At 39.2% G+C, this 288,358-nt stretch overlaps 1 protein-coding gene and 1 long non-coding RNA gene across 3 annotated transcripts; one reads left to right on the top strand and one right to left on the bottom strand.

The window, feature by feature from the left end:
• The first annotated feature begins 9,010 nt into the window (after positions 1 to 9,010).
• Positions 9,011 to 12,406, top strand: LOC127426770 (uncharacterized). Its single transcript, XR_007894860.1, has 3 exons — positions 9,011 to 9,345; positions 10,508 to 10,971; positions 11,084 to 12,406. It is a non-coding gene; the product is annotated as an uncharacterized LOC127426770 (long non-coding RNA).
• Positions 12,407 to 61,756: 49,350 nt separating this feature from the next.
• arid5b (AT-rich interaction domain 5B) lies at positions 61,757 to 261,707 on the bottom strand. Of its 2 annotated transcripts, none has more exons than XM_051673717.1 (10): positions 261,581 to 261,707; positions 261,058 to 261,312; positions 237,969 to 238,203; positions 197,591 to 197,821; positions 136,349 to 136,470; positions 124,255 to 124,465; positions 116,776 to 116,828; positions 113,460 to 113,557; positions 70,984 to 71,179; positions 61,757 to 65,351 (listed from the first exon to the last, which is right to left on the bottom strand). In XM_051673717.1, exons 1-10 carry the CDS (start codon positions 261,599 to 261,601, stop codon positions 63,255 to 63,257), a joined length of 3,519 nt encoding a protein of 1,172 aa, XP_051529677.1. In that variant the 5' UTR covers positions 261,602 to 261,707; the 3' UTR covers positions 61,757 to 63,254. The 2 variants fall into 2 exon arrangements, with proteins under 2 accessions (XP_051529677.1, XP_051529678.1); XM_051673718.1 differs by lacking the exon at positions 261,581 to 261,707 and adding an exon at positions 240,793 to 240,886 and having other exon boundaries at positions 261,058 to 261,073.
• Positions 261,708 to 288,358: the final 26,651 nt, after the last annotated feature.

Raw genomic sequence — 288,358 nt, 5'->3', positions numbered from 1 at the left:
ATATTATTTTCATGTTTAATAAAGTATATTTCATCCCCATCATTATTGAATCCTTGTTTTATATTTTCAGTTTACAGTGTTATTGTGTGAACTGCATAGACATACTATTGTAGTATTGTGGTTTACTTCCATTATCAACTGGCTGTACAATATAATATAAAAATAATAAAGTCGTCCATTGAAATCGTATCAGCCATATCACGTGTTTCACCTCTTAAATTGATAAGTGTGGTACAAGACAAAGATTAATAGTAGATAAAACACTTGAATAATCATATTAAAATATACTTGTAACTGGTGGTGGTTGAGGACAGTCCCTTGTTTTCTATGTAAAAGCACTTTGAGTGTAGTGTCAGAAAAATGCTAAAAGTGTGAAATTCATTCAAAAAATTTAAATATGAGTGTTTCATAATTCTGATACCCATTCACTGGCATTGTGAGGACTTAGAGAGTGGAGATATTCTTCTAAAAATCTTTGTGTTCAGCAGAAGAAAAAAAAATGCATACACATGCATACACATCTGGAATGGTATGAGGGTGAGTAAACAATGAGAGAATTTTCATTTTTGGGTGAACTATTCCTTTAAGCTTAACTGTAGCCTGTTATCAGCAGGCAGCAGGTTTATTCAAAATTACTTTTACCTTACCTTTTAAAACAGTTTTCACTGAACAGTTTTTGTTTTTCCACTCAATTAAATCAAAATAATGCCTATATTTCCACCTTATTCATTTTCACAGAAATGCAAACAATGAACGCAAACAGACATACATATGAGCATAATTAATGTTTTACATAAATAATATTTTACATAAATAATAAAAAATATATATATATATATATAATTGCAAGTGCGATTATCGGGGTCCAAGCACATTTGGAGAGATTACCAAAATAAACAGATTTGACAGGAAAGATCCTGTGGATGCCATCGACATAGCTGTTTTGGAATTGGTTAGGGTTAGGTAGCCCTTAGGTTACCCTAATGCTAACGCTAACTCTAACCATAAACCTAACTCAAACACTAACCCTAACCCTAACTGCCTTAACAGTAACACAAATAGAACTTTCTTAAGTTATAGCGCCCCCTAGCATCACAAATTGATGAAATTTGGCATGTGACCTCAGAATGTTCTGTTGTCTATGTGTTTTAAGTTCGAATATTGTGCTGGCAATGGCAATGATGAAGACGATGACGTGAAGATGAAGAACCCAAGTGCAGTTTTATTTACAGAACGTGAAATCCAAAAACCCTAACTAAATATAAACATGAACATGACTTGACTAAAAACTTGACTTGACAAAATCATGGCTTAACATAAACATGGCCTGACATAAACATCTACACTCACATTCAATACTTGACAAAAGACACAATGGAAAACATGAGGCTTAAATACATGGACATGGGGTAACATAAACCAATGAACAAACAGAACTGATAACAAGCTAATTAAACAATAAACCAATGAAAACATGACACACGAACATGGAGGGAAAACATGGAATCACATGACAAGAGAACAGGAACTACATTTTTCAATGTGGGGGGGGTGTCTTGAGGTGTGGGGCGTGGCATGGCGAGAAAGGGTGAGGGGCATGGGACCAAGGCAAAGTCCGTGGGGGGTGGAGCCATGAGAGGCTCGAGGGGCGGAGCCATGGAAGGTGAAGCCATGAGAGGCTTGAGGGGCGGAGCCATGGAACTTGGTGCCCGGAGAGTAGCCGAAGACTCGAAGGGCCAGGGTGGAGCCGATGGCAGGGAGGACCATGGTGGTGCTGGAGGCTCGGAGGAGCAAGGCGGAGCTGAGGGATCGGAAGACTGAGGTGGAGCCGGTGGGACTGAGGACCAAGGTGGAGCCATAGGGAAGGAGGTCCCCGGTGAAGCTGACAGATTGGAGGGACGAGGCGCAGCCAGAGGATCGGAGAGCCAAAGCGGAGCCAGGTGACCGACAGACCAAGGAGGAGCCGGAGGGACGAGGGACCCCGGCACAGTTGACAGGCTGAAGGACCGTAGTGGAGCCGAGGGAACGCCGAGCTGAGGCAATGTCGAGGGACCAACAGGCCAAGGCGAAGTCCAGGGCTCAGAGGGTCCAGGCAGGATCGGAGGGCCGAAAGTTCCCTTTGCCTGCTCAGGAGAACTAAGGGTGGGTATAAGGGTGGGAACCATCTCCAGGTCCCACTGCTCAGGTGTGGCTGTGACATGGCATGGAGCAGGCTGAGGCATTGCTGTGACGTGGCATGGAGCAGGCTGAGGCGTTGCTGTGACGAGGCATGGAGCAGGCTGAGGCGTTGCTGTGACGAGGCATGGAGCAGGCTGAGGCGTTGCTGTGACGTGGCATGGAGCAGGCTGAGGCGTTGCTGTGACGTGGCATGGAGCAGGCTGAGGCGTTGCTGTGACGTGGCATGGAGCAGGCTGAGGCGTTGCTGTGACGTGGCATGGAGCAGGCTGAGGCGTTGCTGTGACGTGGCATGGAGCAGGCTGAGGCATTGCTGTGACGTGGAACTCTGGCTCGGCGGCGGTCATGACGTGGAACTCTGGCTCGGCGGTGGCCATGACGTGGAACTCTGGCTCGGCGGCGGCCATGACGTGGAACTCTGGCTCGGCGGCGGCCATAACGTGGAACTCTGGCTCGGCGGCGGCCATGACGTGGAACTCTGGCTCGGCGGCGGCCATGACGTGGAACTCTGGCTCGGCGGCGGCCATGACGTGGAACTCTGGCTCGGCGGCGGCCATGACGTGGAACTCTGGCTCGGCATCCGCCTCCCCCACAGTGAATGGGGAACCGATGAACCGTAGGGCAAGGTCGATATATTGAGCCAGGCTGAGGGAACTGCGACCACCAGGCATCAAAAAAGAAATGGACTCATTCAGACCAAATCTAAAACAGTCTTTGAGGGCAACCTCATTAAAGTCCACCTGGCTGGCTAGACCGCAGAAGTCCTCAACATAGTCCTCCAGGGGACGATTCCCCTGACGTAGGCGCAGAAGTAAAACTGCTGGATTCATGGTTGGTCAAGTATTCTGTAACGTATGCTGGAACTGCTGACAATGATGGCAATGACGAAGACGATGATGAGATGAAGAACCCAAGTGCAGTTTATTTACAAACGTGAACCAGTAACCCTAACTACAAAACAAAACATGAACATGGACTAAACTAGACTAGACTTGACTTGACTTGACTTGACTATGGCTTGACTTGACTACAGCGTAACAAACACATACAATCACATTCAATACTAGACAACTACACAATGGAAAACATGAGGCTTAAATACATGGACATGGGGGAACATAAACCAATAAACAAACAGAACTGATAACAAGATAATTAAACAATAAACCAATGAAAACATGACACATGAACATGGAGGGAAAACAAGACATCACATGACTAGGGAACAGGAACTAAACTTTTCAAAATAAAAGACATGAATCAACCAAATACACCTGACATCGAGCCTATACAGTTCCGAAGTAATTCGCAAAAACATGAATTAACATATCATAGCGCCATCATGTGGCCGATTCTCACAAAATTTTATATATAGCTTCATGTAGAGACCCTTCTGGTGAATAATAAGTTTCATGAGCATCGGCCATTCACAACTCAAGTTATTTTGTGCTGAAATTTGATTGGCTGCTGGCGGCCATATTTGTTGATTTGTCAAATGTTAAGGCTATTTTAGCACATTTTACATAAGATTATTTTAGAAATGTACTTAATAATAATTAACTGAATGTCAGTAACTGTAATTTGATTACAAGATTGTAAAATGTAATGTGTTCCGCTACTTTTTGTACTAAAAGTAATAAGATTACAGTAGTTAATTTCTTTGTAAATAGATTACACCCAACACTATTTAACTGTTGTCAAGCAACATTGTAACTTGGTTCATTAACATAGAATGTGACAGTCACAGGTTTGTATTTATCAGACAGCTACACAGTAGTTTACAACAATGTCAAATGTGAATCATCCAGTCAGAATGTAGAGTCTGAACTAACCATTTTTTATATATCTGAAGTGTGTCAGAAAACAGCACAAATCAAAATGTAAAATTTTGAAGGATGTTTTAATATATATTTTAATGTAGCACTCAGTATTGAGTAAGAATTATGAATATACATAAGGTCAATCTTTAACACATTAAAGTAATAGCACATGAGCAAGAGTGCTGTATGGCCCTACATCAGCATGGCTGTGATTCTAACACAGGAAATCAGAGCCGTGCTGATTAAGGGCCATACAGCACGATTGCGAGTGTAATAATGTTTTTGTACAACAGTTAAAAGAACAAGTTAATACAAAATATGGAAAAACTAAGGACTGTCACAAACAAACAAACAAACAAACAAACAAAAAAACACACTTGTGCATGGAGCTACTTTTTTACACCACAGACCAGGATCTGCCATTGCTAGTTCAAAAGATGTGCCCAAGCCTCTGTTACCAAGTCAAAAACGTCACTTTAGAACTAGTAACAACCGCTTGGGCTGTTTCTTAGGTCCATATAGTGTATGTAGTAAAAAGTTAAAATGAATAAAACAGTTTACACATTAAACACAAACATCAATTTGAACAAGTACTAGGGCAAGGAAAAAATGATAATAAGGGAAGGGAAATGGTCCTTGTGGCTGACCCTTAATCTCCAGTTCGAACATCACTTCGCACCACCTGTGTGGTCAAATTTTCAGACAAACAAAGGGATTCAAACACATGCAAACAAAATTCAGAGGCAAATTCCCTTCTATTACTTGTCAATTCTACAGCACAATAGCTTGTTACAGTGGAAACTGGAATTATTCATATAATGCAGCAACCCACATTAAAATATAAAAAGCGGACCAATTGGCAACTAGAAAAAAAAAAAGGAAAAGAAAAAAAAAAACACAAAAATAATAAAACTAAGCCAGTAATTCCAAACACAAAAGTAAATAATAATAATAAAAAAAAATAAATAAATAAAAAAAAAAAAAACAGAACACCAAAAACAATATGCAAAGAAACAGTATACAACCACTAGGGCAGAGAAGAGTAGCCATACAAACTGCAGCACAGCAAGCTCAGAATAATCTGTAAAAACAGCAATACAGACAGCAATCCAACAAAACAGTATATAAAACACTTAAAATCAACAGCACCGAGTGGTCACAGTCAGGATCAAGGCAAATACAGTTGTGCTCAAAAGTTTGCATACCCTTGGAGAATTGGTCATATATGTACCATTTTTAAAGAAAACATGAGTGAGCAGGCAAAACACATTTCTTTTATTTCTTATGGGATTCAAATTCAACTGTAGGTTATAACAGAATGGCACAATCATAAAACAATACATGGCAACAAAGAAAAAAATGAAATGACCCCTGTTCAAAAGTCTGCATACCCTTAGTTCTTAATACTGTGTATTGCCCCCTTTAGCATCAATGACAGTGTGCAGTCTTTTGTAATAGTTGTCTATGAGGCCCCAAATTCTTGCAGGTGGTATAGCTGCCCAAACATCTTGGCAAAATGCCTCCAGGTCATGCAAAGTCTTTGGTCCTCTTGCATGAACCGCATGTTTGAGATCTCCCCAGATGATATTAAGGTCAGGAGACTGTGATGGCCACTCCATAACCTTCACCTTTTTCTGCTGTAACCACTGGAGGGTCAACTTGGCCTTGTGCTTAGGGTCATTGTCCTGCTGGAAAGTCCAAGAGCGTCCCATGTGCAGCTTTCGTGCAGAAGAATGCAAATTGTCCCCCCAAAACATCAGTGAGCCACCACCATGCTTCACATGTGGGATGGTATTCTTTTCACTATAGGCCTTGTTGACCCCTCTCCAAACATAGCGCTTATGGTTGTGACCATAAAGCTCTATTTTGGTCTCGTCACTCCAAATTACAGTGTGCCAGAAGCTGTGAGGCATGTCAAGGTGTTGTCGGGCATATTGTAACCGGGCTTTTTTGTGGCATTTGCGTAGTAAAGGCTTCTTTCTGGCAACTCGACCATGCAGCTCATTTTTGTTAAAGTATCGTCATATTGTGCTCCTTGAAACAACCACACCATCTTTTTCCAGAGCAGCCTGTATTTCTCCTGAGGTTACCTGTGTTTTTTTTTTTTTTTTCTTTTTTGTATCCCGAACAATTCTTCTGGCAGTTGTGGCTGAAATCTTTCTTGGTCTACCTGACCTTGGCTTGTTATCAAGAGATCCCCAAATTTTCCACTTCTTAATAAGTGATTGAACAGTACTGACTGGCATTTTCTAGGCTTTAGATATCTTTTTATATCCTTTTCCATCTTTTTAAAGTTCCATTACCTCGTTACGCAGGTCTTTTGACAGTTCTTTTCTGCTCCCCATGGCTCAGTATCTAGCCTGCTCAATGCTATTTATACACTAATGAAGAGCACTAATTGCAATTTAAAAAGCCACAGGTGTGGGAAATTAACCTTTAATTGCCATTTAAACCTGTGTGTGTCACCTTGTTTGTCTGTAACAAGGCCAAACATTCAAGGGTATGTAAACTTTTGATCAGGGCCATTTGGGTGATTTCTGTTATCATTATGATTTAAAAAGGAGCCAAACAACTATGTAATAATAAATGGCTTCATATGATCACTATCCTTAAATAAAAGACAATAAAAGTTTTTTTGCATGATCAGTCATATTTTCAAAATCAATGCCAAAATTTCACAATTTCTGCCAGGGTATGCAAACTTTTGAGCACAACTGTACGATGCAACCAATGTAGCGGAATCCCCTAAGGGCTGGGGAAGCCCTTGCACTGCCTCCCCAGTTAGCGAATCACACACCACACACTGATACGCTTTATTGCAGGGCCCATCCTTACATATTCCCCTCAATAATGATTGAAATGCTGGCCAATTTGTACCCAAAATCAGCAGATGGATGAGACGAGGACTAACCGCTGCCTCAATTCTATGTTTTTGCCCCTGAAATTGAATAGTAATGGCCATTAAAGGGTATTCGTGAATGTCCCCATGCACACACCTCACCTTCACCATACGTGCTGTACCCAAAGCCTCACCTTGAACCAAGCATTGGTGAATCGAGGTCTGATTACTACCCAAATCCACCTGGTAGGTACCCCTTGAATACTCACAGGTATCTGGTATGTCCCTGCTTGGTCGGAGGCAGTATGCGGCACATCGGGAGTCTGGACTGACATCCCCACCTCCATCACTAGACAATGATCTTGGAAGTGGCCCGGCTCCCCGCAGCTCCAGCACTCGGCTCAGACTTTTCTCCCGCACCAGCGGCCACATAATCTCTCACCTGGCGGGAAAGGGGAACAGACACAGAGGGGGTGTTAGAAAGGTCCGAAACCCCCCGGGTCTGCAGAACGAGTTTCGGGGGAATTAACCCCCATCTCTGGGGGGCAAGGACCTTACAGGAGGAGGCGGGGGGGGGGGGGGAGCGATAGAGGGAGAGAGAGAAAAAGCTTGGCTGTCTCTCGGATATGCCGTCAAGTGGTCCTCAGCCAGCCGGACTGCATCCTCCAGTGACGTCATGTGGTGACACTGGACACATTCCGTGGTCCTCTTGGGTAGCCAGTCGATGAACTGTTCCAGCACCACCAAGTTGACAATCCCCCCGGCATCACGGTCCTCTATTAGAAACCACCTCCGGCAGGCATCCCAGAGATGCTGGGCGAAGGCAAATGGGGGCCTTTATACATATAATATATATATATATATATATATATATATATATGTATGTATATATAAGGGAATGGCAACGGCCAACACATGAGCAGCTTGTCAGCTGGGCTCTCTCCTTCTACTGCCACCGTCTCCTCTCCTTAAAAAGCCCCCGTCACTCCTCACTGAAACACAAGACAGGTGATAAGCACAGGTGGAAGTCATTCATCACTCATCTCCCCCCCTTCCCTCTCCACAACACGGCACTTGGCCACGCCCCCGCCTCCACATACTATAACTAAACTAACTAAAACTAAAATAAAATGAACTAAACTGAAACTAAGAAAATGAAACCTAAACTAAAACTAACAGCAAACTGTGAAAACTAATGAAAACTAAAACTAACTTGGAATGACAGATTGATATAAAATAGAAATAAAAACTAAATTAAAAATCCAAAACTATAATAACACTGGGACATTCTTGCCCCTTCACTTATCAGAGACTTCCATAGTGATCACCAAGTTTGGCCAGCTCCTCGACCAACTCGCAGTACCACTCCAAGTCAAAAGACACCCCCCGCCCCTCCTATGAACTCTTTGCCCTTCTGCCATCTCATAGGAGGTTCCGTAGCATATGGGCCAACACAAAAAGACTGTAACAGTTTCTTTCCTCGAGCTGTCAGGCTCCTCAATGCCCTGACACCTGTTCCACCACAAGAAGAAAGACTTGACAGTTGCACTGAGATAACTATCCATAACAACAACTTAAGCCACTTGCACTACTGTCAGTCTTTGGTACCACAACTTTATCTTCTTACCACTGTATCAGTAATTTACAACTTTTTAGTAATCTTCATAGCAATACTGTTTCAGTAAATTACTATAACATCAATTTCTATAAGTAAAATACAACTTTTTCTTAATAATCTTCTTACCAAAACTGTCAGTAAATTATTCCTATAACAATAATTATTACCAACACTTTATTACCTCAGCTATTTCTTACTGCACTGCTGCTACCATCGCAACAATCACCTGTCACTTTTGACTCGTCACTTTGTATTATTATGGTACACTATGTGTACACAATATGTTTCTCCGACCCCCATTGTTTGGTACTTATTATTAATGTTATTGTTTAAGTGTATAGTTTACAGTTAAGTAATTGCTCACAGTGTGTCATAACAATTTGTTTATTGTCATTTTTTACTGCAGACCTGGTGAAATGACATTTCATTCCACTGTATACTTGTATATGGCTGGAATGATAATAAACCTGAACTTGACTTGACTTGAAGTCACCAGAGGGTGCCATCACCAGAATATTGAACTGTTCCACTTCCTGTTTAGCATACATAAATAGACAGTCATGTAGTTCACTCAGTTGTTGTGAAGTATAGCTAGTTCACTTATTAAGCATTTTATGCTACAGTTTGTTTTCCTGGTTATTTGCCTGCTCTTTCTGGATCATATTAGCTGTTTACCGTTTTGGATTAGTTTGCCTGTTTGGATAGCTTTGTTACTTACCTGACCTTTGCTTGGAGTCTGGCTACGATTCTGGGAGTACATTTATTTGGATTAGTTTGCTCTTCATATTTTAATAAAACTCTGCAAAAATTATTGTTCATTATGTCTCTAGTCACTGGTCATGCATTGAACTGAGCCACGGCTGTTCGGGAAAAGGACACAGATCTACGACAAGGTAAACAAAAAGCAGCAGAGTATGTGCTGCTTTTCTGCACTCTGGCTGCCCAAAGTGGATGTAATTCTACTGCCTCAAAGGCCATGGAAGAATACATTTAAGAATCATTATCTATTGGATTTATTAGACCTCCTACATCACCAGCTGCAGCAGGTTTCTTTTTCTAAGAGAAGACGGAGGTTTATGACTGTGTATTGACTAATGGAGGTTAAATTGAGTCACTATAAAGTATTACCCTCTACCCTTGGTATAAAGTGCTCTTGAGCTAAAGCTAAAATCTTCACCAAGTTAGACCTACACAGTGCATACAATTTAATCAGAATCAAAGAGGGAGACAAATGGAAAACAGACTTTCTTACCACTAGAGGGCAATATGTATACCTTGTTATGCAGTATGGTCTTGCTAATGCCCCTTCTGTACTCCAGTGTTTCATTAATGAAGTGCTCAAGGACATGATAAGTCACCACATCATAGTCTACAACATTTTGGTTTATTCCCAATCAGAGGAATAACATGTTGAGCATGTGAGAAAAGTGTTAAAACGTCTGCTAGTGTAGCAGACAGTTGTACGTCAAGTCTGAGAAATTAGTATCATGTTAAAACAGTCTTTCCTGGGGTATATCATTAGTGAAAAAGGTGTTTCATTCAAGAATTTAGTACCATTGCAGAGCCACTAACTTTCCATCCACTTTGGTGGTCTACATTGTATAAAAATGTAACCAATGATGACAACAGTTGTCATGTTGGCGCATAGTCTAGATCTCCTTTGAAACTACCTGCTGGACATTTAGAACCATTACCAATTCCCAGTGGTTGATTAAACAAAATGGTTTTCAAGTATTTATATGAATATATTATATATTTATATTCATATATATTAAATTCAAGTATGTATATGCTTATTATAGAGAAAAGACAAAGACGTCACTGCATGACTGTCATATGGTCCAAGCTGAATATAAAGAATATGCTTTCTGCCTCATTATTAATAGTATATGAATCCACATGAATAAATGAGATCAGTAAAAGTTACTTTTGTAACCACTTGATGATGATTGAAGGTTATTATACTGTATCCAGTAGATTTGATGTAATTCTTAATGTTTACATTCTGAATAAATGGCGAAAAATCATCCGCATTCATCCTTCATTCCCATGAAGGGCTTTACTACTGCCATGGAATCAGCAGAGATGCTCTTCTACCAAGCCTTTCGTATATATGGGCTGCCTGAGACGTTGTGTCAGATAGGGGGACTCAATTAACATCACAGGTATGACAAGCCTTTTGTACTCAGCTAAACATCAACCTAAGTCATACCTCATGATTTCACCCTCAGACCAACGGTCAAGAAGAAAAACTAAATTAGGAGATCGTCATTTCCTTCGATCATATTGTAGTAGAAAACATCAATGAGTTGATTCTTAATGTGGCCAGAGGCTCCCCATGGTCAGGAGAGCCTTCAAAAGTTCCAGCAGTGGACGACTGGGTTAAGAGGAGCGAGAGAGTTTGGAACGGTGCTCACATCAAGCTGCAAAATGCCATCAGGAGAAAGATTACATGCCAACCTTAGGCTGTCAAACAAAGATCTACATCTAAGACTTCCAAGCAAGATATTAAGTCTGAGGTATGTAGGTCCTTTTAAAATCCTCACACAGATCAATATAGTTATGTATAGGCTTGAACTCCCTGCTAACTACAAAATCTCTCCATCCTTTCATGTATTCCTCCTAAAACAGGTTCAAGAGTCATCCCTACCTGAAACTGCTGAGCCCACAACACCACCTCTATTGGAGAATGATAGGTCACCTGCTAATCTAGTCAAGGAAATTCTAAAATTAGACATCAAGGTTGCAGGATGTTTTACCTTGTAGTTTGGAAGGGACCCAGAGGAAAGGTCCTGGGTTCCAGCAAAGGACATTCTTGCCCCTTCACTTATCAGAGACTTCCATCTTGATCACCAAGATCGGTTAGCTCCTTGACCAACTCCAACTCCTTGTACCACTCCAAGTCACTAGAGGGCACCATCACCAGAATATTGAACTGTTCCAGTATCTGTTTAGAGTGTATAAATAGTCATTTATTTCACTCAGTAGTTGGGAAGTATTGCCAGTTCACTTGCTGCCTCACTGAGTGTTTTATGCTGCAGTTTTTCCCCCTAGTTATTGTCTGTTTGCCTGCTCTTTATGGATTATGTTTGCTGTTTACTGTTTTGATTTAGTTTGCCTGTTCGGATACCTTTGTTACTTATCTAACCTTTGCCTGGACTGCAAATGGATTCTGAATTGACTCAAAAGTTACAATTAACTCTGTACCACAAGCAAATAATACTTTTTGACCGAGACTGGGTTACAAAAGAGGTAATTACATTGTCTACATTGTGTGCATCCACTGACGTGACGTGACGTGCCGCGACGTGCCGCAATGGCTTGACACTGTCTTCAATGGACACTTTGACACAAATGTTCTAAACCTTTAATTTGTGTCGTAGCGCCAGCACGTGCAGTGTAAAATGGAACACAACACCCGTTTATTGTTGGCACGTCTGCATCGGACACTTCCAGTGTAGACAGCATCATTGATTATAATGGGGTTCTACTGCTTTTGACGCAATGCGCCGCTCGCGACCGGTGTAGATAAGGTATTAGTGTTCTGATATTCTGAATTTTTTAATGATATACTCCCTCTGTTCAAGGAATGCAAAACATACTATAATTTGTTCTTTATTTGTTCTTTATTTATTTTTATTTTTTTCATTTGTAAATGGTAATTAATTGATTAACACTTGGATGGTCTTAACGATCATGTCTCTACTTTGAACCTGCCGGGTCAAATTGACCCGTTTTTTATCCGTGTTCCCTCTATCTCTCTACTTTTGGTCTTAAATTGTTAAATTGCAGCAAACACTAGAATTTTATTTTTCTCTGTCATCTTCTATCACAATATACACATTTAAAAGTCAGGGGACATCCAAATGTGGTTTGTGACTCTGTCTATAGACATCCAGTAAATTTTGAGAAGCCCTGCCCTTCCCCCATGTTGTAGAATATCTCGGCCTCTGAACGGACAACAAATGTGATCTTGGTGTTATTTTAACATTTATTTTTGTATATAATTGCTTAAGAGATTTAAACCAAATCATCCTTTCATTGTCTTAATGGTCAATTTTGACCCGTATGAGAAGAACCAGTTGTGACCTTTCATCTTTTTACTTGTTATATAGCTTTAAATAGTTTTGTTTTTTTTTTGTACATCTATGAGTCAAATTTTACTTAAAAAATATTTTTAATTTCCTCAAATTTAGCCCCTAACCCCATACTGTTATCTAGCTTCCCACACTTTGTGCACATGTCCACACACACAAGCACACACAGGGTATTTTATTATTATTATTTATTTATTTATTTATTTTTTGAACAGGCAATATGTTAGTAAATATATTTTACTCACATGATTTTATATGAAAGAGTACAATGGGGCTAAAAGTCCCCAGTGTTAAAAGTCCTGTTGCAGGGGGTTCACGTGACGCCATGCGAGAGACAGACGTGTGAGACACGAGCTCTGCGAACTTTGCTAGTTTTTTAATTATTTTCATGTTGTGATCCGGTGAGATTCGAAACACCCAATTACATACTTGCTCTTTGAGGTAAATATGGCAAAGAAGTCAAAATTCTCAGACTCTGGAGACATTTAAAGACACTTACGTGTTCAAGCTGAGGCCTCTGACAGGACTGCAGACCGGAGACACGATTTGGACGGCACGTCGGGAGAAGATATTCAGTGTCAGTTGTCCAACATGTCAGTGATGCTGACGAAGGTTCTTGCTGACTTGGAGGATCTTGCTGTAATACGTCGATCGATTATGGCGATGGAAACAAAATTCTCTGAGTTGTTTACAAGAGTGACAGAAGTTGAAAAACGAATCGATTATCTTGAGTCATCGGAAAGGGAATTAACCGCTAATCCGCCCGCGTCCAAAACAGATTTGGAATTAATTTCAGAAAAACTAGAATATTTCGAAAATATGAGCCGAAGGAATAACATACGAATTGTTGGAATTCCTGAGCATGAAGAGGGCAGAGATATGGTGAAATTCCTGGACGAGTTTTTCACGAGTCTGCTCGACATAACAGGCCACAAGCTGGAAATCGAGCGAGCTCACAGAGTCCCAGCTCGCAGAACTGCTGAGAGAGATAGGCCTCGATGCATTCTGGCCAAATTTCTGAAATCATCCGATAAAGATCTCGTGTTGAGGTGCAAAGGGAAGCTTTCTTGGAAGAACCATAATATTTTCTTGTTCCCGGACTTTGCGAATTCCACAAGAGAGAAATGCGATTGGTTCAAGGAACGCAAGAAACTCTTACATCAGAAAAAGATTTTTGCTCTGATGTTCCCAGCCAAACTGAGAATAGAAACGAAGAATGGTCGCAAGGTATTTACTTGTCCAAAACAGGCACTCTCCTTTATAAATACATTGGAGTAAGCCATTTGATGTTTCTTATATTAGTGGACTGATGCACAATTTTGGTTGTTCAGGGCAAGACAGTCATACTTTGAGTCAGGGGACAAAGCAGGGAAGCTTTTGGCTAGATATATAAAGAAGAGAGAGTCTTTTTCTACTATTCCCTCAGTAAAATCTGCTGGTGGTGAAATTTTTACCTCAGCCATTGATATTAATAATGCTTTTAAAGAATTCTATCTTGATCTTTATAGTTCCACGTCTTCGTTTTCTGATGAAGACTTTAGGAACTTTGTGGAACCATTAGAACTCCCTAAACTGACGAATGAGCAAAAAAACTCTCTTGATTCTGAGATAACCCTGGAGGAACTTGACGAGGTAATCAAGTCCCTACCTACTGGTAAGGCTCTGGGGCCAGATGGTTTTGCAGCTGACTTTTTTAGATCTTATGCTACAGAACTGGCTCCACTTTTGTTAGAAGTTTATACTGAATCATTAAAGAATGGAAAGGTTCCACCAACCATGACACAAGCCCGGATCAGTCTGATTCTTAAAAAGGACAAAGATCCAAGCGAGTGTAAAAGTTACCGTCCAATTTCCCTGATCCAGCTAGATGTAAAAATTCTGGCTAAAATTTTGGCTAACCGATTAAGTAAAGTTATGACATCTCTTATACATATAGATCAGGTGGGATTTATTCGGGGTCGCAGCTCTTCTGATAACATTAGGCGTCTCATCAATATCATGTGGTCAGTGGCGAATGATCAGACTCCGGTCGCTGCCATCTCACTTGATGCCGAAAAGGCATTTGATATGGTAGAATGGGATTATCTTTTTAAGATTTTGGAAATGTATGGGTTCGGGAGTACATTTATTGGTTGGATCAAGTTACTTTATAGACACCCTGTAGCAGTGGTACAAACAAATGAATTAATTTCAGATTATTTTACTCTGGATAGGGGCACCCATCAGGGTTGCCCTCTTTCCCCATTATTGTTCTGTCTTGCCCTGGAACCATTAGCAGCTGCGATAAGAAAAGATGATGATTTTCCAGGGGTGATGGCGGGAGGTGTGGCGCATAAGCTTCTGCTTTATGCAGACGATATTTTATTATTCATCTCCGACCCCACTAGATTTATGCCTTGCCTCCACAGAATTATTAATTCCTTTTCCAAGTTCTCAGGATACAAAGTCAATTGGTCTAAATCCAAAGCTTTGGCTTTGACAGCATACTGTCCAGTAACGGCCTTCCAGCCAGGCGCCTTCCAGTGGCCCAAACAGGGCATTAAGTATTTTATTCCCAACATATTTGTCTGATTTAGTCAGAGTTAATTTTGACCCTTTAATAAAACGGTTTTCGAGCGATGTAGACAGGTGGGCTTCATTACATTTATCGATGATTGGGAAGGTTAATGTTATTAAAATGAACTGTATTCCAAAATTTAACTACTTGCTACAGTCTCTCCCTGTAGATGTCCCCCTTCTCTTATTTCAAGCAATTTGATAGCATAGCGAAGTCTTTCATTTGGAGTGGTAAGCGCCCCAGACTACATTTCAATAAATTACACTGGCCGATTGACAAAGGTGGGCTAGGCCTACCCAAGATTTTTTTTATTATTATGCATTCGGTCTCAGACATTTGGCTCATTGGTCGCTTCCACCTGAAAGAGCCCCTCCCTGGTTCTGCATTGAACAAGAACTCCTTGCCCCTATTTTGCCATTGCACAGCCTTTCCATCAAACTAAACAGAGAAGTTAAATCACACCCCATTATTTCACATTTACACTCAGTATGGACAAAAGTGTCCAGAGTGTTTAATTCAGATATTTATCTAAATGTTGCCTCGAGCCTATGGCTAAACTATGCATTAATAAGTCCCCTTTTTGTTGGTCAGAGTGGATTGCGAAGGGGGTTCATTCACTCGGTGATCTTTACGAGAGTGGTGAGATGAGATCCTTTGAAAATCTGGTTCAATATTTTGGGATCCCCAGATCTCAGTTTTTTAGGTATCTTCAGTTACGCCATTTGCTCTGTACTATTTTTGGGAGTAGCGTACACCCCCCTAAAGCAGCAGATACTCTAGGAGTGGTGATTTCTGCTTTTGGAAAAGGCCATGAGGCATCAGTGTATTACTCCTTATTAAATCAGAGTCTGGGGGACGGAGTCTCAACCACTCTCAAGAGATTATGGGAGAAAGATTTAAACCTGGAATTGGAGTAGAGAGAATGGGCTAGGATTTTAAAAAAACATAAAATGTTTGCCAAGTTTTTTTTAATTATTTAAAAATTATGTTCCTTCATTAATATTCAGTATATAACATCCCTTTCAACATTCTTAAAGCAATAGGAAGGTTAAAATAAAACTCTTTATGAGTAAAATGAATTAAGGTGTGCATCTTCACCTGTTTACAGTAGAACTGTAAGATTAAGTACTGCATGTTAAAGACAGTGGGAAATAATGGGGCTATTTAGGAAAGAGTTAAACAGGATATGCGGGAGCAGGGTTAATGGATGTGGAGAATCATGATCAAAACCAAAGTTCATGTCTTATATTCTGTCTGAGCAGACAGAACAGCACTGTTTAAAATCAATGGCAGGGTCAGGAGAGGAAGTCAGACAATATTCAATAGTCTTTTGACTTGTCCTGAGCCTTCACAAATAAAGAACAGCATTACTACTTGCACTAAGGGCTGTTTTAATGATTGGAATAATGTTTTATTTGATTAAAAATGCCATGTGAGGTTCTTTAAACAAGCTGACCTGAATATAGTATGAACTGAATAAGATTCTGATAATGTTTTTCTCTGACATGTACTTTTCTTTGACAGGAATTTTATTATTAGGCCGTAATAGAAAAGGCAATTCTGGACTGGTCTATTATAGTCACAGTAGTGGGAATAATTCTTGCATACCGGCAGCTCTCATAAACTGCCGGTACTCGCTTGTACCTACCATATCCTTATTTCAAACCCTACTCATGAGGACTATGTCCTGGAGGTAAGTCCAGTAGTATAAAGTGAGAGCTAACTTTATATATCACACACACACACACACACACACACACACACACACACACGTTTTTATGCATTGTGGTGGTCACCTGTCACAAATGCTATGGGGGCCGCCCTTTCTAAAGGTCCTACATACCTAAAAAAAAAAATCTGGATCACTAATATCACTTCAGATCACAAAGATTTTACTACAAAAGTTTCAGACCTGACATGGTGGCTACTTGTGGGGACATTTCAGGTATTGTGTAAATCTGAGGTCCGCTAACACACACAACAAGTTTTTAGTCATTGTAGGGATCAATTATACACACTTAATACCAGTTTTTAGTCATTGTAGGGATCAATTATACACACTTAATACCAGTTTTTAGTCATTGTGGGGATCAAATATACACACACTGCATATCAGTTTTTAGTCATTGTGGGGATCAAATATACACACACTTAATATCAGTTTTTAGTCATTGTGGGGATCAATTATACACAATACCAATTTTTAGTCATTGTGGGGATCAAATATACACACACTTAATACCAGTTTTTAGTCATTGTGGGGATCAATTATACACACTTAATACCAGTTTTTAGTCATTGTGGGGATCAAATATACACACACTTAATACCAGTTTTTAGTCATTGTGGGGATCAATTATACACATTTAATACCAGTTTTTAGTCATTGTGGGGATCAAATATACACACACTTAATACCAGTTTTTAGTCATTGTGGGGATCAATTATACACACTTAATACAAGTTTTTAGTCATTATGGGGATCAAATATACACACACTTAATACCAGTTTTTAGTCATTGTGGGAATCAATTATTCACTCTTAATACCAGTTCCCTATCTGTCACTCACTCGACGTTGTGTCGATGTAGTGACACTAGGGGTCACTCTTGGGAGCCCGAGACACCTCTGGTTTTTGAAAAAAGGCCAAGGAAAATTGCATGCCACTCCCCCGGACATACGGGTATAAAAGGAGCTGGTATGCAACCACTCATTCAGATTTTCTCTTCAGAGCTGAACGGTCATGCTCATTGAGCTGAATTCTTACTGTTCATTCACCTCTGCTGGATCTGATGGCGCATTTCAGCGGCTTCTCCCTCCTCTGCACTGGTGCACTGCAGAGAACGCCCCTGGGCGCTTCGGCAGAAAAAAGAGGGTATATTTTCTGAAAGAATATATTTCTCTAAAAGAGTATATTTCTCAAAAAAAGAGGCACACACGGAACGTCTTTTTAAAGACGCATCTTTTTAAAGATGCCTTTCCGATTGTGTGTCATTCCTGGTTGCGGTCGTTATCTCTCAACTTCAGACAGTCATGATCATTGTCCCACACGGAGGCAGCGTTTGTGGATGGTTCATGTTCTCACTGCGAGAACATGACCATGGCAACGTTGCTTACGAAAGCAAGCCATCCCAGTGGCTCCCTGCCTCGTTCCTTCTACCTACGGGTTTGAGGCCAGCGCGGCTAGCACTGGGGGCGATTTGGGGACCCCAATGGGAGCGAGTCTGGCCTCTTGTTCGGAGCCCACAAAGCTGATGAGCTCTCGAGCGCAGCATCGGAGAGCGGGCTTGTCCAGTCGGACGCAGAAGCCTCAGCTGGGCTCCCCCCTTCGGGGACGATTGCCCAGTCACAGGCTGATGCAGAGATGACGGACATGCTTTCCCGGGCGAAGATTGGCTCCTGGGCTCGCGGCGCCACTCAAAGCAGCCACGCCCTGTTCCAGTGCCTTTCTTCCCGGAAGTGCATGAGGAGCTGACGAAATCATGGGGGGCAGCTTTTACTGCCCGGTCCCGATTCCTCAGTTCCCCCTCCCTCACTACCCTCAACGGTGGGCCGGCCAGGGGCTATACGGCGATTCCCCCGGTGGATAAGGCATTCGCGGTGCACCTATGCCCGCAGAGCGCCGCCACCTGGCGTGGACTCCTAAAGCTCCCGTCCAAGCCCTGTAGGTTCACGTCATCCCTGACGGCTAAAGCCTACAGCGCTGCTGGACAAGCCACCTCTGCCCTGCATGCCATGGCTCTCCTGCAGGTCCACCAAGCCAAGGCGTTAAAAGAACTGCACGAGGGTAGTTCCGACCCAGATCTGATGCCGGAACTGCGCTCAGCGACCGACCTCGCTCTCCGAGCGACGAAGGTCACGGCGCGTTCTCTCGGGCGGATGATGTCCACATTAGTGGTCCAGGAGCGCCACCTTTGGCTCAACCTGGTCGAGATGGGTGAGGCCGACAGGACACAATTCCTTGCTGCCCCCATTTCCTAGGCTGACCTATTTGGCGGCACCGTCAAGGACTTTGCCCAGCAGTTCTCGACGGTGGAGCAGCAGACGGAAGCTATCTGGCATATCCTGCCCCGGCGCAGCTCAAGATCCCGCACCCCGTCTGCTCCTCGCCAAGGGTGTCCCCCTGCGGTGACTGAACAGGCTCCACCGCAGCCCACCCCTTCGGCCCGGCCCTGGCGTGGAGCCCACCGCAGGAAGCAGACGCCACCCATCTCACAGGCGGCCGCTAAGAACCCACGAAGGTCGTCAAAGAGCCCCTGAGATGGGCGACCCAGGGTCAAAGAAACCCACTCAACTGGAGCTGGTAGGAAGACCACTCCATCCCCCGGTGGAGGGCCGGGTGGAGAATCTTTTGTTGCCTTTTTGTTTGATTTTGCCGCATGCCCAAGTGGCTGCGGTATCCAAATGTTAAGCAAAAGAGCGGTTTCCTCCTTCCCTTGGTCACATACCCAGTGTGCACGGTCATCATCACGACCACTGTCCATGGGTTTTTCCTTGCAGGATTGGCGTGGTCTCCCTGCCCCTGCGCACCCAGCTGTGGCACACATCCACCCCCGATGTGACAGTCTCCACGGGTCACGAGGACAGGCCTCTTCCTCCCCAATCCCAGGCTGTTCCGGGGGTGGTCACAAGGAGCCAGGTAAGTGCTTCGATGTCCCTAGACTCAGCACGGCCACGACATAGTGAGGCCCCACCTGTCGGTACGTCCGACTACATTGTACCTTTGGTCCCCCTTGCGCGGAACTTGGATGTGTGGCTTGCACTTTCCAATCTCTGATTTGCTGACGCAAAAATGCATTCTGGCGAGCATCCGGCATCAAGATTGGTTCGCGGCGGTAGACCTGAAGGACGCATACTTCCACGTCTCGATTCTACCTCGACACAGACCCTTCCTGCAGTTTGCATTCGAGGGTCAGGCGTATCAGTACAAGGTCCTCCTTTTCGGCCTGTCCTTGTCTCCTCGCGTCTTCACAAAAGTCGCAGAGGCAGCCCTTGCCCCGTTAAGGGAAGTGGGCATTCGCATTCTCAACTATCTCGATGATTGGCTAATCCTAGCTCACTCTCGGGACATGTTGTGTGCACACAGGGACTTGGTGCTCTCACACCTCAACCGACTAGGGCTTCAGGTCAACTGGGAAAAGAGCAAGCTCCTCCCGGTTCAGAGCATCTCTTTCCTCGGTTTGGAGTTGGACTCAGTCTCTTTGACAGCGCGCCTCACGAACGAGTTCGCACGGTTGGTGCTGGCTTGTTTGAAGGCGTTCAAACAGAAAACAGCGGTTCCACTGAAACTCTTTCAGAGGCTCCTGGGGCATATGGCATCCTCAGCGGTGGCCACCCCGCTCAGGTTGATGCATATGAGACCACTTCAGCAATGGCTTCAGGCTCGAGTCCCGAGTTGGGCATGGCACCACAGGACACATCGCGTGGTCATCACGCCGGTCTGTCACCGTCTTTTCAGCCCTCGGACCAACCTCTCGTTTCTATGGGCAGGTGTTCCCCCAGAGCAGGTCTCCAGGCACGTCGTGGTCATGACAGATGCCTCCAAAATGGGCTGGGGCGCTGTTTGCAACGGGCACACAGCCGCCTGCTTGTGGAAGGGCCCGCAACTGCATTGGCACATCAACTGCCTCGAGCTGTTGGCAATTCTGCTCGCCCTGTGGAGGTTTCAGCCATTAATCCAGGCAAGCACATGTTAGTTCGGACAGACAACACGGCAATGGTAGCATATGTCAACCACCAAGGCGGTCTGCGCTCTTGTTGTATGTCACAACTTGCCCGCCGTCTCCTCCTCTGGAGTCAGCAGCACTTCAAGTCACTGCGAGCCACTCACATCCCGGGTGACCTCAACACTACAGCGGACCTGCTGTCACGGCAGTTTACCCTCAGGGAACAGTGGAGGCTCCACCCTCAGGTGGTCCAGCTGATTTGGAGTCGATTTGGACAGGCATAGGTGGACCTGTTCGCCTCCCAAGAATCCTCCCACTGCCTGCTCTGGTATGCCCTGACCGAGGCACCCCTCGGCATAGACGCGCAGGCACACAGCTGGCCCCCTGGCCTGCGCAAATAGGCATTTTCCCCAGTGAGCCTACTTGCACAGACTCTGTGCAAGGTCAGGGAGGACGAGGAGCAGGTCATCCTGGTAGCACCCTACTGGCCCACCCAGACGTGGTTCTCAGACCTCATGCTCCTTGCGACAGCCCCCCCCCCCCCGGTGAATCCCCCTGAGGAAGGACCTTCTTTCTCAGGGACGGGGCACCATCTGGTACCCGTGACCAAACCTCTGGAATCTCCATGTCTGGCCCCTAGACGGGATGTGGAAGACCTAAGCGGTCTACCACCTGCGGTGGTAGACACGATCACTCAGGCTAGGGCCCCCTCTATGAGGCGCCTGTATGCCTTTAAGTGGCATCTGTTCGCTAAGTGGTGTTCTTCCCGATGGGAAGACCTCCAGAGATGCGCAGTCGGATCAGTGCTTTCCTTCCTGCAGGAGAGGTTGGAAAGGCGGCTGTCCCCTTCCACCTTGAAGGTGTACATTGCTGCTATAGCAACACACCACGACACAGTCAACGGTAAGTCCTTTGAGCCTTTGCAGTCAGCTGAGCTTAAGGCACTCTCTTTAAGGACTGCCCTCCTGACTGCTCTCACTTCCACCAAGAGGGTATGAGACCTGCAAGCGTTCTCTGTCAGTGAAACGTGCCTGGAGTTTGGTCCGGGCTACTCTCACGTGATCCTGAGACCCTGACCGGGCTATGTGCCCAAGGTTCCCATGACCCCTTTTAGGGACTAGGTGGTGAACCTGCGAGTGCTGCCCCAGGAGGATGCAGAACCAGCCCTGTCGTTGCTGTGTCCGGTGTGCGCTTTACGCATCTATTTGGATCACATGCAGAGCTTTAGGATCTCTGAGCAGCTCTTTGTCTGCTTTGGTGCACAGCAGAAAGGAAGCGCTGTCTCCAAGCAGAGGATCGCCCACTGGCTCATTGACGCCATAGCTATGGCATATCACGCCTAGGACGTGCCATCCCTGGTAGGGCTATGAGCCCATTCTACCAGGGGTGTAGCGGCCTCCTGGGCCCTGGCCAGGGGTGCCTCTCTAACAGACATTTGCAGAGCAGCAGGCTAGGCAATACCCAACACCTTTGCAAGGTTCTACAACCTCCAGGTGGAACCGGTTTCATCCCAGGTAGTGGCACGCAATACAAGCGGATAAGCCCGGGATAGCCAGTCGGGTGTATCACTTGCACATAGCGCCTTTCAACTCCTCTGAGCTGAAGACATGCGCCATTAATTCCCAGTAGTGTTCACAAACTATGTTCTCTTGTTGACTTCCTCCTGAAGAGACTCGCTGCCGGCCCAGTACACGTGCTAACTAAGAGCCCTGTTCTGGGGTAGGTGCTCCGCATGTGGCGGTTCCCTGTAAGGTAATCCCATGCGATAGATATCTTCTGCTAATTCGTTTCCCTGTTGGCAAACTGCGTCTTCCTTGGGCAGAGCCCCTCTTTCCCAGTCTCCATGTTTGTAGTAACTCCTCCCCCGTTGGGTAGAATCTACCATGAGACTCTCCACATGGTCGACAAGACCATGTGACGTATTTTTTCCACTTAAATATCCCCCCTCTGTTTGGGCGAGGTGTGGTCTCCGCGGTGTCCTCCCCTTGGGAGGGACACCCCCGACTAGACCTGGCGGCCCAGTCGGATAATCCCCCTTCTTTTTTAGGGAGTGGAAAAAAAGAAGGGGAAAAGAGGCCATGACTGGGTTAGCCTGTCTCTATCTTTTGGGTAGTCAACTTGTCCCCAAAGGGCCGTTCGACACTCATAACTATGTTGGGGGAGGTTACGTGTCGGCCTGGTGCGCTGACTACAAGGCACACAGTGGTCTGCCCATCACACACCGCCAGTTCATGTAACACAGTTCAGCCAGTTGTGGCGTTTTGTATAGGGACCCCTAGTGTCACTACATCGACACAACGTTGAGTGAGTGACAGATAGGGAATGTCCTGGTTACTTGCGTAACCTCCGTTCCCTGATGGAGGGAACGAGACGTTGTGTCCCTCCTGCCACAACGCTGAACTACCCGCTGAAATGGCCGGACCTTGTCTCGACTCCTCAGCATAAAACCTGAATGAGTGGTTGCATACCAGCTCCTTTTATACCCGTATGTCCGGGGGGAGTGGCATGCAAATACCACTCGCCAATTTTCATTGGCCTTTAATCAAAGCCAAGAGGTGTCTCGGGCTCCCAAGAGTGACCCCTAGTGTCACTACATCGACACAATGTCTCATTCCCTCCATCAGGGAACGGAAGTTACGCAAGTAACCAGGACGTTTTTAGTCATTGTGGGGATCAATCATACACACTTAATACCAGTTTTTAGTCATTCTGGGAATCAATTATACACACTTAATACCAGTTTTTAGTCATTGTGGGGATCAAATATACACACACTGAATATCAGTTTTTAGTCATTGTGGGGATCAATTATACACACTTAATACCAGTTTTTAGTTACTGTGGGGATCAAATCCACACACAGATCACACGGCTTATTAGAATGTGTTTGCCAGTTAAAGTTACTTAGGTGTTGGCTAGAGGGAGTTATACCATCAGACTTCTGCAGAACACACTAGGGCATTGGCCACTGTTGGATTGTTTATATTAGATGGTTAGATCTGCAGTGGGCCACATAACCTATAAAGTCACACAAACAGATTAAAACGGAAGTCATTTTTATTTGTACAGTGCTTTTCCCAATACACCTCGTTTCAAAGCAGCTTTACACAAAGTCATGCTGTAATGTCTTTAAGCCTCCACTGAACAAGTCAAAGATGACTGTGGCAAGGGGAAAAAACTCTGTAAGATGTTAGTGTAGGGAAAAAAAATAATAAAAATAAAAACCTTGAGAGGAACAAGATTCAGCTGGGGGAGCCCATCCAAATCTGGCTTTACAATAAATGTGCAATAATATTTATCTTTATAGTATGTACACGTAATTTGTTCATTGAATAGTAAATTATAAATTTTTTCAATATGTTATTAAAGCAATGAAAAGAAGGATAATAATAAATTGTAAGAATCTTTGTAGTCCACCCAAAATTGACAGCAGAGATGCAGGCAGGGGTCAGAGGAGCGTCTCTTGCTGTCTGGCCAGACAACTTCAGTAATGATCAAATTTTTATAAGTATGTATTCTTACATAACATTTAAACATGCATCTTTGTATGTTTGGATAGACGCTTAAATGGACATGTATTGATAGCATCTGAAACGTACACGTTTAAATGTATTTACAGCTTTAGAAACAAACATAACCACTTTTCAACAATATAAAAAACAGGCAGATAATATGCAATAAGAATAATTTTAGGTACAATACACATATACAGCATAGATACTTTTACATTTGAGCTGCTAATCCCACCAGTACTCTTAAACCTAACCATATATATTTACAATATAATATATATATATATATATATATATATATATATATATATATATATATATATTTTCTCCCCAATTTGGAATGCCCAATTCCCAATGTGCTCCAAGTCCTCGTGGTGGCGTAGTGACTCGCCTCAATCTGGGTGGTGGAGGACAAATCTCAGTTGCCTCCGCATCTGAGACCATCAATCCACGCATCTTATCACGTGGCTTGTTGAGCGCGTTACCGTGGAGACATAGCGCATGTGGAGGCCCACGCTACTCTCTGCAGCATCCACGCACAACTCACCATGCGTCCCACCGAGAGCGAGAACCACACATTATAGCGATCACAAGGAGGTTACCCCATGTCACTCTACCCTCCCTTGGAACCGGGCCAATTTGGTTGCTTAGGAGACCTGGCTGGAGTCACTCAGCATGCCCTGGATTCGAACTCTCGACTAAGGGGTGGTAGTCAGTGTCAATATTCGCTGAGCTACCCAGGAAATCAGGGAAAGTTTGCAGGAATAGTAGTGAATAAACAATAAATTCATAATCCAAGATGGCAGCCACTGTAATGGGCGGAGTTTTAATTTAAGCACTCCATTTGTATCATACGGAGGAGCATAATTCCATACAAAAATAATTTTTAGGACAAATGGTTCAAAAGATACATGCAAAAAGTGCATTTCTGAACAGGAGGTAGTACTATAGAGTTTGTCCTAGAGATCGCAAATTTGTTATGGGGCTGTTTGTGCTCAGAAATGACTCTTCACTTTAAAACGACTTAAACGCAACGATCAGACCAATCCCTCATGCAACATTTAATACCATGACCTTTTTAAGACTTTTTGTCCTCCGCCACCCGGATTGAGGCGAGTAACCACAACACCACGAGGACTTACTAAGTAGTGGGAATTGGGCATTCCAAATTGGGAGAAAAGGGATAAAAAAAATAAAAAAGAAAGAATGCCAAGTGCAGTATCTAAAACCTTCTAACCCATGGTTCAATCACTGTAACAGAAAGGCTTTATTATTTAATACTGTATGACTATTTGTTTGTACAAGACAGACTATGATGAACATTTCTACATGTAAAACAAAAATTATTTAAAGCTGTAAAACAGAACTTACCACCACTTTCTGTTTAAGCAAATGTAGTTAAATATAAAGACTTTGTTTCTTTTTTCTTTCTTTCTTTTTTTGAGAGAGAGAGATTTTGAGACCTTTCTCCTGTATTCTGCTTCAAGAAAGTCAAAAAATAAAATAAAAATAAAAGCAAGGGTAAACATTTATATAATTGTTATTCTACAATCTCTTGTAGAGCTGTAATTCATACAATGATGGTTTGCCTATTATATTAAGTAAATACATTTTTTAGTTGTATAGCACTTTTCTGAATGTAAAAGTTTCTAAGCAGCTTTACAGAAAATCATTCTGTAATGTCTGTAATGTATTAAATGTCTAATACATTAAATGTACCCAGTGAACAGCTTCATTGAAAAACTTAATTCTAAAGAAATTGTATAACTGTGCTTTGTAATAGTTTAACCAGGACTTTAGACCAATAAATCTCAATAACTTTGAGAATGCCTTTTCCAATACTAAATTATGATATATATCATTTTATAGAGACTGCACTCACAAAGAGTAACATCAAGCTGATTAAATGCTTTGCAGTTGTGCATTACTAGAAAGATAATTATATATATTATATCTTTCTAGTAATAATTAATAATAATAATTAAATTCACTAAATACATTTTCCATGACGTTTTCGGTTTTAATGAATTTCAAGACATTCCCTGCATGGAAATGTTAAAATTTGCTGATATTTCCAGGTTTTCACAGGCCTTGGGTACACTGTTTATCCCTTATAAACATATTCCCAACATCTAATTTTTTTAAAACTATAATCTTAAAGTGTTCCCTCAGCCTACCATAGAATTTATGTGTTCAGTGTCAAATACATCGATCTTGTTAGTGTGTTCCTCTATTCATCCGTCTCGTGTTGCTCTTCAGGGGCCGGTTGCACCAGCTGTGCATAAGTTAAAACTTAGCCTAGTTTTGGAGTAAATGGGCACTAATGGGGCTTTTCCACTACACGGTATGGCTTGAGTCGACTCGACTCTGCTCGCTTTTTGGGGGTTTTCCACTGTGGATAGTACCTGGTACCTGGTACTTTTTTTAGTACCACCTCAGTCGAGGTTCCAAGCGAGCCGAGCCGATACTAAATGTGACGTCAAAACCCTGCAGATCACTGATTGGTCAGAGAGAATCGTCACTACCAGCGTCACTGGATTTGCAACACGGGACATCAACCTGCTAGTTTTAAAGTTAGCAACAGCGATAGCAGTATAATTTGTTCACGCGACTTTCAAATTGTAAAAAGAAATGGCTGTGCGCAAAACCAAGCCGTGGTCAATAAACGAGGTGCAGACATTCCTCTCGTTAGTAGCCGAGGAGAGGATCCAATGAGAGCTGGATGGGGCGACGCAACTATGACGATCAGCCTATAATCCCACCCATGTTGAGGATGCACTAAACTGTAGTGGAAAAGCAAGCTCAGAAAAGTAAAGCGAGCAGAGTCGAGTCGAGTTGAACCGTAACGTGCAGTGGAAAAGTGCCATAAGTCACAATTTACACGCTACTAAATATTTGAGCGTTGCACCATTAAATTTAGGTAGGACGTAACCCTACGTATAAACTAAATATTTACGGAAGCCTCCGACCAGGAATAACGGATAGAATAATAAAGCAGACTGATATTTTATGACATCAATGAGCTGTTTTGTGTGACAGGCATCAATCATTCCGACATAAAGATATGATGCTGACATTTACACTTGTGTACATTTATGAGAGAGAAAAAAAAACTTACTTTTAAGCTGCTCTTCAGCATGAAACCGATCTAATGGTGCAGTTTTCAGGATGCGTTGCCCGGTGTCAAGTTTCAACACATTCAATATACACTATATTGTCAAAAGTATTCGCTCATCTGCCTTTAGACGCATATGAATTTAAGTGACATCCCATTCTTAATCCATAGGGTTTAATATGACGTCGGCCCACCCTTTGCAGCTATAACAGCTTCAACTCTTCTGGGAAGGATTTCCACAAGGTTTAGGAGCATGTTTATGGGAATTTTTCACCATTCTTCCAGAAGCGCATTTGTGAGGTCAGACACTGATGTTGGACGAGAAGGCCTGGCTCGCAGTCTTCGCTCTAATTCATCCCAAAGGTGCTCTATCGGGTTGAGGTCAGGACTCCGTGCAGGCCAGTCAAGTTCTTCCACACCAAACTCGCTCATCCATGTCTTAATGGACCTTGCTTTGTGCACTGGTGCGCAGTCATGTTGGAACAGGAAGGGGCCATCCCCAAACTGTTCCCACAAAGTTGGGAGCATGGAATTGTCTAAAATCTCTTGGTATGCTGAAGCATTCAGAGTTCCTTTCACTGGAACTAAGGGGCCAAGCCCAGCTCCTGAAAAACAACCCCACACCATAATCCCCCCTCCACCAAACTTCACAGTTGGCACAATGCAGTCAGACAAGTACCGTTCTCCTGGCAACCGCCAAACCCAGACTCGTCCATCAGATTGCCAGATGGAGAAGCGTGATTCGTCACTCCAGAGAACGCGTCTCCACTGCTCTAGAGTCCAGTGGCGGCGTGCTTTACACCACTGCATCCGACGCTTTGCCTTGCACTTGGTGATGTATGGCTTGGATGCAGCTGCTCGGCCATGGAAACCCATTCCATGAAGCTCTCTACGCACTGTTCTTGAGCTAATCTGAAGGCCACATGAACTTTGGAGGTCTGTAGCGATTGACTCTGCAGAAAGTTGGCGACCTCTGCACACTATGCGCCTCAGCATCCGCTGACCCCACTCTGTCATTTTACGTGGCCTACCACTTCGTGGCTGAGTTGCTGTCATTCCCAATTGCTTCCACTTTGTTATAATACCACTGACAGTTGACTGTGGAATATTTAGTAGCGAGGAAATTTCACGACTGGACTTGTTGCACAGGTGGCATCCTATCACAGTACCACGCTGGAATTCACTGAGCTCCTGAGAGCGGCCCATTTTTCACAAATGTTTGTAGAAGCAGTCTGCATGCCTAGGTGCTTCATTTTATACACCTGTGGCCATGGAAGTGATTGGAACACCTGAATTCAATTATTTGGATGGGTGAGCGAATACTTTTGGCAATATAGTGTATATATAGGATATTAAAATGCATAAATGTCTATTTTTCCAGCCTGTTGTATTAGTATTTATTTATCACCCCTCATTTATTTTAGATACAGTTCCTATATATTGTTATTTACACAGGGCAAATATACTATTTACCAAATCTACTTTTATTACGTATCGTGTTTTAATGGGGATATAATTTATTACAGCTGACAATTACGTGAGCAACCAAGGTCTGAACATCAACCGTAACAAGATAAAACTAAAATGCATGGCTTTTTACCACTTCTGTTTACAAAATTGATGGCTGCTTATTGGATCAATACATGTAATCATCATATTATGTGACTACACATTACGTTATGGAGAGCTTACGAACTACTAGTTAAGTCTTGCCTTAAGAACAGGTGGTGCAACCAAATTAAGCACTGACTTAGTTACAAATTAACTAGTAGTTACTAAGCCCTTAGTGTAAACTTTACGTCCCAACTTACGTGAGACCTTACGCACAGCTGGTGCAACCCTACCCTGGACACAGCCACTGATATCAGTGTCACCCGAGTCTCCTCATCATCGCTCCAGCCTCGTCATCACCATCCGCAAGGTGCTGAAAAATTAGCAATTTAGCATCATCTTTTACTCACGCTTTACAAGATAACACTGTAAATTATATGTCGATGCGAAACATAAGTTTCAGAATCAGCTTTAGAATCAGAATCAGCTTTATTGCCAAGTATGCTTACGCATACAAGGAATTTGTCTTGGTGACAGGAGCTTCCAGTGTACAACAATACAAAAACAATACAAAAACTGCAGCAAGACAAAGGTAATAATAAAATAAAATAAAATAGTTATACACATACGTACATACACACACACACAGACACAAACATACATACACACATACACATACGTAGTGCAATCTAATACAAATCTGTTATCTGTTACATACAGTGCAAATACAAATCTGTTATGTACAGTGCAAATGTTTTTTTGTTTTTTTTTTCAGAGGAATGAAATGGTGGAAGAGGTTGGATGTGTTGGATAAATATAAAAAAGACTAAGCTGTGTATTGCACATAGTTATTGCTCAATGGGGCAATTTAACTGTTCATGAGATGGATAGCCTGAGGGAAAAAACTGTCCTGTGCTTGACGGTTCTGGTGCTCAGAGCTCTGAAGCGTCGGCCAGAAGGCAACAGTTCAAAAAGGTAATGGGCAGGGTGAGTGGGGTCCAGAGTGATTTTTCCAGCCCTTTACCTCTGGAAGTGTACAGTTCTTGAAGGGGGGGCAGGGGGTCAATCAATAATCCTCTCAGCAGTCCGAACTCTCCTTTGTAGTCTTCTGATGTCTGATTCCGTAGCTGAACCAAACCAGACAGTTATTGAAGTGCAGAGGACAGACTCAATGACTGCTGAGTAGAACTGTATCAGCAGCACCTGTGGCAGGTTGAACTTCCTCAACTGTCAAAGGAAGTACAACCTCCGCTGGGCCTTTTTCACAGTGGAGTCAATGTGTGTCTCCCACTTCAGGTTCTGTGAGATGGTAGTGCCCAGGAACCTGAATGACTCCACTGCTGCCACAGTGCTTTTTAGAATGGTGAGGGGGGTCAGTGTTGGGGTGTTCCTCCTAAAGTCAACAATCATCTCCACCGTTTTGTGCGTGTTCAGCTCAAGGTTGTTTTGACTGCACCAGACAGCCAGCTGTTCAACCTCCCTTCTGTATGCAGACTCATCATCATCTCGGATGAGGCTGATGACAATGGTGTCGTCTGCAAACTTCAGGAGCTTGACAGAGGGGTCCTTGGCGATGCAGTCATTGGTGTAGAGGGAGAAGAGTAGTGGGGAGAGCACACATCCCAGGGGGGCACCAGTGCTGCCTGCACTGTAGAGAGCATCCTGACTGGCTGCATCTCCGCCTGGTACGGCAATAGCACCGCCCACAACCGCAAAGCACTGCAAAGGGTGGTGCGAACTGCCAGACACATCATCGGAGGTGAGCTTCCCTCCCTCCAGGAAATATACACAAGGTGGTGTGTGAAAAAAGCTCGGAGGATCATCAGAGACTCCAGCCAACCGAGCCATGGGCTGTTCTCACTGCTACCATCAGGTAGGCGGTATCGCAGCATCAGGACCCGCACCAGCCGACTCCATGATAGCTTCTTCCCCCAAGCAATCAGACTTTTGAACTCTTGATCTCCCACGATCAAAATACATCAGCACTGCACTTTATTACCCTTACTCTTATATCTCACACCGGACTGTCATAAATTATATTATTATTATTATTATATTATGTTCTCTCTTAACAACTGACTATCAACCGACAGCCTGAATGTCAATACAGTACAATACTGTACATTCTATATATATATACTTTTTTATATATTTTTATTTTTTATTTTTATTGAATAATGTGTATCTATATAGTGTGTATTGTATACTGTACAGTGTATATTATTATTTGTATACTGTTGAGTGTAATTATGTGTATAACAGATGTTTAAATTGTGTTGTGTTAATCTGATGTTATTGTAAATTGGTATATGTCTCATCACTGTCACGACTGCTATGTTGATCGGAACTGCACCCAAGAATTTCACACACCATTGCACTTGTGTATATGGCTGTGTGACAATAAAGTGATTTGATTTGATTTGATTGATTGATTGATTACAGGTGCTGGAAGTGAGTTTCCCCTGTCTCACAAGCTGCTGCCTGTCCGTCAGAAAGCTGGTAATCCACTGACAGATAGACATGGGAACAGAGAGTTGGTGTAATTTATTCAGGAGTATAGCTGGGATGATGGTGTTGAAAGCCAAAATGAAGTCCACAAAAAGGATCCTTGCATATGTCTCTGGTCTGTCCAGATGTTGCAGGATATGATGAAATCCCATGTTGACTGCATCATCCACAGACCTGTCTGCTCGATAAACAAATTGAAGGGTATCCAGAAAGGGTCCAGTGATGTTCTTCAGGTGGGCCAACACCAGTCTCTCAAATGATTTCATGACCACAGACGTCAGGGCGACAGGTCTGTAGTCATTAAGTCCTGTGATTTTTGGTTTCTTTGGGACAGGAATAATGATTGAGTGTTTGAAGCAGCATGGGACTTCTCACAGCTCCAGTGATCTATTGAAGATCTGTGTGAAGATGGGGGCCAGCTGGTTAGCACAGGATCGAAGACACGCTGGTGAGACGCCATCTGGGCCTGAAGCTTTCCTCATCTTTTATTTCCGAAAGACGCGGCTCACATCATCTTCACGGATCTTAAGTGCAGGTTGAGTAGCAGGAGGGGGGAGGAGGGGGGTTGCAGGAGGTGTTGGTGTTTGTGTGAAGTGAAGGTCAGAGTGGGTGTGTGGTGTGAGATTGGGCCTTTCAAATCTGCAGTAGAACACATTCAGGTCATCAGCCAGTTGTTGCTCCACCACAGGGTTGGGGATAGGAGTCCTGTAATTTGTGAGTTGTTTCATGCCACTCCACACTGATGCAGGGTCGTTAGCTGAAAACTTGTTTTTCAGCTTCTCAGAGTATCTTCTTTTAGCCACTCTGATTTCCTTGTTCAGTGTGTTCCTGGCCTGATTGTACAAGACTTTATCCCCACCCCTGTAAGCATCCTCTTTGGCCTGACGAAGCTGCCTGAGCTCTGCTGTAAACCACGGTTTGTCGTTGTTGAACTTTAAATAAGTCCTAGTAGGAATGCACATATCCTTTATGTGCATAAAGTTTATCAGTAATATATCCGTCACATAAAAAACAAACAAACAAACAAACAAACAAACAAAACAAAAAAATCATTTAAAACAGCTAATTAAACCTTGTTACATACATAATGTTATCGACAACAAATGAAGCACTTTTTTAACTGAATTTTACTCACGTTTTGAAAATGTGTTGTCTTATTTCAAATATAATATTAAAGACATATGTAATTACCTTTAAGTATTGATAAAGTATTGATTTTCAGTTGTTCTTCAGATTTGCGCATGAGCAGTTGGTAAAGTGTGTGTCTGCTTATGTTACAACACAAATGTGTTTATGGGTTCAGTTCCGAGACCATCCCACAGGGGCGCTCAAGAGCACAGCTGCGATACACACACACTCAAATCTGGTTTATGCTCATGGTGGGGTTTCACAAAAAAACTGCACTAGGCATATCAGCAACGCCTCCTGAGAATATTAAAAGCAAAACATTGAACCCACCATGTCTTTGTTCCCCACTTGGTGAGTGTGCTTATATACTGAGCTCCCCACCATGTAATAAACACACACACACACACACACACACACGCACGCACACACACACACGTTGGTGTGGCTATCCTTATGAGGACTCTCCATAGACATAATGATTTTTAGACTGTACGAACTATAGATTCTATCCCCTAGCCCTAACCCTAACCCTACCCCCTAAACCTAACCCTCACAAAAACCTTTCTGCATTTTTACATTTTCAAAAAAACATTGTTTAGTATGTTTTTTTAAGAGATTTGAATTATGGGGACACTAGAAATATCCTCATAAACCAGATTTATAGCATAATGCCCTTGTAATTACCAGTTTGTAACCTAAATTTTTTTCCTTGTAAACCACCCAAACCCGCCCACACACACACACACACACACACACGCACACACTACAACAAAGCCACATTTCAGCAGCTGGGTTGAGCAGTGAAAGTTTTGACTTAGACATATACCAATGTTGAAACTGCTGGCTCACTACCATGCACAACTAAGCATACAGAATTCTTTCTTTATTGGGATAAATATTTTACCAACATCACTCATGCAGCCTTGTTTAGATTCAAGTGCATGTTAAAATTAAATACACTGCTTTATTTTGTCTTCTTGCTCTTTTTTTTTCTTTTCTGAATGATGTCTTGGAATATGAATTTTAGTGATTTTGCCAGAGGGCTAATCCATTTCCTGCAGTCAGTCTCCACTGAATGGCATCAAAAATGCTGCGATGAAGAGATGTAATTAACTACTGTTGCCTTAATATTACACATCCTTAAGAAATAAGGGAAATTGAGAGCAATCATGTATAACTAATCTAATCATCTAATCAAATTCTAATCAAAACATATCAAAACAATCCTTTTAAGTACAAAAGATCAAGGATGGTGGGAAATAACTGTAGGGTTTTTGTATGAGTTAATATTAAAATAGGCCTCAAAGGGCTTGATTATTCAGATGAATTCAACATTATGATTCATGTTTTCAAAAATAAATTACAAAAGGGAGAGAGGATATGGAAATGGGAAGATTACGAAAAGTAAAGTCCAAAATTGCATCGGTGTTTTCCATTCTCCTCCAGTCCATTATGGAATTAATCTGCTTTCCAGCATTTTGTGCAAAGCACATCTACAGTAGCATTTACTGAGTAGTTATTTTTTCCTTGGTGACTTTTTCACTGGTGGGTTTCCTGTGGTTGATTTGAGTCAATATTTGGAGAACTCAACAGATTTACAAGAAAGTTTTAAGTTAGTTACAAGCCAAACCCATGCAGTGAGATATACAATTTTACATTAGCCCCCAATCTGGTTGGTAACATGATTTAATAATGGTCTAAGTGTATGCCCAGCATAGACCAAATGGAACTTAATGATTTGCAGCCCATGGACAAAGTTGTGTTTCTCTCAACTCTCTTCCCCTTAAAAGTCAACTTGAAATGCTGTTCTTTAGTGTTTTAATTGGATTGGTAGCTGTGCCATTGTAATTTTGCTGGCTCTCAGTGCTGGTTATGACAAGTTTAATCATTCTCCTTTATTTCTATTCTCCTGGACCATTTCATGAGAGGGCTTGCCATTGTTTACTTCTTACATTAAAACTAGAAATTTGTCTACCATTGGTAACTTCTCTCTAGGTGCCTATCACCTATGGGGTACTCCAAGGTTCTGTATTGGGCCCTTTTTCACTTCCTTTATATACACCCCTCTGGGGATTTTTCAACAAGATAGTAAGTAATATTTGTTACACTTCTTACACACAGTAGTCTCTTCAATTCAAATCTGTTGCTACTAAGTCTTTGGTTGCTTAGAGCATATTAAATTGGCAGAGGCTATTTGCACTAAATGCAAATAGCAACCCAAAGCATCTTCTTTGCACTAAGTGCAAATAGTGTTAGATGCTATTTGCATCATGGTGCAAATAGTGGCAGATACTATTTGCACCCCTAATTAAATACTTACATACAGTATAGGGGCATCACTGCAGTGTGTTTATTGTGTTTATATTCCCACAGACACCCTACACCAACACCTACCCCTAAACCTATCCCTAACCTTCTCTTACAATAAATAACCATGTTTTTACTAGTAACAATTGTATCACCATGGTATTTTGTTGTATAATCATAGTAACCACAAAATTAAAATATTGTTACTATAGTAACACCATATTACTGTAGTAACACCATGGTTAATTGCATCAAAACTATGGATTCCTTCAAAAGCATGGTTACTACAATATTACTGTAGTAAAACCATGATTAATTTTATTATAAATTAATTCAATCAAACCTTTCTCTTAACTCCCAGACCTTCACAGTGACTAAATCACTGTGAGGAAATCAACCTTTACATTAATTTTTATTTATTATTATAAGTACTGTATTAGTAAAGGAAATATTAAGAATAGAGACTGAAAACAGGATGAGAAAATTGGGGCAGAAGGGGGAGTCGAACCTGGGTCATTTGTATGAGAAAAACACATCTGTAGCATCTTTACACACCACACCATTGAAGCAACACTTAGGGGCACAGTTTGTCTTTAATTTAAATGTTTTCACCAGACTATTTGAGTGGAAATAGCTGCGCTGTGTGGCAGGTATTTACGCTTAGAGAAAATAGTCTCTCCGTATTAAATTTTGGGTTGAAACTCTCTCTAGGTAAATAAGAGGAAAACTAAGGTAATATATATATATATATATATATATATATATATATATATATATATATATATATATATATTATTTTATTTTTTTAAACTTCTATAGTGATGTCAGAGGTTGCTAGCACAAAGGACACCCAGGACACCTTATGAATTGATGCGAAAATGTCTCACTGGGGATGGTGCTTTGACAGTAATTCAGCAGAATGGGGTTGATTTCAGGGTACTTGAACATTCAGAAGCAACATGTCGATTTCCTAAGTCAGTATATCAGTGGCCGTTCCCAGGGCTGTTTGCGTATAACGACTTCTAAGGATCAATATTTGCGTATACCCTTGGTAAACCCACTTGTTTTGCTGCTTCGGAAGTCCATAATCTACTGTCATGTTAGTTTCCCTTTAACTGTATTAGATGCTGTTTTGTGAAACTGGAGATTATTTGTTGTAACTGGTGCATTATCAGTTGAATTCTGCCATTCCCCGCCCCTGACATCCATTGTCACCGCCATCATCGACTAAGGGAATTTATGACAGTGAGTGGAGAGAGAAAGAGTCACCCTCACGCTGAAGCAGAATCAGGTAAAATTAATTAACAAAATATGCCAAACGTCCTGTAAAATATGGAATCGTCCCGTAATTAAGGGAAAAAAACTGCGTTTCGTATGAAATCCATATGCAATGCTGTTTGTCCCATATTTTAGCGTCACACACCCAAACTGCTGAGAATGTTTCACAAATCGAGAGAATTGGACCTGAAACACACACACACCTTTCACGTAAATTGTGTGAGATATCTGATGTTGTTTTACACAGACGCTACACTTGACAGAAACGGCTGGGGGAAAGATCAGTGACAATCAGTGGATGTCTTCTGTCATGTTTTCTGTCAGAAGCAAGATAATTTTGTCAAAATCATATAGCATTCAAGTGCATGTTAATTGTTTCCCACCACTGGGATTTTAAAACACCAGAAAGCGCACCTATTCATGACATGCCATTACATTTTATTGCATATGTCAGAGCTCGTTCTGGGAGAGAGAGAGAGAGGTAAGAAAAACTGCATTACTGCATTAATTCAAAATAAAAGTACAGTAGTACAGGTTTAGTTAAAACATTTAACGTGATTTTCTTACATTTCCCTTATGATAAACACTATTTACTGCCAAAACAAAGACACTAATCCAATGAGAAATACACTATTTTCATGTTAAGCTTTTTCTCTCCCTTTATCTCTTCTTCCTGGTCGTTGTATTAAAGCATTTTTCATTTTAAGATTAGTAGGGGGCGTTCGCACTGAATGTGTTTTTGCGTCCGTCTGCACTGTTTTTTAATGTGAAGGAGTGTCTCGCGCAGGAACGCCTGTAAATATGGGTCATTCCTACAATTCTGTGTCATTTATGTCCCCATAACAAGTGTGTGTGGTATTTATATTGTTTAGTTTCACCCGTTTACAATTTTGATAGGCTTGTTAAAAAGAATAAAGACTTTTTATAATGTTACACACTTCTTTGGGCTTAAAATTTAAATGTTAAATAATTGAAATCCTTTTCTATTGCACTGTGTCACTTCCTCATGTCCCAAAAACTGCACGTCAAACATCTTTGACAAAAATAATTGCTAAATGGATTTCTACTTTTTCCCCCACATACATTTAAGAGCTTAGTGTTACATTCTCTCACTAACATGTATTCATTTGTGGTAAATGTGTAATTTTAACACTGATTGTGGGTTTTTTTTTTTGTGTGTCCCTTGATTTATTGCACACCCTGTTATGTCATGATACTATGACATTTCACTGAAGATATATGTTAGGAAATGACATCACACACACTGGAGGTGGACATCAGCCATTCTGCAAAATTACTTTGAGTTATTTGAAGTTTATAACTCTATTGTTTTATTTATGTTTTCCTTTATTTTGTGGTGTTAGTCATATGTGGTCAAGCATAACATGTCCATCTTATATTGTGAGATGCACAATAGGGGGACCTACACAATATTAGGCAGGTGGTTTGAATGTTGTGGCTGATCGTTGTATATTGTGCCTTCTTCCCTCTTGTGTTTGTCAGATCGTTTTGTGAATTTGTTCGTCAGTACCTGTTGTGTTCCTGTCCCCAGTCGCTTCTTGTTAGTTTTATTTATTCTAGTTTATGCTTTATCTGTTTTTTTTTGTTTGTTTTTTGTTTTTTTACGAGTTATATGTTACTTGTTTGTTTTCTTTTGTTTAATAAAACTGTTATATAACTCATTTCCTGCATTTGGGTCCTCATTTCCTGTAAACCCTTTTAGATGTTGAAAGGACTTAACAGTTATTAAAACAACACAATGGAATTATTTTACACAATGGAAGTAAGTCTATAGCTGCTCCCGAATCACGCACTGTGAGACTATGAACTGCATTTTATGAAGAACGCACTTCTTGGCTGTTAATAAAGTTTCTATTTCATAATCCTTCACTTTCTCTGTTCCTCTGTGGTAGAATGAGCTTCAAACTTCCACACAATCTGCTGAAACCATCTCAACATTCAAGAACCAGCTGAAAAAACATCTGCGAGCACTTAACCAATCCAGACTAATTGCACTTACAATTTAACAATTAATTATATATATATATATATATATATGTCTTTTTGTCTGACTTTGAGAACTTGGCAGTGCGATACTGCAGATATTGTTGACTTTTGTATGACAAATTGCTTGCTATGTTCCTCATTTGTAAATTGCTTTGGATAAAAGTGTCTGCTAAATGTAAATGTAAAATATGTTCTTAAGGTATGCAGGTGAGCAGTGTGAATATATTCTGGATATTCTTCATCTGGGAACGTGAGCATATGAAGTTGTACAACAACCACGAAAATAATATACTCTAATTTTGTTAAACCAGCATAATTTTAGCACAGGAACAACTTTCTTGGTATACAGTATACTGTATATAGCACTTACAGTTAAAAGAGCTGCCAGACTTGCGGTTCTCCACCAATTATTATAATTTTTTAATTCAGTGTTTTGAATGCAACGTCTCCTCAGCTCCTGTGGGATTATGGAATAGTAAGGTGTCTAGTTGATGCACACTTCAGAATCTCACCAGAAATAGTAGGTCATCTGGGTGCTTATCGCTTACTGTTTTATGAATACTGAGGATTCTGACATTCTACTCCTTTGGCATAATGTTTTTGGCATACTATAGGGAAGTATGGATATTTGGATGCATGCTATGAATTTATTTTGTTATCTTGGACAGACTGAGATGTATCATGTTTTTATTGTCAAATTAACTGAAAATCTGTCATGGTATCTCTAACAATCTAGAGTCCCCATCTCCAAATATACAAACTGATGCTAAAACTTTGGTGTTGTCTTTGTCTCAGCCCTAGATTTTGATAGACAAATAAAGACTTTATGCATTTCAAGCAGTGTTTTGGCAAACAAGTTCTTTTAAAATGCACTCTAAAAATATTTGCTTCGGTTTGACATGCTCATATTAAATTCGGTTACGCAAGAAAGATGATCAGCATTTCAATGATTAGCAAATGCACTACATATTTTTGCTTATGAGCTGTATGCAAAGCATTTAACAAGAGCACACATTATGCACGTATGATTTACTTGACTGAAAAAAAACAAAAGAACTGTACAAAGACAACAGTGAGGTGAAGTAGTGTATTTAAGTGAGCAGAACCGATGAATAGTTGGCTCTGTATTGCACACGCCAGCAGATTATCAGAGCACAACTGCTAAAACAAACAGCTGTACCATCAGCGCAGGCAAACCATCTCCATACTGCACTGCACTCTGGTTATTATTGTCCACTGGGCTGGATGAATAAACTGAAAAGGTCAAATATGTCTTGTGTCACTGCAATCATTCTGAATTGTATAGAAATAGCACACAATTTAAGGGTTACAAAGCCTGTGATTGGATCAAGTCCTTTCACACTGACCCAATGTAGCAGACTTTGTAGCAGTGTTCACAAACAGCAGTATACCTGTAACCTCTATAATGTGCCTTTGTTTTTCAATTTAAATAATGTTGTCATTCAGCAGGACCACTGTGCTTGTTTTTCCGCATTAAACTTAATTAATAGATTAATTATTTATTTAGTCTTAATACATTTTTAAAATTATATTTAGTCAGACAGCTTTTGTTGGACTAATGAAATTCTGCTTCCTGTAATTCAAACGTCATGTGTGGTGAGGCCAGTTTTGCCCAACCCTGGTCCCCAGTTTTTGCACCTAAGTGTTTAGCAGGCTTATTCACATGCTTGTGCTATTAATGACAATGTTCTCGTTTGAAAGGCAGGGGGCGATCTGCTCAACATCATCCTTGTTCCTGCCAGCACCTGGGGTGGTGTAGAAAATATGCAGCAGGCTGATTGTTATTCTTTGTTTATTGGATTCTCATATGACATTCTGCAGTACAAATGCTATGCCTTTTAGGTGCATAGGTGTGTGCATCTTTGCACCAGTTTAAGAAATAATTTATTTCTGTTTTAATGATCTGACAAAATAGTGTAATGGCAATGAGAAGAACTCAGGCCTCCAGGGCAATGGTTCCCAACCTTTTTCCTTGAAGGCCCTTGAAGAGAAAATCTGTCCCTTTCACCCTTAGATTGTGAATCCAAAAGGACATGTATTTGGGCATTTTGATGATAATCCACACAAAAGTAACTAATCTGATAACAAGTATTTTAAAATGTAATGTGATCTGATTGCAAAATTTTTGTAATTTGATTACATAATGCAGATTACATTTAACCCATTAATACCCAGCACTGCATATTGGTATGCCCCAACTGCAATAGACCGCCAGTGACTGACAGCCAATACCGCCATACCGTCTCTGACCTCCGGATATGGCAGTCACATTTCACCCCCTAGTGTAGGGTGACCATATGCCCTCTTTTTGCCGGACTTCTTTTTCAGACATGAAAAAAGCATCCAGCCGGTATTTAAAATGTATTAAAAATGTCTGGGATTTAGCTTTGTCTTCATATGTGCTCTCTACAGTTAAGACTAGAATAAATTTATACTGCACATCAGTTTTCACATGTTTAAAGGGTTAGTTCACCCCAAAATTAAAATTATCTCATAATTTACTCACCCTCATGCCATCCCAGATGTGTACGTCTTTCTTTCATCTGCTGAACACAAATTAAGATTTTTAGAAAAATATCTCAGATCTGTAGGTCCATAAAAGTACTCCAGATGACTCTGGTTGTTAAATCCATATCTTCTGAAGCGATTTGATAGGTGTGGGTGAGAAACAGATTAATATTCAAGTCCTTTTTCCTTCACTTTCCTGTTCTCCTTCTTCTGTTTTTGGTGATTCACATTCTTCGTGCATATCAACCCCTGCTGGGCAGGGACAAGAATTTATGATAGAAAATGACTTAAATATTGATATGTTTCTCACCCACACCTATCATATCATGTCTAAACATTTGGAGTTTCCTTGGATTGGAGTATGAATTACTTTTATGCTCCCTTTATTTGGATTTTTGAGCTTCACAATTTTGGCACCCATTCACTTGCATTGTACGGACCTACAGAGTTGAGATATTCTTCTAAAAATCTTCATTTGTGTTATACAGATGAAAGAAAGTCATACACATCTGGGATGCCAGGAGGGTGAGTAAATCATGAGAGAATTTATTAGATCTTCAGGGAATTATACCAGGGAACAGCAGGAGGACTGAAAAGTGTGAAGAACATTTGTATAAAATGATACTAAATGTATTTCAGTCATGATAACTCGGAAAGATTAGCATGTTAATGTAGGTATAACATATTGATAGGCTATCGGTCTTGGTAGACTACATTTTCTATGCTGCTGCAGCTGCTGCAGAGCAAGTACGGAAACTTGCTCCGGCTAGAACATACACAGACATACTGAGTTAAGCAAGTGGACATGCTGCTGACACTTAGAAAAACACAAAATATGCTGCATCAAGCATGTATGACATATTGCTGCACAATTAGACATAAAATCCCCCAACAAAGCAGGGAAGCTGCACAAACGCATAACATGAAACACAAAACGCAACCCCCAAAACAAGCAGATTTACCGGCAAGACATGTACTGCTGCTGCTCTGAATATCTATGTGCACCGAGTGTATGCTAGCTAGGTGTGCATTGGCAAAGTCTTTTTAGCAAGTCAGTTCACTCATCTTTGGAACTCTCTTTTGATGATTGTATGCCTGTAGCACAAATACCAGCATTGCAGCATTGTTTATCAACTGAGTTGCTAGGAGATGTCTCTGGAGATGATTGAAGCCCCTGCTAGGCTAACAGGAGCATTGCAGTTTTGTTTGAATAAATGTCATCTTCCGATAATCTGGCAATGAAATGCATTTATTATTAGAGATCAGAGACATCAAGTAGGAATATCCCACATCTGACTTGAATGGAACGCAGCATGAGTATCTCACTAAACTCCGCCTTTGACATTGACCATGCCTCAATCCTCAGCTGGCCTTCTTTGGCCCAAGGGTAATTGGCAGGCCAAAGGCGCTTGGCTGTTGGCCCTGAGGAAGCCCTGACGAGGCATGATGAAGCCCTGGAAGTGACAGTGGGAATACAACTGGCCCTGGCACGCACTAGCACGCCCTCATTTGGACCAACAATGGAAATGCGGCCACTGTGTACCTGGACCTGGAAAGCCCAGAGCTTATTTAACTAGTGACTTAGCCCAGTTATGTGTAGATTTATTTAAAGTAATGACCTAAGATAACTATGTGTGCCAGTTCCATTTTTTTCTTTTTCTTTTTTTTTTTTGGCTTACCTTGATAGAGGTTCTCTTCTATGTGTAATGGCCAAAGGCAGCTGCACGCTGATAGAAGAAAAAGCCCTAGCAACCACATGAGCAAATATAATTTTTGGAGAGAAAACTCTCTCAGCATGCTGCAGTGAAACCGGCTTGCAAACAGGGCAAATATAAATGTTAGGCAAAAAGAGAGTATGAAATTTGATCTGATTGCATGTCAAAAGGACCTATCAGCTTACACCATGTGAGCCGTTCAGCTTGACATATCACATGTGAACGAGCTGATTGGCCAACAGATAACATATCAGCTTATGACATTTAGAGTTACATGCCTAAATTTAGTCATTAATGTTTATATTAGCACCTGCTGGGAGTGTGTGATAGAAAGAGAAAGAGAGAGAGAGAGAGAGAAAGAGAGAGAGAGAGAGAGAGAGAGCAAGCGGGAACGTGCACTCTCAAATGAGTCTCCATGAGAAAAAGGCACTTTTTGATTAAACAATTTACACAAAAGTACAAAGAACAAACACTTCTATGTTTGCAATACATATGTCTGAAAAGTTACGTATCTTACCTCAGTTTCAGTGAACTTGTTTACATTCAGCTTGATCTGTTCACCACTGTAGTTAGTTAGAGCTACTTTCTGATATAGATATACATAACTCACTTGGCTTTCAAGCAGGAAAAATGTCAAACTTTAAATAAATTAACTATTACATGTGTAGAAAGTTTGCATTGTAAGGCAGACATGTTTACAGGCATACAGTATTTCAGATATGCTAGTGATAATTGAATGAATAATGTTTATTCATTGCATTGAAAGGATTTCCTATTACATGTAAGTCAATAGGCAAACTGGAATTTTTGGGCATATCAGTATGGTGGCACAGTGGCTCCGATTTTATAATGTTATCAGCAATCCAGTTCTATATTATAGATCAGTGGTATTATGCGATCGCGAACTCAGCCTTTCTCTCTCTCTCTCTACCTCTGCCAGGGGCATAGATTCCAAGGGGGATGGGCTGGGGTAATAATCAAAACAAGTAAGTACAACCCCCCCCCCAATATTTATACTATAATGGAAACAATTGGGGTGGGGTGGAATAATAGGGTTCAAAACAGTGTTACTATGAATGCAAACTTTAATACAGTGAAAAAGACACTCTATTAGCATAACATAAATAATTTAAATAAATACAAATTTCCAACATTCCATGTGTCATGTGTATTTTGTTGATTCCTGTTTTTCGTGTCTTTTATTTTGAAAAGTTTACTTCCTGTTTCATGTCATGTGTTCCTGGTCATGTGATGTACTGTTTTCCCTCCATGTTCATGTGTCTTGTTTTCGTTGGTTCATTGTTTTATTATCTTGTTTAAATTTCTGTTTGTTCATTGGTTTATGTTCTCCCATGTCCAAGTATTTAAGCCCTCATGTTTTCCATTGTTGTTTGTCAGGGATTGTTGATGTAATGTTGATTCATAGTCTAGTCATGCCATGCCATGCCATGCCAAGTCAAGTTAAGTTCATGTTTATGTTTCATTCATGTTTATATTTAGGGTTTATTGGATTTCACTTTTGTAAATAAATTGCACTTGGGTTCTTCATTTCATCGTCTTTTCGTTTACCTCATTGCTCAGCAACTTTACACCATGTCCATGTACTAAAATAAAATATTTTATGCCGTGAGTGTACCTTCATTTACTATTACTATTATTTTGAATGGCCATGGAAAATGAAGCAATGCGATAACAATTTTACCTGGTCGCAAAAAGTAGTCCGTTAATTTACCTGATGAACTTTCACCTTTTGCTGACTGTGGCAGCGGGGACGTGGTCGAGCATCCGTCCGGAGAGAGAGAAAGCGGTAAGGGTGCTTGCACCTGAGCTAGATTATGTGTAACACCTGTCTCTAATTCCAGTGAGCATGGGGAGAGTGGCATATGAGCAGCCACACCACCAGCAGAGAGGGTGAGAGAGTCTGGCACAAAAAAGGCCACGGTGCTCCTGAAGCTGAAGCTGTTACGTTTAACCTGTTATGTTTATGAAGCTGATGTGTTTAAGTGACTATGTGTTTATGAAGCTGATGTGTTAAATGCCTATGTGCCTGTGAAGCTGATGAGTTTGTGTAGTTGTAAAGCACTGAAGTGGCCTATTAAAAGTCCTACCTGAGCCAGGAAAAACCTGCTTCCCTGTGTTCTCCTTCCCACCTGTTGTGAAGCTGTTCTACACTGACCCTTTATGCTTCACAGAGCTGATGTGTGCTTCTAAATCACTTGCACCTTTATTAGCAACTGACACATAAGTGCCAACTGTACATGTCATACATTCTGCTTCCCACGGATCTTGACCTGGATGAAAACATGGGAATTTTTTGTGCAAATCTTCTGTAAATTTGCACTTTCGTTTGGGCATTGTTTCCACTCAGCTGTCATTTGCTGCTACTTTCAAGCAACTGTTTGTTTGATGCCGAACACAACAGTGCTTTGCGCCTTTGCGGAGAGATTGACAGGCAGGAATTTGGCCAATAGTTGCTGCAAGCCTCTTATAATCGACCAATTGGTGTGTGAGAAGACAGACTTACAAAGAGGGGTTAAAGCAATGCAAATATGCAAGCACACACAATGAAGTATTAGACCAGATGCACATCATAATGCAACTAAAGCCGAATCTTGGACATTTTCTCAAATTTAGAAATCCTGGCCGGACCCTTTTTTTAAGGTCTGAAAAAGAGGACATGTCCGGGAAAAAGAGGACGTATAGTCACCCTAGTTTTATTCCTAAAGAAATAAATTGCAATTTTGAAACATATGGATAAAATCATGAGCACTCACATGAGATGAGGACTCTAGTCATATCAGTAAACTTATAAAAGCTTTTTTATTCTCCATGGGTCACAGGTGCCTTCATGGGGGCTGCCATTTTAGAATCACATGACCAGCTGAATACTACTCCCTTAATCTTAATAACCGTCTTGTTATTGGACACTTTCACTCTTGAATTAAATGAATCATGGCTGATTGTGAATAGTGAATTTCTACAATGGCATCTGTAACTGAAAACTATTAGTTTTGAATGGCCCTGCATCCACACTGCTAGGTGTCACTGTAAGTCCAAGATGACACAAGCATAAACATGCACCTTTAACTTACCTGCAGTTGTTTACTCCATTATGGTCTGACCGTAAACAGTGATAGATTTAAAATAAAAAATACCCCAGTTTAAATGTATCAAAATAAAATACCAAATACTGTGTGGAAAAAAAGGTATCAAAATAAAATACAGTATTTTTTTTTATCTTGAAAATACACAAAATACATGTAAAATTGGCCATTCAGTGAAGTATCACTATTAGCCTGAAATCTATCTGGAACTATTCTGAATGCCAAGAACATTTTGGTGTACAACTGCTTAGAAACTTTTGTTTTCATTTCACCTACCTCTTCAATCAATCAAAGACAATTATATATAAACAGGTTCATTATTACAAACTTATGTATTGCAAAATGCCAAATAGCATCCATTTCTATACTTATTTCTGTCCAGGTTACACTGCAGCCTGCTATTACTTGTGGCGAACCCTATTAAATAAATCACGTGTAAAACAGTTGGTACTTTTTTTTGTTTGTTTTTTTTTTTTTTGCTATCTAGCAAGGAGTAATGCTTTACACACTTGACTAGCTAGTACATACACAAGCAGTTTCTAACACCAACAACCAATTAGCTAGCATGACTGATGAGCTAGCACTAATGTCAGTGCTAGTGCTAATGCTATTTTCCCCTTGCCAGTGCTCTTTTATTCCTTCATGTTAGCTGAAGGCAAATCTGAATGATGTTCCATTTTAGCTTGCTAGCTATAAGCGATCTCGCTAATAATAGCTATTGAACTCGCTAACGATTAGAGTTAGACTAGCTGACTAGCTGGCTGCTGACTAGTTTTGATTTTATCACTGTTGACACGCATTGCATTGGCTTGCGAGAAGTATCATAGCTACTTTAATATTTTAATGGAAATTAAATAACAGTTGCCAGCAATTATTATGTCTTTTGCAACAAGTAGAATTGACCACCACATCCTCACCTTATCTTGCTGCATTCCATTCAACTTGGAAAGTCGGACTTTCCAACTTCCTACTAGGGAAAGTGCAATGGAACGCCATTTCAAGTAGGAATTCCAACTGAGAAACTCGTGTGGAATGTTACAACAGATGTGCCCTTCAATTGCAGGGGCGGGCCATGCATTTTAAGTCTAAGCCTTCAGTGTGATTCATGCCATTAAGAAAACACAGTTTCACAATGAATAAGATACCCTATGCCTTTGGGCATCATACATTATATCGCAGCTAACTAATAATACCAATTGACATTTTAAAAACACATCCATGCACAAAATCCAGAACTTGAAATGACACTTAATGCTCAAGCAAGCCTAATTTTAACTGCAGCATGACTGTTTTGTGAAATGAACGTCTCCTGAACAGACATTCAAAAATCAAAATTTTTATATGAATTTACCAAGGAGGTCTATAATACCTGGAAAAATCTATCTAATAATATTTGCAATTTAAATGTTGCTTGCAATACATTTCTTTTCATTAGGATACACGGTCATGCTGTGTTCCATTCAAGTTGGATGTGGGATATTCCTACTTGATATCTCCGACCATAAATGCATTCCATTCCCCGATATTCGGAAGATGACATTTAAGGAAACAAAACTGCAACGCTCCCGTTAGCTTAGCAGGGGTTTGACTCTCATTAGAGATGTCTCCTAGAAACCCAACTGATAAACAATGCTGCAGTGCTAGCATTTGTGATTCAGGTGTATGATTATCAAAAGAGATTATAATGTTTTATACACCTGTTTCTGCAGGCGTTTATTAAACAAGCTTTAATATCATGAAACAAACTCATTTATCGATATTACTTAATAAAGTGAATGTTTATCACTTACTTTGTATATCTCGACATGTTTGTGTGACATCAGGCACCTGCATCTCGGCGAAATCAGAGTTGAGAATTTCTGCACGAGCCTACAAGTTGTAATTCTGACTTCAAGATGCATTCCATTGCACTTTTCCTAGTAGGAAGTTGGAAAATCCAACTTTTCGAGTTGAATGGAACGCAGCACTACTTTTCAAAACTTGATATGACACTGAATGCTCCACGCAGCCTAATTTACACTTAGAAAACTCCTGATGTTGCTATAACAATGTAAAAAGCACATACCAATTTGCTTGAAGTGAAAATCAGTCCTCCTTTCCTGTTTAATAAATTAAACAATCGCACGATCATGCAGAACATCTCGTTTGTAAATCCATAAGGATCTCTTTCTCATTGGCAATAACAGCAATGACAGCCGACTCGTCAGCAAGATCTCGCACTCTTTGCTTTCAAATTACATCACTTAAAGCGTGATTGCATCACTCAAGGCCAGCTAGAAGGCCTCGACCAGGACATATCCTAAAGATCACACCCACCAAGAACAAATAAATCAATCTGATTGGCTGATGAATCTGACAATCTGACTTTAGTTGCCCATTCATTTGCACTGTTGAGGGATTCTGTAGAAATTCTGAAGGCCTGAGGGGGTGGAGCTCAGACTCACGAGCCGCTTCGGGCATGCGATTTGTGAAACAGTTGTCACACTTTGCTTGTAAGCATCAAGGAATAAATTCTGACTGGATAAACTTTTCGTTTTTCTCTATTTGTTTGTAGATTAATTAAGAGTGGAAAGCGAATAAAAATATATAGGCAAAAAGGTGTTTGAGAATGAAAGAATGAAAAATATTTATTTATTTGGCATGTTAGGCCAGCACTGTTCAACTGGAGTCAGAAATATCATAATTTCAAGTTCTGAGCACATGAATGACCCCGCAAAGTCGAATTAACGAGTGGAAAACTCTGAATTCTAGATGATACATGAGTTTCCGTGTTGGGACGTTGGAAGGGGCATGTCAACATGAAAGATAATGAAAAGCAATGATTTTGCTAAATTAATTCATCTTCTGTCATTTATTTCAGTAATATTAATTTGTTATATATGACTGTCAACTAATGACTCACCCTTCACTGTTTGTTTTAAGCAAATTAATTAATATGTTAGATACCATGCATTAATAAATCATATACTGTATGTCGGTTATAAGTGATGCAGGTTTATTCACTAATGTTTATTCACCGGTACAACAGAAAAAGGGCTTTTGCCGTCGTTTATTGCATAATTGTTTACGTTTGGCTTCTTCTGTATTTTGTTTTCCACATGAATGCGTGACATGTCATTGTAACGAATGCTCAACTTGGAGGTACGAGCTTCCTAGTTTCACTTGAAGGCAGCATCTGATTTCGCCGAGATGCAGGTGTGTAACGTCACACAAATGTTGGCACCAGGGAAGATATACAAAGTAAGTGAAAAACATTCACTTAAGTAATATTGATAAATGAGTCAAAGTTCCTACAAAGTTCCTACATTACATGTTATTAAAGCTTGTTCAACAAACACCTGCAGAAACAGGTGTATAAAACAGATAATCGTACACCTGCATCACAAATGCTAGCGTTGCAGAACTGTTTATCATTTGGGTTGCTAGGAGACATCTCTGGTGACGGTCAAACACCTGGTAAGGTAACGAGAGTGTTGCTGTTTTGTTTCCTTAGACGTCATCTTTTGAGCATCTGGCAATGGAATGCTTTTATGGTCGGAGACCGGAGATATCAAGTAGGAATATCCCACATCCGAGTTGAATGGAACACAGCATGACTCCACATTTCCTTGCACGAACGCAGAAAATTTGTTCACCCAATGCTAAATGGAGCCATTTTCTCTGACATCTGCAGCTCATGTACATGAAAGTTGGGGTTGGGGGGCATGCCTGAACTAGTTGATACAGGAAATCAGCAGCCTAATAAAGAGGTTGACTGGCACATATTTTTTTATGTGTTTTGAAAATACACAAATACCAAATTTACAGTAAATGTATTTCAATACAAATTATATTAGATTTATTTTTTAAACTTTCAAATATAAAGTACAAAATAGTATTTTGTATTTCAAATACATGTATTTGAAATACTGCCCATCCCTGAGTGTTACACCAAGTACTGCCGACAAAGGTGCTGACGCATACAGGCAGATTTTTCAGACAGACATTTTTTCCCTAGGCATGCTCCGAGATCATATGGAGTCTGCTAAAACTGGCGTCACACTAGCTGACTCCAAAGAGCTCGATTCTGGCCGAGGGTGTCACACTTACCAAATGTTTTGCTGAGATCTCGCTCTCTCCAGTCAGAGGTCTGTCACATTCTTGGTAAAAGAATCACTATGGATTACAATCTCTGTTTATGATGAACTGTGGCTGTGAGTGCGATTGCTGATGAAAAGGGTCAGATTAGAGCATGACGCCTTGTCTGTTCTTCAGTAAAAGAAGCTCATTGGTCATTTGACAAGAACACCAGGATCCACCCCATCGACAGAAAGGTTTTTCTGTCGATTATGTTTGATCTGCTTTCCTAGTTGTCAGAGCCATTAACTCATTAGCAGGGAGTCCTGTCAGTCAAGGGATTAATGACCTCCTGCTGGCAGATGCAAATCGGAGCTCCATCTCCCTCTTACAAGCCAGGTAAACCGAGATTATGTAAATAAAGGTTATACTTAAAAATTGTTGGAAAAATCATCTAGTGTGATGCCGGCTTTGTGTGTAATAACACAAATGATTACCAGGGATTCAAAAAACATTATGAACACAGAAAGATGTACACTCCTCAGAAAAATACATTGTGGGTTTTGCAATTTACAGTTTGTTACTGTTCATTAGATAATAAGTTAATTAATTATTGAGTGACGTCACATACATTTTCCATGATGCAATGCATATTACAGTTCAGTACTGTATGATTATTGTTGGGCCTCATGTATTCAGATAGAAGACAATGGCAGGCCTAACACAGTCGTAAAAACCTAACTCAAGCCCCCACATTCCAAGTCTTAATTATACTGATAAAAATCGCGCCAAAATCAAACAAAGGGAGTCCAAAACAGACTACAAATCCCATGAAGCCTTGCTCACTAAAGGATCGAACTCTCAACTCCTATTGGATGAGGCACACAACAGAATGCACCTCAAACCATGACATCATCAGGAGTAGAAATACCTCTGAAATGCTTCCGGGATTTGCTTCCAGCAACTTTGTTTGCAGTGTGTAGACGCAGCTCATCGCTGCTCTCATGTGCAACCTCGTGGCACAAGGAAGTAACGTCCGACTTGAAACTGTGGCCATACAATCTCCATCTCGCTGGACGAGTTGAGATTACTCTGTGTTCCACCGAACACTAACGGATCTGAAGGAGACCGCAGAGCAATCTGCATCTTCACCCGTTTGCCTGCAGAAGTGAAGAGATTAAAGATTTCTCTTCCATCTTCAATCAAGTCGACATTTCTGAATTCTCCGCCAGCCCGCCAAGAATCAACAGCCGTACCGCCCGCAGACAGAGCGAGGAAACGGCCTCCTGTCATCACCCGAGCTTCAAGGAACCGGGTCGGAGTTAAAGGACGGAGGAAAACATATTCTACCTGTGTCCTCATGCAATTCAAGTAAGAGGTTTATGTCTGGGCAGAGATAGAATATTATAGTGTGTTATTCTTGTGTTTCAAGGTTTTTGCTTGTACAGTTTACGGACCACCATGTCCGCTCATTATTAATACTCACGGTATTAATTATCACAAATTTGTTTTGCTGTATTGTGGTCCAACCAAATTGGACTGTTATGCAATTTCGCCATCGCGGGTGAGACAGGTAAACTGAGTTCATCCATTAAAGAGTTAAAGAACGCAGGACTTTGAACTAACAGCTGCTTTCTCTCCCACGATCGCGAAATCGGCTTTAGGGCCGTCACTTTTCTCTCTCTTGTACTAACCACACACACACACACACACACACACACACACACACACACACACACACACATGCACACGACCCCTCACAAACATTCTGGCACACATTTTTGGCTCCTAGATAGCTTAATGCTAAAGCCCAGCTTTGTCCCTAAGCTATCGTACAAGCGGATACACGCGGTAACTGGTAGACGCCATTGACTGGTTTCTCGCTGCCCCCATTCGCGGTCATATTCCCTGGCCGGAAGTCTCGCGTGACATACTCTCCACGAGAGTCACGTCCGCCATTTTGTGCGCATCCCTCCTTACGCACACAGACACCCTGTCACATACACACCTCATGTGTTATAGGATTATTTTTATTTCCATATCTAATCATATCACTGTTTAGTTTGTAGTTGTAAGTCGGAAGTTTATTTACTGCATTGTGTTAATTATTAATTGATATTACTGCATAAATAAACTTTGTTTATATTACAAAGAGAAGTGTTTTGGTTTGTTTTACATACGCCTGTGTCATGCTGACGGGATGTCAGTGCTCAGATTCAAACCTTCATTCATTGTTTTTTTTTCCCGAAAATCGATATTCTTCGGATGTCGATTTTCTTAAGAAAACAATCTAATATTGAGACTGTTTTACTATCTGGTTATTAGTCCCTGATTCCAGGGTGGTGCCCCGTCAATGTTAATCCTTATTACTATTCTATTGATTTTTGATAATTGATAATTATCTTTGATGATTGTTGAATTTGAATGATCAATAAGCTAGTGTTAATTTTAATTAATGTTTCATCGATGTTAACATTTAACGATTATCTTTGATAATTGTTGATTTAGAGGATTAAAAAAGCTAACATTGATTCTCATCAATGTTCTATTGATTTTAATAATTAATAATTATCTTTGAACCCGCTCCTAAACGTAGCGCACTACATTTACTGGAGCACCATATGAGGTTTTAATGAGTTAGATTCAATTAATTAATTTAAATATTAATTCATAACTAAAGAAATAATTATTAATTATTTCTGATAGTAACACTGATCTAAACAACCAGTAAAGCCCTACATAATATTATATCGTAATTTACTGGCTATTTTACAGTTTACTGTATAAACTACAGTTAGGGATATCTTACTGGTATCGTAAAATTAACCCCCCCCCCATCCCCCCCGCAGACCCCAGGTTGGGAACCAGTGCTCTAAGGAACTCTTCAGGTTGTTTTAATCCCACACTCTGATTGGATTCAATGAAGCAGTTCAAATTGATTTTCAGGTCAATAGATTTTTACAGACTTTATAAGGTCTCTCATGTATATTGTAAACACATTTATTTTGTTGTAACATTAACTGTAAACTCTAAATCAATATAATTTATTGGGTGTCAGCATTATGATGTTCATGTAGATTTTTTTAAGATAAGTTAGAGGACAGAGGGAATTTATTTTCTAAAGTAATTTTGTGTTCCTGCACAACAAATTAACCATTGGTTTTACTAGAGTCAAAGTAACCATGATTGTAGTAACAATTTTTTCTATTTATTTATTTATTTTACAGAAACCATGGTTTTACTTTAATAATGTAGTAACCGTGATTGTAGTAATAACGATGTTGTTTTTTTTTTTGTTTTTTTTTTTGTGGAAACCACTTTACTATTAATTTGAAACCAGATTTAATATAGCAATATTGTAGTAACCATAACTTTAGTTGCCATGGGTTTTGAGTGGAAATGTTTTGGTTATGACCATAACCTTGGTTCCCTGAAAGAAGGGAACCAGACGCTGCATCAGTAGCTGACACTATGGGAACTAGAGTGACTATCTCTGAAACCCTATAAAATCACACCAATTTCTTGCTACTTGGCACTCCACCCCTGTGCGCATGTCTTTGCATGCAAATAAACCAGAGCACAGCAGCATTTTGCCAGGATTTTTCAACTGAAGGGAGGTGAAGGCATCTCTTGATCCCTTAACAGTGAGAAATCAGTATTGCAGTAAGCTTATGCAGCGTCTTGTTCCCTCCTTTCAGGGAACCAAGGTTACAGTCGTAACCGAGACGTTCTCTTTTAAGTCAGTCTCTTTGATGCTGCGTCAGTAGCTATGGGAATTGTATATCATAATGCCATGCTACTAATTAGGGCTGGGTGATTAATCAAATTTTATTTTCAATTACAATTTTGACTTCCAACGATTATGAAAAACTATTATTGTGCTGCATTCCGTTTCGCAATGAAACAACCCAGCGTTAAAGCTTTAAAGCATCCTCTATTAAAGTTCAGATAATAAGAAAGGTGGCTGCTGGCTGAAAATAAACTCTGAAACCGGCATTTCTTTGTGTAGTCAGCGCAACGTCTATGAGATGCGTGAAGTGACTGGGGAAGAGATTGAATCTTCTCCCAGCTGATGCACAATCTGGCGCGGGGATGCTCGTCACTCGCACGTGTTTGCTGCAGCTAGATTACTACGATGGCTCGCGACATAGTGAATCATAATATATGTGTCATGTTCACTGTGTGTATCTTATGAAGAAAATCGGCGATACGCAGCTCTATTAAGAAGAGAAAGTTTGTTTTTTGTGAGTGAAAGATGGATCAAAGTGAACATATAGGTGAGAGAGTTTAGCCCATTGTACACTGGAACAAAATACATTTTTGATTAGCATTTTTTGGCTTGTTTTCCAAAATAATACCTAAAACTCCTTTAAAACAACATACATTTACTTTAAGAGCTATACTGCAGAATAAAAAATTGTTATCGGAGAATGTTGAATACAATATTTAATCAGAGCTCGATATTAACGCTTGTCCGGGACAAGTGGATTTTTGAAGGGGCGAGTGAAAGAGAATTTTATTTCACCGACCGTACAAACAGACTGATTAAAACGTCAATAACTGAAAAAAATTTAAAAAATAACCAGCTATATTTGTGATAGCCTAGGCCTGTGTCACTTATTAGAAAGTTCATATTCTTATTCTGCTGCTGAAAGTAATCCAGAGCATGTAATGTTATAATTCGCTAGTGATCTAGTAGAGGTGGTGTATGTTTGTGTGCTGAACATGCACGTGTTCCGAAAATGCTCGTGTTAATGCGCACCTGAATGGCCAAATACATTTCAAAATTTCGCCAAAATGCCTGTCTTGGTAAGGTATTCATGTAAACTCAGAAAGTGATGTCTAAAGTGAACGTAGATAGTGGAGAAAAAAGCTGATTTTAAAAGAGGATTTTAAAATGTCAGAATAGTAAGTATATAAATGTAAGCTAATAGACCTGCTTCCTGAAATCCACTGTTAAAAAGACAAGTTTTTTTTACAAAGTTCAATAAAGCATGATGTTTCCAAAGTCAATGAGTAATCGTGTAAAATAATCGTGATCTCAATATTGACCAAAATAACCGTGATTATGATTTTTGCCATAATCGAGCAGCCCTAATTCACACGCACTTGAAGCATTGAAAAAACTCCTCTACGCAAGCATAATGTGATAATGTTTGTACAAGAAATCATACAAGCCGACAGTGTACTAGCACTAAGTCCCAGACGGGGATTGTAAGGGGGCGAGAGGACCTCAGCTGTCTAGCACCATGCAGAAATCTACTGACCAGAGGGTGTTTGCACACAGACAAACCATCCAAGGGGTTGTGACTGTTCACTTTGGCAGCAATATACACTTTAAGCATGGATGGAGAAAGACTTCATCCAAATGGGAGGTCCACACCCTGGGAGGAACACCATTCAGTTAAAAGTTGCCACATTAAGGCATAAAGCCGCCTTGTTGAAGACGCCCTGCCGTGTAGTATAGTGATGAGCACTGGATACAAAACCTCATGTGTGTCAGACGCAATAAACACAATCAGTCGTGCCTTGTGCCTGACAGGGATAATTGCCAGTGATGTAGCATTACCTCATCGGGGCAGTGGTAGCTCAGCGGTTAAGGCTCTGGGTTACTGATCAGAAGGTCGGGGGTTCAAGCCCCATCACCGCCAAGATGCCACTGTTGGGCCCTTGAGCAAGGCCCTTGAACCTATCTGCTCCAGGGGCGCCGTATCATGGCTGACCCTGCACTCTGACCCCAGCCTAGCTGGGATGTGTGAAAAAGAAGAATTTCACTGTATATGTGCAAATGTATAATGTGTGATAAATAAAGAAAATTAATTAAATTAAATTAATTATATAATTATAATTAATTATTATTATTATAATTATCATAATCTCCGACTGTATCAAGCACAGCAATAGTGGGCCGCAGATCGTCATTGCCGTACTGAAGAAATGCAAGGCTCAAGGAAGTGACAATCATCCTCAAACTCTGTGCTTTATATCCTGTCCTCAAATGCCTCCCTCGTACGGTTCCTTGGGAGCTGCAGAAGGAGAATGGCAGGAGGAGGGAGGGATTTGCTCACAGTGAACGCTTTCAACAGCATTCATACTGATCGCGCAAAGCCACTGTGGAGATGGGAGCGTGGCCGAGCAACATCTGTGGAGAGCGAGGCCAGGAGAGGAAGAGCGGTAAGGATTGACATCTGTGGGAAACTGTGGGAACAGCTGTTTTGTGTTGCAGTAAGAGCTGGAGAGGGATATAAGGGCAATCCAGACAGCTGGAGGAGAGAGAGATGCATGCAGCCGTGTTCGTGTGTGGTTGCATTTATGTTATGCTGAAAAGCAAACCTTTGTGTTACGCTAAAAAGTGGTGTAAAAATAAAGACTTACTTGGATTGTTTCTCCAGCTCTGGCTTCCTCCTCCACAACCAAGCCAGACATCTGTTACAGTGGTGTCGAAACCTGGGAATTAGGAGGAAGAAAATGCCATCATGGATTCATCGCCGCTGGCCGAAATAATCAAGACCCTCACCGGCATCCACCAAGCCCAACATCCGTCTCTTCTTGAGCTGTGTGCGGAACAGGAGAAGCGGTTCCAGGCACTCTTCCAGGCTCAAGCGGAGGACCAGAAGGTGCTACGGAGCTTGGTACACCAGGAGGGATCTTCAGCCGTGACCCCGGACCCACCTATGGCTGTGCCACACATCATGCTGGTGAAGATGGGACCCCAGGACCACCCGGAGGCATTCCTCGAGCTCTTTGAGCAGTCAGCTGGAGCATGGAACTGGCCCAGTATTCAGTGGGTGGCTCGCCTCCTCCGGCTGTTGTCCGGGGATGCCCAACAACTTCCTGTGACCTGAAGAAAGCCATCATGCAACGGGTCAGCCAAAGCCCAAAGCAACATCACTAACACCGCCCGTTTTCATTCGCTCAACAGCTCTGTGACACCTGCCGAAGGTGGCTGCTGGCTGAAGATCGCGATGCAGAGGAGCTACTGGATATGGTGGTACTGGAACAGTACTAATGGCCCATTTCTATTGGCTGAGCATTCATGGGAATGCTCGCAGGTAGTGTGCGGCATGCCAGGAATGTCAGCTGGTGAATCAACCGGCCACCCCAAGAGCATCATTGTGCCCCCTTCCATTGATTGAGGTCCCCTTTGAAAGAATTGGTATGGACCTCATTAGAATGGACGGCATGCGGGCATCGCATTGTGTTGGTTCTGGTGGACTATACAATGTGATATCCGGAAGCAGTGCGTCTGCGCAATATCTCAGCGCGAAGGGTTGCGGAGGCACTCTTCAGAATTATCTCCCAAGTGGAGATTCCGAAAGAAATCCTCACTGATCAGGGCACTACGTTTATGTCACGCACACTATGCTAACTGTATGAATTATTGGGGATTAAATCAATTCATACCAGCATTTACCACCCCAAATAGATGGCTTGGTCGAACGATTTAATCAGCCCCTAAAGAATATGATTCGTAAGTTTGTGCATGATGACGCTCGGAATTGGGACAGGTGGCTCGAGCCCCTATTATTTGCAGTTTGAGAGGTCCTGCAAGCCTCCACGGGGTTCTCCCCATTTGAATTATTATTTTGGCAAGGACTGCGCAGCATGCTCAACGTCCAACGGGAAAATTGGGAGGAGGGACCTTCAAACAGCAAAAACTAAATTCAATGTGTTCTTGACCTGAGAGCAAAACTCTACACACTGGGGCAATTAACAAAGGAGAATTTGCCCCAGGCTCAAGAACATCAAAGCCGGCTCTATAATAGAGGTACTCGACTATGGGAATTTACACCGGGAGATAAAGTCCTTGTATTTCTCCCCACATTGATCTCTAAATGACTCGACAAGTGGCAAAGGCCCTTTGAGGTCACACGGCGAGTTGGGGAAATCGATTATGAGGTGAAATGAATGGATAGAGGTGGAGCACATCAGATTTACCACCTCAACCTCCTAAAAGAGAGAGGCAGTTCCTGTGACTTTGGCGTTAGTGGTTCTGGAGAGGGAGGAACTTGGGCTGGAGGTGAACTTAAAAGCCACCGATTGAGTCACTCTGGTCACGTGTGATGACACCTCTCATCATCCCAAGTCACGGAGGTTGCCAGGTTGCAAGGAGAGTTCTCTGACGTGTTCTCGCCTCTCCCAGGTCGTACAAATCTCATAGAGCACCATATTGAAACAACCCCAGGGGTAGTGGTACCCAGTCATCCCTACCGATTACCCGAGCACAATAAAGAAGTGGTATGGCAAGAATTAAAGGCCAGGCTAGATATGGGGGTAATAGAAGAATCCAACAGTGACTGGGCCAGCCCGGTGGTTCTGGTTCCTAAGAGCGACGGCTCGGTCCGGTTTCGTGTGGATTATAGAAAAGTCAATGTGGTGTCTAAGTTTGATGCAAACCCAATGCCTCGGATTGATGAACTGCTCGATCAGTCAGGAGCGGCTCGCTTTTATTCGACACTGGATTTGACGAAGGGATATTGGCTGATCCCCTTAACTACCATGTCCCATGAAAAGACATTATTTTCCACACAGTTCTGATTACACCAATTCGTGGCCCTTCCGTTCAGTTTGTTCAGGGCCCTGGCTATGTTTCAGCGGCTCATCGACAGAATCCTCAGACCGCACGCTGCTTACACCGCTGCCTACATAGATTACATAATTATTTTCAGTAATGATTGTCAGCAGCACCTGCGGCATCTGAGGGCTGTCCTGAGATCGTTGAGATGGGCGGGACTCACGGCAAACCCAAAGAAGTGCACAACTGGGTGGGTGGAAGTACGGTATCCACTTGGGTCATTGGCAGGTGCAGCCCCAAATTGATAAGACCACAGCAATTGCAGCCTGCCTGAGACCTAAGACCAAAAAGGAGACAGTTCCTGGGGCTGGCTGGCTATTACCGGAGGTTTGTACCTAACTATTCGACCATAACCAGCCCGCTGACTGATCTGACTAAAAAGATGGCGCCAGATCCGGTCCAGTGGACACGTGGTTCACGTGGGTGAAAGCTGAACTTTGTGGCGGGCCGTTATTGCACTCACCTGACTTCTTTCTCCCTTTTATCATGCAGAAGGATGCATCAGACAGGGGGTTGGGAGCAGTACTGTCCCAGATGTTGGAGGGGGAGGAGCGCCACGTGCTGTACATTAGTCAAATCAAGTGGGTGGTCCTCACCCTCCGGTACTATCTGTTGGGGCGTGCTTTCACCCTCTGTTTGGACCACACCCTGCTTCAGTGGCTCCATCGCATGAAGGATGCCAACACGTGGATCACCCGTTGGTGTCTGGCTCTCCAGCCTTTTAAGTTCGAGGTGGTCCACAGGCCAGTGCTGTAGATGGCTGTTGCAGATTTCCTCTCCAGAAAAGGTGTGGGGGGTGGGGGGGATTAGGTGACAGGCCGGATGGCTCCTCGGCCTGAGTCGTGTGATGGGTGTAAGTGGAGATTGGGGTGTGGTCGAGCGACATCTGTGGAGAGCGAGGCCGGGAGAGGAAGAGCAGTAAGTATTGACACCTGTGGGAAATTATCTCTAATAGCTGTTTTGTGTTGCAGTGAAAGCTGGAGAGGGATATAAGGGCAGTCCAGACTGCCGGAGGAGAGAGAGAGAGATGCACGCAGCCGTGTTCGTGTGTGGTTGCATTTATGTTATGCTGAAAAGCAAACCTTTGTGTTATGCTAAAAAGTGGTGTAAAAATAAAGACTTAAAGGCTTCCTCCTTCACAACCCAGCCAGAGATCTGTTACAGCCAATTAATGAGGAGAGGAGGAACGCAAGACTTGGCCCGCTGAAAAATTCTCCTCAAAATATCTGTGTCCTTGCACACCTCACTCGTGCGATTCCTTAAGAAACTGCAGAAGAAGTATAGCATGAGGACAGCGGCTTCAGCTTTTGGAACGAAAGCAAACCGAGAGTGAAGCCCCTTGAGTTTCATGCACTCACAACACAATTAGTCTGAGCAAGCACCACATCCATGTGGGCTTGTCCAGGCAGATAAAACATCACTTCTGCATGTCAGAGGGATATATCACTCATTTTCATGTGATTGTGTATACATCTGCAAAACGTTATCTTTATAAAGACATTGTTAAGAATAATGCTCTTTTAGTTTCTTTTCAGTCCAAAGAAACACACAATATGACAGTAGTAACAATATTATTGGTTTGTATAAACTTAACCATGGATTTACTACAGTAAAACTGTAGGATCCATTTACTAACCATTGTTTTACAATAGTAATATTGTAGTAACTATGTAATCTTGAGGGAACACAAAACTATTGGGAGGGAACTAATGTGAAGGAACTCATTTCAGAAAATAAATTCCCTCTCTGTCCTCTGAGAGGCTCAGTAGAAGCTGAATAGGACATGTGTGTACAGTATATGTAAATTTATGTTCCAGTGTGGAAACAATTTGTGGTACAACCCTTCCCACTTTTTGCACCAAAAGTGTATTTTAATCACAAAAATGTTCAAGGCAGGAAACTGCAATGGTGTCAGATGTCCATTCCTTCTGAGTCAACAGCCTATAGTGTCTGAGTGAATTTAAGAAACATTTAATGGCACTATTTGCCTCACTTGGTGGTTTGGGGATCAGCGCTGGTTTCATATTCATACATTTTTTCCCCCAGACCAAATTCTAAATTACATTTCCAAAAGGAATTTGGTCACAGTGTCATCATCTAAATAACTTTACTGTCTCTGCCGTAAGCTAGCTATGGAACAAATAAACTAGTGTGATCAATTTAAATTATTTGTGAAATATATAGTGAAGTTAACTACCCAGTGAATCATTTGGTCTACTGATGCTATTTTAACCATAGCATGCTATATATACAAATCAAAACAGAAAAAGGCTTTAAATGGTCCAGTGTCACACTTTACAACAAGGCAAAAAATACATTCCTTTAGCACAGGGATTTTCAAACCTTTTTTCCAGTGGAATCCCTATGACTTAAATTGTTTACTTATGGTTGCTTCTGTCATTTTAAGAAACTTTAATCTTTTAAAACACATTTGCATTATTTTTGCTGCCTTTTAATAACCCTTTATACATTTATTTTCAAAAACCTACTAAATTTATGAATTTGATTCAGCATTGGCATTTATATAATAATGTCACAAACCCCAGTTTGAGAAACCCTGCTTTAGCATCTATCATATTCAGTCCAAATTTTCAGAAAGTCTTAATAGTGACATCTGAACTCTAACCTCTGACAAGCAGCTGGCTGTGGAAATCTTACAGTGAAAGATACAGTTTAAGTGCTCCTGACAAACAGTCTATGAGGCCTCCAAATTCCCACTGCTCATTACAATTATAATGAACAGGGTAGGTAAACTAGAGCAGATGTGTCCTAGTACAGTGCCTTTTCAATGTAAGCTTGAGCACTGTACCAAGGAAGGGGTCAGTTTCTCTGTGTGGCCCCTCTATAAATATAAACATTAACTAAGTCAAATAGGTCACACTCTTTTTTTTTTTTTTTTTTTCCATATACAGTATAGCAAGATATTTCTAACACTGTAGTATTGTAAAATAAATTTGTCTACATGTGTTCTCTATCTCTAGCCAACAGCTTTGGCATAAATAATGCTAAGTAGGGCAGAGGAGTAGACTTAGAGATTGCATTTATTTCAAGGAATAGTTCACTCATACATGAACATTCTGTCATCATTTACTCACCTTCGTGTTGTTTCAAACCGTATGACAATGACATTTTGATGCTTTGCAATCGGTGAGACATGTGATAACGTACTGTTTGGAGTCAAACCAGGCAAGATACATTTTCATGTGAAAATATCCAAGTTTATCCATATCCAAGTTTGAAAATGCACAAGCACAAATTAAATAAAACATTTCAACAGATAACTTTTGGTCTATTCCTTACACAAAGCGATTGTATGGCTTTAGAAGACCTGGAATTTAGTGAATAAGTTGTTTTTGTCATTACTGGTGCTTGACAGCTCCTGGTCCAGTCATTGTACAGAAAAGAGCAGTGTTCAAATTCTGGTGAACATCTCTTTTTGTGTTCCATGACAGAAAGAAAATCATACTGATTTGGAACAACACAAGGGTGTGTGAATTATGACTTGGGTGAACTATTCCTTTAGGTTGGCTTGTATTTGTGTTTGGAAAAAGAAATACATAAATAAATTGTTAATGGAAATATTGCAAATGTGTATACAATTATTTTTCTTTTAAGTTATAAAACTGTTTATTACTCATTACAAAATGCTACATAGCAACCTTGAGGGTTACTCCAGACAGTGTTGGAGTAATACATTTCTTGAAGTTTAGTTTCTACAACTAATACATCAAAAGGAAAAAAAGAGAAAAAATATATAATTGATTACCCCTAGGAGTATTGTGTTGCTTTCAAATTGGTACGTTCCCAAAATCTTTTGTGCAAAGAAATCATGCCTTTTTTAACTAAAAGCTTTTTCGGCAAGTGTTACACTTCATTTAATACATATGCAAATTTGACTGCTGCCAGCACTTACAATACAGACCTAATATTTAAACAATATATAAAACTTTTTTGTTGTTGTTGTTGCTTTCCTTAAACAGAAACAGATGGAAAATTTGTGTGTGTGTGCTTAACTAAGTGCTTCTAAAATGTATTTTCCCCAAATGTAATTTTAATATTCAGTTGTATCTCCTGATAAAATGTCCTCTGAGTAAGCGATCATAAGTGCACACTAGCAAATACAAAACACATTTTCTGACATGTAAGTAGTCCTGTTACTGCAGTTTATCCTCTCACAATCAAAAGTCATCCAAAATTGCCTCTCTAGCCCCACAGTTCAGAGCAGTCCAAAATTACAGTAGCAAGTGAGCATGATACAAAGTATGTTCAGTTTGTGAAGGTTATGTACAAGCACCTCAGTCCAACATTTAACAAACACATTCCACATTGCTCTGATGAACATGAGGGAGTTTGGCTGGATGTGACAGGAGCCAATAGTGAGGCCATCAGACAGTGGTCCATGAAGCTTGTGAAGCCAATCTTACATTTAATCACTAACATTTAAGATTCCTTCAAGGAAAGCTTAGTTAGTTTTATTTACATGTAACCGTGTAACACACCAAACTGAAATACTTAGGTCTCTTTTTTGCATTTTTATAAAATGTGAAATCTCATTGCTTAACCCTTATAGGATTGAAAAATAGACATCCAGAACTATCACACTGTTTCATTAAACATAACAACAACAAAACGTACAGTCAGGAGTAATTAGGAAAGTTTTAACCAGCTAGCCAGGCAGCTCTTGCATTTTCATATCATAGTGTTTAGACGAAAGAGTTCTGAGAGTTGACTGAAACAGCACTGCTGCATTGCACTTATTTGTCACTCAACTTTCCTTTGGACACCTCTGTGGACATTATGCTCATCTCCACTTGAGCACCTGTGCCAAGGCAACATGTTTTCGATCAAGACAACTGATACTTTCAGACAGTGTGGTGAGAACAAGCCACAAATTAGCCCAGTTGGCCCCTGTTCAAAGAAATGTGCAAATCATAAACTTGAGTGGCAAGAAGGTAAATATCAGAAACAACTGATCCCGTGATGAAGCATTTATAAAATACTGCAATCCGTTTGATACATAGTGTGACAATGCTTGATGGGATTTCTGGGGAGCATCAAGTTATTAAGTGTGGGTTGGGGGTCTCCAGCTACAGTCACCTAGGAGAGTTTAGTGCTGGGGTGCACTGAAGAGAGTTGCGGGGGACTGAAAGCTGGCTGGGGGTGGAGGGCCGACATCGGATAGAGGCCAGGGTGTAGAAGGTCCCCGTATGAGGTCCCCAATTGGTGCCTGTACATGTGGGTGGGGTTGGCGGCCAGGAATTGTCTCTGCATCATTAAGGAATGAATGGCAAAGGGGGGCATGAGGGGTGATATCACAGCCTGGTTCTTCAAGTACTGCAGTGGATGGGAGTAACTTGGGGTGATGTGGGAGCCCAAGCTTTCACACATGTCCTGTACCTGAGATACAAATGTCCCTGGATACAGCCCTTGGAACAGGTGGGAGTGCAAAGGAAACTTGTGACCCTCTGGAGTGTAGTTGTTGATGTGCACTGCATGTGCAGGTTCTGCTGGCTTCATGGACTCACCGTCAGCATCTGGTGTCCGTGATTTCCCTGGGCCATCTCTTTGTGTAGAGCAGTGCAAGGGTGTAACAGCCCGGATCTTCTTCTCCGGAGGTCCATTCTCTAACTCCTCGAGGTTCCTTTTCAGTGGCCGTGCAGTACAGATATTCTGTGGGCTACTTTTGGTGCTTAGAATGGGGCGAGCCATTTCCTCAATCTTGTAGCCTAAAGACTCATCTCCTCTGCCATTGTGTGCTTTCTCCAGAAGACTTGGGTGAGATTCTGGTACCTTTTTAGGTGTGGACACAGTCATGGGAGGAACCCGGCAGGCCCTGGGATGATAATCTAGACTTGAGTTCTGACCATTGCCTGTTTGATAGAGAGGAGAGTTTTTAATTTCCTGTTGCATTGTAGGATGTGGGATGCCACAGAGCGAGGATATGGAAAGAGGTTTGTGAGAAGAGGGTTTTGGGAGGCTCAAATCAGTTGGTTGCTCCTCTGCTACCCTTTCTGGAGGAGGCCCCTTTTCTTTCTGATTAAGCCGGGCACAGTAACTCAACCCAAAGTTGTCAGGATGCTGGGTTGAGGGGAAGCCCTGTGCAATCTCACAGTCCCGAGGATAAGTGTCCCTGCTAAGATACTTGCTTATCAGCTTCTTGCTCAGGTGGTGCTCAGTTTGTCTGCAGAGGTTGTGCAGGTGTGGTGAGGAATAAAAGTCACCTAAGAAGCTGGGAGCCTGGCCAGGACGAGGCATCTCTGCAGATTTCTCCATGCTGGAATGAGGATCAGCCCTCATAAGGTATGGCTCTCTTATCTGGCTAGGCTGTGACTGGGGTAGAGGTTCTCCCTCACTGCATCCCTCTTTCTGTGAGGCCTCTGTAGAGGACCTCCTGTCCTCACAACTCTTGGATTTAAAGCTCTGAGCATGCTGGATAACTGATGGCCGTTTGATCACTATGTTTGTCTCTGTAGTAGAGGAAGCCTGGGTGCTTTGCTGTCCAGCAGATGACCCTTCTGTACCACCTAATGATAACCTCCTACTCACTAATGGAGGTGGTGGCCCATATGGGTAATTATTAAGCAGTCCTGTGCCACTGACTTGAGAAAGCATCTTCTTCTTGGCTAAGGGAGACATAATGCCAGGATTGCCCCTGGGGTAGAGAAGTGGATTATAATTGAAGCATCCCTCTTCCTTTCTAGGGGGTTCAGCCCTTTCAGGTAAGAGTTCTGGAGTTGTGAGGGGTTTCTGCTTCAGAGTGGGCAGCACCATTCCCACCTGGTTCTGGTTCTCATTTGGCCCAGATGGTTCTATGTTTCCAAGTGCACCTGACAGTACCTTGTATTCTAGCATCCCATGCTCCCATTGGTCTGGAGTCTGAGACCTGGGAAGAGGGTGAGTGTGACGCAGAGGCATGGCAGCAACAGCAACAGGTAACACATCACAATCCTCTGACTTCAGTGGTGCACCATCTTGCGGAAGTGAGGGCAGCACATTCCCATTTGCCCGCTCATACGTGTTATGGAGCACAGCTTTCTCCTCTTCCTCCTTGACATCCAGCTGCACACCCTCATCCTCAGTAAGAGGACTCTTTGCATCTTTGTTCTTATGGGCTAGAGCCTGGAACTGCTGGCTCTCCTGCTTTTCCAACAGCTTCTCTTGGAACTGTTCCTTGTCCTCTTTGTCCTCCACTCCCTACAGACACAGACACAGACACACATGAAGAAACAATACTTACTAACAGAGTCACATACAGAGACAGGATAAGCATAGAGTGCTTCTTATGCTAATGTAAGTAAGTCCACCTTTTAGCTACAGGTGGATTATGTTTTTTTTTTCTGCTGGTTAGGATGCTCAAAAAAAAAAGAACACTGTTTTTACAGAGCCACAGTGTTAACTCTTTTGGGGAATAACCTACATATGGCCTGCTTGTAGTTGTCTCTGCATCTTTTGCTGGAAAGGAAAAATTAATTTTTGTATTTTTTTCAGTGAACTATTTCCTCACGGCAGATTTCACAATACCTTCCCTATACAAATACCTCTTTCCTCTTTTTACACAAATGAGATAAAAGATGAGACTGTGTAAGTGTTTCCTCATTTCTGGGCTGAATGTATCACTCCCAAGATCCTCTAAATGCACTCTGCTTAAATGAGAGCAGATAACAGAGTCAGAACGATTGCATAGAAGCGACAGCTGACAGCTGCTGCCAACCCTGCGATCCAGGGCATGATGCAAGTTTTGCACTTTAGACAAACTTTAGATATCTCTAATAAGCAGATGCTTGCCGGAACTTCAGAGTGGTGACAGCGGTGAGCCCCGCCCATCCATTTATTACCAGTGTTGGAGAAGGAGATGCACAGATGTTTGACATAAGCTGGTGTCAAAGAAAAGGCTGGCTCATCCCTTTCACTCCATTTCCCCACTTAACCCATAAGAAACATGCAACTGCATGTGAATAATCGCAGGTTCATACATCACATTACACAGCGCAGAGACAAACAGCTTGTTGCAGCTTCTTTTTGTAGGCTTGAAAACAGCATGATTAGCTTGATCCATTATCTGATGACTTTCATGAGTGCAATTATGCTACTTTGTATTACTGTCCACACATCCAGTGTGTTGCTCAAAAGAGAATTAATCGCTTTTCTATTCACTCTTTGAGGGGACACATATTTAATGCTGAAGTGTCATTTTTTCAATTTTGAAATAATGTCTCCTGTCCAAGCTTAACATGCAGAGACAACTATCAAAATCAAATCAAATCAAATCAAATCAAATCACTTTTATTGTCACACAGCCATATACACAAGTGCAATGGTGTGTGAAATTCTTGGGTGCAGTTCCGATCAACATAGCAGTCGTGACAGTGATGAGACATATACCAATTTACAATAACATCAGATTAACACAACACAATTTAAAGTCTAATATACACATAATTACACAGAACACAATATACAAATAATAACATACAATGTACAGTATACAATACACACAATATAGATACACATTATTCAATAAAAAAAGTATATATAGTATATATAGAATTTACAGTAGGTTGTATTGTACTGTATTGACATTCAGGCTGTCGGTTAATAGTAAGTTGTTTAGAGAGAATATAATATAATAATAATATCATTTATGACAGTCCGGTGTGAGATATAAGAGTAAGAGTGCTGTGCAGTGCTGATGTATTTTGATCGTGGGAGATCAAGAGTTCAAAAGTCTGATTGCTTGGGGGAAGAAGCTATCATGAAGTCAGCTGGTGCGGGTCCTGATGCTGCGATACCGCCTGCCTGATGTAGCAGTGAGAACAGCCCATGGCTCGGGTGGCTGGAGTCTCTGATGATCCTCCGAGCTTTTTTCACACACCGCCTGGTATATATGTCCTGGAGGGAGGGAAGCTCACCTCCGATGATGTGTCTGGCAGTTCGCACCACACTTTGCAGTGCTTTGCGGTTGTGGGCTATGTTATTGCCATACCAGGCGGAGATGCAGCCAGTCAGGATGCTCTCTACAGTGCAGGTGTAGAACCGTGTGAGGATGTGGCAGTTCATTCCAAACTTCCTCAGCCGTCTCAGGAAGAAGAGGCACTGATGAGCCTTCTTCACAATGACTTCAGTGTGGATGGACCATGTGAGTTCCTCAGTGATGTGGACACCCAGGAACTTGAAGCTGCTGACTCTCTCCACTGGTGCTCCATTGATGGTGATGGGACTGTGTTCTCTGTCTTTTCTTCTGAAGTCCACCACAAGCTCCTTTGTCTTACTGATGTTGAGGGAGAGGTTGTGCTCCTGACACCAGTGTGTCAGAGTGTGCACCTCCTCTCTGTAGGCTGTTTCATCATAGTCAGTGATCAGACCTACCACCATCGTGTCATCAGCAAACTTAATGATGGCATTGGAGCTATGTGTTGCCACACAGTCATGTGTGTACAAGGAATACAAGAGTGGGCTGAGAACACAGCCCTGTGGGGCTCCAATGTTGAGGGTCAGTGATGAGGAGATGTTGCTGCCTATTCTAACCACCTGGCGTCTGCTTGACAGGAAGTCCAGGATCCAGCTGCACAGCGAGCTGTTTAAGCCCAGAGCCCGGAGTTTCTCATCAAGCTTGGAGGGCACTATGGTGTTGAATGCTGAGCTGTAGTCTACAAACAACATTCTCACATAAGTGTACTTTTTTTCCAGGTGGGAGAGAGCAGTGTGTATTGTAGATGCAATGGAATCATCAGTGGAGCAGTTGTTGCGGTAAGCAAACTGCAATGGGTCTAAAGAGAGAGGCAGCACAGAGCAGATGTGATCTCTGATTAGTCTCTCAAAGCATTTGCTGATAATGGGGGTCAGAGCAACAGGATGCCAGTCATTTAAGCAAGTGATTTTTGATTGCTTTGGAACAGGCACAATGGTGGACGTTTTAAAGCATGTGGGGACTACAGACAAAGAGAGGGAAAGGTTGAAAATGTCCGTAAAAACATCAGCCAGCTGGTTTGCGCACGCTCTGATGAAGTGGCCCGGAATGCTGTCTGGACCCGCGGCTTTGCGGATATTCACCCGTCGGAAGGATCGGATTACATCCGCTACAGAGACGGAGAGTGAACTAACCTCTGTAGGTTCGGCCGCGAGAGCTCTCTCCGCGAGGGCGGTGTTATTTCCCTCAAAACGAGCATAAAATGTATTTAGCTCATCTGGGAGAGAGGCAGCGGTGTTCATAGCAGAGTTTTTATTCCCTTTAAAGTCCGTGATGATGTTAATTCCCTGCCATATGCTTCTAGAGTTGGTGGTGTTAAACTGTCCTTCAATCTTGTTCCTGTACTGCCGTTTTGCTGTTCTGCTGTTCTGGGCTGGCTTGTTTATGCTCCTCCGCGTTCCCGGAATTCCACACATTAAGTGCCGCGCGAACATCGCTATTAATCCACGGCTTCTGGTTCGGATAGATCCGTATTGTTCTGGTCAGAACGACGTCCTCTACGCACTTTCTGATGAAACACATTACACTATCAGCGTAAAGCTCGATGTCATCATCAGAGGCGGACCGGAAACATCTCCCAGTCCGTGTGATCAAAACAGTCTTGTAGCGTAGAAGTAATAGGGGTGTAAAAATGAAGTTTCAATGCATCAACTATGGAATTGAACATTTAATTACAACTACTATTATAAAACACAATGTTTTACATGTTCAGATCTTATCCAAAATACATTTCTTGACCTATGTTTAGTTCAGTTAACTTTTCCAATCTATCAAATCAAGATCCTAATTATATCTCCAGCATGTATGTAGTCAGTCAGTATTTGTGCATGATTGTCCTTCTATTTACATCTGTATCAGCAAATATTTTAGAATCTTATAATTATGAATTAATTATAGCACATAATATAATATAATTATATTGTTATATAAATTATTGCATATTGTTGTGAATCTTACCACAAGAATCAAATCGTGACCATATTTCAGATTTTATGATCATTACATCATTCTGCTAAAATTCGTAATTGAATCAAATCATTGTCAAAGCTAATATTTGCACCCCTAATAAGAAGCCATTTGTAGGTTCAAATTCTCCAAAAAGTGTAAACACTGTGGCTCTGAGACACTATCAAAACGGTTGTGTTTGTTTGAGCATCCGACCAAGCCGACCGCAAAGATTGGCTCAACCAATGGTGAGAGTTTGGGGAGGGACTATCGCTTTGCCCAACTAAAAGATGAGGGAGTGTTTATGGAAACCTGTTTGAAAACGATAATGACTTTTTTAAATGATCATAATGCGAGTCGTGCAGAAGGTACATACTGTGCTTTAGGCATGGTAAAGTTGGGGACCTTTCACTTGAGGGGTCGCTTTGTGTCATGCCTTTTGGGTACTTGTACAAGCTAGTAGAAATGTCTTTGGAGCCACAAGCAGCTAATCACTAGGAGGCTAAATTACCCTAGTGTAATAGGGTGTGACCACCAGTTGGCACAGTGTGTATCATTCAATAGCCTTGGTTGTATTTGGTGCCTAAGGAAGGACTAATTTTACAGTGCTTACAATGCTCTGATTCTTAGCAGAGCAGCGTGCCTATATTTGTCCATGCCCTGATTATACTCCCCTGACATGCAGGCCCCCAAGATAACTCCCAGCATCTATCTCTCCAAATTTTCTCTTTGAGATCTATAACTCTGCTTTAAGTGTTTTTTCCCCTCCATTCAACACTCCAGTGTTGTCATCGACTCTGCCTTCAACAGAGAATTCCATTTTCATTTTCTGCCTTGTACAATGTACAATCAATTATCTGGAGAGGTCTTTCAAATTACACAACATACCAGACAGATGAGCTAGGCATGCCTCTGGAAAAAAACGTACAACAGGTCTTTTTGTTTCCACACCACAACTTATTACTCATTTCATGAGCGGTAGAAATGAATGCGTGCCATGTAATGGCTTTAAAATGAGTCTAAATATGACAATTCGTGAGAAATTTTCAAACAGCTCTCTGTAATCATTTACTTATTCATGTGAAAATAATAACTCGATTCTCATTCCCTTCCACAGCCATGCTCATCTTTTTTCACATTTATGCTTAACTGGAGAGACATTTGCAAATCACCATGGATTTATTGGCTTTTAGGGATAAAAATAAGCCCACAATTTATATAAGAACAAAACTATGGCATGCATTGGCTCACTGCATATTGGTTTCTCAGATGTGATAGAAAAACATTTCCACCACAGCTGCTCTGTGCAAAAAAGGTCTCGTCGATAAAAGTAACTTTGTTATGATTTGCCCCACAATTCACCTTCTTTAAATTGATTTGTGAATAAAACTCAGAGGGAGTTTATGGAAAAAGGAACAGGGGAGAAAAACCTTGTGCGCTTCAGTCAAGGGATTCACTGAAAATAAAAGAATCAGGCATTAGGTATAAATCGTTTGCAGAGAAATGCCATTTGATTTCCATGCTGCAGTGCAGTGGTCAGAGCTTCCAATTCAGCCCAGATAATTATGTTAAAACCAGCTGCTCCTGACAGCACTATTCTTTCACCCTTCTGACAGCTTATTTGTTAAGGAAAGTTTTTCTTTTCAGCCTTTTTTTTTTGTGTTGCCACTTTTTCACTGACATGGTGTAGGTACTGGTACAGGAATCGGTGCCGAATCTTGAATAATTCCATAGCAGAAAAGGTTGTTCTAGGCTGGTAAAATGGGCTACATAAAACCTGCTGGTCTTGAACCAGGAAACGCTACTGGGAAAGGCCAGGGAGCGAGATAACGTTTCAGTTAGAAAACAGGTAAATAGTGTGTTTTTGATAGATGCTGCTCTGAAACAGGCTGAATGAAATAATGAAACACTGACCGGATCCAGGAATTTATCTGCAGCATCCTTTTCATTCCGAGATCTTGGATTTTGTTCATCCTTAGGGCGCTTCATGGCTGTCAACTTTGCTTTGACAGCCCCATCCTGGGTGCAACCGTCCTGTTTGCGGGGTTTGGCGGGAGGAAGCGGTTTGTCCTCCTCTCCTTTAGTAAATCTCTCATAGGGCAGGATGAGCCTGAGGAAAAGCAGGAAGTGATACAGGTTAGCAGAATGAGACTGATTCATTATTTGTTTGAACTTCTACTGGCTTACACAGTCCTGTCTTCCTTCCTGAACTGATAATAAAAATAACTGATAGCATTGTTTTGTGTAAACTGTTTTCTTAGACAAACTGTGGAGCTGACTGATGCATGACATCATGAAAGTCAAAAAAAGTAATTTGTATTATTGTTGTGAACAATATATAACAATATATAACAATATATATATACCGATACTAATATATATATATATATATATATATATATATATATATACCGATCAGACACAATGTTAAAACCACCTGCCTAATATTGTGTAGGTCCCCCTCGTGCCACCAAAACAGTGCCAGCCCGCATCTCAGAATAGCATTCTGAGATGTTATTCTTCTCACCACAATTGTACAGAGCGGTTATCTGAGTTACCATAGACTCTGTCAGTTCGAACCAGTCTGGCCATTCTCTGTTGACCTCTCTCATCAACAAGGCATTTCCATCCACAGAACTGCTGCTCACTGGATGTTTTTTGTTTTTGGCATCATTCTGAGTAAATTCTAGAGACTGTTGTGTGTGAAAATCCCAGGAGATCAGCAGTTACAGAAATACTCAAACCAGTCCATCTGTCACCAACAATCATCCATGTGATTATCTAATGTGCCAATCATGTGGCAGCAGTGCAGTGCATAAAATCAAGCAGATACGGGTCAGGAGCTTCAGTAAGTATTCAGAATGGGGAAAAAATTTGATATCAGTGATTTGGACCGTGGCGTGATTGTTGGTGCCAGATGGACTGGTTTGAGTATTTCTGTAACTGCTGATCTCCTGGGATTTTCACACACAACAGTCTCTAGAATTTACTCAGAATGATGCCAAAAACAAAAAACATCCAGTGAGCGGCAGTTCTGTGGACAGAATTGCCTTGTTGATGAGAGTGGTCAACAGAGAATGGCCAGACTAGTTCGAACTGACAGAGTCTATTGTAACTCAGATAACCCCTCTGTACAACAGTGGTGAGAAGAATAGCATCTCAGAATGCTATTCTGAGATGTGGGTTGGCACTGTTTTGGTGGCATGAGGGGAACCTACACAAGGCAAAAAAGGATTTGCACACTTTCTGGTTGTCAAACATCAGTGGAACATGTCCATAGTTAATGTGATTATGAACTACACTGTTGGATATTCTCCTAAGATACCTGTGTGAACATGACTGACTTCATATTGCCACAATTGCCCTGGGACCAGTTGGCTGAAATTTACTACAAAAATATTTTAGAAAAGTGAAAATTAGTCCTAAGAAAAGGTCTCACATTATTTGTTTGCAGATGCCTGGAGGCCACTGTATGCACACTTCAACAATGAGGCAAGTTGGGTAAAATTTTGTGAATAAAGCACTTGATTATGGCTTCAACTAATGATTAGTCTTTGTTTTTTCTTCAATTAATTGATTAATCTTATAAAAAAGTGACATTTTATTTCCCGTATTTTAATAAAATATATTATTTAAAAAACAAATGATTAAGGATATAACGCTTCACAAATGTATACGCTCACTTGAGGTGAATACATTTTTTATTCAATAAGAGGAAATGTGCATAAACTATAATGGAAACACATTTACCGAATAAACTCCTATCGAATTTGTAAGGAATAAAAGTTGCACATCAAAAAGTTCATGTGACTGAAAAACTCGTTCATTACTGAACTAACCAGCGGAGCAATCATCGCATCTGAAATAATGCTCTGGTCATCCTGAAATAATGATGTCTAGAAAATCCAAAGCCTACAAAGAGTTTGCAGAGCAAGTAAGTCGAAAACAAACTTGAACTGTAGGGAATAGAAGATTTATTGACACTTTTGAAAAATACCTTATAAGTCCGCATGGTATGGTCATAAGGTTGGATGAATGCACATATATAGCACTCCGAGAAGAGTGTGACACGCCGTTGCTCCCAGCGCTGTTGCTCCCAAACATGAGACAAAGTTCTTGTCTGCATGCTCTAAACCGGCAGTATTAAAAATTTAAAAAAAATCACAGTAGCTAAAATTTCTCTGGAAGTGACGATTTCATCCTTTTGAACTCCCTTGGATGTTCGCACATTGATTTTGCAATAATATGTTTTTTCGCATAAATTAAATTCGCAACTTGGATGGAAACACATCTATCGTGAGGTGTGTTGAATTTGGTCAGGAAAAAATGGGATGTGTTTGGAAAAGTTATATTTATTTCTCCTTTTTTTATGTAGTTTTTTCAACCCAGTCTCATGACAAGTCGTAATTATTGAAAGAGATGGCAAAACTCTAAGAACTCGTTGACTTGTAAAAAAAGTACAACATGAACTCCAATTGAGAAAAATATGGAATGAGTAACCAAATTTGTTCACATACAATTCCGGTCTTTAAATAAAGTGTTGGATAGAGGGCTTGTGTTGTATTTACATCATGTTGTAATTACCGTAATTACGAGTTCTTTGAAGACGTGAACGCTTTTTACAAGTTGTAAACTCGAAATTCTATGAAAGCTCCGACTTGACAGCTGTGTCGTCATTCAAATATGGTTAAAGTTAAAAGTTAAAGTAAATAACAGTTAAAGTATCATTACCTGGAATGTCTTCTTTCTTTTTAAACATGTTGTAACAACATACAGAGGTGAATTAATGAATTAATGTAATGATTACATTAATTACAAAGCTGTTTTGGCTTTATGAGTGTTGTCATAGAATAACTTTGGAGGTAGAGTAGAACCTTTGAGTTGCCATCTTGTAATTACAGTAATTCCAACACGACATGAATGCAGCATAGGTAAAGTTTGATACCTGTTTTGTATTGATTTGAAATTCTGTTTGTTGATTGGCTGGTCTAAGTCGTACCTTTTCGATATCTTACAGTTTTCTCATGTTGTGTTTTTTAGTACTGGTACAACAAAATGAAAAACAAAAAAAAATATGCACTATTGGTGCATAATTGATGTTTTATTTATTTTACTGTTCTTCTTCTTTGAAGGCAGCATAAGGCTAATGCAATCAAAGATAAGAAGACAGTGTAAAACTATGATTCATTTTAATATATCGCAGTTTAACACTCTTCAACTGATAGAGAGGCTTATTAATTGGCTAAAGGGCACACAACAATATGATGCCTTTTTAGTCTTGTAGTTTGAAGTTTTCATAATACCTTCAATGTGATTAATGAGTGCGAGTGGGAACTGTTGGAGACATGCGGAATTATAAATATCTACTGTGACACACCAGCTGTAATAAAAATACATTTCACATCTCTTGCATCACGATCAACAAATGTGGAAAAAAGGGGTAGCAGAAAGAACCAGCGATTAATATGACAGAGAGCACAAAATACGGCTGACTACTCTATCACAATTATTATTTTTTCCCTTTTTCATATCGCTACAATCACTCCCAGCATCCTCCAGTTCTCTCTATCTTTTCCTTCCATTCTGGTTTAAAAAGATCTAGCAGCATCTCAAGAGGAATTCATCTCCACTAGTTTGTAGCCATGTGTTTACTCAATGGGAGGTGTTCGGGGCTCTCAGAGTCGGGACACTCTGAGCACACTCAGACAGGGGCTGTACGGGAAAACTATGCCGGCTGAGGTTTGGCGACTGGCCAATGGTAAAGCTAAGCAAGAGCCCACAGGGAACATTTATCTTCAGATCCCATTACCAAAAGAGTTTAAACATGTTACAGCTGCTAAAAGTGGAAAACGGCTTGGGTCCGCACAGTCAAATCAAAATAGCAGGCAGCTGCCAAATAACTGATTCCCACTGTAATGTTTCAGGCCATGTTTACATAACGGAGGCATAATAATGCACACAATGACTTATCTTGTTCACAGCTAATCCGCAGAAAACTCTCTCGTCTGGAACTAAGGGGCTGTTTTTCAAATCCCCACAGAGTCCTTATTGAGCTTTAACTGTGTCTTGTAACACCCCAATTCTAAATTGCATGCAAAAAGCAAAAGTACATTTACACATTATTCTATTTTGATATTCCAGAGGGATAATTGATATCAGATGATTCTGTTTTAATTAGCATATTTTGATGTTTCTTTAAAAGAATAGTTCACCCAAAAATGAAAATTCTCACATTATTCACTTTCCCTGATGCCATCCCAGATGTGTTTCTTCAGCAGAACACAAATGAAGATTTTTAGAAGATCTGAGCTCTGTCATGTCCTTATAATGCAAGTAAACAGGTGCCAGCAATTTAACAGTCCAAAAGTCATATTTAGGCAGCATAAAAGTAATCCACACGACTCCAGTCAATCAGTGAATGTCTTCAGAAGTGAATCGATAGGTTTATGTAAGAAACAAGTCCATAATTAAAACATATTTAACTTTAAATCACAGCTTCCGTCCAGGGCTCTAATGCTGTTTGAAATGGCCAAACTATCGTGTGACATTCGTTCTTCTGTTGTAAATAAGCGGCGCTTCTGAATTTTCGCATGAACTTGCCGACGTGCTTACATCACGCGACAGCTACGTGATGCGTCAACTGCTGGCAGGAAGTGCTTTTTTTAAGTTAATAACATTTTAATTATCAATTTATTTTTTACACAAGCGTATCAATTTGCTTCAGAAGACATTCATTGATCGACTGGAGTCGTGTGGATTACTTTTAATGCTGCCTAAATGTGACTTATGGACCGTCAAAGTGCTGGCACCCATTTACTTGCATTATAAGGACCTGACAGAGCTCAGATCTTCTTCTAAAAATATTCATTTGTGTTCTGCTGAAAACACACATCTGGGATGGTATCAGGGAAAGTGAATAATGAGAGAATTTGAATTTTTGGGTGAACTACAGGCACTTTTATGTCCTAGAGATTGATTTTTATTAAAACTGATTTCTAAATAAACTTTTTTTTCTTTTTGTTATATGAAGCTCACATTAAAAAGTATTGAAATGTTTTTACTAATGATTTGACCCCGAATTTAAATCTTAAAGTATAAAAACCTTTTAAATACATTTTTAATGTCAAAACTATGATAATCTAAACAAAAAAGTGAAATAAACAAACCATTATTGTGCAAAAAAAAAAAGTTGGTCCATGACCTTAATGAAGTTTTACCAAAAGTGAATGTACTTGTTTGGAGACAGCAGTGTCTGTTAATATCACTTGAAATCAGTATATTTTTGTGAATCATTTACAATCAAGATGCAAATTTGTATATATGTAATATGTATATTGTGTGTGTGTGTGTGTGTGTGTGTGTGTGTGTGTGTGTATATATATATATATATATATATATATATATAGACACACACACACACACACACACACACACACAATATATAAACAGTATATACTTGCACGAATATAAACAGTTGACAAATTAAACTAGTAAGAGTGTTACTCTTAAGTGTGTTTTAAGAGAGTTTATTATTTTATTATTATTTCTAAAAATCAACAGGGCCAAAACTGCCAAAAGCTGAAGAAACACCCATTGTCTGGGTACTTTTTATGTGTGAAAGCATGTGAGAGCGTTGAGATAAGAATGGAAATAGCCCTCCGCCACAAGGTGAGAATTCAAGGAATAAATAAATGATGACTAAAATCCCAACTCATTCTCTCCACATGACCATTTATGGGAATAACAAGTCACTGTTCCCTTCCCATTGCAGTTCACTGAAAAAAAAATGAGAAAACTGAATAACTCAGAAAGTCTTTCCTTACAAATTTGGCTGTGGAGTGTTTGCTCTGAGGAAATTTTTTTTGAAGAGGTTGAGATTTAAATTTTTGTTATTTTCATTGAGCTGAGCAGCTGTCAGATAGACAGTAGTATTACTCTATTTCATATAGGCACAATGCCAAATGCAGGAAATGTGCAGTTAAAATGTTCCAATTTAAAATCGATTCAACAATACAGGTACACATACACAGTTCACAGCAAATCCAAATTCTAAATTATGATGTATTTTCCTTGTCAGTCTGTATATACAGTATGTGGGTTGTAACTGCATCTAATAGGGGTGAGGTAAAAAAAATAATTTTCAAATTTATCTAAAGTGACTTACAAATGAAGAACATAAGCAATTTGTCATACAAAAGCCAACAATATCTGAAGTATCACACTGCCAATTTCCAAAACGTATCTGGAATAGTACAGAAGCTAGAGCAAAAGAAAGAAACAGACAGAGACAAAGATTTTATTTTTATTAAATTAAATAAGAAGCGCAAAATATAGCGCACAAGTACTATGGACCACTTTTATGATACTTTAATGATGCTTTTGCATCCTTTTGAAGCTTGACAGCTCTAGTATAAAAGAGCGACTAGTAGCCTACATTTCTCAAGATTTCTCCTGTTTTGTTCCCAGACGAAAAGCATGTCAAAGGGTTTGGAACAACATAAGGGTGAGTAAGTAATGACAGTAATTTTCTACATAGGTGCAAATATTCCTTTACTTTTGTTAGGGACACGTCCCCATGCAAAGAGATATAAGTGTAAGCAAGTGTGCACTAAAAACACATGTAGTACAAGAAAGGGAGAAGGTGCTGCGTGAAAAGAGCAAGACCACTGACAGCGTCTGCCTTCGAAATCAAAATAAGCTTGATTGTAAGGAAAATGTACCATTTTGTCACAAATGATGTGGTGGAATACATTTCCCTGGGAAATGAACCTTAAAACCTCCATGATGGTCTGTATGTGTACTCACTCTGGGGGTGCAAAGAATAACTTGAAGAGCCACACAGAGCGATCCATTTACAGGACTATTTCCCCTTCTGCTGGAAACGACTCATGTCCCACTCAAGAGTGAGGGCTCCACCCCCTTCCTCTTCACATTCCAAACATCTCTACAAAGACTGATTACATCTTTGAACCAGAGTTTAACCTAACAGAACGGCTGCCAGTAATGTCGGAGTGTCATGCTGAGTTTTCGTGCAGACTTCATTTGTCAGTCCATTACAGCTGTCCAAATCTTCATTGAAGATGGACCACTTCTGAGGCCATGGGACCCCTCTTTATATCATACTCCTTTCTCTTTTGCTCCCCAAAGTTTGACTATGCAATTATATTTCCACTCAATAAGAACTGATTAACAGGTTCAACAAAGCAGCTAAAGAATACTGGAAAAAAAGTTTGGGAGTTAGATATAGCTTTGAGTATGTAACAGATCGAAATATAAGTCTTTATTCATTGATAATCTTCTCCACCGAAGCTTCTATGCCATTGACACCAAACACCATTGGTTCTTGCGTGTCTCGTGACCAAACATCCTTGAGGTCAAAGATGCCATATTAGATTTTTTATAGCTATGGCGGAGGGGAAGATTTTAAGAGAATAACATGATAAATTTCAATCTGTTCCTGCCACAAAGCAATCGTATGCCTTCAGATGACTTGGAAGCTGCCGTTGTAATGACTATTTTACTTGTGATTTTTCAGTGTTGTCTTGACAGCCTATGGTCGATATGGAAAAGAGCTGCTACTAAGAAGATTATTCAGAATTCTCTAAAATCACTCAATGTAGGTGAACAAATCAAGGCAGAATTTTCATTTTTGCATGAACTATTCCTTTAAGAGCATTGACAAAGTAAACTACTTATTATTTAGCTTTGCTGAAGTTATTTTAAGTCCTCTAGTTCAGTGCATTAACTGCACCGGTTCATTTTTAGGCCAGCTCAACATGTTGTGCAGCTTCAAGCTGGGCTCAGGTGTTTCTCAAAGCCTCGGTCACAGATTCTGGAGCAGAAAAAGGGTGCTTATTAATAAGGGCTGGGCATCTAACAATCACCACCTCTGTGAGTAGAGCCAAGCTGCACCTGCAGAGTAAGTTGTGCATATACGCACACACATACTGTATGCCAACCAAAACCCCTAGTACTCAAGACACTGAGGCCCACTTTTCAGGTTCCCAGCTATGCTCATATCAGAGAAAGCAGATTGGGTAGGAAAAATAATGCAGTCCATATCACCTGCAGGTTTTAGAATCCAAAGATGGAGTAATATTAATGCCTGAAGATGTAAATTCTGTCTTACAATCCATTAAGTAACAATAAAATGACATGCTAATATTATTCAGCATCATTTTTTAAGAAATTAAAATCAGTTGTTATCTTAGTAGTTAAAGGCTGAGGTTTAAACTCAGGTAGAATTAACCTGTGAACTAGTGTTAGAGACCCCGTTTCCACCTGGTATTAAGATGCATCTCGGGTGATCAGATCACATGTGGTCAGACAAGATGCATCACTGTTTACACCTGGTCACTTAAATGCATCTCCTGTGACCACTTGTGATTGGATTTGGAGGGGAGAGAGACACTGTTTCATGACGACATAGATCAATCACTATGTCAGAGTGTTACTTCATGATATTTAAGCACAACAAAGTCATAAAAGACAAAGAAAGTGAGATAAAAAGTGCTATTTCTCCCAGATGCAGCTGAATTTTAATCTAAGCACAAAAGCAACATTTCGACAAGTATTGTCTGTTATTTTAGTGGATTAGCTGTATTAACCTGAGCTGCAGATGTTTGTGCTTCTCATAAGTGTCCGTGCATGTTGATATCAGACACATTGAGAAGATCTGTTAAGTTCCCTATCTGTCACTCACTCGACGTTGTGTTGATGTAGAGACACTAGGGGTCACTCTTGGGAGCCCGAGACACCTCTGGTCTTTGATAAAAGGCCAATGAAAATTGGCGAGTGGTATTTGCATGCCACTCACCCAGACATACGGGTATAAAAGGAGCTGGTATGCAACCACTCATTCAGATTTTCTCTTCGGAGCCGAACGATCATGCTCACTGAGCTGAATTCCCACGACTGTTCATTCACCTCTGCTGGATCTGACGGCGCATTTCAGCGGCTTCTCCCCCTCTGCACTGGTGTAATGCAAAGAATGCACCTGGGAACTTCGGCAGAAATAAAAGAGTATATTTCTCTAAAAGAGTATATTTCTCAAAGAGTATATTTCTCTAAAAGAGCGGCACACACGGAACGTCTTTTTAAAGACGCGTCTTTCTAAAGGTGCTTTTCCGATTGTGTGTTATTCCTGGTTGCGCTCGTTATCTCTCGCCTTCTGATGGTCACGATCACTGTCTTTCGTGTCTGGGCACTGCTCACATGGAGACAGCATTCGTGGATGGTCATGTTCTCATTGCGAGGACATGTCCATGGCAACGATGCGGTCGCGGCTCGCCTTCGTAAGAAAGCAAGCCACCCCAGAGGCTCCCCGCCTCGGTCCTTTTACCCACGGGTATGAGGCCAGTGCGGCTAGCACTGGGGGCGATTTGGGGATCCCAATGGGACCGCCTCTGCCGGGTATCCCCCCGCGGACCTCCCATTCCCCAGCATGCTCGTCTGCCCCGATCGGGCTTCTGGATGAGTCCGCCGGCTCGTCTCACAGCTTGTCTCTGACAGCCAAGGCCTACGGTGCCGCTGGACAAGCCACCTCCGCCCTGCACGCCATGGCTCTCCTGCAAGTCCGCCAAGGCACTAAAGGAACTGCACGAGGGTAGTTCTGCCCTGGGATTGATGCAGGAAATGCGCACGGCGACCGACCTCGCTCTTTGAGCGACGGAGGTCACGGTGCGGTCTCTTGGGTGGACGATGAGCACCACCTTTGGCTCAACCTGGTAGAGATGAGTGAGGTCGACAGGACACGATTCCTTGCTGCCCCCATCTCCCAGGCTAGCCTATTCGGCGACACCATCAAGGGCTTTGCCCAGCAGTTCTCGACGGTGGAGCAGTAGGCAGATGCTAGCCGGCATATCCTGCCCCTGCATGGCTCAAGATCCCACACCCTGTCTACTCATCACCAAGGGCGTCCCCCTGCGGTGACTGCACTGGCTCCGCCGCAGCCTGCCCCTTCAGCCCAGCCCCGGCGTGGAGCCCACCGCAGGAAGCAGATGCCACCCGTCTCGCGGCTGCCCATAACCCGTGAATGGCTTCAAAGCGCCCTTGAGACGGGTGACCCAGGGATGATGAAACCCGCTGCTCTGGAGCTGGTAAGCAGATCTCTCCATCTTTTTGTTACCTTTTGCATTCAATTGCGCTGCATGCCCAAGTGGCTACAGTACTCAAGAGTTCAGCAAGAGCGGTTTCCTTGTTCCCTGGGTCACGTATCCAGTGTGCACGGCCGTCATCACGACCACCGTCTACCACTCTATTTGGCAGGTTTGGCACTCCAGCGGTCTCCCGCCCCTGAGCGCCCAGCTGTAGCACAAATCCGCCCCCGATGTGACAGTCTCCATGGGTCACGAGGACAGGCCTCTTCCTCCCCCGTCCCAGGCTGTTCCGGGGGTGGTCACAAGGAGCCAGTAAGTGCTTCGATGTCCTTAGACAGAGGCTTGCACTTTCCAATCCGTCGCGATGGCTGGTCCGGACAGTCCGACTCGGCTACGCGATTCACTTTGCCGGGCATCCGCCCAGGTTCAGCGGTGTCCACTTCACCTTGGTGAAGGACAAAAACGCTGCTACCTTGCGTGGATATCGCTACCCTTCTATGGAAGGGCGCGATAGAACCTGTCCCTCCAGCCGAGATGAAGAAGGGTTTTACAGCCCCTACTTCATCGTACCGAAAAAAGGCGGTGGGTTGCGGCCAATCTTGGACCTGTGAGTACCGAACTAGGCTTTACACAGACTCCTGTTCAAGATGCTGATGCAAAAACACATTCTGGCGAGCGTCCGGCATCAAGATTGGTTCGCGGCGGTAGACCTGAAGGATGCATACTTCCACGTCTCGATCCTTCCTTGACACAGACCCTTCCTGCGGTTTGTGTTCGAGAGTCAGGCGTATCAGTACAAAGTTGCAGAGGCTGCCCTTGCCCCGTTAAGGGAGGTGGGCATTCGCGTTCTCAACTATCTCGATGACTGGCTAATCCTAGCTCATTCTCGAGACATGTTGTGCGCACCCAGGGACCTGGTGCTCTCACACCTCAGCCGACTAGGGCTTCGGGTCAACTGGGAAAAGAGCAAGCTCCTCCCGGTTCAGAGCATCTCTTTTCTCGGTTTGGAGTTGGACTCAGTCTCCTTGACGGCGCACCTTACGAACGAGCGTGCCCAGTCAGTGCTGGCATGTTTGAAGGCGTCCAAACAGAAAACAGTGGTTCCACTGAAACTTTTTCAGAGGCTCCTGGGGCATATGGCATCCTCGGCGGTGGCCACCCCGCTCAGGTTGATGCATATGAGGCCGCTTCAGCACTGGCTCCATACTTGAGTCCCGAGATGGGCATGGCGCCACGGGACACATCGCGTTGTCATCACGCAGGACTGTCACCATCTTTTCAGCCCTTGGACCGTCCTCTCGTTTCCATGGGCAGGTGTTCCTCTAGAACAGGTCTCTAGGCGCGTCGTGGTCACGACAGATGCCTCCAAAACGGGCTGGGGCGCTGTTTGCAACAGGCACGCACCCGCTGGCCTCTGGACGGGTCCGCGACTGCATTGGCACATCAACTGCCTCAAGTTGTTGGCAATTCTGCTCGCCCTGCGGAGGTTTCGGCCATTGATCCAGGGCAAGCACGTGTTAGTTCAGACAGACAACACGACAATGGTAGCATATGTAAACCGCCAAGGCGGTCTGCGCTCTCATTGTATGTCACAACTCGCCCGCCATCTCCTCCTCTGGAGTCAGCAGCACTTCAAATCACTGCAAGCCACTCACATCCTGGGCAACCTCAACACTACAGCAGACGCGCTGTCACGACAGGTTACCCTCAGGGGAGAGTGGAGACTCCACCCTCAGGTGGTCCAGCTGATTTGGAGTCGATTCGCCTCCCAAGAATCCTCCCCACTGCCTGCTCTGGTATGCCCTGACCGAGGCCCCCCTCGGCATATACTCGCTGGCACACAGCTGGCCCCCTGGCATGCGCAAATATGCATTTTCCCCCAGTGAGCCTACTTGCACAGACCCTGTCGTCGCTGTGTCCGGTGTGCGCTTTACACATCTATTTGGATCGCACGCAGAGCTTTAGAATCTCTGAGCAGCTCTTTGTCTGCTTTGTTGCACAGCGGAAAGGAAGCTGTCTCCAAGCAGAGGATCGTCCACTGGCTCATTGACGCCATAACTATGGCATATGTCGCCCAGGACATGCCGTCCCCGGTAGGGCTACGAGCCCATTCTACCAGGGGTGTAGCGGCTCCCTGGGCCCTGGCCAGGGGTGCCTCTCTAACAGACATTTGCAGAGCAGTGGGCTGGGCAACACCCAACACCTGTGCAAGGTTCTACAACCTCCAGGTGGAACCGGTTTTGTCCCAGGTAGTGGCACGCAACACAAGCGGATAAGCCCGGGATAGCTGGCCGGGTGTATCACTTGCACATAGCGCCTTCCACCTCCTTTTGAGCTGAAGACGTGCGCAATTAATTCCCAGTAGTGTTCACAAGTTTGTTCCCTGGTTGACTTCCTCCGAGCCCTGTGGCAGTTGAGTTTTCGGAGAGATTCGCTGCCGGCCCAGTACACACGCTAACTAAGAGCCCTGTTCTGGGGTAGGTGCTCCTCATGTGGCGGTTCCCTGTAAGGCTAACCCCATGAGATACATATCTTCCGTTAATTCGTTTCCCTGTTGGCAAACTGCGTCTTCTTTGGGCAGAGCCCCTCTGCCCCAGTCTCCATGTTTGTAGTAACTCCTCCCCCATTGGGCAGGATCTACCTTGAAGACTCTCCACATGGTTGGAAAAACCATGTGACGTATTTTTCCACTTAAATATCCCCCCTTTCTTTGGGCGAGGTGTGGTCTCCGCTGTGTCTTCCACTTGGGAGGGACACCCCCCAACTAGACCTGGTGGCCCAGTCGGATAATCCCCCTTCTTTTTTAGGGATTGGAAAAAAAGAAGGGGAAAAGAGGCCACGACTGGGTTAAGCCTGTCTCTATCTTTTGGGTAGTCGACTTGTCCCCAAAGGGCCATTCGACACTCATAACTATGTTGGGGGAGGTTACGTGTCGACCTGGTGTGCTGGCTATGAGGCACACAGTAGTCTGCCCACCACACCCCGCCAGTTCACGTAATACAGTTCAGCCATTTGTGGCGTTTCGTATAGGGACCCCTAGTGTCACTACATCGAAACAACGTCGAGTGAGTGACAGATAGGGAATGTCATGGTTACTTGTGTAACCTCCTTTCCCTGATGGAGGGAACGAGACATTGTGTCCCTCCTGCCACAACGCTGAACTACCCGCTGAAATAGCCGGACCTTATATCGGCTCCTCAGCATAAAACCTGAATGAATGGTCGCATACCAGCTCCTTTTATACCCGTATGTCCGGGGGAGTGGCATGCAAATACCACTCGCCAATTTTCATTGGCCTTTTATCAAAGACCAGAGGTGTCTCGGGCTCCCAAGAGTGACCCCTAGTGTCACTACATCGACACAACGTCTTGTTCCCTCCACCAGGGAACGGAGGTTACACAAGTAACCATGACGTTCTCATGCTTGTGTGTATATCCACTTCTTTAAATTAAATGATTTCCTTTAAAACTGCTCCTAACCAACAAAGTTTAAACTCTTGTTTTAGCACAGCGGTTGACTGACCGGTGAGGACTGGCGCTTTGCTGCTGTTGGGACTCATTCAGGACGAATTAGCGTTTACACCTCAAATGTGATGCGGTTAAATGCGTTTTTGACGACAATTGTATGTGGTCTTTGTGATCTGATCACAAAATGTTTTAGACTCCGTTTAGACCTGTATTTAATGCTGACCACATGTGATCGGATCACCAAACATTGGTATCATGATTTGTGCTTCTTTAGCTCAGATCACGATAAAAAAACGCCATTTTTAGGGCTGGTCCAGCTTATGTGCATGCACATCTTAAGTAAACTATCTGTACCTGAAACGTGATTGGCTCTTTCACCTGTAAGATGGGACTTCCATTTCTACACCTGCCATATTGGTTACATTAACATTTACATTTAGTTATTTAGTGGATGATTTTCTCCAAAGCAACTTACAAAGTAAGGAACATAATCATTTCATCATACAACAACCAACAATATCTGCAGTATCGCACTGCTATATTCTATTCGTAGCTAGAGTAGTACTGAAGTTAGAGCAGATGAAAGACACAGAAAATGTTTATATATATATATATATATATATATATATATATATATATATATATATATATATATATATATATATATATAATTTTTTATTGGTTGTTTCAGTTTCTCTTATTCATTTTAATAGTCTCCATCTCAATAGTCTGGTTATGTTAAAGTATCAACATCTAAATTTCATGTTTGAAACAGGATCAACAAACATTTTGTGTTACAATATTGCCTGTTTATCTCACTTGTAATGACTATTGTTGACAGTACATTATGTACTGTAATTCTTAGGGCCAATAACCCAACATATGAGCATTGGTTATAGTGATGCTTGTCTTATCAAACACCACTGATTATTACTAAATGAAATGAGCAATTAAAAATTGCATGAACAAATAATTTATTCTAGATTACGTGTTGCTTGTAATCATATACATTTTTATAGCCTTTCAAGATACTGCAATTAAAATGAGTATCTACATTTTTCCAAGAAAATTTCAGTGACAAAGTGACTTTGCTGTGCACACTGCTTCCCTGTCATTAATTAAAATGTGTAAGTGCTTGAAGAACCGTGAGGAGAATAGAACTTCCTGTATAATGTGGACAGATAAGAGCAGCATCGCAAAGATAGCAGCCTGCTGAAAACCACAAAGGTGTGCCTGTTCGCTTTTGTCTGCATACGCTCTTCTCTCCTCTGGGAGACTGCTGAGTGGGTAATAAGATTCGGTTGCAGCATCTCTTCCCCCCTCCATTCTTATATAACACTAATTTCCATAATTAGCAACTCAGAGAACGCCAGAACGATAAAATGAATCATACTTAAAGAATGCAATAATTATACAAATATCAGTGTTTATGCTCTGCTATAAGGTGCTGTTTTTCTGCCACCCTTGCCCAGGAATGTACTGTATTCCAGATAGGGACGTGGGTTACTGGAACGTGGTGCTTATAAAAATCAAGTAGGGCAAAGAGTAAATGCAGATGTGACCATGGAGGCCAAACGTAAGTAACTATTACTGGAAGTCAGTGTACAATAAGCAGCGAACTGGCACTTAGTATGGTACGAAATAGTGTAAAAGGGATAGTTCTCCCAAAAAAGATTCATTATTGTTATTATTTAATCACTCTCAAATCACTCCAAACACAATTTTTTCTTCTGTGGAACACAAATGATTTTTTTTTTCATGTTCACACGTGTTGCCACATAATGAAAGTGAATAATGGCTCAGGGCTGTCAAGTTCCCTAAATAAAAATACAAAAAAAATAATAATAATTTAATAAAACTACAGTAAAAGTGACTTGTGGGCTGTTTTACAAGTATTCTGAAGACAAACGATCACATAGTGTACACTTTGGTTCCCTTTTGATTCAGCTCACTTCGAAATTGCTATGGGAGATTCCTTCCCGATGACTTAGTTGAAGCCCTTGTACAATAACGGCAATCCTGAGATTGGCAATGGTGTTTGAAGTCCACCCCTTTTAGGCGTGTAGTTGGCCTGTATAAGCAGGTGCGTGAACACCATTTCTTCAGAATTTTCTTCCTTCAAAACAGCGACATCACCTCTCGTCTTGAAAGCCCTCTCTGCTTCAACGTCAAGATACACTTCTTCAGTGGACGGGATCTTTTCTGCAGACAAGGACAGGACGACTCATCACCTGTCCCACTCAGTGCCTGCAGTGAGAAGACTCACCCCTCCACTGCAGTGTTCCGGTGAAGATTCTCACTGTCGAAGATGCTTCTTGGTGAACATGCGAGTGGCTCATCCCACCGTCAGATGAACATGAGAGCTGTGTTCACTGCCTGGGCCACGCCCACACTGAAGCGCCTCTCATATAGACAGACTGCCCTCACTGCAAGGGCATGAGTCTCCGGACGCTCTGCTCATTGTTTGCCCTTGTACCCACCTCCTCTGTGTTAGATCCCGAGGGTTCACACAGGGAAGCAAGGCAAGGCCGCGAGGTCAAGTTGGATGAAATTGAGGAGGATCCTGTGCCGGCACAAGCCAGCGAGCCCCTCAATCTTCCGATGTAGCGTCCGTGCCTGTACAGTATACGTGTGATGAGCTCCAGCCCTCTACTGGAGCATATGGCTTTATTACATTGCCGGTTCTGATGATGGGGATGACGTCATGTCCCTCGCAGCATCAAATATGAATGAGTGGTCCATGGAGGATGTCGTCGTTCCTTCCCCCAGTGAAGGTGAGGAGCGTGCGCATGCCACTGATAAAGAGCTGATTCTCGTCCCATTGCACGTGGCTGCGGAGCTCGGTTTACAATGGTCCACTCCAGTCGAGCCAGAAAGATCTCGTCTGGATGAGTGGTCCTGCAGTCCAGCCGCCATCAATAGACTGCATCTCAAAGGGCAGCGCCATTCTTGAGTTCCGGCTTGTATGTTAACTTGCCTCATTAAATGTTGGCCTTAGAGTCAGAGGACCGTGTTTCAAAACCAGCCGTCGACTCAATCTGATACATGCGATGACAGAGTCATGGATGTGACACAAAATTTCATGGTTGCCTCAAGATGGCGCTGTGGGTAACAAAAAGTCACCAGAGACTCAGTCTGATGACTCACCACTCTATTTTGGGTCAGCGCCTGGCAGAGAACCCCTCCCCCGCTGCTCTGGCTCTGCCAAAGACAGCCGAGTCACTGAATAGTTTCTATGTTGTGTTCAAATATACAATGTTCTCACAAGAAACAGAAATGAAACATTCACACGTTACTCATCTCCACCGGGTAAGCCGGAATAGTAGACAAATGTGTTACTTTGTGATGTGTTCACAAAAACAAGGTTATCACACAATAGAGAAAGCGCTGGTTGCGTGTGCTCACACTGCATGTGCTCGACACGCACATTTATACATTGTTCACTTCCCCTCCTCGCCCGAGTTCACTGGGAGATTGCATGTGTATTGTTTCTTTGTGATGATTTTCTAACACAATAGAGAAAACACTGGTTGCATCTGCTCGTGCTGCAAATGCTCGACACATGCATTTACACGCTGTTCACTTCCTCTCTTTGTCGGAGTTTGCTGGGTGATTGCATGTGTGTTGTTTCTGTGCGATCATTTTCTCACACAATAGAGAAAGCGCTTGTTGCATCTGCATGCGCTGTACATGCTCGACGCACGCACATTTACATGCTGTTCACTTCCCCTCCTCACTGGAGTTTGCTGGGAGATTGCATGTGTGTTGTTTCTGTGTGATGATTTTCACATAAACAATCTTCTCACACAGTAGAGAAAGTGCTTAACGCAGACTGTTTCTGTGCATTGTGTTCACTTAAACTATGTTTTCATAAAAATCAGAAATGTGCTAGTCGCAAATATTTAAGACGCACACATTCATACACCGCTCATACACCCGTAGGTTGCCAGGATGATGCACAAATGTGTTTCTGTGTGTTGTGTTCACATAACCAATGTTCTCACATAAAAGTGAAAGCGTTCGCTGTACGAGACGCACACACATTCACACGCTGCTCATTCCCTGCTGGAGTTCATCGGGATGATACACAAATATGTTTCTGTTTGTTGTGTTCACATAAGAATGTTCTCACCTAAAAGAGAAAGTGTTTGCTGTACGAGACGCACACACATTCACACGCTGTTCACTCCCTGCCAGAGTTTGCCGAGATGTTACGTGAAATGTTGTTTCCATGTGATGTGTTAAATAAAGAATGATTCTTACAAAAAAGACAAAGTGCTCAAGATGCCTTAACGAGACACACAAACGTTCTCATTTGTCTCCCCCTCAACGTATTACACAGAATGTTGCTTAAATAAAGGATGTTCTCATAAAGAGAAAAACGCTCGCTGCTCTTCACGCTTCTTTTACCCACACACTCTCTGCACAACCGCTTCCCGGTGGCGAGCGGTGATCTATCTTCTCTAGTGAGCGAGCCGAGATCTTGCTTATGCCGTTTGGTCATCTATGGTCCTGGCTTGGGATGCACCTATGTTGCGTGCAGGGACTCACAATTTCCTTGCAGAGAACGCAATAGACATTGTTCTGAACTGCGGCACCCACAAGGGTTCTACAGCCGATGTCTTCCGTTCGGAAGTAAGACGGCAGGCTTCAGCCCATTTTAGACCCAAGATGCTTAAATCGCACACTTGCAAAGTGCAGATTCAAAATGGTATCTCAGAAACAGATCTTAAATAAACAGATCTTAAATCTTAAATTGATTTGCATCAATAGATCTAAAGGATGCATGGTACTTTCATGTATGAGTTGCACCTCGTCTCTGGCTGTTTTGAGATTCACGTTCGAGGGAACAGTTTACTAATTCAAAGTCCTTTCTTTGGCTCTCCACAATCTCAAGGTTTATCGATGCGGTGCTCGTTCGTTAAAGCTGAGTGGCATGCGCATTTTGAATTACCTCTATGATGGACTATTATTAGCCAGATCAGAGGCTCTGTTGTGCGAGCACGGGGATTTACTACTCTGAGGCCCAGGCTGTACAAATGGCGATGTCAAACTGGGTGAAAAGCATCCACCATCGCACTGTTAGGTCTTTTACATGAGACCTCTCTAAAGCTGGCGGCACACCTGGCGCCAAGGGTGCATGCGCATTGGCATTACTGGCTGCTGTCTAGCTGCTCTAGCACCTTGGAGATCTCCAAGTTGTAACAGCATCATGCTGGGTCAGGTCTTCTGGAAAAAGGCGGTAATCATGGATGCGTTCAGCGCAGGCTGAGGCACACTGTATGGTGGGTGCCCAGCCTTCGGCAGCTAGCACTTCAGTCATCTGGAAATACTAGCTGTCTCTTAGCCTTGAAGGCTATGCATTCCAAGGTAGTGAATCACCATGTTCTGATTCGATCGGACAACATGACAGTGGTAGCTTACATAAATTGCATGCCCCTCTGGGGTGAATGCCATTCTGAATGCTACAGCGCTGTCTGCGAGAGGCCTCTATGTGCTAAGTCGCGTATGTTTACAAATTGGTGCTCTTCACTTGGTGAAGACTCAGTGAATTGCTCCATAGCTGAGATCCTCGCATTCGTCCAAGAGTGGTTGGAACGTGGATATCTCCCCATCGATGCTCAAGGTTTATGTAGCAACTATGTTGGCATACCATGCCATGGAGGCTGGCTCTTTTATGGGGAGACATGTTCTATTTTTCAGTCTCTCAAGGGAACGAGGCGCCTAAACCCCCTCGCCCTGCTACAGTCTCAGCTTGGGATTTAAACCTGTAGCTGAAGGCTCTCAGTAGCCCCCCGTTTGAACCACTGGAATTTGTTGAGTTGTGTGTGCTTTCTCTAAGACTGCACTCCTAATGGCACTGGCCTCAATTAAATGGGTGGGTGATATGCAGGCGCTGCCTGGTATTCGGGCTGGGACTTCCAAAAGCCACCATCAACCCAGAAAGCCTATGTGCCTAAGGTTCTATCCATGCCATTCGGGGCTCAGGTGGTCCACCTACAAGCCTTCTTTCCCCCACCATTTAATTCGGATGAGGAGCAGTCGATGCATTTGTTTGTTATGCCCTGTGCAGGCATTACACATGTATGTGGAGCGCGCCCACCAGTTTAGGCTGTTGGATCAGCTCTTTGTAATGGAGGACGCACATAGGCATGTCCGTCTCCAAGCAAAGGTTCTCTCACTGGATCGTTGATGTGATCACCCTCGCTTATGAATCACAGAGTGTGAGATGCCCTATTGGTGTGAAAGTGCATTCAACCAGAGGCATGGCCTCTTCATGGGCATGGACAAATGATGTGTCCTTGCAGGACATATGCTTTGCAGCAGGTTGGTCATCACAAACACTACATGGTGTCCATCTCTTCAAAAGTCCTCTCTGTCTAGAGCGCATATTGTTCCAACACTCAGCAGGTGAGCCCAGGCCCTTTTATCATGGGCGGGCTACCTGATATATATATATCTTGATACAGCTACCTGTATGTAGGCTGTTGTTGAAATTACCCCCCTTCGAAGTAACAAGCACTTCTAATGAGGAATAATTTCCTTTCCCAACCTCTGGATGTGAAGGGGTTAAATTTATTCTGTGTGTATTTACATGGTTCATATAGATTCCCAGGCTGAGATTAACTTCCATCTAGTTTTCACCATGTGGGTTTATTCATTAATTTCTACACTTGAAGACATGTCTTTAATAAGTCACTGTCCTTTAGGCCTGTGACTTCCTATTGTTTTTCAAGTATTTACACCTCTGGGGGTATGACATCACGTAGAGCGGCTTGATGGAACTCGGTTCCCCATAGCAATGTTGATGTGAGCTCAAAAGGGAACGCCTCCAGAAACACATGAAACCTTGGTTCCCTGAGATGAAGGGAACAAGACATTGCGAAAGCTAGCTGCACTACTACTTCAGAGTTTCGAGGTTCGAGCGATGCGCTCTTGTCCATCAGTCAGAAAATTCTGAAGAAATGGTGTTCGTGCACCCACTTATATAGGCCAACTGCACGCCTAAAGGGGCTCAAACACCATTGCCAATCTCAGGATTGGTGTTATTGTACAAGGGCTTCAACTAAGTCGTCGGGAAGGAATCCCCCATAGCAATGTCTCATTCAATTCATCTCAGGGAACCGAGGTTACATGTGTAACCATTTTATGGTGTTTATTTGTCCTTTATTGAGCTTGACAGCCTGGAGACACTATTCACTTTCATTTGATGACAAAAAAGATGTGAAGATTAAAAAAAAAAAAAAATCCTTTTGTGTTCCATGGAAGAAAGAAAGTCCTACAAGGTTGGTTCTGCTATCTGATGTGTTTAAAACTAGCTATGCTAATTTAATATTTTATTATAATTTATGTAACATGTTCAATAAAAACATGGGATTTGTGCCTCTAATACTTTAAAAATGTCATGGGACACAAAGGTTAACTCTATTCATGTCCAATGGCAATTATTCCCTATCTGGACCCTGTAGGAGATAAATTGGAAGAAGATAATCTATATTGTGTTTTGCAATTTCCTGTGCAGCGGTGGCTGTTGGTATTATGGAGGAAGAAGCTGTGCTGAGGGCAGTGGGGCTTTCCTGCATGGAGAAGTGGCATTTCTGCATGTAATAGTGGAACTGTATGGGCTCCGCTCCTGCCAGCCATACAACTTCATTTGCTGCAGCCCTTAACCACAACCACATGGCCAGGGCAGAACTGAAAACCCTGCCAGGCTTCTCCCGAGAACAGAGATAGTAAACTTGAGGTCAAATTTTTGACACAAACTAGTATTGAGGCTAGTATGCAGCTGCATGCAGTTGTAGGCATGGTATTGAAAAACACCTTTCTAAATCTATTCCACAGTCCTCATTACAACAACTGAATTTCTCTAAATAAAATGGTTGTAGCTGTGGAGTGAATTGAAACTGCACAGAACCAAACAGAATTGCTCAGAGGTTGCTCTTCCACAAACTGAAATATACAAGTCTAGAGATTTAGGGGAATATTCTGGGTTCAAAACAAGTAAAGCTCAATCGACAGCATTTGTGGTATAATGTTTATAACCACAAAAAAATAAAAAATAAATAACAATTCAAATAATCTCTCATTTTCTTTAAAAAACCAAAAATCGAAGTTACAATGAAGCACTTACAATGTAAGTAAATGGGCTGATTTTTGGAGGGCTTAAAGGAAGCTTATAATTTTATTAAAGCACTTACAGTAATTCTTCTGTTAACACTTGTGTATTATTTGAGCTGTCAAGTGGTTTAAAATGTCATTTGTACTGTCATTTTAGGGTTTACTATGTTAGTTCGTCATGGCAACAAAGTTGTAAAATTGGATTTAACTTTACACAGAAAAGGTTAGTAAGCGATTGTATCACATTAAATCATGTTAACGTGCATATTGTTTACGTCTTGTGGCTATACTGTACATATTTTTAAAACAGTGAGTATTTTAATGTTTAGCTCCCATTCACTTCCATTGTAAGTGCCGTACTGTAACCCAGATTTTTGCTCTTTTTTTTAAAGAAAAGTAGGAACAAGTGAAAATTAATTTTTGTGGTAATCAACACTATGGCACAAATGCTGTCAATTGAGCTGAACTTTTATTAAACCTGGAATATTCCTTTAATTGAGTTTTCAGTTATGTTTCATTAAAGTATCAGATGTTTCTCCAAAAATTCCCAAGGAGTAATAAAAATATACACAGAATGACATACAAAGCTATAAAATAAATGTGGATAGCATTTCTAAAATTATTTGGTTTTGGAAGAATTTGATGTGACATGTTTGTGTTCATATAAAAATCTCAGAATTTCACTTGCAGACTTTGGTATATTGGCAAATCTGAGCACAATTCGAGACATTGTTGAGATCTAAAACTCTAGAGGAGTGTGATATGTTTCTTTTTCTCATGAGAAACATTTGAGAATTAGGAGAAACAACTAATATAGAAAATGTATCTTATTTATGCTTTTTCTTTCCAATGGGTTACTATGAGGGAACTGAAAGTCTAATTTCATTTGTAACACAATTATTGCTGGTATATATTAAAAACGTTCTGTAAAAAAGTGAGTCATTCAGTCCGGGAGATATTTTTCCCTTTTCTCTCCAACTCTTTGCCACCAAATGAGTAATATTTAACACACACTCCTGTGAGTGCGGGCGTTGCTATTAGAACAACATCCCGCAATCAATACTTAGGTTTCCTCTGTCTACTAAAATAGCTCATGCACAAATAGCCCTGTTAATTTACATATGCATTACATAATCCGATATTCTTGAAATTGAAGAAAAATATTTGGACGATCTGATGTTGCCACAGTAACAGAAAAATATACAAGTACAAATAGATCACTAATACAGTGCGAGGACAAATACTGTATACCAATAGATAATACTGTACAAACTGACACTTGATAGACGTGGGTGGCATCAAGTTTTTGCAATATTAATGTCATTTGATTATTAGAAAAGTATGACTAGGTATATATTTGACTAGGTATATATTTTATCAGTATACACGTTCACTGGCAATTAAAACGATGAACTTGGAGTTACTAGCGCCACACAACGACACACACGCACTAGGCCATCCACATGATCTAAAAGAAAACGTGATTCATCAGACCAGGCCAGCTTCTTCCATTGCTCCATGGTCCAGTTCTAACACTCACATGCCCATTGTAGGCGCTTTCGGTGGTGGACAGGCGTCAGCATGGGCACTCTGACCGGTCTGTGGCTACGCAGCCCCATACGCAGCAAGCTGCGATGCACTGTGTGTTCTGACACCTCTCTATCATGGCCAGCATTAAGTTTTTCAACAATTTGTGCTACAGTAGCTCTTCTGTGGGATCGGACCAAACGGGTTAGCTTTCGCTCCCCATGCGTATCAATGAGCCTTGGGCGCCCATGTCCCTGTCACCGGTTCACAGGTTGTCCTTCCTTGGACCACTTTTGGTAGGTACTAACCACTGCATACCGGGAACACCCCACAACACCTGCCATTTTGGAGATGCTTTCACCCAGTTGTCTAGCCATCACAATTTGGCCCTTGTCAAAGTCGCTCAGATCCTTACGCTTGCCCTTTTTTCCTGCTTCCAACTCATGAAATTCAAGAACTGACTGTTCACTTGCTGCCTAATATATCCCACCCCTTGACAGATGCCATTGTAACAAGATAATAAATGTTATTCACTTCACCTGTCAGTGGTTTTAATGTTGTGGGTGATCAGTGTATATTTGAACTGATATATAAAAGCAGTTTTTCCTACAACCTCAGCACTGTTCACAATGCACTTTCACTGCTTGGTCACAAGATGGAGCAATACCCAGCTGTGAGATTCAATAAAACAGGAAGTAAAACATTACACCAAGAATTACAACCACAACTGTTTCAAGCCTATTTTTAGCATATTTATCTTTGAGTGCTCTCAGGCATAGAGAAATGCTCTGATCTCCCCCTGCACCCCTCAGGCCACATACCGTAATAACTAAGACAAATGGTTGTTGACATCAACAATTTCATTCTCTCATTGATCTCATAACACAGCTTTGGTGTTGGGGAGACGTGCCCGGGATCCAACATTACTGCATATTAAACAAGCGCTCTGATGGAGCCTCAGTTTACGTCCACAGAAGTGCTCCTAATGAGTGCTTGCTGTAAATGCTGACCACAGCCGTAGTAAATGTGAAACACAGCTAGATGGCAGATCAGCAGGTATGAAGGTAAAATAGTGCCTAACTGATTTGCATGCACAGAGTAAGATTTGTGAAAGTGTAAATCAAATTGCAAGCGTAAAAATTAAAAGCATGTGCACATGATGTTTTGTAAAGGTGTAAATCAAGTTGCAAGCATAAGAAAAAAATATTAGCCATACTTTAATGCTTTGCATAAGTGTAATCCATGTGTTGTGAAACTGTAATTTCATATTAACAGAGTAAATTTGGTGTGTATTCTTCTGACTTCCTTTTTTTCACACTTACACTTTTGGCACTGTTTTTGCGCCTAAACATGGGCAAAAACATTGCAAACCAGCGATATGCAAGCAAAGTAAGGGTTTAAAGAACAGCAAAACAGATTGACCGTGTAGAATCAGTCTGTATGTGTAAAATAAACTATTGCAAATGTGTAAATAATTTGTGATTATGGCATAAATATTTTCCAGAAATAATCCAATATATACTGTTTCGTCTTTCCTTTGTTGCACTCACACTTTTGACACAAATTTCTCACTGAAAAGAGTTTTGCAAGTGTGAGGGGGAAGGCAGATCCACCTGCTTCTAGTAACCAATCAAATTAGATTTTCAATGACCAGTTCACTCTGACATGATTGGTTTAATAACGTGACAGACAGCTTCTTCTTCATATGACTCAGTGTCGTTCCACTGGGTATCTCTCCTTTCTTAAATATTAAACTGAAATATTTATACATATATAATTCATCTAGGAGGACGAATCTCAGTTGCCTCCATGTCTGAGACCATCAATCCGTGCATCTCATCACGTGGCTTGTTGAACGTGTTACCGCGGAGACCTAGCACGTGTGGAGGCTTCACGCTATTCTCCGTGGCATCCACGCACAACTCACCACGCGCCCCACCAAGAGAGAGAACCACATTATAGCGACCACAAGGAGGTTATCCCAATTATTCCTCATTATCCCGGGCCAATTTGGTTGCTTAGGAGACCTCGCTGGAGTCACTCAGCAAGCACTGGATTCGAACTCGTGACTCCACAGGTGGTAGTCAGCATCTTTACTCGCTGAGCTACCCAGGCCCCCTTTATTGTTTTTTTGTTTTTTAGATAAACAGTGAAATAACTGTGTTTTAAAATATGATTAACATTTAAAAACACTTTTGTCCACCAAATCAAAGTCATGTGGTATAACCAACTGTCGGGATCTCTGGCTGATCTGGCAGTAAGAATGTTCTGTTGTGTCATGTTTCATGTTTCTCCTCGCGTGTGCTTTGTTTGTTTACAGGCACCCGGTTTCGTGGGGTTTTTCCCACAGAGTTTGGTGGGCTTGTTACCCTGATTATCGGCACCTGTCTCTTATCACCCTTCCCCTTTATTACTCCATCATGTTTGCTGTTCTGTGCCAGATCGTCTTGTATTCCCAAGTGTCAGCCATGCTGAGCGACTCTCAGCTCTATCTGCCTAGTTGTTGTTATTTCCCTTTCTGTCAGTTTTTGTTTTGGTGCTGTTTTCAGTCAATTGCCTCCCTGTTGTTCCAGTGCTCACCTGGTTACCATCATCACCTGTCTACTCACCTTCCAGCAGCTCACCCCTGTTATTGGATAATCTTTCTCTGGTTTACCTGCTCCTTATCTGCTCTCCCTTAGGTTTCGCCGCCTTGATGGACACGGACATCACCCCTCAGCCCCCCAGCTTTGCTGCCACCTACTCTGTTTGCTCTGGACTATTCTTATTTCATATTGTTGCTGCTGAAGTGTTTCATTAAACTTTACTACTGAACTTTTGTTCTTGGGTCCTTTTTGATTGGCTTTGAAATTATGATCTGGCCATTATGGATCCCTCAGAAGTTCCGGATATCATGACTGCTGTTTCGCAGCAGGGTGCCCTCCTCGGCTGCCACGAGCAGCAGTTATCCTCAACCAACCAAATCCTCGAAGCTATGGCGGCGCAACTCTCGGAAATAACAGAGCAGATGTGGCAGTTATGGAGCGCAGCCTAATCCTGTCCTCCAGTGGAGCCCCTGCCCCTATCCCTGTCAGTCCTCCTGCCCAGCGGAATTAGGAGCCTCGTCTCAATCCTCCAGCTCCATATGATTTATTTTATCGGGTAGTCGTAGAGAGCTTAATTAGATATGGCATCACAGTATGGTTTGGTAACCTTATGGTTCAAGCAAAATCTAAGCTTGGGCGCCTGGTTAAAATTGCAATGAAGATTGCAGGAAAAGGGAATATCAGGCCCTTGAGTCACTGTATGAACAGTCGGTTCTCAGGGAAGCACATAAAATTTTAGCTGAACCACTGCATATATTGCACTCAGAGGATGAATTGTTACCCTCTGGAAGAAGGTACAGATTGCCAATGTGTAGGTATAATTGTTTTAAAAAATATTCTATACTTATCTTTCTTAAAATGTTAAACAATGAGTAAAAGTGTTTTATTTTTATTTTTTTAAGGTTAGGGATTTATGTTTTTATTGTATTTGTTCTTATTTGTATTTCATGTGGATCTGTTTCCAGGTACTTCTCCGCCACGAGGCAGACTGTTTTCGCTGTCAGGCCCCGAGAGGGAGGCCATGGAGAAACAGGTTATCTTTAATCGGTTTGTCTTTGTATACCTGGATGATATACTGATCCCAGTCTGTCCAGGAGCAGACCCAGCACATCCTCCAGGTCCTCCAGAGACTTCTCGAGAACCAGAACTTTGTTAAGGCGTAAAATTGTCAGTTTCATGCACAGTCAGTTCCGTAGTTCTGTAGTCTCTTCAGAGGGAATTCATGTGGATTCTGGCAAGGTAAGGGCTGTAGCCAATCCCTGCTTATCGCAAGGCCCTGCAGAGATTTTTGGGATTCGCCAACATTTATAATTTTTTTTTTTAAAGAATTACAGGCAAGTTGCTGCCCCTCTGACACATCTTACTTCCATTAAGAAGTCGTTTGTGTAGTCAGCCAAATCTCAAGCTGCCTTTGACAAACTTATATCTCTATTCACCTCAGCACCCATTTTGGGATTTCCTGACCCCAATCGTCCTTTTGTGGTGTAAGTAGATCCATCAGAAGTGGGTGTTTGTGCAGTCCTGTCACAACAGTCCCCTTTCGATGGTTTGACTCATCCTTGTGCCTATTTTTCTCACCGTCTTTCTCAGGCCGAATGGACCTATGACATTGGTAACCGGGAATTGTTGGTGGTCAAGCTGGCCGGAAGAGTGGCATCACTGGTTGGAGGGAGCCAAGAAACCATTTGTTTACAACAAAAACCTTGAATACATCCAATCGGCTAAAAGGCTCAATTCCCTGCAGGCTCGCTGGGCACTCTTCTTTGCTGGTTTGATTTTAAGATTTCATACCATCCTGGCCATAAAAATGGCAAACCTGACACACTCTCTAGGATCTTCCCCGGACCAGAGCGGCCGGTCTGTCCCAAGCCTATCATCCCACATGAGCGGGTGGTGGCGGCGGTCTTGTGGAGTATTGAGGCTTGGGTCAAGTGAACGCTTAGGATGGTACCCACCCATGGGGGATGTCTGGTGGGTCTGCTCTTCGTGCTTGAGTTGGTCAGATCATCTGTCTTCCAGTGGGGTCACCAAGGGGTCAGACGTACATTGGCATTGGTGCGTCAGAGATTCTGGTGGCCAACAATGGCGAGAGATGTTCGCCGGTTTGTGGCAGCTTTTTCAGTCTGTGCTCAAAACAAGACCTCCAATCGCCCACCTGCCGGCCTCCTCCAACCCGTCCCCGTCCACTCCCGCTCCTAGTCACACATTGCCCTAGACTTCGTCACCGGCCTCCCCCCTTCCCTGGGCAATACCGTGGTGTTAATGGTGGTGGATTGTTTCTCTAAGGCTACCCATTTCATTCCCCTCCCCAAACTCCCCTGTCCCGGGAGAGAGCTGCCACTGTCTTGGACCACGTTTTCCGCATCCATGGCCTTGGATGTGGTCTCCGACAGAGGCCCCCAGTTCGTCTCCCATTTCTGGAGAGAGTTTGTTGGCAGTTAGGAGCCTCCGTTAGTCTTTACTCCAGATTTCATCCCCAGACTAACGGAAAGATTGAGCGGGCTAACCAGGACCTCGAGCGGATGCTCCGTTGTCTCGCCTCTCAGAATCTTGCCTCTTGGAGTCATCTGTTGTCCTGGGTTGAGTATGCTCATTACTCATTACCGGTGTCATCTACGGGCATGTCGCCTTTCCAGTCATGTCTTGGTTATCAACCTCCTCTGTTCTCTCCCCAGGAACCGGAGGCTGCTGTTCCCTCTGCTTTGGCATTTTTCAGACGCTGTCGTCGGACCTGGGCCCGTAGGACTCTACGGCAGTTTAGTGACCACATCAAGGCCCATGCCGATTTACAACGCATGGCCCCACCTGTTTATGTTACTGGCCAGAAGGTCTGGCTATCCACTAAGGACCTCCCACTCAAGACCTCTACCTGCAAACTCTCCCCTCGGTTTGTGGGCCCCCTTTTCATTGCCAAGGTCTTAAGTCCGGTGGTGGTGTGGCTCAAACTTCCTCCCTCCTTGGGTAGAGTCCACCCCATCTTTCACATTTCTTGTATTAAACCTGTTATCCGTCTGTCTTAATACTTTCATACTTGCAAGTCACGACACAAGGAAGGATCATGAAATTAGACCCTGGACAAATAAAAAGTGCATGAAAAATAGTAGCGAAATTCACAATATTGCTGAAATCTACATGAGTAGCTGAAATCATTGCAAATATATAGTAAATACTTAGGATAAATAGCACAGCCCTACTCCAAAGAGCTTTTAATTATCACATCTGTACGGTCTGGGATCAAACTCAGCCCTTTAAAAGGGGGGATAATTTGAAGTAGTTTGAGAGCAGTATTCTTTCTGAATTCCTCTGCAGGGGGAAACGTTGAATTAATCATAGAGACAGACGTGGAGAGAATGTGAGGCTGTTTGTGTGTGTGTGTGGGTGAGAGAAAGAGAAAAACAGACATTGTTCCCTAAGCTTCGCAGGATGCCTGAAAGGTTTTGTTGAGAAGTCGACCCTTGAACTAATCCAGATTCATACAGCTAAACAGAAAGGGGAGGGAATGCCAAAGCAGGCCTTTTGTCATTCCTGGTCTGTAGACCTAAAATGACCTCACTCACTCCCTTCAGGCTAAAAGCCATTAAATTTCAAAAGCCAGCTTTAATTATTAAACACTCTAAATAATGCGCAGTGAGCGCTGTGTTTTTGTAGTGTACGTCGTTTGTACTGAGACATCCTCCCTGTGAAATATTTTATTGTTGGAATGCGCTCTGTGATACAGACCGAAATGAAAGCCACATTCCTGGGTAGTGATTTAAAGACATGAAATTAGAGGCCTGAGCTCTTTTGAATGCTGTTCAATCTTTAGCCCAACATAAACACAGTGCTTTTTCCCTCAGCAGAATGAGAAGTGATAAAGCATAAATAAGCCATATGTGGAAAACGAAATGTCAATACTGTGATGTTCCAAAACAAAGCCTTAAAAAAGCTTTTAATCTTCAGATTATAAATTGACGAGGGAACTTGACATGAAGCAGCACTCGTTGAGCAAAGACTATCCTTAATAAATGTCTAATAGGGGTCAGTTAGATATTTGAGTGCCTTTTAACTGAGGAATTTCTTGCAGATTTTTCCAAACTTTGTAAAAACTGTGTCATCCCTCTAAAGCCAAAAACATGCTCTACGCAAGTACGTAGTGAAGACATTAAGTGCAAAATGTTATGTGCAATGGGAATGCACATTTGCACTGCACTTACCTGGCATTTGCATTTGTGTATGCATACTTCAGTAGAGTGTTTCTGGCCTAAGATAAACTTCAACAGAATAAGCTTTTTAATAATGAATGGAACAGTAAATATACCAGAAAGCAGATTTCACGATTTAAAATTTCTAGCCTAATCTCATAAAAATTATTTGACGGTGGCAAAGGATTCGCAAAATTATATTAGACGTGTCGCGGCAGTTCCAAGGTGAAATTTCCACTGTGTGGCGCTAAAAGTGAGTTACATTTTCTCTTAAACAGATGAGGTTTTAAAGCTTTATGCTCTATCGAGTTTTAAATTAACAAAACCGCCCTCCCTACCCTAAACCTTAATCTAAATAAACGGTTTAAACGGTCGACTTGCACGCTCTTGAAGACTCGTACCCCGGTCCTGTGCATCGCATGTGCAATGCTCTATCAGTGTAATTTGAAAGCATTTGAACATGCTTGTAAATGTAGTTGGTTATGTAATGCATATGTTAAAATGTATCTCTGTACAAGTCATGCACTATAGTGAAAGTGTTTCGATGTCATAAGATAGCAGTGCGTGAGCAACAGGGCAAAAAGTGTTTTTGACTTGATAATCTGCCCTATTACTAGTGATTTATGAGAAAGGTCGAGAAATAAAAGTCGTCGTTGTTGTAGCACCTCTAGTGTTCATTTTACCAGGAAACTACTGTAATACATACAATGAGCCACGTAAAAATAATTTTGCAAAAACTGGTATATTAATGTGATACTATAAGACCCGGTTGAAAATTTGTCAATGAGTTTAATGATTTTTAATACCACTTTTGGTACTACAGCAAAACTAACATGTTATCAAACTAAAATGCTTTTTTTTTTTATTTATAAAGTTAAATATTTTTGTAAATATTTAAGTAAATTGCAACAGCATACAAGAGTAAACATTGCCATTTTAGTACATTTCTCACTTAAAGGAGCAATATGTACAGTAACATTGACATCAAGTGTTTAAAATGGGTACTGTAGTCCAAATTCAAAATATTGGAGAGAGTTGTCTTCCACGCTCCCTCCTCCCCTGACTAGAAGCTCACGCGGGTTGCCAGGTTGAGTACACGCAACAGGAATGAGCAAACTGACAATTGCAAGCGACGAGCCTTACTCTGTAAGTTGATCAGCTAATGTATATGTTTGCAATGTTTTATTGTTTGCAAATTATAAACCAGCTCATGTGGATTTTTTATAACTCTGTCAATGTTAGCTAGATGTATTTCTGGCTTCCATGGCTGCAGCGTGCTGTGTTTGCCTGCTAACTTGTTTCAAATCTGGCAATCCAGGGTGTCGAAATACTATTGGGAAATGGGCAGTGGGCGGGATCACACAGGCCAAAACACAAACAGAAATTCTGGCACAGAATGGACATTTCAAAGTAGAATATACTGGCTGTAGCATTGTTTTTGGAGAAGTCAGTATTTCAACTTAGCATGTTTCCTAAATCTCTGATAACACATTATGATAATTTTATGCTTTAGTACAGTAAATATATTACATATTGCACCTTTAAGTAAACAATGGAAGTGAATGTGGCCAATTTCTGGAGGATTTAAAGGCAGAAATCTGAAGCTTATAATTTTATAAAAGCACTTACATTAATTCTTCTGTTAAAACTCATCAATTATTTGAGCTATAAAGTTATTTATATCATAATTTGTACAGTCATTTTAGGGTTTTAGGGTTTGTTGACATTACATCATCCTGGCAATGAAGTTGTAAAATTGGCTATAACTTTACACAGAAAAGGTTAATAAGTGATTTTATCACACTAACACCATGTTTACATGCATATTGTTCATATCTTGTGGCTATACTTTTGAAAAAGTGAATATTTTAATGTTCAAAATTGGCCACATTCACTTCCATTGTAAGTGACTCACTGTAACCCAGATTTTAGCTTTTTTTTAAAGATAAGGAGGGGCAAGTCAAAAATAATATTTGTGGTAATCAATATTATGCTACAGATGCTGTTGACTGAGCTTAACTTAAATCCGTAATATTCCTTTAAGAGCAACAAGAGCGTGTATCCACATTACCAAACGTGTGCATGTAAGCATTCAAAACCAGCCAGTGTCAGACAGTCCTTGAGTACCAAACTCATCGGTACATGGTACTACCGATTACATTTGTACAAATTATTTTAGTATCCACTTGGTACTGAAGTATCTAATAGCATTGTCTTTATTGAGAATCAACTCTGCTGACATGCAATTAATCATCTTTGTGCTGTTGCTGGTTGAAACCTCCACTTTTGTCTTGTTAAAGAATGAATGTGATGACATCTTAGGATGGCAAATGAGCCTGCAAATCGACATGCAAATTGAGATGATAAACTAATTAGACCAATCAGGGATTTAATTAGGTTTCGTCAGCTTTCACAAGCACAATGTCACACCATTCCATCCTTCCATTAGCTATATTTCATCAGTGGTGTAAATACAGATGAACAGATAATAATAAATAGATGTAGATCAATGATTGGCATTTTTAAGAGCATGAATCTTTATCGTCTGACATTCAAGGGGTTACACACTAATGATATTGTAGGAAAATGCAGCCCGCTTGTTAATGATTTTCAGGGATAATGCATGTTGCTTTTATTTACTGCAACTGCAGTCTAGAATGAACCTCCTATGTCTCTGGGGACGAAAACAGCTGATGCAATTCTCACTGGGAATAAGGCCTCCTTCAAAACCAGATCATTAAACTTCACTTAAAGGCAGCGGCGTGCTCAGACCTTAGCAGGGACAGGGGCAGAAGGATAAAGGATTTTTTTTTATGAGTAGTAATTATAAATACTTAACTAATTTCTTTGCTTTTTGAGTATCTAACTATTTTCTTGTATATAGAATGCTTGCAAGAATGCGTTTTTGCATCAGCATCTTGAACGGGAGTCTGTGTAAAGCCCAGTTCAGTACTCACAGGTCCAAGATTGGCCGCAACCCACCGCCTTTTTTTGGTACAATGAAGTAGGGGCTGTAAAACCCCTTCTTCATCTTGGCCGGAGGGACAGGCTCTATCGCATCCTTCCATTGGAGGGTAGCAATCTCTGCACGCAAGGTAGCGGCGTTCTCGCCCTTCACCGAGGGGAATCGGACGCCGCTGAACCTGGGCAGACGCCTGGCGAACTGAATCGCGTAGCCGAGTCGGACGGTCCGGACCAACCATTGCGACGGGTTGGAAAGCGCAAGCCACGCATCCAAGCTCCAGGCGAGGGGGACCAAGGGGACAATCTCGTCGGACGTACCGGCGGGTGGGGCCTCGCGGCGGGGCGGAGCCTGAGGTGCCACACCGTGTTGAGTTCAGGGACATCGAAGCACTTACCTGGATTTGTGCCACAGCTGGGCGTGCAGGGGCGGGGAGACCGCTGCTGGAGCACCAAACCAAAATGGAATGGTGGATGGTGGTCGTGATGACGGCCGTGCACACCGGGTATGTGACCCAGGGAGCAAGGAAACCGCTCTTTTGCTGAACTGTTGGGTACCGCAGCCACTTGGGCATGCGGCGAAATTCAATGAAAAGGCAACAAAAGATTCTCCTCCCGGCCCTCCACCAGGGGATGGAGTGGTCTGCTTACCAGCTCCAAAGCAGTGGGTTTCAATGTCCCTGGGTCTCCCGTCTCAGGGGCGCTTCGAAGCCTTTCGTGGGTTCTTGGCAGCCGGCCGTGAGAGGGGTGGCGTCTGCTTCCTGTGGTGGGCTCCATGCCGGGGCCGGGCCGCAGGGGCGGGCTGCGGCGGAGCTGGTGTGGTCACCGCAGGGGGACGCCCTTGGCAACGAGCAGGCGGGGTGCAGGATCATGAGCCGCACCGGGGCAGGATGTGCCAGATAGCCTCCGTCTGCTGCTTCACCGCCGAGAACTGCTGGGCAAAGTCCTTGACAGTGTCACTGAACAGGCCAACCTGGGAAATGGGGGCAGCAAGGAACCGTGCCTTATCGGCCTCTCCCATCTCGACCAGGTTGAGCCAAAGGTGGCGCTCCCGGGGCGAAACTACCCTCGTGCAGTTCCTTTAGCGCCTTGGCTTGGTGGACTTGCAGGAGAGCCATGGCGTGCAGGGCGGAGGCAGCTTGTCCAGCGGCACTGTAGGTTTTGGCCATCGATGACGACGTAAACCTACAGGCCTTGGACGGGAGCTTTGGGCGCCCGTGCCAGGTGGCGGCGCTCTGCGGGCATAGGTGCACAGCGTGCACCTTATCCACCGGGGGAATCGCAGTGAGGGTAGTGAGGGCGGGGGAGCTGAAAGATCGGGACCGGGCAGTAAAAGGTGCCTTCCACGACCTTGTCAGCTCCTTGTGCACTTCCGGGAAGAAAGGAACTGGGGCGGGGCGTGGCTGTGAGCGGCGCCGTGAGCCCAGGAACCAATCATCGAGCCGCGAGGGTTCAGGGGAGTGTGGAGGGTTCCACTCTAGCCCGACGCTCGCGGCTGCCCGGGAAAGCATGTCCGTCATTTCCACGTCAGCCTGTGACTGGGTGACCGTACCCGAGGGGGGGAGCACAGCAGAGGCTTCCGCGTCTGACTGGACGAACCCGCTCTCCGATGTTGTGCTCGAGAGCTCATCACCTTTGCGGGCTCCGAATAAGAGGTTGAACTCGCCGTGAGACGAGCCGGCAGACTCATCCGGAAGCCCGATCGGGGCAGACGAGCGTGCTGGGCAATGGGAGGTCTGCTGGGGGATACCCGGCGAAGGTGGTCCCATTGGGGTCCCCAAATCGCCCCCAGTGCTAGCCGTGCTGGCCTCATACCCGTAGATAGAAGGACCGAGGCGGAGAGCCGCTGGGGTGGCTTGCTTTCTTACGAAGGCAAGCCGCGACCGCAACGTTGCCATGGTCATGTTCTCGCAATGAGTACATGATCCATCCACGAATGCTGTGGGTCACGCCCAGACATGAAAGACAGAGATCGTGACCATCAGAAGGTGAGAGATAACGATAACACACAAATGGAAAGGCATCTTTAAAAAGACGTTCCACGTGTGCCGCTCTTTTCGAGAAATATACTCTTTTATTTCTGCCGAATCGCCCAGGGGCATTCTCTGCAGTGCACCAGTGCAGAGGAGGGAGAAGCCGCTGAAATGCGCCGTCAGATCCAGCAGAGGTGAATGAACAGTCGTGGAATTCAGCTCAGTGAACATCGACCGTTCGGCTCCGAAAGAAAATCTGAATGAGTGGTTGCATACCAGCTCCTTTTATACCCGTATGTCCGGGGGAGTGGTAAATATATATAGTGCAATATTAAATATAATATATATTGCATAAATAATATACTGTATATATACACTGGTGGCCAGCATTTTGGAATAATGTACAGAACCTTTGTATGAATCTTCAGTTTTTTGACAATTTCTAGCATTGTATAGCCTTCATTCCTCAAAACAGTGATTGACTGATGAGTTTCTAGAGAAAGTTGTTTCTTTTTTGCCATTTTTGTCCTAATATTGACCTTAAGACATGCCAGTCTATTGCATACTGTGGCAACTCAAAAACAAACACAATGTTAAGCTTCATTAAATGAACCAAATGGCTTTAAACTGTGTTTGATATAATGGCAAGTGATTTTCTGGTACCAAATTATCAATTTATCATGATTACTCAAGAATAAGGTGTTGGAGTGATGGCTGCTGGAAATGGGGCCTGTCTAGATTTGATCCAAAATGACTTTTTTCAAATAATGATGGTGCTTTTTTTTTACACCAGTAATGTCCTGACTATACATTGTGATCAGCTGAATGCCACTTTGGTGAATTAAAGTACCAATTTCCTTCCAAAACAGCAAAATCTGTACATTATTCCAAACTTCCATATATATATATATATATATATATATATATATATAATTCTATAAATAATCCAAAATAACCCTTTTTATTTTTAGGAAAATAACATGACATTACTAACATACTACTGTTGTTTATCAGTGATAGCATAATGGCTACTGATTTACATACTAGTTTAAAATAGGAGGCAGTCTACAGTTTATACTGCAATATATTCAGTTAATAAGCTAGTATTCCATTCTGAACATCGTCAATGAATGCACATATCATTTTATTTTATTTTATTGTTTCTACTGAAAGCCCAATAAGGTAATATTTGCAAGTAGTCATGCAAATATTATTCAAGCATTATGCAAAGCAGCATGCTTCCTGTATTGTTTGGTTCTGCAGCATTGAGTGCATTGAGAAATCTCCCGTAGAGCTTTTTTTTAAAAAGGGACTGCCTCGATGAGGTTTATGGAATGCTGTTATCTACAGAGGCATTCATAGGCACAACGTTTCTAGAACAAAGATCTCTCTCTGGGAAGAGGAGGATTAAAAAAATAAGCAGGGCCAGATTGATCAGTGCCACTGACCTATATAATTAAAAAGCAGAAGGGAGAGGGGCTGGAATGTCGCAGTCTCTCTCAAGGTTATTGATGTCGTATTTTACGACCCAATTTGTAATGTACATTTGTTTCTCTTCTCCTGCAGCATACATAGAAGCCAAAAGTTAATCAGATAATAAAGTTAATTTCAATAGCATCAGTTAATGATAATTTGAGGACAAACACCAACCTCTAATGGATGTTAAAGGAATAGTTCACCCAAAAAAGGAAAATTCTGTCATCATTGGCTCACCCTGTTTCAAACCTGTCTGACTTCCTCTCTTCCGTGAAACACAAAGGTGAATTTATGAAGAATACCTTGGCCGTTTATTGATTTATTTTCATATAATGAAAGTAAGTAGAGACTGGGTGTGTCAAGCTCCAAAATAAAAAAAGAAAAAAGAAAAAAATCATCATAAAAGTAGTCAATTTTAAATCATGCACTATATTCCAAGTCTTCTAAAGGCATATGGTAGCTTTGTGGGAGGAACAGAACGAAATTGTTTATCCACTGATAAGTCATTATATATGATAATCTATTCTTCCGCAGATTTTCCCTAAATAACACATTTCAGGTCTGTTTATCACACAAAGCTCTACAAGGCATCTGAAGACTTGAAATATAATACATTTGTAATATGTTTATGGAATTTGGGGGTCCCATATATTTGTATTTTAGTAAAGATAATAATGACAAATACTATTTAATTTACACAGTTAGGATACTGTACATTTCGTGAATTATTTACAATAATCAGGGCTCTACAGTGTGAGAATTTTACTGCTTGTGAATGCAGAAAATTATTTGGGCGCACGTAACAGCTGATCTAACGTCCAAAGTTATGAACTTATTATTGAAGCCTACAATCAGAATTAAAACTCACTAATATATCTTCCCTCATATACCAAATGCTTTTAAAAGAGGCGCGTTAGTTATTTTTGCATTAATAGCACAGTTTTTTTCATTCTCACATGGCTGCGAGCACTGTCCTCTCCCCTCCCACTCTTTCTTTCATGCGCACGCAGAGACCGAGGGAGAGATATACCATGTGAAAATGGTTTAATCGGAGTTTCTTGCTTGTTTTTTATGTGTCAAAATTACAGACAGTGTTCTGAATAATGACGGATTAATCTCACGCTCACACGCAAGATTCTGAGAAAAATAGCGAGTTAAATTAAAATGTGCGAATCCATAATATGCGCGATAACAGTAAACAGCATGTCAGCGTCCTCATCTAACTCAATGTGATAAGCAAAATCTCAAACATAAAAAAAAATAAAAAAATCATGAAATGTAATTCTACCAATAACAGCCTCTTTGCACAACTGCGTGAGGATGATGCGTACCAAATTGACAGTATTCTGCTTCTAACACGGGTGCGCTGGCTGTCGCGTGGGCAAGTGCTTGTGGGTTTCTTTTTCTTGGCTCTTCAATGGTCATGAAAATTCTATAACATCATAACCACACACTGCAAGACTGTAAAAACCCCTTAAAACGGCATACTTTGTTGATGCTTTATAATGAGACCATCAAGCAGCTGCATAGCTCTGCATCAGTGTGTAATAGACCAGTAGAAATGTCAACCTCTAGAAATGTATCAAGTATCATGTCTATCGCGGTTATACAAAATCTGTGGCAATTCATGTTCCCAAAAATCATTGTATTATAATCATAATTTTGCATTTCTCACGGCCATCGATGATGCTCTCTCGCACACACACACGAGCAAACACATAGAGCGCGAGGAGAGAGAGCGCTCATCCATGGTGGTGATATACTGTATGTGTAGACTTATTTATAAGTAAAAGGGGCTTCAAGGTAAAAAGGCTAGGAACCACTGGTCAGGCGCATATTTTCATAGAAAAACAGCATATACAGACACAGAATTGCTTCTTTGTGGTAGTTTATGTCATATAAAATATATTAAAATTGTATAACTTTCATGAATAACCAATTAAGCATTATTGCATTATACAACGCTTAATAGAAAGTTAAAACTGAAAATACGATGAATGACCTGAAAGTTTGATTTGAAAGATTTATATGTTGATAAACTAGCTACTAATCTGTTAATAATTAGTCATACCTACAGTATATGTTTGTTAATGCAAATAGAAGTATAAAGTGTCATCAACATATTATTAGTTTATTAGTGGCTCAAGGAGATCAGTCAGGACTGATGTAGTTTGGTGCTGCCTGTAAGGTTAATTTAAGAAATAATAATTTAAAAAAGGTTTATCGGAGAAGATGTCCTTTGTCATGTATGATGAATCTTTTGGTAATGAATTCTGTAGTAATTTTTAAAGCGCAACACCCCCAGTCAAACCCCAAGTGTTTTGATTGTGCGCATTTTAATAACAGTGCAGAGAATCAATAATTACGAGAGTATCAAAGATTGCGATTAATCAGATTTTGCTATTTGCTATCAAGCCCTATTTTTATAGTGCTTTTTTCTCAGTTTAGACCTTGACAAACCCAGTACCCATTCACTTCATTTTAAGGAAAATAGTGGGCAGTATATTCTTCATCATTTCTCCTTATGTGTACAACAGAAAAAAAGTCATACAGGTTTGAAACAATATGATAAAATGATGACAGAACTGTAAGTGTTTGGGTGATCTATTCCTTTAAATATAGATTTTCGCCTGTTTTCTGTCCAGTAGCTTTACTGCAAATAATTGAGAACACATGGTTACTGTTAATTCCATGTGTCACATGATCAAATATTTAAGCCTTGTTAAAACAGTTCCTTTTTTCAGTTCAGTCGGTTGCCCTTCAAAGGGAGTGGAAGTACTTTACAAAAAATATTTTTAGAACTTGGTTTACCTCAAGTAGGGAGGGAGCAAAAGGCAAAACAAAACAAGATCAAGGCACATTCAGCTTGTTTCGGTCTCCTCGTGAAAAAAAAACAAAAAAACCCGGAGCTGCATTTGGCAATGGCCCTGCAAAAAGTCTTCCATGAAAAGCCACTCGACTTGGGCCCCCAAGAGCAGAGCTTGTAGTGGAACAATGTGGCCCGTCCTACACAAAACCAAAGATGAGCCGGGAGAACGGCCCACAGATAATACTAGACTCAAGAGTGACGGAAAGAACAGCTTCATTTACTTGGCAAATTCATTCAATTAATTACTTTCGGTAGCAGCTGCACAAGTGGACACATCGGCACATCCCCGCCTGTTTGATCAAGGATATAACATCAGCTTTTGGCAGCCTATTATTCACTGAACAGATACATTATTGGAGGCTATTGACTCAGCACTAAGCCTGATGGTGGAGCTAGGGATGGAGCGCTGCCAACAACAAAAGTCCTGCCAACTCCACCTGCCTGAGCCCCACTAAACCCCTCATTGAGCCAGCTTGAAAGAAAGAGGCATGTCACACAAACCATAAAGGTCAAACCAAATAGTTAGAACAGCAAAGACCATAACTGTCTCCCCTGCCCTTCCAAACCTTTAGGAACAAGAACTTGCCCTATATACAGCCTTTCATACACTAGTGCAAAAACACACTTCAGTACATAAATGAACACAATTATAGAGGCACTGTGCAGTACAAAAATAAAAATGCGCTCATTTGGTGTACTGTAGTGTAATTACTGAATGTGATGCTGAACTTAATAATATACAGTACTGTGCAAAAGTCTTAGGCACATAAGATGCTTCACAAAAACATTTGTCTTAAGATGGTTATTTATACCTTCAGATTTAGTGTGTCAATAGGATATATACATTTTAGACTCCCAAACATTTCTTTTGCAAATAGAATAGAATAGAATAGAAGAACAGGGAGACCTGCAATAGTTGGCATGGTCCCCACAAAGCCCCCCACAACATTGTGTTAGTCTGGGATTACAAGAAGAGACCGAAGCAATTGAGACAGCCGAAATAGATAGAAAAACTGTGGTGAATTCTCCAAGAAGCCTGGAACATCCTATCTGCCAACAACCAAGAAAAACTGTGTCCAGGTGTACCTAGGAGAATCGGTGCTGTTTTAAAGGCAAAGGTGGTCACACCAAATATTGATTTAGCTCTTTTTCTGTTTACTGGACTTTGTATGACATTAAGTGATAAATGAAAACTGTTTATGGCATTATTTTTGAAGACATCCTCACTATACAACATTTTTTCCCAAGTACCTAAAACTTTTGCACAGTACTAAATATTCGAAATTGATGCCTTAAAGTAACTTTTCAACAAAAGACATGAATAGTACTTTTAAAGAAATTGAAACTGAAATACACTCACATAAAATGAAGACTCCAGTCATATCAATGGCCTAGAGCTGTTTTATTCTACACTAAAATGTGGTAACCTTCAATTGTTACCTTAAGGAGCTATTTCTACCTGATCTAACCCTTAAAATTGGTTTTGTTGGTGTATCCTAATGTATTTAGGCTGATTCAAAGATGTTAAATAATATTTCTGACTTGAATAAAACCAGTTCATTTAGATGTTACTACATGAAGAAAATGTTTTAGGTGTACATAATGGTGGTTGCCCTTCATAGTGGCTGCCATGTTGAGATCACACGATCAGCCGAAGGCTACTTAATTTATCTGGGTAACTCCCCAATTTTTAGCCACATTTAGTTTAATACATCAGTGGATACACTTTTTTATACACTTTTTTTACACAGTGGTCTCTTTTAATTTTAGAAACGGCTCCTTAACACTCTGTCTACACCGGGCGCGTCCGCTGACGTGACGCAACGGCTTGAAGTCTGTGTAAATGTGCCTAGACACAAAATGTAAGTAGACCAGAGACCAGAAACATCACAAGCTGGCTTTAATGTAGCAGTCAGAAGTTATTTAAATATGTAACAAAGTAAATTCATGGCAAAAAGATTCAAACATATGATATTTGGTAAGTAAAATCCTTTTATTTCAGACGGATAAAGTGGCTGCAGCATGTCAGCAATAGAATGGCGCTTCCGTTTACTGTAGGCACTATGCTCCGCGACGGCAGGCCACTTTCTTACACTTCACGTGTAGATAGCTTCATGGATTATAATGGGATCTATTTGCCTTTCGTGCCTGGTGTAGACAGGGTGTAAGGTAACAATTGCAGGTTACCACTTTTTATAGTGTAGTGGGGTTTTTCTACAATGGAATCTGTATCTGAATTTGCTTTTGTGCAATGCTTCATCCACACCAGTAGGTGTCAGTATAAAGTCCAAGATCACTGTTGTATCAACCAGAGAAACATAAAAATCTGCTTATTTAGCACATTTAATTTTCATCAAATTATTACAGTACACTTATTGTGTATTACTTTCTTCTGCTGAACATAAACGAAGATTTTTAGAAGATGTAGGTCAATACAATGCAAATGAATGGGTACCAAAATGTTGAAGCTCCAAAAGCACATAAAGGCAGCATAAAAGTCATCCATATGACACCAGTGTTTTATTCCATACCTTCAGAAGCAATATGATAGATGTAGGTGTGAAACAGATAAATATTTCAGTACTTTTTTACTATCAATCTCCACTTTCACTTTCACATTCTTCATGCATATCGCCACCTATTGGGCAGGGAGGAGAATTTATAGTAAAAAAGGGCTTTAATATTGATCTGTTTCTCACACCTATCATATCACTTCAGAAGACAGATTTAACCACTAGAATCTTATGAATTACTTTTATACTGCTTATATGTGTTTTTGGAGCATCAAAATGTTGGTACCCATTCACTTGCATTGTAACAGAGCAACAGAGCTGAAATATTATTTTAAAAATCTTCACTTGTGTTCTGCAGAAGAAAGTCATACACATCTGGGATGGCATGAGGGTGAGTAAATGTTTAAATTATATTTTTTGTATGTTAACTATCCCTTTAGGCAGGACAAAATGATTAAACTTATCAAGAAAAATAATTTATACCACTTGTACCTTTAGTCCATTTCCCTACAAACACCTATTTCATAAGTGTCTTCTGTTATTTAACTACTTTGTGGAGTATTAACTTTCTCTGCAGCACCAACGGTATAAGACCATACTAATGAAGAAATGAAAGACAAACCTCTCGTAGTGTCTTCTTGTGCATGTGGCGGCGCTGGTGCTTCCTGGATTGCCACCCAGCTCATCATATACATTTTTCCACTGTCGGCGAGCTGTGATCTGAAATGGCAAGAAAGTCCATTAAGAGTGACAAGGACGGTCATGTAGCAGATGTGTGCATACAGCAGAAATGACTGTACACAGATACTTAGACATAAGTATTCCATTATTCATGTATTCATATACATTAGGCTTTCCTTTTTTCAAGTGATGTAAATATGAGGGTCACCTGATGCATATTAAACACCCCGCGAGCTTATGATGTATCATTATAAATGATACATAGCGCACTATGTCCCATGCAAGGTAATTAGATTGAGTTTTTTAAATGAAATTGATGTCTCCATACTATTAACTGAATAAAAAAGAAAAGAAAGAAAGAAAGAAAAACACATACTTGATTAACATAATTCATATATCCAGTGTTTAATATTCATGAGAGACCTTTAGTGCATTCAGTGTACGAGGGTTAAAGGATTTTTAATGGCTGTTTCCCGCAGCTAATGGCTGTCTTTCTCAATATAATGCACTGCATGGAAAAGCACATGCATCAAGTGCTGGGAAATGAATGCATGTGCAATTTAGTCAGCAGGGCCAATGTATTCACTTCAGACACAAATATGCACAATATTCTCAGTGTTCCGTTATATGACCCAGTGTCCATAGAGATGTAATAACTACAATCTATTCAAATGTAGGACCAGCAGAATTAAAGCATTGCTGACCATAAACTGTACTTTCCTTTAGTAACTTGACTCATTGTGAGCAGGGTTTCTGCTGTCTCCTACAGCGTTTAATGAAGCGCCTGTAATTTTGACAGCATGAGAACAGAATAGCCCCTGTGGCCTCCACTGCCTTCTATAAACTCCCTCGCCCATAATACAGCTTGACTGCTGTTTGTTTTAACACGGCTATTGTGTACGAGGCAGGTTTCAGTTGTGAAGTACAGTTGCAGTATTAAAACACAGTCAAGTAGAGTTCAAGCCCAGGAGAGGAGTTTAATCTGATCTTTTTGTGCAATGCAAATGTTTCCAATGACTTCACCACTCCTCCCGCACAATGATTTTTATTACAGATGTCAGCAGCTTTTAAAGCCAAGCTTTCTGTGGCAGCGAGAATGTGCGATTCATATTTAGCTGTTTGAATGACATGGGAGGGGACATATGCTTGCAGCTTTGATTTTAACACAGTTCTAATGAAAAATCTCATTTAAATTTATGCAGATTGTTGCCGATGTTTTTTTAATTATTACTCCTCATCAGTAAACCTCATCTGGTGAAATATGTCTAGAAAACTCTTCATCTGGTGATTATATAGGCTATAAAAGCTTAATTTGGTAAATACTTATAGAGCATATAGAGCATTGTAATGGGGCAAGTGTTCCCTGGTGTATTTAGGCCTTGTTTATAGTTAAAAGTCCGTGCTATGCATCAAATCTTAATTTTTCTTGTTATTATTGGGAATTTGGAAGCACAATAAACTGCTTTTGAAATTTTATTCTTTAAATACTCTTGTAGCCTAAATGTCTGTGCACATAATAGTAAGGAAAGACTGAGATAATTTTTGTATTATTTGTACATACATACCTCGTACACCAGGGACTCTTATTTTGAAATGTTTGCGCTTCACTGCTTCTAGCTGCTCATTCAAACAGATAAGGGAAATAAAATGTACACTCTTACAATAATCTACAATGTTTTACAATATAAACAATTAAAAGTAAACACTGTCAAATTTCATCAACACTATATCATCATCATCAACAGGTGATCATTAGTAATTGCTTGTCAAAAATTTCCGATATGGCTTAATGATTGTGAACTGCTCTGCAACAGCTGAAAACACTCACAAGCCCCCCGTGTGCTTGGAGAAATTACAACAGTGCTGAATTTTCAGGACACAGCGCATGCATTTATTTAAATAAATCTTATTCTTTTGAAGTTTGATTATCATATTAGGTCATATCACGATTCTCATCTTTCCGCCCCAAAATTTAAGACCTATTTAAATAAAAATTAAGACTTTTGTTGTATCATTTAAGATATGTAAGACTTTTTATGACCTTAAATTTTGGAAAACTGAATTTAAGACATTTTAAGACTTTTTAAGGATCCGCGGGAACCCTGAACCAACGTGATTTGAGAGCAACATGATCACACAGAAAATCGACTTACTGTTTTCTCATGTTCCCTGAAATCAACCCCATTCTGCCAAAATACTGACAAGCGGCATCACCCATAAGACAGTTTTGCATCAATTCAAACATGTTCACCTTTTCCCAAGCAATCTCCAATACATGGGTTCTGGTCCCATGGAAACAAGAAAGTAACCGTGCTAACTCCAAGAAAAGGTTCTGGTCCAATGGAAACCAGGAATTTAATCATGTTCACATAAACAATGGTAAGTGCAATTTGAAGGTTGCGTTTTTGCTTTAATATTTCATTTTGACTCCATTGACGGTTAGGTTTAGAGTTTGGGTTAGGGAGTAGAGTTAAAACAATATTTATTCCTGTTGACTATATTACACCATTTACAACTAAAAACAAACTCGCTTTTGGTGCCACCCTGTGGACATTTCACCTCAACAACACTTCCAGCTTCAGCCACTGGGGGCAGTGGTTTTGATTTCGGTAAGCACAAACCAATTTAAATTTTGGTCTGTTCATAGGGCTTCAGAAGACTTGGAATATAATGCATGAGTCATAAGAACTACTTTTGTTGTTCTTTTTTGTCTTTTTGGAGCTTAACAGATATGGCTACTATGAACTGCTCTTGTATGAAATTTTGATTTTTCAAATTCTCCTCTTGTGTTCCCTGGAAAAATAACATGACAGTGAATAAATAATGACAGGATTTTCATTTTTGAATGAACTATTCCTTCAGCTGGTTGCATAGAGGGGACATTAATGTTTTTACCATATTTTAGCAGAGCAGATGTCAGATAAGCTGCCAAGTGAATTCCCTTTATTGCACAGTTCCTTGTTGCACAATAATGGTCCCTTAAGAGCCTCAACATGAGTACTGAATAAGCCCCAACCAATTTCCTCCACCGCAAAAGGGTTACACGTGTTTTCCACTTCGATTTTACAACAACTGCAAGTGCTCGAGCCAAATTTGGATCTGAGAGAGTTCCGCGTCCAGGCCCGAGTCTAGTATACACACATTACGCAGCAAGCCAAAAAATCAGAAAATCTTGTTTTTCAGGAATGTTTCAGAGCCAAAGGAAAAAGCACATTGCCAAGGGCACTGGATTTTAAACAAAGTGTGTAAACACTCACCACTTCGTATCCTCCCAGTTTCTGAGCCGCTTGAAACATAGTCCAGAGGTTTACTGTAAGAAGAACAACGAGGATGAAGATCAGTTCCACCGGAGAGGACACATAAGCAATATTCGGAATAACATACAACCATACTATTCTTTACTGTTCCTGCAGTAGAAAGTATGTCTACTGTGTACAAGAGCAAAAAAGTACCAGAAGTAATTGGGTAGTTGATAAAGTCAATTAGTTTTTTTTTTTTTTTTTTTTAATAGCTGATGCAGACTTTTACTATATATTTATATAAACATTTTATAGCCAGTAAACTGTTGTTTAATCTAATCCAACTTTTATTTTTTCCCAAATATTTAACACCTTTTTGCCTTCATTGATTCATTTTAAATGGTCCTACAATGTGACAAATTATAATTTTTTAAGTATATTCCATATATTCCAGTCTAATGCCCAGTCTAAATGAATCAGCTCATACAAACTGCACACATAATGATTATGAAAGAATAAGCAAACTCCTGTTTAAAATAGTTTTAAATGTAGTACAGCATGTCAGGACAATAAATATTTCACAACGATCCATTTGCATCCATGACTCTATTTTGACTCATTGTTTGATCTGACAGCCAAGAGTTCAGATTTTATTTAATTTTTTAACATAAACTGAAGTAGAACATGGCAAAATAACTGTTTTATTTCTGAGATGACAACTAGATGTCACTCACATGCAATGTGATACTACTGTTTGAAATGTTTATTGTGGAATAATGCCTTATTTATTCACCATTAAAAAATAAATAAAAAATAGTACATGGTATACAGTGTACACTGCATAGTATTCAATATATAGCAAGCTAGTTTTTCATTTTGAACATCGCCATAGTAACACACTCGTCCAATCAATTGAACATCAAATAAGAAGTGAAACATGACTTGAAATGCTTGTCGGTGATTTATTCCCCACCGTTTAATTTTGCCACATGAATGCTAATGCTAAGCAGGGGCCTCTAAGAGAGTGAGAGAATGAAAAAAAGATGAAACTAAATAAATTAATGTCAGATTAATGAAGCAGAGCTCTGGCATGTTTATGAATAAGGCACAGCAGTAATTAATGAGGGACTTTGCTGCTGGGAGACTAATCAATCAAGATTCAATCGCCACGCACATAAAGCCACTGCATTTGTCAGAGCGCTGGTTGTCTATACCCATATCTGTCCTTATTGATTTTTGCCTTCTCCCAGTACCTAGTTCTGATGGACAGTCGAGTTACGGGGTGAGTTGTTTTTGAGTCAGCTGAATGGCATTAGACTCAGCTGAGAGCTGCTCTCTCACATCAGCAATTATACACAGTACACTATGCTAGCACTGTACTGAGATCATAAAATGCACACAGACACACACTTTACAGGGCTGTGTGATTACAAAATGTCATATAATCAGGCCAGTATGGGTCATTCTACAAAACAGGAACCATTTGTGTCCCACATATACAGTGGGGTATGATAAAACAACTGATCATACAGTATTTAAAGAGAATATTTGTAGAAATATCAGCATTAAAGGTTCTTTCTAAAATGCACCATATAGTTTCATGGCCTTGAGCACAATATATGTCAAATGTACTTGTAAAATTGTCAACCCTGTTACATTTTTAAGGGCATACTGTACATGTATCTCAACATAAAATTTAAGCTGTCGATAAGATGTGTTAAATGAGTGCAATTAAATGAAACATAACATGTTGAAAATGAATGCAATTAATCTTGCCCCCCGTCAGAAAATTCCCTTACAAGGAATTTTCCTACGAAGTTTGAAGTACCACCTTCATGTTTACGCAGTTAGCAGGGGGCAGTAAGCGCAAATCCAACTGTACAGGCAGCAAACCAACAGAAGGATAAAGCAGAATTTAAAAAAAATAAAGCAGACATGCTTTTAACAGTTTTGAACTACGTTTAACTTGCCACAGCATCCTAAAAACGCGGCTTTATGGTTAGAGATGCTGAAAACTAGTGAAACACAACATAATCACAGTAAGACGCTCCACAAACCTCCATCTGACGCATGTGTGCATAAGATCATTAGTTATCAACATTGTTGTTATGGTTATCAACACTGCATCAACATTGTTATAACAGTTATTAACATGAACTAACAATTAAAACTACTTCTACAGCTTTTATTAATCTTGGTTAATGTTAATTTCAACATATATATTATTTTTTTAAATCAAATGTTGTATATGTTAACATTTGTTAATACATAAGGAACTAACGTGAACTAACAAAGAAAATGTATAAATGTATTAACCAACATTAACAAAGATAATTAAATGCTGCAAAAAATATATTGTTAATTGTTATTTACTGATACCTAATGCATTACCTAATGTTAACAAATAGAACCTTATTGTAAAGTGTTACCAATCGTTTTAACACACACATAGCTATTGTTGATCAGCACAAAATCACCCAAAAAGAGCTCAGAAGTTATGAAATCTATTGCCAACATTTGGGAAGAGATCACTTTGACAAGCTTCGTGATTTGGATTGAAATATAATAAGCATTGGATGATCTCAAATGATGCGCTGCTCAGTGATTTCCTGTACACAGCCGCTAGATGGCGCCACTAGTTCGTGCATTGCTGACTGCACGCGGTTTAGTAATCTTTTATTATTAATCATGCAAGGCCATATCGCGATTTCAGTCTTATTTCAATCCATAATGCTGCATTAACGGATATCATACCAATGTCTCAGGGGTCAGCGTTTGGAGATTTTAAAGAGCGTTCCCTCAATATGTACTTACTGTAAGTGCTGCTTTTACAATTGTCACGATTTTTCCACATTAACGTGAAAATGACAGTGTATAAAGATTTTTACAGAGAGTGGTCTCCCCTTTTACTACATCCAACCAAGTTAATTTCCCGATCTAAACGGGGGAAACATTTGTCTAGACTGAAATGTTCCTAATGTCTGGACTGCATCTGCAGGGTTTTATGATTATACATACAAATGGTTCTATATACTGGCAATGGACACTTTATATGTTAAGATACATTTCACGATTTCACCGCAAATATCACGTCTGTGACACATGAATTGCAGCTAGCAATATTTCACCTGTCAGCAACAGTGGCAACGGTTCAAACCCGTTTCATGTCCAACCACTTTCTTTTGGCTTACTTGAATAAAGTCCTGGCAGTGAGAATCAGGTGCCTCCTTCTCTCGTGTTCTCAACAAGTGTGTGCGTGATGCAGAAGCAGCAATGACCTTTAAGTGAATGAATCAGTTCCGAGGGAAGTTTGAATGACACTTGTTTGGGTGAAAAATGCTTAGAGAATGCACTAAACAGGATATTGTTGATAACATATTAACCCCCGATTACATATGAACCCCCCCCCCCCTTTTAATTTTTTTAACGGATTTACACAATTCACGCGGGTCAGATTTTTAGGTTGGAAAAAATACAGAATTCCGGATTAATCCAGAAGAATCTCATCCCTGCAATTTAACTCTTTTCAGCACGCAATTAAACACATTATTTGTCTCACAAATGTAAAAAAATCTAAAAAAAATAAAAAATAAAACAAATTATATATATATATATATATATATATATATATATATTAGTCTATTTTTAAAATGTATGCTTTTCAATTTTATAACGAATTTTCATCAAACTGAATTGAGTAATCTTTAACCAAATTAAATTAATAAAACTTACATTTATTCAAGTTTTATACATTTAATTTGTTAAAGATTTCTCAATTCAATTTGTTGAAAATGTGTAATGCATAAATCTTAAAAAATAGACTAAGACAATTTTTTTTTGAGTGTATAAAAATGTATTGGAAAAGGCACCTGTGTCATGGAACAACCCATATAATTATGAAATGGTTCAAACTGGTGCTATAGAATTGTTTTTGTCAAACATTTTACACCAGCAGATGCATTAATACTGCCTGATTCACTTCTGCTTCCTTACTGCTTTCAGAGAACTATGAATCACCCTCTACAAGAAGCGTGTGTCACAATGGACGAGGTTAAAAATGGTTTATAATGACGGGTGTCTTTAGTGTGGATAAGAACATGGCGAATACATTGCATCTGCCCTCTGCACTCATGCAGAGACTCCTACACTTGATGTAGACTAATATGTTATTATGATCTGAACAAAATAATGGTTAATGATGCTTCTATATAAAACTCAAACAATAGGCTTCACAGTCAGAAAGTAGCTTTCTTCAAAAACTTGCTGTCTACTAAGCTAAGAACATACTATTTTAAAAACAATACAACAATTCAATTAGATTTTAATTCAAATGTATTTTTTTATTAAAAACTTACCTACTCTGAATTGATATTTTGTAGTAATGAACAAAATAGTAGTATATATGATTATATTTATAATCAACATATCTCTTAACTCATTTTACACAATGCATTCTAAAATATCCTTCTCCTTGGACAAACCACGCGATGCTGCCTTACAACTTGGCCGAAACAAGGTATTTTGTGGCCTATTGTTTGGAACAGCCTTCGTGCCATAAGACCCTGATGTCTTAAAATGCTAGGTAGTCAGTTTACTAAATTTTAGGTTGTTAGCCCAGCAAAATTAATGTTGAGCTCTGAGCATAGTACATACATTTATAGACAATGAGCGCATGTGCATATCCATATCCAGGAGTTTTGATTGTTTTTCATTGTTACAAAATGATGAGAAAAAAATCAGTGGATACAGTATTAAAACCTCTGCTTTCTGTATTCAGATATTAATGGACTTGCACATTTGGCATATGAGCTTGGCCCTTAGCTACTTGTTTATTCACTGAGTATACCGCAGTTCAGAGCAGAATATCTTACATTAAAGGGGCTCACTGAGCTGACTAGGAATTATTGTAGGAACAACTTTTCAAGTTGCTTTGACCAACTAAAAACCCTGCAATATAAATGACAGTTTTAAGTTGTGGCCAGGTGTTTAGTGCAACACATACTGTTCCCCTTTTGTAATGCTTAAAATGTTGTGGTTCTTAAAGCTTTTGCACACCAAACGCGAATTTTCGCAGCAATTTCTCACCGCAATAAACTTTTTAAATCGAAACAATGGATTCCTGTGAAGCCATTCACACCTAGAGTGAACTTTCGTGCGCCGAAAAAGCAAAGATTTTTTTACCTACCGTACAGAGTAAAATTTTGTAAGGTGTAAATGTGCTAACTGCGGTCTTAATCCTCGCTTTCTATGTAAATAGGCCATGCATCGACGATTCGCATCTCATAATCATGTTACCTTTGATTTGCAAAAGCCTTTAGTCCATGTCTGTTAGCATTGAGGCTAACCAGGGTTCCCACTCTTTTCAAGGCATACATTTTCAGGACATTTCCAGGATATTTTATGTGCCCAACAAGAGTAATATTTAGGCAAAAACACATGCGTCCATTTAAATCGAGCTTTGTTTTTTGGCATTTCTGTGTGTTTTTGATGGTAGTTTCTCACCTCCAGATAAGCAGTTTGCTCCATGGCCCAGTGTGCGTATTAATCCCATAAAGCTGTGATTTAATTAAATAAATGCTGTGCACTTCAGAGCACTCTCTGTCTTTGTCATCTCACACACAAGAGCACGCGTGATGATCATGATGAGGTGTTTTCAGTGTATGAGCGGTTGGATCTACACATTCATTTTGAAGCGTGCATCCCTTGCAGATTATTTATTTATTATTAATTAAATCAGAGGCTTTTTTAGTTTAATTATCACACTAGGACATTATTTACATTACACTAGGATTAATTGTACATTCAGACATGTACATGTGGTAACTGTGGTAAAAGCTGACTCCGATCATTTAATTATTGAAACTTAATTCACATCCCGAAGTATTAAGGTTGAATCACCATGCTACCAACCCAGTGTGAATTAATAATACATTTTAAATAAAATCAGCGGTCCGACTGTCATCATTGTCTAAAGTTTACAACTCACAAGTATTCGGCAGCGCTGACATGAGCACCTCATCATATATAAACATCAGTCACTTTTACACATTAATAGCTCTTCCGCCCTTTTCTCTCCGTGATGAACAAGGTAGACTAGCAGATGCTGAAGTAAACAAACAACATGCCCCTCTCATTCAGTCGGTCGGTACATGCACCAGGTCATTCAGTTTGTTTATGAATGAGAAGTTTCACAAGTGCCGCTTCAAACTGTGCACGTGCTGCTGTAGCCAAGCACGCGATTGGCCGTAGCTGTAACAGATCAAGCGATCTGCCTCGGTTGGACTGCAATTACCAAGCACTCAACTGGCTGCTGCTGTAATCAATCATGAGGCTGTAAGTGCCTTAATCATTAATGTTGTTTCACAATGCGCAGCCGCCGGTGTCGTGAGAAATAGAGTCCCCCCAGAAAATCGGGTTTCCCTCTGACGTCACAGCAATTCCATTGGCTGAGGGACCTATTAATGGGTACTATATTCACTATATTCAATCCTTTAAAATCGCTTTATGATGTATGTCGATATAACTTTATAAATATGACACTGAATGACTTTTAAACCATAAGTTACACATAAAAGTTATAAATTGTGAAATTAAAGATGTGTCGTTGTTTGTGTTTTTCAGTTAGCCTAGACTTCAATGACATGCTATCACGATAACATGATAGGTTTTTGTTCAGGAATTACAAACGGTTACCCCCATGGGGACTCGATTTACCAGGCAGACACAATTTATCATGACACCGGCAGTGACAAAACAATACAAATTTGTGTATTTGACTCCTATTCCGAGTCCCAATCGGTTCCGATCATTACCATGTTTTTGCACATGTAACAGAAACCTTGCTAGCAACACAGTCAAAACGTTTTATTATACTGAAATATTTTCCAGGACAAATAATTATTTTCCAGGACATTTAGGTATTTTTCTTATTTTCCATGACTTTTCCATGACTGGAAAACTGCATTGCAAATCCCTGGCTATCACATATCTGCTAGCGAACATCCTAGAATTCATGGGTGTATCCAAATGATTGTCCAATTAAATGCTCTCTTTAATGAGAATGCCCCTCCCTCTATATTTTAATTATAATCAACAATTTTAAAACAATAGTTCTAAATTTTCCATCATTTTTTATTTGATTACGTCCATTGCAGTACTTCATAGGATTTTAATTCATTCCCTCATTAAAGTGGCTAAGTACACAGGCTTGTACCTTTGTCTTTTTGTCTTATTTTCAAATACATTTTTGCTGTAAATCAAATTATGTAATGAAACAATTCACATTGGAGCTGTGAATAGTTCCGAATAACAGAAAACTGCACTCAAATGATACTTCTAATTGACTTTTTCAACTGATTTTGTCAATGTCCCCCACACTATTGACAGGCTACCAAAAGTGCCAACACACACAGAAGCACAAAAGCAGTGTTTGACCCTGACTTGTCAAAGAGAGTGAGAAATCTTTAGAGCTGTTAGAGAGGTAGTGAAGAGGCTTACTCTGTTTGAAGCCCAGGTACGGTATCCTCTCAATGGGGGTTTTCCTTTCTTTCATGTACTTATAGAGTGCCACCAGGAAGGCCTGCTCATCTGTACGGCACTCCTCACCCGTCTCCATCTTGGGCTTGTCCTCGGCCAGTACCCTTTTACAGCTTCTGCTACTGCTGTTGTTCCTGGGCTTCGACACCCCTGATTTTAATTCTACCTTTACCTGAAAATCACACAGCAAGAGGAAGATAATGTTGAAAAGCACGCCAGGCCTGACAAAGCAGGTGGATTACATCAGCTATATTTTAGTTCTGCATCAAATAAATATCATAGCACATGCCGTCTTCTACATATTGAGTAACTTATTCACTAACCAACTGAAGTTAACCAGTTGTTCCCTATGTGTCACTCACTCGAGGTTGTGTCGATGTAGTGACACTAGGGATCACTCTTGGGAGCCCTAAACACCTCTGCTTTTTGAAAAAAGGCCAATGGGAATTGGCGAGTGGAATTTGCATGCCACTCCCCCAGACATACGGGTATAAAAGGAGCTGGCATGCAACCACTCATTCAGATTTTCTCTTCGGAGCCGAGCGATTGCAATCAGTGCACTGAATTCAGTTCACCTCAAACTGCTGGATTTTACGATGCATTTCAGCGGCTTCTCCCCCTCTGCACCCGTGGAGTGCAGAGAATGCCCCTGGGTGCTTCGGCAGAGCAAACTAAAGAGTATATTCTAAAAAGAGTATATTTTCTATCTAAAAGAGCGGCACACACAGAAAGTTTTTTTTTCAAGATGCCTTTCCGTTTGTGTGTTATTCCTGGTTGCGGTCGTTATCTCTCCGGTTCTGATGGCCACGATCGCTGCCTTACGTGTCTGGGCGCTGCCCACGTGAAGACATCGTTCATGGATGGGTCTTGTTCTCATTGCGAGAACATGACCATGGCAACGTTGCGGTCGCAGCTTGCCTTCGTAAGAAAGCAAGCCACCCCAGCGGCTCCCCGCCTCAATCCTTCTACCTACGGGTATGAGGCCATGTCAGCTAGCACTGGGGGTGATTTGGGGACCTCAATGGGAGCACCTCCACCGGGTAACCCCCCACGGACCTCCCATTCCTCGGCACGCTCCCTTGCCCCGGTCGGGCTCTCGGATGAGACCACCAGCTCGTCTCAGGACGAGTTCGACCTCTTATTCAGGGCCCGGGAAGACGATGAGTTATCGAGTGCAGCATCGGAGATCGGGCTCGTCCATTCTGACGCGGAGGCTTCGGCTGGGCTTCCTCCTTCGGGTATGGTCGCCCAGTCTCAGGCTGATGCGGAGATGACGAACATGCTTTCCTGGGCAGCCGCGAGCGTCGGGCTAGAGTGGAACCCTCCACTCTCCCCTGAACCCTCGCGGCTCGATGATTGGTTCCTGGGCCCAGAGCACCGCTCACGGCCGTGCCCCGCCCCGGTCCCTTTCTTCCCGGAGGTGCATGAGGAGCTGACAAGTTCGTGGGGGGCACCTTTTACTACCCGATCCCGATCTTTCAGCTCACCTGCTCTCACTACCCTCGATGGTGGGACGACCAAGGGGTATTCGGTGATTCCCCAGGTGGATAAGGCGCTTGCGGTGCACTTGTGCCCGCAGAGCACCACCACCTGGCACAGGCACCCGAAGCTCCCATCCAGGGCCTGTAGGTTTACGTCGTCTCTGACGGCTAAGGCCTACGGTGCTGCTGGACAAGCCACCTCCGCCCTGCATGCCATGGCTCTCCTGCAGGTACACCAAACCAGGGCTCTAAAAGAGCTGCACGAGGGTAGTTCTGACCCGGGATTAATGCAGGAACTGTGATCGGAGACCAACCTCGCTCTCCGGGTGATGAAGGTCATGGCGCGGTCTCTCGGGCAGGCGATGTCCACCCTGGCGGTCCAGGAGCGCCACCTTTGGCTCAACCTGGTCGAGATGAGAGAGGCTGACAAGGCACGGTTCCTTAATGCCCCCATTTCTTAGGTTGGCCTGTTCGGCGACACCATCGAGGACTTTGCCCAGCAGTTCTTGGCGGTGAAGCAGCAGATGGAGGCTATTAAACACATCCTGCCCCAGTGTGGCTCAAGACCCCGCACCCCGTCTGCTCGCCGCCAAGGGCGTCCTCCTGCAACAACAGCACCGGCTCCACCGCAGCCCGCCCCCGCGGCCCGGCCACCGGTGTGGAGCCCACAGCAGGAATCAGATGCCACCCGTCTCACGGCCGGCCGCCAAGAACCCAAGGAAGGCTTTGAAGTGCCCCTGAGATGGGCGACCCAGGGACGGGGAGACCCGCTTCTATGGAATATTTTGTTTCATTTTTCACCGCACGCCAAAGAGGCTGCGGCACACAAAACTTGGTTTTCTTGTTCCCTGGGTCACATGTCAGGTGCGCACGGCCATCATCAAGACCGCCATCCACCGCCCCATTTTGGCAGGATCAGCGCTCCAGTGCCGGACACCCCGCCCCTGCAGCAGCCCTTGCCCCGTCCGCATCCTCAATTATCTCGACCACTGGCTAATCCTAGCTCACTCTCGGGATTCGCCTCACGAATGAGCACGCACAGTCGGTGCTGATCTGTCTGAAGGCGTTCAGACAGAAGACAGCGGTTCCACTGAAACTTTTTCAGAGGCTGCTGGGGCATATGGCATCATCAGCGGTGGCCACACTGCTCGGGTTGATGCATATGAGACCGCTTCAGCACTGGCTTCAGACTCGAGTCCCGAGATAGGCATGGCACCATGGGACACATCGCGTGGTCATTACGCCGATCTGTCACTGCCTCTTCAGCCCTTGGACTGACCTTGCATTTCTACGGGCAGGGGTTCCCCTAGAGCAGGTCTCCAGGCGCGTCGTGGTTACGACGGATGCCTCCAAGACGGGCTGGGGCACCGTATGCAACATGCACACAGCCGCTGGCTCCTGGACTGGCCTGCGGTTGCGTTGGCATATCAACTACCTCGAGTTGTTGGCAGTACTGCTCGTCCTGCGGAGGTTCCGGCCATTGATCCAGGGCAAGCACATGTTGGTCCGGATGGACAACACGGCGACGGTAGCGTACATCAACCGTCAAGGCAGTCTACGCTCCCAATGCATGTCACAACTCGCCTGCCGTCTCCTCCTCTCAAGTCAGCAGCACCTCAAGTCGCTACGAGCCACTCACTTCCTGGGCGACCTCAACACCGCAGCGGATGCGCTGTCATGACAGGTTACACTCAGGGGAGAGTGGAGACTCCACCCCCAGGTAGACCTGTTTGCTTCCCAGGAATCCTCCCACTGCCCGCTTTGGTACGCCCTGACCGAGGCACCCTGGGACTATGCAAATACGCGTATCCCCCAGTGAGCCTACTTGCAAGGTCAAGGAGAACGAGGAGCAGGTCGTCCTAGTAGCTCCCTACTGGCCCACCCAGACATGGTGCTCGGACCTCACGCTTCTCGAAACAGCCCCCCCCCACCCCGGCGAATTCCCCTGAGGAAGAACCTTCTTTCTCAGGAACGGGGCACCATTTGGCACCCGTGACCAGACCTCTGGAATATACACATCTGGCCCTTGGATGGGACATGGAAGACCTAAGTGGCCTACCACCCCCGTTGGTAGACCCGATCATTCAGGCTAGGGCTCCCTCTACGAGGCGCCTGTATGCCTTGATGTGGCGTCTGTTCGCTAAGTGGTGTTCTTCCCGACACGAAGACCCCAGAGATGCACAGTCGGATCGGTGCTTTCCTTCCTGCTGGAGAGGCTGGAGGGGCGGCTGTCCCCCCTCCACCTTGAAGGTGTATGTAGCTGCCATTTCGGCACATCACGATGCAGTGGATGGTAAGTATTTGGGGAAGCATGACTTGATTATCAGGTTCCTGAGAGGCGCTAGGAGGTTGAATCCCTCCAGACCGCGCCTCATCCCCTCGTGAGACCTCTCTGTAGTCCTTCGGGGTCTACGGGGAGCTCCCTTTGAGCCCCTGGAGTCAGTTGAGCTTAAGGCACTCTCTTTGAAGACTGCCCTCCTGACTGCGCTCACTTCCATCAAGAGGGTAGGGGACCTGCAGGCGTTCTCTGTCAGCGAATCGTGCCTGGAGTTCAGTCTGGATTACTCTCACGTGATCCTGAGACCCCGACCAGGCTATGTGCCCAAGGTTCCCACGACCCCTTTTAGGGATCAGGTGGTGAACCAGCAAGCGCTGCCCCAGGAGGAGGCAGACCCAGCTTTGGCATTGCTGTGTCCGGTCCGTGCTTTACGCATCTATTTGGATCGCACGCAGAGCTTTACAAGCTCCGAGCAGCTCTTTGTCTGCTTTAGTGGACAGCGGAAAGGAAGCACTGTTTCCAAACAGAGGATCGCCCACTGAGTCGTTGACGCCAACGTGATGGCATATCAAGCTCAGGACGTGCCGCCCCCGTGCGGTTACGAGCCCACTCTACTAGGAGTGTAGCGGCCTCCTGGGCCCTGACCAGTGGCACCTCTTTGGCAGACATCTGCAGAGCAGCGGGCTGGGCAACACCCGACACCTTTGCGAGGATCTATAATCACCGGATTGAGCCGGTTTCATCCCGTGTGTTGTCAGGTACGAGCAGGTAAGTTCCGGGACAGCTGGCTGGGTGTACCATTTGTGCATAGCACCTTTCCCTCCCATGAGGTGAAGACATGCGCTTTTGACTCCCAGTCCTTTTCACAAGTTGTGATCCCTGGATGAATTTCCTCCTTAGCCCTGTGGCAGACGAGTTTGCGGAGACACTCGCTGCTGACCCAGTACATGTGCTAACTAAGCCCTGTACTGGGGTAGGTGCTCCACATGCGCTGGTTCCTCATAGGTGACCCCACGTGATATATCTTCTGCTAAATTGTTTCCCTGTCGGTAAACTGCGTCTTCCTTGGGCAGAGGTTCCTCTGCCCCGGTCACCGTGTTTGTAGATCTGGACCTACCATGGGACTTCTCCACATGACATACTTCCGACTAGACTCGGTAAGACCATGTGACGTATTTCCACTCGAAATCCCCCCCCCGGGCGGGGTGTGGTCTCCGCGGTGTCTTCCTCTTGGGAGTGACACCCCCCGACGTAGACACTTGTGGTCCCCAGCCGGTAAACAAAATTCCACTCTTTTTGGGGAGAAAAAAGAGGAAAAGAGGCCACGGCTGGGTTAGCCTGTCCCTATTTGTTGGGCAGTCGACTTGTTCCCAAAGGACCGTTCGACGCTCATAAGAGCATTGGGGGAGGTTACGTGACGGCCTGGTGTGCTGGCAACGAGGCACATGGTGGTCTGCCTGTCTCGCACTGCCAGTCCACGTAACACAGTTCAGCTAGTTGTGGCGTTATGTATAGGGACCCCTAGTGTCACTACATCAACACAACGTCGAGTGAGCGACAGATAGGGAACATCCTGGTTACTTTCGTAACCTCCGTTCCCTGATGGAAGGAACGAGACGTTGTGTCCCTCTTGCCACAACACTGAACTACATGCTGAAATGGCCGGGACCTTGTCTCGACTCCTCAGCACAAAACCTGAATGAGTGGTTGCATGCCAGATCCTTTTATACCCGTATGTCTGGGGGAGTGGCATGCAAATTCCACTCACCAATTTCCATTGATCAAATCAAATCAAATCACTTTTACTGTCACACAACCATATACACAAGTGCAATAATGTGTGAAATTCTTGGGTGCAGTTCCGAGCAACATAGCAGTCGTGACAGTGATGAGACATTTACCAGTCTACAATAAACCTCAAATTTACACAACACAATTTAAAATCTAATATACACATAATTACACACAACGCAATATACAAATAATAACATACAAGGTACATTAAACAATACAGACAATACAGAATACACATTATACAATAAAAATAGTATATATAGTATATATAAAATGTACAGTAGGTTGTATTGTACTGTATTGACATTCAGGCTGTCGGTCGATAGTCAGTTGTCAGTGTGTTGTTAAGAGAATATAATTTATGACAGTCCTGTGTGAGATAAGATTAATAAAGTGCAGTGCTGATGTATATTGATCATGAGAGATCAAGAGTTCAAAAGTCTGATTGCTTGGGGGAAGAAGCTGTCATGAAGTCGGCTGGTGCGGGTCCTGATGCTGCGATACTGCCTGCCTGATGGTAGCAGTGAGAGCAGCCTATGGCTTGGGTGGCTGGAGTCTCTGATGATCCTCCAAGCTTTTTTCACACACCACCTGGTGTATATGTCCTGGAGGGAGGGAAGCTCACCTCTGATGATGTTTCTGGCAGTTCGCACCACCCTTTGCAGGGCTTTGCTGTTGTGGGCGGTGCTATTGCCATACCAGGCGGAGATGCAGCCAGTCAGGATGCTCTCTACAGTGCTGGTGTAGAACCGTGTGAGGATGTGGCGGTTCATTCCAAACTTCCTCAGCCATCTCAGGAAGAAGAGGCACTGATGAGCCTTCTTCACAACAGCCTCAGTGTGGACAGACCATGTGAGTTCCTCATTGATGTGGACACCCAGGAACTTGAAGCTGCTGACTCTCTCCACTGGTGCTCCATTGATGGTGATGGGGCTGTGTTCTCTTTCTCTTCTCCTGAAGTCCACCACAAGCTCCTTTATTTTACTGATGTTGAGGGAGAGGTTGTGCGCCTGACACCAGCGCGTCAGAGTGTGCACCTCCTCTCTGTAGGCTGTTTTCATCATTGTCAGTGATCAGACCTACCACCGTCGTATCATCAGCAAACTTAATGATGGCATTGGAGCTATGTGTTACCACACAGTCATGTGTGTACAGGGAAAACAGGAGTGGGCTGAGAACACAGCCCTGTGGGGCTCCAGTGTTGAGTGTCAGTGATGAGCAGATGTTCCTGCCCATTCTAACCACCTGGCGTCTGCTTGACAGGAAGTCCAGGATCCAGCTGCACAGCGAGCTGTTTAAGCCCAGAGCCCAGAGTTTCTCATCAAGCTTGGAGGGCACTATGGTGTTGAATGCTGAGCTGTAGTCTACAAACAGCATTCTCACATAAGTGTTCCTTTTTTCCAGGTGGGAGAGAGCAGTGTGTATTGTAGATGCAATAGCATCATCAGTGGAGCGGTTGTTGCGGTAAGCAAACTGTAATGGGTCCAGTGATGGAGGCAACACAGAGCAGATGTAATCTCTGATTAGTCTCTCAAAGCGTTTGCTGATGATGGGGGTCAGAGCAACAGGATGCCAGTCATTTAAGCAAGTGATTTTGGATTGCTTTGGTACAGGCACAATGATGGACGTTTTAAAGCATGTGGGAACTACAGACAAAGAGAGGGAAAGGTTGAAAATGTCCGTAAAAACAACAGCCAGTTGGTTCGCACACGCTCTGATGACGCGGCCCGGAATGCCGTCTGGACCCGCAGCTTCACCCGTCGGAAGGATCGGGTTACATCCGCTACAGAGACGGAGAGTGAACTAACCTCTGTAGGTTCGGCTGCGAGAGCTCTCTCTGCGAGGGCTGTGTTATTTCCCTCGAACCGTGCATAAAAAGTATTTAGCTCATCCAGGAGAGAGGCAGCGGTGTTCATGGCGGAGTTTTTATTCCCTTTAGAGTCTGTGATGATATTAATTCCCTGCCACATGCTTCTAGAGTTGGTGGTGTTAAACTGTCCTTCAATCTTGTTCCTGTACTGGCGTTTTGCTGCTCTGATAGTTTTTCGGAGGGCATAACTGGCTTGTTTATGCTCCTCCGCGTTCCCAGTATTAATAGCGGAGGTCCGTGCATTAAGTTCCATGTGAACATCGCTATTAATCCAAGGTTTCTGGTTTGGGTAGATCCGTATTTTTTTGGATGGAACAACATCCTCTACGCACTTTCTGATGAAACACGTTGGTGGTATTTTGGTGCAATTGATTTAAAATTGGCTTTGTTAAAGTCCCCGGTCACAATGAACGCGGCCTCAGGGTGCACGGTTTCCTGCTTGCTTATAATCCCGTACAGTTCCTTGAGTGCCCGGTCTGTGTCGGCTTGTGGGGGGATGTACACAGCTGTGATAATGACTGCTGTGAATTCCCTTGGTAGCCAGAATGGTCGACACAGAAGCATGAGAAATTCCAGATCAGGAGAGCAGAAAGACTTGATAGAATGTACGTTCCTCTGATCACACCAGAATTTGTTGATCATAAAACATACACCACCACCTCTGCTTTTACCTCCTCATTGGCCTTTTTTCAAAAAGCAGAGGTGTTTAGGGCTCCCAAGATTGACCCCTAGTGTCACTACATCGACACAACGTCTCGTTCCCTCCATCAGGGAACGGAGGTTACGAAAGTAACCAGGACGTTATATGCACTGGTATAGCGCTGCACCATGCATATTTATATAAAGCCATTATCATGACTTCTTACCTTGTTTTTATGTGAATTAGGCTTGCACCATAGTTCACAAAATTCATTGCTATCTGCCTGCCACAACTGATGTTGTGCTATTTCCATCAGCAAAAATTTTTTTTTTTTTTCATTAACGTGAGAAATGCTGTGACAAAATAATAGATGTTCTATATTTTCCCAATACCACTGCAAGCGCTCAAACACTTAAAATAGCTGCTTGACCCAGGTGTGTGTTTCAGAAGTGTTCTGCAATCAGTTTTACAGTCTCAGGCCCCACCATGCTGTCACATACTGCAGTCATCGCTGGCCCACACACGGCTGTTTAGCCATCTGTTCCCGATAATCAAGCGCATTCATTTTCCAAAAGGCGCTATCAAGGCCAATAGAATATGTGAACGAATTCATAAAAAAATAAATACAAAAAAACTCAGACAAAGAAAGATGAAATATTATATTACGTTGACTTGAATTAAACACAACCCCTGGAAGTAGTTTAACATGCATATTGAAGTATGCATGTGCATGTTTTCTATCATAAGAGAGTAATTTGAGAATGAACAATGAAACCCTTCACTTTTAATTACTGTTGTTTATTACTGAGGCTAAATAATTCTGCTGAAATACAAGCACTCTTGCTGGCCGATATAGCTATAGCTTTAAAATCAGAGTAACCATCAATTCAAAATGTTAAAAGCAAGAGGTAAACAGAAAAATCTATAAAAATAAAAGTAATCAAGGCATATTTTCCGCCATTTTGATCCTCAGAAAGAATTACATTTCAAAATTTTTATATATATGCACCACTATAACAATGCACATTTGTAAACAGCAATACTTAAGTATACATATATAAAAAAATACATTAAATAAACATAAAAAAGGCCACACAAGAGCCTTCCGTGAACATTTGTGAGTGATAATGCAAACAAATCATTGAAACAAACAGTTTGAACTGATTCCCGCAACTGAATCAAACTTTAAACTCTAACACTTTTCACTGCCAACGTTTTTAAACAGAGACACTATAAAAACATATCATATTTCCTAATGCGCTAATACTCATGAGACGAGGAAGGGTCACAAAACTAATCTAACAACACGGTCTTCAGAACACTTCATAGCCAAATAAAAAGTGCATTAAAATCATAGCAATATTTATGAAGCTGCTTAATTTTATATAGGCAGCAAATTATCGCAAATATATTGTGAATAATCAATCGCCCAGCTTTGGTGAGTATTATTGTGTAAAGCAGCTGATGGGTTCTTGAAAAACCTTAAACCACTTTAGATCAGCACATCTCCAAAACCAGAGCCACAGCTGGTTTACATCACTGCATGTTTTCAAGGTTCTCAACAAAGCTGGAGTGAATTAGCCTCTGTTTTGCGTCGGGATATTTAAACACTCTCTGACTCTGAATGAGGAAGATCAGGAGAATGGACATGACATGTAAGGGCAAAGGTTGATAAAATAACAAGACAAACTTGTGGCCTGTTATTATAAAATGGGAAAATGAAGAAACAGTAAAATTAATGCCAAACAAGGGGATGCAACAGAGGGAACATTTCAGATGGATGGATAGAGACTGTGGCTCAGCTACATAAAACTAAATGTAAATCATAAATATATGATTTCCTAAATAGCTGTTCAAATTTCTCCCTCATGTCTTTTATCACTGTGGTCTCTTTCCTCTCACATAATAAAGAAATTTCAGATCAATATTTCATATCCATGTATTTATTTATTTGGTACTGTAAGTAGCCACACCCTTTTATGGAGAAATAAGACCTTAACACCCTGTCTGGTTCATTTTGCGATAATGATCGTCTGGCGATACATTATGCCTAAACACATAAATTATGCTTCTTTTATATTTATAATTGATCATACATTTGAATTTATTATAATCAAACACTAACCATATTATCATAATTTTATTATTCATTAAAACTCTAATCTTTGTTGTGTTTTAGCTCTTTTAAAGGGATAGTTCACCCAAAAATGAAAATTCTCTTACCCTCATGCCATTCCAGATGTAAATGAGGAGAACACAACAGAACACAAACAAAGATTTTTAGAAGAACATCTCAGCTCTGTAGGTCCAAATAATGCAAGTGAATAGTGATCAGAAAAGGAATATTCCGGGTTCAATACAAGTTAAACTCAATCGACAGCATTTTTGGCATAATATTGATTACCACAAAAAATTTATTTGGACTTGCCCCTCCTTTTCTTAAAAAAAAAAAAAGCTAAAATCTGGTTTAAAGTGAGGCACTTACAATGGAAGTCAATGGGGCCAATCTGTAAACATTAAAATACACACTGTTACAAAAGTATAATTTTACAACTTTATTGCCATGACGATGTAATGTCAACAAAACCTAAACCCCTAAAATTACTGTAAAAATATCAAATTTAAACAACTTTACATCTCAAATAATATATGAGTTAACAGAATAATTAATGTGCTTTTATAAATTTATAAACTTCACAATTCTGCCATTAAACCCTCCAGAAATTGGCCCCATTCACTTTCATTGCAAGTGCCTCATTGTAACCTCGAGTTTTGCTTTTTTTTTTAAGAAGAGGGAAGAGTCCAAATTAATTTTTGTGGTAATCAGTATTATGCCACAAATGCTATCGATTGAGATTAACTTGTACTGAACCCGGAATATTCCTTTAAAGCTCTAAAAAGCACAGACAATTGTAGTAAAAGTAATCCATACAACTAAAATGTATGTCTTCTAAAGCGATACGATCGCTTTGTGTGAGAAACAGATACATTTTTAAGTCCTTTTCATTATAATTGTTTAATTCCGATTACATTCCAATGCCGGAATTAAACGATGAGGGGAATCAGTTCACTCTCCCTCTTGCATAATGTAAACGCAGCTCGAGACCCCTGAATTCTGTTGTGCTCCATCAAGCTATCTTTGAGTGCAAGAGCATGTGATCTGTGAAAGGTCTGTCATCTGTGCTGCCAGCTCTCATTGGTTTTCAAGGTGCGTTGCCTGTACAGCTGAAGTCGCACTGACTGCCCCCTACTGCCACAGCTTTGCAAAAAACATCAGGGTGGTAAATCAAGCTTGAATAACTCCAATGATAGGAACATTCCAGTCACGGAATTTACATACAGATGGGGGGCATGATTAATTGCGTTAATTTTTTTAGGTGTTATTTTTCATACAATTAATCGCACTAAATTAATGTGTTAAATCGGCAGCACTTGCATAAGAAAATGGTAAGAGCTTGCTGAAATCGACAGTTCCGCAAATTTCTTCTGTTTCCTGCTGTACAAATGTTTGGACAGACAGTCGCGCCATTATTTGAGTGAATTTTCTTCATGCCAAAACTTCTATTATTGTGGTATCATTGATTTCAGAATTGCCCAGCCTGTGTCATGTAAAAATATGACTGGTTGCTTTAAAGCCCTGACACAAAAATCCCAGGACACTTCTCGAAAAGAGTAGGAGTGTAACCCCGGTGTCCTGGCCAAATTCCCCCCATTGGCCCTTATCAATCCTAATAATTCCTAATAATCCCCATCCATTAATTGGCTCTATCTCTCCACTTTCTCCTCTCCACCAATAGCTGGTGTGTGGTGAGCATACTGGTGCACTATGGCTGCCGTCGCAACATCCATGTGGATGCTGCACACTAGTGGTTGTTGAGGAGAGTCCCCTGTTCACTGTGTAAAGCGCTTTGAGTGTAGTGTCAGAAAAGCGCTATATAAATGTAACATTCATTCATTCATTCATATAGTGTAATGCCTAATAAAAGCCCTACCTTGACAAGAGACTTGCCCTCCACACTGCTGGGCTCCTTGCCAGTGCCGCCAGGCCCCTGCGAGTTCCGTCGCTGGGAAATTGAGAGCTTCTTCTTCCGGGGCCGGCCCTTCAGGTTGGGTGCTGTGGACAGCAGGAGACCAGTTAGAGTGACCACTAACAAACAATACACACCCACAGCCCATTTAGACCACTGACATCTGCTCACCATCATATAGCACAAATAGAGAAACATGACAATAGATAAACCATGTCTGCCATGGACATATATACCAGGTGAGGGTTGGTCTACCAATTGGCCAGTTGAGATGTGATCCTGAAGCCATTGCTCTGACTTACACTGTACCTTGCTGTAAATTATATATTATCCTCCTTCTCTCTTTTTGATATTTTTACATTGAATGGCACTCAGGACTTAATTATCCTGGAACAAGGTCACAATTCTGCCCGTCACTGTTACAGATGAAAAATCATCACTTCCTAATCATTTTCATCATTAAATCTGTCCCCAAGCAAGAATGTTAGTTAATACTTGTGGTAATGGTTAGGCAATTGGAATCATGGAATGACAGGATATGTCAACAACCGGAGAATTCAAACACAACCTGAAGGGCAAGTGAACACAATCTCAAATACATCAAATCATGGCTCAAAATAACAGCGAAAGGTGAGGTAAGTGCAGTGGGTTCATTAAAAGGCTATAAGCGAGCCCCATTAGCTGTGTTTGTAATGAAATACTAGCTTACTAATTACTTACTTACATTCATACAGACAGTGTTTGGCATTAAAAAATGCATGTTTCCGTTCATACAGCACATATAAACCAACTCGCTCTCAAGATGTGGCCGTGAGCACTGACAATTTAAGGTGCTCACTTTGGTAATTGAATGTGGTTGTCACTTATAACAGAAAAAAAAAAAGAAAATTCAGTCATTAAACTCTACATGGCGCATGCTGACAGGTCCGTTGAATATGTATTCTGTTCAGCCAGGCGGCTCACATGGTGCAAGCTGATAAGTCCTTTGACAGTTGCTGATGCCGAAAAACGAATTCATGCATTCATGACCTCAAGACTAAATTATTGTAATGCGCTATTGGGAGGATCTCCTGCAAGTTTAATAAATAAACTTCAATTGGTTCAAAATGCAGCAGCCAAAGTGCTGACTAAAACCAAGAAATATGATCATATTAGCCCCATTTTATCATCATTACATTGGCTACCTGTTAAATTTCGTATTCATTTTCAAATTTTGTTAACCACGTACAAAGCTTTGAATGGTCTAGCTCCAAAGTACTTAAGTGACCTTCTACCATGCTATATTCCATCACGTTCATTACGATCACAAAATTCTTGCCTGTTAATAATATAAAAATCCACAAAAGGAGGTAGATCCTTTTCCTATTTGGCTCCTTAACTATAGAATAGTCTCCCTAACACTGTTCGGGACATAGACACACTCACTCAGTTTAAGTCTAAACTAAAGACTCATCTATTTAGCCAGGCATACGTCTAATTTATTCATCAACTCACAATTAGGCTGCTTTAGTTAGGTCTGCCAGAACCAGAAACATTTATCATGATTTATAACTCTGCAAAAAAACTGAATGGGATCTACGCTAATATTATTCTATTTGTTTCCATGTCTCAGCCTCGGGATTTACACAATTTACAATCATATTTAATCAAACTACACAATGACGACTCTAAGACTTTATAGATATTACAGTTTCATTCTCTGTCAATGCATGATTTTCTGTAAATCTGCTTTGAAACTATGTGTTGTGAAAAGTGTTGTACAAATAAAAATGACTTGACTTGACATGTTATCTGTTAGCCCATCAATTTATTCTCTTTGTCAAAAATTTTAATTGATCAGTTGTTGGCAGAGAAGGCAGTTTTACTGCAGCATGCTGCAAGTTTTCTCTCTGAAATCCTCCTCCTCCCCAGCACCACTTATTGTCTCGTTTACCATCGTAACCTCCATTCCCTGATGGAGGGAACGAGACGTTGTGTCGATGTAGTGACACTAGGGGTCGCTCTTGAGAGCCCCAAACACAGATCTTTGAGAAAAGGCCAATGAGAATTGGCGAGTGGAATTTGCATGCCACTCCTCCGGACATACGGGTATAAAAGGAGCTGACTCATTCAGGTTTTGTGCTGAGGAGCCGAGACAGGGTCCCGGCCATTTCAGTGGGTAGTACAGCGTTGTGGCAGGGGAGACACAACGTCTCGTTCCCTCCATCAGGGAACGGAGGTTACAACAGTAACCGAGACATTCCCCTTCTGTCACTCACTCGACGTTGTGTCAATGTAGTGACACTAGGGGTCCCTATACGAAATGCCACAACTAGCTGAACCGTGCTACGTGGACTGCCGGTGCAGGTGCAAGCAAGCTGCTGCGTGCATAGTAGCAGGTGCACTGGTCTGCATGTAGCCTCCCCCAATGCCCCAAAAAACATCGTATAGTTCCCCACATCCCTAGGGGGGAAAGAGATGTATCTAGTATGGGAGCAGGCTGCGCCAGCCACGGCCTTTTCTCTCTATGTTTTCTCTCCACAGAGTATTCAGTTATTCGGCTGGGGCCATTTTAATGCTCAATATATGCACCGGGGAAGGTGTTCTTTTCCTATCCTATTATTTCAGGGGGAAAAGACCCCGCGGAGACCACATCCTGCCCGGAGGGGAGGTAACATGTGGCAAGCATGTCATGTGGGCTCAGAGCCGCACATGGAAGAGGCGTGGTGATAGGTCCTACCTGAAAGGGGAGGAGCTCTACAAATATAGCAACCGGGACAGAGAGGGCTCTGTCGAAGGGAGACGCAGGTCTGCCGACAGGGAGACCATATTGCAGAAAATACATCACAGGGGGTTACTGGAGTAACCGGCACCTGTGAAGCACCCACCTCAGTAAGGGCATATTAGCACACGTACTGGTTCCGGCTGTGAATTCCTCCGCTGAATTCGCGAGCCTCAGGGCTAGGGAGGAAGGGCATCCAGGGTTCACGGGTTCGTGAACTCGCATGGGAAAAGAAGCGCACATCTTGGCGTCTTTGGAGGGGAAAGGCCCTATACGCAAGTGATACACCCGGCCAGCTGTCCGTATTCCTGAACGTACCTGTTCATACCTGACAGAACACAGGACGAAACCGGCTCAACCCGGAGATTGTAAAATCTCGCGAAGGTATTGGGTGTCGCCCAGCCCGCTGCCCTGCAGATGTCTGCTAGAGAGGTGCCATGGGCTAGTGCCCACGAGGATGCCAGACTCCTTGTGGAGTGTGCTCGTATTCCCAAAGGTGTTGGCACAGCCTGGGCCTGGTATGCCATAGCGATGGCATCCACGATCCAGTAGGCAAGCCTCTGTTTGGAGACAGCGTTCCCTTTCTGTTGTAATACTGTTGTATTCTGCATATAATTTTTTAAATAGTAAATGAAACAGAATAAACAAATACAACAACAAACATTTCAATATGACATCATCACATTGCATGTGAATGGCACCCAGTTATCATCTCAGAAATGAAAATGGTTATTTCCATTTTTAATTAAAAACAAAATTGTGTGTAAAATAGTCAACATTTTGACAGTCTAATAAAATAATAAGTCAAATATATGTAAAATTCCTGGCTGTAATTACGTCTGGTCCATTCATCATACTGTAAATGAAATGTCAAATCGAGTACATTGAAATTTGGAATGTGCAGTGTGCTCTCTAGCATACTGCACATTCTGGCAAATGTAAATAGGTCGTCCGGGTTAGGGGTGGGCAATATGACCAAAATCTTATATCACAATATCACAAATTTTATATCACGATAGCGATATATATCACGATATAGTTAAATAAAAAAATAAAAAAAATCAATCAAAATTCATTAAATTAAATAACCATTTTTTAATGCCTTTTTTGAAAAATCCAGTCACTGAATTAAATACTTTATAAATGAAAAGTACTACTTGTTATATAATTGACAAACATAGTCAGAGTAAAATATAAAAAATAAATACATAAATTGGTGGTATTCAAAAAGTGGTAATCAACCTTACCACAATACTAAATTTCACATTTTGAATTTTATTAAGGGTAATAATGTGTAGTTTAAAAAATCCACATGACAGATGACACATAATTGTTGGCGCATGGCACATTGTTTTAGCTGTTTTCTTCTTCAGTGTTTATTAGAATGTCAGGCTTTCTTGCTGTTTGAGATGTTTGACTTCCTCCATAGCGCTTTAAGGTAAAAAACTCAAAACTCATCAGAATTCAAATGGGTCACACAAGTAAAAAAAAAATAAATAAAAAAAATTCTCCCAATTTGGAATGCCCAATTCCCACTAATTAGTAGGTCCTCGTGGTGGCACGGTTACTCATCTCAATCCGGGTGGCGGATGACAAGTCTCAGTTGCCTCCGCTTCTGAGACAGTCAATCCGTGCATATTATCACGTGGCTCATTGTGCATGACACCGCGGAGACTTACAGCACGTGGAGGCTCATGCTATTCTCCACAATCCACGCACAACTTACCACATGTCCCATTGAGAGCGAGAACACCTAATCACAACCACGAGGAGGTTACCTCATGTGACTCTACCCTCCCTAGCAACCGGGCCAATTTGGTTGATTAGGAGACTTGGCTGGAGTCACTCAGCACGCCCTGGACTCGAACTCGTGACTCCAGGGGTGGTAGTCAGCATCAATACTCGCTGAGCTACCCAGGCCCCAGTCACGCAAGTTTTAAAGTTTGTGTCACAATAGAGAGAAACTGGGTTGAGTAGCGCAAGTGTCTGTGGAGCCCAATCTGGAAGCCTGCTGGACTCGTGCACACGTGAATTCACGTGAAACACAGCTGCGTGTGTCTGATGAGAAGCATATTCAGATTGCAAGATTAATATCATTGAATTTATGCCAGAAAATTGCCAGTACCTAAAAAACCCTGTTTCTTCAAATATCTCAGTCTTCACATAAAGCCGCTGCGCCTTCCTCCTCCATTTCTACAACAGAAAGTGTACTGCGTACGTGTTAAGTGAACAGAATGAGGTGCACATTTCTTGCCACGCTGTGGCAGTTTTGTGTAACCGCGATACAGATGATAATCCAAAATGTATACCGGTTGCCAAATTTCTACCAGTTTATCATGTCTACCGGTATATCGCCCACCCTTAATCCGGGTATTCCATGTTTACAGACAATTTGAATACTGTGCACTGTATACAAAGCCAGCTATATACTATACAAAAATTGTAATAGTATGTTAATATGCTATTCCGAACATAGCCAATCTCCCTTAAAATATTTACTTGCTAAGTTAATGGTTTTAATGCAGTCCAAGGAAAATCAAATGCTTTTTCATATTTCCATGAATTACCAAAACCACACTGAGCACCTGATGGGTGCCATCAAAATATCATGAGCGTCATGCTGTAAAATGACATCGACACGCAAGAGTTCAAACGGAACAGTGAGAAGCAGGCAGGACTTTTGACACCGGGACAGGTGCAGGTAATGCGCTCTCAGGCACAGGTTCAGTGAGGTCACCAGGCACTGCATTCCATGCGCTGAAGATTAAATCATTGTCAAGGTTACTCTGGGCCCAAGGCTGTGGCCACAATGCAACACTTGATCTTCAAACAAAAGCTTAAGGACCGGTAACATGATATCTGTCATGGGAGAAGAAAAAAAAGCATTATCTTATCAGCTAAGAGAAGGGGTCATTATTTTATTTTTGTCTGTTTTTCTTATGACAACCATTTTTTAAACAAATTTAGAGCTTGCAGTCGAGGGAATGATGAAATGGCAGACTAAAATTAGTCCATTTGCTCATAAATAAACATTTATGTAAGAAACCTTTTTTGTCACCTTGGCAAAAGGCAGGTTGTTTACTTGGCTGCTGTGCTTATGACAAACACATTTGTGCAGGCAGAGGAAAGGCTTACGTTTATCAAGGAAATGAGGGCGCTTCTCCCTTAAATGTCACTCTTCCTTTGTTCCTGAGAGTAATTAATTCAAGTAAGGTTTTTATTCTGGCCTCTCCTCCCCTTTTAGCTTCCACACCACACCACAATCACACAATCATTTGAATTCCATCCATGTGAGTAATATATTACTCACGATTGCAGGAGTACATTAGCTCTTTAACTTCACGCCTGTTATCCTGCGCAGAATGCTTTAAGCACCATTTCAAATATCATGCTCAAAGTAAGTTCATATAATGGAAAACAATTAAAAACCAATATCACATGCTCAGCAACTCAACACCAAAATAAATGATATTTTACACAAGTTGTGAGTTTGCAGTTTGAATTGGATGTGACGAGATAAAACGGATATGAAATAATACAAAAACAATTAATGGACAACATGTCTTTCTATTGCATTCTCCTCACTGGTTGCAGTTCAACAAGAAACATACAGTGCAACCAGTCTGTTGCGTGGAGTCACAAACAAATAACTCTTATGAGTTGGTTCTTTTAAATGAATCATTCCTTACCATTAATCAATTTAAATAATAATTTTTAAAAATTACTCACAGAATCTTTCAGAGCGGATACTGAATATAACATTTGACTCACTGTGTGACAGAATGTTTATAAAGGATGGGTGCTGATTTAATGCATTAATTCAGTGCGATTATATAAATTGTATAAAAATATTAGATTAAAAATATAGCACAATTAATCATGCCCCATGACAACACATAAATTCCACAAAAATATTTTTTTCCTACCAATGGAGCAATTTAAACTTTAATTACCACCTTTATGTTTTTGTGAGTCGCAGTCAGCAGGGGGTAGTCAGTGCAAATCCAGCTGTACAGGCAACAAATCAACAACTATTCAAAGGTAGGTGAACGGAGCAGAGTGCAGGAGTTTTGAGATGCCTTTTTAAATTTTCAAACTACATTTATCTTGACACAGCACAGCTACAAATGTGCACCGTTTATGGCTAAAGATGCTGAAAACCAGTGAAACATGACACAACCACAGTGCTCCAAAAGCATCCATCTGGTGCACGTGTACAGATGGAACACAAGAACACAAACTGTGAGAACAGCCTTTAAGTCTACCTCAGACAAATCCAATTGCAAAATTGATTGTAGGCTGATAAGAGCCAATGGGGGGAATTTGGCCATTTGGGATTTTTAGTGACAACAGAGAATCATGACCTTGGTTTAACGTCTCATCCAAAAGATGGTCCCCGTCACTATGCCGGGGAATTAGGACCCAAATAGACCACAGGGTGAGCACCCACTGCTGGCCTCACTAACACCTCTTCTAGCAGCAACCTTAAGTTCCTCCAGGAGGACTCCCATCCACTGTAGCATTAACTAAAGCCCAAAACCCCTTCTAAAATATCCTCTTCATAACCTTATATATCTGTTCCTAACATCTCTTCTTTGTTCTTCTGTCCTAAACTGCCAGCTTCCAATGCAAACACCAAAAGCTCATTTTCACAACTCAGTTACCTCTCTTTTGCTTTTGTTTCTGTGGATTGGAAAAGCACTTTCCCTCTGTGGATTTTAACAGGTCATTTAGCACAGTGCTGGGGGTTGAGGGGTGGCCAGAGCTTTGAAGCTGAGCAGGGCTTCTCCACCTTCCCTCCAAAGTCATTATGGAGCACTATGGGGTCTTTTGCAGATCAAATATCTGCTTGTGCATTCCTGTGGTCGTGCTTGTTCCTTCGAGCTAATACGTTTGAAGCATATCTGCAGATTCTCTGGAGTTTTGGCCCGAAACATTTGTGGCTGGATGGAAGTTTCAGAGGAAGCCAAATTAAATGAACTGTATCTGAAAAGCCCATTCAATCTTAGTCCCACCTCCTTCCCTCCACCCAAAACTCAGGCATACACATTATACAATATGGAAAAAATATATTCCCCTAATTTTTCATGGTTTAATTTATTAAGCTCTACAGTATGTTTACAACTGCCATAAACATTTCTTACAGACATTTAACTTTCTTAATGTGACATAATTACGAGTGAATATTTGGCAGTAAATAATGTTGAGCGGGTCTTCATATTATTCTCGCCCACACGGCCAAGGTGATGTCAGCAAAAAAGTAAAGTTGTTTTTGAGGCAGATAAAGTTTATAAAGATTATAAATCATGCAAAATAAGACCAGGAATATTTATTAAGAAAATCAGAGAATATAAGAACCTGTAAGATCCAGCTTCGGTTCAGCCAGATGTCCCACTCCCAACGCTATGTGTCACTGAGCAATGAATACTAACTGCAGCCTGTGCCAACCAGACAGCGAGGGGCACATCGGTGATCACTCTCTGCATCAATTAAATCTATTATGATGGACTTCACATAGGATGAACTATTGCCAGCTCCAACCGTAAAACAAGGGATACTTCACGGTCCACTGCCTGCACCTCAGACTTAGGATGGACTTTACCAGAAATGAACTGCCATAAGCTTCAAGCTGGACTGCGAGGCACACCTCACTGACCTCTGCCAGTATCATTTTGGTCATAAGATGGACTACACTCTTTTAAAATGCAAAACATAGATTATAGGCTTGGGATTGATGTCTTATTTATGCATGGATAATCAGAAAATGTTCCCGATGATTATCGATCTATATCAGCATTTTTATTTTTTTCAGATATAAATAGGGCTACTCATTGAACATTAGTCTTGTTATCTTCATACATATTTCTCAACAAAACTTTGGTAAAGTGTGAGTGTTAGGGTAACTTAAAGGGGGTTGTACACCGGATGCATCTGGCGGACGACATGACACGTTCTAATTTATAAACATTATTTTCTATAAAGAGACACTCTCATATCGATGCCTCAAAAACATATAGATAAAATAACATACCAATCGAAAATCAATGTATTGATATTTTATGACAGGCTAAAGCCTTCATCAGCCAAATAAAAATAATTTTTCTCCCTAAATTAACATCTCATGGAGTTTTGTGTTCCTTGCCACAGTCGCCTTTCGACTTTGGCTTGCTCACTGGGGACCTAAAGACAAATTATTTTTAAGGCACGATTTTCAATCGCATTATATTTTCAAACTACACAATGAGGATTTTTTTTTTAATTATTTTGTTACAGCATGATTTTTTTTACTTGATTTATGTATAACATGAACATAAATAAGATAGATTTTATTTCTTTGTGGTTGCTCGTGTGTTCTAGGTGGTTGTTTACTGGTCAAAGTAAAAAAAAAAAAAGAAGACCCATCCCAAGTCTTTATGTATGATAGTTGATATTCTGATGCCTAGACATGACTTGGGCCTAGGGATGTACCGATACCATTTTTTTGAGAATGAGTACAAGTACCGATACTTAATTTTTGGTACTCGCCGATATCCAGTCCGATACCTTTTTTTCTTTCTTTCTTTCTTTTTCTTTTTTTTTTTACTCTATATCAACAGTTTATTTCAGTTTTATTATCAAAATGTTTAAATAAATGCATTCATTAAAACTTTAATAAACTGAAAATATAACAATTAATTATCAACATAATTTTGTATTATTATTTTATTAAATATTATATACAGAACCTCACATCACAATCCAAAATACAACACTGGAATTATATTTTGTCAAATAAAGTGCTGCATAACAGAGCATCACAAAAGCAAGATACTGCTTAAGTATAATACAATTACTACAAATGTATTATTATTATTATTATTATTATTATTATTATTATTATCATTATTATTATTATTATAACTAGTAGTAGTAGTAGTAGTATTACAGTGAATATTACATATCTTTACAGTGGTGATATATTTCTGTAATAATGTTTTCCAATAAATTTACCTTTAATTTTGACATAGCTTTTATTTTGAAGTGTTTCTGTGTTGTTTTTACCAAGGAGCTCTGACGTTTGACGGTAGCTTCCCACTCTGGAAAAGCCTATAAACTGCAAAAGGCTGCTATTTAATTAAGCCTTGCGCTACAACGTGAATTTGCACTCTGCTTACTGTCATCTGCTACAAACAGAGCGTGATGCTCATGATGGTGTTTTCCCTGTATAAGCCTTGGAGGAGCTTTAAAAGGTATGAGCAGCCGGCGTCAGCACAACACTGTCTCCACGCATTCACAAAAGCACTCACATTTTAATTACATGCAAACTATATATTAATATATTTATTAACCGCTTCCGCGGTTAAATAATCTCACTAGGACATAACATGATTTTAAATTGTGAGCTGAATGTTTATGTAATGACATTCGTGCATCAGATGGTATCGTTTTTTTGGGATCAGAGCATTTTTATGAGTATGAGTACCAGTACATGAGCGCGGTATCGGACCCGATACTGATACTGGCATCGTTATTGGTACATCCCTACTAGGGCCCCTTCTTCAGTGTAAATCTATAGGGGTTTTTTCCACTCATTTAATCTTATTTCCATCTGCCAGGCAAAAATCTGTAATCCAATCAATAGAAAAGTAATAGCACACCTCTCATCACCAAGCTACATCATTTGAGGTATAATTTATGTCTGTATTTCAAACAAAAAGTTATGTGACAAAGTTTAATATTCAGGGTTAGGGTTTGTTCAAATCCCTAATTTGAAGTGTGAGCAATGGTCAAATTGATGCTTGCCTTAGCAAACAACACTAAATAGTACTTTTCAGATCTGAATTGACTTAGTTTAATAGAATTGTCTATCTGGATTTGAGTTTGACATATGTGACTCCTGTTAAAAAAAACAAACAAACAAAAAACAGAGTGATGACTTCATACTGAAAGATCACGCTTGTCAGATGACCTGTGTGTCCAGACACACATCCAATCGACAAACTTTCTGCTAGGAAATTCAAGGCTTTAATTATGCAGGAAGAGGGAGGGCCAAATTCCAGTCCAGTGCTGCCCACCTTTTCATCATCAACATCATCATCCCAGCTGCAGTTCCATTCATAGACATTCACAGACATTCATTTCAATTTTCCGGAGCTGGAAATCACCAAGTCACCGTACCGCTCTTCGCTACTGCTGGGTGCCCAAGTATTATTTGTGGGCTGCATAACTAGCCATAGCTTTTGAAAACCTGATCACAAATTATAGGTTTGAACATCAAATGCAACAAAATAAAACTGAAATGCACTGCTTTTCAACACTTCTGTTTACAAATTTGAAGGCTTCTTATTGGATCAAGAGGTAAATGCCATATTATATTGCTTTACGGAGAGCTTATGACCTACTAGCTAATTCTTGCATTGAGAGAACTGGTGGTGCAACCAAATTAAGCACTGACTTAGTTACAAACTAACTAGTAGTTACCAAGCCCTTAGTTTGAACTTTACATCACAACTTAAATAAGACCTTACACACAGCTGGTGCAACTCTACCAAGGAAACCTATTTAAAAACAATCATGATTTTTACAATTACATTTAGTGATGCTAGTGGTGCAGTAATAGGCCTATGCTTCTTTTCTCAACTGTGCCAACTCTCATTGAAAATGAATGACTTCTGCTTGCTTTGCCGCTACAAATTGCTGTATGTGTACACCCCTTTTATCTTCTTCTCTCATGGCCTGATTTAATTATCCTCTTTGTATCGCTCCTCTTTATGATTTAATACATGACTATACAGCAGATGGCACTGTGAGGTGCAGAAGGAGCAAAACATACACAATGAATAAATGATATCAACTTCATTAAATAATGCTGCCTGCAACCAAATCTGAAATGGCAACACTTCTGTCTTTTAATTGCGGATAGTGTTGCGCAGAAGTCTCTGATTCAGCAACAGCCAGACTTCTGGCTTTTTTTTTACAGTGCAAACAGATTGGAACAAACAATGAGTCAATGTCACAGCGCGTCCCAGCACAGGGGGAAATGCACTGTGAGCACGTAGATGACGCGCATTCCAAGGTCAAATACTAATTCAGGAGGGAGTAAGTGCTACAGTCACAGCACATCACTAAAAGCTGCAGTGCACACACACACACACACATACTCGCATATGCCGTAGGATGCATTCGAACACAAGGAGTGCAAGCGGAGTGTGTGTTATTTATTTATCTGGTCATTTGGTGTAATGTTATGTGTGGTGGTGGGAGAATGCTACATCAGCTCGATCCGTCGTCACACACTGTAAACGCCCTGCGCCAAATTCCTCCTATACGTTTTTCATCTTGCACAACTTAGGATTTCAAAATGAACTTAATTTTTACATTTTCTTGAGAAAATGTCTGTGGTGCTTGCACTTGCAAAAGTAGCTGCCACAATGATAGGATGTGGTTGCTAGGGTGTTGCTATTAGGATGACAGACATTCTTGACTGAATTAGCTTCAAATGATCTTAAGAAAAAAAAAAAAATTACATCTAAAGGCTTTTGCTTAAATGCTTCAAATCAGTTTTGTAGACAAATATAAACTGCTTATATGTGAATTTCTTTAGAAAACTACATTTTTGGTTTAATAACTTGAAAATGTTTTATATTAATTAATTGTAATGTATTATTATTATTATTAAAATGAATGAGGTAGACTCATTTTATTTACCTTAAAACTCCTTTACTGAAATTTTTTTTATCACTTCATAGTTACCATACTTCCATTTTCTTATTTTGAAGACTTTACTATTATTTAAAATATACGTATTAGTAATACTCCTATTGCTACTCTCAGTGTGATATCCTAATATGCTAGCTCAGCTTCTTTTATGAACGTCTGACTATCTGTCAATTGATCTCTGCGTAAAATAATACAACATTCATCATTCTGCTTCTCCCTTATTTCTTTCTCTTTCACTATACATTTCTGCCAATCTTTACAGTCAGTGTGTTTTTGTGGTAAAATCCACCAGAGGAAAAATAGCTAAATACTGAAAACTTATGTGAGCGCAGGCTGTTATTAAAAAAGATTAGACACAAGAATATCGCCTGCACTGCAGATTTGTGCTGAATTATTTATACATGTCATGTTAGAGGAGTCATCTCATTGACAGCCAGTTGCCCTCTAGTGTTACTGTGAGGTATTACTCACATGACGGCAGTAATGACCTCACATAACAAACACACACACACACACACACACACACAAACAAACAATCAATGCAGGCAGCCCAGCAGAACCATTTTAACCCCTTTCTGTCATGACTTGATAATAAATCATGTTATTTCTTAATGAAAACAGTATTACTACAGATATTATAACTATGTCAAGCTGACATATAATAACTTAAATTTGGTCTTAACATCTTAATGAATCTTGAGAAATATCTGATTATATTTAATATTATTAACCCTAACCCAATATTTCATATTATATTTCATTTTCAATATTCAGTGATATTTAATCCAAAAATCAAAACGAAAAAAAAAAAAAAAAAAAAAAAAAATATATATATATATATATATATATATATATATATATATATATATATATATATATTTTTTTTTTTGCATTAAGAAAATGAAGCCTATTTTTAAGACCATTATTATTACTATTATTATTATTATTATTAATGAATTGCATTTTTACGTTGTTTTCATGCAAATTAAACACATTTTACCCCCTATGCATTTTGAGTAGATGTGAATAAATAAATAAATAAATAAATAAAATAATACATGAATGAAAATCAAGCATAATTCAAAATCAGCATAAATTAAATTTATCACAACAAATATTACTCTTATTTATACTTACAAATGTACTTTCCAATTTCTAAATATAATTGTATCATTATTTAATTTGTATTAATATATAATTATTTTTTCACATTACAGTAACAATAATTTTTTTTTTCTTTTTTTCTCACATTGTGGTAATGAGTGTTGGGAGAGAAAATTTGCTTAACCGTCATGATAATAATATAAAAATGCAAAAAACTCTTAATGGTCTTAACATGATTCATTTTCCTTTATTATATTATATTATATTATATTATGGTTGGAAATATGACAGGTTTTTTTTTTTTGTATGAAAAAAAAAACAAAAAAACAAAACAACAACAAAAAAAAAACTACTAAAAAGCCCCTCTTCACTTAAATGGATATTATTTAGGAAACATAATATTGTCCTGTAAAATCTGATTTTGCAATAATCTAACACACTCTCCTGAAAATAAATGAGGGTTTGACGGTTGGACGAAGCACATACGTGTCTATTTGAGGGGCAAGTGGGGGGTCGTTCAATAAAAATACAACAGCCTGCACTTACTAAGATGAATACCCTGGGTCACAGTCACCCCAACCTGTTCACTTTTGACCGACCTATGAACAGAAATATAAAACCCACTGTCCACTGTCCACTCTCCAGTGATCTAGACCACGTCTATTACTGAGCGCCTCCTGGCAGTTAGCAGGCCACTGCTTCTTCTAAAAGCTGCTGGTACAGCCGCCCATGTGGGGTCAGTCTTGGCACAGGCCCGGGGCCAGCGAGTGTGGAACGGGACACTACTAGAGGGATTTATAGACATCCAAATTAACAGTCACTGCTGAACAACAGATGTGTCGTCACCCGATCCATCCTCTCTGCGTTTACTTAGTGTGTCTTCCATGTGCTTGATTTAGACATGCCACAGTCCAGGGGCAAGTGCACGAAGGGTTATGACTGTGAGTGTATCCACTCACACTGGCTCAGGAATGTGTAATAACCACCATGCCAATTCCTCATAAATCTCATTTATTTTTGTAGCTCTGCACCTATTCATCTCTCCAGTGCTTCCCCCAATGAAGACGCTAATATGCCCTGTGGTTTGACTGAGATCTTGCCATCTGTGTTGACGTTTAATGCATTGGATAGTTAGCACCTATGTCGCAGTTGATTTTAATTTGGTCTGGGGATTAATTCATGGGTGGTGAGCAATTTGGCTGTCTAGAAATCGTTACTATAATTAAAACAGCTGCATATCTACTGTATATATAACTGTAAACTCTATATATATATATATATATATATATATATATATATATATATATATATATATATATATATATATTTATTTATTTATTTATTTATTTTATTTAAATATACAGTATTTTGTAAAAAGCATGGTTGAAAGAAATATATATTTGCCAAATAGACAATAATAAAAAATAATATTTTAATATTATGTCAAGATATAATATAAAATGTACTACAGGGACAAGATAAAAAAAAATGGACTTTTGCAGAAATGTATCATTTAAATATATTTTGGACAATACTATGTTAGAACTTTAACATATACAAAACATGTCCAAAAAATATATCTGGAAAAAATAAACAAATAGCTAAAATATGTTTAAAATACATATACATATATTTGACAATAAACTAGCAATATATTTTCCAACTATATTTAATTATATATTTTTTTATATTTTACATATATTTACAGTATATATACAGTTGAAGTCAGAAGTTTACATACACCTTAGCCAAATACATTTAAACTAAATTCAACACAATTCCTGACATTTAATTGTAGAAAACATTCCCTGTCTTAGGTCAGTTAGGATCACTACTTTATTTTAAGAATGTGAAATGCCAGAATAATAGTAGAGAGAATGATTTATTTCAGCTTATATTTCTTTCATCACATTCCCAGTGGGTCAGAAGTTTACATACACTTTGTTAGTATTTGGTAGCATTGCCTTTAAATTGTTTAACTTGGGTCAAACGTTTTGGGTAGCCTTCCACAAGCTTCTCACAATAAGTTGCTGGAATTTTGGCCCATTACTCCAGACAGAACTGGTGTAACTGAGTCAAGTTTGTAGGCCTCCTTGCTCACACACGGTTTTTCAGTTCTGCCCACATCGGATTAAGGTCAGGGCTTTGTGATGGCCACTCCAGTACCTTGACTTTGTTGTCCTTAAGCCATTTTGCCACAACTTTGGAGGTATGCTTGGGGTCATTGTCCATTTGGAAGACCCATTTGTGACCGAGCTTTAAATTCATGGCTGATGCCTTGAGATGTTGCTTCAATATATCCACATAATTTTCCTTCCTCATGATGCCATCTATTCTGTGAAGTGCACCAGTCCCTCCTGCAGCAAATTACCCCAACAACATGATGCTGCCACCCCCATGCTTCACGGTGTTCTTCGGCTTGCAAGCCTCACCCTTTTTTCTCCAAAAATAACAATGGTCATTATGGCCAACAGTTCAATTCTTGTTTCATTAGACCAGAGAACAGTTCTCCAAAAAGTAAGATCTTTGTCCCCATGTGCACTTGCAAACTGTAGTCTGGCTTTTTTATGGCGGTTTTGGAGCAGTGGCTTCTTCCTTACTGAGCAGCCTTTAAGGTTATGTTGATATAGGACTCGTTTGGCTGTGGATATAGATACTTGTCTACCTGTTTCCTCCAGCATCTTCACAAGGTCCTTTGCTGTTGTTGTGGGATTGATTTGCACTTTTCGCACCAAACTACGTTCATCTCTAGGAGACAGAATGCATCTTCTTCCTGAGCGTTATGATGGCTGCGTGGTCTCATGATATTTATACTTGCATACTATTGTTTGTACAGATGAACGTGGTACCTTCAGGCATTTGGAAATTGCTCCCAAGAATGAACCAAACTTGTGAAGGTCCACAATTTTTTTTTTCTTTTGATTTTCCCATGATGTCAAGCAAAGAGGCACTGAGTTTGAAGGTAGGCCTTAAAATACATGCACAGGTACACCTCCAATTCAGTACACCTCTTATCAGAAGCTAATTGGCTAATTGTCTAAAGGCTTGACATCATTTTCTGTAATTTTCCAAGCTGCTTAAAGGCAGAGTTAACTTAGTGCATGTACATTTCTGACCCACTGGAATTGTAATATTGTCAATTAAAAGTGAAACAATCTCTGTAAACAATTGTTGGAAAAATTACTCATGTCATGCACAAAGTAGATGTCCTAAACGACTTGCCAAAGCTATAGTTTGCTAATATTAAATCTGTGGATTGGTTATATATATATCTATACACACACACACATATATATATATATATATATATATATATATATATATATATATATATATATATATATATATATATATTTATTGGGCTGTGCATCTCCATAACTGAGGCCGATGCGATACGCATCTTGATGCATAGCCAACGATATGATACATTAAAGATACATATGAAGCAGCTACCGATGCGATACGATTCACCCCTATTATGATGCAGTGCGATCTGATTTCGATTCGATTCAACACAATGTGATTCAATGCAATACGATGCAATGGGAAAAAATATGATGCTATGCAATTCAATATGGTACAGATAGTTCACTTTTATTTAGGGTTTTATCAAAATTTCCATCTCTCTTATAAAACCTAAAGTGTTTCCAAACATTAGATTTGTAATTATTTGGTGGAAGATGCAGCTCTACCTCTGCCATGTTAATCTATATTCTATGTGACTCTCAGGACACACCTTGGTCTCCGCAGTGTTGTGATACGTCATATTCATGTAGCAGCAGTGGTGATGAGAGAACGCGCTTGAGAAACAGTTTAGAGAGAAGAAATCAATCTACATATAAAATATTGGTCACAAATTATTGGTCACTTTCTAAATAATAAAAGTATAGCGCATCTACTAATAATTATATATAAATAAATCAGTTTTTAACAATGCAAATATGTTAGAAACGATGCATCGCGATACAAATGCCAACTTGTATCCGATGCACACTTTTTTAAATCGATGCATCACATCGTTAACTTTTATACCGATGCACCGATGCGAATCGGTGAATCTTACCATCCCTAATATATGTGTGTGTGTGTGTGTGTGTGTGTGTCATTTTGTCTTTTTTTGGGTCATATGGGCCGTCATTCAGAAATACATTACATTTTACAGCTAGATGATTTCTAGCACCCTGTTTTTGAAGAAGAGTATGCAATAATCTATGTGAGAAGAGACTAAAAAAATCACACCATTCTGTGGTAAATTCATCAAACCAAATTGCATGATATCCATGGGGAGGGCAGAGTGCACAGTGCAAATCTGCATCAGAATTGCTGATGCAACCACATTACCGCCAGCACGGTGCAAGTGCAGCCCGACTGACAGATGCATCCTGGGGGAGAAAATAAAAGGGCAGCATGTGTCGCAGACAGTTCTCTTAAGCTGTAAGCTTTGTTTCAACTAGACTAAGAATGAATTGTGCCTACTGATAGCATGATTTATTTGCACTGAAAAAATAAAAACAAACAAAACAAAAATGATATACTTTAGATACTCATGCCGCAGCCCTATTTCAGCACATTTAGCAGCTGTGCGAGACAGGTATTTGCACTGAAATACAGTGCGCAAAAGCTACACAAATATTTAGTGAATTTGACACTTTGTGTGTGCGACAGTGAGACAAGTATGGGGACAGATCAGTCCCTCTTATATTGGCGTGAATGGCCAGGATATATATATATATATATATATATATATATATATATATATATATATATATATATATATAAATTGGACAATATCTATATATTTGGATTTTAAAATATACAGTACAAAAAAATTTCCTTATTATACATTTTATATACAAATTATTGAAAAGTTATTTTTCCTGTAAATACTGTTGTCATGATGAGTACTTATCTTTGATGAGCTATTCAAGAGATTGGACAGATTCAAGCCGTGTGGAGTAAAGGCGCTTTTACTCTCAACTGAGATTGCGAGCGTGCATGTTTGATTGACAGACCATGTGTGAGCGCACATGTACCATGTATGAACGCGTGCACGCAGACTGGCCACCGCTCCCATAACATCAGCCATGCTCAAATATTATTATTTATTTGTAACATCCTCTTGCAGTTGAATTCCCTCTCTAACGTGTTTCAGCAATGTAGAGAACTAGCATAAATCCTCATGAGAATGGACACCTCACAATGAGTACAGATTTGATAGGCTGCTAATAAATGTAAGCGCAGCGTAGTTCTTGCGGGAAGACTAGCAGCTGTACATCATCGCACCATTAGCTAGGTAACTCCTAGCCAATCACATGTAAGCCATTGCTTTATAAGTCTGCCCACAATCTATCACATTGCTATTTCAGTGTGCTAACACGGAAACCTCCACCATCCCACCACCACTTTTCGAGTCCCGTCCTGCACGGGGGTAGGCTCCTCGCCCCTGCCTCCTATCCGGCAGGATATGACGGTTCGGAGTACAACTTCTTCGGACCGCCAGACGGGGCTTACGCCAAAGAGAGACATTACATTTCTGTTTTATATTCATCAAATAAATGTCATCTTAAATTTCACTCAAGTCTGTGAGTCTTCCTGATAGAACTACTCGTTAACCAATTTACGTAGAAATATATTTATGATGATAATATCATAACACGGGCCGCATGCGGCCCGCGGACCATGTGTTGAGTAGCACTGCTTTAAGGGTAGTGAGTATTAATGCAATACTTGTCATAATTTTGATAAAATAAAGTGAAATGTGACATTTGTGTTAAGAATTTTCATCGATCTCTGATTAATTCCAAAGTAGGAACGTTGCTATTTTTAAAACTTAAAGCAGGTAAGCTCTTTGCATGTTAGTAACCATGTGCTATCATGCAAACAGATGCTAAAATGTGCCGGCTGCTATCTCACACATTGGCATGAAAGACTGGTATTAATTATTATTGTATTCAGATTTAATAATGTGATTACTGATCTGAGTCTCAAAAGCTACAGACCACTCTGTCTGCATGCATCTAATTTGAATTGCCATTTAAAAAAAGAACAACATAGAGAGATTCAGAGACAAATAAGTAGATAGAGCTGGATTTAACTAAGGATGTTTGTTCACTCCTGCTGATATAATGTGAATTCCACGGTGGCTAGGATTTCCAGGGAGACAGGGCAGCATACTGTATAAAGGATCTTCTGCCTGGCTCAGAAACTTGATTTCCACTGAATATAATTACACAGCACAGCATGTGCTTTTTGTCAAAAACAACACAAAGGGGGTAATTTCATAAGCATTTCATAAGCTCAAATTGTGTCTCAAACACTAATGATTTTCATTAGCTCATAAGTAATGCTAATGTCTATGTAATGCTTTCATGCGGTCTGAAATTAGCATGTGACGATTCCGTTCATGTGTGACCTTTAGTTTAAAACAAACAGCCCGTTTGCATAAAATTGCAGAGATTAATCCTAAACTCTAAACCTATTAAAACTTCAAAGGCTGAACGAGGAAAATGGAGGGAGACCTTTAATGGGATGGAGATGTTGTTATCAGAAGAACTCTGGCCCAAAGCCAACCGCTAATCAGCGTTAGACCCCGTACCAAAACATCCCCATGACAACGGCGATACCGGCGGAGCATGTATATTTGCCAATAACTTGCCAGAACTTTGAAGTCAGCGCCTCCTGCCAAAGGTGAGCTGTTTGAATTGGCTTGATGGAATCAATTAAATTCTGACACAAATTACAGCTTCATTTAGGGATTAGCAATGAGCCAGTCGGCAGCTAAAACAGCTGCTTTGAGATTTTTGTTTTATTATGAGATAAATTATGGACAGCTGTTCTCTTTCAAGGTTAAACTTGTATTCATAAGAAAGGCTTTCATTTCATTCCTCTTTCAAGCATAACCGTATCATCAGTCAGAAGAATGAAATCATTTTTAAACTTTGCTTAAAACATTCATAATTTTTGCTTTTAAAAACATTGTGACATACTTCTAACTACAGATGTACAGCAACATACAGCAACATTGAGCATTTTTAATTGCACAATCCGATTATAAGCTGACAATGTGTAAGGTCATGTACAGTGCATCCGGAAAGTATACACAGCGCTTCACTTTTTCTACATTTTGTTATGTTACAGCCTTATTCCAAAATGGATTAAATTCATTATTTTCCTAAAAATTCTACAAACAATACCCCATAATGACAATGTGAAAGAAGTTTGTTTGAAATCTTTGCAAATTTATTAAAAATAAAAAACGAAAAAAATCCCATGTACATAAGTATTCACAGCCTTTGCTCAACACTTTGTTGAAGCACATTTGGCACCAATTACAGCCTCAAGTCTTTTTGAGTATGATGCTACAAGCTTGGCACACCTATTTTTGGGCAGTTTCTCCCATTCTTCTTTGCAGGACCTCTCAAGCTCCATCAGGTTGGTGCACAGCCATTTTCAGATCTCTCCAGAGATGTTCAATCGGGTTCAAGTCTGGGCTCTGGATGGGCCACTCAAGGACATTCACAGAGTTGTCCCGTAGCCACTCCTTTGTTATCTTGGCTGTGTGCTTAGGGTCATTGTCCTGTTGGAAGATGAACCTTTGCCCCAGTCTGAGGTCCAGAGCACTCTGGAGCAGGTTTTCATCAAGGATGTCTCTGTACATTGCTGCATTCATCTTTCCCTCGATCCTGACTAATCTCCCAGTTCCTGCCGCTGAAAAACATCCCCACAGCATGATGCTGGCACCACCATGCTTCACTGTAGGGATGGTATTGGCCAGGTGATGAGCGATGCCTGGTTTCCTCCAGACATGACGCTTGACATTCAGGCCAAAGAGTTCAATCTTTGTTTCTCATGGTCTGAGAGTCCTTCAGGTGCCTTTTGGCAAACTCCAGGCGGGCTGTCATTTGCCTTTTACTGAGGAGTGGTTTCCGTCTGGCCACTCTACCATACAGGCCTGATTGGTGGAGTGCTGCAGAGATGGTTGTTCTTCTGGGAGGTTCTCCTCTCTCCACAGAGAAATGCTGGAGCTCTGTCAGAGTGACCATCGGGTTCTTGGTCACCTCCCTGACTAAGGCCCTTCTCCCCCGATCACTCAGTTTGGCCAGGTGGCCAGCTCTAGGAAGAGTCCTGGTGGTTCCAAACTTCTTCCATTTACAGATGATGGAGGCCACTGTGCTCATTGGGACCTTCAATGCTGCAGAAATTTTTCTGTACCCTTCCCCAGATCTGTGCCTCGATACAATCCTGTCTCGGCGGTCTACAGACAATTCCTTGGACTTCATGGCTTGGTTTGTGCTCTGACATGCACTGTTAACTGTGGGACCTTATATAGACAGTTGTGTGCCTTTCCAAATCATGTCCAATCAACTGAATTTACCACAGGTGGACTCCAATCAAGTTGTAGAAACATCTCAAGGATGATCAGTGGAAACAGGATGCACCTGAGCTCAATTTTGAGTGTCATGGCAAAGGCTGTGAATACTTATGTACATGTGATTTTTTTCGTTTTTTATTTTTAATAAATTTGCAAAGATTTCAAACAAACTTTTTTCACGTTGTCATTATGTGAATATTGTTTGTAGAATTTTGAGGAAAATAATGAATTTAATCCATTTTGGAATAAGGCTGTAACATAACAAAATGTGGAAAAAGTGAAGCGCTGTGAATACTTTCCGGATGCACTGTAAATGCCTTAAACAGTTTCCCTTTATTGGAGTAAGCTCATACACGGTTACAGCAAAAAACGACTGACACATGTCGATTTTTGCCCACTGCCCCAATTTCGTTCTGCATGTAAACATCTTTACGGGCATTCGTGCAATTTGTGCTGTGCTGTGCGCGTACCTGCGATTTTAAATCTTACGTATCACAGTTTTCTTGCGTCGTCAGATTTTTTTGAGCAAGCTGATTTTTGGTAGTTACTACCAGTATTGGTATGCATGTAAACGCACTCATTGTTCTAATGCCGTTTGAGGCGGGACTTTCTGTTTGTCCAATCAATGGCAGAGAAGTGTTTGGAGAACCTGTTTGAAAACATTCTTTATTTTTGCTATTCGTTGGTGACGCTTATGATGCAGAAATAATACACTTCCTCTTTAATTGTTTAATATGCAATAATATGCATGAGGTGAACATCTTAGGTCGTTGCATCACGCCTCGCTGCTTTTTCAGTATCTCTCACATTATTTGCAATTTAATCATATTTTTGAGACCCTTTAATGAGTTTTAAGGTGCAGCTTCAAAGAGCCACTCAGTCAAGCCATTTTTGTGCGCAATAACATGTCCTGAATAGGTGGTGCAACCTCCATCAACACAATTATTGTGTTTTCATGATCGTTCATTGCTGTTATTTCTGACTACTCTTTTTATCTAGAAAAACTTTAAAATTAAGGCAAATGCTGCTATATTCATGACCTGTGGTATCTAGGCAGCCCTATTGCTTCCACTAGGGAATCCTGCCCAGCTCACCAACAGCACAGATGGACGCATGACCGCAACTAACATGCCAGATCTCCTCTACAGGGAATCTGATAACGAGAGCGCAGCTCTGGGCTCTCCCCTTCTGATGAACAATGCTCAGTTCCTTTGCCCCTCCTTTTCTCAACCACCTCTCACAATGAGGTATTTTGCATATCACTGTCACAATCTGAATCAGCAAGTTCCCTTCTCTTGGAGAGTTAAACTGCTGTGGCCCCGTAGGCCAAACAGGAATGGATCTGCTCCATAGACCGATGGTGGTATTTGCATAATTTTGTATGCATTTCCATATATAAAAATAATCATTTTCTAATGCCACTCGGAAATAATAAGCAGGACATCAGGTCAATGTGTGACGTCCTCTTTAAGTCATTTATTTAAAGGGGAATTAATTTACACTGAAGAGTTATTGATCAATGGTTCTCAATTTGTGGGTTGCAACCCAAAATTGGGTAACAGGTCTGTTATGATTAGGTCACGGACAGCAGGGAAAAACATTTCTGCATAAGTAAATGGTGTTTGCCCATGCAAAACTCGCCATTATTATGCTAAAGTGTTGTGGGTGGTTGCCAGGGTGTTGCTATGCAATTATTAAGGTATGGTGAGTGCTTTTTAGTGTGTTACTTTATGTTTGATAAGGTGTTCTGGACTGTTGTCCACAATAATATTCCACTATATTTATTTTTTCTCCAGATTTCCATGTTTTAAAGTTATATTAAATGTTATCATCAAAAAACGATCTAATCAAATGAATTCAAATAATTTTAATAAAATCAAAGCAGAAAAAAAATACTTTTCAACATATATTACCATTGCATTCTTTTTTATCAAATTAAGTGCTTCTATATGGATCATCACAGCATAATTCAAAAAAATAACACTGGAATTATTTATTTATTATTCAAATACAGTGCTGTACAGCAGAGTATCACAATATTAATGAAATTATTGATGAAAACATTTGTTCAGTACAAAAGCATGTAAGATATTGCTTAAAGATAATGTGATTATTATTGATCCTATTGTTCTTATTATGACTTTGAATATAAAATTGTATTATTTACATGGTTCTTTGGAATGCTCAATTCTGATTGGTCAGTGGCACCATTTAGCTGTCTGATTTTGCTCAGTATCAACTGCACATCCACATATCAGTCCACTCATCCGGGTATTAGCGAGCCATCGTTCCTGCTTCTTGGATCTCTGTGCAATTTCCAGAAGTATGCTAATGCGGTAATTTCAACTCAAATCAATATTTCATGTTGATGTATTTATTTATTTGGTTAGTAGCCATGTAATATGCAGGATAATGTACAGTCAGCTGGTTGTTATCGCAAAATAAACCCCTTCAGGCTGATACAAGACCCCCCGACCACAACCAACCAACCCCCCCCACCCCCACCGCTACGTATCTGCATCCTGATCACCCTGTCGGGTTTATTTTGCGATAACAACCTGCTGACTGTACATTATCCCTTACCTACCATATATACTGTAGTAGTGATTTCAAGCATCAAGTTAAAATTAGCTTTTATTTTGATGGAAAACCAAATGAAGCACTTCAAGTTTGTGCTTCTTTGACAACAGCTTCACACTTCTGAAAAAGTGGTACATTTTTTGCTAATTAAGTACATTTTGCACATAAAGACATGGATAGCACTATTTAGAAATATGCTCAAAATGATGTATGCTCACATTAGACGGATGCTCAAGTAGCTCAGTAGTTCAATAAAAGACGTTTAATTTTACATGGAGCAGACTGCCCCCTCATGGCTGCTGCCATGTTGACAACACATGACAAACTGTCATGCAAATGACCGAATTAATACCACTAATAAAGACTATAGTAATAGTGTTTTCCTCATATAGCGCTTTTAGACAATGCTCAAGCATAAAAGTACATGTAAACAAAATAAGCAAACCAAACATTATAACAACAAACTCACTATACATACTACAGACAACAATGGAGCTCAAGTCAAAAGTACTGTCCAGAGTGATGGTACTGATCAGAAGGATTGTGATCCATGAGACAGTCCAAACAAAATGAGTGCAAATGGAAAGATAAAATGTCCAAACCAAAAGTCCCTGCTGGAGTGATGAAACATTTCAAGCGGCAGTGTTTGACACCTTGGAAGTGAAAACGAGTTGCAATATTAATACTCAATTTTAATGTTTGATGTAGGGATATTTTGCTTACATTTGTAACAAACAATTTTGCAAGTGTGTTTGATTGTGTGACTTGATTTCCAATGTCCTGAAGCAAAACCAGTTGAGAACCACAGTAATAGGCAGACAGCTTGCCTTGTAAGGAAGTGATTATGCTGATGTGGTAAAGCTATATATTTCATTAATGTTAACAGTGAGAGGAAAAGTAGCTTCAGGAAGTGGTAATTAAACAAGTCAAAGAACTATTGTTTTAATGATTCCAGAGAACATTCTCACAACAAAACAAGCTGCACAGTGGGTAGCAACCTTTCAGATATTAAAGCAATAAATCAGAATGCATGGTTTCAAAACTACACTTAAACCTATACAGCAGACATAAAATAGTATGCATCATTAATCTGAGAGTGCCAATAGACCATCAACAAGCTGCAGTATAGTCCAACGGATAAAGTCTTCTTGCACTTTAAGGATCATGAACTCATGCCAAAATAATCTTTAATAATACTGCATTGTATAGCAGCAGAACGTTTCACTTCGTAAGGCTTCATGGTCTGCAGTGCTTCACAATGCACAAACTATCCTATGGAACTCAGCAGAAATTGAGAGGAAATTCTCAATGGATAAGCATTTAACAACAGTAGAGTGGGCGAGATAGACCACTGGCATTCAGAACATGCCCTGTAATGTAGTTACTTGGCTGTATACTTTCATACCATCACAGATCACTAAAATGTCTTTCATAGCTGTTGAGAACAATAACATGTTACAAGGTCTTGGCACTGACCTTTAAAATGAGTCAAGTGTGAAATAACAGTTTGACATGCAAGTCAAAGCGGCACGTGCCCATGACTGCCCCACAATAAAGCGCAATAGTCGGGTTCCAATAAAAATAAAATAATAATCCATCCAATTTTCTCCATTGAGAAACTGATTTTTGCAGATAATGTATAAACCTTTCAAGACAGGTATATGATTCTCTACAAGCCACAAATCAATGTGATTTCAAATGATTTGCTATTTGAAGAACTTAGGGGATGTTTAAACGACAACGTTTTCAACTAAAAACGTAAAACTACATGACAACGGCGTTTTGGGGCCTGAAAACGCAAACTTTTGAAAACGGGTTTCAAAGTGTAAGTTTTTGAAAATGATGCCATTGTCGACTCCGTGTAAACATAGAAAAACGTGAATTTGTGAAAACGATGACATCATGTGCACGTGTATTACATGTTATATAAAGAATTTTGGATTGATAGGCATCAATTTGAGATGTATAATTATCTATATGAATACTGGTGTCTGTGCAAATAACAATAATCAACAATTTATTCATTTGGAGTGTTTTGTATGGAGTGTGACCAGTCAACATCAACAGCTTGTTATGTTAACTTACTCTCCTACCAGCCCAAGAGTCAGCAGGGGAATATAGAAGAAGGCAGGAGACGAAGTGATGGTAAAAAAGAGTTTATTGAATAATCTTGAGAGTTCAGTCTATAGGCATGCGCACGAGTACTTCAAAACAACGCGCGAGACATTCAAAACTACAATGGCGGACTACAGGTCTGTGTTTGTGCTGCTCAAGATTTTGAGTTTATTGACGCTTCTCCAGCAAATAATTGTAGTAATAAAGCAACCTCATCGTCCATTCAGACAAAATTGCTCGATGCTTTCGCCAACTTCATTGTTTGTATTTACCGCACTGTGGAAGCATGCTTATGTGCACAGGTGTGTAGTGTTTCTTTACAAAGTGACATCACCAACTACTGGCCTGGCATGCATAATACAGCGCTTTTAGTCGTTTTCGCGGATCCGTGTGAACGGGGATCGTTTTGACAACGTTGTCGTCTGTACGCGAAACTTTTCAAAAACGAGAAGGGAAAATTTTTCCGTTTTTAGTACATCGTTGTCGTGTAAATGTACCCTAAATAAATGAAGAACTACACTACCCATAATCCTGAAGAGAAATCCACCAATCAGAGTCGCTGTTACCATGAAAATGGAAAATCCTGGCAAAAGAGCTCTGCAGGGACCGCCCACTCCCATGAAGCATTATGAATGACGTAATAGTCAGTTTCCCTACATTCTCAAACTACTTATATATTTTATATCAGAATATTTCACAATAAACTTAACACTGTGTCCTAACCAGGCACAACACAATAATGTGGCAGGCTAAATTCGCTCTTCAATTGTGTCTTCTGTATAAATCCGCAACAAGCAACAGGACATTTTGTTGGTCAATAAAAGGTTGTAAGGTTATGATTCATCTCAGTGCTAGTTGGTTTGGTTCATGGCTTAGAATTCTTTATTAAATATTTTTTATAGGGGGCCTGGGTAGTTCAGTGGTAAACCGCTGGCTACCACCCCTGGGGTTCGCTAGTTCGAATCCCAGGGCGTGCTGAGTGACTCCAGCCAGGTCTCCTCAGCAACTAAATTGGCCCGGTTGCTAGGGAGGTTAGAGTCACGTGGGGAAACCTCCTCGTGGTCGCTATAATGTGGTTCGTTCTCGGTGGGGCACGTGGTGAGTAGCTAAAGACATTTATCATGTGGGGGCTAATGTAGGAGCATATGGACATTCCCTATGTTAAAGTAACTAAAAACAGGTGGCCACTTGTAAACACATTTATTTTAACACATATTCATCTTGTTATTGTAAGCGGTTGAGTTCTTATTGCCACTATGAAAAGCAGAGTGCTTTAACAGTCTTTCACACAATTCCACACAACCGAATACTGTAGCTCAGTTCCAAAATATAGTGATCCGCCTTGCTGTCTACATAGGCATCTAACTTCTAAGGGAACATCATGGAACGTCATAAGTGGTCGATTTGGCACTTCTTAGGCAGCAGCTTAAATAGTGCACCAAACAAATAGCACTCATACAAAGAGTTTGATGTTAGCATGTTGCTTAGCTAACAACTTCATAATCTAATAAGCATAAAAATGCATAGCACACACAAATATTGGGTAATATGGCCTATTTTTTTTTTAATACTTTTAGGTATTGAATTAAATAAATGTATATTAATAAATGTGACAGGCCAATATAATGTATGTCAGTCTAGTCGAATAATCTGCTGATATTTAGCTATTTTGACATTATCCGCATTATCTGATAACCATGGCCACTTGTCTGATTTACAGAAGAGTTAGTTCCTTCCAGGGCCATAACCATCATAGACATTGAGGGAGACATGTCCCTCCCCAATATTCATAAAAGTGGTCTACTGATGTGGGGTTTTTCCATGGCTGATTATTAAATTATTACAATCCTGAATATGTGGTTACATCCTTGATTCCTACATGTGTCAGATTCAAAATAGCCAACAGCTTTGCCAGTGGATAATAACCAAGAGACTTTCAAGTAAATATTGTGTCAAATAAGCAATTTTGTCTCATTTGTCAAAATTAAATTCTATTATGCAGGCCTATAAATCAGCATTATATCGACTATAAGCCACCCTCCTCTCTAGACCCCAGTATTGGCATAAGCCATTGTAAATCTCATTCGGCAACTAATTTATAATCAACATTTCTATATATAATCGATACTCAACGCTGTTTTAGACATTGGCAAAATTAGCTTAGGAGGCAGCACAATGTTGCTGCCTACCATATTAAAAAGCTTTTACGTCTGGAGTATGCCCATGATGCCTCAAGATGCTGTCTAGGTAGGCAGCTCACTTGGTATTGGACTTTGGACAAAACATATATTTCTTACTTGAAGGGTATGCACAAGGCCAGAGAAAAATAAAGAAAGGACTGAGATCAAACATTCACCGCCCCTCATATCAACACTTTCCAATTTAGGCCACTGGCCTTTTTTTTTTTTTTTTATCTGCAAGAGCTTCTTGTTTTGTAATTATTCCTCACATGCTTCCTGATGACCTTGTTGAAACAGCATGTTCTCCCCTCACGTTTACATCCTTGGAATGATGTATGATTTGCCTTGTGATTCTGCGCTCCAAATGGCAGGGGAGGCGCAATGCGCTTACTAATTGTTTAAGCATAGCGGAAGGCTATTAAAGAAGCTCTTCACAATAGTACTCCATTATTTCTGCATGAATGGTACTGGGCTATGCAAAAACCCAACCGGGGCCCTAGCCATTTGCTCTAACAACTTTGACGCTCATCTCGGTGACAAATGCTGACTGCATATGATAAAATAAACAGCAAGTGCTTTGAGAACAAACACAGCAGCTTTTATCTTACCTTTAATTTCCCAAGTAGCCAAAACCACTCAATGTAATGACAGTTAATTGCAGTGAAATACAACACGGGTCAAATTTGTCCCGTGGGTCATTGATATGTCAGTGTGGTATGCAAAGCAAAGCATGTTTGTGACCTAAAGCCTAGGGGGGAAGAGCCGCAGAGCTTTGACAAGCATATCTTCGCTTCAAAGATAAAGAGCTGCTGAGACACCTAATAGTTGGGCTATTGTTCCCTCACACAAGCTGACTTGTGCACAGGTGTCACAAAAGGTAGTATTGCTTCTGCGCAATTGTTATTAGTATTCATCAATGTCTGTCTGTAAAGTATGGTTCTATCACATGTACATTCTCGGGCATTTGGAAAGGCACTGAAACGTACAATATCAACGTACTGACAGCATCCAAAACCTGAACCCTGTTACATTTGAACAATTTTATAGACATACAAATGTTTACGAATCCTTTGAGGTTCATAGAATATTGAATTCATGTAATTCATAGCATGATTTTATTGCATTTATTGTGGTTTAAAGATGTTATCTTTTTTTCTTTTTTGTAGATTACATTTTTTTAACAGCATTACATTTAACCCTCGGAGACTCAGCATAGTAGAACTGCAACAGCTGTTTAAAGCAATATATAAAATATCAAATTTTCGTTAAATATGGGTAAAACTACACAAAACAATAGCTGAAGTGTATCACAATAACAGTTTTGGTGGGAAAAAAATTTGCATGTTAACTGTCACAGCTTACTAAAATCACACAAAAAGGTCAGAGCTAGATGACACATTTGTTAATGCTTTTAGAACAAATTTAGCAATGTTAAAAGTAAGTATCTGGCCTGTAGTATATTATTTTTTTTCTTAAATTATAATATGTTTACAGATTGAATAATGAATACATCCCCCAAAAATATCAACTTAATAAATTTCAGACACTTTTTTCTGAAATTGTCCAAAAAAAGAAAAGAAAAAAAAAAAAAAAACATTCCAATGCTGGGCATTAGTGCTCATAATTTTTCTATATTTACACAATGGAGCCAATTAAGTAAATCATCAATAAACTATTCCAAATGATTTTCAGCTGTTCCCTATCTGTCACTCAATCGACGTTGTGTCGATGTTGTGACACTAGGGGTCGCCCTTGGGAGCCCCAAACACCTCTGATCTTTGAGAAAAGGCCAATGGGAATTGGCGAGTGGAATTTGCATGCCACTCCCCCGTACATACGGGTATAAAAGGAGTTGGATCGCAACCACTCATTCAGATTTTCTCTTCGGAGCCGAGCGGTTGTGTTCAGCGAGCTGAATCCTCTGCCGTTCCATTCACCTCGACAAGCTGTTGGATTTACGGCGCATTACAGTGGCTTCTCCCCCTCTTGCACCGGTGGAGTGCAGAGAACACCCGTGGGCACTTTAGCAGCTAAAAGAGTATATTCTTCCTACTGAAAGAGTATATTTTCCCTTCTAAAAGAGTGGCATTAACGGAGAGCGTCTTTTTAAAGATGCCTTTCTGTTTGTGTGTATTTCCTGGTTGCGGTCGTTACCTCTCCGCTTCCGATGGCCACGATCGTGGTCTTACGTGCTTGGGCGCTGCCCACGCTGAGACAGCGTTCGTGGACGGGTCATGTTCTCACTACGAGAGCGTGACCATGGCAACGTTGCGGTCGCGGTTTTTTCCTTCCTTAGAGGAAAAAGCCACTCCAGCGGCTCCCCGACTCGGTCCTTCTACCTACGGGTTTGATGCCGCATCAGTTAGCACTGGGGGCGATTTGGTGACCCCAATGGGAGCCACTCCACCGGGTAACTCCCCACGGACCTCCCATTCCCCAGTACGCTCCTTTGCCCCACTGGGATGAGACTGCCAGCTCGTCTCAGGGCGAGTTCACGATCTCGTTTCGGCGCTTGCGAAGTGGATGAGCATCGGAGAGTGGGCTGATGCTGAGGACTCGACTGGACTCCCACCTTCATGTGCGGTCGCCCAGTCGTAGGCTGACGCACAGCTGGCAGCCATGCTTGCCCGGGCGGCTGCGTGTGTCAGGCTGGAGTGGAACCCTCCACCCCCTCCCCGAACCCTTGCAGCTTGACGATTGGTTCCTGGGCCCGAAGCGCTACTCACGTCCATGCCCCGCCCCGGTCCCTTTCTTCCTGGAGGTGCATGAGGAGCTCACGAGGTCATGGTGGGCACCTTTCACTGCCTGGACCCGGTCTCTGAGCTCCTCCACTCTCACTACCCTCAATGGTGGGGCTGCCAAGGGGTACTCGGCGATTCCCCAGGTGGATAAGGCGGTTGCGGTGCACCTGTGCCCACAAAACGGCGCCACCTGGCGGGGCCGCCTGAGGCTTCCGTCCAGCGCCTGTAAGTTTTAAGTAAGTAAGTTTTCTTGCATTAAGCCAAGGCGCTAAGAGAACTGCACAAGGGTAGTTCTGACCTGGGATTGATGCAGGAGCTGCGCTCGGCGTTCCGAGAGATGAAGCGACGAAGGTCATGGCGCGGACTCTCGGGCAGGCGATGCCCACCCTGGTGGTCCAGGGGCGCCACCAATGGCTCAACTTGGTCGAGATGTGGGAAGCTGATAAGGCCCGGTTCCTTGACGCCCCCGTCTCCCAGGTCAGCCTGTTCGGCAACATCGTCGAGGACTTTGCCCAGCAGTTATCGGCGATGAAACGGCAGACGGAGGCTATTCAGCACATCTTGCCTTGGCACGGTTCAAGAGCCCACACCCTGTCTGCTCATCGCCAAGGGCGTCCTCCTGCCGCAACAACACCAGCTCCGCTGCAGCCCGCCCCGCGGAAGCAGATACCACCCGTCTCGCAGCCAGCCGCCAAGAACCCAAGGAAGGCTTCCAAGCGCCCCTGAGATGGGCGACCCAGGCACGTGGAGACCTGCTGCAGGCCTAGAGATGGCAAGCAGACCACTCCATCCCCCGGTGGAGGGCCGGGAGGAGAATCCTTTGCCTTTTCTTTGATTCGCCGCAAGCCCGAAGGGCTGCGGCACCTACACGTTCAGAAAAGGAGCATTTCCCTGGGTCACATTTCCGGTGCTCACGGCCATCGATATCACGACCACCGGCCACCGTTCCTTTATGGCAGGTATGGCACTCCAGGGGTGGCCCCCCCACCCAGCTGTGGCACAAATACGCCCACGCCAGGCTGGTTCTGACGGACTGTGGGGACGATTTTCCTCTTCCCCCCTCCCTGACCAGCCCTATGGTGGGTATCTGGAGCCAGGTAAGTACTTCGATGTCCCCAGACTCAGCATGGCCATGGGTTCGGGGCTCGAGCCCCCTCAACGTGGTGCCTCAGGCTCCGCCCTGCCACGAGGCCCCACCCGCCGGTACGTCCGACGTGATTGTCCCCTTGGTCCCCCTTGTCCGGAGTTTGGATGCGTGGCTTGCACTCTCCAACCCATCGCGATGGCTGACCTGGACTGTCTGACTCGGCTATGCGATTCAGTTCGCCAGGCACCCGCCCAGCGGCGTCCGCTTCACGAGCGGTACATTGATATTGATCATTCATATATATATATATATATATATGAATGATCAATATCAATGCTTGGGTCTTTGAGGGTTGACGTCATTAATGCATTTACCTTATTTGACATCATTTCATTCAGCTCATATTTGTTAATGTTCTTTTTTATTAGTCCTATCTGGATTTCATTTATAAATAAATCTCCCATCAAAAACGATTTCTTGGCAGATGTTTACAAAATTTATGTGCATTTTAATCATTTACTGATAAACTTGAGTCCCACTGTTGTTTCTGAGGATTGAACTTGGTACCCTCGCAAAGGTTTCAGTTCTGACCAGTCTTCAGAGGATTTGTAATCATTTGTAAATATCTTAAACTGTACATACAGTACTGTGGAAAAGTTGTTGGCAGTTGTAAAGAATGATGTACAGTAAGGGAGTTTAAAAAAATAATAATGCTATGAAGAGTTTTCATTTATCAGTTAACTTCATACAAAGTGCAGTAAAAAAATAATTAAAAAAAATACAGTATTTGGTATGACCATCTATGCATTTAAAACAGCACCAATTCTCCTCGGTACACTTATGCACAGTTTTTCAAGGTTGCTGGCAGATAAGATGTTCCAAGCATCTTGGAGAACTTGCCACAGTTCTTCTATCTATTTAGTCTCAATTACTTCTATCTCTTAATGTAATCCCAGACTGACTCAAAGATGTTGAGATCAGGTCTATGTGACGACCATGCCATCTGTTGCAAGACTCCTTGTTCTATTTCTATTCTATTTGAAAATGAAATGTTTGGAAATTTAAAACTGATATTTCCTATTAACACACTAAAGCAGAAGATATAAAATAACCATTTTAAAACAAATGTTTTTGTGAAACATCTAATGTGCCAAAGAGTTTTGTACAGTACTGTACGTAAAAAGAGTTTACTTTAAGATGCTGTTTATATGCTGTTGTTGTTCATTTCAAGGTCTATATAAACATAAATTTAAAAGAAAATGTGTGCACATATGAATACCTGCAAATACAAATGAGATCACTCTATCCATTGATGCCAAAATTCAAAACAAATCACCTCGAGAAGGCCTGAACATTTGTTTTATTATATGATACTTCATTTGGCATAGTAATAGCTAAGAATACAGATGAAAACATGCATTATTCATAATATTTATGATATGGTCGAATGATCCCCCCCAACCCCGTGATCAGAATTGATGGGAATTCTTGCATCTGAAATTTCATTGATATCTGGCATCTTAACGTCTAATGAATCGAAAAAGTCAAATGAAAGAGAAAAGGAGTGGATACAGAGACGTCCTCTGCATGTACCAGGAATTAATATGGATGGATCCACGTTCAGAGAACACCTGCAGGGCATCTGGCTCTCTACCTGGAACAACTCACAGCAGGGAATTCACTTCAGCATGGCCAGGCCAAGCAGGACACACAGTTTCAAAAAGTAATGCAATTAAATGTGTATTTGTCCTTGCATAAGCAAGCAGGATTTGATATTATTCAAGCAGCAGTCAGCAGATTAAAAACTAAAGGTTATATTTTTTAGAATTCTTCTGAAGAGTGCCCAACAGCACGTCGGACAAGCGCACTGTATCTGACGCAAATCAGCTCAGGTCAGCCAGACTGGTGTCATGTGATCCTCCCCAACCAATCAGAAGGCTCACTGAGGACTCATGCATCATCAATCACTCAGCCATATCACTCCACTTCACTTGTCCACACGAGGTCATAACGGAAAATCCAGAGTCCTCCAAAACTTCATGTTGGGTTCTCAGAGACGTAATTAATCTTATGGCTGCATGTTTTCAGGAGAAGGTTATACTGCCGCACAAAAGCAAAGGCAAGGGTGGGTTACGATTTCTAAGGCCCCAAGCAATCGGCTAACCCGGGGCCCCATTTAAAAAATGTTGCTTAAAAAATTACATAAAATTGATTTTAAATCATAATTTTAAATTCATCCTATCAGCCGTTGTAGCCAAGTACATTCAAAATGTTTAATGAAACAAAATTCTAGTTCAAGATAATGAATGCATGTTTTCCAGTTTTTTCGACAATATAAAAAAAACTATATTTACCTACATACAGTTTAACAAAACAGTTTTTTTTTTTTTTTTTTTTGTGAACAGGGTGTGCAAAACCAACTACTTCACTCACTAACATTTTGGAATTCAGTTTTATTTATTATTACTGTATTATAATCCAACAATTATTAATTGTTGTCCAGTTTTTCAATATAATACAGTATGATACAGTATCAATATTATTAATTTGAGGAGTTCAACACGTTGCAAAAGGCTGTTTTTTTTTTATTTATTTTTTTATACATCGTAGACAACATTCGTAACAGTAACAGTAAACATACAAGGCACGGAATAAAGACTTAAAGTGATAGTTCACCCAGAAATTAAAATTCTCTCATCATTTACTCATCTTCATGCCATCCCAGATGTGAATGACTTTCTTTCTGCTGCAGAATACAAAAGATTTTAAGAAGAATATTTCAGCTCTGTAGGTCCATACAATTCAAGTGAATGGGTGCCAAAATATTAAAGCTCCAAAATGCACATAAAGTCAGCATAAAAGTCATCTATAAGACTCCAGTGGTTAAATCGATATCTTCTGAAGTGAAATGACAGGTGTGGGTGAGAAACAGGTCAATATTAAAGTCAGTTTTTACAATAAATTCTACTCCCTGCCCAGTATGGGCGATATGCACGAAGAATGTAAATCACCAAAAACAAAAGAAGAAGGACTTAAAAATGTAACTGTTTCTCACCCACACCTATCATATCATGTTGACTCAAGATGGCGCCGAGTATGGCTGCTGCATTGCGAGCTCAAACACAGCACTGCAGCTTTTTGTTTGTTTTATTCACAATTCCATGTTTTTTTTGTCTTGGATGTTGTCTGCCTTATTGTCTATGACAGACAAACACTTTTGGACATTGGTTCTGCAATAGCACACCAAAAACCGGACTTTAAATTCCTCAATGCCGACCCGCTGTTTACAAACACGCCAGCGGAGCCCTTTGTCTGGGCAGCCCAGCCACAGAAACGCAGAAGGAAAAGGGGAAATAGAGCCGGCGTTCTCATCAGAGTAAGACGTCACGCAAATCGACCCCCGCTACCCAGTATTCTACTGCCGAATGTTCAGTCTCTGGACAATAAACTCTAAGCGAGCTGAGAGCACAGATCTCTTTCCAACGAGAGACGAGGGACTGCTGCATTATCTGCCTTACGGAAACTTGGATGTCTGTTGAGATTCAGCCATCAAACCCGCAGGTTCTCCGAGCACCAAGCGGACAGAGCGAAAGACCTCTCAGGTAAAAGCAGAGGTGGTGGTGTATGTTTTATGGTCAGCAAATCCTGGTGTGATCAGAGGAACGTACATTCTATCAAGTCTTTCTGCTCTCCTGATCTGGAATTTCTCATGCTTCTGTGTCGACCATTCTGGCTACCAAGGGAATTCACAGCGGTCATTATCACAGCTGTGTACATCCCCCCACAAGCCAACACAGACCGGGCACTCAAGGAACTGTACGGGATTATAAGCAAGCAGGAAACCGCGCACCCTGAGGCCGCGTTCATTGTGACCGGGGACTTTAACAAAGCCAATTTTAAATCAATCACACCAAAATACCACAAACACATCAGTTTCAACATACGAGGGGACCGGGTTTTGGACCATTGCTACTCTCCCTTCCGGGATAGCTACAAATCCCTCCCCCGCCCACCATTTGGCAAATCAGACCACCCTTCCATTCTGCTTCTGCCCGCTTACAGGCAGAAACTGAAACAGGAAGCACCCACCCTCAGAACGATCCAGTGCTGGTCGGACCAATCAGATTCTATGCTACAAGACTGTTTTGATCACGTGGACTGGGAGATGTTCCGGTCCGCCTCTGATGATGACATCGAGGTGTACGCTGATAGCGTAACGTGTTTCATCAGAAAGTGCATAGAGGATGTTGTTCCGACCAAAACAATATGGATCTACCCCAACAAGAAGCCATGGATAAATAGCGATGTTCACGCTGCACTTGATGCGCGAACCTCCGCTTTTAATTCCAGGAATGTGGAGGAGCATAAACAAGCCAGTTATGCACTCCGCAAAACTATCAGAGCAGCCAAACGCCAGTACAGGGACAAGATTGAAGGACAGTTTAACACCACCAACTCTAGAAGCATGTGGCAGAGAGTTAATATCATCACGGACTTTAAAGAGAATAAAAACTCCGCCATGAACACCGCTGCCTCTCTCCCGGATGAGCTAAATACTTTTTATGCTCGTTTAGAGGGAAATAACACCACCCTCGCGGAGAGAGCTCTTGCGGCCAAAGCTACAGAGGTTAGTTCACTCTCCATCTCTGTAGCGGATGTAACCCGATCCTTCCGACGGGTGAATATCCGTAAAGCCGCGGGTCCAGACGGCATTCTGGGCCGGGTCATCAGAGCGTGCGCGAACCAGCTGGCTGGTGTTTTTATAGACATTTTCAACCTTTCCCTCTCCTTGTCTGTGGTCCCCACATGCTTTAAAACGCCACCATTGTGCCTGTATCAAAGCAATCCAAACTCACTTGCTTAAATGACTGGCGTCCTGTTGCTCTGACCCCCATCATCAGCAAATGCTTTGAAAGACTAATCAGAGATTACATCTGCTCTGTGCTGCCTGCCTCACTGGACTCACTGCAGTTTGCTTACCACAACAACCACTCCACTGATGATGCCATTGCATCTACACTACACACTGCTCTCTCCCACCTGGGAAAAAGGAACACTTATGTGAGAATGCTGTTTGTAGACTACAGCTCAGCATTCAACACCATAGTGCCCTCAAAGCTTTATGTGAAACTCCGGGCTCTGGGCTTAAACAGCTCACTGTGCAGCTGGATCCTGGACTTCCTGTCAAGCAGACGCCAGGTGGTTAGAATGGGCAGCAACATCTCCTCATCACTGACCATCAACACTGGAGCACCGCAGGGCTGTGTTCTCAGCCCACTTCTGTATTCCCTGTACGCACATGACTGTGTGGCAACACATAGCTCCAATGCCATCATTAAGTTTGCTGATGATACAACGGTGGTAGATCTGATCACTGACAATGATGAAACGGCCTACAGAGAGGAGGTGCTCACTCTGACACGCTGGTGTCAGGAGCACAACCTCTCCCTTAACGTCAGCAAGACAAAGGAGCTTGTGGTGGACTTCAGGAGAAAAGACAGAGAACACAGTCCCATCACCCTCAATGGAGCACCTGTGGAGAGAGTCAGCAGCTTTAAGTTCCTCGGTGTCCACATCACTGAGGAACTCACATGGTCCGTCCACACTGAGGCCGTTGTGAAGAAGGCTCATCAGCACCTCTTCTTCCTGAGACGGCTGAGGAAGTTTGGAATGAACCGCCACATCCTCACACGGTTCTACACCTGCACTGTAGAGAGCATCCTGACAGGCTGCATCACTGCCTGGTACGGCAATAGCACCACCCACAACCGCAAAGCCCTGCAAAGGGTGGTGCGAACTGCCAGACACATCATCGGAGGTGAGTTTCCCTCCCTCCAGGACATATATACCAGGGGGTGTGTGAAAAAAGCTCGGAGGATCATCAGAGACTCCAGCCACCCAAGCCATGGGCTGCTCTCACTGCTACCATCAGGCAGGCGGTATCGCAGCATCAGGACCCGCACAAGCCGACTTCATGACAGCTTCTTCCCCCAGGCAATCAGACTTCTGAACTCTTGATCTCTCACGATCAAAATACATCAGCACTGCACTTTATTAATCTTATTATCTCACACTGGACTGTCTTAAATTATATTCTGTCTTAACAACACACTGGCAACTGACTATCATCCGACAGCCTGAATGTCAATACAGTACAATACAACCTACTGTTGTATTTATTTTATATATACTATTTTAATTGTATAATGTGTATTCTATATTGTGTGTATGTGTATTCTATATTGTGTGTATTGTATACTGTACAATATTCTATATTGTGTGTATTGTATACTGTATATTGTATATTATTATTTGTATATTGTGTTGTGTGTAATTATGTGTATATTAGATATGTAAATTACAATGTGTAAATCTGTTTATTGTAAATTGGTAAATGTCTCACCTTTGTCTCATCACTGTCATGACTGCTATGTTGCTCGGAACTGCACCCAAGATTTTCACCCACTATTACACTTGTGTATATGGTTGTGTGACAATAAAAGTGAAGTGAAGTGATATCGCTATAGAAGATATGGATTTAACCACTGGAATCTTATGGATTACTTTTATGCTCTGTTTATTTGCATTTTGGACCTTCAAAATTTTGGCACCCATTCACTTGCATTGTGAGGACCTACAGAGCTGAAATATCTTCTAAAAATCTTCGTTTGCGTTCAGCAGAACAAAGAAAGTCATACACACCTGGGAAGTCATGAGGGTGAGTAAATGATGAGAGAATTTTCATTTTTGGGTGAACTATCCCTTTAAATTTTGGTCTGTTTCTCACCCAAAGTGACTGTATTGCTTCAGAAGACATGTATTAAACTACTTAAATCATATGAATAACTTTTATGCTGCCTTTAAGTCCTTTTTGAAGCTTTGGAATGTTTTTGAACCCCATTGACTTGCACTGTTTAGATAAAAATACATAATACATCTTTCAGAATATCTTCATTTGTTATTCACAAAAGAAAGAAAGTCACTCGAGTTACAGATGGTATGATCATGAGTAAATAATGAGAGAGTTATCATTTTTGGGTGAACTATCCCTTTAATGAACAGTTATAGGTCAGTGCTGGAGAACACAGTCAGGTATGTCACTCAGAACTTATGTTACAAACCCAAAGTGTGTCAAATATGTTACATATGCACCAGCATCTACAATATATCTGTTACCCATCCCAATCTAAGACATTAATATCTGATTAATGACACCAGTGTGCATATGGCAAAATACAAGTCTCAATCTTTAATGTGTCAATTGCTAACAGCTATGCTAAGAGCTAGTGTCTGATTAAAGTTTAATATGTGAAGAACAGTTTGCGCCCTACTTCCTGTCTTAATAATATTCAGGCAAGAAATGGAGAGCAGTGGATGAAACAGAGGAGAGATTAACCGGTATGTGAAACTATAAATATCTATGTGAGTAATGAGCATGTTATTGAAGTTCCTCTGAGCTGCTTAGCCATGGCTTCTGTGTTTATTGGTCATTGTTTAGACAGGAGGAAAAGCCTTTTAAGGATTAATTTGATGTAAAAAGCTCGAAGCTGCTCCAAATAGAAAGCTCTGTGGCATTTAGGAGCATTACATAACACCCTGCCAAAAATAAAATAAAAATAAAAAATATCTATCTATCCAAACATTCAAGCGTTCATAATGCATTTAATAGAAAATGAAACATCAGTGGATAAACAAAGAGCTTTCACTGTAATTTAATGGTAAAGTGTGCAGTTTAAATTTATTTGACATTCTCCAGTTGCTCACAGCACAATACTGTGGGAAAATAGCGATGTATGCCTTCCATTTCTGTTGCAATTCCATAAAGGGACTCTGTAAACATGTGTTTCAAATGCCCATATCAGAGAAACAGCATTTGCTGTTGCTTTCATCTGCATCCACAGTGAGTTCTATTTAAGAGCTCAAGGCCTTTAATTGCAGAGCTAAAAATTATAAGGAGAAACGTTACTCACAGCAGAAATGCAAAAGAAGGGAAACAGAGAGCACATTAATTCCACTGAAAACTATTTTAATCAAGACAGATGAGATAAAGCATTGACATAGGCCCTCGAAAAGCCTTACATTCTCAAATTACAAATCACATCCTCTAAAAAAATAGGATGAAAAAAACTATGAACACCTTTGGCCCGGTGGACATTTAGAAATAAAACTTAAAACCCTTAAAACACCACTTTTCAAACTCATTCATTTATTACATTTGTCTACTAACAATGTCCAGCATTGTCATATTTTCCATTAACAAACATAAATAATTGTCATTTCCAGCACATCTTATAATGCCATTCATTCTGTGGTGGAAATGACAATTATGGAAATATCATTTTAAACATTTTGGGGATAAAATAGCCAACTTGATTGCAAATGATGCACAATGAAAATAATTTCTTCAAAAGTCATATTTACCTTGATTTATTTTTTGTTTTCTTCCCACATCATGTCTTATATTGCATCTCAAGCAGGCTTTCACAAACAAGTAATTATTTTCAATAAATACATAAATAAATAATAATACTAATAATAATTAAGGGCAAAATTGTTGGCAGTTGTGGAAATTACATCGGCAACAAAGGGACAGTTTTAATTTGTGTACAAACTTATATAAATGAACAATATTTATATAAATAAATATTTAATTTATGCCAATTTTTTATCATAGTTTTTAAAACATATTAATACCATTTTTTAAAGAGATTCAAATTGAAAGTCTGGGTCTGTTACAAGAGTAAAACAATCAAATCTGAACATCCAATAAAAAAAAATTAAAAAAACGTTTTTTGAGTACACAAACAAATATGTTTTATATTTTTAAATGTAGTAATTCATATTTTTTGAAGGATTCTCATATTTTTGAAGGCATTTGAAAAGTATACAAAATAAATTATGAGGGCCTGGTAAAAAGCTTTCAAGACATTTTTTAATGTGACCATATAATAAAAAGACAAAAAAAAAAGCAAAAATCTGTTAGTTTTAATAAAAGTCATCCCCCGGGACATTAAAGTGCCTATTATTGAAGAAACACCCCCCAAAAAAAACAAGGATTCCACAAACAAGGAAGTAATGTTTCCCTGATGGTCAGCAACAGTATTCCTTGAAGCAGGATTTACTTTAAAGATATTATCGAAAAGATAAAGAATAGATGTGTATTTCTTCCACGTCCATGTATTCAGTCTCATTAAATGTTTATAGGGGAAATGCACTGTAGATGTCAGCATGGCAATAAATTATAGGATGCTGCATCAAAACATCGCCCAGAAAACCAGGCCACAAAACACAGCACTGAAAAATGGGAAATAAACCCGCAATCTAGCTTCAAGTGACATTTCACCTGTCTATAAAGCAGTTTTTCTTTTTCTCCCAGTGTTTGAAAAAATAATTCTTGGCCCTGAAAGGTTGAGTTCCATTTTTTGGCATGAATTATTGAACTTGCCTGTAAGTAGTCTGTTGGGGATAAGTGCAACTAAAAATCAAGTTCAATATTGACTTTCTCTGTACAGCATTCCGAATCAAAGCAAGTCATGGCTGTTACTCCAAATCCTTTACAAAAGTACAAACGCTTTTCAAGTGTTGACACGCACAGCTCTTTTCCAGAACACAGAAAAGGGAGAAAAAAGAGGTGATTCGTTTAAGCGAGAAGCGTCAACGCTTCTCTCGAGAATTTATTGCTAAGATTGAGCTCTTAAAACTAAAGGGAGACAGCGGAGCAATTAGTCTAAATCACAGCAGAGAACACTAAAAATATCAGCACAACCTCAAATGTCAAAAAACAGACTATCCATTCCGAACAAAACCTGGATTTGTCTTGCAGGATTTGCTAAGGGGGAAAAAACAAAAAAAAACTAAGACTATGTTTAAAGTGCCCTTAAACAGAGTGATCTCATTCATACTTGCCATTTATAGATATTCGTGCATACAAAATAAACACAAAAAGAAACCAAAATGTACAATATCAACGCATTTACAACATCTAAATGTTTACAAAATGACTTATAAATGAAATCCAGATGGGACTAATAAATGTAAAGTCATTTGTCCTCTTTATATCACTGAGATTGATTATAAATGTCAAAAAGTACAACTACTTATAATAAATACATTTAAATCAATATATGAATTCAACATTCTTTCAACATTAAAGGATTTGTAAACAGTGTTGGGTGTAATCTTATTACAAAGTAATTAGTCACCATAATATAATGACTTTTTAGACAAAAAGTAGTATACTACATTACATTTTAAATTCTAGTTATCAGATTATAGTTACTGACTTTCAATTAAGTTAATTACTTTTAAGTACATTATTTACTTACACATTTCTAAAAAAGTATTATGCAGAATTAAAACCTCGAAATATGTTCGTATGTACGTCTGTTTGCATTTCTGCGACAGCTGAAGTGCGTACACCACCTAATAAGACATTATTTTGAATTCAAAAACAAAAACTTTGCTTTGAAGTGTTTTAGAATGTAACTTAAAAGTAGAATAATTGGTAATGTGATTACTTTTCAATTAAGTAATCAGTAAAGTAATCTGAATAAAATTTTATAGAAGTAGTAATTAGTTGAGGATTCCTTTTTTGAGTAACCTACCCAACGCTGTTCGCAAACACTTTTACTCTACTCGTCCTTTAAGTACGAATACCTACAAATATTTATGAGATCATGTTGTCTAAAAAATATAGGCTGGGAACACAAACTCGTCAAAGTGATCCATCCATTTATGCCCATTTCAATTAATCCTGGTGGTCATTGGGGGGGGGGGGTCTATCCCACATTCTGCTGGGTGTATGTCCAATTGTTGGGTTACGATGTTGACATCATTTTAACTGTGGGTTTAATGACAGAAGGGATGGATTGGGGGTTGGGTATGTGATTGGAGTAGGGGATGTGTGCGTGTGTAGGTAGGGGTGTAGACTCTTAGCACTTAAATAAAGTAGTATACATCACTCTCGGCTGTCAGACCGCCAAGCCTCCAATGCCTCGGGGAGCATTAAGTGGAAATAATGACAATTTGGTTTTAATTTGATGTGATGCGTTAAAAAAAACACTTACTGGAAAATTTGGTTGGAAACAACGCACCTTTCCCTACTTCTACTTCCTTCTCTCTGTCTTCGAGAAGTTCTCTGAGCTCAGGAACGCTGTCCAGATACATTTTAAATGTGATTCATGCAGGGTGGCTGCTGAGCTCGAATCCAGTGTAATACAGGCACTAAGGTGCTCAGATGGATTTCAAAAGCCTTTCATGGAAAAGCCAGAGAGGGCTAACACGGTGGTCCAAACATGACACAGACACCTGAGAGACTTTGATGAATGAGTCAAACCTGATCCCTGTGTAAACCAACTACCCTGTTTTTTTTTGTTTTTTTTTCAAATGAAAATATATCAGATTAAGACACATTCCTGCTAAAAAGACCCACTTAACTAGCATGGAACTCTCATGATGCTCTAGAATGGTTTATGCTGGTTAGTGCTGGCTTGGTGCTGGTGTACCAGCATAGCTCTGATTTTCACCAGCAAAACCTAGCTGGTGAAGTTGGTTGACTGGCATGGTCTTTCTGATAAAGCTGGTTGAGATAGTTTAAAAGCCTTGTGAGGACACCAGCACACCAGCATCCCATGCTGGGTGACCAGCACCCAAAACATAAGCTGGCTTAACCTTTCAAATTATAGCACTGTTAGAACTTATTAACTTATAAATTAAGGAGCAATATCTACTGCCTGGATTTGATTTTCAGGGTGATTATTACCTTTATGAGGGCATTTTTTATGGAGGGCTAAATTACTCAAAATTAAATTTTAAATGATTTAATAAATCCTTACATTATGAAATCATATATAAAAAAACTATAATCACTAAATAAAAAATAAAAAAAACATATCCCTTGTATTTAATTTAAGCATTAGTTTGTGTCCATTTTCATTTAAGCATTTAGTTTAGGTTGATTTTTCATTTAAACATGAGCTTCATGTCTTTTCATTCTCATTTTCAGGGTCAAGCTAAAAGGCATGTCACTCAATGACAATGGCCGTGGGTGTTAAAATGAAATGCAAAGGATTTTTATTGATTGATTTATATATTAATTAATACAATAAGCAACTCAATAAAAGCATATAGACAAATAAAGACATAAAGACATAGACCTACATAATAACATCACTTTTTTTAATACATAGACAACTGACAGGACATTAAAAATGATTTCAGTGCCTTGTGATATGCATCCTATATTACGTATATTAAATACATAGAGTACAAAAAGAAATGATATATATATATATATTTTTATTTATTGATTGATTCAATGATTAATTCAATATTTATTTTAGCTTTTTTTTAATAATTTCATTATGTTTTTAATAATTTATTTAAATATTTAAATGATTATTTAATTATTTAATTTTAAGTAATTTGGTCCTCTGTATTTTTTTCCTAACCATATTAAACAATCTGTGTCTCATCCTTTTATGTCAAATTCTTCAATGTAATCAGTTCATTAATACAAAAACTATATCAGATGTTGCAAATATAAGCAGAAGAATTCATTGCAGGGTTTTGAATTTTGGGGCATTTTTGTCACTTTCGTGGCGTTTTTGCCCCAAGCCCTTCTTAATTTCTGACCCTGACGTACAGGCCTACTATTTTGACTACAAGCCAGTGCAGACGCATTCAGTCACTTTGACTGTTTTGTAATACTTTTTATTACAGTCAACAGCAGACCGTCTGCGTGTCTAGAAAAACTGCGCCGTGCATACTGTGCTGATGGCAAAATTTCATTTTACGTCTCCGTTACGTCTCACGCACTTGCTTGAGATGCACCGGCACATGGAAAGACTACCCTTGAGTATACCCTTGCTTTTAGAATGTAATGTGTACTTGTATGAAGGTAAAATAGTGCCTAAATGATTTTCATGTGCAGAGTAAGATTTGTAAAAGCATAAATTAAGTTACAAACGTGTTAGAAAAATTTGCATGCACAAAAAAAAGATTTGTGAAAGCGTAAATAAAATTGCAAGCGTAAAAATAAATTGCATGCGCAAAGAATGTTTGTAAAGGTGTAAATCAAGTTGCAAGTATAAGAAAAAAATATTAGCCATACTTTAATTCTTTGCATAAGTGTAATTTATGTGTTGTGAAAATGTAATTTTGTATTAACACAGTAAATTTGGTGTGTATTCTTCTGACTTCCTTTTTTTTTGCGCTTACACTTTTGGCACTGTTTTTGCACCTAAACATGGGCGAAAACATTGCAAACCTACAATCAGCGATATGCAAGCAAAGAAAGGGTTTAAAGGACAGCAAAACGGATTGACTGCGTAGAATCAGTCTGTATGTGTAAAATAAACTAACGTATGTGCAAACGTGTAAATGACTTGTGTTTATGGCATAAATATTTTACAGAAATAATCCAATATACACTGTTCCATCTTCCCTTTGTTGCACTCACACTTGTGACATGAATTTCTCACTGAAAAGAGTTTTGCAAGTGCGAGGGGAAGGCGGGTCTACCTGCTTCTAGTAACCAATCAAATGAGGTTTACTAGGCTGTACGGACAAATTCTACGAAAACGCATTATGACAACTCGTGTGTACTGTGCTGATGACGAATTTTGCAAAATTTGCATTTATGTACCAGTGTAAATTATCTTTCTTACCTAATCATGTATAATGGGGCAGCATCCTAAGCATTTGCATCTGAAGGCTTGTGTGAAATACTGTATGTTTCTAGCCTAATAATCTTTGCAATGGACATTGATATACTGTATGTCCTAAAAGTACCTAACATGAGACTTTTAACTTCACAAAACATCATTGTGTATTTGAAAGTGTAATAAAATATCTTAAATTAGCAAGCATGTAACAAATACAAGCACAACATTGTAGAATGAATTTGAACTGATAAATGATGTCCCACAGTCACAGCGGTGCTACCACAAATTACATGAGTAACACATGCACATTCACACACCCAGCGCTTAACCAGTGAATGATAATTCTCAAGACTGCAGGCTGACAAGGCATGTAATACAATACATCTGGACAAACTGTATGTTATTCATTATGAAAAAGGAGAAATATCATACTTCACCAGATAATTATGCAAATTCTATTCAAAGATCAAATATTTTCTGATTTTAAGCGATCATTTGTTTTCAGTTGGTTGGGAATTAGAGAAATGTGTGGAGAAATGTATGCGCAAAGGAGGACTATGAATTGAGAAATTGGAAAAAAAGAATCAGTCCTTCAGTTTCTCCTTGAATTCTTAATAAGACACATGGATGAGGCATATGGGCTATTAAAAAATGCATGTTTAGATCTTAAATCTTTAGTAATCCAAACCAGATTGTGAAACAAGAAAAAAGATTGAATCAAATATTAAATTTACAGTATGACCTAATACATTTCCAACAACTGTCTGCATAGCAGAAAAGTTACAAAAGAGAGATAGAGAGCATTAACAAATGCCTTCCAGTCCTTGTTTCATGCAAATGATGACTGTAAATTCCTGCATATCGGGATAACTGCATGGTTTTAAGGAGTAGTTTCACCCAAAAATAAACAATTACTTGTTTACTGTTTTCCCACCCTCATGTCATTCCAAACCCTTGTGACTTCCGTTCTTCTGTGGAACACAAAAACAGTTTGTAAAGAATTTCCTGGTCGCTCGTTTTTATATAATGAAACTGAATGGTGACTGAGGCTGCCAAGGTCCAAAAATGACAAAAACACACCATAAAAGTAGTTCATCCAACCCGTTTGCTTTCTTCCAGATCTTCTTGAGTCATACGATAGCACTGTGTGAACAAAATTTTAAGTAATTAATTATTGAAAATCTTACCCTCTGAAATACCTTTCAAATTAAATATGGCACCTTTAGACGTTTCACGTCAAGTTTGGTCACAAGACACATGAGAAACCATGGCATTTGATATCACTTTGTCAGTTTGTATGGACCACTTTTATCACACTTTCTCTGGTGCTTTTGTCATTTTGGAGCTTGACAGTCCCAGTCCCTATTCACTTTCATTATCTGGAAAAGAGCAGCCAGGACATTCTTTAAAGTTTCTCCTTTTGTGTTCCATGTATGAAAAAAAGTAATACAGATTAGAAACAAGTAATTCCTTTAAATGCTAAAAACAATAATCATTTAACATTTTATTTACTTAAACTTGTACAATCCTTCTGCAGAGTTTTAAGAGTGATTAAAGTGGATAGTTCCTGCCTGTGCCTGTACATCTTAACAATGCAGTGCGGAAACTACAGTACATCTGGACAACATTAATAACTTGCATTCAATCTAGAGGGAGAGAAAGAGAAAGACTCCCACAGAATGTGGGATATCTTTTAGTTTTAGTGAAGATTTTGTTTTGGTGAACACAAAGTACATGCTGTCAAACAAACCACCTAAAATTCAATTCTAATGAAGAAGCAAGAGCGGTGAAAGAAGCTTGAATCCAATCTACTTAAACAGAAACAGCAACCATAAATAGAAAAGAGAAGTGCTGTGAATTAGCTGGAAAGTCTTAAAAATGCTGAATCAATTTGGAGACAGCTTTGTTTATTTAAGTAGAATGCCTGAGGACCGGCTCCGATTGCAACAGGAACTGGGTAATAGGTAATTCAGCCTGCAGTTATTTCTTTCCTTTTTCTTCCAGATGAAATATACGGGGTGGGAAAAAAGTGAGTGCCTGTTGTTTCTCTATATTCGAAAAAGTCACTTATGTGCTCATATAATGATGAATCCATTCCCAGCATCCAATTATTAATCTTCCAAAAGCCACATGTAATAACCACACAACATCCTCCCACAGCTTTTCCCAGTGTTTGGGCTCTTATACAGTGTTTCTCAACTGGTTTTGAAGTGGTGACCCAACACAGTAAAAAGATTGTTTATCATACAGAAGTAAATAAATAAATGTATTATATAATGTGGCAGGGCGGAGGGTGGGGCCGGGTCGTGATTCTACACACCCGGCTCCTAATCAGGCTGATTAGCCTGAGAGGGATAAAGGGATAATGTTAACTTATATAAATAATATAAGTTAACTAATATTACCATGAGCTGCACAGATCCAAACAATATGCAAAATTATTAACATGACATTGACATAGGCCAAAAAGGCAAATTGTTAGTAATGGGGTCACACAACCTTTTAATGAATTATGAATTTCCTAATGAATTTCCTGGACTTTTCTAATTGTTTGTTTTAAATAATTCTGTACATTTGCACTCACAAAGAGTAATTTCTAACTGATAAAAATGTCTTAGAGCTGAAAATAACGAGACTATATTAATGTTCGCTATAGATTTTTCCACAACATTTTAAGATTTTATAAATGTCCACGACTTTTATTCAATTGCCAGGTCCGGCAATCGTAATTTTTTTATTATTTTATATTTTCAGGTTTTCCCTGTAGTTTCTACAGTCATCCTGTAGTTTCATGCACTCTGCAGCCAATAATTCACTGCACAAATCACATTGTGGTTGGCCAAAAAACAAGTATTCATGGTGGAATCCAAGAAGTAATCTAATTCAAATAAACAATGGTAAGTGCAGTTTGGAGATTACATTTTTGCTCTAAAATTACCTTTTACTCAGCTTAGGGTTGGGGTTTGAGTTAGGGAGTAAGGTTAATAAAATATGCATTCCTGGTAAATATATTACATACTTTACAACAAAAATTACAACTTGCTTTTGGCACCACCCTGTGGATATTTCACATACTAAACCTCAACAACACTTCCAGCTTTGGCCACTGGGGGCAGTGGTTTTAAATGTCGGTAAGTCCGAATTTAGCAACAGAACTTCCAACCTCTATCGCTAAACTCCCACGTCCATGTCTTTAATTAATTTGCCAGGTCTGGCAATTGTAATTTAAAAAATCGCTGATATTTCCAGGCTTTTTCCTGTACTTTCCAGGTTTACCCAGTAGTTTCATGCTCTCGGCAGCCAATAATTCATTGCCAAAATCACTTTGTGGTAAAAAAAAAAAAAAAAAAAAAAAAAAGTTTATTTTCATTATAAGTAAACTTGCATTTGATGTCAGACAGGAATGACATGCTGCTTCCAAATGTTCATGCAGCCTGAAATCGACCCCATTCTGCTGAATTACTGACAAGCAGCATCATTAATCAGAAATGTTTGCATAACTTCAAATGTGTTTACTTTTCCATGTGGCACTACTGATAGCACGTTGTGAGCAATCTCTGTGACATAGGTTCTGGTCCCATGGAAACCAAAAAGTAACTTCGTTCACATAAACAATGGTGAGCTTGATTCAGAGACTGCATTTTTGTTCCAAAATTACCTTTTTACTCCACTGATGGTTAGGTTTAGGGTTGGGGCTTTGGATTAGGGAGTAAGGTTAAAAAAATATGCATTCCTGTTGACTGCATTTTGTAATTTACAACAAAAAATACAACTTGCTTTTGGTGGCACCCTGTGGACATTTCAAACATTTCACCTCAACGACACTTCCAGCTTCGGCCAATGAGGGCAGTGGTTTTAAATTTCGATAAGCCAATTTTTGACCTCCTATCGCCAAATTCACAGTGTAATCAGTCTGTTTTGGCCAATGTTTTTGAGGATGAGGTCATGTCATTCAACCTGTCCATATTGGCATCTGCTAGTTTCTACCAATTGACAAACTGCGTAAAAAATAATCAAGTGTTTGAATGATTTCTCCTACCCCTTAAAAGCGTATGAGCCTATTTATTTTGCTATCCTAACCATGCATGATGTTTATCTCCATTGTCCAGGACTCTAGCAGGACAGACTTGTGACCGCTTTTTGGGTCGTGACCCACCACTTGAGAACCACAGATCTAGAACCACGTGCTTGGGAAAATATTCCTGTCACTGTCCGCAACATGCTAATATCATCCAATACAAACCTGCCAATGAATCCCCCAATGCTACTTTACAATCCTCTTAAAAGAATTGTGTGTCTTGTGTGAATGTTTTATTAAGAGCACTTGTTTCTGTCGGCCTGTTTAAGATTTCTCCCAGTGCTGCAATAGCGCTGCTGAGATCTGCAGGGAAAGAAAATAAATGACCCATTTTTAATGCAGTGTATGTGGTAAACACGGTGTCTAAATGAAGGAGCAGACGAATCCAGTGCGCTCTGTCCGAATTCAAAACTGCTATAATGGGGGAAAACACACCATCACATGTAATGCGCTTTATTAAAGAGCAAATTATTAACACTCAACAGCTTAAACTGAGCAGCATCTTGATGAGAAATATAAATGGGGCCTATCTTCTCACTTAACAACATGCTATCATTAATAATCCCTGCAGCCACTGTGTTACAGTCATACTGTAATCACACACACACAGCATTCCTGTCACATAGCTCAGCCACTGATGGATTAACCAGCATCCACTCTGTCTGCCTATCAAACCCATTCGGAATAATACAGAAGCAGGCCGTACAGAAACATACTGATAGAGCATTGCCCTTGTTATCCAAAGGAGTCCTGAAGAGCACGCGAGTCAACACATGAGCCAAAATTGTCATAGAAGCAGCACAAATTGACGGGATTGCGTTTTCTTTCTTTTTTTCATCTCACATTTTCTTATGATATAACGGTTAAGTTTAGGTTTAACATTGAAGGTAGGGATGTCAGTTTTGTTTATTTAAACTCGATAGAGCATTAACTTTAAAAACCTCATCTGTAGGGGACCTGGGTAGCTCAGCGAGAAAAGACGCTGACTACCACCCCTGGAGTAGTGAGTTCGAATCCAGGGCGTGCTGAGTGACTCCAGCTAGGTCTCCTAAGCAACCAAATTGGCCCGGTTGCTAGGGTGGGTAGAGTCACGTGGGGTAACCTCCTCGCGATTGCTATAATGTGGTTTTTGCTCTCGGTGGGGCGCATGGTGTGTTGTGCATGGATGCCGCGGAGAATAGCGTGAAGCCTCCACACGCGCTATGTCTCCGTGGTAATGCGCTCAACAAGCCACGTGATAAGATGCGCAGATTGACGGTCTCTGACATGAAGGCGACTGAGATTCGTCCTCCGCCACCCGGATTGAGGCGAGTCACTACGCCACCATGAGGACTTAGAGCACATTGGGAATTGGGCATTCCAAATTGGGGAGAAAAGGAGAGAAAAAACCCCCATCTTTTTCAGAGAATATATAACTCACTTTTAGCAGCACTCAATGGACATTTCACCTCGGAACAGCCACGATATGTGTAATGAAACATGTAATATCATTTTGCACAAAAAAAATAAATAAAACACCACAATTAATAAACCACAAGACTGCGCAAAGGAGTGATTTATACCCCTGCGAGGAACAAAGAGTGAACATGCCACACAGCACGTAATGATGACGAGAACAACTTAAGAACATTAGTTCCTATCTTCAGAAGCGCCACAGACAATGTGTGTAGCACACTTTTGTCTCTCACTACTTCCATAATGCTGCTATTGTGCAGTACCGTCTTAAGTACATCCTCATGTAATAATACTAACCTCCTAATAATGACCTCCTCAGAGAGAGGATATGAATCAAGAGAGGGAAATAATATTGTGGCCATAACATGACATCAACCTACAAACTCTCTTCAATAATTCACCCTTATGTCAACCCTATTAACTACGTCCATCTAAACACTCCTCCTCTCTCTGGCCCTCTACAAACTCCGGTTGCATCCTTAAGATAAAAGTATTTCTTTCTTTCTGGCTTTTCTGTACTTGTTTTCTCTCATATTTAGAGGAGAGTTTGGCTGAATCTTTCTAATAAAGGAGTCATATCATAAGGAATCAAATATTCCTTGATCTTTTGAGATAAAAGAGTTTATTGTACTATAAAAAAAAAAAAAAAAACAGTAACTTTAAGAACTCAAAATGTCCTCTCCAGTGACAAAAGAGAATTTATTGAAACTATACTACAAATACTTCCCCAGCTCTCTGATCTCAGGTCATTTAAAACATATGCACCCACATTTAAACATCATCGGCGCCTATTCAATTTTCAGAAACTTGGCTAATGGTGAGGTAATAAAAGAAAGTAGGAACGATACTATTTCTAAACACCAGAAAAACTTACAATAAGAGTAAAATGTGGGAAAAATGTATCAAACCTTGTGCTGTTCCTGGCTGTGTAGCACCTGCCACTCTGCAGATCCTTCTGAAGAATTCCAATGTTAGAGACGAACGGCTTAAGTTTATTTTTAACAAGATCCCTGATCATTTCAGCCTGATCTTAACAGTTTAAGTGGCACATTTCAGCACAGAATGTTTTGTGAACATTTTACAATGAAGTCACAAAGCTGGCATTGGACAGAAGTTGTAATTGATGGATGAAGCAGTATTAATACCTATTTTGAGTACAATACCGATCACAGATTTTTTAACACTGAGATCGGCTGATACCGATCCAATTAAAAAAAAAAATCTTTATAAAGTGCTCTTTGCTACACTTTTATAAGTTGCATGCTGCAGAAATATGTTTATGCCCCACACTGTAAAATTTGCATTAATTGTGAAATGCATTTATTAGAATTAATAACAGTTATGAATAGTTCTGTTGTCACTATCAAAGATCATTGTGACACACTGGCAACCAGTAAATTTGAGAGCATCATACACAACAGAGATACATTCAAAAATAAGAGTATAAGTAATCTATTTCAAGCTCCAAAACCGCTTTAGTGAGAAATCATGAGTATCTATGATTTCTTTACAGTCTCTAGCATTTTGTTGTATCACAAATCACTAATTATTGAACAACTGCAAGAAAACGCGATGCCATTATTGAAAGTTAAACTGTCAGTGGTGCTGCGACAAATATATATATATATTTTCAATCAGAGCTCTCACAGAATAGTGCTTGGATTAGTGACTGATGAGAGATTGAGAGCGCCTGGAGTGGAGAGTGCGCATTTTGGAAAGTGAAACTAAAAAGAGTACATGATCACTCATTCTCTCTCTATCGCTCTACACACCAACTGACTGACTGACTGACGTGACATCATGATTGCAGATTATGATGTTGTGATCTGCAATTCTCGTTGTGGAATAAGTGGAGCTGGAGCTGCAGCTCTGCTGAAGCAAAACTTGTGTGTCGAGCGTCTTTAAAGGAAACATCCCCACATTATATCTTAAATGCAGTTATATTTAATGCGTTATATCTTTATTAAAGTTCAAATAGTATGGAAGCAGATCATACTCCGAAACTGGCATTTCTCTGTGTGGCCATCGCCTCTTCTATGAGTTGCGTGAATGTCCCGATCTAAGGGGGGGGGGATTGAAACTGCACACGGCTGATGCACACTCTGTCGCAGGGACGCTCGTCCCTTGAGCTTACTGCAGCTAGATTATAACATGATGGCTCACGACTTATTGAATCATAATATATGTCACTGTGCATTTCTTATCTTGAAGAAAATTGGCAATACGCAGCTTTATTAATGCGAGAGAGTTTTTTTTTTTTGTGAGTTAAAGATGGATTGAAGTGAACAGAAAGGTGAGAGAGGGTTGTCTTCGCCCCATTATACACTGCAACAAAATATATTTTTGATTTGTTTTTGTTCTGGCTTGTTTTCCAATATAAATATCTAAAACTCATTTAAGAAAATTTACATTTTCTTTAGCAGCTATACTGAAGAAGAAAAAAATTGTTATCTGAGAATGTTGAGTATAATATTAAAAATACAAATACTTTAAAATATCTAAAAATCCTTTAAAAAGATGCATTCAGCATATAAGATATTTAGACTTGCTTTTAGAGAATAGATCTTGAATATAAGTGTATTTTGTCTTTACTGCACTCACAGAAGTATAACCAAGTGAAAAAATACACTTATACACAAAATACACTTATATTTAAGATACATTCTCTTAAAGCAAGTCTAAATATCTTATATGTTGCTTCTCAAGTACATGTATCTTGTTAATTTTTGTCTTTATTGTTAGTAAGCACGTTTAATACAACCTTTTAAGTCGGGGCACAAGCTGAATAATCGGTTAAGAGCTAATGATTAATCGTTGCAATAATTGCCGAATAGTTGAATAATTGCTCAAATAATCAATAGATTAATCGATTATCAAAATAATCGTTTGTTGCAGCCCTATTGTCTAGTAAATTTTTGTTTTTACTCACTAGAATTTTGACAGCATGTAAGCGGTACGCAACTGAAAACTAAAGATATTAAGAAAACCGAGATGGGGCATTATATATTCGTTTTTATATATATGATTTCACGCAACATAGTATGCAAGATTGTACATTTTATTTTCATATTTCGCTTTTGATCGTTTTAATCACATTTTAGCTTGTGTACAAATTTCACATTCTATCAATTTATATGATGTCATGAATTTGCATTTTTAGTAATGAAACAAGCTGTTGTCACTGTTTGAAATTTCATACAAATTAAAAGGTTGGAAAAAAGGTTGGAACCTAATGAAAATAGAATTAATAATTATATTATAAAAATAATAATTTAAGTGTTACTCTATCAAAACTACTATGCAAAAACAACAACGTATTTTTACCAAACCCTTGCATAGATTTTTTAAAGATTTGTATTTGTTTGTTTTTTCATATTTATTATTATTCTGAAGTTGTATGATTGTGCCTTTTGAATATTTATGTATTTACACATTTATTACATTACTACATTTTGTAATATGTTTGTTTATATGCACTTGTGCGATTTTCATTGAGTTTACATTGATATGAATAACAAGCGCTAAATTAGTACTGTCTCTTTAAGAGAATGGCAGCTCATCGAGCTAGTGTTTATGGTTGAGTGAGTGCAGCGCATATTAACGAGAGAGAAGTTGAACAGTTGTGTTTCCCTCATCCGTGCAATGCATGATTAGATTCTTTTTATCTTTTTGATCACCAGCTGACTGTAAATAACAGAAAGGATTTTAAAAGAGACATGAAATGAAAATCGGTTGCCTGGGTCTCGTCTTTGGATACGAAATACACGGAAAGATGCAAAAGGAAACTTTTACTTGTATAATAGACCCGGGTTCGGGACCCACATTGAAACAACAAAGAAATCGCTAATTAGTGACAAGCGTGATTCGGAGGTTGCATTTTTCTCACTAACGCTACATTTTAACTCCACTGATAGTTAGGTTTAGGTTTGGATTGGGGGGTTCAGTTTATAAAATATGCAGGAGCTCTCACGTGCCCATACGCCCAAGAACAGTTACAGCTTTGTCCACTGGGGGCAGTGTTTCAAATTTCGGTAAGCACAGACTTTAGCTAAGGAAAAATAAACTACTGTTTCCAATTCACTGTGAGATCAGTCTCGGTCAAAAAGTTTGGGAACCCTGTTCACCGAATTGCCAGGTAACCAAAAAAAGTGTCTGATGTTGTATCATCTAAAATAACTGGTTTTATTGAAGTAAAAAAAAAAAAAAAATATGACTGAATCAACTTGATTACTTGGGATTACACCAACACAAATATTTTAAATGGTTAGATCAGGTAGAAATAGCACCTTAAGATAACAACTTTAAAAACTAACAACTTTTAAAAAAAAAAAATTTTTTTATTTTTTATTTTTTTTTTACATTTTATGTGGGACAAAATAAATATATAATATATAATTATATTTGTATATTTATATTATATTTACTCATATACAGTCTATTATTAATCATTTTAATATTTAATATTTTAATTATTAATCAATTATTTTATAAACTATAATAATAATAATAATAATAATAATAATAATAATAATATTTTAATAAACCAAAATCTGTTGAAATGTTATGGTTACTGAATGTTATTAGGAACCATGTGATAAGCAGGGCTCAAAATCAGCTGATGCCTGAGTAAAATTCCCCAACATCACATTAAATTCCATATACTCAATCCTCACCCACTCCCCTAAAGCCCACTCAAGTGAGGATAAGACTTTAGTCAATTTAACATCCTGATGTCTCCAAACATGTGACCAAAGAGGCATGCGAGCGAGGCTAACCCTGCGGTTATTTCCATTAGCAGAGGAACCAATAACTAAAAATATTCAATATAACATCTGCACAAATTCCAGCTGTATTTTCCTTAAATATCCCTCTTTTCCATTCTGATCCTTTTTCTATAACGCACTGGACCCTTTTAAATTCTGTAGAACTCCCCTATTCATTGCCAAGAACTGTTATTCGCTTCAAACACTTAAAGTCAAGGCTAAATACAGAAGATTTTCCGCCAAGTAACCATCAATCTGAGCATAAAAAGTATTTTTTTCTCTCTCTCTCTCTTTCTCAAATTTTTTGATCTGCCCTGACTTCAGAAATAGCCAACATCAGAACTATCGCGCTGTAACAAATCCAGCGTATGTCAGCCTTTACATGAACAATGACTTCATATGTTGAGCTAAAGCCTTAATAAATAACACACCCTACTAAGTTAAACAAAATGACTTTTTGGGGTTTTAATACAGCATGCCGTGATTCTGTTAAAAACTCTAGCAAGAACAAAGACATATTAACAAGGGTATGCAAATCCCTGCAGGCTGTCCGATTCAAATAGAATCACTTATGTTACACTTTCTCAGAAAAGAACATGGTTTTAAAGCAGAGTACAGTGTTTAAGTTATGCTTTTGAGCAATCACAGAGACCTAAGAGCATTTATTGAAGTCTTTGGCACCCATTTACGCCAATTTCTCGAATGCATTGCTTGCTGTAAATTCGTTTTTCCTTCTCGTCAAATGTAATTATGTAAACTGCTCTATCGTCTTTTGCAAAACAGCATTCAATAACCCAGCGTTTTTCCAACAGGAATCCCAGCACGTAAACTGGAGCCTGGCAGGACCTATGGAAAAGCGAACCGAACACAAACAGCTGTGTTGTTTGAATATGACCTCCAAACCAATGAGAGTCACAAACATTAAAGTACAGAGCATTTATATTTTGTGTGTAAGCACTGCTTCCAGCATTAACAGATGATTAACATCACTTGTCTTGTCACATTCAATAAAAAAATCGGATGTCAGTAAATTATTTTTGCAAAGAATTTGCCTTGATGTGTCAGTGATCACAATAACACAAAGCTATTTACTTTCATTTGACATGCTGGAATCTTTATACAAGCAACTGCAGGGCATTGGAGTACGAGAACTTGCTCTATCGATTCACTTTTTTTGCATTGTGATTCTTACTCAAATGATTCTGGATCGATCCACAAAATGTAATAGTCTCATTGTTAATAATTCTGTTTATTAACAAAAAACATATGCAAGATCAAATATTAGATATACATATAAGTTTAATGTGCTGTGCAGCACTTAAAAAACATCACGGAGGCAGCATCTGTAGCAGCAAATACACCATAAAACGGTACTCTTACACTGTGCAAACATTCACGGGACAATATAGGCTCCATTACACTTAAGCCTAATTTATACTATTTATAGAAACGGAATACTGTTTGCGAACATTTGGACACCAACCACGCCACTGGCAGAGGCATTTATTGAAGCATTTTAAATATGAGATAACATTAAAATGTGCTACCCATTTACATGCCTCATTCTATGGGTAGAATCCATATGAGATCAGTAAAAGAAGCTGTTTTTTTACCACTGGGTGATGATTTAAAGTAATATATATGTAGTAGATAATGTATAATTTGTCATGTTTACATTCTGCATTTGTGGTGCTAATGCTAACGCTAACACTAAACATGGTCATAATATGCACTGGTTTCCATCTATTGTATTTTATAGGCTTAATCTAAAAAATAAAATACAAAATTCAACAACATGTTCTTGGAAAATGGCCCCTGAAAATGTTCCTGAAAGCCAGCCCAGACAAGCTGTTTCGAACCACCACAATGCATTCAAAAACACTTTTTGGCTGCATTTTGATCGAAATGACGTCAGACCCATTCTTTTTTAAAGAGAACAACCAACCATATTTTAATATTGTTAATTATAATTATGTCAGCACAAATTATTTTCTAAAACAACATAGTCTCATGACATCTCGTAATAATTCGCACAAAGACGGTGAAGATTTTATACAACCTGGCTCGCACTAAGAGGTATGACTTTTACTCCCATAGAGGCCAACCAATCAACAGAATTAAAAATCGATACAATTCAGGCATAAAAGTTTTGCTATCCAACACTTTATTTTAAAATGAAAACAAATGTGGTTACTCATTCCATATTTATTTATGCAATACAAATGATTAATGCATTTTACTAACCTGTAATACGCTTCCCTCTTCTTGTTCCAAACCCTGATTTTTCTTTCTTCCGTGCTACACAAAAGTTATTCTCCTATTAAAATCATGTTAGGGTTTGGGTAAGACTTTATGTTCAGGTTTGGGTTTGGTGTTAAACTTAGGAACAGTTGTAACAATATTGTCTGATGGTTAGTTTATTTTTCACTATGATAGCTCAGTATTGCTTTTATACAACAGTTCTTTACAAGAAGTTAATATTAAGTAGCATGCAGTTTAGACACACTACGGCCACTTATTTTCTCTATTTTTTTTCTCTGCTAATTAAAATAGTAAAGCAGGATCAACCGTTGCGTGTCGCCAAACAATGAAGCACCCCAGTGCTGTTATACTAAATATCAGGAATGCCACTTGTGCAATCAGATAAGAGAACCAGAACTGTTATAATATAACATCAAACAATGTTTGTTACATAGAGATACCATCAGTGTACACAATACACCTAACAATTACTAAGCATGATCATGCACAGCTATTGAATGTACTTCAAAGTCAACATCCGAGAGCGAGACTGCCACTTACAGCCGATAATCACATCCAAAGTGGAAGTTTTCAGATTTTTGGGGGTTTTTTTTTGTTTCTGAAATCAAAGTAGCACTTTTGAAGAAATATGTTCCTGACACAAGCAGACAGACTGTGACGGACTCAGACCTCAGTGTAAAAACAGACTTTCAGTTCAGCTGAGAATTATACTCTATCACAGAACAAGCTCTTTACTCTCAACTCGACAGGCTTGCTGCACTAAAAGACACGAGTGTCTGTTTCAATCACCAGCTCGAAGTCTTGATTCCTGTTTGTACAGCAACACAACAGCGATAACCCTGCCTGCCCTCATATGGCAACCCAGTGTCAGTCAAATAATGAAGATAAAGGCCTTATTTTGGTGATATGGAAACAGCTAGGCAGAGTGTGGACTAAATTTTAGAAGATTTGACATTAATCATTTATTCATGTGTATGTTCATTCATTCATTAATCTTTAAACAAACTAATATGCAGTAAAAAATAGATTTTTAAATTTTCTGAAAAATGTGAGTGGTGCTTGACTGTGCATAACTCGCCTTCACAATTGCAAGTGCATTATTGTCCAGTGTTTGGGGCAAATGTGACAAAAATAACAAAAATGTAACAGATATTTAAAATGTGTGGGGGGGGGGGATTCCTTAGTTGGTTTTAATCTCTAATATAATATAATATAAAATAATATATATATTTTATGTTTTTCATTGAAATATTTCATTTTAGCATATGCATATTATATCTAATTAGTATCATATGGGTTAGATGCATTTGACATACTGTAAATGGATGGTATGCAGTATGTTTTTATATAGTTAGAAAAAAATGTAATCATAAATGTTAAAAATTACCTATAAAATCAATTAGCCCTTAAAGGGATAGTTCACCCAAAAATCTACTCTCCCTCATGCCATCCCAGATGTGAATCACTTTCTTTCTTCTGAAAAACACATTTTTAGATTTTTAGAACAATATTTCAGCTATGTAGGTCCATACAATGCAAGTGAATGGTTGTCAGAAATTTGAAGCTCCACAAAGCACATAAAAGCAGCATAAAAGTATTTAATATGACTTCAGTGGTTAAATTCATGTCTTCTGAAGTGATATGATAGGTGTGGGTGAGAAACAGATCAATATTTAAATCTTTTTTTTTTTTACTATAAATCTCCACATTCACCTTCATGTTCTTGTTCTTTTGTTTTTGGTCATTTGCATTCTTGGTGCATATCGCCACCTACTGGGCATGGATGAGAATTTATAGTAAAAAAAAAAGGACTTAAATACTGACCTGTTTCTCACCCACATTTTATGCATTGTATGGACCTACAAACCTGATATATTCTTCAAAAATCTTTGTTTGTGTTCTGCAGAAGAAAGAAAGTCATACACATCTGGGGTGGCATGAGGGTGAGTAAATGATGAGAAATTTTCATTTTTGGGTGAACTATCCCTTTAATACAAAATTAATTTCTTACACTCTTTTCTAGGTTGTTCTGGATGGTTACTAGTTGGTTACTAACAGGCACACCCTCTCTATGATATTCTGGACTCTAGGTAGGACTCATGTCACTCATTTTTTTGTTTGCCTATTTTATTGTATGCAAGGTGAAAATCAGAAGTCTGATCATAGTATAAGCAATAGTAATAATGATGCTGGCCTTAGCAATCACCACTAGTTATTAAATAATTTGACAACAGTAATCCATTCATACTGTACATTTATTCCTTCTTCAACAAACTAATAAGCCACAATCAGACTTCAAAGAGTAAGTCGCACATTTACTGTAAAATCCTCAGAATGAGGACTTACCAGAATTGTCGCACACACTCTCGTTGTCCACCAGTGTGGGGTGCTCGAACGTGTCCCTGCAGTACAGGATCTGGGTGTTGCTGGTGAGAGAGGCGATGCCCCCCAGGGCCAGCACCACATGGTCCGTCAGAAGGAAGGCGGGCCGCTCCCGTAGTCTTGCGATCATGGAACGGTACCGACAATATTGAGGATAGCTTAGTACCAGAACCCTTCTATCTTCGCCACCATCACCTAAAGAGACAAAAAGAGTATTGATATTTATTTCATTTACTTTACAAAGTTAACACAATCAAACTTGTATAGGTCATTTTAAAGACAATGTTTACCATCATGGATTTATTGATTTGCAGTGTTGGGGAAGCTTCTTTGAAACTGTAGCTTGTCAAACTACAAGCTACACATAATTAAAGGTAATTCGACTACATTCAAACTGGATGTAATTAGCTACACTACAAAGTTTTAATAAAAAGTAGCTAGAGCTAAGATTCTACATAGAATATGTTTTTTGTTCAGGGTCCTCAATAAAATTTAGTTCAGTTAGTAGCGTTAGTAGCATAGTTACTCACCAACTGAAAAGTCTGGCTTAGAGCTTTTATTCTGGTTTGGTGCTGGTCTAGCTTGTGGATCAGCAAACTTGCTTTTCGACCAACATGGTCTTTTTAGTTATGCTGGTTGGCCAAGAAAGCCTTTTTGGGACACCAACACTCCAGCACGCAAAACATAACGTTCTCTGTTCAGTCACCAGCTCTGTTTCTTAGTCAGGATGCAGCAAAATGTTACGTACAGCACAAAGACCATTGATAAATCTTGCTGTCTCCAAAATCAGCTTTGCAGTAATGATAATTCAATCCAAATGGAAGTGCTGTGAGTCCATATAGCTAATCTCACAGTATAATGGAGGACGTTGAAGAGAGTGGCTCCCAGGGGTTCTGATATAGATTTGTGGGCTATTATGTTTTACTACAGCCTGAGCTACTGGTTTAACATGACAACTCTCTGTTAGGATTGGCAATATAAAAGATTCCAGGCAGGAAGCCATGTCATTCAGTTCTTGGAGACCAGAGCTTCGAGCAATAGTGTGCGCCTGTTAGTCTTCCAATCAGAACCTGAAAAATCCGTCAAAGTCTCATCGCATCTTTCCACCTCAAATACCTGCCATCTCGGAATACGAGCTCTTGTAAGATTATACGCGAGTCGCAAAGTCCAAACATGTCATCCCTGGAGAGAACAAGCTATTCTAGTTTATTCAGACACAATGTTCGCCAACATTCGGCTGGCGGGAATCATAAAACACGATCCACTGACAGCCTTACAGTGGGTTTACATCTGTTGGCCTGGTCAGAATTCATCTTGGACGGTAAGACATTAGAGCTCTGCTGCAAAACCCAGTGAACTGCCATGCTGCCTTTCAGGGTCAGAAATGAATGGGGGCTCAGGGCAACAACAAAATAAATCACTCGAAAGAAGAAAAAATGCCCCCAAAATTCCCCCCAAAATGTGTGTGGGGGGGGGGGGGGGGATTAAATGCCCCTGTAATGAATTCCACTGTGTTTTATTTGTAACATCTGATATACTTCTGAATCTTACTCCTATCCTATTCTAGGCCTTGTTATTTATATTATTCTATTAAGAATTAGATCCAACTATCAAGAATAAGAATTTATGTTAAAAATTGATTCAATTGAAGTATTTAAAAAAGCATTAGAAAACATATGACCTCATAAAGCTAAAAGAAAATGTGTGAAAATCAAATCCAGGGGGCAAATATTGAAGCTTAATGAAAAACGTAATTTCTGACAGCTGCCTTTTAAGGCCACATACACAAAAATAAGTTTTTGGTTGAAAATATATCGATTTTGTTTACACTCTCAACTGCATTTTCTCTCTAGTACAGCATACTTTGGTAAACGATGATGCTAGAAAATATTAAAAAGAAGTTTTCAACTTAAAACGTATTAGTGAGGACATGGCCTAAAGGGCTGTTCATTCCTAACACTTATTTATGCTATAAAAGGTAGATGAATTGCCTGAATAGAGTGTCTAAAAAATGCTAAAAAAACTGCGCAATGCAGCACAACAGTAAAAAATGTCAGTTTAACACTAGGTTAACATTAGAAACAGCTGAAAAACAGCGCAAAAGGACACAAAAACGTTTTCGGTGTGAATGGCCCACTAAGCAGCATCCAAAGGTCATGGAACCTTTTAATTGAGCCTGTTTACATGCACACCAATACGCTGATTACTCCCAAAAATCAGTTTATTTAAAAAAATCAGACAAAGCAAGAAATCCACATTTACATGATAATAATCACGTTATTCTCTGCTTTTAAAGTCAAATCGTGAAGAGGCATGTGCTCAACACATGTGCACATTGGATAAGCCGGTAAGAACGCCGGTAATGGGCAAAAATCTGCCCGTGTCGATCAGTTTATGACCTTGCGATAAAGGAACACCGTTTATTGTGTTTGCATGACCACACGCATTGTCGGCTTATTAAGCATAATCGGTGTAAAAACGTGCATGTAAATGCTCTCATTGACTGATTTGGATCGCTCTACATTGGCAGCAATTCCATGTGCCACAACAATACCGCTCAGCACAGGACACAACTCACAATTGCTTTCAACAGAGTCTCACATTAGCAACTGGCTACGCTAACAACCTGATACTATAATAAGCATAAGCAATAAAAAGAAAACGTAGTCATCTGCTCAACAAAAGGCTGAATAACTATGCAAACTATCTACACTAGGCACTTCAGCGGACAGCTGTTTCATCACTTGACTGAAAATAGTTTTATAGCCCATCAAATTATTCTGATTATTTTTCCAATAGCATTAACAACATGATGTGGCCTATTGCTATAACATATTTTGGTCTATGACTACAACACTTGTTTCAAATAAATTGGAGATACTTTTGATTTATACAGCTGATCCTTTTATTGGATTTTAACTGCATATATTATGTCTCCCTCAATGGGAAGCACATATTGTCTCATTCTCTCTCACTTTCTCTTCCATTTTAACCAGCTTGGACTTTCTGGACTGTATCCAACAATTAAAATCTACAGTGTCATAATTTTGACATTATCTGCTGAATTGATATTCAGTTCATTATAGACAACAGATTTGTTTTTATTTTGTGCAACCACGCAAAAAAAGTATAAAAAAAGTATTAATAAATCAAACAAACATTCAAAGGAACAAGACTGTGTTCTTAATGTCTTTGGGAAATTAATTATAATCTCATGAAGCATAGCAAATTTTGTAATGGAATTAAAAACAAGAAAAACAGTGGGGCCTGGGTAGCTCAGCGAGTATTGACGCTGACTACCACCCCTGGAGTCGCAAGTTCGAATCCAGGGCGTGCTGAGTGACTCCAGCCAGGTCTCCTAAGCAACAAAATTGGCCTGGTTGCTAGGGAGGGTAGAGTCACATGGGGTAACCTCCTCATGGTCGCGATTAAGTGGTTCTCGCTCTCAATGGGGCACATGGTAAGTTGTGCGTGGATCGTGGAGAGTAGCATGAGCCTCCACATGCTGTGAGTCTCCGCGGTGTCATGCACAGCGAGCCACATGATAAGATGCGTGGATTGGCAGCGGAAGCAACCGAGACTTGATTGAGGATTGAGGTGAGTAACCAAGCCACCACGAGGACCTACTAAGTAGTGGGAATTTGGCATTCCAAAATTGGGGAGAAAAAGGGATAAAAAAAACAAAACAAGGGAAACACATAAAACTATTAATTTAAAGTCATTGAATATAAGTTTAAAATCAATATATTTGAATTATATGGCAAATTATTCAGAAATCTGCAAATATATTTGCAGTTTGAGAGTGTAGGGAGACCGACTAGATTGTGTTATTCACAGTGTCATTCACAACTCTCTGATTGCTGGATTTTTCCTCTCAGGTCATGGGTAGTGTAGTTCTTAATCAGGAATTCCGCTATTAAACATATATATATATGTATATATATATATATATATATATATATATATATATATATATACGTGGACTGATTTCTTCAACAGAAGAACAGACGATCCATTAACAACCTCGGAGCTCAGTAGGTCTGCGTTTAAAGTATATTATGCCATCTTTACACTGCAAAGGTGGCACAGAAGCTGCATCTAAAGTGGCATTTAGGTGCATTTACACAGACTGTTTAATGCTGCTCAGAGCAGGCATAAATGCATTTACACAGTAATAACATCTGCATAAATGTTATGAGATTAATGTTTTAAATATAAAATTATAAAAACAGAAACATAAAATGAATGAAAATACGAAGTTACACTTTTAAATATGAAATTAAATTATGAAATATATGCTCTATCATAACAACAAAGTTTAAGGCTGCTCTGATGCTGCATTTCATTTACACAGAATTTAATCAGCATCAGAACTGCCTTTGATATTCGGGGCTGAGGCAGGTCAGAGCAGGCTTAATTTAGTCTGGCTTTTGCATCTTTACACAGAATTTTGAGCAGGGGTGTCGGTTTTGGGAGGGGGGTCGTAATGTTTCATTACAACACATTACACAATGCATAATAACAGTTCAAATTAATGCACAGATAAATAAAAAAAAAGTATATTCAATGTAGGGATGCTGCGGTGAGAGTTTTTGAAGGTTAGAAATCGCGGTTAACCGGTTTTACATTTATATGCATATTTTCTTATTATGCAACAGCAATGATGCAAAAAATGCATATCATATAACAATTGTCTAAACGTCTAAGTTGACGTATTTCTGGGGGATATGTGAATGCTAAGGGAAGCCCTATAATAAGAAAACTGGTAAACACACACACACACAAAATAAGAGGTAATAAGAGACGCTCCAATCTAGGACACAACACTGCTTATGTGCATCCTGAGCTCAGTGATGTGCTAATGTAACCAGAGTGCTTCAAAAGTGTAAATGTAAGATTATTGTGAGTGCACAACATGTAGTTATTAAATAGTTTTTTCTTCTCCATCAGTTTTTTAAAGCAATCCGTTGTCTGTCAGACACCCCAACATAAAGAATAAGCAACAGATTCTAAATACTGTCCACAACACCATACAAATAAACCTGTGGACTGCATAATAATGGGAACATTGCTTACAGCAGGCAATTTAAAGTCCGATCATGACTAAAATTGACATTTATTGTTGAATTCGGTGAATTTGTACAGAAGCAATGCAATTTAAGACATAACTTTTCAAAGTGTACTTGCTGATAGTAATTACATACAAATGCACCGCACGCGATCAGCATGCTTAATCATTACAAAAAGTGCCATCTTTAATTCATCACTTTAAAATCAACACAGTTAAAAATATTAAACTTACTAGTTTGTTGTTGGACGACTAGTGGAGCATCCTGTCCCATTTGTAGAATGTGTATCTTTCTAGGACTTTCTGTCTGCATAATTTACATCCTTTGTCTTCAGTCAGTCATTTAAATGCTGCCAAACAGCCGATTTAAGTTGCTTTTTTGATGGTTATGAGTCTGATAGATCAAATTTCTCTGTTATATTTTGGAATTTGTGAGTTTAAGCTTCAGTTTCATATGAATGAATTCACGTTCAGTTCGTGACACCTGGCCATTAAAGCACGACCACCATCCGTAACCATAGCAACAGCTCCAGTACCCACACAGGCACAAGAGTTTTCCCATTTAGGCTTACAAAATCTTACGAAAAACGTATATATTATATATTTATACATTATATATAATATTTTTGCCACATGTAAATGAAGCATTTCACAGTTTTTAACAATGGATTCTAAATTCTTACAGTTAAATTAACCGTATAATCGCGTCATCCATAATTCAATGCATACTCTTAAATATTTATACACTGTACTATATCAAACATTAGAGTTAATGTTTCAGAAAAGAAATTACCCTTTCAGAAAATTACAATTCTTACCTGCTCATCTGAAATGCCTGTCTGCTTTCCTCACCATGAAAAACAACATTTCTATGGACACCTTTAACATCTTCACTGACTCCACATATGACTCATGTGATATATTTCATGTTTTCTAAATTCATATGAATGTTTTGTGTGGGTTACAGACCTACAGACCGAAATTGCATGTTGTCAGCCACTGACTGTCTTGTGAGTTTTATTCCTGCAGGGGGCGCTTGACGCTTGAAAACCGATTCCTCCATTCATCCGCATTTAAATCTAAGAACACTTTATATCCATTTGGAGACATTTTACACTGGATAGTTATTTTTTAATAAAAACTAATAATTGCAAGGATTCATGCCTGTGAATGAAAATCTGCCTCAGCATTATCTATAAAAACATTTTTTTTAAATCCTCATCCAGTAATAATAAACAACTGTGAGTCCATGCATCCTGGCCAGTGCTGAGAAAATTAACAGGTACCACGTGACACTGCCGTCTAGCTGGGAGATACCAACTCGGAAGGGGGACTTCAGTTTTCAGACTCACAGCCACGCAAATGCAAGGTTTCTCATACGAAATTATTTTCAGTGTTGATTAAAAAAAAAAAAATAAATAAATATATATATATATATATATATATATATATATATATATATATACACACACACACACACACACACAACCACACACACACACACCCCCGCAATCATTACATACTTCCTTGTTCTCTACTTGCAATTAGCACAGCTGAGGCCGGTCTCAAAATGTCCATCTTTTAAGGGAAGTGCTAATCATGCATGGACCCTACGTACAGATTTCTTGATTAAATTTAGCTTTGAGCTACAGAGGAGGTCACAAAAGAGCTCTACAGCCACACTGTTAATAAAATCTAACCTTTACTAAAGAAAAGATTTCTTATCATTAGCAATTTAATTGGCTAGGACGACAGTATGATTTGAGAGCAGTGAAAATCCCATTATGCAATTTTCTTTAATGCACTTGAAGAGAAGCCTTTATGAAGAGGATGGAGGAAAACCCACAGGTAGGTACTGATTGGTTGCAAAATCAATAGGCTAAAATCTGCATTAGTAATCCTAACAGGTCTTATCAGATCAGAACGGATGGACTCTTTCTTTTCCTATGTCAGTTTGCTCCCTATTTACAGCTCAAGTGCCCCACAAAATGTCAAATGTGCCTCTATGGGAATATATTTACATACCACCTCTCCACTGCTCGCCGCTGCCAAAGAGGACCAATTAAACATAAAACACAGATGTATGTGGTGAAAAACATTTCATGTTATTTTTGTTCTATAAACCTTTGAGTGCTGGTTTGAGGATCTGTGACATCAATCAAAAAGAATGAAGCCATTTTTTATTTATTTTCAAAACCTTTGTTTGTTTTGATGAGATGGAAAATTAAGTCTCTTGACTTCATTATTTCACAATAGGACAGAATGTCACATTACAGGACAAAAAGCCGAAGGAGACAGATACATTCAAGGAAAAAAAATAAATAAAAAAAACTAATTCGAAACATACTGTTTCGAAGGCAAAACCCAGTAGAATACTTTACATTGCAATTATGACATGTAACATGAAAAAAAAAAAAAGGTAATTCAATAAACATCTCAAAACGTTTGTTTAAATTTCACTCCCAAACATGCCTGAGCTTGTGATGGGAGTCTACAAAACTGTTTATCCTAATAACTTGTCAGCACGACTTCCTTGAGCTTGTCTTTGCAAATCAAAATTAAATACATTTGCTTCTAAACTAGCTAGCCCTTACTAAGTAATATTGTAGCTGTCAACCCTGTTACTTTCAACTCTGTTACCCATTTTGGCTTTTTTTCCCCCACTATTATTTTATTTATTTTTATAAAAAGGTTTATTTAATGTTTATTGCTAGCAAGATAACAAAATCTCAAATAGCTAGCCCCTACTAATTAATAGCTTATTCAACCCTGTTACTTGCAAACCTACTACCCATTCTGACATTTTTTATTCATTTAATTTTATGAAATGTATTTAATTTTGTATGTTTATTCAATGTTTTTTGCTAGAAAAATAGCAAAATCCAAAGTAGCTAACCCTTACTAAGTAAAACCTTGTTCATCCGTGTTACTTGTAACCCTGTTATCCATCTGACATGTTTTTACATTTTATTTTTAAATGTATGAATTGTATTACATTTTTATTTAATGTTTATTGCTAGAAAAATAACATCATCCCAAGAAGCAAGCCCCTAATAAGTAATAGCTTTTTCATCCGTTACTTTCAACCCTGTTACCCATTCTTTGACATATGTTTTTATTATCATTTCATTTATTTATTTATTTTACATTTTAATATTTATATTTAGTATATTTAATTATAGGTTTATTTTATTATTTATTTCTAGAAAAATAACAACAAGCTAGCCCCTATTATCAGCTTATTCAACCCTATTACTTGCAACACTGTTACCCATTCTGGCAAATGATACCCTTTTTTGTGTGTGGTTATTTTGACATTTTTGGTTGTTATTCATTTTATTTTTGTATCTATATTCTAGAATCTAGAAAATAACAATCAAACAAATTGGAGCTTTAAACTCTATTTGGACCTGTCCCAAATTTTGTTAACAAGGCTGAAATAACTCCAGACCTCATATAAAATACATTTAAAATAAAAGCTCATATTTTATGTAGTTTTACCTACTGTCCTTAGGTGGACAAAGAGCTTTTTTTTTTTTTTACTTAAAAAAAACTATCTAAAATATCTTGTTGTCTTTGTTTAAAGTTAACTCTGAAACGTGTCTGAGCTTGTAATGGGAGTTTACAGGGCTATTTATTCAAATCACATGTCAGCAGGTCTTCTTTTAGCTTCTTTTTCTTTTTTTCATTTTTTTTTTTTTTTTTTTCAGATTATGACATCAAAAAGCCCCTATGATTATAACACAATGAAACTCGAGCCCTCACTACGGCATTGGCTGTTATCAGCCAAATATCTTCCGTAGACACCAGGGTCCGCTGACTAAACTTCAATAAAAACAACCACTGCTAATGTACATGCTTAACCTTCAAAAGTTTTGCCAAAAGGGCCAGTGAATTCCCAGAAAGTCAAACACAGGCCTTGAGATACATTCCTGTACAGCTCCACCCTCTGTAACAACCCTCACCCAATATATTCTCCCTGTCAATGAGTCAGCCTGGACAAACACGATTTAATATCTACCTGTCTCTTTAAAATATGCAGGTCAAAATATCATTTCAAGCGTGAGGACGGAGATAGAGGTAAAAAATAAAAAAAAGACCTCTGGAATCGTGACAGCAGCTGCATAAATTGTCCTGGTTACTGTATTAAAATAAGCATGCGTTGAGGCTAAAGTTATTGGCATGTCTTATTATTAGCTCTGCACCACAGACCACAATAATGAAAGGAAAATGTGTGTCATTGCCACGGCAACTGTTTTAATGGAAGACTCCCCGTCAATAATAGTTAACAAAATTGCACTTCAGTCATAAACCCACAAATCAATTTCCCGTGTGTGTACTTCATGTTAGAAGTTAATATGTGTGTGCACTGAGTGGTAGAGAAAATCTAGATTGAAGAAAAATTTTAAATGCATGTCTTATTACAGTTGGGTTCTGAATAATCAGTCTTTACCTAATTATTATTCACAGGCGTGACTTCTAATGAGTCAAATAACATTCATCTATTAATATTGCGAGCTGTTGAGATTCTGTACCCTGTTGGGTCATTAAATTTGTTCTGATACTTCAATATGCCTGATGCGAGTGCCAGGAAAATTAAAACATACACTTCCCAGAGCAATATCGATCGAAATGTTAAGTGTAGAATATCAATGCACTGAAAAATCTGAAGAAGTAAAAGAAGGGCTGTACATTTTGGTCAACAAAATTATATTGTTATTATTTTGATCAATCTAAAAAAATTGGATTCACACCTCTTTCCATTTACTCAAAAGTGCAATTGAGTGGAAATAGAAACCAGTTCTCATTGGACTCACATTGTACCTGAACTGGAAAGTGGATTCAGATCTCATTCTGGTGGACTTGATGGGGTTTCAATGCCCTTTTCATTCACAGTTATTTTTCAACCCCTTTTGTAAACCTACAGTTGAAGTCAGAAGTTTACATACACTTAGGTTGAAGTCCTTAAAACTCATTTTTTTTAACCACTCCACAGATTTAATATTAGCAAACTATAGTTTTGGCAAGTCGTATAGGACATCTACTTTGTGCATGACAGGAGTAATTTTTCCAACAATTGTTTACAGACAGATTGTTTCACTTTTAATTGACTATATCACAATTTCAGTGGGTCAGAAGTTTACATACACTAAGTTAACTGTGCCTTTAAGCAGCTTCGAAAATTCCAGAAAATGATGTCAAGCCTTTAGATAATTAGCCAATTAGCTTCTGATAGGAGGTGTACTAAATTGGAGGTGTACTTGTGGATGTATTTTAAGGTCTACCTTCAAACTCAGTGCCATTTTGCTTGACAACATGGGAAAATAAAATAAAATCAGCCAAGACCTCAGAAAAAAAATTGTGGACCTCCACAAGTCTGGTTCCAAACACCTAAAAGTACCACGTTCATCTGTACAAACAATAGTACGCAAGTACAAACACCATGGGATCACGCAGCCATCATACCGCTCAGAAAGGAGATGCATTCTATCTCCTAGAGATTAACGTAGTTTGGTGTGAAAAGTGCAAATCAATCCCAGAACAACAGCAAAGGTCCTTGTGAAGATGCTGGAGGAAACAGGTAGACAAGTATCTATATCCACAGTAAAACGAGTCCCATATCGACATAACCTGACAGGCTGCTCAGCAAGGAAGAAGCCACTGCTCCAAAACCACCATAAAAAAGCCAGACTACAGTTTGCAAGTGCACATGGATCTTACTTTTTGGAGAAATTTACTCTGGTCTGATGAAACAAAAATGGAACTTTTTGGCCATAATGACCATCATGTTTGGAGGTAAAAGGGTGAGGCTTGCAAGCCGAAGAACACCGTGAAGCATGGGGGTGGCAGCATCATGTTGTGGGGGTGCTTTGCTGCAGGAGGGGCTGGTGCACTTCACAAAATAGATGGCATCATGAGGAAGAAAATTTATGTGGATATATTGAAGCAACATCTCAAGACATCAGCCAAGAAGTTAAAGCTCGGTCGCAAATGGGTCTTCCAAATGGACAATGACCCCAAGCATACCTCAAAAGTTGTGGCAAAATGGCTTAAGGACAACAAAGTCAAGGTACTGGAGTGGCCATCACAAGCCTTGACCTCAATCTGATCTGAAAATTTGTGGGCAGAACTGAAAAAGTGTGTGCGAGCAAGGAGGCCAACAAACCTGACTCAGTTACACCAGTTCTGTCTGGAGGAATGGGCCAAAATTCCAGCAAATTATTGTGAGAAGCTTGTGGAAGGCTATTCAAAATGTTTGACCCAAGTTAAACAATTTAAAGGCAATGCTACCAAATACTAACAAAATGTATGTAAACTCCTGACCCACTGGGAATGTGATGAAAGAAATAAAAGCTGAAATAAATCATTCTCTCTACTATTATTCTGACATTTCACATTCTTAAAATAAAGTAGTGATCCTAACTGACCTAAGACAGGGAATATTTTCTACAATTAAATGTCAGGAGTTTAAATGTATTTGGCTAAGGTGTATGTAAACTTCTGACTTCAACTGTAAATATTATATTATTGCCAGGGTTGGGTAGATTACTTATACAATGTTATCCGGTACTGATAACAAATTATACGACAAACAATGTAAACAGTATTGTAATCTTTTAGATTACTTTAGACAGTGTTTTAAATGTTTTCGCAGTCTTTTCTTTAAACATTTTTTTTAAACAAAATCAAAAACCAACTTGCTATTTGTCAATTGCTGAGTCAAACAAAAGGTACTAAAAGGGTCATGAAAAACTAACACTATGACTTTAAAAAGATGGAAGACAATGATAGCATGCGTGTATTTAATTGTTGTTATTTAGGAAATTAGGAATAGGGTTTGAACTGATTTTGCAATCCATTACTACCTAACCGTGATTATTACAATAATAAATGACATAGTTCAGGCATAAAATGGTGCATCTGAATGGCGCAAGCTGATAGGTTCTTTGAACTTGTTATCTGTTAGCTAGTCAGCTTGCTCACATGTGATATGTCAAGCCAATCGGCTCACATGGTGTAAGCTGATACATCCTTTAACATGTAATCTGGTAGCCAATCAACTTGCATACCCTCTCTTTGCCTAACATTTAAATTTGCTCAGTTTGCAAGTAAACCGATTTAAATGCACTGCTAGAGTTTTCTCTGAAACCCTCCTCCACTCCAGCTCTACATCTAGATCTGCTACATGGGGATTGTAATTATGTCTAATTGTGCAGCAGCATGTCATACATGCTTGATGAAGCATGTCTTGTGTTTTTCTAACTGTACAGTAGCTGCACCATATCCACATGCCAAACTCAGTATGTCTGTCTGTGTATGTTCTAGCATAAATATGCTTATAGATTGGCCTATTTTTTTAAAACCGACATTGATTCACTGTGTGCATGTCAGAAATGTAACTACTTTAACTTGATAGCATCTATAAAGAAAACACAGCATAATGACTAATGATACCAAACGACGGCCAAAGAATAAATAATTGGAACACAAGAACCCAACCTACAGTTTGCAAACAGGCTCTTAGTCACCTTTTGTGGTTTAAAAACTAAAGCAGGCCATATTGTGTTTTCCATTTTATTTCAATTAATTTTGCAGCCCTACCCAAAAGTAACGTCCCTATATATGTTTCTTTTAAGTCTAAAGTGTTGTGATGGTAACACAGTTTGAACCTTTGAAGACAATTTCAGGCCCCTGCTTGGCTGCAATCGGTAATGATTTTGTCCTCTAAGACACTAGGACACAGAAAGCAGTTACGTATACTGCAGCCTTTCAAGCTGTTTGTCTTTCCCTTTAAGGTATGAGGTCGTAAGAGAGATAATGTGCATGGATTCCCTAGATAACCAATCAATTACATGCCACCATTTTATATTACTTATATATAATGTAAAGCTTTTCATATTCAAAAGCATTTAATACACTCTCCACCAGTCTTTGTTCTTCTCCAAGGACTTTGGCTGTCTTAAAAGCCGTAGATTAAAGATTCCACCATTACCCCTAAAACAAGCCTTTCTTTCACTCAATGACAGAAACAGTATCAAATCTCACCAAACCGTAAGGAAACTTTCAATTGACAGTGGGTAACTGGAACAATACAGTGTCCCTGTGGTCAATTACTGAAACTGTTTCTTTGTCACTTCATATGATTGCTGTTTGTGAACCAAAAGAAACACTTGATGATTAAACTCAATATGTTGCGATTCACTTGATACAGATGTGGGCGGCAGGACGTGGCACAATTCTACTCATAATTCTAAGATATTACTCTATATTTGATTCCAGATTGTCCCAGCTTAGATTACCCTGAGCTCATTTTCCCAGGATATCCCCTGATGTCAACATGAAACCCTTTTGTTGATGATTTATGGCACCTGTCGATATTTTACTGCAGTGGGCATCCGTTCGCTACAGTTTCAGCACATTTCATGTTGCTCCCTAGCAACAAGCCAAAGCTCTAATATTCCTAACGGGGGACCAGCCCCAAATATAACTGTCTGTTTTATTGATTACCAGGCTGCAAACTCTGCATTTAATGGCTCCTGTAGAACATGACAGGATGGAACAAATTTGGTTATGACAAAATATTCTACTTTCTGAAAAGACAAGAAGAGCGACATGCCTAGCCTATTATTCTAATGATGCTGCTATATGGAGAACTGAATAAAAAGATGCAGCCACATACAAAAGACAGATAGAATTTCAAGGAAAGCAAGATGACTGTTATTAAAAGTAGGGAAACATGAAATGGTTAGAAAACATTTTATATGTACTCACTAGGGCTGGGCGATTTTGCTGGCGATATAAAAACCAAGCAACATTGTGAATATCGAAATGGTTTACTGCACTTTTTATTTGGTCATTAAGTTTTCTAAAAGCACTTTCATTAAACTAGTTTCACAAACTTTCCTTGTCTTGCAATATACAAGAATTGTTTAAAGTGTTAGTGTTTCTAAGCGGTCTACGGTACTACATTAAGTTTCCAGTCTCTTCAGGGGTGTGGTTTTAAATCCTATTGCTGCCAGGAGAGGCTTTCTGCAATTTCCCCCATAGAATAAGTATCGTTTACTCCACTTTGTATGTGCATGTTGTAACAAGCAGGTGTTATTTGCACTGTATATGTATTGCAGAAATAACTGTGTTTACTTGATTGCAGTGACTTAGAGTCAATGATATTTGGGACATCTGTCAAATGATGAGTTATTAAGAGATACATTTTAGGAATGATCCATCATTGTGTGTATATAGTGAACTATGTGTGTTTACAACCTTCTAAATGTGTCTTTTCAACTGTGTTCCTGTTTTGCCTGTACCTGCTGGCTAGGACTGGGTAATACATTGAATATTCACACTTTGATTTTAATGCACTTTTTATAATTAAATTTGGTTCACTATTTTAAATGTTAAAATACTTTCTCCTATGCTAGCATAACATGCTCTGTTGTACTACCAAAACTTTGCTCTGCTTGAGCAGACCAATATTGCAAAACTAGCTATTTTTATGCTAATTTTGTCATGTAGCATAGAGATTGCTGGATGGAAACACCAAGACACCAATGATATCTCCAAAATGTGCATAAAAAAACATACAGTATATTCTTTCTTGAAGTTGATACATTTTTTATTCGATAAAAAGAGATGCGCATAAACTACAATGGAAACTCATTTAATCGAATATACTGTATTCCTATGGAGTAAATACAGGAATATACATTAGTTGCAACAAAAAAGTCATGTGACTTTGCCTCAACAAGCCATTGGAATAAATAATTCGATCAGAGAATATCATCAATATCATCGCATAGCATCGGAAATGTTTCTCTGGTAATTCTGAAATGCCAGACACAAAGCCTTGCATCAAAATTACTGGCTACCATTACCTTCTAGAACTGTCTGAAATGCTTTCGCTAGCACACATAAGGCATCTACCACTGAACGCTAGCAAACATCAATTTTGTCTTTTGTCTGCATGTTCTATACCAAATAATTCTTTGCATTTACTTAAAGAGCCACAGTGGCTTAAACTTCCATTTCATTTCTATTTTGCGCAAATTCCCCCATGAAGCGACAATTTTGTTCTCATGGAGTAGAAATGCTGCTTTGTTCGCAAATTGTTTTTGCGATATTCCGATGTTGTGCATAAATTAAATGTGTAACCTGCCCTGTATCCGAAATTGCGTACTGTCAGAGTATGCATTGATTTTGATGAAGGACAACCTTTCTGGCCGGTAAAACAGAACATTCTTAAGGTATGCATGCAAGTAGAATAGCTTCCGGACATACTTCAGTCAGGGACATGGGTACTGACCCGTGACCTGAATATATGACTTAATAGCAATAACCGTGAAAATAATTTACTCTGGTTTTGATAAACAAGCACCATTTAAGCACAAGGAACTTTGTTGGTATATACACTGGCGGCCAAAAGTTTGGAATAATGTACAGATTTTGCTCTTATGGAAGGAATTGGTACTTTTATTCACCAAAGTGGCATTCAACTGATAACAATGTATAGTCAGGACATTAATAACGTGAAAAATTACTATTACAATTTGAAAAAAATGTTCAGAACTTCTTAAACTACTTCAAAGAGTTCTCATCAAAAAATCCTCTACATGCAGCTCAATGGGGTTAAGATCCATAACACTCTTTTACAATTATCTGTTGTCCAATGTCTGTGTTTCTTTGCCCACTCTAATCTTTTCTTTTTGATTTTCTGTTTCAAAAGTGTCTTTTTCTTTGCAATTCTTCCCATAAGGCCTGCACCCCTGAGTCTTCTCTTTACTGTTGTACATGAAACTGGTGTTGAGCGGGTAGAATTCAATGAAGCTGTCAGCTGGGGACATGTGAGGTGTCTATTTCTCAAACTAGAGACTCTGATGTACTTATCCTCTTGTTTACTTGTACATCTGGTCTTCCACATCTCTTTCTGTCCTTGTTAGAGCCAGTTGTCCTTTGTCTTTGAAGACTGTAGTGTATATCTTTGTATGAAATCTTCAGTTTTTTGGCAGTTTCAAGCATTGTATAGCCTTCATTCCTCAAAACAATGATTGACTGACGAGTTTCTAGAGAAAGCTGTTTCTTTTTTGCCATTTTTGACCTAATATTGACCTTAAGACATGCCAGTCTATTGCATACTGTGGCAACTCAAAAACAAACACAAAGACAATGTTAAGCTTCATTTAATGAACCAAATAGCTTTAAACTGTGTTTGATTATAATGGCAAGTGATTTCAAGTGCCAAATTATCAATTTATCATGATTACTCAAGGATAAGATGTTGGAGTGATGACTGCTGGAAATGGGGCCTGTCTAGATTTGATCAAAAATGACTTTTTTCAAATAGTGATGGTGCTGTTTTTTACATCAGTAATGTTCTGTCTATAATTCGTGATCGGCTGAATGCCACTTTGGTGAATTAAAGTACCAATTTCCTTCCGAAACAGCTAAATCTGTACATTATTCCAAACTTTTGGCCGCCAGTGTATACAGTAGCACTCACAGTTAAGAGGAGCCCTCGGACTCACGGTTCACCGCCATTCTTTTGAATTCAGCATTTTCAATGTGACATTTCCTCAGCTCATAATGGATTATGGGAGAGTAAAGTGTCTAGTCGATCCGCACTTTAGAATCTCGCCAGAAATGGCAGGTAATTTGGGTATTTCTATCTTACTCTTTTATGAATACTGAGGATTTGGTCATACTACTCCATTGGCATGCTGTTTTTGGCATACTAAAGAGTAGGACAGTTTGGATATCAGGACTCTGCGTTGGATGGAAACATGACTACTAGCTCAACCAACGGCCTGAGTTTGGAGCAGGCTCTGACCAATGGCAGAATGGTGAGATGTTAGGGAAACCTGTCTGAAAGCATAATTATTATTAAAACTTAAAGCAATATTCCGGGTTCAATCCAAGTTAAACTCAATCGACAGCTTGTGTGGTATACAGCTTTAAACCCTCCAAAAATTGGACACATTCACTTTCATTGTAAGTGCCTCACTGTAACCTCGATTTTTGTCTTTTTTTTTTTTAAGAAAAGGAGAGACAAGTCGAATTGAATTTTTGTGGTAATCAACATTGTGAAGCAAATGCTGTTGACTGAGTTTAACTTGTATTGAACTCAGAATATTCATTTGATTGTATTTGTAATACCGTTAACACAAGTTCTGTGATCTCTCGTTGTTTTGTGACTTTTACGGGTGAAAGCATTGAATGAAAGATGTAAGAAATTTTGTGCAGAAAGATTCATAGCATCTCTCGTTTAAACTCAATAAGCGCAAAAATAGAGAAATAGCGTTAGAGTTGGTAAGTTAATTAATTTTCGTAAATTCAAACTGTTGGTTCAAATCTCTGATTCATTGATTTGTCACATGGCATTTGTATATTCAAATGTTTTAGTACAAATACAAGTATATGTAAACATAGCTGGTTATTATTAGGTATAGTTATAATGGTGCATATACATATTTAAATACCATTCGTTCATTTAGAGAAAAACTGTATGAAAAACTGTAAAAAGATTTTTACTGTATTTTACTTCTTGCATTAAACATTGTGACTCTACTTGGCAGCAACTGCTGTTGCATCAAAGTGATGGTTCCTCTGATTGAAAAATTAAGTCTTGAGCAAATGCATACATTTTGAAATATCTACTGAATATCGTCAAAAGACATGATGTATATGTATACATTCTAAAACAGTCAAGCTGCCACTTAAAATGTGATTATAATTATTCATGGCAAGAAAAGAGTTTTAAGTGCAAGATCAAAACAAATTAAGAAACAGCTTTAAATATAGCACCATAACCATATTATTGCTTAAAATAAATGGCTTCCTTCGTAAGTGCTAATACACAGGATGATTCACAGTGCAGAAATCTGTGTAGTTACACTGATCAAACTGTTTTGATATTACTTAATAAACCACAATTTAAAGCTAAACCTTATTCATGTGCATAGAAGGTCTTCAGTGTTCACTGGCTCCCTATATAGTGGATGAAACAGATTAGTTGTTTTCTAGAGATATATCTTTCATGTAACAGAACGAGAATATTTAAGTGCAACACAGCAGAATGACAGAGCAAGTCATGGGAATTGTATTTATTTTTCATTATGACTGAGACAGAAGTCTGCTGCAAAATTCTCATGAATTGTTCAAGACAGAGCTCATGGAACATCACTCGAACATACAACAAAGGATCCCAGCCGGCCCTCTGAGCAGCACCCTGGAATTTATCCCCAGTTGAGTCCAACTCAAAGCATTAATACAATGGAAATAAAGGAGCTTTCATCTCTGAAATTCATAGCCATGACAGCGACGGATTAACTTATTTCCGTAAAACAGTAAAAACAGCCAAGCATAGCTAATTTTTATGAGATCTTAATTGCAAAGACAGTACTTCTGTTTAAGGCTGAGCAATATAGAGAAATAATTTTCAACATTGTTCAGCCTTTTGAGGACTTCCAATATCATTTTCATTTATATGCACCGATACAACAATACATTGTTAAGAAAACAGCAATATTTTCCAACATATATTTTTGCACATGAAAAATGCCACACGGGCTCTTCCACTGACATTTTCAAGTGATGACGCAAAGCAATCATTGAATCAGTGTTTTGAATCAATTCACTGAAATGGACAGTGTGAACTGATTCACATTAAATGAATCAAACCCACCCCCCAAAACAATTTTTTGCTACTGGAGTTTAACCCTCAGGGGTCGACGGATGCGCTGGCACGTCCTGCTGGATTTTTTCCTCATAACCGCGGAAAGAACTTAAAATACTCCATCATTTTTGGGCATACAGAAAAGTGTAAGACATAATTAGAAACTATAAAGGGTATACTTTTATTTGTGTACACTCACAATAACAACAAAACCTTGTGCTTTTGTAAAATAAAGAAAATAAACAGGGTGCGCTTTCAGCCGTCTCTGTCTCCGCGAGCATCTTTCTGAAACACGTCACAAAAATGAACTGAAACTCAGCGAATACTTATCACACAAACATGAAACATATGTCTAAAGAAAGCTTAAAATGTCTACTTTTAAATAAAATAATTAAAATTTCAAACAAATATTCTCCTGCAATGTAATCTGTATGAAACAAAGCGACGTACAGTTTCTCCTGGCTCAGCTAATTATTCCTAATGTGATCACACCCACCAGCAGCACTATTCATACGGTAATGTGCTGAGGTAAACGCCCCCGAGGCAAGTTTATATATATATATATATATATATATATATATATATATATATATATATATATATATATATATATAAATAGTTTTAAAATGCAATTTATTCCTGTGATGTAAAGCTGAATTTTCAGCATCATTACTGCTGTCTTCAGTGTCACAAGATCCTTCAGAAATCATTCTAATATGCTGATTTGCTCAAGAAACATTTATTATTATTATAAATGTTGAAAACAGTTGTGTACAATTTTTTCAGGATTCTTTTATGAATAGAAAGTTCAAAATAACAGCATTTATTTACTTTTGTAACATTATACACTACCGTTCAAAAGTTTGGGGTCAGTAAGAATTTTTTTTTTTTTTGGAAAGAAATTAATACTTTTATTCAGCAAGAATGCATTATATTGATCAAAAGTGACAGTAAAGACATTTATAATGTTACAAAAGCTTTCTATTTCAGATAAATGCTGTTATTTTGAACTTTCTATTCATTAAATTATCTTGAAAAAAATTGTGTATATTGTGCATATGACCTATGTCAGATATTACATTTTATTCTGTTCCCAGGGGAGGGTTCTTTGTCTCTTCAGGTGTGAATCACATCAATATTCATGATCATCCACGCCTCCTTGCATATGGCCTTTCTAACACTAAAAGTGTCTTACAAAACTTAAATGACTATATTGTTTTGTATGAATGAGTGATCAGGATGGTTTTCACATCATTTTGTAGCAAAAACTCTAGGCTACAAGATCCAGTTCTCAAACGTCTTGTGAACAAATGTTTAGTATGTGTTATATGCCCTTAATTCAAAAACCATGCATAAACATTATTTTCTCAAAAATACAAACATGTACATACATGTTGCTCACATATTATTGTAGCCCAGTTTGTGCTGAATACAGTGTTATCAGACTTTAGCCATTAATATGTTTTTAAGAAACTGAAAAAAGCACAAATGTCAAGGCCTGTCAAAACTTCTCCAGGACCCAAAACACCCTCAGACCCCAGAGGGTTAAATCAGAGACCCTAAAAAACATCTTTTTTGTACTTACAAGTCGCAAGACATGGATGGATTGCAAAATTAACACAGTAATAACCAAACAAAAAGCACATTCAAATCATCACAAGTTTCACAATGTTGCTTAATTTTATAATCACCATATTTAACATATCACTCAGCCCTGCTCAAGTCTATGCTTTATGTTCTTACATAAAGCTCAAATGATTGAACAATTCATTTAATTCACAGTGCAGTTTTATCAAATTTTTTACGCTACATCCCAGTGGCAGCTTAACACAACATCTAGCCTGTAACACAAGCCAAATGTATTTATTTTAATAATAAATTTCACTATGCATTCATTCACCACGTAGCAGTCGAACTCTGGAGAAGAGTGACACGTATGTCAAAGCGATTAACTAGCGCTTGTTCACGGAAAATGGCAAGTGTATTCTGGGGAGCCCCGCTGGAAACAATGGCACCGCTCATGTGACTCAACATGATGACAATAGCCACAGACAAGAAAAGAAGAGCATTACCCAATGAAACTAATTAAAAAGCATTTTGAGTTTGACACAAAGGAGGGATTAGATGACGGATGGGATAAGAAGATAGTATGCTATCAATGCACTATTGTGCTGATTTCTGCAGTCAGTGGTAGACAAGGCCTGTGCAATTACTGTCTAAAAAATAATTGTTCATAATTCTAGGAGCTGTCACAAAGAATGCGCATGTTAAGGAATTTTCATCCATCTGGAATTGTGGGTTATTCCATGCTGTAGATTCCAATGAAGAGGACACAAAAGGACACTCTCATTTAACACTACTTTTCAAAGTCAGATCGATCTCAAAGTCAAGACGATCAAGTAATGATATATTTTCAGAGAAGGGGTGGGCAGTATAACCAAAATCTACAGTAGTCATTTTATATCACGTTAACAGTATATATCAAAATTAGGGCTGTTGATTAAAAAAAATAACACAATTAATTATGTCCCTGGACCGTAATATGGAATATTCCTACCATCAGAGCAATTCAAGCTTGAAGTACTACCTGTTTTCAGTAGGGGGCAGTAAGTGAAACTCCAGCTGTATAGGCAACACGCAGCTGTACAGACAAACCACACTCAGGTTTGCTTGAAAAAAGTGACAGCACAAGATAAGAATGTGTTGTTGCGTTCAAACACAGCTGGATGGAGAGTAATTCCGAATGCAGGGATCTCGAGACATATTTTTTCAAAGTTTTAAATTAGGTTTAATTTGACACAGCGACATGTGTTTATGACGTGATGCGACCAAAGTAACACTCCAAAAGCAATGCATCTGCACATGGACGCATCCTTGGAAAAGCCCTTATAATAAATCTATCTCAGACAGTTTGAAAAATTCAATTACAAAATGGATTGCTGTGGACAGTAGGCCAATGATAGGTTTATGTTTAATAGTATGGAAATAATCAATATACTGCCATCTACAGCCACATTTGGTATTGTCTCATCAAGGCTTTACTCATCTACCACAATAATGTAATGCATTTTAATTATTTGTATTTCATTTTATTGTATATATTTGTTTATAATTATAATTATTTAATTATTATATACTGAATTACTGTTATTTGTGGGGCTTTCTCTAAAAATATTTGCATATGCGATTAATTGTGATTAATTAATCAGAACGTCATGTAATTAACGTGATTCAAATTTTTTATTGACTGAAGCCTGGAAATTCAACACAAAAATAGTTTATTTATTAAAGGTGAAGTATGTTATTTTTGCACTGCTAGTGTCACCAAACAGAATTGCTAAAATAATTATTGTTTTCAAACACTCCTGAACACATTCCTGAACACTCCACCGGTCTTCCAAACAGAAACAGCTGCAACCCAATAAGTATCACTTAGTAAAACAAAAGACCCAACACAGTTACAATAAGTAGGCTGGCTGGATATTGATACAGATTTCCTGAGTCGATTCCGATCCACAAGCTCTTGATTTGTTTCAATTCTAATTCATTTGGGCATATTTCAATTATAATGTCAATTTTGCCTACATATGAATAGGCCTGTCATGATTATTAAATAATCGTCTGATCGATTATTGTGAACTTATTGTGAATGTCCAAATAAAGGAACTTTAAGCAAATGTATAAATGCCATGAATGGCACGTTTGTGTGTTATTCAGTTGAACTTCAGACGTCACTGTGCCGCTCAACCAGAGCAGCTCATGTCCGGAAGAGCGCGCAAAGACCTTCTCAAGTGCTCCAGTGCACGAACCTTCAGCAGATGCTCGCAACAAACTCCCACGAAAATATAAATGAACAAATATAAACTTTGATAGGGAACACGAAGTGCTACGGTTTCACTTTAATTTAACGATCGTGTAATGCCAAATGATAATGACGCAGTGTTAATGGTACGCAGTGGCACAGAAGAGATGCACACTTTATCTATTTCTGTGGAGTGATAAAATGATGAACCTCAAAGATTTTGCTTCATGAGAAATAAGGTCTTGTGTGTTTAATCAAAGAGCATTAAAATAACGTGAAAGTGAAGAAATTAGGAAAGAAATATTTTACTATTGCATAATATATATAATATTACATACCATAAATATAATAAAAATATATATTTAAATGATTATATATATATATATATATATATATATATATATATATATATATATATATATATATATATATATATAAATGTTTTAATGAGTTGCAAAAACAAGTGTAAATGTAAAATTGACCAAAACTAAAGCTGACCCAAAAGAGAGACATATTTTAAGTATTTAGAATTATCTTGATATTTAAAACATTATTTTTCATGTCATTCATATAGTTTTATTGCCTTAAAAGAAAATCATTTAGCCTTTTTTTTATTATTTGATTGATATATTTGAAGCTAAATACGTATGTTAAAATGACTTTTTAAGGTGTATGAAGCACACCTTAATAAATAAGACAATTTATATGACAATTAATCGTGAAAGCCCTAAAAGAGACAATTAATTGTCATAATCACAATTATTTGTTTGATAATTAATCATCATAATCGCAATTCTTTTTTTGACAATTAATCATCATAATCGCAGTTTTTTGTTGACAATTAATCGTCAGCCATATTTCATAATTGTGATGGCCCTACATATGAAAGAAATCTCTCCCATCTGTTAATTACACAGAGGACGTTCTAACATTATGAAGATATTTATTTTGCAAATTTCATGTTATCATTCTTTTTTTATTATCATTTTGGTCAAAATGTACAAATTTCAAAATATATTCATATGTCTTGAAATTGCATATATTATACTGTATGTGTGTGTGTGTGTGTGTGTGTGTGTGTGTGTATGTGTGTGCAATATAAATATAGATTAATTATGGAACAACATAGCCGTCTACTGTTATAAATGAAGAAAAAAGCAGGTGAAAAAAAGGTATTTGTGCTATGTGTGATTACAATTAAATGTTTCTTTTTTCTTTTCTGTAAAGAAAATAAAGGGTATTCAACTGTTTTTTTGTTTTGTTTTTTTAATGTGCAAAATCTCTTCTGGTTGGCACATTTCTAGCGTTGCACAGTATATACCATCATACTGCCCAGCACTAGTTCAGAGGAAGCAGGAGCTTGACTCTGGACGACTCAGAAGGGTTTATCTTGCTGGATAATAGCCGCCACATGTCTGAGAGGTGCCATGTTGATATGTGTTCAAACTTCAAGAACCACAGTATGTGCGATGAGAAGAAAGGAAACACTAGTGTTCAATAATGGCTGTTATTAAGCAGCACCAACACTCACTAGGGGTTAAAGGTCAAACTGACAACTGCGCTGGGGCAGTGGGGGTGAAATGTGGCTGCTGATTGGCTACAGAGCACAAGACTATCACTCCACTATATTGTTAGGGTGAAAAAAGGCAGTGTAAATTACAAACAACTGTGACAGAATTATTTTCCAAGACCTTTTTAACAAGCAGCCTGGACAACTTTGCTCTACACAGCGCAACAGTAGGGCTCCGGAAGTACAAATACCTTACATTTTCTCCATAGAGAAATAGATTTTTAATTATAATATATAAACCTTTCAAGGTATGTATGCTTCTGTAGAAACCACAAGTAGTAGTGTCATGTTAGCTTCTTATTTAACTGCCAAATTCTTGTTGAAGAGGTACACTACCCATAATCCTAAAGAGAGATCCACCAATCAGAGAAGTTGTTGATACAATGGAAGTAAAAAGTGCAGCAAAAGAGCTCAGCAGTGACCACCCATTCCCATGAAGCACAGCAAACACATAATCTACAGTAGTCTACTCCTGTATACTCTGAAGCTTATTATACATTAGTATGTCTAAATACTTTGCAATTTACTTAAAATATATTGCTTTTACTTTTATAAAAAGTGACTATAAGTCAATATATTTAAAAAAATATATATTATTATTTCTATCATTTTGGATTTGATTATGTGATTAACCATGCGTAATGGGAGTAGTTTATTCCATCATAAAATAATTTAAATACCTACTATTTAATATTATTTTTATTTATTTTTCAGGTTTTCATATACTTCATCATACATCATATACAGTACTATACTATATTTTTTCTTCAAATCACAAATCAAATTTGTAATGTTTTGAATAATTACAGATCTTTTAGTAAAATAAGTTTTAGCAAACTCTATGGAGAAAATTAATGGGAAAAAAAAATCAGGAAAAGGACCACTGATAAAGTGGGCGTTCACTGTTGCTCTCAATTGTCTCTAAGGGCTAACACGATAAAATCAGACCAAGGGAGTTTTGCCAATGTGATATCAGTTTACAAGAACATGCTTTTCTCTATTTGAACACATGCTCTTCTTTTCTAGTGCAAGCTCATGCAAATCATTGGGGGTTTGACAGCAGTCCCTCGAGAGCAATACCACATCCTCTACAAAACCAAAACATCATTGAGGTCAAAATTTAACAATGCAAAGGGAAAAAAAGCACTTAAAGAGAAAAAATAACAGCATACGGGTTTGGAACCAGTGGTAATTTCTCAGGGCCAGCAAAGCTTTCTCTGCTGGCCTAACATGCCAGATAAATAAATATTTTTCATCCTTTCATTCTCAATCACCTTTTTGCCTATATATTTTTAATCGCTTTCCACTCTTAATTAATCTACAAACAAATAGAGAAAAACTATAAGTTTATCCAGTCAGAATTTATTCCTTGATGCTTACAAGCAAAATGTGACAACTGTTTCACAAAGCAGTGAGCTCCACCCCATCAGGCCTTCAAAATTTCCTCAGAATTCCTCAACAGTGCAAACGAATGAACGTCTAATGTCAGACTGTCAGATTCATCAGCCAATCAGATTGATTTAATTGTTCTTGGTGGGTGTGATCTTTAGGATATGTCCCAGTCCAGGCCTTCTAGCTGGCCTTGAGTGAAGCAATCACGCTTTAAGTGATGTACGTAATTCAAGAGCGAAAAGCGTAAGATCAAGCTGCCTGTCGAGTCGGCTGTCATCACTGCTGGTATTGCTGTTGAGAAAGAGATCCTTATGGATTTAAAAACACGAGATGTTCTGCATGACCGTGTGATTGTTTAATTTATTAAACAGGAAAGGAGGACTGATTTTCACTTCAAGTAAATTGGTATGTGCTTTTTGCATTGTTATAGCAACATCAGGAGTTTTCTAAGTGTAAATTAGGCTGCGTGAGCATTCACTGTTGGATCAAGTTTTGAAAAGTAGTGCTGCGTTCCATTCAACTCGGAAAGTCCGATTTTACAAATTCCTACTAGGAAAAGTGCAATGGAATGCATCTAGAAGTCAGAATTATAACGTGTAGGTTCGTGCAGAAATTCTCAACGCGTGATGTCACACAAACATGTCGACACTCAGGGAGATATACAAAGTAAGTGATAAACATTCACTTTATTAAGTAATATTGATAAATGAGTTTGTTTCCACATTACATGATATTAAAGCTTGTTTAACAAACACCTGCAGAAACAAGTGTATAAAACATTATAATCTCTTTTGATAATCATACACCTGAAGCACAAATGCTAGCGCTGCAGCATTGTTTATCAGTTGGGTTGCTAGGAGACATCTCTAATGAGAGTCAAACCCCTGCTAAGCTAAAGGGAGCGTTGCAGTTCTGAATATCGGGGAATGGAATGCATTTATGGTCGGAGATATCAAGTAGGAATATCCCACATTCAACTTGAATGGAACGCAGCATAACCGTGTACCCTGATGAAACAAAATGTATTGCAAGCAACATTTAAATCGCAAATATTATTAGATAGATTTTTCCAGGTATTATAGATCTCCTTGGTAGATTCACATGAAAAATGTATATTTTTGAATGTCTGTTCAGGATGGCATGAATCACACTGAAGGCCTAGACTTTAAATGCACGGTCCGCCACTGTTTGGAACAACATAGAGTGTGTAAATAATGACAGAATTGTCATTTTTGGGTAAACTATCTTTTAAATGCAGTCATCTAAATAACACAGCCCATCTCATTTTCTTGATATTAAGATAAAACTGTGTCCGAAATGAATTTGATTAACAACTAATCAAATCCCTCATGCACACAATATTCAGAGCCATATGACTAAGCAAAATGAATTACCGCTCTTAAAGGCATTAGGACACTGCAGCCAAATAGGGAATTAATTAGCCTGAGAGATGTAAAGCGCACAAAGTCCGAGACGTTTAATATTTAAGGAAGTCCTTCTCGAATTTCGCAACTCCCCCCCAGCTTACTCAACATGAAATGATTGGCTGATGGTAATAACAGATTAGTCATCGTGAGTTACTGGGGCATGGCACCAGACACCACAATAAGCCAAATTGTGTTTCCTGACAAACACAGCCAGCCCCTTCACTTTAAAATATAAAATTCCACAATAGCTGCCCAGAGGGGTGACAAACTTCATAAAAGATCACCACACTGCATTAACATTTATTTGAATTTCCTTCTTCTGAAATAAATGCAGCTGTTTTAGGACATTTACACACAAGAAAGGGCAGTTTGAGCTAAAACAATTATATCTCGATATGTTCCATCTTTTTGATGATATTCAATATATACAGTGCCTCAATAATTATGGATTTGCTCTGAAATTGCTTAAAAGGGCAATTTTTTATTTCAAAGTTATCATCATTTCAACCAAACAACTATCGTTGCCAAGTCAATTCAAAATGTTTAATGCAATAAGTAAAAAATGTACAATAAAAACTCTAATTAGTTGACTTTACTCAATTAAATGAGTTAACTTGTTTCCTCAATTGATTGAGTTATGGTGTCTCCAAAACTTGTGTAATTAAGTTAACTTATCTTGTTGTTGATTTGGAATTAACTTAATTATTTAAGTTAACTAGATGCAAGTAGACATAACTCAGATTTGCTATTTAAATATTGTTGCTTCTACTTAATAATTTTTGTTGGATTGACTCAAATTTAAATCACACAAAAATACAGCTCAAATAAAGAATATTATAACCAATTCTAGGTCAATCGTTAAATAAACTTAATTCTTCACTGAAATGCATATAAACCTGTACTTCAGTTGCACATGCACAATGAGAATACGGATAGTGTGAACAGGGTCCAACTTGACCAAAGGGGACACAGATCACCCTAATGGTGTCATCACACGAAACAACCATTTGCATCAAAACAACATAAATAATCCTACAAAATAGCTTAAACCTCCATGACATCTTAATAACAAATCTAAATGCCCCCACAAGTGCCCTTTAACCAAGAAAACATTATGAAATAATTCAAGTGCAAGCGATTGTGGGTATTCCCCATAGCTCCAATTTTGTACTTGATCGGTGGTGATATTAACACTTAAAATCTTAAGTCTATAGATTTTTAAGATAAATAAGTTCAAGGAACATAGATATTTGAGTTAAAAGCCCACAACTTGACATTTCTAGTCATGTTTAATAAAGACAACTTGATTTTTTCCAATAATGACAATCAGTGTTGGGTGTAACACCTGAGACTTTTGCCCTAGCGGCCACCAGAGGTCACTAGGAGTTTAGAGACTTTTAGTTTGTAGTTCTGTGTTTTCCTCATCTAGTCTTGTGATATCCTGTTTCCCTCATGTTCATGTGTCTTGTTCTCATTGGTTTATTTTCTTGTTAACTTGTTATCAGTTCTGTTCTGTAACTGGTTCCTGTTTAGTAGTCTTGTTATTTTGTTATTAGTTTAGTCTTGTCATTAGTTGTCTTTGTCATGTGTTTCCCTTGTCAGTGTAACTGTTTCCTTGTCTAGTCTATCTGGTTCTTAGTCAAGTCTTGTCATTTATATTTGTTTTGTTCCATTACCAGCACTGTAAATAAACTGCACTTGGGTTCACACTTCAGCTACTTCATCTCCATCTGTTCCTGTCTTCAGCCTGCCAGAATGTTACATTGGGTAACATTACTTTTAAAAGTAAATACTTAGAATATTGCGTTACTCCTTAAAGTAACTTAATTAATGGGGGCCTGGGTAGCTCAGCGAGTAAAGACGCTGACTGGAGTCACGAGTTCAAATCCAGGGCGTGCTGAGTGACTCCAGCCAGGTCTCCTAAGCAACCATATTGGCCCGGTTGCTAGGGAGGGTAGAGTCACATGGGGTAACCTCCTCGTGGTTACTATAATGTGGTTCTCGCTCTTGGTGGGGCACGTGGTGAGTTGTGCGTGGATGCCGCGGAGAATAGCATGAAGCCTCCACAACGCTATGTCTCCGTGGTAATGCACTCAATAAACCACGTTATAAGATGTGTGGATTGACGGTCTCAGACGTGGAGGCAACTGAGATTCATCCTCCCCCACCCAGATTGAGGCGAGTCACTATGCCACCATGAGGACTTAGGTATATTTAGCGAGGATATAGTGAGTACTTCACCCTGTGTATTATGTCGTGTCCAGTGGAAGAATAGTCTTATAATCCCTCTGCCTAAACGCGTTTACTGATTTTTTTGAATGCAGTGTGTACTAACACATGTATCAACTGTGTTTGACCTGTTGACCTCATGTTGACCTCATATTACTCTAAAACACGAAATGTGCAGGCGGGACTTCCTTTTTACATCCATTGCCTGTTGGGTGCTAGAGCTTCTTGGTTGGACATTCCAATTTCTCCCATTCATTTAAATAGAAGTGACTCGTCTCTGTCTGCTAAATAGTCTCTGGCCTCACACTCTGTAGAACAACAATGCCAATCATGCATTACGTCACTTCCCCGAAGTTTGCACACTTTTACTCCTGATTTCTCGCAATACAGGGACAGTAGAGGTGTATAAAAGCAACATGTTACTTTATTGAAAAATTAACTAAAAATATATTATGGTCTAAAATAAGAAATATTGTGTTATTTTACTCGTTATTCAAAAAAGTAATCTGATTACGTTACACGCATTACTTTTATCGCGTTACCCCCAACACAGATGACAATATTAGGGTTGCAGAAGAATTCTTCAAGAAAATTAATGGCCAAATAAAAAGATTCCATTTAAAATCACTGCTATGATCATGCTTATTTTAGCAAAATATTGCAAAAATGTTGTGAATATTTTTTCAATATATTGTTCAGCCTTACACAAGAACAATGCAATACTTCAAGCAAGATACAGTAAATGAGCACTTAAGTGAATAATACATCTGTTGTTTCAGATATATACTGTATATATGCCACTGGAGCTGCTGACTCAGTTCTACTCAGCCATCATTGAGTCTGTCCTGTGTACATCTCTAACTGTCTGGTTTGGTTCAGCCATCAAATCAGACAGAATGAAACTACAGTGGAAAGTCAGGAATGCTGAGAGAATTACTGGTTCCCCCTGCCCACCCTCCAAGACCTGTACGTCTCCAGAGTGAGGAAATGTGCAGGTAGAATCACTCTGGACCCCGCACACCCTGCCCACTCCCTCTGGCCTGTGCTATAGAGCACTGAGCACCAGGATATCCAAGCACAAGAACAGTTTTTACCCTCAGGCCATTTTCCACATGAACAATTAAACTGCCTCAGGACTCCCCCATAGTGCAATAATGTATAAATATGTCATGTACATATGTAAATTCACTCATATTTAATTCAATTCCACGTTATAGGAGGTCACATTAATAACATGGTGACTTGCATTGTATGGACCTACAGAGGCGAAATATTCTTCTAAAAATCTTTGTTTGTGTTCAGCAGAAGAAAGAAAGTCATATACATCTGGAACGGCATGAGAGTGAATAAATGACAAGAGACTTTTCATTTTTGGGTCAACTATACCTTTATCTTTTTGAGGTTTTAAATTGATGGTTTTACTTTGGATTGTGTGGTAGAGCTCATTTTGTGACCACTGGTGGGAAAAGCAATGGTAAAGAAAATGACAGAAATTTGAGGTAAATCTTGTTAAGGTTATTAAAAAGTAAAAGTTAACTTAAAGTTATGATGTGAAAGTGTATTAGAAAATATAAAAATGAATTCCAAATACTTTGTAGATGTTTCCTAGAGATAATTTTTCCTCTGTCCCACTTTACCAGTACTGCTTTTAAAAATCTGGGATTTGTTTAAAAGAGGGTATTCAAAGGTTCTACTTCCCAATATAGAAAATGTCTTCATTTTTGCTTTTGACTAAGGTAGAAGACATCCTAAGCTTTCTTCAAAGGTATAATGTTAGGTTATGTCAATAAAAGTAACATTTCCAGTAGTGTCCCACTTTGCCCATATTCACCCTAGCATATCAAAAACTAAAACTAAAATCAATTCAAGATCATTTTTATTTTATTTGAGTTCCTTTTCATTTTCATTAACTATAATAACACTACTGTAATGGACAGACAATACAAATTTTCATTTCCTCAAAGGTCAGTCCTGGGAGACGTGCGCACTGTTGGAGCATCTGCTGGCAGGGACGCTATCTCACCTTGCATACTTCAGCTCAGGGAGTCTTGCTTTCTGGAAATGGAACGGAAATGGGGCAAAGGAACAAAAAAATGAATAGGTTTGAACTTGAAACCGAGTGATGATTACAGCCCAAGCGATCGGTCCCAACCAGACCCTTTCCCTGTTTTGTGTTTTTTTAAAATGACTCCATTATTAGAGAACCAACAGACTTTTTCCATTTCAATTCCTACTTAACAGATTTGGAAACACTGGCTGCGGTGCATGGCTTCAGTCAATGAATAACTTTATAAGAAGATCAGAGAGTTCTAATGGACAATAAGCCCTGTACACTTCCAGCAGGCCTCTCAACACGAAGAACAAGATGGTTGGAAAAACAACAATGACTGAAATATTGGCTTTGATTGAGCACAGAGCAAACAGACTAATCTAAATCAGTTTAAAGACCCCAGGAAATAAAAATGCGAGTTTTGTGGCTTTAAGTAAATATTAGTTAACTTTGAAGCCATCTATACAGAGTTCAATTTTACAGTCGTTCTCCTTCAGGAAAACAGACCAAAAATATTAATGACTCAAAATTGACCGATTTCAACATGTTTGCCCAATGAAATGCTCTCTAGAATGAGAATGTCCTTCCCCTTAAACCACCTGCCAATGATGAACAAAAGCAAGTAGTCAGTCATGGTTAACAGCTGTGATGAAAAAGAAAAACATGTCGAGCCCTTCCATTTGCCAGGCTCAAACTTCATGTTTCAATAGGGAATACATCAACCATCAAGCCATTTCATTTTAAAAGAAAGCTGAGCAAAGACATTAGCTTCTTTAATAAGGACTATTCAAATCTCAAAAGCCTTTTTCATTTAGTTTGGCTGGATTATGTTTTGTTTTTTAAATAATGTTCAGCCAAATTTTATAACAAATGCTGAAGCACGCTTCACTGCTGCTAAAATATTTGAATAATGTGCAAAAAAGTAGGGTCTATCTGCATAATAATGCGTTTTGTTATGTGCGCTTCAAATATAGGACACAATTTCCTGCCCACAATCCCCATGTAGCAACATCATTTGTATTTAGTCTGGTATGCAGTATATCACCCTGGCTGCGAAAGCTAACATGTCATCTGTTTTTCTGTGTTTCACTCTCTTTTGCATTAGCTGTGCTCTCTCTGCCTGTGTCAGCACAAACGACTGTATGCATTGCCATTTTCAGGACATGAAAATGAAAATCATATTCATTCCTGTCACAAATCAACTGTAGCATTAATGTTTTTGACATGGATGTCATTCAGCAGACAGGGTCTGCCAATATCCAAGAGTCTTTCGCAGAGACTCTTTCAGGAGTTACAAGAGTAGTTACAATCATGGGTGTAGATTCCAGGGGGCATGGGGGGGAGGTAACCCCCGCGCCCCCCCCCCCCCATAATCCAAACAAGCAAGTACACCCCCTCCCCCCCAATATTTATACCATGATCAATGGAAACATGTAAATGCTTCATGCTGCATCTACGCCCTTGGTTACAATAGATGAATAAAAGCTTTTCTTTTTTTTTTTTTTTTTTATGTTTAACCTGTTCCTATTATAGAGTCTTTCAATATATATACGTTCTGTAGCTAGCTAGCTATATATATATAGACGGACGGACATACAGCAGACAGACAGACAATTAGGCTCTATTGTTCACTTGCAGGCGCAGTAATTGTATGGATACATCACATCCGCTGTGAAAGAGAAGCCATTTGTGATTATATCATCACCCTCCAGGTGCTGCTCAAACGAGCTCTCAGACACTACTGAAAATACAAGACATTTTCCCTTCTCACGCTCTGTGTAAATCAACACCTGGTCTCCTTAAAGATTCCCTATCTGGCATTTAGTTACCGTTTACACATTATGTTACATATCATACACAGGTAGCATAGCAGGATGGAGTCTAACACACGGTGCATCTGATAATAACCAACCATTGTTCAAACACAACAACTCACTCTTCTGCAGTCTTATATATCATGATCATATTTAGATCATGTTAGTGTAAGCTAGAGAGAACTTCCACTGAACCCAATGACACAGGATTATATTATGATGGCAGACATGTAAACAAACAGACAGACTGACAACACCATCCTTCCTGTGACCTGAATGGCTTTGTTGTAGGTAGTCAAAGCAGAAAAAATAAATCCATGATATGCGGAACCAATAATTACTGTTTTAACCGAATAATAAAAATATACAATCATTACATAATCATTTAGAAAATAATACGGAAATAATATGTGTAATATTTTAATAAGAACAACAATAAAATATATCATTATTGTTTCTGTTTTTAGTAATTAAAAATGATTAATGCCATTATGTATATGCAAAGTATAAGTAATATTATCTATAAGTAAATATTACGTAAATATGCAAGATATCATGTAAATTAACCCGCTTATTACATGGCTACTCACCTAATAAATGAATTCTTAAATGCACATGTACAATTGTATATTTAAGTGCAATCTAACCTCCGGTTTGCGTCTGAGTTCTGTTAGTGTTTATAAAAAAAATGTAAAAAAATGACTGTGTGACTGCTCATTATCCAGCTTAAGGCTACTTGCCAAATAAATAAATAAATGGACATGAAACACTGATCTGAGTTGAAATTATTTCATTACCTTACTTGTAGAGATCGCATACTGATCCGAGAAGCAGGAAAGATGACTCGCAAAATCCAGATGACATGACTTAATATAGTCTGATATGACTTATTCAGTGTGTGGATGTGTGGATGTTATTGAGAAATATCAGACCACTAAATGGCAACATTGACCGTTCAGAATTAAGTATTCCAGATACCCGTGTAATTAATGTGTGTGTAAATATATACAGTGTGTGTGTATATATATATATATATATATATATATATATATATATATATATATATATACTGTATACATATACTGTACTGTATATATACTGTATACAGTATGAACGATACCAATTATTTTTATGTTTACCGATAACTGATTTGCGGAACCAAATTAATTTATATTTATGTTACATTTTAATAGGGATGACCACAATAATAATACAAAATTTTCTTTCTTTTTTTGATGTTTGTAGTAAGTAATTATTTATGCCATTATATGTGTGTAAAGTTGCAATCTAAATCATTTTGGGCTTAAAATACCTTATATTGCTTAAACTGCAACCCCGCTTCTTACTGAGAAAAAAGGCATGAATTATCGAAAGAGTAGACTGTTATTGAAAAACTGACCGATACCACTTATTTTTGTTTAAGTGTCCAATTACTGATATGCTGATACTGATATGATATTTCAGTTTTTTACGCAACAAAAAATATTTATTGTTAATAGTTATTTTTTACATTTATGTTTTTTTATTAAGTAATAATTATTTATGCCACTTTTTTTATACAAAGTTGAAATCGAAATGGTCGCAAACTAATTTTCTTCTTTATTTTGGCCTTCAAATGACTTAAAATGCTTCAATTGCTATCCACTTCTCAACTGAGAGAAAATGGCAGTATGTATCGGTAATCTAAGCCGTTATTGAAGAACTGATAAGTGTTTAAGAACAAAAGTGTAAATAACCGAATATTGCTTATTATAAAAATGAATGTTTCATAGAAAATCCTCAGAAACACAGCTTCATCACACTATAAGAAGGATTACAAGATCAGAAATATATTAAGTCAATTACATGTTGTTTTTCTTGTTGTTTTCTTATTTTGTTTTGTTTTTCACCGTTCAGCTTTAGCGATCTGAAATCTTTTTTTCCTTCATCTAAGACAGTAACTTGGCAGCTGAAACAGAATATAAGCATGTATGACAAAACTGGTTGAGTGTGTTACTGCTGAAGTGACTAATACTAATTGCCGCCATTTGACTTTTTTTTTTTTTTTTTTTTTTTTGCAACCTAAATATGCACTTGCTACAATATGTTACAAGAGGTTTCTGGAAAAGACAGTTTCTAGAAAATTATTTATAAATGTCTCAGTTATTTGCCCATTACTGGAAAAATTGTTGTTTTGATGCAGAGATAATCTATCAGTACACGTCAATGATGTCTAGCCGCAGTGAAAACAATATTTCTGAGAGCCATGAAAAATCATTTTGTTGGAGAGGGCAGAACCAAACCGGAACATCATTAAATCTACAGCACTTTCAAGGGCAGTCCAAAGATCTGCATCATTATTATGCAGTATCCCAGAGCGCTCTGACACGAGCCTAATATGAATCTTTATAGCTATCCTCTCCTTTCCCTCGAGATGGGGCTAAAATTATTGCAGTCCCTCTGTCAAAAGCACACAGCAAAGCAAGACCTTTAAAAATCTAATTATTGCAGAATTTGTGAATCAGAAAGCAAGGTTCTCAACAGACAGACAGACAGACAGACAGACAGATAGATAGTTAGATAGATAGATAGATTATAAAAGCTATTTCTTTATGGCTCCCTCACAATTGCCTTGGCAGTCTATTGCTGGCTGCCGTCCACATACCAGACTGTAAAAAAAACCCTGCTTTAATTATTAAAACACCCCCTCTTTGTGCAGGTGAACAATTGCCTTTTTATTCAGCATCAATTATCCAAATGCCTTATTTTTACACCAACATGAGTGGAGTGTTGTTTTATAAGTGACTGCTCAATTGTCATACCACCTGCAGACAGCTTTCCTTCTTGTCCTGAGAAAAGGTGCGTCAAAACGCCCCGGGTGAAGAAATAGAAGCACAACATGTCTGGAAACCATTCTATTCAGTCCAAATCCATTTGATAACCACCTCTGATTTCATATTCAAGACAAATGAGTGTGGCCCTGTAATTTATGATAATTTATTACCTTTCAATGACAAAAAAAAACGGTCTGAGAAGACACACAAAGGTCAACTGTGGACGCTAAGTTGATGTGGTTGATTCAAATGAGTGTTTAATTTATGGCTTATTTCTATCAGCAAAGTTTTGTACTGAAAGAGATGCCTTGCTGAATAATCCCAACAAAGATAGAGAGAGAGAGAGAGAGAGAGAGAGAGAGAGAGAGAGAGAGAGATGGTCCCTGGGACTGTGCCAGCATATTTCGCTTACCAAGTGGATCTCGAGGCACTCTGAGTAAATTCATTCAGCATCCTGACAACGCAAACACTCTCATATTATCATTAAAAAACGACTTATTAACATTACAAAAATGTACACAATATGCACACAATTAATAAGGTTACACGACTGACAGCAAATAAATCACAGATCTTTTTTTTTTGGCCGGCTATTGATTGTCATTCGCAACTGTAGCCTGCACATCAGCTACAGTGCATCAAAGCTACAAAGCATCCCTTATTGATTCTTCTATCTCATAGTAAGCTCAAACATCAGCCCATTATTCTGCCTGAAATTTTAATCTTTGAGACAGCTTGTGAATCGGAATCGAATGAGAAATCTCTGCCAACACCCAGCCCTTGTATAAATCTTGTTAAAAATAATCAAGGCATGTTTATTAATAAATGAACACAAGGAAAAATATACCAATATGCACATAGTATTATAGTAATTAATCAGCCACAGTACCGTACCTACTACAGATATAGTATAGTAATAAAGCCAGCTGGCATCTGCAATACTGACCTCCCATACATATATTTTTACTAGACCATTTGAAGCAAATAAATTCTGTGAATGTTTCAGAGTGATGCCACAAACTAATAATTAAATCAGTTTTAAATTGATTAATTGAAACCACTTTTAATACATAGTCATTGCAATATCCATGAAGTTGAAATCATCACAAATATGTAGAGAAGGTTCAATATATTTCCCAACCTTAGCAGGTATCTGCAAAAACAGGAACGCAGCCAAAATGACACATTTATAAGGTTGTAAACGCACACAGTGCACTATATACGCACACATTATGTGATTACAAAGGTTGCAAACATAACAATTCATCTTGTGATGTCATTCTGAAATCGCTAAATAAAATACATATGGCCTATTTAAAGGAATAGTTCCCCCAAAACTGAAAATTCTCTCATCTTTATCATTTACCATACTCTGACTTTCTTTCTTCTGCTGAACACAAACAAATATGTTTTAAAGAATATCTCTACTCTGTAGGAATGCAAGTTTATGGTGGCCAAAAAAGCACATAAAGGCAGCATAAAAGTAATCCATACGACTCCAGTGTTTTAATCCACATCTTCATAAGTGATATAATAGGTGTGGGTGAGAAAGAGATCACTATTTAAGTCTTTTTTTTACTATAAATTATCCTCCCTGCCCAGTAAGTTTTGATATGGAGGAAGAAGGCGAATCGCCAAAAACTAAAGAAGAAGAATGTGAAAGTGAAAGTAAAAGTGGAGATTTATAGTAAAAAAACATAAAGGACTTAAATACTGATCTGTTTCTTACCCACTCCTATTATACGCTTCTGAAGATATGGATTTAAACACTGGAGTCGTATGAATTACTTTTATGCTCAATTTATGTGCTTTTTTGGCCACCATTCACCTGCACTGTATGGACCTACAGAGCAGAGATATTCTTCAAAAAATCTTTGTTAGTGTTCAGCAGAAGAAAGAAAGTCATACACATCTAGGATGGCATGAGGGTGAGTACGGTAAATGATAATGATGAGAGAATGGATTACTTTTATGCTGCTTTTATATGCTTTTTGGACCTTCAAATTTCTGGCCACCATTCACTTGCATTGTATGGACCTACAGAGATGACATTTTCTTCTAAAAATCTTTGTTTACGTTCTGCAGATGAAAGAAAGTCATACACATCTGGGATGTCATGAGGGTGAGTAAATGATGAGAGAATTTTCATTTTTGGGTGAGCTATCCCTTTAATGTATTTCTTTAAAATCCATAATGGACTTTGAAATATATCCCCATTAGCAGAGATTCCAAATTTCAGAAATAAACATAATAAAGCACCTACAAGAATCGTGGACTGGAACCTGAAGTTAAAACATTCAGAACTTTTGAGATTTGGAAAGGTTCTGTCAGAGACAATTATGCTTAAATTGAGCATAACCTAAAAACTGAACATGTAACGTTTTGCTAAATCAGATTCTTACTGAGCAATCAGAGCTAGTGTAATCACAATGGGTGTGATCCTTCTCCAAATTAATGAGTATTTGCACACCATCTTGTTCTCAGTTAATGAGTTGCGCAAACAGCCAAAGAAGGAAACAGCGCAGAGGGAGATGAATACAAGAGTGACACCCTGCCTGTTTAAACAAGCGTCATACTTAAACACTTTCTTGTTGTATCTTGCACAAGCACTTAGTTTCTACTTAACTTAAAAAGTAGATTTGATGATCACAGGAAGAAACAGGCATTCTGTGTAAATATCAAAGACATGACAAACAACACATTTTTGTCTTGAATATTAGTTAATTACATAATGTCTTCATAATATCTTATCGAACTGCAATCACATACTCTGCCTATGAAATATTTTTTATTTTTGGTCGACAATTACTAATCCAGTTAAGTTTATAATGCTTGGAGAGAGCTATCTGTTAGCATTGCTATTCGTCGTAATGACTAGTAAATGCAATGAAAGTTGGCACATCCACGTTTGTCAATCAGCCAATCACCTGAGCCATAAATGCCATGTCACTAATCATCCTGTTATCAACAATCAGTCTAATCAATTCCTGATTGATAAAGGTCCTGTCTTCCTTTTCTTATTGAAATTTTCTATTTCACTCGGAACTTGGATCGGATTTCGGATTTGTCAATATACAGAAGTAAAATGGGTTGCGAAAGCCTTATCATGTTGACTTTAAGACGTATGTATTTAATAACATACATCAAAGGTCTCTGTACTTTGTCTGCAGTGTGTCTTTTCAAAGGAAATTACTATAATAAAGATATAGCAGTACACTCAAATACTGCCATAATCAAGTCATCATGCTCTTGGAATGAGGGTTTTCTACAACACTGCTGTGATGGGAAAACTACTTAGTTAACCTACAGTCAAGTTACTCTATTGAAAAAGTGGTTAGCTACACAACAAGCTACTTGCATAAAGCAGCTAACTACACTGAAGCTATTTAAGGGGGCATTATCTTTTAAAATATATAAATATATAATGAAACACACACACACATATATATACTGTAAATATATATATACATATACACACATACACACATCACACACACACACACACACACACATATATATATACTGTATATATAAAATTATAATTAAAAATATATCATTGTAAAACATAAAGTCAACAGCAGCATTTACCTAAATACAGTATTTAGTTGCAACAAAAAATACATAAAATACTGACTTCCAAATGCTTCATATGAGAGGATGAGAAGATGTTCAACATGATCACACAGAAGTCGGCGTGATGTTTCCAAGAGTTCTGGTACCCTAGAACTGGCCCCATTATGCCGACTCACTAACAAGCACCATCCCTTATAAGACATTTTTGCACCAACTCCAGTGTTTATCTTCCCCTCTGGCGCTACTGGAAGCGCATTGCATGAGTAGCATGGGAGACCCAGGTTCTGATCCCACATTGAAACCAGGAATCAATCGTGTTCGCATAATGCGTGATGAACATGATTCGGCAGTTGTGTTTCATTCGTTGCATTACATTTTTACTCCAGTGATGGTTAGGTTTGAGGTTTAGGTTGGTGCTTTTGCCACCCCTCTGTGGACATTTTCCCCAGAAAATGGAACTCATACGTGCCTATACGCCCAACAACACTAACCGCTTTGTTTCGTGTTTCAGTAAGCACAGACTGTTTTTAGCTAAAGAAAAGTCAACATAAAATTCTCAGTTTCATTATGAGATGAGTCTGTACTGTTTTTGGAGAGCGTGCTTGATTATTTCCTCAGTTCACTCAACAGTAAAGCTATGTGCACAATAAATGTGACAAAAAAAACAGCGAAGTAGTGTTGGGTCAAACTATTCAGCTACTTGCTGAAAAAAAACAAAAAAACTTGATACTGGAAAAGCTACACTATTATGAAAAGATGCTGTCATGCTCCTGAAAAATGTAGTTAAATTTAGTTTAAGTTAGTTAGTTACTCCCCAATACTGCAACATGTGCACCAAAATACAAGACTGCCACCTTCTCTCAGTTAAACCACTCATGTAAATAGTGTCATTTGACAAACAGAAAGTGTGAGAAATGAGAAACCATGCTGTTTACCGAGTTCAGCCTTCTCTTTGAGGATGTCCTTGAAGTTGAGGCCGCTGTTGAGTGTGGACTCTCTATATTTGTGGAGCGCTTCTCTCTGGCCGTTCTTGCCAAGCTCCTTGAGAACGGTGGGTTTCAGGGGCATGGCCCGAAGACCCTTCTTCCAGCATGACCAATCCGGTACCGTCCATTTCACTAGATCCTCCAACTTCACGATGACCTTTTCTGAGACGGCGATAACTTCGTCCTGTCGAATGACATATATGATATGAGGCAGGACATACTGTATGGTGCAAGTCAGTTTGAGAGAAAGCAAGCTATACACTCATGAATTTCACATGAAAACATCTCTAAATAAAAACAAGGCACTGATCTCTCAGCCTTGCCCCACTCTGTACACAGTGTACACCAAGCTATGTAATTACACCAGCGGAACATAATGTTACTCTTTAATCGAAAGAAAACAGAAGAACAAATGCATAGAACAAAACACAGCCCTGAATAATTTATTTTACTATTATTTATCTCAATGTAAAAGTTCAAAAAGTTGTACGTTTGAGAGCAATTCCATATTAAAGGGATAGTTCACCAAAAAATTATATTCTGGTATCATTTACTCAATCTCATTTTGTCCCAAAACCATATCATTTTCTTCCTTACGTGGAACAAAAGAGGTACAATTTTTTACAGATGCATTCATAAATTTTTTCCTCATTGAAAACATTTTACCCCTAAAGAAATTAATAGTAATTTTGAAACATATGTTTAAAATCATGAGCACTCACATGCGATAAAGACTACTGTCATATCAGTAACCTTTTAAAAGCTGATTTATTCTACATGGAGAGTGTCTCCTCATGGGGCTGCCATGTTGGGATCACATGACCAGCTGAGTATAACTCGCCTCAAACTCAGTAACCGCCCTGTTATTAGACAGTTTCACTCATGGATTAATCATGGGTGCACCTTTTAAAGGTTAGCCTGGTCACTCTTTTCCATACAAAAAAAGTATAAAGAAACTGTCAAGCTTCAAAATGACAAAAATACAACATAAAAAATATCATAAAAGTAGTCCATACAACTAGTGTGCTACATTCAAAGTCTTCTAAAACTTCTAAAACTACAAAAGTCATTGGCCTCAATGCTGTCATATTAGATTTTTATAGCAGATGGGAAGATTTTCAATGAAGAATGACTTAAATTTTAATCTGTTACTTACACAAAGCTATCGAATGGCTTAAAAAGATTTAGGAAAATGTGCACGAGTCATTTGGACTACTTCATGGTGCTTGTTTTGTAAGTTTGAAGCTTGACAGTACCAGTTCTGGTTCATTAAATGTAAAAGAGTGGGTAAAATATTCTTCAGTGAGTGCATTTGCATGCACACCAATATGCCGATAACTACAAAAATCGGCTTATTAAAAAAATCAGATAATGCAAGAAAAACTTTTTTACATCAGATTTGAAATCGCTGGATTATTCCTAAATATGCATGCACACAACACTTTGGATATTTCCAGTAAGAATGACGTTAAAGGTGTTTGCAAGCAAAGCGAAATTGGGGTAATGGGCAAAAATCTACATGTCAATCGGCCTTTGCTTAAACCTTTTATGACTTTGAGCCGTTTACATGACCTTACACATTGTTGGCTTATGCATACTAGGTGTCAAATCGTGCATGTAAACCTGCTCATTAATTCATCTTTTTGTACCACAGAAGAAAAAAGTCAGGCAAGTTTAGAACGACATAAGTGTGAATAAATTAGATTTTCCTATTTTGGTGAGCGATTCTTTTAACCCTCCTTTTGTCTTAAGAAACTGCACCCTCCTTTTGTCCTTCAGGTCATTTTTGACCCATACTGAAAACCATTCAAAATGCATAAATTCTTGATTATTGTAAAATGACACTAACCCTCTTAATAAAAATGTGCTTTATTATGGTCCCAGAGTGTTTAATGTTATTGGGGGGGGCAGGTGAAGGGGCTAGAGAACAGTATGGGGCTATGACTAAATTTGAGGATATTTGAAATATTTTTGGTCAAATTTGCATCATAGGTGTACAAAAAAAACTATTTAAAGCTGTATAACATCCAGAAAGTCCAAAGGTCACAACTGGTTCTTTCCATACGGGTCAAAATTGACCGTTAAGACAATGGATAGAACAGTTTGTTGTAAATTGTTATTTCTCTTAAACAATTACAGACAAAAAGAAAAAAAAATCCTTTTTTATTTTATTCATTTTGATGGTCTTGAAAAGTATTCTTTACCTGTCCAGGGTCAAAAATGACCTTAAGACAATAGGGGGGTTAACACATCACAATACTAAATCATTAAACGACTACAGCAAGTGACTCTTGGCGACCTGGCTGCGTTATTATTCATGCATCAAAGTGAAGAAATGCTTTGCTTGTGACCTGGCATAGGATAACAGAATGCTCTTATTTCTACTGTGAATCTGGGCAACAGATGCGTTAATAAATCACAGTGCTATTTAATGTGCTTTTTGCAGCCTGATCTCATGAAATTTACACTAACATGACAACATTTTTGCAATTCAAAATGTACGTGCTGTATAACACATCTGCTTCACTGACTCTGTAATGTCACGTGCCAGCTTGAGTTCATGTTTGGACTAAGTCCAACGCCCTATCAGGTGAGCTTACGCACAAGCTAATCATGTTGGAATAAGTGTATATTTGTAGGTGGGTCTGTAATACAAGTATTAAAATGTATAGTTTTTCAAAAGATGTGTTAAGAGTAAAAGTGTGTCGATATCATAAAATAGCAGGTTCTGAGTAATAGAGAGAAAAATAAGTATTTATAAAGTCATAATCACCCATTAAAGTCATGATCTGAGTGAAAGTGAATATAACACTGTTGTTGTAGCACCTCTAGTGTTCATTTCACCTGGAAACTGCAGGGAATTGTACCTGGAGACACGTATAACAAGTTTTACAAAAATGTATATAGAGTCACATTTCCACTATGAGACAAGGTTGGCTTTTTCACTGACCACAAAGCACTGAGAAAAATCATCAAATGCTTCCATTGAATTGTTTGGCTGTGTTTCCCAAGCTTGACCAAATAAAATTAAGCATAGATCACAAGGAATACCTGCTCTGTGACACAGGAATCTAGTTTTTATTTTCAGCTTGCAGCTTTCAGTTTTTTTTTTTTTTTTTTTTTTTCTCTCTCTTTCTGTTGGAAACAGATTGTTGGATCTGTAGGCAGTACAACTTTCTGCTGAACAGACCATGTCTAATTACGTCTTCTTTAAGTAGGGCTGTTTCTTTTTAGGTTTCATGCTGTCAAGCAAACAATTTATCTTTCGCACAGACAGCATAATGGGATGAAAATGGAACTTACTTCAGCGTACATAACTGCACCATATGAGAGATACAAAGTGAAGGCGGTTCAATCTTAATAAAAGCAGCTAATGGAAGGATATGAATGCACAATCTATGATTTCCTTCTCATTTCCACAGGCATGTATGCATTCCTCTAGGTTTACATAGCATTCCCATGTGACGTCAGAATAGTATTGCAGTCTAAACCATGTGTTCTGAAAGTTTCGTGGACATCAAAGACAAAAAATGCATTGCAAATAATTAAATGCAACAAACCATATAATCATGCATAGTTAAGGTAGCAGAATGGCCGACCATATGTACTTTGTGTGGTGAATTATTGGCAGAAGAGAGCATAAACATTCGAAATTCAAAACACATTTAAAAATCAATAATGTTAATCTGTCTACTCAGTCTATGTCATGTTAATAATTTTGCCATTTTTTGGGCCTATGCAGTTTATTGTAATATTAAAACATGTTAATGTTGGAGGGGCCTGGGTAGCTCAGCAAGCACTGACACTGACAACCACCCCTGGAGTCACGAATTTGAATCCAGGGCTTGCTGAGTGACTCCAGCCAGGTCTCCTAAGCAACCAAATTGGCCCGGTTGCTAGGGAGGGTAGAGTCACATGGGATAACCTCCTCATGGTCGCTATATTGTGGTATCAACAAGCTACATGATAAGATGCGCGTATTGACAGTCTCAGATGCGGAGGCAACTGAGATTCATCCTCCACCACCCAGACTGGGGCGAGTCACTACGCCACCACGAGGACTTAGAGCGCATTGGGAATTGGGCATTCCAAATTGGGCAGAAAAGGGGAGAAAAAAAAACAAAAAACAAAAAACATATTAATGTTTAATTTTAACAAGCACACCTTGAAATAATTGCTGCAGAAAAATTAATGAAAATGAAAACCTTTCCATAATGAGCAGAGAGGCATCTGTGGGTCAAACACTGTTGAGCCAGATAGCGAAACAGCAAACTTTACTACGAGATCTGCTCCCTCGTATTGAAGCTCTGACTATGCCCCACTGCTTTCATCAAATCCTGTGTCAATATTGCATTGTATAAATTCATTTAGGAGGAAACCAATAAAAAATACCTGCTTGTTTATTTACATTTTTATGCATTATACACTTTAAAAAAAATAGTTGCTTTAACTTCATTCAATTGTGGACATTGGTTCCACACGATGAAAATGAGTTTCCTCAATATAAAATTACATTGTAGGCTCTACTCAAATACTTTGTGTAGTATAAAAAAACACAAATGAATTGCGTTAACCTAACTTAAATTTGATCTGTTGATCAAATAACTCCTGTTATTGTAACAACCTTGTAGCTTGATGCTAGCTAGCATATTATATATTTTTGTACTGTGTGACAAGTTTGGTGCTGCTAAGAGTTTAGTTTACCGATCCCATGTCAGTCAGTATAATGACAGTATATTGATCCCTCAGTATTTGCTTTATGAGAAAAGCAATACACACTTCAGTAGTAGTTTAGCCATCCTCGACCTAACTATCTGATCCACTCTTTTCCACAATTGTAACCTCTAAAATATCCAACATGATAGAAACTCCTAACATAACGGAATATTTCATATCAAGTATTCTACTTGTCTCACTTTGGGTAAAAATACATTAAAATGACACTTCATTTTAAAATGTACTCTCCCAATTTAGTCCCATGCAAAGCATGCTGGGATATGTAAATCCCCTGCTTAGTTTCTGAAATACATTGATGCAACAAAGTTTATTCAAATAGTCCCAACACAATTGCATTAATTCAAATGTAGATGGATTGTACACAAAGAAATTAAGTTGAGACAAATGCTAAAGAATTATGTAGCATTAACCTATTTTAATTAAGTTAATTGAGCAAACAGTAAAAATCACATTGAGTGAACACTATCCGTTAGAAGTCTGAATCCAGTTGAACATTTCATAGCAAGGTAATCATATCACTTTTTGTTGACTGTGTTGAATTTCTCTTGGACTTTATGCAATATAATCATGTTCTCATCTCAACCATATATGTATTAAGTTCGTTTTAAGTGTACTTGTTTAGTATTTTCAACAGAGCTGCTTTCCCTTTTTTTTTTTCAGTGTATATGTTTTATGTTTATATAATTTACATTTTTTATGAGCAAGATCAATAATATGCTTTAAAACGTTTCCAGGTGTTTATTTATCTTTGGACACTTTTGGCCCTGTGGATACTAAATTGAGTTTAATTTGTCTGTTAACAATGCCCAACAGTGTATGTAGATACATCACAGGAGATTTGTCAATTTATTTCAGAAAAGTCATTCATATTTCCATCACAGTGTGTCATTTTTTCCAATCTCAAATTCTGTATTGAGCATTGTGTTTAAATTATAAGGCAGACTCCTTTGTCTTGCTAAGGCTAATTTCATAGCTAGCATTTTATGTATCCTAAATATACACAAGAAAATATTATCACACTTCTTTCATAATTCAACAAAATTACACTGGTGGCCAAAAGTTTGGAATAATGTACAGATTTTGCTCTTATGGAAAGAAATTGGTACTTTTATTCACCAAAGTGGCATTCAACTGATCACAATATATAGACAGGACATTAATAATGTCAACAATGACTATTACAATTTGAAAAAAATGTTCAGAACTTCTTAAACTACTTCAAAGAGTTCTCATCAAAAAATCCTCCACGTGCAGCAATGACAGCTTTGCAGATCCTTGGCATTCTAGCTGTCAGTTTGTCCAGATACTCAAGTGACATTTCACCCCACACTTCCTGTAGCACTTGCTATAGATGTGGCTGTCTTGTCGGGCACTTCTTACACAACTTACAGTCTAGCTAATCCCACAAAAGCTCAATGGGGTTAAGATCCATAACACTCTTTTCCAATTATCTGTTGTCCAATGTCTGTGTTTCTTTGCCCACTCTAACCTTTTCTTTTTGTTTTTCTGTTTCAAAAGTGTCTTTTTCTTTGCAATACTTCCCATAAGGCCTGCACCCCTGAGTCTTCTCTTTACTGTTGTACATGAAACTGGTGTTGAGCGTGTAGAATTCAATGAAGCTGTCAGCTGAGGACATGTGAAGCGTCTATTTCTCAAACTAGAGACTCTGATGTACTTATCCTCTTGTTTAGTTGTACATCTGACCTTCCACATCTCTTTCTGTCCTTGTTAGAGCCAGTTGTCCTTTGTCTTTGAAGACTGTAGTGTACACCTTTGTATGAAATCTCCAGTTTTTTTGGCTATTTCAAGCATTGTATAGCCTTCATTCCTCAAAACAATGATTGACTGATGAGTTTCTAGAGAAAGCTGTTTCTTTTTTGTCATTTTTGACCTAATATTGACCTTAAGACATGCCAGTCTATTGCATACTGTGGCAACTCAAAAACAAACATAAAGACAATGTTAAGCTTCATTTAACGGACCAAACAGTGTTTGATATAATGGCAAGTGGTTTTCTAGAACCAAATGATCAATTTAGCATGATTACTCAAGGATAAGGTGTTGGAGTGATGGCTGCTGGAAATGGGGCCTGTCTAGATTTGATCAAAAATGGCTTTTTTCAAATAGTGATGGTGTTGTTTGTTTTTTTACATCAGTAATGACCTGACTATAATTTGTAATCAGTTGAATGCCACTTTGGTGAATTAAAGTAGCAATTTCCTTCCGAAATAGCAAAATCTGCACATTATTCCAAACTTTTGGCTGCCAGTATAGATCTTCATTGGAATGAACCAGTGACACACAATACAAATATTTTTCACAAGTGATATTTACCTTCATATGTTTATATTTCAAGACTCATGACTAATGCTCTTCACTGACACTGTTGTCTCCATGCTAAACAAGTACACTAACTTTCGTAAAAAAGTTTGTGAGGGACAAAATTTTTTGTTGTGGTGGAAATTATATTATATATTAACTAAAAATGAATGATGCAGGCTTGGTACATTTTTTTAGAGTTTTAATGTGACCTTCATATAGCAAAAATGTTTTCAGATTTCAAAAAGTTGAAATCTGTTTTAATAAAATTAACCCCTGGTGCATAAAATTGCCTAAAGTTTAAGAAACACCCTTCCATGTTTTAGCTTTAGAGTTTTTCCCAACAACTGTTTCCTTGTTATTAGACTTTAAGGGTCTTTAAAGAGCAGCATAAGATGAGCAGAGCAGAGGGATGTAGATGGCAAAACCCCTCCACCAGAGTCATGCTGAGCCCGCCTCACTCCGCTGATTCAGGGGTCAGCTCAAGAATTCCCCAGGTCACCGCAGATTTGTACACCTGCTTGCCTGGTAACGTGAAAGAGTGCTTTCAACACTAGTTAAAAGTTAAATCAAGTATTCTACTTGAATAAATGATCTCACGCTGAGCTCAAATTTAGGGCTATATAGCTAAAAAAGATTATACCTCAATATTTTTTAGCTTCTTGATGATGGTTTATGTTTTTGTTCTGAAATGGATTAAAAGGGGATTTTCCAATGATCAATCATCATTTCAATCAAACAGTCATTACTGCCAAGGAGATTCAGAATATTCAACCTCCTGAGGCCCGAGCGTGACTGCTGTGTGAATTTCCATTTTTGATTGTAACTAGTAGCACCTAATAAACAAGCAAAAAACAAAAAAAGAAAAAAGAGAGTTTTCCTAAAACTGTATGTCCACATATGTGGACATTGGGACTAAGTTGTGACATTTTAAATAATACCAAACTATAGAAAGTCATATAGATTTTTTTTTTTCCATCAAATTGTTTATTATGCTTCCAGGAGTGTTGGTTATTCATGTTGGAGACAATACAGACAATATAGCTGATTTTCTATAAAGCTGAATAAATAATTCTGATTAAAAGTAATGGTCAGCATCATCAAATCACTGCCAACCATTTATAAAAAAAAACTTTTGCATTATAAAATTCTGAATCTATGTACTGATTATCATTGTCCCACATCTGCCAAACATGTTGAATGGTCCAAACATCATCTGCAGCCTGAAACTGAACTTTTAGTCAGATTTAAGAGTGAGTGCTCTTAGCTGCATAGAAAGCTGTAGGATGTCCTCTTACTCCCTTGCTCCCTATTTAGTAAATGACTCAACCTCCAGTGTGCTCTCTGTCTGCGCTGGTCTCAAAACAGTTTGAAATGCACATTATAACTCCATATAAAGCCTCTGAAAGCAACATTTTTCAGCTTTAGAATGAACACATTGATTATCATTGTGAAAATGCACAGTAAATATATAAGAATGTATTTACTAATGTTAATGAATAGAACCGTTTTGTACAGTGATAAAGTTAAAAAAAATAACACAATTTATATTAAAAAGAAGTGAAATGACCCACAGATGTGTTAATGTTGAAAGTTATTCAAAATATGTTTGTTTTTTTCAAACTTTGAGGAAATAATGTCCCAAAATCCACATATGTGGACATCATGTATATCAGCGCACTGACACTCGAAAAATTTATCAAATGAAATTAGAGACGCTAGTCTTTACACCAGAGATTTCTTACCAGAGGCACTTTTGTTGGCTCTGCGCCCGTAGAAGCAATTCACGGAAATCAAAGCCATGCTTTTGTGTCACATGACTCGGTGCACCAGAAGTTTACCCCTTAAATGACAGTCTAGAGTGCTGTGAACAGTATTCAGCCAGTTTAAATAAATTTAAATGATGTGTTGCGCATAGTGAAGCCATAATACAACGTCTACGCATGTGGACGCAGTGTCGCATGAGGTTAATGCAAGAAATAAAGAGTGAAAATCTAACTAAAAAAAATCAAGGCATGTAATAAATGACACACAGGAACTTTTGTGACAGTTTCACTGTGTTTTCAGTGACACTATTAAAACATCTCTGTCTTCACACTCTCATACTCGTAAATCACGTGACAGGGATTCTTCACAAATTTTGGGAAACTCAATGGCCCAAAAAAGTGCATTAAAATCATTATGATATTCACACTCTTGCTTAATTATATGTCGCCAGCAAAACCATCGCAAATGTATTGTAACTATCACTCAGCCCTAGCTCAAACTAATTATATTTTTATAGTTTAATAGACAAAAGAAAAATGACACTCACTAGTGGGTTAAAATTCATGTATCAAAATATGGAAGCAAACAAGGCACTCAAAGAACACAATCCAATCTTGCCTTAATCTTGCTTTCCATTTATGAAAACACCCAAAGGTTATCTTAATACCACTTATAATATTAGGTGTCCCTAATTACTTTGTTTGTAAACAACAGCTAAAAAGAGGACAACTAATCCTTAATTGCACATAGCTAACTCTGTTAACGTGCACAAGCCTGATTAAATTTACTAATATTGCAATTCTACTCCCATCCAGACCGACATAATAACATTGGTTCAACCAATGGCGTGAGTTTGGGGTGGGGATATTAGTGTGGTCGACCAATGGTAGGCTGGGGTAGTGTTCAGGATAGCTGTATAAAAACAGTGATTAAACTGTGTAACACATTTATTTATTTTTTTTTATTTTTTTCCTGGGTAGTAAGTGTTATTTTCTAATTGCTTATGCCTCAAAAGTATAGAAAATGGCTATTATTCCCCACAAACTTTGCTTTTGTGACCAGGACAGTGATATTTTGAAATTGACCTATTTCCAATGAGAAAACGGGCGAATTTGTGTCTTTTCGTTCACATAAAATCAACATATGAATCCAAATTAACATGTATTTATACTAAAGTAATATTCAAAGCTGTGCTGGTCCATAATGGTAACAAGTACCCGTCTCTTCCCCTGGCTCACTCGGTGCACCTCAAAGAGGATTACAACAGCATCAAGACCTTGCTGGATGCCTTGGAAGTATGATAAGTACAGCTGGGAGGTCATAGGAGACTTCAAAATGGTGGCAGTCCTGATGGGTCTCCAAGGCGGTTTTACCAAGTTTCCCTGCTATCTTTGCCTTTGGGACAGCAGGGACACCAAGGCGCACTACCACAGGCGGGACTGGCCACAGCGGACCGAGTTCTCTGTGGGGAGGAAGAACGTCAAGTGGGAGCCACTGATGGACTCCCGGAAGGTGCTGATGCCACCACTGCACATCAAATTGGGCCTTATGAAACAATTTGTCAGAGCTGTAGATAAGGAGTCGGCAGCCTTCAAGTACCTTCAAGACTTCTTCCCTAAGCTGTCTGAGGCAAAGTTCAAAGCCGGTGTCTTCATTGGACCACAGATAAAGAAAGATTTTGGATTCATATGTTGTTTTTTTCTGACTTTATGTGAACGAAAAGACACAAATTCGCCCGTTTTCTCATTGGAAATAGGTCAATTTCAAAATATCACTGTCCTGGTCACAAAAGCAAAGTTTGTGGGGAATAACAGCCATTTTCTATACTTTTGAGGCATAAGCAATTAGGAAATAACACTTACTACCCAGGAACAAAAATTGTGTTACATAGTGTTATTTTTGCATTTCTGGTGATTTTGAAACTTTCGACAAATCGTTATCCACAGAGACAGAAGTTCTTTCAGAACAACTTAACATTGAACTAGAAACATTGTTGAGCTATAGTTACAAAGTACTGACGTTTAGACACAAACTGTCACTGTTTATTTTCTTCTCTCAAAACTACAGTGTTGCATTAAACGTCTGTTTTGCACATTCACACTGTAGACGAGAGCCGCAGCTCCATCCTGTTGCAATTAGCACAGTCGCTGTCAAACAGGCATGAACTGATTCAGAAATAACTTACAGATGTGCAACTGAAATCTCTCCTGAATCTAATTCAGTTCCTTCGACAACACAAAGCCAACAATAGCCATTTGTGTGAATGTATCGAGCAGCGCACTGATTGGATGTGGAAGTGCAGCGGCGCTTCAGTATAAGCTGCTCTGAAATATGATGACACTGCATTACAAAATGAAACTCATTTGTCAAGAAACCCGAGAGCCTTGAGAGACAATGCAAATGTTTGTTCGTAACGCATGGATGAAGGTTAAAAGAAAACAAGAAATATTTCATGTCAACTGCACTTTGAAGGTTAAAAGGCTTTACATAATCATGTTTTAACAGTCGAGTCATTGTGTTGTGATTAATCAGACAAATGGAACATGTAAATGAGCTATGGAAGGTTCAGGATGGATGACTATTTTTCCATCAACTGACAGACTGATCACACTGTGAATTCGGTGACAGTAGGTCGAAAGTTCTGCTGCTGAAATCGGTCTGAGCTTACCGAAATTCAAAGCACTGCCCCCAGTGGCCAAAGTAGGAAGTTTTGTTGAATGTATGAGCATATGTGCACTCCAATTAGGTACAGCTGCAGCCTGGACATCTCCAAACGGTGGTGAAACTTTCACACATGGTTATGGGTTAGGGAAAGGGTTATGTTAAAGGGATAGTTCACCCAAAAATGAAAATTCTGTCATAATTTACTCACCCTCAAGTTGTTCCAAACCTGTACAAATTTCTTTGTACTATGGAAGTCAATGGTGCCCCACAACTGTTTGGTTACAAACATTCTTCAAAATATCTTCCTTTGTGTTCAGCAGAACAAATACATTTGTACAGGTTTGGAACAACTTGAGGGTGAGTAAATGATGACAGAATGTTCATTTTTGGGTGAACTATCATTTTAAGGGCTCTGTATATCTTTGCTGGCGGTTTAGAGCTCCCGCCCCATTTTGGAGCTCAGCCTGTAGCTATATCCTTCTCATGCGTTCCAGTTTCAGAGTGAAATGTCCACAGAGTGGCTTCAAAAGTTAGTTGTATTTTTAGTTGTAAATGATTTAATACAGCCAATAGGAAAGCATATTTTATTGACTATACATCCTTACCCAAACCCCAACCCTAAATTTTAGAGCGAAAATACAACCTTCACCATTGTTCACAAGAACGTAACCCGTGTCTAGGAGGTTGCTCATACAATGCTCTATCAGTAGTGCTAAAGGGAAAGGTGATCTCCTTTGGTTGATTTCAGGGTCCATGAACATTCGGAAGCAACATGTCGATGCCCCATGTGATCATGTTGCAACCGACTAGTCGATTAGTGATGTCGGCTTGTTTTATTGGATTGTTTCTACTTTTCGTTTTGGATTTGATATATTTAATAGGCCTATTTTTGTATTTTTTAAATGATGTGACACTGTGGCGCTATTAAATCATTCCTTTGTTTGGTTGAGCATCCTGTCAGCAACAATGGCTGAACCAATGGCACAAGTTTGGGGACTGTCTGTTTGTGCAACCAACAGGAGATGAGAAGAGTATTCAAGGAAACCTGTTTGTCATCATTTTTTTAAATTCAGAATGGTGATGATAGTGGCGAAGAAGTTACACACTTCAGCTTTAAAGGGGATGAATTTAGCGTGCTAACAGCGTGTTGTGCTTTAAGGTGCTGTTTTACTGTCAGCACAGTAAACTCTCTGAGAATTTGCATCTCTGCTTTCTCTCTTACAACGCCACTACAGTCAACACACTAAACTATGAGACAATGATGTGTTGGACTTCAGATCTACTTATGTAATTAATTTTGCCATTTTAGTTTTTTTGTAAATTATGTTTTTTGCAATAAGAGGTTATAGATATTTAGCCTATATACAGTATTTGGGTGTTTCTTCATCTTTGGACAATTTTGTGTCCCAGGGGTTGATTTTTATTAAAACTAACAGATATTTGTTTGTCTCATTAAAACTAAATTGGGAAATTTTACCAGGCTTTCATCATTTATTTTTGGTCCTTTTGAAATGCATTTGAGGTATACATTTTACTGTTTTACTTTTGTCCCAGACTTTCAATATGAAACTGTGAAAAATCCATTATTAAAAAAATAAATAAATAAATAAAAACTAGTATGTTTAAAACTATAATAATCTAAACAAAAAGTTAAATAAACATAACCAATTTTGATATTTATTGTGTGAAAATGACTTCAATTTTTCAAAAATTATGACTGTCCCACAACTTCAGTGTTATTTCTACCACACCAAACAATTGTGTCCCATTCAAATTTTTCAAATGTTTGTGTACTTTAACCAAGGTGACAAAGTGCCAGTGAAGAGCATGCATGAGATTAGTGATGTTTGAAGAAAACAAAGAAATATCAAGGTAAATATCACTTTATCACAGATATAATTTTGACAAATTATGTTACCAGTGTGACACACAGTTTAATTGTGTGTATTTTAGGACAAAAAAAAGGCCATTTTATAAAAAATAAAAAATAAAAAAAAATTTATAATAATAATTCCCATCATGCATCATTTCCACCACAGAATTCTATTAAACACAACAGAATTTGAGATGTGGAAGGAAATGACACTGTGGTGGGAATTCTCATGATAATAAATAAATAAATAAATAAATAATGTTTTTACTGTATGGTAAAAAGCAGCTTAAACATTCTGCTAAATATCTCGTGTTATGTTCCACCTAAGGGTTTGGAATGACATGAGAGTAGGCCTGTCGCGATTTTTAAATAATCGCCTGATCACGGTTATTTAATCTAACCTCTGTTATTTGAGATAATCGCGATTATTGTGCACTTCAAATTCCAATCACATTTTAACGCCAAAATAAGGGAATTCTAAGGGAATATATAAATGCCATAAACGTTTGTGTGTCATTCAGTTGAACTCCGAGCATCACTGAGGCAAATCGCAGACGTCAACCATAGCAGTTCTTGTCCGGAAGAGCGCATGACGAAAGTGAAGAAAATAGGACAGAAATATTTTACTATTACATAATATAATATCAAATTAAATAATATAAATATAATAAATATCAACTGTATTTTTTATAAAAAAGATAATATAAAATATGAGTTTCAAATAGAACAGTGTAAATGTAAAATTTACCAAAACTAAAGCTGACCAAAATGAGAGACATATTTTAACTATTTAGAAATATTTTGATAATTAAAATATTTTTTTTTCATGTTATTCACAAGTTTTTAAAGCCTTAAAAGGAAATCATATAACCCTATTTTATTATTTGATTCATATATTTGAAGTTAAATAGGTTAAAATAACTTCTTAAGGTGTATGAAGCGCACATGCACCTTAAGAAATATGACAATTTGTATGACAATTAACAGTGAAAACCCTAAAACAGACAATTAATCATCATAACCGCAATTATTTGTTTGTCATCGTCAATCGTCAGCCAAATTTCATAATCGTGACAGCCCTACAGAGTGAGTAAATGATGACAGAATGTTCATTTATAGGTGCACTGTCCCTTTAAGACCAACTAGTCAGTCATAAAAATATGTAGTTATGCACATCCCTGCCACAAAAAAAGTAAATAACATGTTACGGAATGTTACCTACAAGAGGAGTGCTGATTTCATTTGAACTATAAATATGTCTCAGGCATTCAAACACAAACATGGACTAATGCCAGGCAGCAGAGATGTGTCTGGAGCGCTGCCACACGCTTCCCGTGCAACAGTCCCACCTCTCAATCTTCAGGTTTGTAATTCAAATAAAAGCTGAAAGAAGCAACTAATAAGACATTAGCACATTTTTCTGGATCCTTTGAAATGACTGCAGCTTGAAAATGGTACATTTGCAAGCATATCTGCACAAATAGCCATTAACTTTCCATAGACAAGGGTTTGTAAATGCTCAGTGCTGGAGGTTACATATGGATATGCAAACTGTGCTGTTAAACAAAGTGCACAGTGCTTGTTGGAATCTGATATGGAATCTATTTATAAAGCACCAACCACATTTAGTTCAGCTCTTATGTCACATAAATGCTATTCAAGAGTAATACCAGTGTCGACACAGCTTAACAACCCCCCCCCCCCCCACACACACACACACACAACTAAAACAATGATATTGCGAGCAAAGGGACTCAAGAACAACTGGGTCCAATTAAAGAGAGCAGTCCTGAGTTCTTGCCAAAACAATTCCTCCATTTGAAATGACACATATTTTCTCTGAAATACAATCACAAATGAAGCGTTTGGCTCTGTCTTTCTGGAAAACAGTTTAAGGCTAATAGAAAGTTTATAATAATAAATAATAATAATAATTCTTAATCAGTAATTTTTGTCTGACCTGTAAATATGTAAACATCCTTAAAACAAAATACATTTACTTGAGATGCAAAATTAAGTAAGTTATGAACCCTCCCTGGGTTCAAGACACTCAATACAAGTTAAGCTCAAACGACAACATTTGTTGATTACCACAAAACATAATTTTGACTTGCCCCTCCTTTTCTTTAAATAAAAGCACAAATCTGGGTTACAGTGAGGCACTTACAATGGGAGTGAATGGGGACAATTTTTGGACGTTAAAATATTCACTTTTTCAAAAGTATAGCCACAAGACGTAAAGAATATGCATGTTATAACCGGTTATAACCGTTACCAGCATTTTAAAATAACGTTTTCATTCCGGAACAATAAAAAAATCACTTTGTTCCGGTTTTCGGTTACATTCTGCTAAACATTTGTTCATTTTCGATTTTTGTTCCTAGAACCATTTTTAGTCCCTGATTATTATATTATACTGTACATTTTGCAGTTTTTCTTTTACTGTGTAAAAAGTAATACAGTAAAAAAAAAGAAGCTGAGTTTTATATACTGTAATAAAGTACAACTGTACATCAAAGAATTTGCTGGCTGAAAAACGCAGAAGCAGTTGCTTCAAAAAGTCAAAACAGCACATCTTCACTGGAGTATTATGTTGCCCTCTCTAGGCACAAACTCTTAGTGTTAAATTGTTTCGGCCGGTTGCCAGAATGACATCATCGCAGGCCTAAGGCATGTCAGTGAGTCGGCATACTGTTGCCGATCCTAGGGTACCAAAACTTTCGGAAACAGCATGCCAACTTCCGGTGTGATTATGTTGGGTGCGCAGCGTGGGCTTATCTATCAGTGGGTAGGGCTTCACGTGAGACTAAGAGAATTGACGAAACATGGACAGGGTTTTTCCGGGATTGAACATTTTTCTGCGCCTGCCCAAGCAAATTTAATGACCTTCATCACGCGTTTGGTGCTTTAAAAGTGCTTAATATTCTTCTCATCTGACACGCAAATGTTTCACGTGACTGTGGTGCGTGCTATCTCTGGAGCGCCGAAGTGCGCATGTATCAAACTGGCTTTTTGATATTTGTGCTCCAGAGAGAGAAGAGCTCAGAGCGAGATCACTACTCAATCATTTTTGACCCAGGAAAACCCCAAATAGAGAACGAAATCTCCACAGAAAGGAACGACTCCCAAACAGGTCAAGAAAATGAAGAGGAGCTTGTTATGAAAACAGGTGCGACATCAGTTTCACCACCTCAAAATTATGCACGCAAAAGCATATTATGAAAGCCAAAAGATGAGCATTAATTTGTTCATTTGTTTATTTATTTATTTATTATGCAAGAAGTGATATTTATTTGATATTTATTTTCTCCAAAAGTGTTTATTTTCGTCATTTTTTTTTTATTTTTTTTTTACTTATGTTTTATTTTCTTTGTTGCATTGCTTTGAGAAGATCTTAAGTTTCTTGAGTAAAGTTTATAATAATAATAATAATAACAATATTGGTCAACAACATTTTAAACTGAAACATGGCATACTGTTATATTTAACATTTTGGTAAGGTTGATTTTCATTTATTTATTTATTTATTTACTTACTTTGACATTATTTGTCTTGTTCCAAATAAACAGGAAGTAGTTTTAAAGTATAAAGTATTTAATTCACTGACTGAAGTTCCAAAAATAGGCATTGCAATATGGTTATTTTATATATATATATATATATATATAAACCAAATTTTATTGATTTTCCAGAAAACTTTTACTATATTGTGATATAAATCGTTATCATGATATAAAATTACTCATATTTTGATATATGCTTTTGGTCATATCACTCACCCCTAGCAGGCCTTTTGCTTTTTTAGTCACCGTTATCCTTCTAATGAATGACTAACCCCACCCAGAAGGGAAATTACATCACCTGGGTGTAGAAACAAAAGGGCATTTGCAGAGTGGCCCTCTTTTATCACACAATCATACTCGCATACTTTCCTGCTTGCATACACAAACTCGCTAAACATTAGTACATTGCCTGTCATGTTATGTAAAAGTCTATTATCTTTGCTATTCTTACAAATAGCCTCAAACACAATGTTGATCAAGAAGGAACAGCACGGTTTCAGAAGGGAACATGTCACGTAGATTCTGTTCCTGCAAGAAGGAAATATGTCTTAAAGGAATAATTCACCCAAAAATAAATATTCTGTTATTATTTATTTACTCTCACACTGTTCCAAACCCATATGCTGTTTATTTTTCTATGGAACACAAAAGGAGAATATTCACGCAACTCTTTTCCATACAACAACAGTTCATAGTGATACTGTGAAACTGTAAGTATGGCTGTTGATTTAAAGTGTTTATTAATAAATAACGTGGTAAACATGCCACATGACCTGTACGCAAATTCCGTAATAAAAGTACATATTTTCCTTCCATCAGAGCAATAAAATCTTGAAGTATATGTATATTTGTGTTTTTACGTGCTGCTTCAGCAGAGGTCAGCCAGCGTGCCTCAACAAACCTCACATGCAGCACAGCCAAATTTCAACTAGTCACTGGGTTTCCATCCAACTATTTTTATGCTAATTTTGAAATTGCGCATAAGAAATCCTCAATGGAAACGCTTGATATGCAAATAAACTTTCCAAATTTGCTCAAAATTTAATGCGCTAGGAGGAGGTGGATTTTCTAGAGTTTTGCATTAGTTAAAATATGCATTAAGGTGATGGAAATGGTTTATTCGCAAAACGATGACGTGTTCTGACCATTTGTGCATGTGTTATGAGTGTGCGATAGCTTCATGTGACTAGCCCACCGAAAGGTCCGACCTTGGCACACAATTCTTTGAACATAGCGCTTGACATTCAGAAGTGTTTAACCCACAGCTGGTCGATAAAGTGGGTCCTCACAATCTGCCAGAACGGTTTTGAGAGCGGGCGCTCCCAGGTATGCGGAGACTGGTGGTGTGTGGGCATCGCAACTATTTCAGCCCACATTATATCAGATATTACACTTATTCTGCGATGCTTCATGGATGCATTTAATAAAATGAAATACTTGCTCCAAACTTGCAAATAAAACTGTCCCCAAAGCAGGGAAAGGTCATTCAGCTGCTCCATCATGACGAGGCAGCTCCCTCATGATAATGCACATTACGTAGTGGATGGAAGCGTGTAACAATTCGTATTTTCTTAAGTCAAAATGCTAAACATTTTGGATGGAAATCCAGCAAATGAGATGCTTCAAAAGTGTTTATATTGTTATAAAAGCAAATATATTTCAATCTGAATATCTGAATGATTATATTTATATTTTATATTTCTAAGTATTGAAATTATTATGTATTATTTATATTGAACTATCTTTATTTGGGGACCTTTCTCAGATAATATTGATATACAGTATGTAATTAATAGCACTTAATTCGATTAATTAATCGGCACGTCATATAGAACTGTTAACCGATTGACAGCCTTAGTAAAATAACAATAAAAGTGTTCCATACAACATACAGTATGTGTGACTGTATATTCCAAGTCTTCTGAAGCAATATGATAGCTTTGTGTGCAGAACAGATCGAAAAACTTCATTCAGTAATAATCTCTCCCTCTGCTGTAGCTCTCAACTCTCATTTGTGGTCACGTTTTAATTGCTTTGCATTGTGATCGGACTCATTAGTCCCAAGAACCAATGTCGCCTGCCGTCAATGATGTCAAACCTGGTGCATTTACATAATTACATTAAATACAAGTGCAAAATTTATTTGTAATCTCAGACGGAGAGGAAGATTACATTTTTGTCTGTTCCTCAGGCAAAACGATTGCTTGATTTCACAGGACTCACAGGAAGCAAGTCGTATGGATTCCTTTTATGGTGCTTACTTGCCTTACTTGCCAGACATGGTTGCTATGAATTAAAAGAGCTATGAGACGATTCTTCACACATTCTCCTTTGTGTTCTGTGGACAATATAACAGTGTAAGGCTTTATAACAACATGAATGTGAGTAAATAATGACAGCCTTTCCTTTACCACAACATAAGCGCAGCCTCTGCAAATGCATGCCGGCTTCTTTGATCGTCGATTAACTTTTTCAGTGGTCGCTCAGGTTATTCCCTGCAAATGCAAATGTAATTTAATTGGACAATCTACTGAGTGCATCTGAGGCTGTGGTGTTGTGCAGCTCACATTACTGCAGGTGTTTGGGCCAACACTTAATCACATTGTTCTTTAAATTCTGCATGTCTCATTTAGCAACTACTCAGCAAACATGCAAAAGTGTGCCATACATTCTTCACATGTGTAAAATGAGTACACTCTATACTCAATATAGCTATTATGTTAGTAGGTGTATGCTATTACCCCTAAAAATACTTTGTGGTCCTAAAAATTACAGTACACTGACAGAATCTACAGTACTGCAGTGGTTCTCAACTAGTTTTGCTTCAGGACCCAGATTTGACATTGGACATCAAGTGGTGTCCAAACACAGTAGCGAAATTGTTTATTATACAGAAGTAACCAAAAACGTCCTCACAATCAAACATTGTAATGTATTACCGTGAACTGCAAAGGCCCAAAAATATGCTAAATTATTAACACTAAATGTGTAAATCGAACATTTTGGTTTTGTAAATGTCCCTTGATTTTTGGATGTCTTCATGTTCTTAGCAGCCAAAAATCAGCAAAATATAACAAATGGTAATCAACACAAAGCACATTTATCCTTGCTGCAAGTGAAATCGTAGTTTATTCACTGTTTTTAAAGATGAGGACATGTCATGCAACCGGCCCATGCTGGCATCTGTCTAATTTGGCTGGCTTCTGTCAAATGACAGATTAATTTCTCTCAAAATACTGTATAGAGTTTTGACGTTAACAGCAAAAGATATGGGAAATGTTTTCTCCCTTTTAATAGTTAATAAGTCTATATCAATTTCTGTGTCCTAACTACGCACCATCAATAAGGTTAGTTGCATTTTTTAATTCACATGCAGCATTGCTTTTCCCTCCTTTTAGGATGACCCACCAGTTAAAAGCCTTATATTGCACCATATTCTCAAAACTGTAGTCTACCTAAGAATCAAGCACTGTCTTTGGCTAGTAATTCTATTTCCCAAGCCGTTTTAAGATCAGCAGTCATGAATGCTTAATAAATTTGAAAAGCAAATAATTGGCAATGCAGCCAAGTGGGGGAAGGGAGGGAGCCTGCTGACAAGTTGGAGAGACTACAGAGTGCTGCTCAACTGAACAAACAGGGCATTAAGACTAATGTTTTTCCTCAATAACACTTTGTTACAATGTGTAAACACTATGTTTTCAAGGTTGATGTAGACAACAGTTTGTGTTTCCCCTAATACTGATAATAATTTAGCAAAGTAACCTTGACATTTGGACAGGGCTTCACACAGAACCTGTTGATTATTTTGAAAAGGCTATTTGATCCTCCACTCCATGGGGGGAGGACAGGACAGTAGAGCTTCAACACACAGCAGACTGTCTTTTTTTTGCATTCAGGATCGGTGATTACATGAGAAGTGCAAGATAAAACAGGTACAGACCTTGTTACATTAATAATGTAAGAGCGCAGCTGCAATGCTTTGTTAAAATAGCAATTGCAACACAGTTATGGTGCAAGGACTAGAACATTATATTACAAAATCTACACTATATTACATGTTATTATTAGAGATGACTATTATTGTTGTTCATAATAATAATAATAATAATAATAATAATAATAATAATAATAATGGGAGTGGTGATGATTGTTACGTTAAAAATTAAGTCATTTATACAAACAATACATCAAATTATAAGTTATTTTACCTGTGAAAACCATGTTTCCATTGGCAATATATATTATCTACTATCAGTCAAATAAATTATCTGTTTATCTCAAGTTATTACAATTGATTACTATAGTAATAACAATATGTAATTACAATCAGTTTCACATAAAACCCTGCTTTGTTAAAATAGCAATTGCAAAGAGCACAATGGAAGGAAACCCTTTACATTACATTTTTAAAGCTACAGATAAGGTTTTATTAGAGAATGTTATTGTTATTATCATCATCAACAACAACAACAACAACAACAACAACAACAACAACAACAACAACAACAACAACAACAACAACAACAATATTATTATTATTATTATTATTATTATTATTATTATTAGCATCATCAGCAACAACAATATTATTATTATTATTAGCATTATCAACAACAACAATATTATTATTACTATTATTATCATTAATAATAATAATAATGGGGGGGGGCTGTAAGTCAGAAAAGTTCATTTTGCCTAAATTAATTACAAAAGTATGAATATCTGTAAATATTATCATTCAAATAAATCATCTGCCTATCTCCAGATATCTAAAATAATAACCATATGTTATTACAATCAGCTCTATGTAAAATAATTATTTGTTAAAAAACCTTTGCTATTATTAGAGATTTGTATTATTATATAATAACAACACTAATATTATTATTAATAATAATAATAATAATAGTTGTTGTTGCTATTTATGCCATTTATATTATGGTTGCCTATTTATTTGTTATAAATGTAATTATTTTTTTCATATATATATATATATATATATATATATATATGGGGGGGAGGGGGTGTTAGGTACAAAAAAAATCCTTAAACCATTAATGTTATTTTACCTGTATAAACCATGTTTACATTACCTATATTTATCGGTATACCAGGTATTAATTACAAAAGTGTGAATATCAGAAAATACTATCTGTGAAATAAATTATCAGTCAAGTTATTATAATTAATTACTATAGCATTAACAATATAATTAAAAGCAGCTCCACATAATAATTAAACATTTTGTGCCTCTAGAACTTTAGCAGCCTACAGTACAGTACACAAACAGAGATGTAAAGGAACAAGTACACCAGGGGTTAAATCCCCAGAAAGAACACATTTTTCTTTCAGGGAAACAGATCTCAGCTTATATGTAATGTGGAATGGGACTGCAGCACTTTGACATAATAACCTTCATAAATGTCACTCGTTCCCTTTAAGGCATCCCAGCTGCTCGCTTGATCAGCGTGCCATTATTAATCACTTCCTATTGATTCCCCGCGCGCACGGGGGAAACGTCTGCGTATAATATTAGTTCACACATCGCACATTAAAAATGTCCACCTAAAATATCCCAAAGCATGAGCCATTCACGTTGATCGACATCACGTTTTACATGGCAAATTCATCCGTGCACGTTTCGATTATTTACTTGATCTATGTATCAGTGTTTCAACAATCAGCAGAATGCACCGCCACAATGAGGCGCTTAAATCGCATTTGCCGTTCTCAGTTTCCGCACAACTGTATATCAGATGAAACAAGCAAACACTGATGTGACAACTTCACACAATGGCATCATTCTACCATCAGACGCTGTTTTGAATGCATGCGCTAAACGCTGATATACAAATGAGCCCATGCGAAATTAAGAAGACTGCGTGTCTATTATTAATCGCAATGCAATCTTGTCTGCATGCATTAGCTCTTTAAAAAAACAAAAAAAAACATTAAAAAAAAATGATCAGATGTCTTATGAACAGAAAGCGGAATGGGAGGCAATGCAAAGCCACATACAGTACAGCTCATATTTCATCCATACTTTCCTTAACACATCGCGAAGGGACGGAGCCCTTCATAAAAAGCAGCAAAACGCAAATAAATGTCCAATTACCTCTCCGTGCGTGACATTTCTGCCCTGGGGAGTGTGTTCTGGGAGAAAATAAAGTTTGGAGCTGGATAAAAGTTGCTTGGTTGTCCTTTCCTCCCACAAGAGCTGCACTTCTGCTATGCAGATCGGATCCTCTGGTTTACATCTGACCAAGAAAAAATCACCCAGGGACAAAATTCTCGTTTTGCCTTCGCGGTTAAATCTAAACGCTTTGTAGAAAACGTAAGGTCCGTGTAAACCACAAGGTGAGCCTACCCACTGCGGAAACACAAATATAGTGCATTAATGTCATATTCAAATGCAGCACACTGTACTCTTACAAAATGCACAAACACATGCATACATGCATATAACAGCAATGCATTACAGCTGATCGCATAATCCATCATATTATTTATGAATATGAATAATAAAATGTGAACTTTTGTTGTCAAGTTTTCTCCAGTGATTCTACACGTTTGCGCATAATAAACGAATTTGAGGCTGAAAAGAAAGCGAAATGAGATATAAGAGTAGATGATGTTACCAGGAGTGAGTTGGGCTCCATCTCGTCGCTCTGAATTGATTAAACTCAAACATTCTCTCCAAACTTGTTGGCTTGAATGGATCACCGAAGGTCCTGGAAGGGACAAATATCAGCGCGCGTCCCAACGCGACGAGCTTCAATATGAAATCGACACGCTGCGAAATTACCTCACCTAAAATGTCGGTAATTGATGTCTAATATTTTTACAACGTATATTATTTCAATTACGATCATTTCGGTACATTTTTAGCGCAGCCTGTTCGTTTTAAATTCGTAAATCGGAATTGAGGTTCGCGTTTTACTGATCTGTAAGCCCTTCGAATGCTTTTTAAAAACTCGCAGTGTATATTTCAACTAAAATTGATATTCAGAGAAAATACTCGTAATGCATGCAGTAAATATGGATTACGTTATTTTATTTATATAAAACGTGCGGCTATTTTATGATAATATGTGACCAGATGAATGTATGTGTCGATCAGGACCTGTGGAGAGGAGGTTTTGTGTGTAAAAAAAGAAACATTTCCTGCAGAGATTCTTCCTCTTATTTCAAGAACGCATTTACTGTAAAATAATCATTTAATATCACCGTCATACCAATTCTGCAACATATTAACATGTGGGTAGGTTGTGCGAACGAGTCCGGATATGGCGAAACATTATAAGGAAATGTAACAATATATCCCGAAGCGCATTTTATGATCGCAAACGCTGCTGAAAAAAATGCATCACGCGCGTCAAATGGAAACATTGTAACATCGTCTATTGAATCGTTGCCATTATGGCCATTGTGGTGTAAATACAGTCCTTTAGTGTGACTTTTAGTATTTAATAACACTGTATACATGCAATTACAAGCTCTTCATGTGCTACAGGCGAATAAATGTCTGTGTAAGAGGTGCGTTTTGAATGAGTTATTATTATGAGAAATTAAACGTCTTACAAAGCGATCGGACTCTTGATGGAGCTCATATTTGTGCTAATGTGAATGTGCAGATACAGATTTAATAAATACAGCGGTATTTCTGGTTTTTAAGCGAGAACTGAAATCGCGATGTTGGTTTTAAGAATGAATACAGCACATTTCAGTCGAATAACCTACGTAACATATCTGAGATCAGTCAGATCAATCTTTATGGATCCCGCATATTTAAACCGCATATATCGATGCGAATGAGGTTTTGTTCATGTACTTATTTGCTGTAGTTGGAAATGTATAGCGGCGCCTTTAAAAGTTATAGCATATGGCCTAAATTACAGGATGTAATATTTACGTCAGCTATATTTTTATGTCTTATGCAATGTTTTATCTCCAGTCACGAGGGGTAGCTGGTGATTATAGATATGATCACATTCATTCTTCATAAAACCGCTGAACCAAAATGAACTGACCAGACTTAATTGTGATTAAGTAAATGTGAATCATAAGACAATATTTAGCTTTGGGGGGCGGAGCTATTCTTCCAATGAAATTGAAGGAACCGAATGAAACGGAAAGCTTCATTTTGGTGCCATGAATTTATTAATCAATTTACGATCAAACAAAATAACAGATTTCATTCTTCTTTTTGAGAGAGGACACAAATTCTTTCTGAATAAATTAATAATTAGCCATTAACTGTAATAAAATGGAATATACTGAATCAACGTTTCAAGCATATGTTAAGTATTATGTTATGTAATAATATTTGCTCATTCATTGGGTTATTAATTCAAGTCAAGTAACTGTTTTATTGTATAGTACTTTTTTACAATACACATCGTTTTAAAGCAGCTTCATTGAAAATTATGCCTTAAAATGATTTGTCTTTAAGCATTTTTTTATTTTTACTTTCTCCCCTTTCTGCACAATTTTCCCCTTTCTGAGACTGTCAATCCGCACATTTTATCACATGGCTTGTTGAACGCGTTACCGCGGAGACCTAGCGCGTGTGGAGGCTTCACGCTATTCTCCGCGGTATCCACGCACAACTCACCACTCGCCCCACCGAGAGCGAGAACCACATTATAGCGACCACATTATAGCGACCACGAGGAGGTAACCCCATGTGACTCTACCCTCCCTAGCAACCGGGCCAATTTGGTTGCTTAGGAGATCTGGCTGGAGTCACTCAGCACGCCCTGGATTCGAACACGTGACTCCAGGGATGTAGTCAGCGTCTTTACTCGCTGAGCTACCCAGGCCCCCAGTCTTTAAGCATTTATTAATAATATGTTTTAAAATTAATTAATACAATTAATTAATTATTATAATAAAGTGTTAGCAGTAACCTAAATCTTGGGATAAGAAGTAAATAAATTAGTAACCTGTTTATATTACCTTCATAAGCCATTAATAGCACTAATATAATTCTTAACATCATCAGTAGTTCATTGACATTGAGATGTGAAAGTATGTCAGTCAAAATCTACTTTTTACCCAATAATCTGTAGATAGTTATTATTAAATAGTTATATGTTAATATGACCTGAAATATTTTATTAAGTGATAACATTTGCTCATTTTGTTAATGAAAGTTATTACAAAGTATTAGCAGTGGTCAACATCTTGTGAATTAGATTGAACAAAATATTGGTCCACAGCCAATCTAAGTCATTCTACTCTTATTTCTGAGAGAGGATATTAAATAACTAAATTTGTGACCTTTAACACTTTATAATAACTTAATAAGCAATTAATAGCAATGAAAGGATGCTAAAGGTATCAGTAGTACAATAAAATGTGAATATATGTTAATTAAAATGTACAAAATGTATATAGAAAATGTTTTAATAATGTGTTTATCCTTAAAATAATAGTCATATAGATTTAATGACATTTGCTAATGTTTCATTTATATTATTATATACGTTTTACCAATATGCTAAATTTTACAGATTAGAATGAACAAGAAATTGGTCATCAGCCAATATACTGGAAGTCATTATACTCTGCAGGTTTTATTACAGTGCATTGTGATAGTATGTGACCGTCCTTGTGATTGGAGGGGGGTGCTGTAGACGTCATGTCAGCCTATGATTAAACTCCTTTATTTGAGACAGTGAGTGGTAATAGCAAGTGCATTCAAGCGCACTATCAATCATCCTACTGCACTGTGACACACTTTGAAGAGGTGAAGACTGCCTCTGTACAAACACAGATTCCAATCAGATAAAATGAACATGGATAAGGGTTAAGTACGGCATTATATCTGACAATAACATGCCTAATACCGAGTTCAAGATTCAGTTTCAGTTTTTTTTTTTTAATCACGACTGATTAAATATTAAAGGTATTGTTTGCCCAAAATTGAAAATGTTGTTGTTATTTACTCTGAATGGTAGTCTCAGTCACCATTCACTTCCATTGTACAGTTTTCCTATACAATGAAAGTAAAGAAGAATTAAAGTCATGAGGGTTAGAATGACAACAGAATTTTCATTTTTGGGTGAAATATTCCTTTAAGTATTTTACCAAATTCCTTTTAAGCTCAAACCTACAGTATTTTCTTATGCTGTCGGTTATGTGCCCTGTTTGTTATTTTGGTCCAGGCTCTGCTTTTCTTGGCTGTTAACCATCCTGGATAGTGATTTCACCATCTTTATAAGTAGCTCTAAAATATTGTTCGCCTTCCTGATTGCTCTGCCAGTCAGTCCAGTAATAAATGATGATGATGAATATGTTAAGAATAATTTGCCTCACAGATTGTGTGTTTCAGTATCTGCTTTGTGGCACAGATTTCTCATGCTTGCTGACAGTATGAGTATAGCAGATTGATAGCCTAATCTTTCTCTTAGAGCTGCAAGGAACATTTGCAGTTTGAAAGCTTGTGGAAAAATTGAATTCTCTCTCTCTCTCTCTCTCTCTCTCTCTCTCTCTCACTTGCACCATGAGATTCAATGTACTGCTTTGCCTGTCAATGGATTTTTGCATGACTATGCGCTCTTCACCACTCCATTAATCCCCATATTTGTTTTTAGAACAATGCAACAAAATGTACTTCATTTTTAGTCCAAATTAGACCCCTTGCCATTCATTCCCTCCAAATGCACTAGTGTTCATCTTACTAAATTGCATGTAATTATATATTATCCTTTTTGGTTTCAGAACCTGTTTTGAATTAGAAGTAGAGTAATTTCTGAGGATCGCTCCGAGGCATTGAAATGCTGTTCACCTTACTGTCAGTAATTTGCAGGGCGGGTAGCAAACACAGTCAGCAATTTCTCTGTCTGTCTGTCTGTCTCTCTCTCTCTCTCTCTCTCTCTCTCTCTCTCTCTCTCTCTCTCTCTCTCTCTCTCTCCCCCTTTAGAGATAACATAAAAATGAATAACAAATTGCTACAAGCTCCACACTGCTGCCTGTGGGAGGAATTACACACTGCACCCTCTTTAAGCAGAGCAGAGACTGTGCCTATATCTTTAAATGCATGGATAGTGGGTAAGGCATCATTTAATAATATTGTGTGTTGACTATTAGCTGGAAAAATGGTTAGAGTTAGAGTTTTGTACAGTGTAGGATAATAATGCATCATTATATTATTAGAGAAAATTAATGGAACCTTTGTTGGTAACACTTTACATTAATGTGCCCTTTGTTAAGGGTTTATAAAGGGGTTCATTAACAACTAAAAATCATTGACAAATACTTTATAAATCATTGATATGCTATTATAACAACATGAATAAAACATTTCATGACTTTCATGCAGTACTTGCCAAACAGTGGGCATTTTATGTAACATGTTTTAAATGATTACTAACATGAATCAAAAACATAAAATTCATGAATATCTATGTCACAATGCAGTAAAAATAGACTATTGCAATGAGGTTAAAAGGAGGCCCCTAGTCCTAGTTACCTAAAGTCCTCTGCAAAAATACTTATCAGGTCTTCATGCTCATTCACAGCATATAATAAAGCCTGATATCCATTAAACTATACTAAACTTTATGTACATAGACTTCTCATGTTGGCAACTCCGTAATAAATGCTTCATACTGTATGTGTCCACTTTACATTAAGGTATATTTTCACAGGTTACTAATATTGAATAAGTGTTATTAAGCATTTATAACATGAGGTAAAATGCTTCACTGTCTGGCAAGTATTGCATGAAAGTCACCCTTTTTATGCATGCTGTTATAACTATATCGGTCATTAATGAACCCCTTATTAAATCCTTAACAAAGGGAATTTTAATGTAATGATACCCATTTGCTAATGATGTAAAAGGGCTGTCAAACCCCCAGGTGCATCTTGTTCCATATGTCATCTGATTTTCACAGAATCCATAATGTGAAATAATTTCTAATAATTAAATTTTTGAAGAAGAAAATATTACTGTAAAATAAAAATAAAATCTAACATTATATTTGCATTTTTAATCATTTAGATCACTAAAATTAAATATTCAATATCATCAATATTATTTTTAATATCACTGAATATTCGCAATATCAATCCTATTAATTCAGACTGAATGGTTTTGCTCAGTTAGCCTATAGGTTTTAATGATGGGAATGTTGGAAATGTAAGGAATTAAAGGAATAGTCGGGGTTCAATACAACACTGTTAAAAAATGTCCGTAAATTTAATGGTAAAAGACTGTAAAAAGGCTACAGTAAAAAAACATAAACTCGTTAACGAGTAGTTACCTTAAAATATATGGTAAAAATTATAAAATATTTAAAGAGAAAATACATAAAAATTAAATTAAATTAAAAAAAAAATTATAGATGTAAAAAGTATGATTTTGCTGTATAAGTAATGTTAAAAATTAATATTGTTTAACCACTATGGTAAATTATTGTTAAAATTACGGTAAAAAACAATAATCAGGTGTTCCCAGAATTCCCTGCGTGACTCATTTCATTTCATTATATTTAATGGGAATAGTTATGTTTCTTCTTTTTTTTTTATATCGGTTATCTACATTGGGGTGTTCTGTGTTACATTTTATGTATTTAATTGAATAACTTTAATTTCACATGTGTTACCCTGATGGTGTTTAGTGTTCGTGTGAGTCAGTGGCGGGCCGTGCATTAAAAGTCTAGGCCTTCAGTGTGACTCATGCCATTACGAAAACACAGTTTCACAATGAATAAGACACCCTGTGCCTTTGGGCATCATAAATTATGTTGCAGCTAACTAATAATAATAACTGACATTTTAAAAACACGTCCACGCACGAAAGCCAAAACTTGAAAGGACATTTAATGATCAAGCAAGCCTAATTTTAACTGCAGCATGACTGTTTTGTGAAATGAACGTCTCCCGAACAGACATTCAAAAATCATAATGTTTCATATGAATCTACCAAGGAGGTCTATAATACCTGGTAAAATCTATCTAATAATATTTGCAATTTAAATGTTGCTTGCAATAATTTTCGTTTCGTCAGGGTACACGGTTATGCTGCATTCCATTCAAGTTGGATGTGGGATATTCCTACTTGATATCGCCGACCATAAATGCATTCCATTCCCCGATATTCAGAAGATGACGTTTAAGGAAACAAAAGTGCAACGCTCCCGTTAGCTTAGCAGGGGTTTGACTCTCGTTAAAGATGTCTTCTAGCAACCCAACTGATAAACAATGCTGCAGCGCTTGCATTTGTGCTTCAGGTGTATGATTATCAAAAGAGATTATAATGTTTTATACACCTGTTTCTGCAGGTGTTTGTTAAACAAGCTTTAATATCATGTAATGTGGAAACGAACTCATTTATCAATATTACTTAATAAAGTGAATGTTTATCACTTACTTTGTATATCTCCCTGAGTGTCGACATGTTCATGCCCCTGCATCTTGGTGAAATCGGAGTTGAGAATTTCTGCACGAGACTACAAGTTGTAATTCTGACTTCAAGATGCATTCCATTGCACTTTTTCTAGTAGGAAGTTGTAAAAACACTTACAATGGAAGTGAATGGGGCCAATTTTTGGAGGTTTTAAAGGCAGAAATGTGAAGCTTATAATTTTATAAATGAATTCTTCTGTTAAAACTTGTGTATGATTTGATATGTAAAGTCGTTTAAATCTTCATTTTAAATGTCATTTTAGGGTTTATGCCATTAGGTTGTCATGCCAACGAAGTTTTCAAATTGTATGTAACTTTAAACAGAAAAGGTTTTATCACACTAAAATCATGTTTACACTCAAATTTTTTATAGTTTATAGCATATTGTTTGTAGCTGTACTTTTGAAACAGTGTGTATTTTAATGTTTCCAGATTGGCCCCCTTTTACTTCCATTGTAAGTGCTTCACTGTAGCCCAGAATTATTGTTTTGTTTTCTAAAGAAAAGGAGGGACGAGTCCAAATGTATTTTTATTTATTTTTTATTGAAGTGAGATTTAGCACCATCTGCGGTCAAGAGAAATATTTTAATAATTTGCATCTTGCCCCATTAATTAACGGTTTTAAATGTGTTTCTTGACGACACTTAAAAAATGCAAGATATTTTTTGTGAGGTGTGCCATACCAGGGGTTACTATAAGAAATGCAATGCAAAAACATATTTTTATTAAGAAAAAAAAAAAGAAAGAAAAAAAGACAAGTGTTCAAAAATGAATTACATCATTAAAGACTATGTGCACAGAGAGTCCATGTAAATGCAGTGGATTTTGAATACCACTCATATTTTATCTGACCACAACACGCCGTCATGAACCATCAGCAGTGTAAAAAAACATGATGGCTTGAAAAAACAGATGAGCATATGTTTAAAGCACATGTGTTGAGTGACACGCAAAAATATCAAAGACTACAATAATCACCAAACCACCTGTTTGGATTTGTCTTCATGTTGTTTATTTATTTATTTATTCATGCTGGAAGCCATCAGAATATTTCTAATCTCAGTGCACCAATTTTGCATTAAAGCGAATGTTTATCAATCATCTGTACAGGCCATCTGCTCTCTGTTGTTTGGATGCACAGACACAGAGCAGTAAATAGGATGATATATGAACTGGCAGACATGATGACACCAGCCACAGAAAGCAACATATGAGTGGCCACCTAAAAATAGCAAATATTCTTGTGTGCCTCCAATGCCTTTCATTCGCACTTTAAAAAAGATGGTTTTTATTTATTTTTCATAAAAAATTCAAATAATTATTCAAACCACTAGGCAAATGCCCCTTTATACCAACCAACCAACATTTAGATGTTTATTTAACTTACAGTATTCTGAAATAAACCTACCATGCCTACTTTTGATTATGCTTGATTTGCATGTCTTTTTCTTGCTTGTTAAAGTAATGGTTCACCCAAAACCTGTATGACTTCCGAGTAGCACACATTGTCAGCCTGATCTCATGAACATTATGTGACCGTGGCACCATTTTTGCAAAACTAAATTACGTGCTTCATTACACATTTGGCTAGTTTCACACTGAAATGTCCAGTGGGGGGCGCCAAAAGCGAGTGATATGGTGTCGTAATCAGACTAGTTTTTAAGGTGAATATTAGATAGAGGTTTTAATGAGTAAAACATACTAGTGCCTGACCGATATATCGGTGTCATATAATGCAGAAAACGTCCTGGTTACTTTCATAATCTCCGTTCCCTGATGGAGGGAATGAGACGTTGTGTCGATGTAGTGACACTAGGGGTCACACTTGGGAGCCCCAAACACCTCTGCTTTTTGAAAAAAGGCCAATGGGAATTGGTGAGTGGAATTTGCATGCCACTCCCCCAGACATACGGGTATAAAAGGAGCTGGTATGCAACCACTCAATCAGGTTTTGTGCTGAGGAGCCAAGACAAGGTCCCGGCCATTTCAGCGGGTAGTTCAGTGTTGTGGCAAGAGGGACACAACGTCTCGTTCCCTCCATCAGGGAATGGAGGTTACGAAAGTAACCAGGACATTCCCTATCTGTCACTCACTCAACGTTGTGTCGATGTAGTGACACTAGGGGTCCCTATACAAAACGCCACAACTAGCTGAACTGTGTTATGTGGACTGGCGGTGCGAGACGGGGAGACCGCTGTGTGCCTCGTAGCCAGTGCACCAGGCCATCACATAACCTCCCCAAACACTCTTATGAGTGTCGAACGGTCCTTCGGGAACAAGTCAACTGCCCAACAAATAGGGACGGGCTAGCCCAGCCGTGGCCTCTTTTCCTCTTTTTTTCTCCCCAAAAAGAGTGGAATTTGTTAACCGACTGAGGGCCATAAATGTCTACGTTGGGAGGGTGTCACTCCCGAGGGGAAGACACCGCGGAGACCACACCCCACCCAGAGAAGGGGGGTATTTTGAGTGGAAATATGTCACATGGTCTTACCGAGTCTTGTCGGAAGTATGTCATGTGGAGAAGTCGCATGGTAGGTCCTACCCGAGGGGGGAGGAGTTTCTACAAACATGGTGACCGGGGGCAGAGGCCCCTCTCACCACTCTCAAGGAAGACGCAGTTTACCAACAGGGAAACGATTTAGAGGAAGATATCACATGGGGTCACCTACGGGGAACCAGCACATGTGGAGCACCTACCCCAGTACAGGGCCTAATTAGCATACTGGGCCGGCAGCGAGTTTCTCCGCAAACACGTCTGCCACAGGGCTAAGGAGAAAAGTCATCCTGGGATCACAGCCTGTGAACATGACTGGGAGTCAAAAGTGCACGTCTTCACCTCAAGGGAGGGGAAAGGCGCTATGTGCAAGCGGTACACCCGGCCAGCTGTCCCGGAACTTACCTGCTCATACCTGACAATACACGGGACGAAACCAGCTCAACAAGGAGATTGTAGAACCTCGCAAAGGTGTTGGGTGTTGCCCAGCCCGCTGCTCTGCAGATGTCTGCCAAGAGGTGCCACTGGTCAGGGCCCAGGAGGCCACTACACTCCTAGTAGAGTGGGCTCGTAACACCATGGGGGGCAGCACGTCCTGAGCGTGATATGCCATTACGATGGCATCAACAACCCAGTGGGTGATCCTCTGTTTGGAGACAGCGCTTCCTTTCTGCTGTCCACCAAAGCAGACAAAGAGCTGCTCAGAGCTTCTAAAGCTCTGCATGCGATCCAAATAGATGTGTAAAGCACACACTGGACACAGCAACGCCAAAGCTGGGTCTGCCTCCTCCTGGGGCAGCGCTTGCCGGTTCACCACCTGATCCCTAAAAGGGGTCATGGGAACCTTGGGCACATAGTCTCAAGATCATGTGAGAGTAACCCAGACTGAATTCCAGGCACGATTCACTGACAGAGAATACCTGCAGGTCCCCTACCCTCTTGATGGAAGTGAGTGCAGTCAGGAGGGCAGTCTTCAAAGAGAGTGCCTTAAGCTCAATTGACTCCAGGGGCTCAAAGGGAGCTCCCCGTAGACTCTGAAGGACTACAGAGAGGTCCCACGAGGGGATGAGGCACGGTCTGGAGGGATTCAACCTCCTAGCGCCTCTCAGGAACCTGATGATCAAGTCGTGCTTCCCCAAATACTTACCATCCACTGCATCATGATGTGCCGAAATGGCGGCTACATACACCTTCAAGGTGGAGGGGGACAGCCGCCCCTCCAGCCTCTCCTGAAGGAAGGAATGCACTGATCCGACTGCGCATCTCTGGGGGTCTTCGCGTCGGGAAGAACAACACTTAGCGAACAGATGCCACTTCAAGGCATACAGGCGCCTCGTAGAGGGAGCCCTAGCCTGAGTGATCGTGTCTACCACTGTGGGTGGTAGGCCACTTAGGTCTTCCGCGTCCCGTCCAAGGGCCAGACGTGGAGATTCCAGAGGTCTGGTCGCGGGTGCCAGATGGTGCCTCGTCCCTGAGAAAGAAGGTCCTTCCTCAGTGGAATTCGCCAGGGGGGGCTGTTGCGAGGAGCGTGAGGTCTGAGAACCACGTCTGGGTGGGCCAGTAGGATGCTACTAGGACGACCTGCTCCTTGTCCTCCCTGACCTTTCACAGGGTCTGTGCAAGCAGGCTCACTGGAGGAAATGCGTATTTGCATAATCCCGGGGGCCAGCTGTGTGCCAGCGCATCTATACCGAGGGGTGCCTCGGTCATGGCGTACCAAAACGGGCAGTAGGAGGATTCTAGGGAAGCAAACAGGTCTACCTGTGCTCGACCGAATCGACTCCAAATCAGCTGGACTACCTGGGGGTGGAGTCTCCACTCTCCCCTGAGCATAACCTGTCATGACAGCACGTCCGCTGCGGTGTTGTGGTCGCCCGGGATGTGAGTGGCTCGTAGCAACTTGAGGCGCTGCTGACTCGAGAGGAGGAGACGGCGGGCAAGTTGTGACATGCAACGGGAGCGTAGACAGCCTTGACGGTTGATGTACGCTACTGTCGCCGAGTTGTCCGTCCGGACCAACATGTGCTTGCCCTGATCAATGGCCGGAACCTCTGCAGGGCGAGCAGTACTGCCAACAACTCGAGGCAGTTGATGTACCAACACAGCCGCGGGCCAGTCCAGGAGCCGGTGGCTGTGTGCCCGTTGCATACGGCACCCCAGCCCATCTTGGAGGTGTCCGTCGTAACTCCGACGCACCTGGAGACCTGCTCTAGGGGAACCCCTGCCCGTAGAAATGCAAGGTCGGTCCAAGGGCTGAAGAGGCGGTGACAGATCGGCATGATGACCACGCGATTTGTCCCACGGGGCCATGCCCATCTCGGGACTCGAGTCTGAAGCCAGTGCTGAAGCGGTCTCATATGCATCAACCCAAGCAGTGTGGCCACCGCTGAGGACACCATATGCCCCAGGAGCCTCTGAAAAATGCTTAGTGGAACCGCTGTCTTCTGTCTGAACGCCTTCAGACAGTTCAGCACCGACTGTGCATGCTCTTTCGTGAGGCGCGCTCTCATCCAAGCTGAGAAAAGAGATGCTCTGAACCGGGGAGAGCTTGCTCTTTTCCCAGTTGACCCGAAGCCCCAGTTGGCTGAGGTGCGTGAGGTAGCGGCGTTCTCGCCCTTCACCGAGGTGAAGCAGACGCCGCTGAACCTGGGCGGGCGCCTGACAAATTGAATCTCATAGCCGAGTCGGACGGTCCGGGTCAGCCATCGCGACTGGTTGGAAAACGCGAGCCACGCATCCAAACTCCGGGCGAGGGGGACCAAGGGGACAATCATGTCGGACGTACTGGAGGGTGGGGCCTCGCGGCAGGGCGGAGCCTGAGGCGCCATGTCGAGGGGCCTCTAACCCCGTGGCCGTGCTGAGTCCAGAGATATCGAAGCACTTACCTGGCTTCTGAAGCCTCCGCATCAGACTGGACGAGCCCGCTCTCTGATACTGTGCTCAATAACTCATCATCTTCCCGGGCCCGAAATAAGAGGTCGAACTCGCCCTGAGACGAGCCGGCAGTCTCATCCAAGAGCCCGACCGGGGCAAGCGAGCGTGCTGAGGAATGGGAGGTCCATGGGGGATTACCCGGCGGAGGTGCTCCCACTGAAGTCCCCAAATCGCCTCCAGTACTAACTGACACGGCCTCATACCCGTAGGTAGAAGGACCGAGGCGGGGAGCCACTGGGGTGGCTTGCTTTCTTACGAAGGCAAGCCGCGACTGCAACGTTGCCATGGTCATGTTCTCGCAATGAGGACAAGACCCATCCAAGAACGATGTCTCTGCATAGGCAGCGCCCAGACACGTAAGACAGCGATCGTGGCCGTCAGAAGCGGAGAGATAATGACCGCAACCAGGAATAACACACAAACGGAAGGGCATCTTTAAAAAGATATTCCGTGTGTGCCGCTCTTTTATGAAAATGTACTCGTTTAGAATATACTCTTTGTTTTGCTCTGCTGAAGCGCCCAGGGGTGTTCTCTGCACTCCACGGGTGCAGAGGGGGAAAAGCCGCTGAAATGTGCCGTAAATCCAGCAGTTTGAGGTGAACGGAAGGGAGAATTGAATTCAGTGCACTGAATGCAACCGCTCGGCTCTGAAGAGAAAATCTGAATGAGTGGTTGCATACCAGCTCCTTTTATACCCCTTTGTCTGGGGGAGTGGCATGCAAATTCCACTCGCCAATTCCCATTGACCTTTTTTCAAAAGCAGAGGTGTTTGGGGCTCCCAAGAGTGACCCCTAGTGTCACTACATCAACACAACGTCGAGTGAGTGACAGATAGGGAACAATCCTTTATAATTGGTGTCATAGCGTAGTTTGTCCAGCAGAGCGCGCTCCGACTCCATTGTTTACAGAGCTGAGCTGATGGTGGCTCTGCAGACAGGGCGGAGTTCAGCGGTGTCATCAAGGTAAGTTGTTAACTAGTTTGTGAAATGACCCCATCATTTTCCCTTTTCAATATAACTAATATAACATTAACCTTGTCCCTGACAACCATGTCACTCATGTCTGTTTGCTGTTAGCCAGCTATAGTTTGTCTCTGTGCACTCAGTAATGTATTAGATTGAAAGGTAAACATCAGAGCATCTTTTTGCAACTCAGCAGACAATGGTGCGGTGGTGGATTTTGTCTGTTGAGTGTTGATTTTTATGCTATGTTATTACCTAGTTGGTGAGACACAATGCTGGAAAGTAAAATAAACAACGTCCGTCTTTTACTCTCCGTGACAACGAGCTTATAGCTAACTAGCTAATCACGTAGCTACTTTCATTGTTGTCAGCTGAGTGGAAGCAAATGTTTAAACATGTATTCACCAAACTGTTTTGTTTAGGATTCACAGTTTGGTACCCCCTTCAACCGAACAGTTCCAGTTGTGTCATTTATAAAATGTAACATTTAAAAGTCTGGTTTTCCACCGTTGAAAGTTTCCTCTGAACTTACAGTGTAACACCGCTGCCGCTGTTTATCTTGACTCAACAGTATTAATATAGTCAGCATTTGACTGGTACTAAACAGTAGTACTGATGTTTATTTAGCTATTTATTTTATTTTTATTTATTCTTTATTTTAATGGTCAGCATTTGACTGATACTAAACAATACTGATGTTTATTTAGCTATTTATTTTATTTTTATTTATTCTTTATTTTAATGGTCAGCATTTGACTGATACTAAACAGTACTGATGTTTATTTAGCTATTTATTTTATTTTTATTTATTCTTTATTTTAATGGTCAGCATTTGACTGATACTAAACAGTACTGATGTTTATTTAGCTATTTATTTTATTTATTCTTTATTTAAATGGCCAGCATTTGACTGATACTAAACAGTACTGATGTTTATTTAGCTATTTATTTTATTTTATTTATTCTTTATTTAAATGGTCAGCAACTGACTTATACTAAACATACAGTACTGATGTTTATTAAGCTATTTATTGTATTTTTATTTATTCTTTATTTTCTCAGTGTTCATTTCTAGAATTTGTTGACAATGTATAATAATAATGTCAAATATTCTTTGATAAAATATTTGTTTAAAAAAACATTCTTTTGAGTACCTTTGCATAGTCATATTGGTGCAAAATCGGTGAAAAATCCACATAGAAAAGGTCTGTTTTCATTCCAGCTCAAAAATGTAATATATCGGCCACCATATCGGTAATCGGTGAATTTTCCCTCTCTAAAATCGGTATCGGTCTCAAAAATCCCATATTCGTCGGGCTCTAAAACATACCTCCCTAACCTAAAACTTGAACCTAAACCCAACCAACAGTGATCTAAAATAAAATGAGAGTTACACAAAACAGACATCCTTACCCTAAACCGACATCTAAACCTAACCGATAGTGTCGAAAAACAAAATGAGAAATGAAAAGCACAATTTCTGAAGCAACCACATCATTTCGCATCCCTTCTATGACACTCTCGTCACATGTGTCAGCTTACGTGTTTGACTGTTTCGAACCGCGGTCTCCAGAGTCCAACACTCAGTTGAGCTACTGCAGAAGCTAATAACATTGGAGTAAAAGTGTAAATGTTGATGAGTCTCTAATGCAAGCATTAAAATGTATTGTTTTTCACATGAAGTGTTTCGTATCATAACATAACAGTGTGTGAGCAATAGTGCAAAAAATAAGTGTTTATAAAGTCATCATCAGCCGCTGTAATCGTTATTTGTGGGAAAGTGTATAAAACGCGCAGTTGTTGTAGCACCTCTAGTGTGAATTTCACCAGGAAACTGCAGCGAAATGTAGAATGCGGCACGTAAAAGTCTGTTTGCAAAAATGTAGTTATAGTAATGTTCTAGACTAGATTGCAAATTGTGAATTATTTAAGAATATCCTGGTTGCTTGTTTGTAGTGATGCTAAAAGTGAGTTAATTTTTCTTCAAAAGAGTTGAGGTTTTAAGGTTAATGCTCTTTTGAATAAACAAAACCTACCTCTTTACCCTAAACTTTAAACCTAACCGTCACCGATAGTGTCATTAAAAGCAAATGTGGCATGAGAAAAATAAAATAAATAATAATAATAATAATAATAATAAAAATCTATTTACTGTAGCAAGCACGTCATTTTGTGGTTTCTTCTATGACAAACATCAGCCAGGACATTATTTAAAGTCAAACATGTTTGGAACAACAAGAAGGTAAGTAAATTATGAAAGAGTTACACTGTTTGAGCCCTGAAACTCTTAAAGGGATAGTTCACCCAAAAATGAAAATTGTCTTTCTCTCTCCCGATGGTCCTAAAAGCAAAAGTAATCCAAATTACTCCAGTGGTTAAATCCATGTCTTCTGAAGCGATATGATAGGTGTAGGTGAGAAACAGTTCAATATTTAAGTCATTTTTTACTATAAATCCCCACATTCATTTTCACTTCTTCTGTTTTTGGTGATTCGCATTCTTCATGTATTTCGCCACCTACTGGGCAAGGAGGAAAATGTATAGTAAAAAAGGACTTAAATATTGAACTGTTTCTCACCTACACCTATCATATTGCTTCAGAAGACATGGATTTAACCACTGTTTTATGGATTACTTTTATGCTGCTTTTTTGTGCTTTTTGGAGCTTCAAATTTCTGGCCACCATTCACTTATATTGTATGGTCCAACAGAACTGAAATACTCTTCTAACGAATCTTCATTTGTGTTCAGCAGAAGAATGAAAGTCATACACATCTGGGATGACATGAGGGTGAGTAAATATTGAGAGAATTTTCACTTTTGGGTGAACTAACCCTTTAAATAATTGTACATGATACATCACATCATGGGCATTTGATGTATTATGTATTGTTGTGCCATAAAATAAAGACGGAAAATATATGCTCCTTTTACACTGTGTCTTTTGTCAGACAACTGAAACAATGTCTCCCATAGGATATCAAAAACAGTGATTGTGTATGCACTCGAAAATAATTTGACTTGCACGTTTCATAGAAACCGTCGTTGGTTACTAGTGTTTGAGAAGAACACCTTTGTTGAAGAGCAAATGTGTGAACCCAACTGGCAAATCCAAACATACATAAATACAGCATACGGTAAATACTGCTGTTAATGGTGAAAAGCTGTGCAAACTAATAGTCATCAGCTCAGCTTGACAGAGCATCAACACAAGAATGAATGGCTTTAATTTGCAGAACAACAAGGGGGATTCTCAGAAAAGCGCTGTAGCCTTCTGATTTTTAGATGTTTATATCTGTTATTTGAATTGTGTCATTGCCAAATCCTTTACCACTTTCTGATGATGTCTTTGGTATTGCATGTAGTGGTCTAGAGAGGATTTCACCATGACAACTAATTAAAACAGTTACTATATGAGTCATCTAAATTGGGAAACTGGGAATTGTGCAAGAGCAGTGTTGAACTGCTAGGCCAAAGGCAACTAAATTGGTTAACCGACAACGGATATAGTGTAGGATAGATATGCTCTTGAGGTTTGCACCTTTCTAGTTTTGCTTGGAAAGATTATAATGCACTATTGTTTAATCACACAAATAGTAGACAGGGGTAATTCTTTGGAAACAGCACTTGTAAGGCATGTCAATTAGTTAAAGCCATTAAAGGAGGGAGTTCACACAAAAATGTTTTCCATCATTTTGTCTTAAAATATTTTGTCATCATTTGCAGTTTCAAACCAGTAGGATTTTTTTTTTCTTTTTTTCTCATGGAACACAAAAGGAGATGTGTAGAAGAATGTTCATGCTGCTCTTATCCATAAAGTGAATGGTGACCAGGAGCTGTCAAGCTCCAAAGCATATAAAAAGCACCAAAAAGTCCATGCATCTCATGCATTATATTCCAAGTTATTTTGTCACAAGCCTTTTTTACCTTTAACCATATGCAGGATATGAATGATTAATTTTCATAGATAGATATATAGATTTCAGATATTAATAAATGTAAATAAAGATATCTTAAAGGCTTTCTTACTAATTACAATCACACTATACATATCTGAAATTAAAGGGATAGTTCACCCAAAAATGAAAATTATCTCATCATTTACTCACCCTCATGATATCTCAGATGTGTATGACTTTCTTTCTTCAACAGAACACAAACAAATATTTTAAGAAAAATATCGCAGCTCTGTTGGTCCTCACAATGCAAGTGAATAGTGATCAGACCTGTGTTACTCCAAATATCACATAAAAGTAATCCATATTGTATGACTCCAGTGTTTAAATCCATAACTTCAGAAGCAATATAATAGGTGTGGGTGACAATAATATTTAAGTCCTTTTTTACTCTAAATCTCCACTTTCAATTTCACTTTCAGATGTGAATGCAGAAGAAAGAAAGTCATACACATCTGGGATGGCATGAGTAAATGGGTGAGTAAATGATGAGAGAATTTTTGGGTGAACTATCACTTTAACATTTTTGATATTAAGAATGAACATTTTTACTAGTACAAACACAATTACTGATTTCAATAATTAGCATTTTAACAAGTGAAAATGTATTTGTAGATATCCATAATATATACCCTCCACATGATTAAATGTTGAAAGGGCTTGCCATTACGATAATGTTCAGTGTAGAACAAACGCAAATTTATGCTGTTTATCACTCCCCTCCGCCGTAGCTCTCAAATCTATTTCATGCTTGCATTCAATTTAAAACTTTCAAAGTTGTTGTATCACGATCAGACATAAGTCACTCAAGAAATAAATTTGTTTGGTGCCATTTTTGTCAAACTTTGCACCATATTTAAATGAGGGAACGCAAATAAGATTTTAGAGATATGGTAGAGGGGAAGATTTTTAGTGAATCATGACTTAAATTTCAGTCTGTTTCTTCAGTCTGCTATCAAATGGCTTCAGAGGACTTGGAAAATATAGCAGAATCTGTTTGTGGGCCAGCATCAATTTGAGCCTTGGGGAATATGACACGGGTCTGATAATATTAGATCAATATCCATGTCTGTTCCTCCAGCAGCATTTGCTTTCTATCATCCAGGCACATAATGGATTTTACTGTGTTACTGCATAAAGGCACCAGGCTTTGAAAGGCAACTAATTGGAGACGTTGTTTTATTTTTTAAGATATGGCTGTGAATGATTGAACGTTATCGTGTTCTTGAATACGCTAATGTTGAGGCCACTGGATCCAGCCATTACCATAGAGTTGAAATAATACTAGGGCTTCTGCATAATTCACACGCATTACAATGGAGCTTGTATGCTTTATGGAGTGATTTTAAAAATGCATTATTCAGCCTGTTATACAACATGTTTCATCTGTCACTAAAGCAAAAATCTGCTTTGCAATAGATGAACCTTAACATTATCACACCCAAAATGGATGAGACAGAATGTGGCAGCTTTGAAAAGGTAGAGAATCTAGCAGTGCTTGGACTTGTTATCAAAGGTGGTGTAAAATTGTACATTCATGAATGCACTTATCGTGTTTCTCTTAGCCTGTTTGAGGTGCTGTTTATACCAGTTTGGATAAAGGCAAATATTTCTCATTATCATCTCTGGTTGTGACATGAACAAACACCCACTCATATACAAAGTCAATGATTTCACAACATGAATAAAAAGGATTCAAACTGCTCTTCCGAGTCTCTGCCGACAGCCAACTGTGCCATTTTGGGACTGATCATAAAGCTGATCACAAGAATATACAACATAAGCACTAAACGAAATTTTTCATATGCAATACATATATATGTAGGTTTGGTAACAATTTACATTAATTTCCCTTTGTTAAGGGTTTATAAAGGGGTTCATTAAAACTAATAATTCATTTACAAATACATTATAAATCATAGATATGAAGTTATAACATCATGCATAAAAAGTGTGACTTTTGTGAAATAACTGCCAGATAGTGAGTCACCTCACATGTAAATGTAAATGCCTAATAACACTTATTCAACATCAGTAACCTTTGAAAGTGTCCCTTTATGTAAAGTGATAACATACAAAGAATTTATTAAGGAGCTGACAGCATTAGAAACATATATACATAAAGTTCAATATGATTTAATGGTAATCAAGTTTTATTATATGATACATGATGCGAATGAGCATTAAGAATTAGAAAAGTGTTTTTTGGAGAGTACTTTAGGACAACACTGAAAAAAATATTTGGTGGTGAAGTAAATATAGCAGAAAACAATTAGTACTTTCTAAATTGAATAAGTTAAAGTGTGAACTTGAAAAAATTAAGTAAATCTTACATTTGCACTCAATTCAAACATGTAAAATTAAATGCTTTAGCCTATTAATATTATTTATGATTGTTTATCTTTACAATGTGTCATCATGTATCATTCCAAAACAAGAAAACCTTGTCATATTTATTTGCTGATTTTAATACATTTCAAAGATACATAAAACAAGTAAATTTTACTTAACTTTTCAAAGCTGGTGTTCCTAGCATGCACTGGATTTGAATAATTAATGAGCTTGCATGGTTTCACTATTTGCAAGTTGATTTGCACCGTTTTTATTGTTGATTGTGTTGATATGTTTGGTAACTTCTTGTTTTGTGAAGCCTAAAGTTAATTTTCTACTAAAAATAACCCATCATGATAAAATAAAATAAGAAAAGAATCTTTTGATTGTTACTGTCATAGTGTTTTGTGCACCAAGTGTTGAGGTCTGCATCCGCAGCTCTGCATCTTGTTTGTATTGGCATTAAAGAAAGGTGATGTTGTCTAATAGACTACGTAGCATGCATTAAACTTCCCTGTGGAAGACTTCCGTGTGTCATGTGATCGGCTACATGACTAAGTTATAGAAGCATTGAAATGCTAGTGCACTTTTAAAAGCATGGCTTAAGTCACTGCTACATTGCTTTAATAAAATGTACAGGCAAAAAGTGAGTATTGCAATGTAAAGTTTTCCTGAAAATTTCTTATCAAAGCCACCAAAAACTGTGTAACTTGTGTAGCCTTTTCCTAGTTTTTTTTTATTTTTATTAAACCCTTATGTTGTGTTTTGGTCATTTTGACCTGGATAACTTTTTTTCTTACTTTTATATTTTTATTTTTTTTACTTAATCCAATTGGAATAAAATTCCTCGACTTTGTTCACATATGCTATCTGAAAACACACACCAAAAAAACCTGACCATTTTCTTTACATTAAAAAAAAGTTTATTTCACTTTGTTACACTTGTTGTGTTCCAGGTCAAAAATGACCAGCCATTGGAAATGAATGGATCAGACTATAAAATACAGAAATATTAAGTGTTCAGGAGCATCCCAAACCTTTAGATGATCACATAGTGCATGTGGATGTGTGTTTGCACACACAAAGTCCTCAGACATGTGCACACACATAACACACACACACACACACACACACACACTCTCACACATACACACAATGTGTGTTGACCGCCCTTTTGTGCATCGTCTTTCCATGTACACTCATTAAGGAATATTTCAATATTTACTTATCATAATATGTTGCATTTGGGCTCATTTGAATCTGGTCTGCTGTATGTTACAATATGTAATTTTCTATGTTTATGTATGTTTCAGGAAGTAATAAGGAAAAACGTGACAAAAAGCCACTCCTGCTTATTATATTTATGTGTGTCTGTGGGAATTTCATACACTAATATTCACTGCAGTTTGGCCTCCAAGTGAAACAGATTTGCTTATTGCAGTCTACTAATTGAAATCTTTCCAACAATACTGTATATAACACATGGCTTTCTCATCTTTTCTTATGGCTTTAGCAACTCTGAATATAATAGTTTTGATAACAAATTTGCAAATGATAAGAATGAAACAGTTCTAAGTTGTCAGCAAATTATTTTGTTCAGATAAAGCAAGTGGATATTAATTTACTATGTAATTATTATTATTATTATTATTATTATTATTTCCGCAGGGAGAGCACTCCACTGGCATAAGCTCAGTTAAATTAATCCTTCTATCATTTTTTTTTTTTTTTAAATAAAAAAATATGTTCATAAAAAGAGTACAAAACCTGTCCCAATTACTAAAAAAGAAGTTGATATAAAGATCTAATGCAATATCTTGTCATCATATATGCAATATATGAGAGATTTATAAACAATCTTAGAGGGCCGGACATTTTTGACCGGGAACACAAAATGTGTTAGCACAAAACGAACACAACACAAGGGTTAAGTAAACCCCACTCGGCGTATCAACATTCTTTTGACATCATCATAACAAGGAAAGTGACAAAACAAGTAAGTCAAGACATTAAAGTAATTAATAGAAACATGAAGTAGACTATGGCAAAATGACATAATCCCTCCTTCAAATCTCACTACACTAGTTTATTTTTGCTGTATTGCGACATGAATCATGATTTGTGGCATTTAATGTTTTTGGTTAACATAAGTATGAATAAGTGTATTTATTAAGCATTTATAACATGCAAGTTAAAATTCTCACTATTTGGCAAGAATTGCATGAACGTTGCAATTTTTAGTATATTTTATATAATGCATTTGTAAATTACTTATTAGGCATTAATGAACCTCTTTATAAACCCTTAACAAAGGGAACATTAATGGTAGGTCTTACTGAATAAATGCCACCCAGATTTGTAATAGTTTAAGTTTTTAATAGGCTTTTGTGTAACAGGGTAGTTGACATGAAATGCTTTCATGAACTGCGATGTGACATGCTACACTCCATCTGAAACTACTTTAAACAGAATTTTTGCTTTTTTTTAAATGATCATAAATGCCGCTTTAATGACCCTTATTGACAGATCACATAAATATTTGTACTCATAAGCATTCATTTTTCACCGCAAGGACATTTCAAATGACCTAGTTAAGGCAAAAAAGTAATTAAAAACATACATCTTATGAGTCATGGACAATTACTGTCTGACACTGCAACATGTCACAACATACAGTGTGCATGGTTTAACATGTTTACTAAATGCAATCATACTATGACTAATGTAAGGCACTATGGCTTTGCTGCAGCTCTCATAAAGCTATCATGCTGCAATGACTATTTTATAGGTTTTAGAATTATTGACTGGAACTTTATCGACTTTAGATAAATGTATCATATCTATTGGACAGATTCAAACACAGTTGGGTTACTTTATCTAATCTATGAAATCAAGTGCTGCTCGCAAAATCCCAACATTTTATTCAATACATGTAACCAGAGTTGTATCAAATAATTTACACAGCCGAAATTTTAAAACAACTAGGAAATATGGGATATGACATTTTATATGCATGCCGCTGCCAGAACATTTCACATTATATATAACAGACTATATTCTATTGAAAGTGTTACGTCAATAAAACCTGACCTTTGCCACTATATTCTCTTTCTTTGTCTTATTTCAGTTTATCCTAGTGCAGGTAAACATACTGTATCTCTCCAGATAAGATTGACTTTAGAGCAACAAAATGATTTGTTTAAAATGAAACAACAGGGTGCGCCTGATTTACTTTTACTTGTTCTGCTGTAGGAAATTAATGATTTATACAATGAGCCCTAAAGACTCAATGAATTTCATTATGTAAGCAACATTAACAGCACCCACCAGGAAATGAATATAAACTACGGTTGAAGATAATGGGCTGATTTTATTGAGTTTGATTGAAACAAAGAGGAGCCATACTGTTTATGTTTAAGTGTCAGGTATCTAAAGAGGAACAATTCTTATGTAAATATTACAGGGGAAAGTGGTTGAAATGTCATGAGCTTAATGCAAACGCTCTTAAGGATTTGCATGGGTATAGGCAAAGCACTAATCCCGTTCACTTTAAAAGAATTTTACTGCACAACAGAGTCATCCACCACATTTATGACCAGCACTGAACAGCAATCTCGCCCGGTTTCCACGAACAATGCAAACATTATTTTTGTGTTCTATAACTCGACTGTAACCGCACCGAATTGAATGCAGCGTGCTATTTTGCAATGAAAACAAGGTCTTAAATTACATGGCAATTTAGGAATGTGTGGAAAGCCGAGAGGCTACCAGTCAAGCATTCTGGATAACCCCCATAACTTTCTCCCAGTGCAGGAAAATCTAACATCTGGTCCCAGGACTAAGACCAAATGTTGGCTCTTAAATCATTTCCAGCCTAATTTATCCTTTTAACTTGTACAAATGTTTTACTTTGTCTTTCGTTTCTCTGTAATGCAGCGAAATTGCTCAGTATATTACATTGCCTGAAGAGTTTTATGCCAAAGCCAGCTCTGACAGCAAAGGCATAAAAGGATTATGACAGCTGCCTTCAACATACAGCTGCTTCATTTTTTCCAGTTCTCTTACTATTCCTGTGGCTATTGTTTGTGTGACACCCTTTTTTTTTTTTTTTTTTTTTTTTTAAGGAAAGGGGAAAATTAGAATTTTAGAAATAGTGCTCAGGGCTATGTTACATTAAGATTGGCAGATAGCTAAAATCATCAGAAAAGAAAAGGAAGCTAAGCCTTAAAGTGTGAATCACAGTTGTATTTCCATCACTTTTAAGATATTTCTATTTAGCATTGTTGTAGGATTAGGGTTAGGGTTAAAAAACGCTTAGTTAATGTTAGTTCAAAAAATGCAGTTGTTCATTGTTAGTTCATAGTGCATTAACTAATTTTAACAAATACAACTTTTGATTTAAAAACATGTATTAGTATGTGTTAATGTTGAAATTAACATAAACAAAGATTGATTAATGCTGTAAAAAAATTGTTGATCATTAGTTCATGTTAACTAATGTTGTTAACTAATGTTAACAAATGGAACCTTACTGTAAAGTGTTACCTTCAAACTTTAATATAAAACTACCATATTTATCTACTAAAAATTAAGTAGTTTAGAAACTTACTACTTATCCTGAAACTGGGTAAATTTGTGTGAAGCACAAAGACCCACTGATGGGTTGGGTTGTATCACTAATATAAAACATGGACATCGGTTATCAGTAAATTATGTACATGAATTTACTGCACATCTCCCCCCATGTTCCAACACTCCCCAGTCTCCCCATACGTTAAGAGACAACCCCCAAAATATGTTGCTTGTAGCTTACAGATACAGTATGTTCATACTGATCTTGTTATTATTCGTAGCTATTTGTAACATTTAAACATGCATTTCTGTACATTTGGATAGATGCTGAAATGTACAATGTGGACGTATTGACAGCATCTACTGTAAAACGTAAGCATTAGTATTTACAACTTTTGAAACATAAAAATATTTGCGAATGCCTAATATTATAGATATTTTATATTATTTTAATATTTATAGGTTTTTACTATACTAGTTTTAAACATTGTCCAACATGTACTCAGTTTTCTCACATAAAACAAGACTCGGTTTGCACATACACTGGCGGCCAAAAGTTTGGAATAATGGACAGATTTTGCTGTTTTGGAAGGAAATTGGTACTTTAATTCACCAAAGTGGCATTCAACTGATCACAAAGTATATTGATCAGGTCATTACTGATGTAAAAAACAGCACCATCACTATTTGAAAAAAGTCATTTTTGATCAAATCTAGACAGGCCCCATTTCCAGCAGCCATCACTCCAACACCTTATCCTTGAGTAATCATGCTAAATTGATCATTTGGTACTAGAAAATCACTCAAATCATATCAAACACAGTTGAATTTGGTTTGTTAAATGAAGCTTAACATTGTCTTTGTGTTTGTTTTTGAGTTGCCACAGTATGCAATAGACTGGCATGTCTTAAGGTCAATATTAGGTCAAAAATGGCAAAAAAAAAAAAAAAAAGAAACAGCTTCTCTAGAAACTCATCAGTCAATCATTGTTTTGAGGAATGAAGGCTATACAATGCTTGAAATTGCCAAAAAACTGAAGATTTATTTCAAAGGTGTACACTACAGTCTTCAAAGACAAAGGACAACTGACTCTAACAAGGACAGAAAGAGATGTGGAAGGCCAGATGTACAACTAAACAAGAGGATAAGTACATCAGAGTCTCTAGTCTGAGAAATAGACGCCTCACATGTCCTCAGCTGACAGCTTCATTGAATTCTACCCGCTCAACACCAGTTTCATGTACAACAGTAAAGAGAAGACTCAGGGGTGCAGGCCTTATGGGAAGAATTGCAAAGAAAAAGCCACTTTTGAAACAGAAAATCAAAAAGAAAAGGTTAGAGTGGGCAAAGAAACACAGACATTGGACAACAGATAATTGGAAAAGAGTGTTATGGATCTTAACCCCATTGAGCTTTTGTGGGATCAGCTAGACTGTAAGGTGCGTGAGAAGTGCCCGACAAGACAGCCACATCTATGGCAAGTGCTACAGGAAGTGTGGGGTGAAATGTCACCTGAGTATCTGGACAAACTGACAGCTAGAATGCCAAGGATCTGCAAAGCTGTCATTGCTGCAAATGGAGGATCTTTTGATGAGAACTCTTTGAAGTAGTTTTTTTCAAATTGTAATAATAATTTTTCACATTATTAATGTCCATTGTTATCAGTTGAATGCCACTTTGGTGAATAAAAGTACCAATTTCTTTCCATAAGAGCAAAATCTGTACATTATTCCAAACTATTGGCTACCAGTATAGATAACTAATATTGACATTAGATTCATGCTTTATTGCCAGATACCAGGAATTCAATATTCGTAGACCCACTAGGATTTATAAACATGTTCATAAGTTGTTATTAGACACTGAAATGTACATTATTGATGTACTGACAGCATCTAAAATGTAAAGTCGTTACGTTTAGATGCTGTCAGTACTTCAATAATATATGTTTCAGTGTCTATGAAAATGTAAGCAAATGTACATTTGCTAGATCCACACTTTACGCAAGAATACATATATGCATTCAAATAATCATGATATCATGATATGCTACAGTATATTTTTAAAGCACTTGGCAGCACTGTATTGATATTCTGAACTGTTACTTCTTAAATCTAACATTGCATCGATTAAGACTAAATCTCCCATTGACGTTCATTGTGAGACAGTTTATGATTCAACATCTAACCGACAGCGATGACATAACCGTAATATTTATATACTAAGTTGTGCGAGATGATCTCACAGGAAATCTGCAAGTTAGGTCTGATTTATTTATTTTTTTTACCTTGAAATTTGACCTCATCACCATGCCTCATCACCATGCCTCATCACCATGTGTACATAAATTCCGTAATAAAAGTGCATATTTTATTTTCCTTCCAACAGAGCAATTCAAGCTAGTAGTACATGTAACTTCATGTTTTTACGAGTCGTTAAAACTCAGCAAAAATGAACAGAAGCAAATAAACTGTGAGTCATTTGATAAATTAATCGGCATTTCATGTAATTAATTCAATTTAATTTTTTTTTTTTTTTTTTAATGAATAGCCAGACCTAGTAAATACAACTCAAATGTTTTATTCGGACATCTTTGTTCATGTACTGCACTTGCACGGTGCATCGCCTGTAGGTGTGCACATAGGTTCAACTGTATTTCCAGCATCGGCCACTGGGGGGCAGTTCGGAAATTCGGAAAGCAGAGATCGATTTTTGCACACTCCTGTCGCTGATTTCCAGCAAGATCAGTCT

Source organism: Myxocyprinus asiaticus, chromosome 36 (assembly GCF_019703515.2).
Source record: "Myxocyprinus asiaticus isolate MX2 ecotype Aquarium Trade chromosome 36, UBuf_Myxa_2, whole genome shotgun sequence".
In the NCBI taxonomy this organism is placed as follows: Eukaryota; Metazoa; Chordata; class Actinopteri; order Cypriniformes; family Catostomidae; genus Myxocyprinus; species Myxocyprinus asiaticus.
Note: the sequence above shows the minus strand (reverse complement) of the source record. Positions and strands in the feature narration are given on the sequence as shown.

Excerpts from the sequence above, each read along its gene's own strand:
- arid5b (XM_051673717.1), bottom strand. The coding sequence starts at position 261,601 with ATGGAGCCCAACTCACTCCTG. Across the intron at positions 197,822-237,968 it reads CAAAGAGAAGGCTGAACTCG|GTGATGGTGGCGAAGATAGA; the intron begins GTAAACAGCATG and ends TTGTCTCTTTAG. Across the intron at positions 113,558-116,775 it reads AACTGGGAGGATACGAAGTG|ATCACAGCTCGCCGACAGTG; the intron begins GTGAGTGTTTAC and ends TTGCCATTTCAG.